General features: G+C 42.9%; 3 protein-coding genes across 8 annotated transcripts; 1 reads left to right on the top strand and 2 right to left on the bottom strand.

The window, feature by feature from the left end:
* The first annotated feature begins 24,163 nt into the window (after positions 1-24,163).
* On the top strand, positions 24,164-92,070 carry LOC130273130 (thioredoxin-like). 6 transcript variants are annotated; one of them, XM_056519448.1, is made up of 6 exons: positions 24,164-24,524; positions 36,469-36,617; positions 79,788-79,892; positions 82,866-82,925; positions 83,025-83,090; positions 91,966-92,070. In XM_056519448.1, the coding sequence occupies exons 2-6, from the start codon at positions 36,513-36,515 to the stop codon at positions 92,035-92,037; spliced, it is 408 nt and encodes a 135-aa protein (XP_056375423.1). In that variant the 5' UTR covers positions 24,164-24,524; positions 36,469-36,512; the 3' UTR covers positions 92,038-92,070. The 6 variants fall into 6 exon arrangements, 4 of the variants coding, with proteins under 4 accessions (XP_056375423.1, XP_056375413.1, XP_056375428.1 ...); XM_056519438.1 differs by lacking the exon at positions 24,164-24,524 and adding an exon at positions 28,263-28,649; XM_056519453.1 differs by lacking the exon at positions 24,164-24,524 and adding an exon at positions 28,263-28,635.
* A 17,554-nt stretch (positions 92,071-109,624) lies between these two features.
* LOC130306818 (prostaglandin reductase 1-like) lies at positions 109,625-164,476 on the bottom strand. Its single transcript, XM_056552132.1, has 10 exons — positions 164,339-164,476; positions 144,961-145,076; positions 142,738-142,783; positions 134,153-134,212; positions 125,749-125,916; positions 125,138-125,255; positions 124,118-124,273; positions 122,288-122,393; positions 117,307-117,425; positions 109,625-109,955 (listed from the first exon to the last, which is right to left on the bottom strand). Exons 1-10 carry the CDS (start codon positions 164,341-164,343, stop codon positions 109,842-109,844), a joined length of 1,008 nt encoding a protein of 335 aa, XP_056408107.1. The 5' UTR covers positions 164,344-164,476; the 3' UTR covers positions 109,625-109,841.
* A 32,703-nt stretch (positions 164,477-197,179) lies between these two features.
* On the bottom strand, positions 197,180-261,187 carry LOC130273151 (prostaglandin reductase 1-like). The gene is made up of 10 exons (XM_056519487.1): positions 261,029-261,187; positions 243,870-243,979; positions 242,209-242,254; positions 234,931-234,990; positions 226,184-226,351; positions 223,940-224,057; positions 212,592-212,747; positions 206,182-206,287; positions 204,955-205,073; positions 197,180-197,594 (listed from the first exon to the last, which is right to left on the bottom strand). The coding sequence occupies exons 2-10, from the start codon at positions 243,973-243,975 to the stop codon at positions 197,484-197,486; spliced, it is 990 nt and encodes a 329-aa protein (XP_056375462.1). The 5' UTR covers positions 243,976-243,979; positions 261,029-261,187; the 3' UTR covers positions 197,180-197,483.
* Positions 261,188-288,358: the final 27,171 nt, after the last annotated feature.

A 288,358-nucleotide genomic window follows, 5' to 3' on the forward strand; every position in this document is an offset into this window, starting at 1 on the left:
CACCACTACCACTCCTCTCATTCACTCCACTATCACCACTCTCATTCACACCACTACCACTCCTCTCATTCACTCCACTATCACCACTCTCATTCACACCACTACCACTCCTCCCATCTGCACCACTACCACTCCTCCCATCTGCACCACTACCACTGCCACATACACCCCTCTCATCCACAGCACTACCACTCCCATCTTTCACACACCTTGTATTAACATTGCTTTTATTGACAGTATTTTTGGGATCAGCAGCTGCTTCACCCACTACCTCTGGGCTGGCCTGGACATGCTTTAGCTTGGCCTTTTTGTACATTCTCAGGTCGCCGGCGGCTGCCATTGTCGGCGACGCTGACTCCTCCTCCATTCGAGATGTCACCGCCGACATCACCTCCCGAAGCTGAGGCTGCCCCTCCAGGCGCACCTCCACCACTCCTCCTGCCACTGATGTGCAGGGACTCCCCTCTCTCACAGGGGAGATCCCTGCAGTGCCTGCGCCACACACTGTGCCCAACCGCACAGGCTCAGCAGCAGGTTCTGACACCTGGACGCTCCCCCCCCTCTCAGGGGAGTGCCCCGCAGCACCGACACTACTAGCAGCGCCCAGGGGACCGCCCCCCAAGCAGAAGATCTCACCACACACCTCAGGCGCCTGGACACTCCCCCCCCTCTCAGGGAAGTGCCCCGCAGGGCTAGTAACATTGCCCACAATACTCGGGGAACCGCTCCCCTTGCAAACTGCCGCATAACTATTGCCCACTATTAGCCTGTCCTGCTCTTCCCTACCAGCAGGACGCGTGACTGTAGCACCCGCGGCCATGTTGGATGCAGCACTGTACCCCCCGTGCTGGTCCCGTTCCACAGCAGAAGCGGGATCTGGCAGGGTGGGGGGCCCAGCAGCCTGAACCAACTTTTCAGGTGGCCCAGACTGCTGGATAGGAGAGAAAACAAACTTTATCTGCTCCTCAGCCTTTTTCTTCTTCTTCTTCTTCTTCCTCTTCCTCTCCTCAGGGCCCAGGTCCTGGCCAAAACTGAAATTTTCCAGACGGGTGGGTGATTCCTGCATTACTATGGCCCGCAGGAGCCCCCCACAGACCAGTCCACTGTCACCGCCATCATTACTGTCACTTTCCTCAGAGGTGGCTGGTAGGGCGACTTGGGCAGGGTTGATGTAATCCGCACTCGGGGTGACAGAGGTCTTAGGGGTACACGGGGTATCACACACATCCCCCTCACTCTCATCACCCTCACTGCCGCCATCTCCCTCACCACCTTCCTCCATCTTCTCCTCCGTGACACACAAGCACTCTTCCTCCCCCTGACTATCCTCTTCCTCCTTCACAGGGGTCCGCACGGTTTTATAGCGGTCTTCATTCTTTAATTTTTCTTTAAACATGCCTGCTCCCTCTACAATCAGCATTCGGGCTCTCACCACCTCCTGCTCCTCTGCCTTCAGCTCACACACCCTGGCAGCAAACTTAGCCCTCATAGCCTTGGCAGAGTTATCTGTTTGGTAGCGAGCAAACTTCAGGTCTTCCCTTATGATTTTCAGCTTTTTCCCCAGCTGCTCATATTCTACAAGATTTGCCTGCATGCGGGAACCGAAAGTAGCTAGCGACTCCCTGGGACCCTTCACCCCCCATTGCTGGGGTTCCATAGTATCAGACACAGTCCCCGAAGACATAACCATAAGCTTCTTACCGGACGCCTTGCGGTTTCCAGCGAAGGACGGGGGAGTGGGCTCCACATTACTGCGGAGCCTGCTGGATCTTCTCACCCTGTCCTTGGAATCGGCCGTAGCTCTCTCACTCCCACCCCCCTCCGGCCTAGTTCGAGGGGTGGAAGTCTGGGGCTCCATAGCAGGAGGCTCTCCCAAGGAAGCTGCCACCCTCCTGGGGAAAAGGCTGTAGGAAACACTGCTTCAATCCTCTCTCTCTGGAAGTCAGACACACCCAACAGCTGCTGTGTTCCACAGGAAGTGCTCTCTGCTGACACCTCTGTCCATGTCAGGAACTTTCCAGAGCAGGAGCAAATCTCTATAGCAAACTCATCCTGCTCTAGACAGTTCCTGACATGGACAGAGGCGTAAGCAGAGAACACTTTGGTCAGACAGAAAAGAACCATACAACTTAGGCTGGGTTCACACTACGTTTTGTCCCATACGGGAGCGCATACGGCAGGGGGGAGCTAAAAGCTCGCGCTCCCGTATGTCACCGTATGCGCTCCCGTATGTCATTCATTTAAATGAGCCGACTGGAGTGAAACGTTCGGTCCGGTCGGCTCATTTTTGCGCCGTATGCGCTTTTACAACCGGACCTAAAACCGTGGTTGACCACGGTTTTAGGTCCGGTTGTAAAAGCGCATACGGCGCAAAAATGAGCCGACCGGACCGAACGTTTCACTCCGGTCGGCTCATTGAAATGAATGGCATACGGGAGCGCATACGGTGACATACGGGAGCGTGAGATTTTAGCTCCCCCCTGCCGTATGCGCTCCCATATGGGACAAAACGTAGTGTGAACCCAGCCTTACTCTGTAGTATACAGCAGCTAATAAGTACTGAAAGGATTAAGATTTTTAAATAGAAGTAATTTACATATCTGTTTAACTTCCTGGCACCAGTTGATTTAAAGAAAATGTTTTCCAGTGGAGTACCCCTTGGACATGCGTTGTAAATATACAGTGCTGCAGCGAGTAACCATGCAAAACATTGTACATTTAGAGTGTGGCTATGTAGCGAGGGCAGGAGCAGCGCTCGCTACATAGTGGGTAAGCTCTGGCTGCTATCAGCAGCCGGGGGCCTCATCGATAATGGCAAACATCAGCGATCCCGCTGTTGTCCGCCATTAAACCTATTGATGCGGTGATCTATGCTGATCACCACATCTAGAGCGAAACCGGACGTCTCTTACCTTCCTCTAGCATGCAGGATCACGAGGTTCAGATAGTGTCAAGGGTGTGTGGCGGCAACAGGTAAGGGGTCCAAAGACAGGTGCTTGCTTGCCTGAGAATCCAGGGCAAGTGTTTTGGATCCCCATTAACTAGCGAGCCTGAGCAAGACCCAGACCCTGGGCTATGGAAACAAGACAGGCTTTAGCCACCTAGCAACGCCACTGTCTTTAAGTATTATATTTGCCACAAAAAAAACTCTTTGGCACATCTTTGGCTGTGCATAGATCCTAGGACTATGTTTAATTACTGTTTGTGTGTAGCTTTACTGGATGCCATGTCTGGAGCTTTATATATCTGGCAACAGCTACAGCATCTGGTAGCGCTATTTAGAGATAGATCACAACGGGGAAAGGGAGGGACAGTGCAGCTATGCTGCACCCTTAGCAGCATAGTGATGGAAGTTTACTATTCAGTGGGGTGGCCTATTTTGTTGCAGTTATTCAATCAATGAGGACAGAATTATTTGACTATGTAAATTACTGTACAAATAATATAAAAATTGCTTTGACTTTTAATAGTTTTTACTATTCCCCTTTAATATCGGTGTTAGCTTGTCCAATATCTTTAGTAAATAATACTCTGATAGTCCAGTTGAGTCTAGAAGAAGTGACCAATGAGTGACCACTTATCAGAGTACATGTGGTTTTTCATTCCACTATGAAGAGCATTGCAACTGGGGCACTTGCTGTCATTATAAGTGTACAGGTGGCATTTCAGAGTCTTAAAGGGGTACTCCGCTGCCCTGCTTGCAGAGCTCCGCTCCCCAGCGTCCGGAAGTTTATTGTTCCAAACGGTTGTGTCTGGGCTTCCGTGTTCAGGGCCGCCCCCCTCGTGACATCACGCCGCCCCCCCGTGACGTCGCGAGGGGGCGGGCGTGATGTCACGAGGGGCGGCCCTGAACACGGAAGCCCGCACACAGCCGTTTGGAACAATAAACTTCTGGACGCTGGAGAGTGGAGCTCCGAAAGCAGGGCAGCGGAGTATCCCTTTAAAAGTTTACAATGATTCAGGAACTGGCTTATGTCATAGTGCTCTTAAAGAATTGATATATTAAGAGCAGAAACTAGATATGAAACTGTCTTGATATGGAAATTAGTAGCAGATCTGGTTGGCTATTACAAACAATTTAGAATTATTATGTTGGGAGGGAACGTAAAGCTGATGAGTTTTACAAGTACTACAGTGTGAGACCTCATTCACACTTTGCACTTGCCATCCTTTGTTGATTTTTTTTATTGTAAACGCAGGATTAAAAGCTATGGACACATTTGCAAACCATTTTTAAGTCTTCCTTTGTACATATGGTGCAAAAAAAAAGCACAAGACATTTTCTCCACAGGTCTTTATTAAAAATAGCTTACTTTTGCTTCCGTAGATTGCTATATGAGCTCTCTTTTCTTTCTTTTACATTTGTACACAGCATATATGATTCTTCCCTGCAGACTACCTTCTCCTCTCTCTAGCTTGAGTGAGTTGTCCTTTAGTAAATCTTTCCCCTCCGCCCACTGATTGGGCTGAAGTGTCTCTAACACCCAGTAAGCAGAAATCCCATCTGACAGATTTATCTTTCCTTTCTCTAACTGGCAGTTAAATTATGAGAAATGTTTAATGAAGATTATTTAGAAAGTTGCTTCATTTTTTATTTAGGAAACAAATGAACATTAAAATGCTGATGAACATTCCGCACATATACTTGATGCGGCGGCACTAGAAACACTTTATATTGTGCCATCTCTATAGAAAGCAATGCATTTCCAAGCAGAATCTGCTGAAAGATTTAAGAGGTTTCTGCGAACAACGGAATAGGGATTTCCATGGCAGAGACATCAATGGGACTCTGCTGCAGCGCAATTGCAAAGCTGAATTTTATGTCAAGACAGGTGGCGAGTATTAAAGGAAAACTGTCAGCTTGCTCCCCCCATCTGGCACTGTGACGTAACCGCCGCTCGGCCCGCAGCACTGCCCGGCTTATTTATATTCATGCCCTCCCTCTCTTCCCCGTTCTGTATGTGACTCCACTGAGTTGAGGCCGCTTCTGGGTGTAGACAGGAAGCCAGCACATGCGCAGTGGAGTCCTGAAATCAGCGGCGAGGAGAGGGAGATGATGACGGAGAACATGAATATTCATAAGCCGGACGGTGCTGCAGGCCGAGCGGTGCTTACGTCACAGTGCCAGATGAAGGCAGTAACCCCGCCTGTGCCAGTTAGCAGCTGATTTGCACATCCAGAAGAAAGAAGATAACGGGCGAACTGTGTGGATCCGGGCATGGTAGGCATCAAACTGATCAGCGTCCCTCGCATTACCAGCCAGTACCACTGGTTAGTGCGGGGGTAGCAAGCTGACAGTTTTCCTTTAAGCAGATCTTTCTTTACTGCAAAAAACTAGCAGCAAAATAATGAATATGTTTTTACAATGAATATGAAGAAGGAACTTTAGGTATATAGGTGCAACCGAGGATGATAAAATAATGTCTTCATAATGTTTTCCTTATACATTTTTTATTGTTATTTTATCACTATTCCTTGCTTTATTTAAAATATATATATATATATATATATATATATATATATATAGATAGATAGATAGATAGATAGATAGATAGATATAATATTATCATCTCAGTTTTTTCTCCCTCCTTGTTTACCCACCCTCTTCTAAGCTGATCTTCTGTCATAACTGTCAACACAGCTCCGTTCTTCTCAGTGGTCACTGACTATTCCTTGTTCTCAGTCTGCCACCTAGTGTTCTTTTCAGAACATTACAAATGATGTCAACTCATCACTTTGCTTTTTCATCATTATTTAATTAATATATTTACACGAATATTATATTAAAGGGGCACTCCGGTGAAAAACTTTTTTTTTTTAAATCAACAAGTACACCCAGATCCTTCTCTACCAGTGACTCTGCCAGTTTAATCCCCCCGTTTTATGTCTTAGGGGGGGATTAAACTGGCAGAGTCACTGGTAGAGAAGGATCTGGGTGTACTTGTAGATCACAGACTACAGAATAGCATGCAATGTCAGGCTGCTGCTTCCAAGGCCGGCAGGATATTGTCATGTATAAAAAGAGGCTTGGACTCGAGGGACAGGGACATAATACTCCCCCTTTATAAAGCATTGGTACGGCCTCACCTGGAATATGCTGTTCAGTTTTGGTCACCTGTCCATAAAAGGGACACTGTGGAGCTGGAAAGGATGCAGAGATGCGCGACTAAACTAATATGGGGCATGGAACATCTAAGCTATGAGGAGCGATTAAAGGAGTTACAATTGTTTGGTCTTGAGAAGAGACGTTTAAGGGGGGATATGATAAACGTATATAAGTATATAAATGGCCCATACAAAAAATATGGAGAAAAACTGTTCCAGGTTAAACCCCCCCCCCCCCCCCCCCCCCCCCCCTAAGGACGAGGGGGCACTCCCTCCATCTGGAGAAGAAAAGGTTTAGTCTAAAGGGGCAACACGCCTTCTTTACCATAAGAACTGTGAATTTATGGAACAGTCTACCTCAGGAACTGGTCACAGTAGGAACAATTAATAGCTTTAAAACAGGGTTAGATACATTCCTGGAACAAAATAACATTAATGCTTATGCAGAATTATAAAACAACATCCTTTCCCCTTATCCCCTTACACCCTTCCCTTCAATTCCCTGGTTGAACTTGATGGACGTATGTCTTTTTTCAACCATACTAACTATGTAACTGGTACCAGGAAGGTAAACAGATTTGTAAATTACTTCTTTAAAAAATCTTAATCCTTCCAGTACTTATTAGCTGTTGAATACTACAGAGGAAATTATTTTCTTTTTGGAACACAGAGCTCTCTGCTGACATCACGAGCACAGTGCTCTCTGCTGACATATCAGTCCATTTTAACCCCTTAAGGACCATGGACGTACGCGTACGTCTAAGCATCCTGGTAGTTAAGGACCAAGGACGTACGTGTCCGTTCGTGGGAATTTCGATCCCTGCCGTGCACCGGGTGGGGACCGGACCGGGGTGACTGCTGATATCGATCAGCAGTCACCCCGCGCAATTGCCCAGGGGGGTTATCAGTCATGTCGGCGATCGGCACAAATCGCAAGTGAATTCACACTTGCGATTTGCGCGATTCCGGGTCATTACGGGTCTATGGTGACCCGGTGACTCGGAATATAAGGGGGATCGCGGTTGTCTAAGACACCCACGATCCCCCTAAAGGCATAGGAGTGAGGTGGCAGGGGTGCCACCCCTCCTATCCCTGCTATTGGTGGTCTAGACGCGACCACCAATAGCAGATCGGGGGCGGGGGGGGTAACTTTCGTTTTCCCCGTCCTGCCCACCCACAATAGGCGGGGCAGAACGGGGAAATGACAGAGGACCGGCGCCAGGAGTCAACTTACCCTGCGGGCGAGGTTCCGGGCAACGATCGGTGTCTGAGATCGGCGGGTAGCGATGTCGTGCAGCAGGCTCCCTGGATCCGACGGAAGACGGTAAGTTGCCTAGCAACATCTGGAGGGCTGCAGTCCGAGACCATTATACAGTGGTCTCTATACTGTAGCACTCCAGATGTTGCAAAACTACAACATCCAGCATGCCCAGACAGCTGTTTGGGCATGCTGGGATTTGTAGTTTTGCAACAGCTGGAGGGCTACAGTTTGAGACCACTATATGGTAGTCTCTGAACTATAGCCCTCCAGATCTTGCAAAACTACAACTCCTAGCATGCCCACACAACTGTTTGCTGTCTGGGCCTGCTGGGGTTTGTAGTTTTGCAGCATCTGGAGGGCCACAGTTTGCAGTGGTTTCTATACTGTAGCTCTCCAGATGTTGCAAAACTGCAAATCCCAGCATGCTGGGAGTTGGAGTTGCAATCCCTCCAGCTGTTGCATAACTACATCTCCCAGCATGCCCTTCGATGATCAGTACATGCTGGGAGTTGTAGTTTTGCAACAGCTGGAGGCACACTGGTTGGAAAATAGTGAGTTAGATAACAGAACCTAACTGAAGGTTTTCCAACCAGTGTGCCTCCAGCTTTTGCAAAAGTACAACTCCCAGCCTGCATGGTCTGTCAGTACATGCTGGGAGTTGTAGTTTTGAAACAGCTGGAGGTTTGCCCCCCCATGTGAACGTACAGGGTACATTTACACGGGCAGGCTTAGAGTAAGTTTTCTGCTTCAAGTATGAGCTGTGGCAAATTTTTCGCCGCAGGGCAAACTCCTAGCAGGGAACTCACTGTAAACCTCCGCCAGTGTGAATGTACCCTAAAAACACTACACTACACTAACACAAAATAAAGGGTAAAACACTACATATACACCCCCTTACACTGTCCCCCCAATAAAAATTAAAAACGTATTGTACGGCAGTGTTTCCAAAACGGAGCCTCCAGCTGTTGCAAAACAACAACTCCCAGCATTTCTGGACAGCCACTGATTGTCCAGGCATGCTGGGAGTTTAGCAACAGGAGGCACCCTGTTTGGGGATCACTGGCGTAGAATACTCCTATGTCCACCCCTATGCAATCACTAATTTAGTCCTCATATGCGCATGGTGTTCTCTCACTTCGAAGCCCTGTCGTATTTCAAGGAAACAGTTTAGGGCCACATATGGGGTATCTCCATACTCGGGAGAAATTACACTACAAATTTTGGGGGGATTTTTCTCCTTTTACCCCTTATGAAAAGGAAAAGTTGGGGTCTACACCAGCCTGTTAGTGTAAAAAAAAAAATTTTTACACTAACGTGCTGGTGTTGCCCTTCTTATTTTCACAAGAGGTAAAAGGAAAAAAAGACCCCCAAAATTTGTAACGCAATTTCTCCTGAGTACGGAAATACCCCATATGTGGGCGTAAAATACTCTGCGGGCGCACAACAAGTCTCAGGAGTGAGAGCGCACTATGTACATTTGAGGCCTAAATTGGTGATTTGCACAGGGGTGGCTAATTTTACAGCAGTTCTGACATAAACGCAAAAAATAAATACTGACATGTGACCCCATTTGGAAACTACACCCCTCACGGAATGTGACAAGGGGCATAGTGAGCCTTAACACCCCACAGGTGTTTGACAAATTTTCGTTAAAGTTGGATGGGAAAATGAAAAAAATAATTTTTTTTCACAAAAATGCTGGTTTTACCCTAAATTTTTCATTTTCACAAGGGAAAATAGAAAAAAAAGCCCCCCAAAATTTGTAACCCCATTTCTTCTGAGTAAGAATATACCCCATATGCAGATGTAAAGTGCTCGGCGGGCGAACTACAATGCTCAGAAGAGAAGGAGCGCCATTGGGATTTTGAAGAGAAAATGTGTCCGAAATTGAAGGCCACGTGTGTTTACAAAGCCCCCATAGTGTCAAAACAATGGACCCCCCAACATGTGACCCCATTTCGGAAACTACACTCCTCACGTAATGTAATAAGGGATACAGTGAGCATTTACACCGCACAGGTGTCTGACAGATTTTTGGAACAGTCGTCCGTGAAAATGAAAAATTAAATTTTTCATTTGCTCAGCCCACTGTTCCAAAGATCTGTCAAACGCCAGTGGAGTGTAAATGCTCACTACACCCCTTATTACATTCTGTGAGGGATATAGTTTCCAAAATGGGGGTCACATGTGGGGGGTCCACTGTTCTGGCACCACGGGGGGGCTTTGTAAACGCACATGGCCCCTGACTTCCATTCCAACCAAATTCACTCTTCAAAAGCTCAATGGTGCTCCTCCTCTTCTGAGCTTTGTAGTTCGACCGCAGGGCACTTGACATCCACACATGTGGTATTTCCATACTCAGAAGAAATGGGGTTACAAATTTTGGGGGTCATTTTCTCCTATTACCCCTTGTAAAAATGTAAACTTTGGGGAAAAAACAGCATTTTAGTGAATTATTTTTTTTTTTTCATTTACACATCCAACTGTAACAAAAAGTTGTGAAATACCTGTGAGGTGTTAAGGCTCACTGTACTCCTTGTTACATTCCTTGAGGGGTGTAGTTTCCAAAATAGTATGCCATGTCGGTATTTTTGCAGTTCTGGCCCGTTAGGGGCTTCCTAAATGCGACATGCCCTGAAAAAAAAAACATTTCAGCAAAATTTGCTTTCCAAAAGCCAAATGTGACTCCTTCTCTTCTGAGCATTCTAGTTCGCCCGCAGAGCATTTTACGTCCTAACATGGGGTATTTCCATACTCAGAAGAAATGGGGTTAAAATTTTGGGGGGCATTTTCTCCCATTACCCTTTATAAAAATGGTAAATTTGGGGGGAAAAACTGCACTTTAGTGAAATTTTTTTTTTCATTTACACATCTGATTTTAACGAAAAGTCGTCAAACACCTGTGGGGTATTAAAGCTCACTGGACCCCTTGTTACGTGCCTTGAGGGGTGTAGTTTCCAAAATGGTATGCCAAGTGGGGGGGGGTTTCTGCTGTTCTGGCACCATAGGGGCTTCTTAAATGTGACATGCCCCCCAAAAACCATTTCAGAAAAACTCACTCTCCAAAATTCCACTGTCGCTCCTTTCCTTCTGAGCCCTCTACTGCGCCCGCCGAACACTTGACATACACATATGAGGTATTTTCTTACTCGAGAGAAATTGGGTTACACATTTTAGGAAGATTTCTCTCCTTTTACCCCTTGTAAAAATTCAATAACTGGGTCTACAAGAACATGCGAGTGTAAAAAATGAAGATTTTGAATTATCTCCTTCACTTTTCTGCTATTCCTGTGAAACACCTAAAGGGTTAACACACTTACTGAATGTCATTTTGAATACTTTAAGGGGTGCAGTTTTTATAAAGGGGTCATTTGTGGGATATTTCTAATAAGAAAGCCCTTCAAATCCACTTCAAACCTGAACTGGTCCATGAAAAATTCTGATTTGGAAAATTTTGTGAAAAATTGGAAAATTGCTGCTGAACTTTGAAGCCCTCTGGTGTCTTCCAAAAGTAAAAACATGTCAACTTTATGATGCAAACATAAAGTAGACATATTGTATTTGTTAATCAATATATAATTTATTTGGAATGTCTATTTTCCTTACAAGCAGAGAGCTTCAAAGTTAGAAAAATGCTAAATTTTCAATTTTTTTCATCAAATTTTGGAATTTTTCACCAAGAAATTATGCAAGTATCGACAAAATTTTACCACTAACATAAAGTGGAATATGTCATGAAAAAACTATCTCAGAATCAGAATGAAAGGTAAAAGCATCACAGAGTTATTAATGATTAAAGTGACAGTGGTCAGATGTGCAAAAAATGCTCTGGTCCTATAGTGAAAAATGGCCTGGTCCTTAAGGGGTTAAGAACTGTCCAGAGTAGGAGAAAATCTCCATAGCAAACATATGCTGCTCTGGACAGTTTCTAAAATGGACAGAGATGTAAGCAAAGAGCACTGTGCTCATGATTCAGCAGAGAGCAGTGTGTTCCAAAAAGAAAAGAATTTCCTCTGTAGTATTCAGCAGCTAATAAGTATTGGAAGGATTAAGATTTTTTAATGGAAGTAATTTACATATCTGTTTATTTTTCTGGCACCAGTTGATTTAATAAAAAAAAAAGAAAAAAGTTTTCCACTCGAGTACTCCTTTAACCCCTTAAGGACCAGGCCATTTTACACCTTAGGACCAGAGCGTTTTTTGAACATCTGACCACTGTCACTTTAAACATTTATAACTCTGGAATGCTTTTAGTTATCATTCTGATTCCGAGATTGTTTTTTCGTGACATATTCTCATTTAACATGGTGGTAAATTTTTGTGGTAACTTGCATCCTTTCTTGGTGAAAAGAAATGATGAAATTCTGATGAAAAAAATTGAAAATTTAGCATTTTTCTAACTTTGAAACTCTCTGCTTGTAAGGAAAATAGACATTCCAAATACATTTTTTGGTTCACATATACAATATGTCTACTTTATGTTTGCATCATAAAATTGACAAGTTTTTACTTTTGGAAGACACCAGAGGGCTTCAAAGTTCTGCAGCAATATTCCAATTTTTTACAAAATTTTCAAACTCACAATTTTTCAGGGACCAGTTCAGGTTTCAAGTGGATTTGAAGGGCTTTCTTATTAGAAATACCCCACAAATGACCCCTTTATAAAAACTGCACTCCTTAAAGTATTCAAAATGACATTCAGTAAGTGTGTTAACCCTTTAGGTGTTTCACAGGAATAGCAGCAAAGTGAAGGAGAAAATTCAAAATCTTCATTTTTTACACTCGCATGTTCTTGTAGACCCAATTTTTGAATTTTTACAAGGGGTAAAAGTAGAAAATTTATACTTGTATTTGTAGCCCAATTTCTCTTGAGTAAGCACATACCTCATGTCTATGTAAAATGTTCGGCGGGCGCAGTAGAGGGCTCAGAAGCGAAGGAGCGACAAGGGGATTTTGGAGAGTACATTTTTCTGAAATGGTTTTTGGGGGGCATGTTGCATTTAGGAAGCCCCTATGGTACCAGAACAGCAAAAAAAACACATGGCATACCATTTTGGAAACTAGACCCCTTGACGAACGTAACAAGGAATTAAGTGAGCCTTAATACCCCATAGGTGTTTCACAACTTTTGCATATGTAAAAAAAAAAAAAAAATTCACTAAAATCTGTTTCCCCCCAAATTTCACATTTTTGCAAGGGTTAATAGCAGAAAACCCCCCCAAAATTTGTAACCCCATCTCTTCTGAGTATGGAGGTACCCCATAAGTTGACCTGAAGTGCACTACGGGCGAACTACAATACTCAGAAGAGAAGGAGTCATATTTGGCTTTTTGAGAGCAAATTTTGGTCGGGGGGCATGTCGCATTTAGGAACCCCTTATGGTGCCAGAACAGCAAAAAAAAAAAACACATGGCATACCATTTTGTAAACTAGACCCCTTGAGGAACGTAACAAGGGGTAAAGTGAGCCTTAATACCCCACAGGGGTTTCACGACTTTTGCATATGTAAAAAAAAAAAAAAATTTCATTAACCCCTTAAGGACCGGAGGTTTTTCCGTTTTTGCATTTTCGTTTTTTGCTCCTTGCCTTTAAAAAATCATAACTCTTTCAAATTTACACCTAAAAATCCATATGATGGCTTATTTTTTGCGCCACCAATTCTACTTTGTAATGACGTCAGTCATTTTGCCCAAAAATCTATGGTGAAGCGGGAAAAAAAATCATTGTGCAACAAAATTGAAAAAAAAACGCTGTTTTGTAACTTTTGGGGGCTTCCGTTTCTACGTAGTACATTTTTCGGTAAAAATGACACCTGATATGTATTCTGTAGGTCCATACGATTAAAATGATACCCTACTTATATAGGTTTGATTTTGTCGGACTTTTGGAAAAAATCATAACTACATGCAGGAAAATTAATACGTTTAAAATTGTCATCTTCTGACCCCTATAACTTTTTTATTTTTCCGTGTATGGGGCGGTATGAGGGCTCATTTTTTGCGCCGTGATCTGAAGTTTTTAACGGTACCATTTTTGCATTGATAGGACTTATTGATCATTATTTTGGACTTTGGAATTTTTTTGCGCGCACGCCATTGACCGAGCGGTTTAATTAATGATATATTTTTATAATTCGGACATTTCCGCACGCGGTGATACCACATATGTTTATTTTTATTTTTATTTACACTGTGTTTTTTTTTTTATTGGAAAAGGGGGGTGATTCAAACTTTTAATAGGGAAGGGGTTAAATGATCTTTATTCACTTTTTTTTTTCACTTTTTTTTTGCAGTGTTATAGGTCCCATAGGGACCTATAACACTGCACATACTGATCTTCTATGTTGATCACTGGTTTCTCATAAGAAACCAGTGATCAACGATTCTGCCGCATGACTGCTCATGCCTGGATCTCAGGCACTGAGCAGTCATTCGGCGATCGGACAGCGAGGAGGCAGGAAGGGGCCCTCCCGCTGTCCTGTCAGCTGTTCGGGATGCCGCGATTAGCCGCGGCTATCCCGAACAGCCCGACTGAGCTAGCCGGGAACTTTCACTTTCACTTTTAGCCGCGCGGCTCAGCTTTGAGCGCGCGGCTAAAGGGTTAATAGCGCGTGGCGCCGCGATCGGCGCTGCGCGCTATTAGAGGCGGGTCCCGGCTTCACTATGACGCCGGGCCCGCCATGATATGACGCGGGGTTACTGTGTAACCCCGCGTTATATCAGAAGAGCAGGACCAATGACGTACCGGTACGTCATTGGTCCTTAAGGGGTTAAAATTTCCACCCCCCAAATTTCACATTTTTGCAAGGGTTAATAGCAGAAAATACCCCCCAAAATTTGTAACCCCATTTCTTCTGAGTATGGAAATACCCCATGTGTGGACGTCAAGTGCCCTGCGGTCGAACTACAATGCTCAGAAGAGGAGGAGCGCCATTGAGCTTTTGAAGAGTGAATTTGTTTGGAATGGTAGTCAGGGGCCATGTGCGTTTACAAAGCCCCCGTGGTGCCAGAACAGTGGACCCCCCCCCCCACATGTGACCCCATTTTGGAAACTACACCCCTTACAGAATTTAATAAGGGGTGCAGTGAGTATTTACACCCCACTGGCATTTGACAGATCTTTGGAACAGTAGGCTGAGCAAATGAAAAACAAATTTTTGCATTTTCACGGACCACTGTTCCAAAAATCTATGAGACACCTGTGGGGCATAAATGCTCACTGTATCCCTTATTACATTACGTGAGGGGGTCATATGTTGGGGGGTCCATTGTTCTGGCACTATGGGGGCTTTGTAAACACACGTGGCCTTCAATTCCGGACACATTTTCTCTTCAAAATCCCAATGGCGCTCCCTCTCTTCTGAGCATTGTAGTTCACCCGCCGAGCACTTTGCATCCACATTTGGGGTATTTTCTTACTCAGAAGAAATGGGGTTACAAATTTTGGGGGGCTTTTTTCCTGTTTTCCCTTGTGAAAATTAAAAAATTTAGGGTAACACCAGCATTTTAGTGAAAAAATAAAAAATTTTTCTCATTTTCCCATCCAACTTTAAGGAAAATTTGTCAAACACCTGTGAGGTGTTAAGGCTCACTATACCCCTTGTTACATATCGTGAGGGGAGTAGTTTCCAAAATGGGGTCACATGTTGGTATTTATTTTTTTGCGTTTATGTCAGAACCGCTGTAAAATTTGCCACCCCTGTGCAAATCACCAATTTAGGCTTCAAATGTACATAGTGCGCTCTCACTCCTGAGCCTTGTTATGCACCCGCAGATCATTTTGCGTCCACATCTGGGGTATTTCCATACTCAGGAGAAATTGCGTTACAAATTTTGGGGGTCTTTTTTTCCTTTTACCTCTTGTGAAAATAAAAAGTAAAGGGCAAATATTTTTTTTTTTCACTAACAGGCTGGTGTAGACCCCAACTTTTCCTTTTCATAAGGGGTAAAAGGAGAAAAAGCCCCCCAAAATTTGTGGCCCTAAACTGTTTCCTTGAAATACGACAGGGCTCCGAAGTGAGAGAACACCATGCGCATATGAGGACTAAATTAGGGATTGCATAGGGATGGACATAGGAGTATTCTACGCTAGTGATTCCCAAACAGGGTGCCTCCAGCTGTTGCTAAACTCCCAGCATGCCTGGACAATCGGTGGCTGTCCAGAAATGCTGGGAGTTGTTGTTTTGCAACAGCTGGAGGCTCCGTTTTGGAAACACTGCCGTACAATACATTTTTAATTTTTATTGGGGGGACAGTGTAAGGGGGTGTATATTTAGTGTTTTACCCTTTATTATGTGTTAGTGTAGTGTAGTGTAGTGTTTTTAGGGTACATTCACACTGGTGGAGGTTTACAGTGAGTGACTGCTAGGAGTTTGCGCTGCGACAAAAAATTTGCCGCAGCTCATACTTGAAGCAGAAAACTTACTCTAAGCCTGCCCGTGTGAATGTACCCTGTACGTTCACATGGGGGGGGCAAACCTCCAGCTGTTTCAAAACTACATCTCGTAGCATGTACTGACAGACCATGCAGGCTGGGAGTTGTACTTTTGCAACAGCTGGAGGCACACTGGTTGGAAAACCTTCAGTTAGGTTCTGTTATCTAACTCAATATTTTCCAACCAGTGTGCCTCCAGCTGTTGCAAAACTACAACTCCCAGCATGTACTGATCACCAAAGGGCATGCTGGGAGATGTAGCTATGCAACAGCTGGAGGGATCGCAACTACAACTCCCAGCATATTGGGATTTGCAGTTTTGTAATATCTGGAGAGCTACAGTAAAGAGACCACTGCAAACTGTGGCCCTCCAGATGCTGCAAAACTACAAATCCCAGCTTGCCCAGACAGCAAACAGTTGTGTGGGCATGCTAGGAGTTGTAGTTTTGCAAGATCTGGAGAGCTATAGTTCAGAGACTACCATATAGTGGTCTCAAACTGTAGCCCTCCAGCTGTTGCAAAACTACAAATCCCAGCATGCCCAAACAGCTGTCTGGGCATGCTGGGAGTTGTAGTTTTGCAACATCTGGAGTGCTACAGTATAGAGACCACTATATAGTGGTCTCGGACTGCAGCCCTCCAGATGTTGCTAGGCAACTTACCGGCTTCCGTCGGATCCAGAGAGCCTGTTGCAAGTCATCGCTGCCCGGCGATCTCCGACACTGATCGTCGCCCGCAGCCTCTGCAGATCGGTAAGTGGACTCCGGAGCCGGTTCTCTGTCGTTTCCCCGTTCTTCCCCGCCTATTGTGGGTGGGCAGTACTGGGAAAAGGAAAGTTAACCCCCCCGCCCCCGATCTGCTATTGGTGGTCGCGTCTAGACCACCAATAGCAGGGATAGGAGGGGTGGCACCCCTGCCACCTCACTCCTATCTCTTCAGGGGGATAGTGGGTGTCTTAGATACCCGCGATCCCCCTTATATTCCGGGTCACCGGGTCACCATAGACCCGTAATGACCCAGAATCGCGCAAATCGCAAGTGTGAATTCACTTGCGATTTGCGCCGATCGCCGACATGGGGGGGTCTGATGACCCCTCTGGGCATTTGCACGGGGTGCCTGCTGATAGATATCAGCAGTCACCCCGGTCCGTTCGCCGCCCGGCGAGCAGCGGGATGCGAAATTCCCACGGACGTATTAGTACGTGCCTGGTCCTTAAGACCCAGGTCGCAGGGACGTACTCATACGTGCCTGGTCCTTAAGAGGTTAAAAACTGCCAAGGAGGCCAAAAACGCCAAAAGGATTAGAAAAACGCCAAACTGAAAAACACCAAGTGGATTTGGCCATACTCAGAAAAAAACGCCATGCAGCAGAATGGGCGTTTTTATTGGCGTTTATGTAAAAAAAAAACAAGTGGAAACCTAGCCTAATACTTCCCTCCTGTCTTTCATAAAATCTATCTTTTCTGTGACCTAAAATTTCTAATTCCCCGTAGAATTCCACTTGGAAATTTCACTGTGTGAACATAGACTTAACGTGGATGGAAGTTCTCTCGCCTGCTACAAGTAAAAGTATGGAACTGTCATGTGGCATCACTCCTAAGTGTTAAGCTTTGTTCACACTACGAAATTTCATCACGGAGAATCTCTTTGCGGACATTCCACAACCCGTGCTGGCACCAGGATACGCATTGAATGAACGTGTTTATTCCTTCTTTGGACATGGAAATCGGAATTTCTGTGCTGGAAACATCTGGCACAGAAATTCTGCCATGTAAACAAGGCCTTATGCCTTGTGTTCTCTTTCAAAGGTTTTTTCTTGGATCTTTGAGGCCTGACACAAAGAGGAGGGCACACCAGAATCAACGGCTTAAGAGCTAGGCCTTTTTTGGTGAATTTACTTACAAATATTAAAGGGGGACTCCGCCCCTAGACATCTTATCCCCTATCCAAAGGATAGGGGATCAGATGTCTGATCGCGAGGATTCCGCCGGTGGGAACCCCCATGATCTCTCCAGCAGCCCCCTGTGTCGCTTCGTTCTGTGCCTAATGACGGGCGATACAGGGACGGTGTATCGTGATGTCACAGTCCCACCCCCTCAATGCACCCCACTCCCATAGACTTGTATGTCACCCCACTCCCATAGACTTGTATTGAGGGGGTGGGGCCGTAGCCCCCTGTATCACCCGTCATCAGGCTTCCCAGTGGCGGGACCCCCACAATCAGACATCTTATCCCCTATCCTTTAAGTCTTTCATGTGGTGTACATGTGCATGATTAAGATCGCCTGTTCTGATCAAAGCCCTCTTGATTTGTGCCTATTGATATATTAAAAATAAATACAGCACAATGAAAATATTTGTACATTTTTTTTCATATACTTCTGACCTTGGCTTAAAATTATAAATTGCTGATACTGATCAATACACAGAAAATGTTTCACACAATTCATTGTGGGTATCACTCATTTTGGCATGTTGTAAACGTCTGGTGATATGCTGACCATAGCAGTGCTTTGTAAATATCAAGTTCTGAATAGGTCACTGATGCTTTAGTTCAACAATAAAGAAGCTTTATTCTACAATAGTTGGATTAAAGCGGTGGAATTCTACTACTGTCCATGAACTGCCTCTTTGTTTTTGTTTAGTTTTTTTACCTTCTGGCAGACACAGCCTTTTTTTTTCATAAGGTTTTATTTTTATATGTATATATTGTATGTGTGTGTATGTATGTGTGTGTGTATGTATGTGTGTATGTACAGTACAGACCAAAAGTTTGGACACACCTTCTCATTCAGAGTTTTCTTTATTTTCATGACTATGAAAATTGTAGATTCACACTGAAGGCATCAAAACTATGAATTAACACATGTGGAATTATAGACGTAACAAAAAAGTGTGAAACAACTGAAAATATGTCATATTCTAGGTTGTAGCCACCTTTTGCTATGATTACTGCTTTGCACACTCTTGGCATTCTCTTGTTGAGCTTCAAGAGGTAGTTACCTGAAATGGTTTTCACTTCACAGGTGTGCTGGTGTGGAGTAGGAGGTGTGATGGTGTGGGGGTGCTTTGCTGGTGACCACTGTTGGGGATTTATTCAAAATTGAAGGCATACTGAACCAGCATGACTACCACAGCATCTTGCAGCGGCATGCTATTCCATCCGGTTTGCGTTTAGTTGGACCATCATTTATTTTTCAACAGGACAATGACCCCAAACACACCTCCAGGCTGTGTAAGGGCTATTTGACCAAGAAGGAGAGTGATGGGGTGCTGCGCCAGATGACCTGGCCTCCACATTCACTGGACCTGAACCCAATCGAGATGGTTTGGGGGGAGCTGGACCGCAGAGTGAAGGCAAAAGGGCCAACAAGTGCTAAGCATCTCTGGGACTCCTTCAAGACTGTTGGAAGACCATTTCAGGTGACTACCTCTTGAAGCTCATCAAGAGAATGAGTGGGCAAAGCAGTAATCAAAGTAAAAGGTGGCTACTTTGAAGAACCTAGAATATGACATATTTTCAGTTGTTTCACACTTTTTTGTTACGTCTATAATTCCACATGTGGTAATTCATAGTTTTGATGCCTTCAGTGTGAATCTACAATTTTCATATTCATGAAAATAAAGAAAACTCTGAATGAGAAGCTGTTTCCAAACTTTTGGTCTGTACTGTATGTGTGTATGTGTGTGTGTGTGTGTGTGTGTGTGTGTGTGTGTGTGTGTGTGTGTGTGTGTGTGTGTGTGTGTGTGTGTGAATGTGTGTGTGTATGTGTATGAGTGCATGTATGTGTGTATGTATGTATGTATGTATGTGTGTGTATGAATGTATGTATGTTCCAGCATCACTTCCAAACAGCTAAAGATATTAACATGAAACTTTGCACACATGTTACTTATATGTCAACAACAAACATAGGATAGGTCAACAAAATGGAGGCTCTTAGCGCACTTTTTGATCAAAACGTGTCCCCCAATCCACCACACGGAGGTGGCCTCATTTCAGATGGGACCCTAACACCAACTCACCTCTGCTGGGCATGCAGCCTCTGACTGGGTGACATGCTGGATCCACTATCAATCCAAACCCTACAGAGGGAGCCACTCCCCCCAAATTACACAGCAAAAACAAAGAAACAAAATGTAGCCAGCACCTAACCCAATACACGGGTGCACGCTGCTGTGGCAAGTACAAAACATGTAAAAAAAGAAAATGGCAGCAGCACACTTGGTCAACAAAATAGAGGCTCAAAACGTGTCCCCCCATCCACCACGCAGAGGTGGCCTCATATCAGATGGGACCCTAACACTCACTCACAGCAGCGTGCACCCGTATATTGGGTATAGGTGCCGGCTACATTTTTGTTTTTGATAGGTAAATTAACCCTTACCCACCCCCATTTGCGAGAGTTGGGATTTTTATTTAAAGTCCCATACAAGTCTATGGGAAATATATGTTACAGCATAACTTCCAACCAGCTGGAGATATTTCAATAATACTTAGTCACATGTTACTTATATGTCAAATAAAACTATATAAAAAAAAGTTAAATTAACCCCTAACCTGCCCCCATATGTGAAGGATGGGGTTTTTGTTTCAAGTCCCATGCCAGTATATAGGAGTTCTGGTGCCTTACTCCACAAGCTTTGCTCTGCTTCTCCTGGTGAATGTGTCAGTCCGGCTGGTAAGCCACACCCTCCCTGCATGCCATGTCCCATCTCACAAAGACATGCTCACCTTTTAAGCCACACCCCTTTTATTTTCAGTTTACAATATCTTTGCCACAACGCAGCCCCAGTTGAGGACAGGATATGAGGATTAGAAATGAGGATTTGCTATGGGGATGGGATATGAGTATGGGAAATGAGGTCAGGATATGAGGACGGGATATAGGGTCAGGATATGAGGACGGGATATGGGGATGGGATATGGGGTTGGTAAATGAGATCAGGATATGAGCTCAGGATAGGAGGACGGGATATGAGGAAGGGATATGGGGACGGGATATGAGGAAGAGATATGGGGACGGGATATGGGGTCGAGATATGATAACAAAATATGAGGACAGGATATGGGGTCAGGATTTAGGAACGGGATATTAGGACAAAAGCTTCCTCCTTTGTTGCTTTTCCTCCCCCACAAGGAAAAGGTAGGAAAAAAACGGGCATCGCCGGGTACTCAGCTAGTACATATCTAAATGTGGAACTCCCAACTCTCCATCTTTAAATTAAGTTGTGAGTGTTTCTAACTTAAAGAAAATGTTCAGCGGTAAGAAATTTATCCCCTATCCGCAGCAATCTCCAAAATAAAGGGGTATTCCAGGATTTTTTTTTACTTGACTATGCTACAGAGGCTGTAAAGTTAGTGTAGTTCATAATATACTGTGTTTACCTGTGTGTGACAGTTTTCTCACAATTGATTAACACTGTGATTTTCAACTCAATATTTATTTTTAACTGAATACAAAATGACTGTTGTCTCAGATTTTTCCCAGGTTGCAATGCGGCCGAGACCTGGCTCACTAGTCAGCTGATGACAGGGTGCCTGTCTACCTCATTGGGTGGAGGGATCGCTTGGTGGGAGAGATCAATCTGCAACTAATGCAACAGCTGTAGGCACCCTGATTGAAAACCACAGGTCTTTTGAATGGATGCAGCTCATTTATGATGTGGCTGATGTGTGGGAGGGAGGAAAATGGAATTGTGGGATATGTAGTCAAAAAAAAGAAAAGTCAAACAGGAAATACCAGTTCACAAAAAGCTAGCCATAGTGTTATGGTAATCTCACAACATAGCCATTTAGCCCCAAGACAAGCGCAAATCCTTCCTAAGCATGTCAATTACTGTCTTCCAGGTATGTACTAAAATCACCTTATGGTGGATAACTCCTTTAAGCTAACCATACACATATGGCATTTTACAGTACATATGTGCACTGGAGGCTCTGATTGGGGCCTCTGTCACAGAGTCCATTCTTAGCAGAAAAACTGTGCTTGGCAGTCTGTTGCACAACACACCAACGGATCCAGACAGATCCCATTGACTTTAACCCCTTAAGGACCAAGTCCATTTTCACCTTAAGAACCAGAGCGTTTTTTGCACATCTGACCACTTTCACTTTAAGCATTAATAACTCTGGAATGCTTTTACTTTTCATCCTGATTCCGAGATAGTTTTTTCGTGACATATTCTACTTTATGTTAGTGGTAAATTTTTGTCGATACTTGCATAATTTATTGGTAAAAAATTCCAAAATTTGAGGAACAAATTGAAATTTTAGCATTTTTTCTAACTTTGAAGCTCTCTGCTTGTAAGGAAAATAGACATTTCAAATAAATTATATATTAATTCACATATACAATAAGTCTACTTAATAGTTGCATCATAAAGTTGACATGTTTTTACTTTTGGAAGACATCAGAGAGCTTCAAAGTTCAGCAGCAATTTTCCAATTTTTCACAAAATTTTCAAAATCGGAATTTTTCAGGGACCAGTTCAGTTTTAAAGTGGAATGAAGGGCCTTCATATTAGAAATACCCCACAAATGACCCCATTATGAAAACTGCACCCCTCAAAGTATTCAAAATGACATTCAGTAAGTGTGTTAACCCTTTAGGTGTTTCACAGGAATATCAGCAGAGTGAAGGAGAAAATTCAAAATCTTCATTTTTTACACTCGCATGTTCTTGTAGACCCAGTTTTAGAATTTTTACAAGGGGTAATAAGAGAAATAGCCCCCCAAAATTTGTAACCCAATTTCTCTTGAGTAAGGGCAGGAGCAACAATGGGATTTTGGAGAGTAAATTTTGCTGAAATGGTTTTTGGGGGGCATGTCGCATTTAGGAAGCCTCTGTTGTGCCAGAACAGCAAAAAACCCCCCACATGGCATACCATTTTGTAAACTACGCCTGTCGAGGCATGTAACAAGGGGTCCAGTGAGCCTTAACACCCTACAGGTGTTTGTAGACTTTTCGTTAAAGTCGGATGAGTAAATGAAAAAAATAATATTTTCACTAAAGTGCAGTTTTTTTTCCCAAATTTACCATTTTTACAAAGGGTAATTGGAGAAAATGCCCCCCAAAATTTGTAACCCCATCTCTTCTGAGTATGGAAATACCCCATGTTAGGACGTAAAGTGCTCTGCAGGCGAACTACAATGCTCAGAAGAGAAGGAGTCACATTTGCCTTTTGGAAAGCAAATTTTGCTGAAATGGTTTTTGGGGGGCATGACCCATTTAGGAAGCCCCTATGGTACCAGAACAGCAAACAAAAACCACATGGCATACTATCTTGGAAACTACACCCCTCAAGGAACGTAACAAGGGGTACAGTGAGCCTTAACACCCCACAGGAAATTGACAAACTTTTTGTTAAAGTTGGATTTGTAAATGAAAAAAAAAAATCACTAAAATGCTGTTTTTTCCCTAAATTTTACATTTTTACAAGTGGTAATAGGAGAAAATGACCCCCATTTCTTCTGAGTATGGAAATACTCCATGTGTGGATGTCAAGTGCTCTGCTGGCACACTACAATGTTCAGAAGAGGAGGAGCGCCATTGAGCTTTTGAAGAGTGAATTTGTTTGGAATGGAAGTCAGGGGCCATGTGCGTTTACAAAGCCCCCCGTGGTGCCAGAAAAGTGGAGTATTTACACCCCACTGGCGTTTGACAGATCTTTGGAACAGTGGGCTGTGCAAATGAAAAATTACATTTTTCATTTTCATGGACCACTGTTCCAAAAATCTGTCAGACACCTGTGGGGCGTAAATGCTCACTGTACCCCTTATTACATGAGAGGTGTAGTTTCCAAAATGCGGTCACATGTGGGGGTGGTCCATTGTTCTGGCACTATGGGGCTTTGTAAACACACATGGCCTTCGATTTTGTTTTCATTTTCCCATCCAACTTTAATGAAAATTCTTCAAACACCTGTGGGGTGTTAAGGCTCACTATATCCCTTGTTACATACCGTGAAGGGTACCAAAATAAAACCCTTTTGAAATCACAGATCATACGCAAAATGTAGTATATATACACAGAGAACCAGCGTATAATGAATCAAGATAGTTTATTGAATACAAATCATTAAAAACAGTCACAGACAGAAAATTAACCGTTTGTTAAAAACAAGGAAAAACTGACAATGAAAACCGAAGAAAATGGAGTCCCTCACTTAAAATAGAATCCCAATATAATACCCAAGTACATACAGCCTTGATAACCAAGGTAAATAACACTGTTATGAGGTCAGGGATACTTGATACCCACCAAGGGGTTAACATAAACTCCTAGTAAGCAATATATCACATAGTGTGAGAAAACAATACCAAACAATGCAGACCGAGTGCAGGATGCCACTGCCAGACTTTTCGCAACTCAGGGAGGCTTCTTCCGGGGTGTGGTCATGGCTAGAGCTGTCCACTGTTAAGTATATGTCCCCATCCAATCACAAGATCCGGCGCTAATCACATGTGCGCTACGTCAGCGCTCAATGTGAGTTGCCAAGAACTCAGTCCCGAGGCCGCCCCGGGCCGCGCATGCTTCCGAAGAGCGGTCCCGGCCCGAGCTCCCCACCCACAGCCAATCAGCAGTCACCATAATATAAACAAACTTGCACGTGCTACGTCAGCGCCGTGCGTGAAGGATGCCGGCACCAGCCCCACCGCCCGGGCGCACAGGCGCACAAGTGACGGACCAGGAGCCAGCCCCGCCACAAACATCGACCAATAGGTAGGTACTAAATATAAAGGACACGCTCCACAACAGCAGGAGGACATCGAAATGGACCACCTTGTAACGAAGGAACTGTGCTGAGCCGACCTCTCCCCGTGGGATGAAGACACACCACACCACCGGGAGCGCCACCGCCAAGCACATAGCGAGGCAGCGCCGACCCCGGTCCCGCAAGCCCAGCTGGGGCCAGGGAAGCAACAGCGCACAGGGAGCGAAACAGCATCAGCACTAATTAGAGAGAAAAATTAAATAGATAAATAAATATAAGATACATAGTACAATATTACCATGTGGGCTCCAAGTCCCTATAACATCATATTAAATTAACCAATATACATGTGTGTACACAAGAGGTTTATATAAATATAGTGAATACTAAAAAGGTACATACCATAACCATAAAAATATATAGTACATATATATACATCCTAATATACATAACATATAGATCCTATGGGCAAACACATAACATAAATATAAAAATAAAAATATTAATAAAAAATAGAAGTGGATAAGTGTATTACCAGCAAATGTTGACCCTGTGCAACGCGCATGACAAATGCGCGTATACACATGTCAACAAACCTGATGTGTGAACGTGTGTAGGCGGCGGCAATGAACTCACATAGGAATATCATTGCCGTCGGTGCATAATAAAAAATGTATGTATCCAAGTACACAGTAAACTGAAAACATTGAAAAAATTATTATTGTTCAGTGATAAGTAAAAGATGAATAGATTAATAAAATTAATAAAATTGATTAATAAAATTGAAGAATATATATGAAAAAATAATATGGTAGAAGATAAAAAAATTATTGGCAGAATGGCCAGTTCCAATCATGACAAAATAAAAAACCGTGCATGTGTGAAAATCAAAACAAGTGAAGGGTGAAACACACGTGAAAGTGCATGAGTGAAAGTGAATATACTATACCAATTAGGTCCAAATAGGATCCATGTGGTAGAACCTAGTACCTTAACCACAATTAGAGAAACCTAGGCTCCAGAAAATAAATTAAATCAAAATACTAAATCAATCCAAAAATCACATACACCACATATAGGGAGAGAACTTTTTGCTCTCAACGCCCACCGAAAGGAGACATGGAGCCCACAAAGAACAATCCCGTCCATAAATATATCATATCATATGTAAATATACACATATAGTCCATGGATCCTTTAATTGGATCCCAGGTCCAAGAGGTGCCCTTCTACACAGGACGTCACAGATGTCTAATAGGTAGCAAGTCATGCCAAAAAGCGCCGCAAGATAGTTAATGTCCATGGTTAAATTTCATAAAAGTAGACAGCTAGAGAAAAAATAGAAAAGTAGAGTAAGTGTTAAAAACATGAAATAATTAAAACAAAAATTAAAACCACAAATACTGAGCCAAGGACAAAGCAACAAGAGGAGGTGCGCTACTATACAAATGGTACAAAACTGTTAGTTTCATTCAACCCATGAGTTGTCATGGTATTTATTTGGAAAATCCACCTAGTTTCACGTTCGGCCAGGTATTTCTGCCAATTGCCCCGCCTTGGTCCAATCTAAGTAGGGTACTATCACAATGGTGCTTCAACTTAAAATGCCTCGGAATTGTCTTGAGGATCATAGTATCACCGTGTACTTTAGCCAGCTCAATATCTCTCACATGCTCTCTCACTCTTCACTTTAATTCACGTGTCGTCATGCCAATGTACATCAAATTACATGGGCAGCTAGCTACATATACTACTCCCTTGGTGTTGCAGTTGATACAGTGGCGAATCCTTAAAAGTAGTTGTTTTGTCCATATTCGGGCACGCAACACATCTGCCGCATGGACCACTGCCATGTTGTGGACCTCTACTCCCGAACAGAAAGGCAGTTTCTGGTGTAACATGTAAACTGTGGACTAACGTGTCTTTCAAGTTTCTAGCATGATGATATGTGATACTGGGATTAGGGGACAAAGACAGTGCCAAAGTGTCATCAGTTAACAGTATCGGCCAATATTGATTCATAATGTCCCTGACCTCCTGATTTTTAGAGTTGAAATCCATAATGCATCTAATGGTTTCATTCTTTGTTCCACTTACCTTCTGTGGCCAAAGAAGAGACTTCCTGTCGCTGTTCTTGGCTCTCCAGTAAGCATGATTTATGCACCGCCTGCTGTAACCGCGTTCACAAAACCTCTGACATAAATTTGCGGCTTGAAGTTCGAACTTCTCATCATCTGAGCACAAACGCAGTGCTCGTAGAAACTGGCCCACTGGAATGTTTCTTGTAAGGTGTATCGGGTGTGCTGAGGTAACATGTAATAAAGTATTCACGGAGGTCGCCTTTCTATAGAGGTAAGTCTGGATGAATCCTTGGTTGTCCTTGATGAGTTTCATATCTAGGAAATCAATCGAGGAGTTACTGGCCTTATATGTCAGGCGTATATTTCGATCATTAACATCCAGTTCACACATGAACGCCTCCAACTCCAACAGAGTACCATGCCAAACCATTAGAATGTCATCAATGTATCGACCCAACCACACCACCTTATGGAGGTGTGGTGAGATATCAATGGTGAAAAGGGTCCTCTCCCACAGTCCCATAAAGAGATTGGCGTACGAGGGTGCACAAGCCGCCCCCATCGCCGTGCCATTCTTTGTGGGCTCCATGTCTCCTTTCGGTGGGGGTTGAGAGCAAAAAGTTCTCTCCCTATATGTGGTGTATGTGATTTTTGGATTGATTTTGTATTTTCATTTAATTTATTTTCTGGAGCCTAGGTTTCTCTAATTGTGGTTAAGGTACAAGGTTCTACCACATGGATCCGATTTGGACCTAATAGGTATAGTATATTCGCTTTCACTCGTGCACTTTCACGCGTGTTTCACCCTTCACTTGTTTTGATTTTCACACATGCACGGTTTTTTATTTTGTCATGATTGGAACTGGCCATTCTGCCAATCATTTTTTTATCTTCTACCATATTATTTTTTCATATATATTCTTCAATTTTATTAATCAATTTTATTAATTTTATTAATCTATTCATCTTTTACTTATCGCTGCACAATAATAATTTTTTCTATTTTTTCACAGTTTACTGTGTACTTGGATACATACATTTTTTATTAGGCAAACTCATTCCTATGTGAGTTTGTTGACATGCACCGACGGCAATGATATTCCTATGTGAGTTCATTGCCGACGCCTACACACGTTCACACATCAGGTTTGTTGACATGTGTATACGCGCATTTGTCATGCGCGTTGCACAGGGTCAACATTTGCTGGTAATACACTTATCCACTTCTATTTTTTATTAATATTTTTATATTTATTTTAGGTGTTTGCACAAAGGATCTATATGTTATGTATATTAGGATGTATTTATATGTATATATTTTTATGGTTATGGTATGTACCTTTTAGTATCCACTATATTTATATAAACCTCTTGTGTACACACATGTATATTGGTTAATTTAATATGATGTTAGAGGGACTTGAAGCCCACACGGTAATATTGTACTATGTATCTTATATTTATTTATCTAGTTAATTTTTCCTCTCTAATTAGTGCTGATGCTGTTTCGCTCCCTGGGCACTGTTGCTTCCCTGGCCCCCGCTGGGCTTGCGGGACCGGGGTCGGCGCTGCCTCGCTATGTGCTTGGCGGTGTCGCTCCCGGTGGTGCTCGCCCTGGATGCGGGGGTTTGGTATGTCTTCATCCCACGGGGAGAGGTCGGCTCAGCACAGTTCCTTTGTTACAAGGTGGTCCATTTCGATGTCCTCCTGCTGTTGTGGGGCTTGTCCTTTATATTGGTGGGGGGCTGGCTCCTGGTCCGTTGCTTGCGCTTGTTTATATTATGGTGACTGCTGATTGGCTGTGGGTGGGGAGCTCGGGCCAGGACCGCTCTCCGGACACATGCGCGGCCCGGGGCAGCCTCGGGACTGAGTTCTTGGCAACTCACATTGAGTGCTGACGAAGCGCAAATGTGATTAGCGCCGGATCTTGTGATTTGATCGGGACATATACTTAACAGCGGACAGCTCTAGCCATGACCATGCCCCAGAAGAAGCCTCCCTGAGTGGTGAAACGTCGGGCAGTGGCGTCCTGCACTCGGTCTGCATTGTCTGGTAATGTTTTCTCACACTATGTGATATATTGCTTACTAGGAGTTTATGTTAACCCCTTGGTGGGTATCAAGTATCCCTGACCTCATAACAGTGTTATTTACCTTGGTTATCAAGGATGTATGTACTTGGGTATTATATTGGGATTCTATTATAAATGCAGGACTCCATTATCTTCGGTTTTCACTGTCAGTTTTTCCTTGTTTTTAACAAACGGTTAATTTTCTGTCTGTGACTGTTTTTAATGATTTGTATTCAATAAACTATCTTGATTCATTATACGCTGGTTCTCTGTGTATATATACCGTGAAGGGTGTAGTTTTCAAAATGGGGTCACATTTTTTTTTTGCATTTATGTCAGAACCGCTGTAAAATCAGCCATCCCTGTGCAAATCACCAATTTAGGCCTCAAATGTACATAGTGCGCTCTCACTCCTGAGTTTAGTTGTGCATCCACAGGGCATTTTACGCCCACATATGGGGTATTTTCGTACTCCGGAAAAACTGCGTTACAAATTTTGGGCGTCTTTTTTTCCTTTTATCGCTTGTGAAAATAAAAAGTATAGGGCAACACCAGCATGTTAGTGTAAATTGTTTTATTGTTTTTTTTACACTAACAGGCTGGTGTAGCCACCAACTTTTTCTTTTCATAAAGGGTAAAAGGAGAAAAAGCCCCCCAAAATTTGTAGTGCAATTTCTCCCGAGTAAGGAAATACCCCATATCTGGCTCTAAACTGTTTCCTTGAAATACGACAGGGCTCCGAAGTGAGAGAGCTCCATGCGCATTTGAGGACTAAGTTAGGGATTGTATAGGGGTGGACATAGGAGTATTCTACACCAGTGATTCCCAAACAAGGTGCCTCCAGCTGTTGCTAAACTCCCAGCATGCCTGGACAGTCAGTGGCTGTCCGGAAATGCTGGGAGTTGATGTTTTGCAACAGCTGGAGGCTCCATTTTGGAAACACTGCCGTACGATACGTTTTTCATTTTTATTGGGGGGGGGGCGGTGTAAGGGGGTGTATATGTAGTGTTTTACCCTTCATTATGTGTTAGTGTAGTGTAATGTAGTGTTTTTAGGGTACATTCGCACTGGCGGGGGTTTACAGTGAGTTTCCCGCTAGGAGTTTGCGCTGCGACATTCACATAGGGGGGGGGGGGGGGGCAAACCTCCATCTGTTTCAAAACTACAACTCCCAGCATGTACTGACAGACCGTGCATGCTGGGAGTTGTACTTTTGCAACAGCTGGAGGTACACTGGTCGGAAAACCTTCAGTTAGGTTCTGTTACCTAAATCAGTATTTTCCAACCATTGTGCCTCCAGCTGTTGCAAAACTACAACTCCCATCATGTACTGATCACCGAAGGGCATGCTGGGACATGTAGTTATGCAACAGCTGGAGGTACGCAAGTACAACTCCAAGCATTCCCAGACAGCTGTTTGCTGTTTGGGCATGCTGGGATTTGCACAGTGATCTCCAAACTGTAGCCCTCCAGCTGTTGCAAAACTACAAATCCCAGCATGCCCAAACAGCAAACAGCTGTCTGGGCATGCTGGGAGTTGTAGTTTTGCAATATCTGGAGGGCTACACTTTATGGTCTCAAGCAGTAGCCCTCCAGATGTTGCTAGGCAACTCATCGGCTTCCGTAGGATCCAAGGTAGCAGCATCGCCGTCCTCTGCTGCCGCCCTCTGCCGATGGTAAGTGGCTCTTCGGCGCCGGTCACTGTCGATTCCCCCGCTCTGTCCGGACTACAGTGGCTGGGCAGAGCGGGGGAACCGAACGTTAACCCCCCGCCTCCGATCTGCTATTGGTCTTCGCTTCTGAATGACCGATAGCAGGGATAGGAGGGGTGGCACCCCTTCATGGGGATCGTGGGTGTTTTGGACAACCCTGATCCCCCTTATTTTCTGGGTCACCAGAGACCCGTACGAACCGGAATCGCATCAAATCGCCGGTGTGAATTCACTGGCGATTTTTGGCGATCGCCGACATGGGGGGGGGCGCTCAGGACCCCCCTGGGCATTTGCGCGTGGTGCCTGCTATCAGCAGTCACCCTGGTCTGGTCCCCGCCCGATACGCGGTGGGGACCGAAATTCCCATGGGCGTACATATACGCCCTTGGTCCTTAAGTATCAGGGCATCAGGGCAGACCTGGACACCCGTGGTCCCTAAGTGGTTAATGGGGTCCATCTGGTGTCCATTCAACTTAGCAGGATTTGAGCAGACAAAAAAAAAATGCTGCTTGCAACAGTTTTTAACTGATTCTGTGTAGGAGCTCCAACGATGTAGTGAACTTAGTCTTAAATAGCTGTGAATGTTTGGTCAACAGCTCTCCTGATGCTCTCATAAACATGCATGTGTGGCATAGCTGAACATGTATGTGTTTATACCTGCTATTGCAATATAGTCAGGAGACTATCATATAGAAAAATATATAATGAATAAATTATATGTCCAGTCCTCATGGATAGTAAAATATAGGAAAAATAGCAAAAGGGAAAAAGCAAAAAGAATAAAGCAAAGAAATAAAGACTAAAGATATGGAAAAATTGAGGGATAGTAGGTTACAGATGAAAGTATGGGATATATAGAGATAAAACTAGTAATAACTTAAAGAATCATATCTTGATTATAATAATAATAATAATAAAAATGCCTGCAGAATAAATAGCTTAAACAATGATGTGCATTTATTGAGTGAAAATGGTATTAAAACGCCTGGGCAGGGCCCTTGCCCAGGTATTATGAAAAATATGCTTATTAAAAAAAATATATATATAAATAAAAAAAAAAATATATATATATATATATATATATATATATATATATATACATATATATATAGATATGTTCATAAAAATATTTTATATCAGATAGCAGCCAATGTCCAAAGTCAGTATAATGATTCTAATCTGATTTAGCAGCCACAGTGGTTAGAATTGTTCATCAAATAGAGCCAATGCACTGTAATAGCAGCAAAGTAGATACAAAGTGTCTGTTAGATGTAGCAGATGAGAGGAGCGATACATTTGTAACTTTCACTTCACTTCAATTGAAGACAGCCGGTTATTATGAGTGTGAATGATTACAATATTTGAACATTCAGATCGGTACCTTATTTGAAGTCTTCGCCGTGTTCCACGGCAGCTGACCGTCTCCAGAGCGGCAGACTCCGGAGACTGTAATATATCAGCGCCCACACGGACTAAAACGAGGGCAACCACCAACCTGGCATGGGTGTAGGGGTTCCACCGAGAAGGCGTTTATGAAGGTACACTGGTCCCAAATAATGTGATGTTGTCCTCTGTAATGCAGAGAGCCGGCATTCAATATGAGACGGTGGGTGAATGAAGTTGTGCTGGACACTGTTCGCCCGTCGGCCTAAGGAGCAGCAATCAGCTGTAAGCCGGCGTCCTCGTGGTGTGAATAGAGCGCTATTCAATGGTGGGCCGCAGGTTTGGGTACTGCAGCGCTGGCAAGGCGGTATCGGCTGATTTAGTGGCTAATATGAGCAAAAGATGGTTGTGGCAATACTTATAAATCGATGCTAAACGTGTTTCACCACTATTGTGGTATTTCTCAGTAGCCTTAATATATTAATTATATTTAATAAATAAATATTATAATATTTAGAATCCGACAGCAGGGTCACCAGCACTAAATATGCGGATAGATAATGCGGGTGACTCTTTTTAACACTGCTTACCGGATGAAAATTGATGCAGCTGTTCAGAGATATATGGGTCTGGTTGCTAAAATGTTAATTCCTTCCTTCTTCCAATGGAGGTGAGCTGCTGCAGTATGAGCAACGCTTTCTCGCCCCCTTCAGCTGATATCACCACCCCCACCCCCCCAATTATTCAGTGAGATTGCCACAGCAGGCAAGAGAAAGCATTGCTCATACTGCAGCAGCTGCCTCCAACAGCTGCAACGATTTTTTGCCCAGTAAGCTGTGCGGGAAACCCTGTTTGTTACGCTATCTATCTGTATATGCAGGTTAGTGTGGGTGACATTGTCTGCTGTCACATTCCTTTTAAACAACGCTTTCAGGTGGCTGTAATATAGCAATATTTTACCATTGTTTTTTAGGTTTTTCCTACTTTTCTTTAACCTATGGCTTTTCATTTTGTTACCATAAGGGCTTATTTTGTTACTAGCATATATCTACAGTATAGCATATGTATGTGATACAGTATAGCACTCAATTCCAAGAGATAAAATGCATTATTTTGCATTATTTATAAACCTCTTTCAATCTTGAGTGAGGATCCTTTTTCATGCTCCTTGTTGGAAGCACGGCCTAATTCTAATGGCTTTTATAAATGTGGGAACACCCCATGTAAATATGTATGGCTTTGTAAAACAGTGCAGAAGTACATTTCAGGTGCAGAAGGCATCAACGAATTTCATATCAATTATTTCATCAACTGTAACACCAAAAATACTATTTATGTAATGTAATGTACACAGTGCACCTGAGGTAAATAGGCTGCCCTAGCAGAATACTTACCTCAGCTTGCAATCCCCTATCTTGCATCCTTGGTAGGGTTGAGGGAGGATCAACTCTCCGCAAAGTGATCTGTAGTAGGCGTCCGTGGTTGCCAATAGTGATCTGCTGTTATAGCTTGTCATAGACAGACTGTACTAGCAGATCACAGGTTAAATGGATCCGTGCAATGCAGTAGTACTGCATTCATCTGTATGAGAATACATGTTCCTTAGGGGGACTAAAAATATTTTTTATTTTTTTAAATGTGAAAACATCCCTCAATAATAAAAATCCTATATAAATACTATACTTGTAATAAAAAAAAAAAGATTTACACACTACGAACTGTGATCTGATTTTTCTTCTCTGTTTAACAATCAATTTTATTGGTTTTAAACAAAAAGGAATATGTCACGTATGGGCAGGGAAGGAGTGCACTCTATTCTCGCCCACTCCCCCTGTCCCTGCCTACTTGCGTACCTGTCCTGAATAACAGGTCCACAACCACAAAGACAGTCCCTTCCTATATATGTGAGGGGCGTATTTGTCAAAATAATAAACTACAATGACACAGTCTAAAGTCTGGGGACTGTAAAAACAGACAAACTAACAAAGAAGACTAAACACGCAATATGTCCAATGTCAACTATCCGCATCAGAAGCCAGGGGATGTCAGTACAAAAACGCTAATAACAGAGAGAATAGTCAAAGAGAGGAGCCAAAGGTTCAAAAAGCCAGATATTACAAATACGAAAGACAGCTAGCTAGAGTACCAACAGAACTCTATAGCAAGCACTGACTGTGAGTAAACTACCAGCTTATATAGAGCAAGACCAGGTGCTGCAAACAAGGTCAGCTGACCAGTTCAGACAGACGGGCGTAACCCTGCAACAAAGAACAACAAGAAGCTGTCAGAACTTTTTAACCCTACAGGTTCTGACAGTCCCCCCCCCCCCTTTTAGGAGGGGACACTGGACCCTTCAAAACCTGAGAGTAAAGAGGTCTTGACTTGGATACAGATGGTATCAATGTCCTCAGGTGTAACCTAATGCTCCAAATCACACCACTCATTGGTGTCCTCACAATCATCTTTACTCTTTTCAGACTTAGGTTCAATATGAACAATTTTAGCTGGCTTCTCAATACCCCCATAAAAAACATTGGGAGAAACAGGCATATCAATACCCCAATAAAAAACATTGGTAGAAACAGGCATATCAATACCCAAGTGGCTGCCATGATGACCATTTGGATGCGGACGTTTGGCTCAGGACCTGATGAAATGTGTGTTCTCCCCTCAGTAGAAACACAAGCCGTAGAGTTGGCAAAATCTTCTGCACTCTTCTGGAGTGTGGATGGACCCTATCTGCATAGGTTCCTCCTCAGGCACAGACTGATGTTTAGGAACAGAAGAGGAGACAGGCAAAAAAGGAGGGACAGAGGAAGAACAACATTCCCATCTGCGTTCACGTAAACGTCTATCTAAACAAACTGCTAAAGTCATAGCTTGGTCTAAGGTGTCAGGAGAGGGGTAGGTCACTTACATATCCTTCAGGACATCAGATAACCCCTGTCTAAATTGGCAAATCAAAGCTGGAGTATTCCATCTGGAAGCCACACACCACTTTCTGAAGTCTACACAATACTCCTCAACAGGTCTGCGCCCTTGCTTAAATGTACGTAACTGAGATTTAGCGTACATAGCACAGTCTGGTTCAGCGTACAAGAGACCCAATCCCGCAAATAAAGCGTCAACTGAGGACAACTCCAGAGCATCAGGATCAAGGGAAAATACCCATTCCTGGGGACCCCCTTGCAGAAGAGACATAATACCTACTCTTTGGGCCTCAGAACCAGACGTGTAAGGTCTTAACCTAAAGTATAATTTGCAGCTCTCACAGAAAGTTTTGAATTCTTTCCGGTTACCAGAAAACCGTTCCGGGAGACTAACTTGTGGCTCTAAAGGAGTTGAAGGTGGAGAAGTAGTGCGTGGGGATTCAAGCTCCAGGATTCTGGCCAGCAACCTTTGAATCAGCTGCTCCTGGTGTTCCAAACTGTCAATCAAGTCCTGGTTGACTCTAGACTGAGATTGAGATTTCTCTTGCTGCTGTACCTTCTCAGCTAAATCCTGGACCAACTGAGTCAAACCCTGAATTTGCTCGACTAATGCAGACATTGCTTCCATAATGCAGGAACAGAGCAATTGCAAGTATATGGGCTTGCTATAATGTCACGTATGGGCAGGGAAGGAGTGCACTCTATTCTCGCCCACTCCCCCTGTCCCTGCCTACTTGCGTACCTGTCCTAAATAACAGGTCCACAACCACAAAGACAGTCCCTTCCTATATATACGTGAGGGGGGTAATTGTCAAAATAATAAACTACAATGACACAGTCTAAAGTCTGGAGACTGTAAAAACAGACAAACTAACATAGAAGACTAAACACTCACACAATAGGTCCAATGTCAAATATCCGCGTCAGAATCCAGGAGATGTCACAGTACAAAGTCGCTAATACCAGAGAGAATAGTCAGGGAGGAGCCAAAGTTTCAAGAAGCCAGTTATAACCAATACAGAAGACAGCTAGCTAGAGTACCAACAGAGCTCTATAGCAAGCACTGACTGGGAGTAGACTGCCAGCTTATATGGAGCCAGACCAGGTGCCGCAAACAAGGTCACTGACCAGTCCAGACAGCCGGGGCGTACCCCAGCAACAAAGAACAACAAGAAGCTGTCAGAACTTTTTAACCCTACAGGTACAGAATAAACATAGCATGGAATACAACACATTACATAAATTTAGTTGATTAATTGTTATATATGAGGTTTATGAAGTAATTTAAGTTAAGTCTCTGATAGGTAAGGCTGGGTTCACGTTACGTTCTGAGCTTACAGGAATCGGATCTGGGCTGGGGGGAGTGAAAAGGGGGCGCTCCAGTATCCCAGCCGCACTGGCCCATATCTCATTCATTTCAATGAGCCGACCGGAGTCAGATAGTGACTCCAGTCGGCAAATTTTTTCCCCATATCCGTTTTTTGACCGGACCGAAAACCGTGGTATGCTGCGGTTTTAGGTCCTGTCACAAAACCGGATACAGAGTACAAATGAGCCGACCGGAGTCACATAGTGACTCCGGTTGGCTCATTGAAATGAATGAGATACGGGCTGGTCCCGTAAGCTCAAAACGTATTGTGAGCCCAGCTTAAAAAGATTAGATTTAGATAAGCAAAGAACTGTTAAAGTTTGTCAATTGTGAAGCAAAGCTGTGTACAAGTTATTAGGAAATTACATTTTTTTTCATTTAAAAATGTAATGCATTTCTATTACAGATGAGCGAATCGAAGTTGACGAACCTGAATTCGTAACGAATTTCATGAAAAATTTGAATATCACCGCGATTCTATTGTGCGAATCGCTTCATTTAACTCCATTTTACAGCGTTCCAGGCTATTGGGGACCTAAGATGGCGGATCCACATGTGAGTATTATGGGGCAGGGGATTATGGGAGGGCGGGAAACAGCGGTGGGAATGAAGGTAGGCGGGCTGACCCTGAATCACATGTGAGATGCAGCCTATCAGTATTCACCGACCCCTGTGATGTCACGGCCCCTATATAATCGGCGGCCATCTTGCCTCTCTTCATTTAATCTATGCACTCAGATGGAGAGGACGGGACTGCATGTGTGTGAATAGCTCATACCACAGCATTACACTGCAACTGCTAGTCACATCAGCATTAGGGAAAGGCAGGAGTGCAGAGTGCTGTGCTGTTACTCTGAGAAGGATCATTGATAGCTAAACCTCCTATTCACGTTATTGAGCATTGCAGCAGAGAGGGGCAGATAGCTGTCAGCTGCCTCATACAGATCTCCAAGCTGCCTGAACTTTCTGAAGCATCTTATCTCCTCATTGTTCAGAGCCCAATTGAGTTTATTTGTTTGCTCCACAAAACTTCTGCTGCTCAGAATTGTGGGACAGAGTGCAATTTAGGGTTTAATCCCTGGATTTTTTTTTTTTGTGGTGCTGCACTGTTGTGTCCTGCTGCTGTTCAGAAATATGTGATTGTTCAGTGGACTATAGTGCATTTGCACCATTTTGTACATGTTAATCTGTCAAGAGGCTGGCTACATACTGTGCAAGTCCAAAAAATACTATTCACCGGCTGTTTTTTTTTTAAACAGTTTTTTCTGCGTATAGTTACGCATATATAACTGCACTCATCAGTGCATACTGCATAGGTACATGCGAGTATTGTACCATTTAGTACCTGTTAAGCTGTCAAGGTGCTCCATACCGTCAAAGTCCAAACATTAGTATCCACCGGCTGGTGTTTTACAAAAATACAGTTTTTTCTGCTAATAGGCATATTACTGCCCTCATCAGTGTATACCGCATACGTACATCCAAGTATTGTACCATTTAGTACCTGTTAAGCTGTCAAGGTGCTCCATACCGTCAAAGTCCAAACAATAGTATCCACCGGCTGGTGTATTATAAAAATACTGAGTTTTTTCTGCTAATAGTTAGGCATATTACTGCCCTCATCATTGCATACCGCATACGTACATTCAAGTATTGTACCATTTAGTACCTGTTAATCTGTCAAGGTGCTCCAAACCGTCAAAGTCCAAAAAATAGTATCCACCGGTTGGTGTTTTACAAAAATACAGAGTTTTTCTTGCTAATAGTTAGGCATATTACTTCCCTCATCAGTGCATACCGCATAGGTACATCCAAGTATTGTACCATTTAGTAGCTGTCAAGGTGCTCCAAACCATCAAAGTCCAAACAATAGTATCCACCGGCTGGTGTTTTACAAAAATACAGAGTTTTTTCTGCTAATAGTTAGGCATATTACTGCCCTCATCAGTGCATACCGCATAGGTACATCCAAGTATTGTACCATTTAGTACCTGTTAATCTATCAAGGGCCTACATACTGTTCAAGGACAGCCGTAAGTAATCACCTTCTGCTGTTCTAGACAAATACTGTTTAAAGAGTAGTGTAGCGTATTGTAATACCCTCATAAACGCACTAAGTATGTCAGGCAGAGAAGTGCCAGGACGTGCACAGAGGAGTGGCAGAGGTCTAAATACTTCAGGCAGAGTTGGCAGCAGACTTGGGGCGAGTGGCAGCAGGAGTCGCAGCGAGAGGCCTGAGCTCCCATTATCAGCCAGCGGTCGTGTCTCCACCAGCAACCCATCTGCGTCATCGATTGGTTAACACGCTCATCCACATCATCACAAGTGACATCTGACACCCCCAGTCAACAGTCGATGGGTTCCTCAGACACAACCCTCAGTTGGCATGGCCGAGAGCAGTCCGTGTCCTCCCATTGCTTTTGTCCTAAAGAGGACAGTCAGCAGCTACTGGACAGCCAAGAAGGGGAGGAGACATGCGCTGCTTGCTCCACTATGCGGCCAAGTAGTGATGGGGAGAGTGACGTGAGAGGCAGTGTTGCAAGTGTTCAGAAGCAGAGACTGTTGGGGAACCTGAGGAAGACATCAGTGACGTGCACACAACTGTTGATGATGATGAAGCCGATCGCAATTGAGAGCCGGGTGCAGAAGGGGCTTCATCATCATCAGGAGAAGAGAGTTGCAGGTTGCCCTTGAGGCAGCAAGGCGGTAGCACGGTTGGCAGTCAGCGTGGTGGCAGTAGTGGAAATTCAGGAGCCAAATGTGCCCGGGGGAGACCACCTGCTTCGCAGCAGCCTACCTTTCCGGGAGGTAGTGGAACAGGGGTTCCTGGAGATGGCGCCAGTAGCAGTCAATTAGTGCGGACTGTGGGTGGGAAAATCAGCTACTCGGCGGTGTGGAAGTTTTTCATAAGGCATCCGGAGGAGGTTCACGTAGCCACATGCAAGATCTGTCGGCAGAAGGTGAAGCGTGGCCAGGGTCCCAATGTCGGTACCACGGCCCTGTGTCAACACATGCTTCGCCACCATAAAGCGGCCTCGGAGAACCGTGGCTCCGATGTAGTGGTCCAGCCTGCTGCATCACCCAGTGGCCATCTGCTCCCTCCTTCATCCAGCCAAGGCTCCACCACCTCAGCCAAAGGGAGCTGTGTGTCAAACCCTTATTCTGTCGCTCCTGCTTCTCCCGCTTTTAGTCAGGGATTCCCAAGCCGTCATTTATTTGCGAAGAAGGCAGTACCAGCCCTGCATAAGTTTGTACTAGAGAAGGTGGGCCAGTCCTTGAGCCTGTCGGTGTGTTCAAAAGTGCACGGCAGCGCCGACGTGTGGAGCTGTAACTAAGGGCAGGGACAATACTTGTCTTTTACGGCTCACTGGGTAAATGTGGTTCCTGCACAGCCACAACAGCAACTTGGACAGGTCACACCGCTTCCTCCTCCACGCTCTCGCTCCAAGGCAGTTGGTCCTGTTACAGTGTGTGATGCCGCCTCCTCATGCTCCACCGTGCCCTGGGCCTCCACTGCACATCCAAATCTCGGTGGCCATTCATCGTACCATGTGTGTAGGGCACGGCGGCGTAAAGCTGTTCTTCACATGGTTTGCCTTGGCGAACGGAGTCACACAGGGGAGGAACTGCTAAAGTTCATTAGTAAAGAAATCTGAGTATGGCTTACTCCACGAAATCTGGAAATGGGAACCATGGTGACAGACAACGGGAAGAACATTGTGTCCGCGCTGACAAGGAAGTGTGAAACATGCGCCCTGCATGTTGAATCTGGTAGTCAAGCACTTCCTCAAGTCTTTACCCCATTTGCAAAACATCCTGAAAATGGCAAGGAAACTGTGCATGCACTTCAGCCACTCGTACACCGCCAAGCACACCTTCCTTGAGCTGCAGCGTCAGAACGGTATCTCACAACATAGTCTTTTTTTTATTTTATTTTTTGAACAATATTTTATTGAAGTTATAAAAGAAAACATACATGAGATGAGAGCATAGTTTGCACAAATACTCAACAATCCAACTACAATAAAACAGAAGGATCACTCTCCGTTGCACAGCACATTTTCCTACGATAGTAGATGCCTGGAAATTTAACATGAATGCGAACAATGGCTATTCCTCACCCTCATAGAGAAGAAATTAGAATGCGTCCTTAGGTACGCATAATAGGTAGGTATACGAACAATGAAAAGCCATCACTGATTTCTTGATGATACAAGCAGATAGGAGTACTCCCCTGTGTAACTTCAATGTGAACCAGTGGCAGCTCATACGTGACACCTGCCGTTTGCTGAGGCCCTTTAACGACGTAATTCCACTCCTGCATTTCCTACAACAAATGATTGAAACCATGGCTGGTCACGGCAATGGAGATGTTGCGCCTACATCTCAAGGCTACATGAGCCCTGTGGGGGCTGAACTGGAGGAGGAGAATGATGAGGGGCAGAGCGGAGCACAGTTTAGGTTGGATGAGATGGCCGGTGTCTCTAGTCTTCGGACAGGAGAGGAGGAGTAGGAGCAGCCAGAGGAGCTGGAGGGTTATGAGGAAGTTGAGACAGAGGACCCAGACACACCGTGGCAGTATGCCGTGGAGATGGAGGCAGGTAGTCCCTCCGAGTCACTGGCGCAAATGGCACGATGTATGCTCAGTTGCTTGCGTAGTGACCCCCAAATTCTCAAAATTTGTCAGCGGGATGACTTCTGGATCTCCACCTTATTAGACCCTCGCTACCGTCCCAAAATGGGGGCCTTTTTTATACCCACTGAGAGGACAAACTGACCTACTGCAGAGACATTCTACGTAGCCACATGGTCCATCCACTCGTAGGTCTGACTCGGGGGGCCCTCTGTGATCACCTTCCACTGCCATGGCTGCTGGGGAGGGGAGGGGTGGGAGGAGCAGTACCAGCTCAATCAGCAGCAGCCTGAGTCTACAGTCGCTGATGAGTAGCTTTCTTCACCCGCATAGTGAAGCAACTCATCAGCAGCAGGTAGACATGGAGCAGGCCCTGCACCAGCAGGTGGTGGCATACCTTGACATGGCCATGCCAACAACCATTGAAGATCCACTGGACTTCTGGGCAGCCAAACTTGATTTATGGCCACAACTAGCAGAGTTTGCCCTGGAAAAGCTGTCCTGCCCGGCCAGTAGTGTGCCATCAGAGCGGGTGTTTAGTGCGGCCGGGGCCATAGTCACCCCAAGGCGAACTCGTCTGTCCACCAAAAATGTGGAGAGACAGACGTTTGTCAAGATTAATCAGGGATGGATCAGCCAGGATTTCCAGCCACCAATGCCAGATGCCTCAGAGTAGATTGACCAAGCTGCTATACCAACATTTCCCAATTATGGTTGGTTATGAAACCCTCTTGGGTTATCAATTAGGGTTATGTTACCCTCTTTGGTACTGCGATTGCCTGCTCCTGGCTCATCCTGTGTCTTTCAGGAACTACTTGCCTCACTGATGCTTCTGGCCTTGGGCCTTTAATTTTTAGATGTTTAGCAGTAGCTAAATATATGCTTAATGCAAATGTCAACATTGATCTTTAAATGTAAGGGGTTATGAAACCCTCTTGGGTACTGCGAATGCCTGCTCCATACTCATTCTGTGTCTTTCAGGAACTACTTGCCTCCCTGCTCTCAGGCCTTGGGCCTTCAATTTTTGGATGTTTAGCAGTAGCTAAATACATGCTTAATGCAAATTTCAACATTGACTTTTAAATGTAAGGGGTTGGTTATGAAACCCTCTTGGGTACTGCGAATGACTGCTCCTGACTGATTCTGTGTCTTTCAGGAAATAATTGTCTCCCTGATGCCTCAGGCCTTGGGCCTTAAATTTTTGGAAGTTTAGCAGTAGCTAATACATCCTTAATGCTAATTTCAACAATGATCTTTAAATTCTTGGCGCTCTGCTAGGGCCTTATCCTACCCCGCCGGGGCCGATCCGAGGACCTCACTAAACCATCCAATCGGTAGTAGAGACATGCGGTGTGTACAAAGGGCAGGGACTTAATGAACCCGAGCTAATGACCGGCGCTTAATTGTGATTCTTCTTTCCTGGTAAATAATTGCAATCCCTGATCCCTATCGCAAAGGGGGTTCAGCGGGTTGCCCGCACCTGTCGGTGAAAGATAGACACATGCTGGTCCGTTCAGTGTAGCGCGCGTGCAGCCCTGGACATCTGAGGGCATAACACACCTGTTATTGCTCGATCTCGCGAGTGATCGTACAATTTAAGGGGTTATTAAAGCCTCTTGGGTACTGCTGATGCCTACTCCTGACTGCTCCTGTGTCTTTCAGGAAGTACTTGACTTCCTGATGCTTCTGGGCTTGGGCCCTTAATGTTAGGATTTTTGAAATACATACATACATGCTTAATTAAAATTTCAACATTTATGGTGCAATGTATGGGGTTATTAAACACTCTTGGGTAGTGTTTTTTTTTCAAATTTTCTGATAATTATCACAGTAATAAACTTGAATTTTCAACAATAATAACCATTACACCATTGAACGATTGTTGCGTGTGATTTTTTAAGTAAAATTTTCAAAAAAAAAATACGCAGAGGGATGAACTCTGCTTCTTTATTTCATAAAAAATTCTTTTATAGAAGAATGTCTTTTGGTGGTCCACCGTCCTGCATTATAGAGTCTTCTGGACTCTTGGCTATGGGCTTGTTCTTAAACAAAGGTACAAAAACCAAAAATGGCCGGTCAGAGCTATGGAAACGTTGCGCCTACATCTTACGGCCACATGAGCCTTGTGGGTGCTTGTGAGATTAGGTCCTTTGTCCTGGACACAAATTTTGATTTAAATTTCAAATAAAAAAATCACACATTTCAATGGTCTCCTCATGCTGCAGCCAACTCCAGGCTGCATCATTCTGATAATATATAGAGAGCACTCGCTGTCCTAAATTTTTGTTAACATTTTTCGTCAAAAATGTTTGTCTTTTTTATTAGGGATTGTGAAGCTTTGGTGCGTACTCATACATCAGCCAACTCCAGCCTGTGTCATTCAGGCAATATGTGGTTTACTGATGGCGCTGCTGGGCCTGGGTCTATGAATTTCACATTTTCTCATAGGTAGCACCCGCTATCCATAAGTCTTCTTCATAAATTTCTACAATTGTTGTTTGTTTTTTTTGAGGGATTGTGAAGCTCTAGTGTGTACTTATGCATCAGCCAACTCCAGGGTGTGTCTTTCATGCAACATATAGGTAGCACCCTTTGTCCTAAATATTCTTAAAATTATTTTAAAAATGGTTGTTTTTTCTTTGGAATTCTGAAGCCCTGGTGTGTACTCAATGCTGCTTCCTGCTACACTCTGTCAGCCCGTTGATCCTGCGACAGTGTGCTACTCCGCCTCCACATCCTCCTCTGTGTCTTAAGCCTCCACTGCCTGGACGAGTCTCAGTGGCCCTTCCATGTGTGCAGGTCACGGCAGTGTCACGCTGTTCTTCACATGGTTTGCCTTGGCAAGAAACAATGGCCGGTCAGGGTAATGGAGATGTTTCACCTAAATCTCACGGCCACATGAGCCCTGTGTGGGCTTGTTGGATTTGGTCCTTCGTACCCACACGCTGGGGTCCGGGACACGAAAAGGTTGTTTTAAATTTCAAATAAAAAAATGATGGCGCTGCTGGGCCTGGGTCTGTTAATTTCAAATTTTCTCATGCGTAGCACCCGCTATCCAAAATCTTTTTCAAAAATTTCTAAAATTGTGGTGTTTTTTGGGGGGATTGTGAAGCCCTGGTGTGTACTCGTGCATCAGCCAACTCCAGGCTGTGTCATTCAGGCAATATATGGGTTACTGATGCCGCTGTGGGGCCTGGGTCTGTTAATTTCAAATTTTCTCATAGGTAGCACCCGCTATCCAAAATCTTTTTCAAAAATTTCTAAAATTGTGTTTTTTTTGGGAGGGATTGTGAAGCCCTCGTGTGTACTCGTGCATCAGCCAACTCCAGGCTGTGTCATTCAGGCAATATATGGGTTACTGATGCCGCTGTGGGGCCTGGGTCTGGTAATTTCAAATTTTCTCATAGGTAGCACCCGCTATCCAAAATCTTCGGTTTAAATTTATTAATTCATCTTTTAATCTTAGGGATTGTGAAGGCCTAGTGCCTACTCATGCTGCCAACACCTCCATGCTGTGTCATTCAGCCACTATATGGTGTCCTCATGCTTCAGCCTCATCCAAGCTGTGTCATTCAGCCACTATATGGTGTCCTCATGCTGACAACATGTCCATGCTATGTCATTCAGCCACTATATGGTGTCCTCATGCGGCCAACATGTCCATGCTGTGTCATTAAGCCACTATATGGTCTCCTCATGCTGACAACACCTCCATGCTGTGTCATTCAGCCACTGTATGGTGTCCCCATGCTTCAGCTTCATCCAAGCTGTGTCATTCAGCCACTATATAGTGTCCTCATGCTGCCAACACCTCCACACGGTGCCATTCAGCCACTATAAGGTGTCCTCATGCTGCCAACACCTCCATGCTGTGGCATTCAGCCACTATATGGAGTCCTCATACTTCAGCCTCATCCAAGCTGTGTCATTCAGCCACTATATGGTATCCTCATGCTGCCAACATGTCCATGCTGTGTCATTAAGCCACTATATGGTCTCCTCATGCTGACAACACCTCCATGCTGTGTCATTCTGCCACTATATGGTGTCCTCATGCTTCAGCTTCATCCAAGCTGTGTCATTCAGCCACTATATGGTGTCCTCATGCTGCCAACACCTCCACACTGTGCCATTCATCCACTATATCGTCTCCTCATGCTGCCAACACATCCACACTGTGTCATTCAGCCACTATATGGTGTCCTCATGCTTCAGCCTCATCCAAGCTATGTCATTCAGCCACTATATGGTGTCCTCATGCTGCCAACACCTCCATTCTGTGTCATTCTGCCACTATATGGTGTCCTCATGCTGCCAACACCTCCACACTGTGCCATTCAGCCACTATATGGTGTCCTCATGCTGCCAACACCTCCATGCTGTGTCATTCAGCCACTATATGGTGTCCTCATGCTTCAGCCTCATCCAAGCTGTGTCATTCAGCCACTATATGGTGTCCTCATGCTGACAACATGTCCATGCTGTGTCATTCAGCCACTATATGGTGTCCTCATGCGGTCAACATGTCCATGCTGTGTCATTCTGCCACTATATGGTCTCCTCATGCTGACAACACCTCCATGCTGTGTCATTCAGCCACTATATGGTGTCCCAATGCTTCAGCTTCATCCAAGCTGTGTCATTCAGCCACTATATAGTGTCCTCATGCTGCCAACACCTCCACACTGTGCCATTCAGCCACTATATGGTGTCATCATGCTGCCAACACCTCCATGCTGTGTCATTCAGCCACTAGATGGAGTCCTCATGCTTCAGCCTCATCCAAGCTGTGTCATTCAGCCACTATATGGTGTCCTCATGCTGCCAACATGTCCATGCTGTGTCATTCAGCCACTATATGGTGTCCTCATGCTTCAGCCTCATCCAAGCTGTGTCATTGAGCCACTATATGGTGTCCTCATGCTGACAACATGTCCATGCTGTGTCATTAAGCCACTATATGGTCTCCTCATGCTGACAACACCTCCATGCTGTGTCATTCAGCCACTATATGGTGTCCCCATGCTTCAGCTTCATCCAAGCTGTGTCATTCAGCCACTATATGGTGTCCTCATGCTGCCAACACCTCCATGCTGTGTCATTCAGCCACTATATGGTGTCCTCATGCTTCAGCCTCATCCAAGCTGTGTCATTCAGCCACGATATGGTGTCATCATGCTGACAACATGTCCATGCTGTGTCATTCAGCCACTATATGGTGTCCTCATGCTGCCAACATGTCCATGCTGTGTCATTAAGCCACTATATGGTCTCCTCATGCTGACAACACCTCCATGCTGTGTCATTCTGCCACTATATGGTGTTCTCATGCTTCAGCTTCATCCAAGCTGTGTCATTCAGCCACTATATGGTGTCCTCATGCTGCCAAAACCTCCACAGTGTGCCATTCAGCCACTATATGGTGTCCTCATGCTGACAACACCTCCATTCTGTGTCATTCAGCCACTATATAGTGTCCTCATGCTGCCAACACCTCCATTCTGTATCATTCAGCCACTATATGGTGTCCTCATGCTGCCAACACCTCCATACTGTGCCATTCAGCCACTATATGGTGTCCTCATGCTGCCAACACCTCCATTCTGTGTCATTGAGCCACTATATGGTGTCCTCATGCTTCAGCCTCATCCAAGCTGTGTCATTCAGCCACTATATGGTGTCCTCTTGCTGCCAACACTTCAACGCTGTGCCATTCAGCCACTAAATGGTCTCCTCATGCTGCCAACACCTCCACGCTGTCATTCAGTCACTATATGGTCTCCTGACACTGATGCCACCACCAGGCTCTGTCATTGTGCTGTTGTGCGGCAGTGATTCTAAAAGCGATGCCGGTAATCTGCATGTTATTCTGAATAACAGTATTATTTCACTAACCCAGCACACTCCATATGCGTTTTAGAACACAGCAAAGTGTTCTATACCCCAATAGAGGCTGTATAGAGGCTGTATGTAGGCTAGAAATAGCCTTTTTTTAATATAAATTTGCCGCAAAAAAATTGGGATCAAAACAAACTTTTCCGGAAGATTCGGCGAATCGGCCGAATCAAATTTTTGAAAAGTTTGCTCATCTCTAATTTCTATGTAACAGATGAACATACAGTCTCATTGGTTTAATGAGACCATTTGAAACATAGAATAGGAGCAATGTCTCAAACACATAATATAACATAATGTATAGAGAGTAGAGGAAAGAGAAGAAAGAGAAAGAAGGAGAAAGACAATATGTGGTATAAAAATCCAGAAGTACTGATTGTGAATCATGATGTATCATTTCATGTTTTTTTTGTGTCAATCATAATGTAAGTGAGCGAGATTATTTTTAGTAGTTACCTGGATACATAAAGCTAATTTGAAAGATGGTAGTAGCGATTCTGGGGTGCCCCTCCTCCGCTTCATCTGTATGTCATCAGGTTGTGCTGTGTTGTTGTATATATCTGCTCTTCTCTGGTTGTATCATCCCATCAAGCTGAAGCTTGGATTGAAAATGTGCTTTAGCTGATGTAGACCTTGGATATACTGTAACTGTGAACAGAGACTGTGAAAATGCTAAACCATGTTTTCCGCCATCTTCAGTTAATGTTATTTGTTATCAGAGACTGATCATAAGAGTGAGTGTCCTCTTTGAGAGACTGTAACAGTTTAAAAAGTACCTGTCACCAAATAAACTGTTCTAAACTAACCCAGGCTATGTTCCCTAACTACTCCTAACACTCCTTCCATCCTTAAAAAATTCAGAGCTTTAAAAAGCTTTGTATCTTGCGTTTATTCTGGCTCACATGTCCCAGCAATATCCCAGCAGGAGAAAGTGGGCATTTCCTAGCAGGCATGCCACTAAAGCCTGCTGGGGGACCACTTCTGCCCTCACATTGTTGCAGTGTTGTGATGAATAGAATACCTCAGGCTCTGTGCAGCTTTCAATGAGGCTCTATGCATGTTTCAGTGAAGCTCTGTGCAGCTTTCAATGAGGCTCTATGCATATTTCAGTGAGGCTCTGTGCATCTTTCAGTGAGGCTCTTTGCTGCTTTCAGTGAGGCTCTATTCAGCTTTCAGTGAGGCTCTGTGAAACTTTCAGTGAGGTTTTGTGCCACTTTCAATGAGGCTCTGTGCAGCTTTCAGTCTGTGCAGCCTCAGTGAGGCTCTGTGCAGCTGTCAATCAAGCTCAGAGTAGAGAAACACTTCCTAAGTTTAGTCTCCTGCCAGGTCAGGAGGAGACCAAACTCACTGTATTAATTGCAGCAGGGAAGAGAACAGAGCCACCTAGTAGTCGTTTTTTCTATTATATTTTAAACATATGTTGATTTTAAAAGCAAGTGAATGGGTAAGGGTCTGTTAATTACACAAGCAATACTATATTAAAAGTTTTATTTGTTGACAGGTACTCTTGTAACTGTTGCCATCCTGGACAGATTGTTTTCATAGTAATCATCGAGTTGTACGACACTCAGAAAAGGCCATGTCTTAGGGCCCTATTACATGGGGCAATGATCAAATAGGCTTGTTCGATGGTTGATTGCGTCATTTTGTCCTGCTAAAAAAATCATTGGCGATCAGCCGCACGTCTCCTTTGTAATTGGGTTGCACAAATAATCCAGTGATTTTTCTTGCAGCACTCCCTGCATGATGGTCGATGCCAAGATCATTGCTCATTTACAGGGACAGCTATGGCTGTCATATGGCCCTTACACCCTCTTGTTTCCTATTACCAAGTTTCTACCTACTGTGTTTATAATCATTAAGCAGTTTGAGATGTCGCAGAAAAATACAATGTGCACTTTTGCATATTATTGTGATGCTGTTTGCATTTTTGAAGCTAATAATGATGTAAGTTTTTCTTTTCCATTTTGTGGTGCAATCTGCTTAATGATTTTTTTGTATGTCTATGCCAGTTGATGAGATTGTTGACGTTGCATCTGTGGATAGCCACTTTTGTGCTGTTGGACTACATACTTTTTATGTTCCAGGGACATGTCAAAAGTTTTGATGGGTCCAGTCTCACCAGCTGCCACCCCCTCCAATTGCTAGATGTAGCCGGGTGATGCATGGGCAATGCGAGCACAGAGGCTGTAGTTGGGTCAAGGGCACATATACTTTTTAACTGATCCTCTAATAGGCACACCAGTCCATATTGTAATGCTCCTTACACAAACATAATTTGCACAGAGCAGTCATTAAAAGAAAATCGTATCTGCCATCTGTTCACACGAGTCAATGTGTCAAGTATGCCAAGCAACATCTTGATAAACCAGAGCTATTTTGGACTTAACATTTGCATCATCAGATCACAGCACTTAACTATTTAGCTACAATGACCAAAGGCATGCTTGTTAAAAGGAGAAAATGTCAAGGAAAGACCTCCTGAGCACAGTTGCCAACCATCACTAAATTCCTGGATAGTCCATAAACGCTGGGAAGTTTTTTCTGTTGTATGTGAAAAAACGGTGTGTCCAGAATTTTTTTTTTTACATTGAAGGAGAATACTACTACTCCCAGCATGGAACAGACTGCTCCATGAATGGAGTAGTAGTACCTGTGCTAATAGACAGATCGCCCGTGTGTCACTCCTGACAACCGCTTCGATCGTTCTGTATAATGTATAGATGCGGGAGGCTTTCTCGCATCTAGATAGGACGATCACATTGGGTGTCAGGAGTGATACCTGCTGTGATCTGTCCTTAACTGCAGGTACTACTACTCCCAACATGGAGCACACTCTGCTCCATGCTGGGAGCTCTAGTACCTGCATTAATAGACAGATCGCAGCAAGTGTCACTTCTGACACCTGATTCATTTGTCCTGTATAATGTATAGATGCGGCCGGCCGGCCGGCCGCTCTTCTCTGGTCCCATTGTAGTATGAATATATGCCATATATATACCAATTATTCATATTTCCCGCAGAGAGATGTGAATGGCTGGAACCTTCTGGCCAATCACAGCTCTCTGTGGGAATTATGAATAAGTGAAGTGAATTCTATTTACATCATTGGCCGGCCAGAGTATAGTGCAGAGATGCAAGCGCAGGAGAAAGCCGCTCCATCTCTGCAATAGAAACGACAATCACATCTGGTGTCAGGAGTGACACCTGCTGAGATCTGTCTATTAGTACAGGTACTACAGTTCCCATCATGAAAAAGTCTGCTCCATGCTGGGAGTAGTAGTATTATCTAAAAAATGAAAAAAATTAAGAAAATAATTGAAACACACATACACACACTTTATTGAACACAATATTAAAATATTAATTATTAAAAATTTATTATTTTTACATTTAAATGGCCCCTTTCCACATTTTTATTATTGTCGGCTGCATTTTTAGTTCCCTGCCCACCCACATAAATTGATCCCTGTTTAAAAATTAACATTTTTTTTTCCCGGGAGCAGGCAGGAACCAGAAAATTCAGTGCTCAATATTAAAAATGGGGCAAAAAAGTAAAGTGAAATAAAAAAAAACTATGATTTAGAAAGAAAACTAGAAACAAAATTATGACATGCACTCCTCATTAATTTTAATATTAAGTGCTGAATTTTCTGGTCCCTGCCTGCTCCTGAAAAAAAAAAATGTTAATGTTCATTTATAAACAGGAATCTATTTATGTGGGTGGTCAGGGACCTAAAAATGTAGCCGACAATAATAAAAATGTAGTGTGTGTGTGTTTTTCACTTTACCATGATGGGAATAGTAGTTCCTGTACTAATAGACAGATCGCCCCGAGTGTCATTCCTGACACCCAAAGCGATCGTCCATAATATAGCAGAGATGCGGAGTGGCTCTATACAGCGCTCACATCTTTCCACTATACTCTGGGCCGGACAGTGATGTGAATAGAAATTCACATCAATGTCCAGCCCGGAGTATAGTGCAGAGAGTGGCCGGCCGGAGTACAGAGCAGAGATGCGAGCGCAGGAGACAGCCGCTCCGCATCTCAGGGATGAAGGATGATCGCCTGACGCAATAACAAAGAAAATATTAATTTAAAAGAATAATAAAATTAGGTAGGGTAGCATTAAAAAAAATATTAAAAAAAGATACAGTAGTGATGGAAAAAATTGTATTTAAAGACATTTATCTTAATTATAACAAAATTTTAATAACTTTTTAAACATGGATCAATTTATGTGGGCAAGCAGGGCACTAAAAATGTAGCTGACAATAATAAAAATGTAGTGTATGTGTGTTTTTCACTTTTTTTTAAAATATACTACTACTTCCAGCATGGAATACACCGTTCCATGATGGGAATAGTAGTACATGTACTAATTGACAGATCACCGTGTCATCTGACACCTGTTACAATCCTCCTGTATACTGTATAGATGTAGATGCAGCCGGCCGCTCTTCTAGCCACTCTTCCATGGTCCCCTGCACTGCCGTGTATATACACTTATTCATATTTCCCGCAGAGAGCTGTGAGTGGCCAGATGGTTCCAGCCACTCACAGCTTTCTGCAGGAAATATGAATAATAGGTATATATACAGCATAATATATATATATATATATATATATATATATATACTACAGTGGGACCAGAGAAGAGCTTCAGGCCGCCCGCATCTATACATTATACAGGATGATCTCTTCGGGTGTCAGAAGTGACACCCGCTGCAATCTGTCTATTAATGCAGGTACTACAGCTCCCAGCATGGAGCAGAGTGTGCTCCATGTTGGGAGTAGTAGTACCTGCAGTTGATGACAGATCACAGCAAGTGTCACTCCTAACACCAGCTGCGATTGTCCTATCTATTGCAGAGATGCGAGCGCAGGAGAAAGACGCTGGCATCTATACATTATACACGACGATCACAGGGGTGTCGCTAATGAAGAAATTCGTTATTTAGAATCGTGTTGAAGTTCGGATTCGGTCCAATTCGAATTTTTCATGAAATTTGGAACAAATTCGACTTCGTCAGATTTGATTAGCTCATCTCTTGCTGTGAACACAGAAAACGTGTACTAAAAAATACTATATATATACAAAATTTTAAAAAAATTCATCAAAATTGCTTTTTCACAGTCAGTGGAGAAAATTATTTGGAAACATGGTTGGGTATAATAACAACCAATTCAAAGCATACTTCGAAGTTAGTATTGTACTACTTAAAAAGAAAGTAACGTTTTGGAATGGCCTACACAGTCTCCAAATTGATTATTTATTATGACCTTGAATTATCATGCAAGGTTTTCATTATTGAAAACAATACTATGTGTAGTACTGACATGTTTTTGTGTGCGTTTTTTATACATAAAAAAAATCACAGAAAAAGGCCACAATTACTGGTTACTGATGCAAGGGCACCTATTCCCACCATGATTCAGGTCAGCCACAATGTTATATGGGTGAGGTTGCACAGGTGCAAAATACTGATGAACAACCACCCCCACGCCTACTTCTCATGGGGGGTGGTTGCCTAGTATTATAGTTGCACACAGATAAGGCATATACAGGGTGCACCATGCTGGCTTACAGCCTATTAGTGATGCCCATAATATTCTATCTGACAGGCTGCCCATTATCTTATATGTGCACCCCACAAAGACTTGCCCCACAGTTGCCCCCCCTTCCTCAAAAGAACAGACCACATAATAAAAAAGATATACTCCATATGATAAACATGAGGTATAAGTTGATATTTCGACCAAAATGCGCAAGCTCACAACCAGTGTCAAAGGTCCTCATTCGCTTGGGAGTCCCTACACTAACATTATAGAAAAAATTACAGAAAAATGGGACAGATCACTCAAAAATCACAGAAAAAAAGCCACACTTACTGGTTACTGGTATAACAGGATAGACACATATTCCTACTATGATGCAGTTTTTATAGCTGTCTAAACTCTTGCACAGTTTTCTGCTCAGTACTGAGCAACTGACTTTTCTTTAGCTCTCTCTGCACAGTTCTCTGTACAGTACTAAGCACCTGAGGTCTCTTTAGGAGCATTTATTTACTTGACCTATTACTAAAAAAATTTTGCCATCTCGCTCGGCATGTAATAGAATCTGTGTTTAAGTTTAAACTGAATTACTCTGGTTTTTTTATTAAGAGATGCATTAAGAGAGTTGGACTAGTTAAAATATCTTTCCAATCCCGCACTAGGGTTTGCCCAAGATCTGTCGCCCATTTTCCCCTGCTGAGAAATTCTATGCCAAAAGACTGTATTATTTAGTATTTTATAAAAACTAGACTGACTTTTTTCCCTTGTTCCCAATATTACTTCATATATATATATGTATGTTGAAATTGAAAGTATTGAAAAAATGTTATTTCTTTAAAGGGGCACTCCATTGCTAGATATGTTATCCCCTATCCAAAGGATAGGGGACAACATGTCTGATTGTGGGGCTCCGCCACTGGGGACCCCCATGATCTCTGCAGCGGCACCCCGTGATGGATAACTGGCAAAAAACATGTCTATGAGAGGAGGCATGATGGGTGTGTACTAGCTGTCACACCTCCTCCAATAGACATGAATGGAGGGGGCGTGGTGTGACATCACGATCACGGAAGACCCAGGCTTCCGTGACCGTAACACTGCAGCATCGGCCAGGAGATTGCAGGGGGTCCCTGCAGCTAGACCACAGCAATCAGACATGTTATCCCCTATCCTTTGGATAGGGAATAACATGTCTAGGGGCGGAGTACCCCTTTATGCCCATACATTTTTTACCCCCTTTTACCCCAAAATTCCCATCTGTTTGTGGCACCCATGTTCAGTGCCAGCTCCATATTGTGCCCCCCTTTTTTTAAATAATTTTCAGTCATAATAAACCTGATTCCATCGCCTCTAAAAAATGTTTAAATTTTCAGCTAAATTCTTTAACCAAATACTGAAACCATCCACTACCCAGACTACCTGTAATGAAGTACAAGCTAAGTAATATTGTCTAAAATTTTGAATAGCTAACCCACCCTTATTTTTTGGAATTGATAAATATTTCAGTTTAATTCTAACTCTCTCCCCCATATCAGATAGTTTTAGATTTTATCAAGTTTTTTAAACCAACATTCTCATATTTTGATTAGGGATAAAATACAGTACCTGAGGCAACACCACCATTTTTATCAACACAATATAATCTGCCATTGATGAGGGAAGTTTCAACTATACAGTGCTTTTTTTCAGCTTTATAATAATTGGCCCTAAATGAAAGGTCTCTCTGCACATTTAAAATGATTTCAGGACAGGGCTGTACTGGCTTTTACATAAAACTAAGCTGTGCTATACAATTTAACAAGAGCTTGATTGGCTAGTTATTTATTTATGTATTTATTTTATTTATTTCCAAACTATTCTTCTTTTCTTAAACCATGTGAAAAGCCCAAGGTTTACTCTTGGACTCTTTGTTTTTTTGGGGAACATTTTCATTTATCTCTAGTTACAATATAGAGCGCAAGGTATTTATATTTAGGCATGTATAGAACAATAGCCTTATGGTCCATCTAGTGGTAAAAGTAGATAATTCTCTGTTTACACTTTCTGTATTTTGAAACCCAAAGATTCATTGTGTTGGCCTTCTTTAATCGTAAAATAGTTTGAGTTGCTGCTCATATGTCAAATTGGTCCTTAAAGAAGAAGAATCATGGACAAAAACGTATTCCCTATTTGCAGAATAGAGGATAAGTTTTAGATCACGGGGGGTCCAAGCGCTGCCCCCCGTGATCTCCTGTATGGAGCCCCGGCTCTCCTCCACAGCGGCACGTAATGACCTCCACCCGAAGGGGGGCAGCCACGTCCCCTCTATATAGCTCTATGGGAGAGCCGAAGATTCCCGAAATGTACTTTTCCTTTAATACAAGGTCCAGTGCCAGATTTAGGGGTGCATGACCTGTGCAGCTACACAGGGTGAATCCCTCTCACCCTTTTGAGAAGAACTGCAAGTGACATAATGATTACGCAACAAGCCAATGCAGAGGAATAATATTTATTTAATGCCAACAGATTCCACAGCACTTTACAATTTTGAAGGTACGAATAAAGATAAATATGAGACATTACAATATTATACAGTACAATAAATATTCAAACAGGAGTCAGAGCCCCATGTATAAGGGATGTGGTTGAGGCTAGAGATGAGCAGATTTTTTAGAAGTTTGGTTTTGCAAGTTCGCACTGTTAGGTCACCCAGGAGTGTATCTATGTACTTCTGAGCTGTTTTTAAGGCAAAAAATCATTTTAAAGTTATTGATTTTAAACGCAATGGGTAAACGGATAATACCCAGTGGTAACTAGCAGGTTTAAAAAAAAAAAAACACATTGCACTAGCAGAATTTTTATGCTTTCTAAAATGAATGTCCAAAAATGACCCCTTTTTTGTTTGCAGATGCCTGCTGGTATTTATATGCACACAGAGGTATCTAAAGAAAGAATCCAAGGAACAATGGCTTTTTCCGAGTGGTCCAAAAAATTATCCTTTTTGGAAGGAACAAGTTTTGTGCCTAGAAAGTGAAGAAGCAAAATGTGAAAAATGATTCCCGTAATGTGGCAAAGCAACAGGACTGGCATCCTAGAAAGTGCACAAAAGTGACACAAAACCCTCTCTACTTTTTCACAGTGTAATACAAAACAAAACTGCCACAATTAACTTCCCATCAAACTGATTTTGTAGAACAAATGCAGGATGCTTTCTGCAGTGCTGCGTTACTACAATTATTATATATGTGTGGTTCTACTCCTTAGTGTTCCTCAGAGAGATCATATCCTAACACATGCTCTCTTAAAAATGGCTCAAGAAGCTATGTGCATAGACTTTTATACTGGTTACGACATCACCCCAATATTGCCTTCTGATTGTCTGGGACAGTTTCTTGAATAGCATTATGGGATCCTTTTAGGTCATGTGATACTGTAGCAGGTTCTGTCGAACCGAGGTTTGAGTTCTAGCCAAATTGAACTATTAGCAAAGTTCTGACTGAACTCTGGTTCTACAGGTTTATTTATTTCATTTCTAGTTGAGACAAAAGGTAGAAAGTGCTTTAATTCAAAAACTTTTTATATGTTGTACATCTTGGCAAAACATTAACCTTTCTAATATACTTCATAAGAAAATGTTATTTCCTTTTTTATTGAAATCAAGGCTTATAAAATCATTACTTTCTCCAAGCTGAAGCACAGACATAGACAAAGTCCAGTATGTGAGGGTGGGCTAGTACTCCTCTGTGCTCTCTCTCCTGTCTGAGAGGACTCCTCTGCACTCTCTCCTGTCTGATAGTACTCCTCTGTGCTCTCTCCTGTCTGAAAGTACTTCTCTGTGCTCTCTCCTGTCTGATAGGACTCCTCTGCACTCTCTCCTGTCTGATAGTACTCCTCTGTGCTCTCTCCTGTCTGATAGTACTCCTCTGTGCTCTCTCATGTCTGATAGTACTCTTCTGTGCTCTATCCTGTCTGATAGGACTCCTCTGCACTCTCTCCTGTCTGATAGTACTCCTCTGTGCTCTCTCCTGTCTGATAGTACTTCTCTGTGCTCTCTCCTTTCTGATAGTACTCCTCTGTGCTCTCTCGTGTCTGATAGTACTCCTCTGTGCTCTCTCCTGTCTGATAGGACTTCTCTGTGCTCTCTCCTGTCTGATAGGACTCCTCTGTACTCTCTCCTGTCTGATAGTACTCCTCTGTGCTCTCTCCTGTCTGATAGTACTCCTCTGTGCTCTCTCCTGTCTGATAGCACTCCTCTGTGCTCTCTCCTGTCTGATAGTATTCCTCTGTGCTCTCTCCTGTCTGATAGTACTCCTCTGTGCTCTCTCCTGTCTGATAGTACTCCTCTGTGCTCTCTCCTGTCTGATAGCACTCCTCTGTGCTCTCTCCTGTCTGATAGTACTCCTCTGTGCTCTCTCCTGTCTGATAGTACTCCTCTGTGCTCTCTCCTGTCTGATAGTACTCCTCTGTGCTCTCTCCGGTCTGATAGCATTCCTCTGTGCTCTCTTCTGTCTGATAGCACTCCTCTGTGCTCTCTCCTGTCTGATAGGAGTCCTCTGTGCTCTCTTCTGTCTGATAGCACTCCTCTGTGCTCTCTCCTGTCTGATAGTACTCCTCTGTGCTCTCTCCTGTCTGATAGGACTCCTCTGTGCTCTATCCTGTCTGACAGGACTCCTCTGTGCCCTCTCGTGCCTGATAGTACTCCTCTGTGCTCTCTCCTATCTGATAGTACTCCTCTGTGCTCTCTCCTATCTGATAGTACTCCTCTGTGCTCTCTCCTGTCTGTTAGGACACCTCTAAGATCTATCCTGTCTGATAGGACTCCTCTGTGCCCTCTCTGTCTGATAGTATTCCTGAAGTCTCAGGGGGCAGTGATTGTGGGGGAGACCAATAGGGGAACATTATAGTCCTGCTTAAAGAGATGTGTCTTTAGGGCATGGTTAAACTGGATGTTGGGTATAAATCTGAGAGTTTCAGGCATTGTATTTCAGAGAAGTCTTAAAGACGGAAGTGAGAGGTTCAGATTTGTACATATTTGTACATAAAGGATGGCAGACAAAGATTAGGGAGGAGATATTGGAAGGTGCAGCATTGCAGAGAGCTTTGTGGGAGAGAGGGAGGATTTTGTACTGTATTCTGGACTGAATGGGTTACCAGTGTAGTGACTGACACAGGGTAGAGGCATCGGTGTAACAGCTTTTAGAGGCAGATGAGTACTGGTCTATGTGAGGTGTGTATGTTAAATAGAGAGGTCTGGGTCCTGAATTTATTTAGAGCTCTTGGTCTGTGGTTTGAGTTAGTTTGAGATCTTATTCATTTAACCCCTTCTTGACCCAGCAAATCTTTTTTTGTTGGCTCGTGTTTTTTTGGCTACTCACATTCTAAGACCCATAACTTTTTTTATTTTTCTACTGACAAAGTTGTATTAGGGCTTCTTTTTGTGGGACAAGTTGTACTTTTTATTGGCACACTTTATTTTATCATATAATGTATTACGGAGCCAGAAAAAAATATAAATAAAAAAAAGGCAAAATTTAAAAAATATGGAATTGCGCAATTTTGTGGGGGCACTAATGTTTTCAGGGTTCACAATACCGTAAATTTGACATGCTATCTTTATTCTATTGGTCAGTATGATTCCAGTAATAACAAACTTGGGTAATTTTTGTTTCATTTTAAGGTAAAAAAAAAAATAGAAAACTTAAAAAACTAAAAATAAAAAATGTGTTCAATATCATGTTCTGACCCTTATAACTTTTTTATTTTTCCACTTACAGAGCTATGTTAGGGTTTATTACATTTTGGTGTTTGGAATTTCTAATGCTTTTACACCTTTTACTGTGCAGTACCAGGAACATCATAATTTATTAGTTCGGACAATTACACACGCGGCGATACCAAATATGTTTGTTATTAATAATTTTTTTACAGTGTTTTTTTTTTAACAATGAGAAAGGTGGGGGGGGGGGTGTAATTTGAACTTTTATTGGAGAGGATTTTTTTTTTACAAATTTTTTGCCCCTTAGGGGCTTATTATCAGTCATCATTATTGCATCACATTAATCTATGTTTTTGCCGCTCAATTGCTTAGGGTTGCCAAAGGCAGCCCTAAGCAATCATTGATCCACCAAGGACCAGGAAGGACGGGTAAGTCTTCGTTCCTCCCTGGCAACCCATCTACAGCCCGTGGTTACATTGCAGATGGTTCCCCTAGACCCCAGGCATAATCGGCACTTAATGTTTACATGTCGTGATTGCTGTTGATCACGACATTTAACCATTTCAATGATGGACATCAGAGCCATCTCCAATGTCCGTCATTACCAGCAGGGTGTCAGCTGCTGATAGCAGCAAGGATCTGCCGGTTATGACGCGGACCCGACGTTATATTCCCCTAAACCGACCTATGACGTACTGGTATGTCATAGGTCGGGAAGGGGTTAAACGCATTGGCCAGAACCTGTAATGTTTTATATTGTTATGTTTTTCTCCAGCACTGACACTTAATCCAAATTATTATTATAATATATTTTTTTTACATGGACTTTTAATTTACAGTTTTGGACCCAAATATTACAGGTTGGAGGAGCCCAATTACATTGTGTGACCACAAAGGGCTATTGACAACGTTCATTGTCTTCTTACTTTATTGACGCTGTACATCCATGATCATCATGAAAGCGGTTTTGCAGCAGATCAAGCGGTGCTAACGCCAAGAGGGTAGTGGTGCGCAGGGGGAGTGGAGACGACAGACTGTTTTACTGACACTTCTTCAGGTCTGACAGACCGGATAACGAAGAGTGAGTGCATTGCGTACATTCTTTTGCAATGTTTTCATACGCAGTAGCACCACTCTACTAATCAAGCGTTACCTATAGCAGAGAGCATTAATCAGCTACTTAACCCTAGAAGTGCCGTGGTGTTGTTTCTACCTATGAACTTTTGTGGACAACATACCGGTAATTGTTCTAATCTAACTGGGGCATTATAAAAATATTATATTTATATAGAAATAAGTAACTTATGTATGAAAATAAAAAACTTTTTAGGCTTCCAGAAACTCCAACCTTTTCTATCTTGAAATACTGTCTACATTTGCCCATGTGATATGAATTTCATTTTTGTACCCAAGGCAGAATCAAGATTGTCCTTAAAGGGGTACTCCACTGAAAACCTTTTTTTTTTTAATCAAGTGATGCCACAAAGTTAAACAGATTTGTAAACTTCTTAACCCTTCCAGTACATATCAGCTGCTGTATACTACAAAGGAAGTTCTTTTCTTTTTGACCTTCCTTTCTGTCTGACCACAAGAGCTCTCTACTGACACCTCTGTTCATGTCAGAAACTGTCCACAGCAGGATAGGCTTGCTATGGGGATTTACTCCTACTCTGGACAGTTCCTAAAATGGACATTTTAGGTGTCAGCAGAGAGAACTTGTGGTCAGACAGAAAGGAAGTTCAAAAGAAAATAACTTCCTTTGTAGTATACAGCAGCTAATAAGTACTGGAAGGGGTAAGATTTTTAAATAGATGTAATTTATAAATCTGTTTAACTTTGTGGCACCAATTGATTAAAATGTTTTTTTCCAGTTGAGTACCCCTTTAAGAAACCACCTTTTTTTTTCCTTTTTAAGGAAATAGAAAGGAAATTATATGTGAAAAACCAGGAAATATGTGACAAATGACAAATACAAAGGTATATTATACATAAAGATTTTAAATAAAAATAACAATGAATAACAGTTCTATGTTAACCACAGATCATTTTTTTCCTTTTGTTATTTTATGGCTTATCTTGAAAGTTATAATATGAGCAGATGGACCAGAAACACTCATAATAAATACTGTAAGGGTAAGCTTTTCTAGTATCTTAGTATCTGAGGTCTTTTTACATGGATGATATTTAAAATAACTGGTTCTTCTGGTTAAGGGCGTAACCATTAATATCAGCCTGGCAGATTTACAATATGCTATTTACTGGCAGTCTGTGCTCTACACCTTGCTTACGAAAAGTAGTTTTATTTTGCAGATTTCATTGAGATATTTTTATTTTCCCTTCTCGCTGTATTAAATGGGCTTTGCAGTTTCAGCCTATAAATCATAGTCATTGTAAAATAAAAACATGAAAATATTTGAGTGATTGATACACAGAATATATTAGAATGTTACATGACTTTTCATTCTACAATGTAGTACATTTGAGGAGCCTTATTAGTCCAGTGATGCAGTTGCAAATCATAAAATGTTGCAGTGTCTTGTAATACCTTTTTTATTGGACTAACAGAATTTTGTAGATATAGAATGGACTTGATAAAGGGAGGAATCCTGAAAGCTTGTCTCTACAAAATTCGGTTAGTCCAATAAAAAAAGGTATTACAAGATACTCCAACATTTTATGATTTGCATCTGCATTCTACAATGTATATACTTTATTTGCTGAAACAAAATATCCAATTGATATTACAGTTTCTTTTTGCAGCTATGAAATATATACCTTTTGTGGCATTGTTGGATGATTATAATTGAAACAAATTATTGTAGCAAAGGGTCCATACTGTGTGAAATGCATTTAAAGCACAATACATCTGAACTACATGGGCCTGCTTAGCTATTTTATTAGTGTATAAAAACCTTAAACATTGCTCTGATGGAAATAGCTATGACCTTCTAATGCTACACTTCTTTTTATGAATCTAATAAAAGCCAGCTCTAGTTATTATAACCCATTTGTGAATATATTGGGATTTTTGAACTTTATTGTTTTTTTTTATAAGCCTGTTGTAACAGTTGATTCCTTGACACATGAAACAGCTGTCCCTTTAAGATTTGCGGCTTTATAAAAAAAAAAAAACATCTGAAGTATATGTATTTACCCTATTTATATTAATAACTAATATACTCTAGATACTAGCTATAATCAGATCACTGCAGCCGAAATACTTTCTAATTTTATTATTTATTTATATTTTTTAATTCTATTAACCACTTAAAGACCAAGCCCCTTATGACCTTAAAAGGGTACTCCGCTGCTCTGCGTTTGGAATAAACTGTTCCAAACACTGGAGCCGGGCCTGGAGCTCGTGACATCATAGCCTTACCACCTCATGACATCACACCTCGCCCCAAGTTAACAATTTAGTTATCTATAGGGGCTGCAATATCGTGATATAATAACATGCTGGTGTAGAGCCCAACTTTACCTTTTCATAAGGGGTAAAAGGAGAAAAAGCCCACCAAAATTTGTAAAGCAATTTCTCCCGAGTACGGAAATACCCCATATGTGGCCCTAAACTGTTGCCTTGAAATACGACAATTCTCCGAAGTGAGAGAGCGCCATGAGCATTTGAGGCCTAAATTAGGGATTTGCATTGGGACAGACCAGGATGCAAGAATTACACTTGCCTCCAATACCAAAAATACCCTATGGTAGTGTTTCCCAAACAGGGTGCCTCCAGCTGTTTTGCAACAGGTGGTGGCTCCATTTTGGAAACAGTGCCGTACCAGAAGTTTTTCATTTTTATTGGGGGGAGGGGGGGTAACTGTGTAGGGGTATGTGTATATGTGGTGTTTTACTTTTTATTTTGTGTAGTGTAGTATTTTTAAGGTACATTCACACGGCGGGGGGTTTACAGCGAGTTTCCCGCTGGGAGTTTGAGCTGCAGCGGAGAATTTGCTGCATCTCAAACTTGCAGCGAGAAACTCAATTTAAACCCCCGCCCGTGTAAATGTACTCTCCAGCTGTTGCAAAACTACAACTTCTAGCATGCTCTTTGGCTGTCCGTGCATGCTGGTTGCAAAACACAAATCTTGTTACTTAACTCAGTGTTTCGCAACCAGTGTGCCTTCAGCTGTTGCAAAAACTACAACTCTCAGCATGCACTGACAGCCAAAGGGCATGCTGGGAATTGTAGCTATGCAACAGCTGGAGGCACACTACTACAACTCCCAGCATGCCCTTTGGCTGTCCATGCATGCTGGGGGTTGCAGTTATGTCTCGGATGGCACCTATCACCCTTTTTTTCTGGGTCACCGAAGACCCGATTTAGCGCAAATCGCCACAAATCGCCTGAGTCTTTGGACCCCCACCCCAGGTGTTTGCACGGGGTGCCTGCTGAATAATTTCAGCAGGCATTCCGTTTACTGGCCGGTTACCAGTGGTGAAAGTAAATGTCCATAGCGTACAGGTACTCCCTGGGTCCTTAAGTACCAGAAAGTCCTTAAGGGGTTAAATCTTATATTTTTTGTTTTTAAATCTTCGAGTGCTCATGGCACAGTTGAATAGAAAAATCTATACTTACCATTCTGGCTCTGTGCCACTAATACTGTCTCGCTCTCTGTGCCCTGCATTTCCTTTTATTTGTGTTGCACAAGGACATTCTCGCTCAGCCGATCAGTGGCTGAGGTAGGACATGCTTTAGTCACTGATTGGCTGACTGGAAAGTTCCTTGTGCTACACAGATACACAGATAATTGCAGCTCGGCAGGGGACCAACACGAGACAGCTTTAGTGGCGAGGGAGAGAGGAGTAGAAGTATAGGGTTTTTTTTTCTATTTAAAGGGGTACTCCGGTGGAAACTTTTATTTTTTTTCAAATCAACTGGTGCCAGAAAGTTAAACAGATTTGTAAATTACAACTATAATCCAGATGGAAAATCCCGCACTCACCAAGTCCATCGCTGTGTCTGTGGAGGTTCAAGGAAGAGGAAGGTGAAAGGAGTAGAAAGGGCTCAGAGGCAAAAAAAAATGGTGGTTTCGTTTTTTTTTCCACCAGAGTACCCCTTTAACTGTACTTTGAGCAAAGTTAGATAGAAAAAGATTTTTCCAAAATACATTTTGAACATCTAGAATACAACATATATCAAAGGTGAGCAATTGCATAAAGTGCATATGTTTAATGTAGGCATTAGATTCTTACAAAATGAGAGGGAACAAATTAACTAAGCTACACAGTGTACTTTCATATAGAATCTTCTTTAGGATTACTAGGAGTTGGAAAGATACAAGATCTGAGTGATGAAAATTAACCTAAAAGCCTTATGTAAAGGGTCCCCATCTTTTTCATGAGGACCAGGGCCTCCACATTTTGTATATACACAGTGTAAGGTTCATTTATATTTTGATTTAGTTCTACACTACCTCCTTTTTTTTTTCTACCTTATTCTAGCTGTGAGGCCTTGGTTCCTCCACAGGCTGAACACTGATTGGCTCCCTTGCGGAGGAGGGAACTGAAGGCTGGTTTAAGCCCAGCTGCTGCATCTCTCCAGCATCTTTGGAAACTCCAGGTCAAGAAGAAAAGACAGCGCCTCTCTTTCCCACCCTATGAATGTTGCTATGTTTGTGTCTGCCCCACTGCTGGGGGAAACTAGGATTTGAGTTGTCCATTTGTTCGAGTAATGGTATGATTTAATACTGATGCTAAATAATGGTTCACTAAATTGATTTAATTATGCCAACCCTAAATAAACACAGCAGCCTATTTTCTCCACATCTGCTTCTTGTCTTCATTCTGATTTGGGGTCCAATGTCTCATGGTCAATGGAAAAAGATAATATTAGTGTTGTTTCATGATACTTGAAGGCCGGCCCTAGGAATATAGGCTGGATGCTTTTTTTTTGCTTGTTGCCATGGAATACGTACTGTAGGCAGTTTCCTGTTCTTGCCAGGCATGCTCAGGTGCTCAGTTCCCCTCACACACAGTGAATATACTGTACATCCAAACAGACTGCAGGATACAGTTGCTACACTGGCCTATCAGGAACATCTAGTAGTACATCATCTAGAGTACATTTAGAGTCTGGCTGAATATTCACTGGCCAGGATGAGGTAAATATGCGTCACCTAATTTTATTTATGGCTATAGCTTCTATATTACACTCTGTAACACTAAATTCACAAGGTAGTAAGGGGGTAGATATTATTCTCTATAATACTACTGTATCCTGTGTTAGGAGAGAAGAGATAACTTTACCATTATGAAGATTACATTCTCTATGGATGGCTTACACTATGCAACACAGGAATGAGCATCTGCTGTCACAACCTTCATCCTAGCTTCATTCAGTATTTGCAATGGGGCTCCCTAATGAAGCTTCACAATGCTGACGTGAACATAGCAATTAGCATAGTTACATAGTTTGCAGTGCTGAAAAAATGCCTACATTTCAGTTCAGCCTATTACCCTATCATGTTTATCTAAAGGGAGTAAAAAAAAAAAAAAAAGACCATGAGGTGAATTTTCTAATTTTAGGGATAAAAATTGCTCCAGGAATAAATTCCTGGATAAACAGACCACCCCCAGAATATATTCACTATTAATTTAATAGCTGTTGGCCAAACGATCATCTGTGACAACTATCTTTCCTGATACACCCATCTAGCAAACAAAGGATGTAGCAATTAAAATGTAATATACTCAATCCTCTTTCTCTTTCACATTTACTGTTGAGGATAGTTGGACATAGACATCAGATGATTGGATGGTTTCATCAAAAAGTTTATCTTACACATGTCTAATGTGTATGTTGACTGTCATTTCCAAAGACTTTTGACAGACATGTCATGTTTTGAGTGTTCAGACCCAACCAATCTCTAGCTACCAAAGGGAGAAATGTGTGGTAGTGCTCTTCACTCACTGGCTGGCAACAATCTCTGTCCAACAAGGCTAGACAAGCCCCATTATTAGTTTCTGAGATCTTTTCCAGCTAGGGAGTGAAGTGCACTTTTGCTGGCAACATCTAGAGAGCAATTGGGGTCTGAATACTCAGACACTGACTTACAAATCAAAACCTTTGAAATGTCTGTCTAATGTGTCAAAAGTTTTAAAAGACAGGAACACTTTAAGGCCATGTTCACACGTCTGGAGTTTCCGGACGGAGTTCCACATTGGAGATTCTGGAGCAGCGATTGGAGATTGGAGATTTCAGAGTCTGGAATTTCTGTGTCATTTTTCGTGTCCACAGAAAGAATGAATGTTTACATTTTTTTCAGCAGACACCACACGGAAGGCATAGCCGTCTATGAGATGGCACATTCCTGTGCAGCCCTAGTGCCGGCATATCATGCCTGCACCCACACTCTCCAGAATGTCTGTGATGAGATTTTCCGTGTGGACATTCTGGACATGTGAACATGGAGAGTTACAAAATAAAAAGATAAATCTATAGAGTTACAGAATTACAATACAGTACTTCTTCCTTTTTAAACACAAAAGTCTTTATGATTTTTAATTCTGACATAGTTTTTGGTAATTAAACTAATATAAGTTAAAACTATCTTGGAACTCACTTCATATAAATTTCAGGTAGTAGACACAGTATGATTGTAGTCATGATTATTGCCTTTTGGGAAATAGCTTAACAGCGAGTCATCAGAGCTTAACAAATCCCAGGTGTCAGGCTGCTATGGCAACTAAGAATTTCATGTTGGCATCCAGGTTTTTGTCAGCTCTTTTCAATGATTGTCCATCTTAAAAAAAAAAAAAAATTATAATTCTTTACCTACCTCCATCTACAGAGGAGCAGCGGACATTAGTCAGCAGCCAGTCAGCAGCCTCGGCAGTGACGCTCCAAACCTAGGAGTACGGAGCATCACAGCGAGGCTGCTGATTGGTTGTAACAGTCATATCATACCAGAGCACCGACTGAAGACATCTGCAGGACGGGATCAGCATGGGAACAATGATAACTGACACACTGGGGGGAGATGAGGGGACATTAATAACTGAAGCACAGGTGGGTAATCAAAAGGGAATCCCTGCCCCAATCAGGTCAATGGATTTCCCAATAGCCCAATCGGACCCTAAGGAAATGCTGTGTAGTCAACCGCCTTGGCTGTCCAGTGGTCATACAATTGCAGCTTCAAGTCCCCTTATGTATATATATATATATATATATATATATATATATATATGTATATCTATATATATATATATATATATATATATATATATATATATGTGTGTGTGTGTGTGTGTGTTCCCTGAGGAACACATGTACATATGAAGGGAGAAACACGTCAGAATAAAATAGAATATGGAACTTGATTGGAGAATATCCGCAATATATATATCAAATCTGATTGGAGTATATCCATGACAAGGGTCTGCTCTTCGTATGTTTATCATGAACTGTGATATTGGGACACTTTGTAGAACAAGAGTGAATACTGGTAACACAACATTACTGTGAAAAGCTTCCTTTTATGATCATCTGTCTGAGACTTGTACCTAAGTCCTTTTTTCAGCCTAGAACTGTAGAGCTTGCTTTATGTTTTTGAAACATTATTGGTATAAGTTTGGATGAATATATTATTTGTTGATTGTGATGGTCCAACTACACAGTGTTTCACGCTTGTTTGCACTTTCTCAAGCCCTTCTTGAAGGGCTTGAGAAAGCGCAAACAGGTGTATAACAGTATCGCCCTGGTGTTCGTCTCCCTTGCGGCCTTTATTCTATCCTGCTGTCCTCGTTTCTGTATTTTTATCTGTCCAGAATGATGAATTATGTCTGAACAGGTCTCAGGCTACTATAATAGTGATGTCGCGAACATAAAATTTTCGGTTTGCGAACGGCGAACGCGTACTACCGCAAAAATTTGCGAACCGGCGAACCGGGCGAACTGCCATTGACTTCAATGGGCAGGCGAATTTTAAAACCAACAGGGACTCTTTCTGGCCACAATAGTGATGGAAAAGTTGTTTCAAGGGGACTAACACCTGGACTGTGGCGTGCTGGAGGGGGGATCCATGGCAAAACTCCCATGGAAAATTACATAGTTGATGCAGAGTCTGGTTTTAAACCATAAAGGAACAGGATACTAGAATACTCTATATTATAGAATACTCTATAATGCAGGACGGAGAAACACACAAAGAAATCCTTTTCAAAATAAAAATTTTCATCAAATAAAGATGAAAGCAGCGGCCAGAAAAATTGCACCACCAGAAAAAGTGCAGCACCAGAGGCCAGAAAAATTAGGCATGTACACATGGCTGGAAAATCTGGTATTGTCGCAGCCGCTGCTATAGGAGTGACCAGAACTGTTTCTGTTTGTTTCCCAGGCAGAAAGTGCCCTAAAACATTGCGGCTTGAACCCTAGTGTGTGGCGGATAAGTCACGCAAGTCATCCTTGGTCGCCATCTTACCCAGACGGAACGTGATTGGTCGGATTCTTCAAAAAAGAGTTGCCGCCAATGCCTCTAGGAATCCCCCAAAGAGGAATTATATGTCTTTACCCTGATTGGTCACCGCCCGGACCTGCCCAGCAGCGATTGGTCGAATTCTTCAAAAAAGATTTGCCACCGATGCCTCTAGGAATCCTCCAAAGAGGAATTATACGTCTTTAACCTGATTGGTTGCTGCCCGGACCTGCCCAGCAGCGATTGGTCGAATTCTTCAAAAAAGATTTTCCACCGATGCCTCTAGGAAACCCCCAAAGAGGAATTATACGTCTTTAACCTGATTGGTCGCCGCCCGGACCTGCCCAGCAGTGATTGGTCGAATTCTTCAAAAAAGATTTGCCACCGATGCCTCTAGGAATCCCCCAAATAGGAATTATACTTCTTTAACCTGATTGGTCACTGCCCGGACCTGCCCAGCAGCAGTTGGCTGAAAGATTTGAAAGACAGCCTGCCACCACCAGCGGCAAAGACTTGCAACCTGAACTCATACGTCCCCTCTCTGATTGGCTCACTCGACATCCCGAACAGCCAATCAGAGTTAAGCCTACCATCCCCATGCCCATGTTTGGATGACATCCCCTCACCGACTTTTTCCTATGACAGCGTAACTGTACACAGCCATGTGCGGCACGTCCCTGATTGGGCGCCCCCATACCATCCAGCAGCAGGCGACCAATCAGCTTCAAGAGGCCCGTCTTCATTCAAAATCCACCAAGGCAACCCTGCACAGCGTCACCAGGTTTACTCAATGCGCAGTGTAGGTGATATACCTGCCCTGACCATGCTTTGCAGACCAGGTATCAGTGGTCAGATGGACCCTTGCCCCAACACTGTGTGCCAGACATGCCATTACTTCCTGTTGCACAATCGAGTACAGGTTGGGGATTGCCTTTTGTGCAAAGAAATTTTGGCCAGGTACCTTCCACTGCGGTGTCCCAAAAGCTAAAAAAAACAATTTGAGCTATTTTTTTTAATTTTTTATTCAAAATTTGTTAAAATTTTTTAAATTTCGGCCAGGTATCTTCCACTGCGGTGTTCCAATAGCTAAAAATTTTTTTTAGCCAAAGGATAAGTTAGCCTGCACTATTGGTTACAAACTATTATATGGACCTGGCTAGCAGGTGCCAGCTGCTGGGCTAAAATATACAGCAACAGGAGAATACAGCAGCACACTGTTAGCACAAAGATATAGATAAAACATGAGTATATAGATACAACATGAAAAGCTATACAGCTATGGTGCAAAAAATGAAAATATAAAATGAGGAAGTTATGAATAGTGAGGTTCTTAGCTTGCAATTTGGCGGCCAAATAGCTTGGACCATCCCACCACGATAAGGTGACCTCATTGGGATGGACCCTACACTATGAATATGCCTCTGTGTGAACAGTTCAGCAGGCATTGCAGGATTTGAAACATCCATGACACCTAATATACACCTGATACAGGTGGGTGTGGTGCAAGAGCTGTAAAAAAATTTTTGCTATTTTTTTGTAAATTTTTTTACATTTTTTTTAAAAGCTGGTGGGCTATGAATTCAGACAAGCCAGCTGTCACACCACATATGATTTGCACCAGTGTGACAATGAGCCCAGCAAGCCCAAAAACTCCCAAGTGTGAAGTGAACTGACTGATTTTATTTCACAGCCAAAAAAGTTTTTTTATTTTTTCTTCAAATTTACAATACGGTCACACCACATATGGTTTGCACTAGTGTAACAATGAGCCCAGCAGGCCCAAAAACTCCCAAGTGTGAAGTGAACTGACTGATTTTATTTCACAGCCAAAAAAGTTTTTATTTTTTTTCAAATACACACTACGGTCACACCACATATGATTTGCACTAGTGTAACAATGAGTCCAGCAGGCCCAAAAACTCCCAAGTGTGAAATGAACTGACTGCTTTTATTTCACAGCCAAAAAAGTTTTTTTTTTTTTTCAAATTTACACTACGGTCACACCGTGACCACATATGATTTGCACTAGTGTGACAATGAGCCCAGCAGGCCCAAAAACGCCCAAGTGTGAAGTGAAGTGACTGATTTTATTTCACAGCCAAAAAAGGTATTTTTTTTTCATTTACACTACGGTTACCCTAAAGATGATTTGCACTAGTGTGACAATAAGCCCTGAAGGCCAAAAGACTCCCAAGTGTGAAGTGAAGTGACTGATTTTATTTTCCAGCCCCAAATTTTTATTTATTTTTTTTAAATTTACACTAAGGTCACCCCAAATATGATTTGCACTAGTTGCTGGAAAGAAAATAAGTTTGCCAGCGGAGTACCCCTTTTAAACAGTGGTTACCCAACCAGGCTGCCTCCAGCTGTTGCAAAACACACAGACTGATGTTTGAGCCCTTTTAATACTGTAGTTGCTGGACTGAAAAAAAGTTTGCCAGCGGAGTACCCCTTTTAAACAGTGGTTACCCAAGCAGGGTGCCTCCAGCTGTTGCAAAACACACGGACTGATGTTTGAGCCCTTTTAATACTGTAGTTGCTGGACTGAAAAAAGTTTGCCAGCGGAGTACCCCTTTTAAATAGTGGTTAGCCAACCAGGGTGCCTCCAGCTGTTGCAAAACACACGGACTGATGTTTGAGCCCTTTTAATACTGTAGTTGCTGGACTGAAAAAAAGTTTGCCAGCGGAGTACCCCTTAACCAAAGGTTACCCAACCAGGGTGCCTCCAGCTGTTGCAAAACACACGGACTGATCTTTGAGCCCTTCTAATACTGTATCTGCTTGAAAGAAATCAAGTTTTCAACCGAAGTACCCCTTTTAACCTGTGGTTCCCTCCCAACCAGGATGCCTCCAGCTGTTGCAAGACACACAGACTGATATTTGAGCCCTAAAAAGGGCTTTTTTGGGTGCTGTCCTTAAAGCAGATGTTATATTAGTGGTTTAGGAGTTTAGTGGACCCTGAATGAACCACCTAGCTATCGCTTTCCCTATTACAGCAAGAGCAGCTTCACTTTCCCTCCTCTCTCTAAGCGTACAGCATGCCGAATGAAAGTAAAATGGCGTCCGTGCAGGAGGTAGGAGGGTCTGGAAGGGAGGGTCTGCTAGTGATTGGCTGTAATGTGTCTGCTGACTGAGACACACAGGGTCAAAGTTTACCGCAATGTTAATGAATAGGGGGCAGATCGAACTTCACATATGTTCGCCCGGCGAGGCGAACGCGAACTAGTGAAGTTCGCCGGGAACCGTTCGTCAGCGAACAATTCACAACATCACTATACTATAATGGTGAGTGCAACATTTTTTCATTTTCTTCTTGGATTGAGTTATTCTACTTGTATACCTGCCAACTTTTCAGTGTATATGTCTGTCATGACTTGCTATTGTTCTATTATGCATTGGTTTTTAATAAAAAGCCTAGAAAGGGGTTAGGGATCTTGCTTCTCCTGTACACAAAATCCCCCAAATTTATAAGAATTAACACCTACACATATCTGTGCCACTCCCAAATATTGAGAAGAACATTACCAATTGTATTGTATTTCATAATAATGGGCTGGGCTGTTTCCCTGAGGGTCATTGGAATACTCACAAATACCAGGAAACAGAAAGAAGCATCCAGAGCGTGCTGCAACATCTTCATAGAAAGAATTAGACGTGGAGACATACAAAGAAAAAAACGAATCATGTCTATGATAGAAATAAGCGACGAGGTAAAGTTTTTTGCGTTTTCTTGTGTCTTTAGTATATTTTATGGTGACATATTCATCATTAAACAATTTATCATGATAACTTGTATTCCTGTAAATGCAAACCTTTTTCCTAAACATTCAAATAATTCAGTAGGTACTGTATTAAGATGTTGGTTGGGAGTGCGGCCATAGTTGGTCACATTCATACCTATCTATCTAGCTGCCTGTCTAACGATATAGCCCTATTAAGTTTTTTTTTCTTCAGATTTGACATAAGAGACATTCTCTAAGCAACAACAAAGATAAGATAATTTAAGCATATGAGTAGTGATTACAAAAGACATATAAGGCTCCTTGTACATCCCGTGTGGGAGATAAACTGACCCAAACATCTTTTTTTTTTAATCAAAAAAGGAAGATTTAATGACAGCAGAAGGAAAAAAAAATATTAATTTCCTAATATGTCTTTAAAAAATGTTATATTCTACTTTGTGCCAAAAGCCCTCCTTTTGATAATAAATTAAAAAAAAATAAAATAAAAAAATAAACATACAGGAGATGGCTATTGTGGTATTTTGTTAGCCAATTGAAAAAGTTTTTATATATTTAGTAAAAGAAACCAAATATTGATCTTGCAGATATGATACCTATTTCCATAACTATTAGAAAACAAAAACTAAGATGTTAATTTGCAAGCTTTCATGATATAAGTATCTAAAATTAAAAAACCACAAGCACAGTAGAGCAGAAATATGGTGTCAATGGTGAAAATTGACATGAAAAAGAAAAAACTATGAACTGGTTAGAGTAAATCCTTAATTTAGTTACCAATAAGCAGTGTTTGGTGTAAAAGGCTTGATGGACAGGCCCGTCCATATACACAAATAGGGACTATATTTACTTGTACATATTTATTTGTACGTTTGCATCCAACTTACTGTGCCTGTTGTGTATTAAAGTGTCTTTAAAGGGGTACTATGGTAGACATTTTTTTAAATCAGTTGGTTCAAGAAAGTGAAACAGATTTATAAATTACTTCTATTTAAAAATCTTAATCCTTTCAGTACTTATCAGCTGCTGTATGCTCCAGAGGAAGTTGAGTTGTCCTTTTCAGACTGTCCAAAGTGCTCTCTGCTGACACCTCTGTCCATTTCAGGAACTGTCCAGAGTAGGAGCAAATCCCCATAGCAAACCTATCATGCTCTGGACAGCTCCTGACATGGACAGAGGTGGCAGCAGAGAGCACTGTGGTCACACAGAAAAGAACGACTCAACTTCCTCTGGAGCATACGGCATCTGATAAGTACTGGAAGGATTAAGATTTTTTTACAGAAATAATTTACAAATCTGTTTAACTTTCTGGCACTAGTTAAATTGAAATAAATTGTCTTTCACTAAATTTACCCCAAAATTAATAGTGCTTAATTAATACTTGTTTCTCACATAGTGATGCTTCCGTTCCCTGCTTTTGGGGATTTCAGTCATGCCTGGGTAGGCATGATAAAGGCAGGCCAGTATGACTAGAATTAGGTTGGCAATTCTCCTCTGTGACTTGGACATATACCAGTGTGACTAAAAAATACTCATTGCATTGTTCAAAGTTGATGTTATGCAGATTGTAGAATCACTTTATACATACAAATACATTTTAAGGTACTAGAGTAAGTTTGGGTGGCAGGTTAGAGGCAACTGCCCTTACACAGTAATAGTGCCACATAAGTCCCTCCTAATGAGTGGTCCCTACAGTGTACTAGTGCTCTCTTAGTATACCCTTAACACAATAAAATCCTGACCATCACCTTCCATTCACTCACATTATAAAACCTAAGTTCACGACCATTTTACAGATTCCCTGAATTGCAAGACAAACTATAAACCCTCAACCAAAGGCATATAAAGAATCTGTAAAAAGGTGTGTGACCAGGGTACCCTAAGCTATTTAATTACAGTAAAATCGATTTTAGGGGGTTGGCCACAGGTCCTCTTTAATGTCTCTAACAAGATCCCCTATGTAATTCCCAACACAAAAAAATGCCCATTTTGTGCCTCCCACATAATGTACCCCAAAAATAAGCCCCCACATAATATAGATGTCCTTTTAGTACCTACACATACTAATAATGACCACAAAGATATTCCCACCATTCCTAAAGTACCTCCTAACCCATCTTGTTGTAGTACTTTTTTGCATAGGGTTTTTTCTACATCATTATTTTATATAATTTTATTATATTTTTATTTTATTATTGAGTCATATAAGAGTTTGTTTTTGTGGAATAAGTTGTACTTTTATTTGCTAACCTTCATTCTACCATAAAATGTATTGCAAAACCAAAAAAAAAAAAAAAATGATTTGTGGATGAAATTATGATATCAAAATTATGTTTCAAAAATTGATTTGCATCACCATATTTTGACCCTCTATAACTTTTATTTTCATTTTTTTTTTTGTTTGTTATTTGGAGTGAGTATTTTATAATGCCACCTGTTTGGGGTACAAGGGACATTTTGATTGCTTTTTACTGCATGTTTTTTTCATGCAAAATACTGCCAGGTATGGAACAGGCTTAGCTCCTGAACATAGGAGTATATTCCATATTATTTATAGTTTAGTTCAATGTATAACAGTATGCACCTAGTTCTTATGCTTCCTGCAATGGTGGCGGCATACAGCCAACGTGTTATGTTTTTAATTTATATCCATGCTGGGAATATGGAGTTCTGGATCAAACAAAGCATTAGTCCTATAATACCTTTGGCTTTATTGACACAAAGGTGTTTTTCTTTTTCCACCCTTTATGTCCTATATGTGCTTAATTTCTACTGCCAGGTTAGGCAGTAGACTAGAAGATGTAGTCAATTAGGCAAGCTTGGTCAGTAATGAATAGATCTGGAATACCACTTTTTTTTCCTTAAAAGACTTTTATGATTACACAAAAATTACAAATATAATCAACCGGATCACTATAGTCCATATTCCATTCCATTACCCACCCCTTATCATATTTTAACATATTTTTGGGGCCCTCAGACCACAGACCACTTCTCAGTTTCAATGCTTCCTAGCTGATATTTTGGTCACTTTTGAATGCTGGCAGTGCTTTCACTCTAGTGGTAGCATGAGACAGAGTCTACAACCCACACAAGTGGCTAAGGTAGTGCAGGTAATCCTGGATGGCACATCAATGCGAGCTGTGGCAAGGTTTGCTGTTTCTGTGAGCGTAGTGTCCAGAGCATGGAGGCGCTACCAAGAGACAGGCCAGTACATCAGTAGACGTGGAGAAGGGCGTAGAAGGGCAACAGCCCAGCAGCAGAGCCGCTACCTCCGCCTTTGTGCAAGGAGGAACAGGAGGAGCACTGCCAGAGCCCTGCAAAATGACCTCCAGCAGGCTACAAATGTGCATGTGTCCCCTCAAACGGTAAGAAACAGACTCCATGAGGATGGTACGAGGGCCTAACGTCCACAGATGGGGGTTGTGCTTACAGCCCAACACCGTGCAGGACGTTTGCCATTTGCCAGAGAACATAAATATTGGCAAATTCGCCATTGGTGCCCTGTGCTCTTCACAGATGAAAGCAGGTTCACACTGAGCACATGTGACAGACATGACAGAGTGGAGAGCGCTTTACTGCCTGCAACATCCACCAGAATGACCGGTTTGGCGGTGGGTCAGTAATGGTGTGGGGTGGAATTTCTTTGGGGGGAAAAACAGCACTCCATGTGCTTGCTAGAGGTAGCCTGACTGCCATTAGGTACCTAGATGAGATCCTCCAACCCCTCATGAGACCATATGCTGGTGCGGTTGGTCCTGGGTTCCTCCTAATGTAAGATAATGCTAGACCTCATGTGGCTGGAGTGTGTCAGCAGTTCCTGCAAGAGGAAGGCGTTGATGCTATGGACTGGCCCGCCCGTTCCCCAGACCTGAATCCGATTGAGCACATCTGGGACATCATGTCTTGCTCCAGCCACCAACGCCACGTTGCACCACAGACTGTCCAGGAGTTGGCGGACACTTTAGTCCAGGTCTGGGAGGACATCCCTCAGGAGACCATCCGCCACCTCACCCGGAGCATGCCCAGGGATTGTAGGGAGGTCATACGGGCATGTGGAGGCCACACACACTACTGAGCCTCATTTTGACTTGTTTTAAGGACATTACATCAAAGTTGGATCAGCCTGTAGTGTGCTTTTCCACTTTGATTTTGAGTGTGATTCCATATCCAGACCTCGGTGGGTTGATACATTTGATTTCCATTGATCATTTTCGTGTGATTTTGTAAAGACGAAAGTATTTCATACGATTAGTTAATTCATTCAGATCTAGTATCTTAGTGTTCCCTTTATTTTTTTGAGCAGTGTAATTTACTGTATATTGAAATTGGAACAGGAAATGGAGATGAGTGTTTATCAGTGCAACATTAGAATGAGGATTACTAAGATGGGTAATGCCTATTTTGTTTTTTGTAACCCACTTTGCTCCAATGTTAAAATGGTACAAAAATAGAGTTAAAAGGGTTTTCTACCAAAACACAAAAATGAACAGTATAATGACTCGTTATGTGTAAGGGCACTGAAATCTCACACTATGAGGGACATTTATCATCATTGCTTTGGTAAGCAAGTTCTGTAGGCATTTTTTTCTTGCTTTTGGCTTTGCTTATGTGTGACACATTTATTATACTATCATGATGGGTTGATAAATAGGGCTTACATAAGCAAAAACCAAAAAATCACTTTTGAATACCATTTTTTTTGCACACATAAGCAAAAACCAATAAATGACTTCAGAACACAAATTTGCAGCTTTGAAAAAAATGTGTGATATATATATGTTTTTTTACATTTTTTACCGCTTTTTTACCTTTTTTACCGCTTTAGCTGTTAGCCCCCTAGACAGCTAGGGTTAACCCCCAATTATTACCCCGGTGCCCACCGCCACGGGAGTGCTGGGAGAAGCCGGTACCAACAGGCCTGGAGCTTCAAATATGGTGCTCCTGGGCACAGGCGGTAACAGGCTGGCGTTATTTAGGCTGGGGAGGGCCAGTAACAATGGTCCTCGCCCACCCTGGTAAAATCAGGCTGTTGCTGCTTGGTTGGTATTTGGCTAAAAATAAAAATAGGGGCAATCTTATCTTTTTTTTTGCATAAATAATTAATTATTTTAAAAAAATTCATAGGGTCCCCCCTATTTTTATTTTCAGCCAAATACCAACCAAGCAGCAACAGCCTGATATTACCAGGGTGGGCGAGGACCATTGTTACTGGCCCTCCCCAGCCTAAATAATGCCAGCCTGTTACCGCCTAGGCCCAGGAGCTCCATATTTGAAGCCCTGGGTCTGTTGGTACCGGCTCTTCCCGTTTTTGTGGCTAACACTAAGCCTCAGCTTACTAATGGACTCCGTCTATAAGACAGCTTCCACTACTAAGCCTGTAAAATAAATTTAAAAAAGCACAACACGTTTCAAAAAAATGTATTCCAAAAAACACTCCCCCACAAGCCCTCGTTAACCATTTTATTAACATTAAACTGATTAAAAAAAACGCTGGTCATCGAAGCAGTCCACCGAATCCGAAGTAGTCCACAGGATACACGGATCTGAAATGAGAAAAAAAATTAAAGAAAAATAGGTTAATACATTTATTGTCACTACAACTCCCAGCATGCCCTTACAGTAAGGATATGCTCGGAGTTGTTGTGTGGGGGGGTAACAATCTCCCGCACCACATGACTACAACTTCCAGCATATCCCCACTGTAAGGGCATGCTGGGAGTTGTAGGGGGGCGGGTGACAAGCCTGTCACCTGCCCCCTGCTGCACAACTACATCTCCCAGCATGCCAGCATGCCCTTACAGTAAGGACGTGCTGGGAGTTGTAGGGGGGGGGGTGACAATCTCCCGCACCACATGACTACAACTCCCAGCATATCCCTACTGTAAAGGCATGCTGGGAGTTGTAGGGGGGGCGGGTGACAACTACAACTCCCAGCATGCCCTTACAGTAAGGACAGGCAGGGAGTTGTGGGGGGGGGGTGACAGTCTCCCTCACCGCATGAATACAACTCCCAGCATATCCTTACTGTAAGGGCCTGCTGGGAGCTGTAGTTGTGCGGCAGGGGGCAGGTGACAAGCACCCTCCCCCACCCCCCCTACAACTCTCCTAGCATGCCCTTACTGTAAGGACATGCTGGGAGTTGTAGTCGTGCCAGCCAGGTAAGTGGTCTGGCACGACTACAACTGGCTGCAGTGATCAGAGAATCCCTGTAATTTCATATTTCCTGCCGGGTCACGTGACACGGGACCCAGCGGGAAATATGAAATTACACCAAACTCCGCGGAGCTGTGGTAAGGAGCCCAGGCTGAAATAATACTGCAGCCACCCGGGACTCCCGCAGCCGGGCACGGAGATGTGCAAAAGCCGTCCCTGCCATCTCTCGGCGTGTACCGCAGTGCTGAGGGATGACAAGGACGGCACCTACACATCTCCCTGCCCAGCTGTGGGAGTCCCGGGCGGCTGCTGAGTTATGTCAGCCTGGGCTCCTTACCAGGCGCTGCAGAGATAATAGTTGACGGAGCCCGGGCAGCTGAAGTGTGGCTAGCCCGGGCTCTTTACCACGGCGCCGCAGGATATATGAGGAGCCCGGGCGACTGAAGTGTTGCTAGCCAGGGCTCCTTTTAACATCGAGCGGAGTGCGGCTCTGAGGTATGTTAAAAGGAGCCCAGGCTGGCATCACTCTGCAGCCGCCCAGGCTCCTCTGATTCTATCCCCGCTACCCTAAGATAATGATGGGGATGGGGACACTGCTGTACATACCCCCACCCCCCCTTGTCTTCCACCCGCCCGTGCGGCACATTGTCCGCCCGCTACAATACTACAACTCCAAGCATGCTCTCACTGTATGGGCATGCTGGGAGTTGTAGTCTTGCAACAGGTAGCAGACAGATGGGAGATGTGCGGCGCAGGAGACAAGTGGGGATGTCATTATGTTAGGGTAGCAGGGTTAGAATCAGACAGAGCCCGGGTGGCTGCAGAGTGATGTACAGTTCTAATATATTTCCCACTGGAGCCGTGATATCGGCTGCCAGCAGGAAATATAAAATTTGCTCTCAAAAGCCATTTTGTACGCCAGCTCTGGGCTGGCTTACATTTACGCAGTTTTTGAGGGCTTGCGACTTTTTTTGCGCAGTTGCGACTGTCGCAGTTAATAAATACCAGACTACTCGTAGTCCATTTTAAAATTATTACTACGTAGTTAAGTTTTGGAAAACGTGCTTTTCTCGCATTCCAGTCAAAATGTCGCACGAAAAATCGCGTAGTCGCAGGTGAGACATTTGTGCGACATTTTTAGTAAAAAAAAGTTAACTAAACCGCTTGATAAATGCCTTTCTATATTCCTTCGACTTCAAAGATTGTACTAGTGAGGAGAAGATGAAACAAGAGTACAAGTTTGCTGTATAGACTTTTGCTATGTTTAGACATCTGCCAAGGCATGCCCAGATTCTTTTCTCATGATGTCAGCAATGTCATTTCATCAAGTTTAGATGCCTCATATACACAATAATCTGCCCTGACGAGGTCTGAATTGGCTAAGTTCTAGTTACTCCACCTAAACCACACCCTATCTTAATGGACATTTTGTTATGTAATAGTGATATGAATTTTCCATCTTTGCTCATGTGAGAAATTGACACTATAGATAATTTGCATTGCTTTAACTACTGTGACAAAAAAAAAATGATATGGTATTCAGGAGTGGAAATTCACATTAATGGTAATATACAGTATATTTATAACACTAGTTTCTATAGGTAAAAAAAAAAAAGTATGGTCAAAAATATAAATCAGCCATAAAATGAAAATCAATACTGATATTGAATTAAAGTCTAATATTGTGTAGGCCCCTCATACCACCAAATAGCTCTGACCTATGGAGGTCATGGTAATAGATCACTGAAGGTGTCCTGTGGTATCTGGCACCAAATTGTTAGCAGCAGATCGTAAGTCCTTTAAGTTGCCATTTGTGGCCTCCATGAATTAGACTTATTTTTCCAGCACATCCCACAGCTGCTCAAGCTATTTAAGATTTGGGGAACTTGGAGCACCTTGAACAGTTTGTTATGTTCTTCAAACCCGTCCTGAACTCTACTTGGGTCCAAGGTTTCTTAGAGGAAAATTGGTTAGAGCATCACACTGCTTCCACCGGCTTGTGAATCCGGGTCCCATCTCTTCCCCAGTAGGTGACACATAAATCTGGCTGTCCACAGGATTAGTTCTATTTAGTTATATAGCACCCATGGTTACAGGGCACTTTACTTTTAATAAGGATTAAAATACATGACACAAACACGGGTAAAGGGAATGTGACACATAGTAAATAGGGATTACAATTTAGAAAGATGTTCAGTAAAAATTGATTCATTAGGCCACTCCCCCATTTTCCATTGCTCCATTTCCATTTTCCATTGCTCCATTTCCATTGCTCCATTTCCATTTTCCATTGCCCGGTTGTGATGCCTATTTATAGGTGCTTTCAGCCATGGAAATGGGTGTGCATGGGTACCAGTCTCCAGCCTCATACACAACAAGCATGTTATGCACTGTGTGTTCTGACAGCTATCTATCACAGTCAGCATTTACTTCTATAGCGATTTGTACATTAGCTGAATATACAGTTTATATGATAATAAAGGTGCTGCATCCTTTAAACTATATAACAGTGACTTGGTATCCTAATGATGTCAAAACCAGTCTTACTCCTAAGGTTATTATATGGTTAAAAGGGGAAGTTAACTCATCCCCAAGTTCACATTTGAATCATTTTTTTATCTTCTTTTATATAGCATGAGCTTGAAGAATTGTTAAGGAGATCGGGATGTAAGCTTGTAGTTGTTGGTTTTACCTCCGGAAATTGTGGACCCTGCAGAATAACAACCCCCCACTTGGAGGTAAATGGAATGCCTTATATTTTTCTGTCTAATTTTATAGGAAGAGCCACAGTGATTTATTTTGTTCTCAACACATAGTAAATTGGTCCTTTTTTGGGAAGACTGCTATGGCATTTTTTATCAAAAGTAAGAGTGGATTCAAAAGGAATCCACTTTTGGCTTTGACTCAAAAACTGGGTTTTTGTTTCATACAGTTTAGACACCCAGTTTTATATCTCATAGATCCCTACTGGTTAAAAAACAGACTAAAAAAAAATGCATTTGTAAATGTGTTTTTCTGACATTTCCCACCAAATTCTTTAACCCCTTAAGGACGCAGCCCTTTTTCACAATTCTGACCACCGTCGCTTTACGAATTAATATTCTGATTGTGAGATAGTTTTTTCGTGACATATTCTACTTTATTTTGGTGGTAAATTTTCAGCGTTACTTGCATCCTTTTTTGGTGAAAAATCCCAAAATGTCATGAAAATTTAGCATTTTTCTAATTTTGAAACTCTCTACTTAATGGATATTCCCAATAAATTTTTATTTTTATTCACAAATTCAATATGTCCACTTTATGTTGGCATCATAAAATGGACATATTTTAGCTTTTTGAAAAAATTAGAGGGCTTCAAAGTAGAGCAGTAATTTTCAAAAATGTCATGAAAATTGCAAAATCTGAAGGGACAGATGTTACAGAACTACAACTCCCAGCATGCTTGGGCAGTCTAGGCATGCTGAGAGTTGTAGTTTGGCAACATCTGGAGGGCTACCATTTGGGCACCACTGTAACAGTGGTCTCCTAACTGACCTTCCAGATGTTACAAAACTACAACTCCCAGCATGCCCAGACAGCCTTTGGCTGTCTGGGCATGCTGGGAGTTGCAGTTTGGCCTTCCTAGTGGTTGCCACAGTAAAGATCACTTTACTTTCACTTTCATTTACCCCCCAACGTCGTTTCCCTACCTGTGCCTGTCTCCAGCGACGATCGGGGGTCCCCACGCATCTTCTCCTCCAGGTACCAGCCTCCATCTTCTCCCCACGTTCCCCACGACATCCAGGGATGGGCAGAACAGGGGTTGCCATGGCAACCCACTGTCCTGCGCTGCCATTGGTCAGAATCAGTTCTGACCAATGGCAGGGGATAGGAGGAGATCGCAGCACTGCGACCTCTCTCCTAGCCCTCAGGATGATCGGGGCTGTCACTGACAGCTCCGATCATCCCTATTTTCCGGGTGATTGGGTCACCAGAGACCCGATCAGCCCGGAATAGCAGAAAATCGCATGTCTGAATTGACATGCGATCGCCGACATGGGGGGGGGGTCTCAAGACCCCCCTCGGCGATGTGCCGGGATGCCTGCTGAATGATTTCAGCAGACATCCCGGCCCGTTCCCCAACCGGCTAGCGGCGGGGATCGGAATTCCCACGGGCGTATGCATATGCCCCACGTCCTTAAGGACTCGGGATGCAGGGCGTATGCATACGCCCGGCGTCCTGAAGAGGTTAATAGAAATCCATGAATCCATAATCAAAGAATCACATGACTTGCAATGAGAAAAACGCAGGTGGAAAATATGCCACATAAAAACGTACACACTATTATTGTGAAAAAAAATCCAATAAGTACTACTGTATCACACAAAAACATAGACAGTTTTGTGTTTTTTTTTCAGGTCAAAAAATCAATACTTAAAAAGGAAACCTTTGGCTGCTATCACACACATAGAGGTTTTTGAGCCCAAACCATAAGTGGATCCAAAAGAAATTGGAAATATAAAAGGAAGGATTTATACTTCTTCCTGCTGGATCCACTTCTGGATTTGGCTAAAAACTGCAGTGGTAGTTTCCCAGGGAAAGAAAACTGCTATGTGTTACAGCTGCCTTAAACAGCTCCTCAGTTTTTTCGTACACAGCTTGAAGATTATTAAAACTTTTGCAGAGGAAAGTTGACCTGTTGCCCATATCAACCAATCAGATTGCTTCTTTTATTTTACAGAGACCTTTTAAAGAATTAAAGAAGCAATTTGATTGGTTTCTATGGGTAACTGGTCAACTTTTCCTCTGCACAAGCTTAAAGCACCTAAAACAATGTCTAGTCCTCAGTTAGGCTACCTTGACACACTGGAAATGGGGAGGTGCGCCATCTTGCTGATAGACTACATTTGGCCAGATCTGTGACATAAGCCATTCTTTTAACATGTCCAAGTAGGAGTAGACAGTGACCTTATCCTCGGCATAAAAAGAAGGAACCATAGACTTTGCACCTGTTCAGTGCACAGAATGCATTTACTTTGGGATCATGGGCACATGTTTTTTCTGAGCCCCAAATTCTAAAAAGTAGCCTCATCGCTGAACACTACCATGTCAACAAATTAATCTTCTTTCAATAGGCCCTGCAACTTAATGCAAATGCCGAGGAGGCAGGGCCAAGCTGCTCACATGCTAGCACACTGCTTTGCTCGTCCTCATCTTCCAGCTCCTCATTGATTGATTACAGTGAGGGCAAGAAAGGAGGTGTGCCAGGCTGTGGCACTTGAGCAGCTCAATCCTGTTTCCTTGACACTTGGCTGAGAAATAAAAAGGGTATTTTATAAAATTGGCAACCATTATCAGCTCCAGGAAAGGTCCAGTTTGCTGTTACACCATAACAGCTATCCAACTGTGTCTGCACCTCTTCAACTATTCAAGACATAGCTGCTTTCTTTTAGAAACAATGTCACTCTTGTTCATGGATGGGTCAGGTATTGCAGGTTTGCAGTTCTGCTTTATTTCCTATGAATGGGAATAGGACAGAATGGCAAACCTGCAGTACTGAGCTACTATGCCACGTTTTGCTCATGGAGAAGGGTGGCACCATGTTCCTTAAATAATACAACTATTTAACTGTTACTTCGTTCTTCTGTCTCACACTACTCACATATGATTTATTCTGATGTAGAGGATATTCTTCAAATGACTTACTGGGAGCTCTTTTTTTTTCTTACAGAAATTGTGTGCTCAAATGCCCGATATTAATTTTGTTAAAATTGATGTCCGTAAAGCAGATGTAAGTAGCAACTAAGCGTAATCATAACTTGGTAAAATACTGTCATTTTACCAAAAATTTACATTTCTGTTATCACTAATTTATTGCATTTTTTTATAGGTGTTTGTCGAGAAATTTGAGATCACTGGAGTACCAGCATTTTGTTTCTTCAGAAACATGCAAATGGTATGTGACAACAAGCTTGTATTAAGAAAATGCCTTTTCAATGACAAGATTGTATTGAAATTAGATCTTCCCATTAAAAGATAGCAATTTTAAGCAATTTTTAAAAAAAAACAATTTTTTTATAATGGTTTGCAGACAAAAACTAAGGCCGGCATTTATCATTGTAGGTGTAAGTGAAGCATTTTTCTACACCTTTTTTTTGTGGGCTGTAATGTGTAAGCACCACATTTATTATTAAATGGTCATTTGATAAATTTTGTGCAGGTCACATTTTATGAAATTTCTCTCTTCACATACACCAAAAAGCTAAGCTAAGTCTGGGCTGGTGTAGTTTTAGAGACTTTTCAGTGGCTTTGCGCCTTTTTTGCGCCTTTTCACAAAAAGGCGCAGTTGATAAAACCTGTCCATATCATGTGTAAAGCCAAAATCAGTGGATTGCAACTCAAAATCAGCAGAAATGTGTAAACCAAAAGGCGCAAAAAACCATGCTTGCTCCTTTTTTGCGCCTTTTCTAGACACAAAAAACTGTCTAAAGACAATGATAAATGTCAGCCTAAGTCTCTACAACAATTCTGTGCTGATGTCTGCTTCAGTATCCCATTCATATGCATGAACATTTCCAAGTGGCTTTGGCCAAGCAAAAAAGTCTACCACAGAAATAAGTTGTTACGCCGAGCGCTCCGGGTCCCCGCTCCTCCCCGGAGCGCTCGCTACACTCCTCTCACTGCAGCGCTCCGGTCGGTTCCACGGACCCGGGGCGCTGCGATACCGCCTCTGGCCGGGATGCGATTCGCGATGCGGGTAGCGCCCGCTCGCGATGCGCACCCCGGCTCCCGTACCTGACTCGCTCTCCGTCAGTTCTGTCCCGGCGCGCGCGGCCCCGCTCCCTAGGGCGCGCGCGCGCCGGGTCTTTGCGATTTAAAGGGCCACTGCGCCGCTGATTGGCGCAGTGGTTCCAATTAGTGTTTACACCTGTGCACTTCCCTATATCACCTCACTTCCCCTTCACTCCCTCGCCGGATCTTGTTGCCATCGTGCCAGTGAAAGCGTTTCCTTGTGTGTTCCTAGCCTGTGTTCCAGACCTCCTGCCGTTGCCCCTGACTACGATCCTTGCTGCCTGCCCCGACCTTCTGCTACGTCCGACCTTGCTTCTGTCTACTCCCTTGTACCGCGCCTATCTTCAGCAGCCAGAGAGGTTGAGCCGTTGCTAGGGGATACGACCTGGTCACTACCGCCGCAGCAAGACCATCCCGCTTTGCGGCGGGCTCTGGTGAAAACCAGTAGTGACTTAGAACCGATCCTCTAGCACGGTCCACGCCAATCCCTCTCTGGCACAGAGGATCCACTACCTGCCAGCCGGCATCGTGACAGTAGATCCGGCCATGGATCCCGCTGAAGTTCCTCTGCCAGTTGTCGCTGACCTCACCACGGTGGTCGCCCAGCAGTCACAACAGATAGCGCAACAAGGCCAACAGCTGTCTCAACTGACTGTTATGCTACAACAGTTACTACCACAGCTCCAGCAATCATCTCCTCCGCCAGCTCCTGCACCTCCTCCGCAGCGAGTGGCCGCTTCTGGACTACGACTATCCTTGCCGGATAAATTTGATGGGGACTCAAAGTTTTGCCGTGGCTTTCTTTCCCAATGTTCATTACACTTGGAGATGATGTCGGACCAGTTCCCCACTGAAAGGTCTAAGGTGGCTTTCGTAGTCAGCCTGCTGTCTGGAAAAGCCCTGTCTTGGGCCACACCGCTCTGGGACCGCAATGATCCCGTCACTGCCTCCGTACACTCCTTCTTCTCGGAAATCCGAAGTGTCTTTGAGGAACCTGCCCGAGCCTCCTCTGCTGAGACTGCCCTGTTGAACCTGGTCCAGGGTAATTCTTCCGTTGGCGAGTATGCCGTACAATTCCGTACTCTTGCTTCTGAATTATCCTGGAACAATGAGGCCCTCTGCGCGACCTTTAAAAAAGGCCTATCCAGCAACATTAAAGATGTTCTGGCCGCACGAGAAATGCCTGCTAATCTTCATGAACTTATTCACCTTGCCACTCGCATTGACATGCGTTTTTCCGAAAGGCGTCAGGAGCTCCGCCAAGATATGGACTCTGTTCGCACAAGGCGTTTCTTCTCCTCGGCTCCTCTCTCCTCTGGTTCCCTGCAATCTGTTCCTGTGCCTCCCGCCGTGGAGGCTATGCAGGTCGACCGGTCTCGCCTGACACCTCAAGAGAGGACACGACGCCGCATGGAGAACCTCTGCCTGTACTGTGCTAGTACCGAACACTTCCTGAGGGATTGTCCTATCCGCCCTCCCCGCCTGGAAAGACGTACGCTGACTCCGCACAAAGTTGAGACAATCCTTGATGTCTACTCTGCTTCTCCACGTCTTACTGTGCCTGTGCGGATGTCTGCCCCTGCCTTCTCCTTCTCTTCTGTGGCCTTCTTGGACTCTGGATCTGCAGGAAATTTTATTTTGGCCTCTCTCGTCAACAGGTTCAACATCCCAGTGACCAGTCTCGCCAGACCCCTTTACATCAATTGTATAAACAATGAAAGATTGGACTGTTCCATACGTTTCCGCACGGAGCCCCTTCTAATGAGCATCGGATCTCATCACGAGAGGATTGAACTTTTGGTCCTCCCCAATTGCACCTCGGAAATTCTCCTTGGACTTCCCTGGCTTCAACTTCACTCCCCAACCCTGGATTGGTCCACTGGGGAGATCAAGAGTTGGGGGCCCTCTTGTTCCAAGGACTGTCTAAAACCGGTTCCCAGTAACCCTTGCCGTGACTCTGTGGTTCCTCCAGTAACCGGTCTCCCTAAGGCCTATATGGACTTCGCGGATGTTTTCTGCAAAAAACAAGCGGAGACTCTACCTCCTCACAGGCCTTATGATTGTCCTATCGACCTCCTCCCGGGCACTACTCCACCCCGGGGCAGAATTTATCCTCTCTCTGCCCCAGAGACTCTTGCCATGTCTGAATACGTCCAGGAGAATCTAAAAAAGGGCTTTATCCGTAAATCCTCCTCTCCTGCCGGAGCCGGATTTTTCTTTGTGTCCAAAAAAGATGGCTCCCTACGTCCTTGCATTGACTACCGCGGTCTTAATAAAATCACGGTTAAGAACCGCTACCCCTTACCCCTCATCTCTGAACTCTTTGATCGCCTCCAAGGTGCCCACATCTTTACTAAATTGGACTTAAGAGGCGCCTATAACCTCATCCGCATCAGAGAGGGGGATGAGTGGAAAACAGCATTTAACACCAGAGATGGACACTTTGAGTATCTGGTCATGCCCTTTGGCCTGTGCAACGCCCCTGCTGTCTTCCAAGACTTTGTTAATGAAATTTTTCGTGATCTGTTATACTCCTGTGTTGTTGTATATCTAGATGATATCCTAATTTTTTCGGCCAATCTAGAAGAACACCGCCAGCATGTCCGTATGGTTCTTCAGAGACTTCGTGACAATCAACTCTATGCTAAAATTGAGAAATGTCTGTTTGAATGCCAATCTCTTCCTTTTTTAGGATACTTGGTCTCTGGCCAGGGACTACAAATGGACCCAGATAAACTCTCAGCCGTCTTAGATTGGCCACGCCCCTCCGGACTCCGTGCCATCCAACGTTTTTTGGGGTTCGCCAATTATTACAGGCAATTTATTCCACATTTTTCTACCATTGTGGCTCCTATTGTGGCTTTAACCAAAAAAAATGCCGATCCCAAGTCTTGGCCTCCTCTAGCGGAAGACGCCTTTAAACGACTCAAGTCTGCCTTTTCTTCGGCTCCCGTGCTCTCCAGACCTGACCCATCTAAACCCTTCCTATTGGAGGTTGATGCCTCCTCAGTGGGAGCTGGAGCTGTCCTTCTACAAAAAAACTCTTCCGGGCATGCTGTTACTTGTGGTTTTTTTTCTAGGACCTTCTCTCCGGCGGAGAGGAACTACTCCATCGGGGATCGAGAGCTTCTAGCCATTAAATTAGCACTTGAGGAATGGAGGCATCTGCTGGAGGGATCAAGATTTCCAGTTATTATTTACACCGATCACAAGAACCTCTCCTACCTCCAGTCTGCCCAACGGCTGAATCCTCGTCAGGCCAGGTGGTCTCTGTTCTTTGCCCGATTTAATTTTGAAATTCACTTTCGGCCTGCTGATAAGAACATTAGGGCCGATGCTCTCTCTCGTTCCTCAGATGTTTCTGAAATTGAACTCTCTCCTCAACACATCATTCCTCCTGACTGCCTGATTTCCACTTCTCCAGCCTCCATCAGGCAAACTCCTCCAGGAAAGACCTTTGTTTCTCCACGCCAACGCCTCGGAATCCTCAAATGGGGTCACTCCTCCCATCTCGCAGGTCATGCGGGCATCAAGAAATCTGTGCAACTCATCTCTCGCTTCTATTGGTGGCCGACTCTAGAGACTGATGTGGTGGACTTTGTGCGAGCCTGTACTATCTGTGCCCGGGATAAGACTCCTCGCCAGAAGCCCGCTGGTTTTCTTCTTCCTCTGCCTGTCCCCGAACAACCTTGGTCTCTAATTGGTATGGATTTTATTACTGACTTACCCCCATCCCATGGCAACACTGTTATTTGGGTGGTCGTTGATCGATTCTCCAAAATGGCACATTTCATCCCTCTTCCTGGTCTTCCTTCAGCGCCTCAGTTGGCTAAACAATTTTTTGTACACATTTTTCGTCTTCACGGGTTGCCTACGCAGATCGTCTCGGATAGAGGCGTCCAATTTGTGTCTAAATTCTGGAGGGCTCTCTGTAAACAACTCAAGATTAAATTAAATTTTTCTTCTGCATACCATCCTCAATCCAATGGACAAGTAGAAAGAATTAACCAGATCTTGGGTGACTATTTACGACATTTTGTTTCCTCCCGCCAGGATGACTGGGCAGATCTTCTACCTTGGGCCGAATTCTCGTATAATTTCAGAATCTCTGAATCTTCCTTTAAATCCCCGTTTTTCGTGGTGTACGGCCGTCACCCTCTTCCCCCCCTCCCTACCCCCTTGCCCTCTGGTCTGCCCGCTGTGGATGAAATTTCTCGTGATCTTTCCTTCATATGGAGAGAGACCCAAAATTCTCTCTTACAGGCTTCTTCACGCATGAAGAGATTCGCGGATAAGAAAAGAAGAGCTCCTCCCATTTTTTCCCCTGGAGACAAGGTATGGCTCTCCGCTAAATATGTCCGCTTCCGTGTCCCTAGCTATAAGTTGGGACCACGCTATCTTGGTCCTTTCAAGATTTTGCGCCAGATTAATCCTGTCTCTTACAAACTTCTTCTTCCTCCTTCTCTTCGTATTCCTAATGCCTTTCATGTTTCTCTTCTTAAACCACTTATCATTAACCGTTTCTCTCCCAAATCTGTTTCCCCCACTCCTGTCTCCGGCTCCTCGGACATCTTCTCCGTCAAAGAAATCTTAGCATCTAAAAAGGTCAGAGGGAAAACCTTCTTTTTAGTGGATTGGGAGGGTTGTGGTCCAGAAGAGAGGTCCTGGGAACCTGAGGACAATATCCTGGACAAAAGTCTGGTCCTCAGGTTCTCAGGCTCCAAGAAGAGGGGGAGACCCAAGGGGGGGGGTACTGTTACGCCGAGCGCTCCGGGTCCCCGCTCCTCCCCGGAGCGCTCGCTACACTCCTCTCACTGCAGCGCTCCGGTCGGTTCCACGGACCCGGGGCGCTGCGATACCGCCTCTGGCCGGGATGCGATTCGCGATGCGGGTAGCGCCCGCTCGCGATGCGCACCCCGGCTCCCGTACCTGACTCGCTCTCCGTCAGTTCTGTCCCGGCGCGCGCGGCCCCGCTCCCTAGGGCGCGCGCGCGCCGGGTCTTTGCGATTTAAAGGGCCACTGCGCCGCTGATTGGCGCAGTGGTTCCAATTAGTGTTTACACCTGTGCACTTCCCTATATCACCTCACTTCCCCTTCACTCCCTCGCCGGATCTTGTTGCCATCGTGCCAGTGAAAGCGTTTCCTTGTGTGTTCCTAGCCTGTGTTCCAGACCTCCTGCCGTTGCCCCTGACTACGATCCTTGCTGCCTGCCCCGACCTTCTGCTACGTCCGACCTTGCTTCTGTCTACTCCCTTGTACCGCGCCTATCTTCAGCAGCCAGAGAGGTTGAGCCGTTGCTAGGGGATACGACCTGGTCACTACCGCCGCAGCAAGACCATCCCGCTTTGCGGCGGGCTCTGGTGAAAACCAGTAGTGACTTAGAACCGATCCTCTAGCACGGTCCACGCCAATCCCTCTCTGGCACAGAGGATCCACTACCTGCCAGCCGGCATCGTGACATAAGTAGTATGATCTGTGTCACATCCATGACAGATACCGTATTTATCGGCGTATAACACGCACCTTTTAGGCTAAAATTTTTAGCCTAAAGTCTATGTGCGTGTTATACGCCGATACACCCCCAGGAAAGGCAGGGGGAGAGAGGCCGTCGCTGCCCGCTTCTCTCCCCCTGCCTTCCCTGGGGTCTAGAGCCCTGCTGCCGGCCCTTCTCTCCCCCTAGCTATCGGCACCGCTGCCCGTTCTGTCCCCCTGACTATCGGTGCCGGCGCCCCACTGCCGGCGCCGATAGCCAGGGGGAGAGAAGCGGCGCCGACAGCCAGGGGGAGGTAAGGGGCAGCGGCACCCATTGCCGGCGCCGCTGCCCCGTTGCCTCCCCCCATCCCCGGTGGCATAATTACCTGGGTCGGGTCCGCGCTGCTGCAGGCCTCCGGCGTGCGTCCCCTGCGTCGTTGCTATGCACGACTGCGCATAGCAATGACGCAGGGGATGTGCGCCGGAGGCCTGCAGCAGCGCGGACCCGACCCAGGTAATTATGCCACCGGGGATGGGGGGAGGCAATGGGGCAGTGGCGCTGGCAATCGGTGCCGCTGCCCCTTCTCTCCCCCTGGCTGTCGGCGCCGCTTCTCTCCCCCTGGCTATCAGCGCCAGCAATGGGGCGCAGGCACCGATAGTCAGGGGGACAGAACGGGCAGCGGCGCCGATAGCCAGGGGGAGAGAAGGGCCGGCAGCAGGGCTCTAGACCCCAGGAAAGGCAGGGGGAGAGAAGCGGGCATCGACGGCCTCTCTCCCCCTGCCTTTCCTGGGGGTATATCAGGGTATACACGCGCACACACGCACCCTCATTTTACCATGGATATTTGGGTAAAAAACTTTTTTTACCCAAATATCCTTGGTAAAATGAGGGTGCGTGTTATAGGCCGGTGCGTGGTATACCCCGATAAATACGGTATCTAAGGGTCAGACGTGGATTTTTGATGCCGCAATACAATTGATCTGAAAACAATGTGTGGGCCTATCATAAGAAGACCTACATCTTGTCCATTCAAATACACTTTTATTTTTGACTGTGAGTTTGCGTGCAACATGTAAACTTGACCTTATGTCTCATGCACACAGCTGTGTGCACCTCCATGAATCCCTATCAAAAATCTAAAGCTTATAGTAGGATTGGCAGTGTGTTGTGTTTGGGATCAGTGTGTTATGGATTCCAAATACAGCCATTAATGGTGCCCATACATAATTACATTATTTTATAACAGTCATCCCGATCTCCCCAAACACATGAATGTTTGACACAACTGAATGTTCTGTAGGGAGTAGAAAGCCAGCCAAACAGCTCTGGCCCCAGCCTTTAACTCCAAAAACAAATGGGTCAGGTGGAGAAAAAAAAAACGCCTGACTCTTCTTTCCACCAACATCGTCTGTCAATGGAGAATTAGGAGTACATCATACATCAGTGTTTTCCAAACAGGGAACACTGTTGCAACACTACAACCTTTGATGGTCTGATCATGCTGGGAGTTTGGGAAACACTGCCATACTTTTAAGAGAGCTGGCCTAACCCGCTGACTTTAATATAAGGTGTAAGCACCTTCACCCTGATGTTATAGGTTTTATTCACATCACATTTTTGGAGCACATTAAGTATGGATTGGGATACCAGCAAAAAGTACCTTAAAGTAAAATTGAAAGGAGGATCACCTGCACTTAACTGAATAAACAGGATTCTAGTGCAGGTGACCCTCTTTCTAACAATCTTTACTTGACCAAAACCTGTCTAGCTGTGCAGAACATAGGACTATAAATGTATACTATTTTGCAAAAAAAATAGCAATGGGGGTGTTATCATTGGCTGTTTGAGCAATGATTTCTCCGCCATCTTTTTCTCATCCAACCCGCCCCTTCATTTATATTCACCTCCTCATGCTGCTGCTTTCTGTATGACGAGCCAAGTCGGGGTGGTCATCACTTGTGTGGCGGGCATTACGCATGCGCTGCTACTCACTACACACACCAAAAAAGCAGTTATACAGGTCCGGCATTGGCGCATCATGCCGATGTTCAGATGAGGATGTGAATGGGAGGGGGTAAAATATTGATGAAAGGGCGAGTTGGATGTGAGGGAAATGGTAGTAATCATTGCTTAGACAGCAATGACAACTCCCACATTGCTATTATTTTTCGCAAATTAGCATAAATATCTCCAGCATACATTTTCAGTCATATCCACTGAATGGCTGAACGTATTTCAGTCAAGTAAAGATTGTTAGAAACAGGGTCACCCACACTAGAATTTGTGTTGGTGCAGAAATTCTTCCATCAGTTTCCCTTTAAGCTCTATACAAGTCTAGGGACCCACTATGGGCACAATCTAGTATTTTTCAAAATACTTTTTGGTAACATCCCAACATATGAGGTACTTGCAATGTACCCATAAAATGTATTGTGAATTGGGGCTTACTAAAAAGCATGTATAGCATTTAGGTAATAATCACGAATGTTGCATACATCAATACTTACTAATAGGGACAGGACATTTCATTCACTTTTACTAACATACTGTATTTCATCTCCTCTAGGTATATAAATTCCAAGGTGGAAATATTGACTTCCTAGACAGCAAAGTTAACGAGCTAAGGTTTCGGATTTAATGTGTTGCAGCTTCAAATAAAGACATTTTGAATATATAAAAAAAAAACTGTCAACTTTTTTTTATGACAACTTGGTTAATTACCGTCATTATATAACACAAATACACACCTCTGTCTGTCAAATAGTGAGATCACTGCAATGTTCAGTTACTGTATATCACCTACACTCTTCCTGGGAATATATTGTACAATATGCCAATAGGTAACAACACTACACCGAATATATATAACCTACAATTGTCACCAAAAATACCACTGATTACTTCAAAACAATGTCTTTATTCATACAAAAATATCACAATACCACAATACATGACAAGACAGACAACCCCTATCCCATAAAAATCATGTACCCCATAAGCATCAGCGCCCCCCGCCACAATGATAAAAGATGGTGGTAATATGCACAATATATCCAATCAAACCTCCATATTAGAGATGAGCAAAGTTAAAGTGATTCGATTCCTCACAAACTACTCGGCTCGGCAGTTGCTGACTTTAGCCTGCATAAAATAGTTCAGCTTTCAGGTGCCCCAGTGGACTGGAAAAGGTGGATACAGTCCTAGGAGACTCTCTGAGCACCTGAAAGCTGAACTCATTTATGCAGGCTACAGTCAGAAACTGCCGAGCTGAGAAGTTTGTGATGAATTTAATTACTATAACTTCGCTCATCTCTACTCCATATACTCAATGATGGTAATGAAGCAAGTCCATATGAATAACAATGCATGCAAGTATCTAACAGCATTCATTACCTGTTTCAGGCATGTTACCCGTGGCCATCTGGGGACCCCATGCACCCTTAACAGACGTTGTTTCGCCGGCAACCCCACTTCATCAGGAGGACCTCCTGACAAAGTGGGGTTGCCCATGAAACGACGTCCGTTGAGGGTGCATGGGGTCCCCAGATAGCCACGGGTAACATGCCTGAAACAGGTAATGAATGCTGTTAGATACTTGCATGCATTGTTATTCATATGGACTTGCTTCATTACTCTCATTGAGTATATGGAGGTTTGATTGGATATATTGTGCATATTACCATCATCTGTTATCATTATGGCTGGGGACACCGGTGCTTATGGGGTACATGTTTTTTATGGGAAAGGGGTTGTCTGTCTTGTCATGTATTGTGGTATTGTGATATTTTTCTATAAATAAAGACATTGTTTTGGATTAATCAGTGGTATTTTTGGTGACAATTGTAGGGTATATATAAATGTTCAGTTATTGGTCTGGTATCAGAGCATCTAAAGCTACACATCTTTTTCCATATCAGACAGTATTAACCCCTTGGGGACGAAGCCCGTTTTAACCTTAAAGGGATACTGCAGTGGAAAACTTTTTTTTTTTAATCAACTAGTGCCAAAAAGTTAAAAAGATTTGTAAATGACTTCTATTAAAAAAAATCTTAATCCTTGCAGTATTTATTAGCTGCTGAATACTACAGCGGAAATGGTTTTCTTTTTGGAACACAGAGCTCTCTGCTGACATCATTACCACTGTGCTCTCTGCTGACACCTCTGTCCCTTTTAAGAACTGTGCAGAGTAGGAGAAAATCCCCATAGCAAACATATGCTGCTCTGGACAGTTCCTAAAATGGACAGAGATGTCAGCAGAGAGCCCTGTGTTCATGATGTCAGCAGAGAGCACTGTGTTCCAAAAAGAAAATAAATTTCCTCTGCAGTATTCAGCAGCTAATAGGTACTGGAAGGATTAAGATTTTTTAATAGAAGTTATTTACAAATATGTTTAACTTTCTGGCACCAGTTGATTTAAAACAAAAAAGTTTGCCACCGGAGTACCCCTTTAAGGACCAGGCCATTTTGCAAATCTGAACACTGTCATTTTAAGCATTAATAACGCTGGGATGCTTTAACTTATGAATTTGATTCCGCGATTGTTTTTTCATGACATATTCTTCTTTATGTTAGTGGTAAATTTTCATTGATACTTGCATCATTCCTTGGTGATAAATAAAAAAATGTCATGAAAAATTTTTAACTTTTTAATTTTTCTAAATTTGAAGCTTTCTGCTTGTAAGGAAAATGGACATTCCTAATAAAATACATATTGATTCAAGTATTTAATATGTCTACTTTATGTTGGCATCATAAAGTTGACATGTTTTTACTTTTTGAAGATATAAGAGGGCTTCAAAGTTTAGCAACAATTTTCCAATTTTTCATGAAAATTTCAAAATCTGAATTTTTTAGGGACCAGTTCAGTTTTGAAGTGAATTTGAGGGTCTTTATGTTCAAACTATCCCATAATGGACCCCATTAGGAAAACTGCACCCCTCAAAGTATTCAAAATTACATTCAGAAAGTTTGTTAACCCTTTAGGTGTTTCACAGGAAGCAGCAAGGGGGAGGAGAAAATTTAAAATCTTCATTTTTTACACTAATATGTTCTTGTAGACCCATTTTTTTTTCATTTTTACAAAGAGTATGGAAATATCTAATATGTGGATGTGAAGTGCTCTGTGGATGCACTAGAGGGCTCAGAAGGGAAAGAGTGACAATGGGCTTTTTGGGGAGCAAATTTTACTGAAATGGGGGGCATGTCATATTTAGGAAGCCCGCTTGGTGCCAGAACAGCAAATAAAAATAAAAAAACACATGGCACACTATTTGGGAAACTACACACCTCAAGGAACGTAACAAGGGGTATAGTGAGCCTTAACAACCCACAGGTGATTGACAAATTTTCGCTAAATTTGGACGTGAAAGTGAAAAATTCGATTTTTTTCACTAAAATACTGGTGCCACCCCTGTTTAAATAATCAATTTCACAAAGGTTAATAGGAGAAAATGCCCCCCAAAATTTGTAACACCATTTCTTCTGAGTATGAAAATATTCCATATGTAGATGCTGAGGGCTCTGTGGGCGCACTACAATGCTCAGAAGAGAAGGAGCGTCATTGGGCTTTTGGAGAGAGAATTTGGTTGGAATAGAAGTCAGGGGCCAAGTTTACAAAGCCCCAATGCTACAAGAACAGTGGACCCCCCCCCCTCATATGACCCTATTTCAGAAACTAAACCCCTAACGGAATGTAACAAGGGGTGCAGTGAGCATTTACACCCCACTGGCATTTGACAGATCTTTGGAACAGTGGGCTGTGCTATTGAAAATTTTTATTTTTCATTTTCATGGACCACTGTTCAAAAAATCTGTCAGACACCAGTGGGGTGTAAATGCTTACTGCACCCTATATTACATTCCATGAGGGGTGTAGTTTCCAAAATGGGGTCATATGTGGGGGGGGGGTCCACTGTTCTTGCACCATGGGGGCTTTGTTAAAGCACATGGTCTTCATTTCCATCCAAATTCTCTCTCCAAAAAAACAAATTTTGCTCCTTCACTTCTGAGCCCTGTAGTAAGCCCGCAGAGCACTAAACATCCACATATGAGGTATTTCCTTACTCAGGAGAAATGGTGTTACAAATCACCCCTTTTGAAAAAGAAAAATTTGGGGTAACACTAGCATTTTAGTGAAAAAAATCAAATTTTTCATTTTCACGTCCAACTTTAATGAAAATTTGTCAAACACCTGTGGGGTGTTAAGGCTTACTATACCCCTTGTTACATTCCGTGAGGGGTGTAGTTCCCAAAATGGGGTCAAATGTGGGTGGTTTTTGTTTGCATTTATGTCAGAACCGCTGTAAAATCAGCCACACCTGTGCAAATCACCAATTTAGGCCTCAAATGTACATAGTGTGCTCTCACTCCTGAGCCCTGTTGTGTGCCCGCAGAGCACTTTACGTCCACATATGGGTTATTTCCTTTCTTTTACCTCTTGTGAAAATAAAAAGTATGGGGCAACACCAGCATGTTAGTGTAAAAATTGTTTTTTTTTTTACACTAATGCTGGTGTAGACCCCAACTTTTCCTTTTCATATGGGGTAAAAGGAGAAAAAGCCCCCCCAAAATTTGTAACGCAATTTCTCCCGAATAGGGAAATACCCCATATGTGGCCCTACACTGTTGCCTTGAAATACGACAGGGCTCCAAAGTGAGAAAGCGCCATGCCTAAATTAGGGATTTGCATCGGGACAGACCCGGATGCAAGCATTACACTTGCCTCCGCCGCCCAATTACGCTACGGCAGTGTTTTCCAAACAGGGTGCCTCCAGTTGTTGCAAAACTCCCAGCATGCCTGGACAGTCAATGACTGTCTGGCAATACTGGGAGTTGATATTTTGCAACAGCTGGAGGCTCCATTTTGGAAACTGTACAATACGTTTTTCAATTTTATTGGGGGGGGGGGGGGGGTGTCAGTGTAAGGGAGTGTAGTGATTTACTTTTTCTTTTGTGTTAGTGTAGTGTAGTGCATTGTAGTGTTTTTAAGGTAGATGCACATGGTTGGGTTCACAGCAAGTTTCCCGCTGGGAGTTTGAGCTGCAGCAGAGTATTTTCTGCAGCTCAAACCTAAAGCTGGAAACTCAATGTAAATCCCCTGTAAGTCCCCGCCCGTGTGGATGTACTTTTTTTCTTGCAAAACTACAACTCCTAGCATGCACTGACAGAATGTGAATGCTGGGAGTTGTAGTTTTGCCACAGCTGGGGGCACAATGGTGGGGAAACACTGAGTTAGGTTTACAGATTAATTCAGTGTTTCCCCACCAGTGTGCCTCCATCTGTTGCAATACTACAACTCACAGCATGCCCAGACTGTCCAGGCATGCTGGGAATTGTAGTTTGGCAACATCTGAAGGGCCATAGTTTGGAGATCACTGGACAGTTGTCTTCAAACTACAACTCCCAGCATGCACTGACAGCTGAAGGGCAAGCTAAGAGTTGTAGTTATGCAACAGCTGGAAGGGGCACAGTTTGGAAGCCAGTGTAGTGGTCACCAAACTGTGTCCCCCCCACCAGATGTTGCAATAATACAACTCCCAGCAATCCCAGACTGTCCAGGCATGCTAAGAGTTGTAGTACGGCAACATCTGAAGAAGCAGATGTTGCAGAACTACAATGCCAAGCATGCCTGACTGTCTGGGCATACTGGGAATTGTAGTTTTGTAACATCTGGAGGGACACAGTTTGGAAACTACTGCATCTCCAGGTGTTGCAAAACTACAACTACCAGCATGCACAGACTGTCCAGGCATGCTGGGAATTGTAGTTCTGCAACATCTGAAGGGCCAGATGTTACCGAACTACAACTCCCAGCATGCCTTTGGCTGTCTGGGCATGTTAAGAGTAGTAGTTTTGCAACATCTGGAGTACCGCAGTTTGGAGACTATTGCACACTACATGCTGGTAGTTGTAGTTTTGCAACACCTGGAGGTGCAGTGGTTTCCAAACTGCGTCCCTCCAGATGTTACAAAAGTACAATTCCCAGTATGCCCAGACAGTCAGGCATGCTTGGCATTGTAGTTCTGCAAAATCTACGACTTCAGATGTTGCCGAACTACAACTCTTAGCATGCCTGGACAGTCTGGGCTTGCTGGGAGTTGTAGTATTGTAACATCTGGGGGGACACAGTTTGGAGACCACTATACTGGGTTCCAAACTGTTCCCCTTCCAGCTGTTGCATAACTACAACTCTCAGCTTGCCCTTCGGCTGTCAGTGCATGTTGGACCCCGGCTCTCAACTTTAACCCTCCCGCCCCCCTCCTGCCACTGGTCGGTCAGTCCTGACCGACCCACCTCACTCCTATCCTTCATAGTGATTGGGCTGTCTGACAGCCACGATCACCTTTATTTTCTGGGCAAATGGGTCACCAGAGACCTGATCAGCCAGGAAAAGCCATGATTCGCTGGTCAGGACCCCCTAGGCGATGTTCTGGGATGGCTGCTGATAGATATCAGAAGTCATCTGTTCCGGTCACCACCCCATGTGCGGGAGTGACCAGAATTCCCACAGGCGTACAGGTACGCCCTTGGTCCTTAAGTACCAGGGAGCAAGGGTGTAGCAAAGGGGTTATTCAGTGATTTTATTTTTTTTTACATTCTGTGGTGTAAGGGTCCATGTCCGTTAAATGATACCGCTCAGTCTAACAGGCCTGGGCCCTCAAATCAAATCACACTGCTGCTCACCCTTTCACTGGCCGAAGCTTTGGTTGTGGCTGGTGATTAGCTGAGCGCAGTGTGATGTATGGGCACCAAAAGCAGGAAGAAGACCGGGTTCCAGAGGACATGAGAACCATCTCAGTGGCCCCAGGGGAGTGGCAGAAGGTAAGTTAAAGGGGTTTACTCCGGTACTGAATCACTTATCCCATATTTGCTCTGTGGATGGGGAAAGCCGGGGCGCCAGGCAGGAGATCGCAAAGAGCCTCCAGGATCAGACACTTATCCCTATTCTGTGGGATAAGTTGTTCAGTATCGGAGTACCTCTTTCTGCCCCTGTGCAGAATGCCAAATTTAAAAAATTGAAAATGGCTGGTAATCGTTATACTCATAAAGATGAAAGCACATTTAAGAAGTCAGGGGATAATTCAATAAACAAGTGGTTTTACTAGTTCCTCAGTTTAGAAAGTTATTCAATACAGTATTGTCTTTCTATCTACAGTATCTATCTAGCTATCTAGACAAAGAATAAGTCAGCCAGCACTTTAGTTGATACCAAACTATTATATGGACCTGGCCTACAGGTGCACGCTACTAGGCTAAATATACAGCAACAGAAGAATGCAGCAGCACACTGCCAGCACAAGGATATAGGTGAAACATGAATATGCAGTTAAAACATGGAGAGCTATACAGCTATGGTGTAATAGATGCAAATGTGAAACTATGAAATAGTGAGGCACTTAGCTCGCAAATTTGTCTCCGCCGGCGGTCAAATAGCTTGGACCGTCCAAGCTATTTGACCGCCGGCGGAAACAAATTTGCGAGCTAAGTGCCTCACTATTTCATAGTTTCACATTTGCATCTATTACACCATAGCTGTAGAGCTCTCCATGTTTTAACTGCATATTCATGGTTCACCTATATCCTTGTGCTGGCAGTGTGCTGCTGCATTCTTCTGTTGCTGTATATCTAGCTATCTAGCTATGTATCTTTCATCTATCTATCTATCTACAGTATCTATCTATCTCATATCTATCTATCTCATATCTATCTATCTCATATCTGTCATCTATCTACAGTATCTATCTATCTCATATCTATCTATCCAATATCTATCTATTTATCTATTTATCTATCTAGGAAAGTGAAGAAGGCAGCACAACCTCTTAATAGAAAACAGCGGGTGCCAGCGATGAAATGGTCCCGGGTCAGGGGTCCTATAGATATCCACACCAGAAAACAGGGACCACAGCACTCCAATAGGTGGAGCCAGCACTCCCAGGCGAGATGCCTGCTGAAATCATTCAGCAGGCACCCCATGTCAAAGCCAGCACTCCCAGGTTTTGACATGGGGTGCCTGCTGAATGATTTCAGCATGCATCTTGTTCCGTTCACCGCCCGGTTACAGGCGGTGAATGAAAATGTTCAGGGTGCACAAGTACACCCTGGGTGCTTAAGTCCCAGGAAGCCAGGGCGTACGTCCTGTGTCTGGGACGGGTTAATGACGGTACCAATTTATGTAAGCGGGCGGGCACCTGAAGCCGACAATTTTAAAAATGTATAAAAGGGCCATCTAATTTTAAAAACTATATAATTTTTATAATTAATTTTGTGAAACTTTTTATTAGTAATGTATTTTAATTATTTGTTTAATAAAGTGTGTTTTTTACTATTTTTAAAAAAAAAATGTATTTATTTTTTACATTATTTACAGATTGTTCCATGCTGGGAGTAATAGTACCTGTACTAATAGACAGATTGCCCGCGTGTCACTACTGACACCCGTTGCGATCCTCCTTTATATTGCTGAGATGCCAAGCGGCTCTCTTCTGCGCTCCACATCTCTGCTATGAACTCTGGGCTGGCCAGTGATGTGAATAGAAATTCACATTACTGATTCATATTTGCTGCTCAGAGCGGTGATTGGCTGGATGGTGACAGCCAATCACTGCTCTGGGCAGTATATATGAATTATTGATGTAAATTTCTATTCACATCCCTGGGTAGCCATATAGTGCAGAGATGCGAGTGCAGGAGAAAGCTGCTTCGCATCTTAGAAGCATGAAGGACTATCGCAGCGGGTATCAGGAGTGACACCCTCTGTGATCTATCCTTAACTGCAGGTACTACTGCTCCCAACATGGAGCACACTATGTTCCATGTTGGGAGCTGTAGTACCTGCATTAATAGACAGATCGCAGTGGGTGTTATTTCTGACACCTGTTGCGATCCTACTGTATAAGCCATAGAAGCGGGCGCACATCTCTGGTCCCCTGCCCGCACTGTATCCTTCTGTGATGTGAAGTTATGTTCACATCACAGATTTGTATATGCTGCTGAGAGTTATGATTGGCCGATAGTGTTGAGCACGACTATTCGAATTGCTAATTCGAATATGGCTTATGCCGCTCATCACTATTGGCCGACACCATCTGCCCAATCACCGCTCTGAGAAGCAAATAGGAATCTGTGAGAGAGATGAGCGAATGGAATCTGATGGACCCAAATTTGTTATGAATTTCATGAAAAATTCGATTAGCAACGAATGTGAATATTGCCACGATTCTATCGCACAAATCACTTAATATAACTCCATTTAGTGCGGTCCAGGGCATCTAAAATGGCGGATCCACATGTGAGGACATGGGGAAAGGAACTCTGGGAAGGCGGCTAGGCAAGGCGGGAAGTCGGGTAGGCGGGATGACCCTAAATCACATGTGATGTCACAGCCCTTTATAATAAGCAAGGAAATAGGATGGACAGCTTGTGTGTGTGTCACACAGAAAAGCTTTTTCCAGCAGCGTTTCACCTCCTAGTCACATCAGCGTTCTGGTGGACAGAGAGCAGTGCTTTTTCAACAGAATTTTCTTTTTACTCCAGCCTTTAACCTCCAAGTCACTTTCTACAGCAGTGTATTACAGAGAGGGGCAGAGAGCTTTGTGTGTTGCCTCAGACATTTGAACAAGCTGGCTTAGCTTGAGAAACCTTAGCAGAGCTTAATGGAATAATTTTTCAGCGCATTTCTGCCCTCTTTGTTCCACAACAAATGGTCTGTTGGTTATACTAGTCTGTAGACGGTATAATACACACCCAGCAGTCCATTCCTAACAGTCTGTGAGAGTGTGAAATGTTGGGTTTAGTACACAGCGACTTTGTGCTGCTGCACTGTTGTGTACTGCTGGTGTTGTGCAAAAATATGCTTTATAAGCATACTGTTGCCCATTTTTCTGCTCTCATGAGTGCATGCCACATACCTACATCTAAGTAGTGTACTATTTTGTAACTGTCAATCTGTCAAGGGCCTAGATAATGTGAAAGGCCAGGCAAAAGTAATCACCGGCTGGTGTTTTACTCCAATATGTTTTTTAAGTGTACTCTAGCTCATTTTTCTGCCCTCATAAGTGCATACCATAAACCTACTTCTAAGTAGTGTACTATTTTGTACCTGTTAATCTGTCAAAGGCCTAGATACTGTGAAAGTTCAGGCAAAAGATATCACCGGCTGGTGTTTTACTCCACTACTTCTTTAAGCGTACTGTAGTGCATTTTTCTGCCCTCATAAGTGCATACCACATACCTACATCTAAGTAGTGTACTATTTTGTACCTGTTAATCTGTCACAGGCCTAGATACTGTGAATGTCCAGGCAAAAGTAATCACCGGCTGTTGTTTTACTCACTACTTCTTTAAGCGTACTGTAGCACATTTTTCTGAACTCATAAGTGCATACCACATACCTACATCTAAGTAGTGTACTATTTTGTACCTGTTAATCTGTCAAGGGCCTAGATACTGTGAACGGCCAGGCAAAAGTACTCACCAGCTGGTGTTGTGCACAAATACATTTTTTAAGCATACTGTAACGCATTTTTAGGCCTCATAAGTGCATACCACATACCTACATCTAAGTAGTGTACAATTTTGTACCTGTTAATCTGTCAAGGGCCTAGATACTGTGAAAGTCCAGGCAAAAGTAATCACCGGCTGCTGTAGTGCACATATAAGTTTTTTAAGCATACTGTAGCGCATTTTTCTGTCCTCAAAAGTGCATACCACATACCTACTTCTCAGTAGTGTACAATTTTGTACCTGTTAATCTATCAAGGGAATAGATACTGTGAAAGGCTAGTCAAAAGTACTCACTGGCTAGTGTTGTAAATAACATGTAATCAGATACTGTGAAAGGACAGCCAATAGTACACACCTGCTGCTGTTCTAGACAAATACTGTTTTAAGCGTAGTGAAGCGTATTGTACTCCCCTCATATACGCACTAAGTATGTCAGGCAGAGAAGTGCCAGGAAACTGTATGTACACCTACGTGGTGTCCTTTATATATTTTACTGTTAAACTAATTTAGACCTAGTAACTGTGAAAGGCCAGCCAAGGCTACACACTGGTTTCTGTAGTCTAATACAGTTTTAAGGGTAGTGGAGCGTATTGTCCTCCTCTCATATATAACAGTATAACATATACACACTCAGCTGATGTATAAGTATGTCAGGCAGAGTAGTGCCAGGATAGGCACAGAGTAATGGAAGAGGTCTCAATGCATCAGGCACAGGCAGAGGTCACAGCAGACTAAGGGCGAGTGGCAGCAGGAGTCGCAGCGAGAGGCCTGAGCTCCAGGTATGAGCCAGCGGTCGTGTCTCGACCAGAAACCAATCTGCCGTCATTGATTGGTTAACACGGTCATCCACTTCATCACAAGTGACATCTGATACCCCCAGTCAACAGTAGGTGGGTTCCTCAGACAAAACCCTAAGTTTGCATGGCCTGGGAGCAGTCCCTGTCCTTCCATTGCCTCTGTCCTATGCTGTTCCCTCCCCTAAAGAAGTATCTTATGCTGTGGGTTCAGCTCCACTATTCGGTGAGGACAATCTAACAGAGGACAGTCAGCAGCTACTGCCCAGCCAAGAAGTGGAGGAGACATCCGCCGCTTCCTTCCGCTAGGCGGGCAAGTAGTGATGAGGAGAGTGACGTGGGAGGTGGGGTTGCCTGCGTTCAGGGTCATGAAGCAAACACTGTTGAGGAACCTGAGGAAGACATTAGTGACATGCAGAAAACTTGTTGATGATGAAGCCGATCGCAATTGGGAGCCGGGTGCAGAAGGGGCTTCATCAGCTGAGCCAGCAAGGTGGTAGCATGGTTGGCAGTCAGCATGGTGGCAGAAGTGGAAATTCTGAAGCTAAACGTTCCCGGGGGAGACCACCTGCTTAATAGCAGCCTACCTTCCCGGGAGGTAGTAGAACAGGGGTTCCTGGAGACCGCGGCAGTAGCAGTCAATTAATGCGGACTGTTGGTGGGAAAATCAGCTACTCGGCGGTGTGGCAGTTTTTCATCAAGCATCCGGAGGAGGTTAACATAGCCACAAGGTGAAGCGTGGCCAGGGTCCCAATGTTGGCACCACAGCCCTGCATCGAAATATGCTGCGCCACCATAAAGCGGCCTTGGAGAACCGTGGCTCCAATGTAGTGGTCCAGCCTGCTGCATCACCCAGTGCCGTGCTGCTCCCTCTTTAAGCCAGCCAAGGTTCCACCACCTCAGCCGAAGGGAGCTGTGTCATCTACCCTGCTTCTGTCACTCCAGATGCTCCTGCTCCTCCTACTTTTAGTCAGTCATTCAGCCAGCAATCCATCGGCAAAGCCATGTCAAAGAGACAACAGTATGCGCTCACTCATCCAACGGCGCAGAAGCTAAATGTGCTCCTGTCCAAGTTGCCGGTGCTGCAGTCCCTCCCTTGTCAAATGGTGGACTCTGCATCTTTCAGAGAACTGATGGCTTGTGCCGAGTCAAGGTGGAGAGTCCCAAGCCGTCATGTCTTTGCGAAGAAAGCAGTACCAGCCCTGCACAGTTTTGTGGAAGAAAAGGTGGGCCAGTCCTTGAGCCTGCTGGTGTGTACCAAAGTACATGGCAGCACCGAAGTCTGGAGCTCTAACTATGGTCAGGGACAATACATGTCCTTTACGGCCCACTGGGTGAATGTGGTTCCTGCACAGCCACAACACCAACATGGAAAGGTCACGCCGCTTCCTCCTCCACGCTCGTAGTGTGCTGCTACGCTTCCTCATCCTCCACCTCCTCTCAGTGCCCCTTCAGCATACCATGTGTGCAGGGCACTGCGGTGTCACGCAATTCTTCACATGGTTTGCCTTGGCGAACGGAGTCACACAGGCGAGGAACTGTAAAAGTCATTCATAAAAAAATCGAATCATGACTTACTCCCCAAAAACTGGAAATGAGAACCATGGTGACCGACAACGGGAAGAAAATCTTGTCTGCGCTGCGATAAGGAAGGCTGAGCCATGTGCCCTGCATGGCACACATGTTCAATATGGTTGTCAAGCGGTTCCTGAAGTGTTCCCCCCATTTGCAAGACATCCTAACAATGGGAAGGAAACTTTGCATGCACTTCAGCGACTCGTACACTGCAAAGCACCCCCTCCTTGAGCTGCAGCGTTAGAACGGTATTCCCAACCTGGTCTGATTTGCAACGTTGCCACATGTTGGAATTCCACCCTCCATATGTTGGACCAACTATATTAACAGAGAAAAGCCATCACCTATTTCTTGATGATCCAAGCAGATAGGGATACTCCCCTTGAATGTCAACCAGTGGAATCTCATACGTGACACCTGCCATTTGCTCAGGCCCTTTGAGGAAGCCACATTATTAGTAAATCACCAGGATTACGGGATGAACAACATCATTCCATTGCTTCATTTCCTACAACATGTGTTGGAAACGATGGCTGGTCAGGGCACTAGAGACGTTGTGCCTACATCTCATGGCCACATGAGCCCTCTGGGGGCTGAACTGGAGGAGGAGGAGGGGGAGGGGCACAGTGGAGCACAGTTTAGGTTCTGCTATATGGGCGGTTTTTCTAGTCATCTGACAGGAGAGGAGGAACAGGAGCAGCTAGAGGAGCTAGAGAGTTATGAGGAAGGCGAGACAGAGGACCCAGACACACCCTCCGAGTCACTTGCACAAATGGAACAATGCATGCTCACATGCTTGCGTAGTGACCACCGAATTGTCACCATTCGGCAGCCCGATGACTCCTGGCTCTCCACCTTATTGGTCCCTCGCTACCTTCACAAAATGGGGGCCTTTTTTAAACCCATTGAGAGGGAGGACAAACTGACCTACTAGTCAGTTGGCCTATGCCTATTGGCGCCATCGTCGATTCTCTTGCAGGTCTGAGTCAGGGGGCCCTCTGTGCTCACCTTCCCCTGCCATGACTGCTGGGGAGGGGTGGGGTGACAGGAGCAGTACCAGCTCCATCAGCAGCAGCCTGAGTCTACAGTCGTTGATGAGTAGCTTTCTTCACCCACATAGTGAAGCAACTCATCAGCAGCATGTAGACCTGGAATAGGACCTGAACCAGCAGGTGCTGGCATACCTTGATATGCCCATACCAACACATCTTGAACATCCGCTGGACCTCTCAGCAGCCAAACTTGATTTGTGGCCGCAACTAGCAGAGTTTGCCCTGGAAAAGCTGTCCTTCCTGGCCAGTAGTGTGCCATCAGAGCGGGTGTTTAGTGCGGCGGGGGCCATAGTAACCCCAAGGAGAACTCGTCTATTCATGAAAAATGTGGAGAGACTGACCTTTGTGAAGATGAATCAGACATGGATCAGCCAGGATTTCCACCCACCAATGCCTGATGCATCAGAGTAGATTGACCATGGTGCCACACCAACACTTCACTTCATATGGAGAGTACCAAACAGATTTAAAGCACAACTGTCACAAATTTGTACCCCCATAAACTAATCACAGGGTAACAAAGTTCTCTAGAATTACTCTCTAGGTATACCTTTTACTGCTTTCTAGCAGCTTTTATCAGGCTAAAAGATGCTTTTAAGACAGCCAGCAACAGTCGGATATGCATGGCTATGGCCCGTGGCCGCCACGCCTATCTCCTGTATGTCATCGCTAGGACCGCTGTGTGATTGGTCCCAGCACATAGGCCCCTTTATTTTCCTTATCTGTGGCGGCGAACGTACAAATGTATAAGTAAAACAAGAGCCCGTTCTCCTATTAGGTTACAGTGCCATCACATGGGGTTAGTTTGCACAGCAAGCAGCAGAGCATTACTCTGCGCACTGGGACCAGGAGCGAGCACTTGCTTTGAAAACTAGCCGCCCACAGCGCCGGTGATGTAAGCATAGCATACTGGGGCCATCAGGAGAGGGTGCTTGTGGCCCGCAGCACCAGGAGACAGTTTTCTTCACATCACTGGCGCTGAGGGCGGCTAGTTTTCATAGCAAGCGCTCGCTCCTGACCCCAGTGCACAGCGTAATGCTCTGCAGCTTGCTATGCAAACTAACCTGCTGTGACGGCACTGTAACCTAATAGGAGGATAGGAGAACGGGCAATGTAAACTGATAGAAGAACGGGCACTTGTTTTACTTATACATTTGTATGTTCGCCGCCACAGATAAGCAAAATAAAGGGGCCTATGTGCTGGGACCAATCACACAGCGGTCCTAGCGATCATATACAGGAGATAGGCGTGTCGGCCACGCGCCATAGCCACGCCTATCCGACTGTTGCTGGCTGTCTTATAAAGCATTTTTTAGCCTGATAAAAGCTGCTAGAAAGCAGTAAAAGGTATACTTGGAGAGTAATTCTAAAGAACTTTGTTACCCTGCGATTAGTTTATGGGGGTACAAATTTGTGACAGTTGCGCTTTAAGGCGCTGCTCCCCAGTTACAAACATTCCTCCGCATCAGCCCTTTTTTCACCCACCTTCATCACCGGGTACTTGTATTGCCACCCACCGCACCACTCTGTCACCGGGTCACTTTCAGGACTCCTGATGCTGCCACCTCCAGGCTGTGCCATTCAGCCACTATATGGCCTCCTCATGCTGCCGTTACCTCCACGATGTGTCATTCAGCTAGTATATGTTCTGCTCATGCTCCCGACAACTCCAGGTTGTGCCATTCAGCCTCTATATGGTCTCCTCATGCTTCCGCCACCTCCAAGCTGTGTCATTCAGCCACTATATGTTCTACTCATGCTGTCACCAACTACAGGCTGTGCCTTTCAGCCACTATGTGGTCTCCTCATGCTGCCACCACCTCCACACTTTGTCATTTAGCCACTATATGTACTACTCATGCTGCCGCCGACTCCAGGCTGTGCCTTTCAGCCACTATATGCTCTATTCATGCTGCTGCCACCTCCACGCTGTGTCATTCAGCCCCTATATGTTCTACTCATGCTGCCACCAACTACAGGCTGTGCAATTCAGCCACTATATGCTCTCCTCATCTGCCACCAACTCCAGGTTGTGCCATTCAGCAACTGTATGTTCTACTCATGCTGCCGCCAACTCCAGGCTGTGCCATTTAGCCACCATATGATCTCCTCATCTCCCACCAACTCCAGGCTGTGCCATTCAGCCACTATATGGTCTCCTCATCTGCCGCCAACTCCAGGCTATGACATTCAGCCACTATATGTTCTACTCGTGCAGCCACCAACTCCAGGCTGTGCCATTCAGCCACTATATGGTTTCCTCATGCTTCCGCCACCTCCACGCTGTGTCATTCAGCCACTATATGTTTTACTCATGCTGCCAGTAACTACAGGCTGTGCCATTCAGCCACTATATGATCTCCTCATCTGCTGCCAACTCCAGGCTGTGCCATTCAGCCACTATATGTTTTACTCATGCTGCCGCCAACTCCAGGCTGTGCCATTCAGCCACTATATGTTCTACTCAGGCTGCCACCAACTCCAGGCTGTGCTATTCAGCCACTATATGGTTTACTGATGCTGCTGGGCCTGAGACATTACCTAAAAAATGTAATGGTACCACTAGCAAACATAAATCTTCAATTTAAATTTGAAAAGTCATCTTTTAATCTTAGGGATGGTGAGGCCCTATGGTCTCCTCATGCTACCGCCAACTCCAGGCTGTGTCGTTCAGCCACTATATGGTTTACTGATGCTGCTGGGTCTGGGAAATTACCTAAAAAATTTTATGGTACCACTAGCTAACATAAATCTTCAATTTAAATTAGAAAATTCATCTTTTAATCTTAGGTATAGTGAAGCCCTATGGTCTCCTCATGCTGCCGTCCAACTCCAGGCTGTGCCATTCAGCCACTATTTGCTGCCACCAAGTCCAGGTGGTCATTCAACCACTATATGGTCTCCTCATGCTGCTGGGACATTACCTAAAAAGAATGATAGTAGCACTAGCTACCATAAATCTTCCATTTGAATTTGAATATTCATCTTTTTATCTTAGGGATTGTGAGGCCCTATGGTATCATCATGCTGCTGCCAACTCTAGGCTGTGGCTTTCAGTCACTATATGCTCCCACCAACTCCAGGCTGTGTCCTTCAGCCACTATATGGTCTCCTCATGCTGCCACCAACTCCAGGCTGTGCCACTCAGCCACTATATGCTGCCAACAAGTCCAGGCTGTGTCATCCAGCTACTATATGGTCTCCCCATGCTCACAACACCTCCACGCTGTGTTATTCAGCCACTATATGGTCTCCTCATGCTGATGCCACCTACAGGCTCTGTCATTGTGCCGCTCTGCTGCAGTGATTCTAATAGTGATGCCTATAATCTGCATGTCATACTGAATAACAGTATTATTTGACTAACACAGCACACTCCCTATGAGTGTTAGGACAAGGCAAAGTGTTCTACTCCCCTATTAAGCCTCTCTGTAGGCCAGAAATAGCCATTTTTAATAGTGATTGGCCGTGAAAAAATGTGCTCATCACTAATCTGTGATGTTAAGAGAACTTCACATCATAGAGAAGTATAGTGCAAGGCAGGGAAGCAGAGAAGTGCAGCCTTGCCGCCGGTTTTATAGATTTACAGGAGGATTGCAACTGGTGTCAGAAGTGACACCTGGGGCAATCTGTCTATTAGTACAGGTACTAATACTCTCAGCATGGAACAGTCTGTTCCATGCTGGGAGTAATAGTAGTACCTAAACATTTTTAAAATAAAGAAAAAAGTTTTTAAAAAAGGAAAAAAAACTTTATTAAATACATAGTTAAAATACATAAGTAATAAACAGTTTTACAAAATTAATTATAAAAAAATATATTATTTTTACAATTAAATTGCCCCTTTCTAAATTTTTTATATTGTGGCTACATTTTTAGGGTCCTGCCCGTTTATATAAATTGGTCCCTGTTTAAAAATGTATAAAAATGTTGTTCTAAAAATATAAATTTCATTAAATACAAATTTTCCATCCCTACTGCATGCTTTTTTTTTTGTACCCAACAAAATTCTTAAAAACACGCCAAAGGGGCCAAAATTTGCAGACAAAGGCAAAATGCCAGAAAAAACGCCAGAACCCTAGCCCCCCCCCCCTCCCCCCCAAAAAAACGCAGTGCAGTGGCATCGGACATTATTTCCAAGAATGTAGTCTGTTGTGCTTTTGCAATTTCTGTGTACAGAAATTTTGCGCCAATGTAAACCCCCCTCCTCAAATTCATTCTCATGTGGTAGAGTCAGAGAAACAGTTGAGTGGGTGACATCTTTTGCACAAAAAAACACAAGGATCACCAGTATCACATTTTCACGTTCTTTATTTGTGTATTAAATCACTATTTTAAAGGTTCTCATTGCAATAATAATGCTGAAAACTGACTGGTTACCAAGAGCCTTGCTTCACTTGTTGCCTGAGCTTTTTTTTTCCAAAGGGTTCCAAAGGCTCACCATGTTAATAAAAAATCAATACATACATTTTATACTTTCCGTTTAGCAACTTTTCATAGAAAAGCATCATAAATGACTATTTAGCTGTTATGATGGCTTTTCCAATGTTGTCCCCTTTAAGCATCCCAATAAACGCAGAAGGCATGTTGTCAAACCCCTTGGTAATGTGCTCGTGGTACTTTAGTTTTCCCTGTGAAAAAATAATAAATTATTGATGACTTCTACAATCTAAATAAGATTAACTGTAGCCAATAAAGATACATTTTTTATTACAAAGTATTATAGGGAATATAGAAAACCAAGATACACATTATATATAGCACATAGGAGGAAATATATCAATGATCACACCAGTAAAGGGGTGTAAATCATAGTATAACATTCTCTATTTTTGCACAAAACATAGGAAAAGTCATGTTTTTTTGGTAAACTTTTCCTCTGTACAAGTTTTAATGAATCTCCGCCAATTATTTTATTTAATGGCATAGGTTTTTTTATAGTAATAATATTGATAATCAATATTCTACATCCAAATTGGTAAAGTTTTTGACAACGTGTAAAAAGCCATTACTAATTCACTTTCCAGTCACAAAACCTGTTACTACTCCAAATAATAATGTTTGAACCACTTGGAAAAAGCCGGAGAGCAATTGCTGCTTCTTCTTATATCTGTATGAGCATACAAACATCAGCAGGCACCTGCTTCCAAAAAGGGATCATTTTTGTAAAAAAAAAAAAAGTATAAAAAAATCTGCTAGGGCAGTGTTTTTATTCAACCTGTCAGTTATCACCGGGTACCATCTCCTTTAACCAATAGTCATATATTTTGCTGTACTTTGTCTTAAAACAGCTCAGAAGTACGTAGATACCCTTCAAGGTGACCTAACAGTATTATAAAGGACTTTTAGGGCTCTAAAACACTGTTAAATGCTATTTGTGGGCTATTGGTGAAGTACAGATTTGGACAAAACTAGTTCAGTCAGAGCCAGAACTTTTTGCCAGAGTTCGGCGAACCAACATAACCAAGCTTTAAAGAAAGTCTGCTCATCTCTACTCATCACCGAACACATCCCATTTCTGCCTATATAATTTGTTTTGTTTTGCATTTACATATTGTTTTCAGCTTTCTATCCTGACACCTTGATGTCTTCCTTGGTTTACCCATATGTTTTCCTTTATAACCTTTGTATATTTTATACTTGCTCCAATTTTTTTCACAGCTTACTGGGAGCAACTAACATCTTTTTTCATACACCATTTTTAATTTTCAACCTTGAAGTTCATTACGATTTAATTTTAGAATTATGAAGAGCCTTAATACGGCGCCCCTAGAAGTCTATAGGGCTCTGCTGTATGCCCTATGGGGGAGATTTATCAAAACCTGTGCAGAGGGGGGGGGCGTGTCCTGCAGCGCATGGCGGCGGTCGCATAATTCTTGTGCTCCGCTCTCCTCTGGGCTTGCTAGCGGCTTCATAGCGTCTGTACCTGCCTAATCTGCTCCTCAAGGACCGCCACTGGTTGGGGAATTACCTGCCAGAGAAACCATGACCCGTACGAGAGGAAACAAGAAGAAAAGCCCCATGAAACTTACGGCGTTCTTCCCCGCCGCCGAGACCTCCCAAGATGGCGCGGCGGTATTCCCGCCTCGGCAGGCCGGAGTGCCCTCTGCAAGCGGATCATCATCACCGCTGGCGGGGAATGCCTCTCCGGCTTCGACCTCCTCCAGGGCAAGCAGCGACCATCACCTGGCTCTGACGTCCACAGCTCTGTCCGCTCCCGGTGGCTCTGCAGCGCGGACCGGCTCACCTCAGGTACGACTCTCCCCTGGGCCTTCAGATAACCAGCCGCCGGGGGGTCTGCCTGTGAGGGATTCTGAGGGGGGTGCCCAAGCCCCGCTCACAGAGCAGGTCATGAGAGGCTTACTATCGGAACTGAAACGCTCCATACAGGCTGACCTCAATACGGCGGTCACAAGCATACAGTCTGAGCTGGCTAATATAGGGCACCGTACCTCTCATATTGAGACTAAAATGGCGGAGCTCACGGCCTCACATAATGCAGTGGTGGATGTGACTAGCTCCTTGGAGGAAGAGGTGCTGGCCCTTAAATTAAAGCTCGCAGATGTAGAGGACCGCTCCCGCCGCAACAATCTTAGGGTTAGAGGGGTGCCGGAGTCTATCAAAACGGAGGATCTTCAGGACTACCTAACTGACTTCTTCACCTTGCTTCTTCCTCATTCCACTGCTCTTGACCTGCTCATAGACAGGGCGCACAGACTGCCTAAGCCGAAGTCTCTCCCCGGCTCTGTGCCGAGGGATGTGATTCTCCGAATGCACTTTTACCACATTAAAGACCACCTTATGCAAGCTGCTCGTACTGCCTCGGGCCTACCTGAACGATTTGCTGCACTGCAATTATATACGGATCTCTCAGCGGCCACCCTTGCCAGGCGACGGGAATTCAGTGCTGGTACTAAAGTTCTGCGGGAGCGAGGGATTCCCTACAAGTGGGGGTTTCCTGTCAAGTTGATTGTTACTCATGAGGGCACTAAGAAAGTGGTGTCCACGCCAGCCGAGCTGGAGCGCTTATGCAGTGAATGGAACTTATCTGCTACCTCACCATCCCAGAAGGCCTCTGGAACTTCTTCCATTCCTGCGGTGGAGGAGGAATGGAGTGTGGTCACTAACCGCAAACGGAAGAACACTAAGTGAGGTGAAGGTGCTGTGTTCTCTGGTTTTTCCCTATGCTGTGTGGACTACTTGCTACGGGTTGCTGCGTCTGGAACTGGTACAATTTTTCTGGTCCTGTTTAACCTCTTTGTGCCTTGTGCTAGGTACCTCCTGGACAGAATAGTTTTTCTTTTTTTGCAGGCCCAGCTGCGGACATTACGATTTCTCCTGTCCCCCATTGAGGCTTACCACATGGCCTTCATTGTTCTTTGTGTTTTTGTGGTTTTCCTGTTTTTGTTCTCCCCTTGTTGGTGTCTTACCCCTGTATGTTGGTCTGTCCTGTCTAGGTCATTAAGGTACATGTCCTCAAGTCCTGACGGTTGTTTTTGCACAGAAATGACGAAGTTACTAGTGCTGATGTTTATTACTGTTAAGAAAATGTTAGCGGTGATTGTGAAATCTTCTATGCCTTGCAATGGTACTTAACTTGGTTTCTATTAATGTTAGAGGATTGAACTCGCCATTCAAGCGTTCCCGAGTGTGGCATGAAGCCAAGCGCTTGCATGCCGATGTTCTCTCCCTGCAAGAAACTCATTTAAATGTAGAAGACGCCGGGCGTCTAAAACATCATAGGTACCCCCACATGTTTAACTCTCACGCTCAACACAAAAAGAGGGGGGTGGTCATTGCTATACGGGACTCGGTGGCTTTTTCTGTACAACATACTCAGATTGACGCTGACGGCAGATACATAATTTTGATATGCACGCTCAATAGTGTGCTATACACGCTGGTGGCTCTGTATGCACCTAATCGTCATCAATGTATGTTCCTTAAGTCACTCCTACGTCAGGTGGAGAAGGTAGCAAAGGGACATGTGGTACTGTTGGGCGACTTTAATATGACTATGTGGCCGCAGGTAGACGCTACAGCTCCATCCTCTAGGCCGGGCCCGACTAGCTTTTTTTCTATGATTTCTGCCTTTGGGTTGTATGATGCATGGAGGGTGACCCATCCTACTGAGAAAGACTTTACATTCTATTCTACTGCACATGGGACTTACTCCCGCATAGATTATACCTTGGTGTCTAGATCTCTGCTCCCTTTACTAGCACAAACTAAGATCATGCCGCTGGAGTGGTCTGATCACTCCCCCATTAGTATTTCCATCAGGGAAACTTACACACATCACCCAGCTTCGGTCTGGCGACTTAATCCCATGATTCTGCATAATCCTGAGTATGCTGAAGCCACAGCTGCAGTCGTCCCTGCCTTTTTCCAGATTAATGATGATAGGTCAGTGACTGACACTACCCTGTGGTGTGCCTTTAAGGCTACCATTAGGGGCCACTTCATTAGTCAGACGTCACATGAGCGAAAGGTGAGAGTGTCCAGGACTTTACAATTGCAACAGAGGATGGCTGAGTTACATAGGCATAACAAAGAATGCTTCTCACCTGCGGCTGCTGCTGAACTCACACGGCTGCATGCTGAACTACACGCCTTGTCTTTACACTCACACGAGTTGGCACTTAGGAGGCTTAAAATGACGTACTATTGGCAGGGTAATAAGACGAGCTCTACATTGGCTAGGCAGTTGAAGAAGAAGATGGCTAGATCTAGAATAGCTTACCTGACTAATCCACAAGGTGTCAAGCTTACTGACCCGAAGGGAATGGCTGATTGCTTTGCGGGTTACTATAGCAAATTATACAACCTAGGCCAGGACCCCTTGACACACCAACCATCTGCTGACACTATCTCTTCATTCCTTTCGTCTGTGTCTATGCCCACTCTGTCACCTGACCAAGCAGAAGAACTTAGTAGGCCTTTCTTGGAGGAGGAGGTGATTTCTTGTATCCGCTCCCTCAAAAAGGGTAAGTCGCCGGGACCTGATGGTCTCCTGAATGATTTTTATAAGAAGTTTGACACGCTAGTTGCCCCCTATCTAACCAGGGTCTTTAACAATATTAGTGATTCCGGTCAGCCCCCAAAAGAGATGTTAGAGGCTTTGATAGTCACCATCCCTAAGGAAGGTAAACCCCCTGATGACCCGAGTAGTTATAGGCCCATTTCGTTGCTTAATAGTGACATCAAGCTGTACGCTATGGTGTTGGCATCCCGACTTAATGTTTTTCTCCCTTCCCTTGTGAATAGAGACCAGGTAGGCTTTGTGCAGAGACGTCAGACCCTAGATGGCACGAGACGCCTTCTGAGCCTGATTACTAAGGCCCACACTGATCGGACGCCTTCTCTGCTCCTTTCCTTGGATGCGGAGAAGGCGTTCGATCGGGTTCATTGGGGATATCTGCGAGCGGTTCTTTGTAAGTTTTGCATTCCTCCCGCATTTGGGCGAGCGATCATGGCCCTCTACACCTTACCTTCGGCTAAGGTGTTCTCGTCCGGTGCCCTCTCCGAGGGATTTTCCCTGACCAACGGGACGAGACAGGGGTGCCCCCTGTCCCCAATAATTTTTACCCTTGTTATGGAGCCGTTTGCACAATGGATTAGAGAATCTTCCGTTGTCACCGGCATTAGAGTAGGCCCCACGGATCACCGAATCGGCCTCTTTGCCGATGACGTTATCCTGTGCCTCTCCCGCCCTCAGATCTCCTTACCAGCTGTGATGGAGATACTGGAGAACTTCAGTCACGCTAGCTATTATAAACTGAATGCGTCTAAGTCCAATATCCTGGCACTTAACGTACCTATAGATTTGGAGAATACACTGAAAACGCAGTTTCCCTTTAGGTGGGCTTCAGAGAAGATACCTTACTTAGGCATATCTTTAACTCCCCACCCCAACAACCTAGTGGCAGTGAACTTTTCCACCCTGAAGGCACAACTTGTGAAAGATATGGAACAGTACGGATCCCTTCCTATCTCATGGGCGGGGCGGATAGCCACGGCTAAAATGATGATGCTACCTAGAATCCTATACTTCCTTAGGAATTTGCCGGTAATAGTACCAGCTTTCTATATAGCACAACTCCAGAGGATGGTACTCCGCTTTATATGGGCGGGGAAGAGATCCAGGGTTAGAGCAGCCTTATTGTATCAGTCTGTAGAGAGGGGGGGTATGGGAGTCCCAAATATTAGGGCTTACTATCAGGCGGTTATACTAGATCAATTGAAGAAGTGGTGGTGGCAGGTGGAATCACCGCATTGGGTGGAAATTGAAGCATCTCTTCTGTCCTCTCCTTCACTTTTCTATTTCCTATGGACTCTCCGCTTCAACCCTACCTCTTCGCCCCCTTCTCCATACACTACGATAGCTGCTGCAGTCAGACAGTGGAGTAGGTCTACTATATGCAATAGATTACTCCCCCCTAGAATAAGCCTGGTTCCTGTGGAGGCAATTGGCCTGCACCTCCCTGACATTGACTTCCGACACTGGGTGACTAGAGGTATCAGATTCCTTTCTGACGTAGTCGATGGGGATGGCTTGCTTCCTTTCTCCACGATAGTTGCTAAATATGGGATTCCTAATAAGGACTTTTTTCTATATCTCAGATTGAGACATTTTATACAATCCCTACAGTGGCCAGTGGTTCCCCTTAAAACGACTTACGAATCCCATTTCCTGGATGGGGGGACGTTTCGGAAAGGCATTACTATCGGATACTCTGAGATAGTGAAATTAGATTGCCCGGAGCGTTACCCCTTCCAGGACAAGTGGGAACGGGACCTGAATATGACATTCTCCTCAGAACAGTGGGCGTTAGCATTTTCTTTACCTAAAAAACACTCTAGGTGTGCTTCTCACTTTGAGGCGTCCCGCAAGCTCCTATATAGATGGTACTACACCCCTGTCAGATTGGCTAGGATGTTCCCATCGGTCCCCCCACTGTGTTGGAGATGCAGGGCGGCAGAGGGGTCGCTGTTACATGTCTGGTGGTCTTGCCCTGAAGTGCGACCGTTCTGGGAGCAAGTGAGGAGCCTGCTTGTCTCCTTACTCATGGTTCCCTTCCCTTGGGGTCCAGAGGTGGCCCTGTTAACTCTGGGTGTAGAATTGTTGCTTCCCACACACACTACGATCCTGTTCCAGGTTCTCACTGTGGCTCGAACGGCGATTGCTAGGTGCTGGAAGTCAACAGACGTTCCTGCCCTCCCAGCCATTAAAGCGGAAATACGCAATAACCTCACCCTTGAGGGACTCATAGCTAAGCGGTTAGGACTTTCTAAACAACGTATTGATGTGTGGTTTACTTGGATCGAACAGTTGTAGTGCCTTACATTACGATTTCTGTATTGCTTTCCTGTATTCCTATGTTTTTTTATTTTTCTGTACCTTATTATGTATATTTACATAACTGTATACTCCTTGAAGATTTGACATTGGATGGACCGTATGACCTTCCCTGTTTTTCTTTTATCTGTGTTCCTTGTTGGAAATAATAAAACTAAAATAAAGTTTTAAAAAAAAAAAAAAAAAAAAAAAAACCTGTGCAGAGGAAAAGTTGCCTAGTTGCTCAGTGGCAACCAATCAGATCGCTTCTTTCAGTTTTCACAGGTCTCTTTAAAAATGAAAGAAGCTATTCTATTGGTTGCCATGGACGACGGCACCACTCTTCCTCTGCACAGTTTTTGATAAATCTCCCCTATGTCTCTTTAATACAGAGCAGCAGGGATTTTATGTGCCTCCGAGCACACAGCATCACAATTGCACAAAAGTTTTAAGAGATAAAAATAAAGAAGCTACTTATTGAGAGGCATTCAGAAATTCTTTTTATCCATAACACAGTATTGTAGAGATTCACCATATGGCGGTAAGTGGACTGCTTATGTCTCAGAGCAGCAAGGATTTGATGTGCCTCTAAGCAGACAGTCATACAATTGCACAAAGGTTCTAAGTGATGAAAATAAAGTTACCTCAACAACCCATTGCATCAGTTTCTCCAATCCCTCATTATATCTGCTGAGCCAACGTTGTACTGTAAAGCCTTCCATTTTCAGCTCATTAAAGATTAAAGGAAGGTGAACGTATTCTCCTGCAGCAAATCAGCTTTATGTTAGTTCATTTATTTTTATTCAAAAAAATAATAATTTAAGAAGTGTATTTAGAAATGATATGAAGATAAATATGGTGAGACGCCCAGCTTAGCAACAATTTCTACAAGTTCTTAACAGGAATCTTAGCATGTGACAATACAACTACATGTACCTACTAGGCTATGTCTTAGTATTTTTAGTTAAAACCAGGAGTGGAACTGACATAAAGAAAAACTAGAAAGGAAAAAATGCACTGTTTTCTCTCCTTTGGACCCATTCTTGAATTGGTAAAAATACTAATTAAAATGAGTTACAAAATAAGGCTTAAATTATGGCCCAATATGCTGTGTATGCAGATAGGGGGAGATTTATCATTGTTTTGCTGTGCAAAGTTCTTTCTGTGTGGTTTTATTTTGCACAGTTTTTTTCTGTTGTGCACCAAATTTATCAAAAAGGCCCACAGACTTTAATAAATATTGTGCAAATTTAAATTCACCTAACAAACGGCTGTGAGCTGCCAAATTGGAAGTTTGCTTTCGTTTTCCCTCAGACTGAGTTGCCTGTGCTCCGGAGACCTGTGTGCTCCGTACAGAAGGTGCTGTCACAGCAGGTCGCCCTAGTTGTAAGTGTTTAATGTTAAAAAAAAGTGTTTCTGCCTGTCTTATTTGTGCGCATAGCTTGTCAAGAAGCCACCTGGGCAGTGGGGTTGCTAGGGTTGGTGTCACCCGATGCGGTACAAAATTGTGTCACCCCATACCTACACCCCCCCCCCCCCCCCACCCAAGTAAATTGGTATAGCACATTGTGAAAAATTCCAGTATATTAATCAAATCTAACAATTGCCACAGAATGGAATAGCGCTAAAGAAGTTTTCACCATTTAAAACTACAGCTCCCAGAATGACTTAAAGGAGTACTCCACTGGAAAACATGTTCTTTTAAATCAATTGGTGCCAGAAAGATTAAACAGATTTGTAATTTACTTCTATTTAAAAATCTTAATTCTTCCAGAACTTATCAGCTGCTGTATGCTCCACAGGAAATTCCTTTCTTTTTGTATTTCCTTTCCAGTCTGACCACAGTGCTCTCTGTTGTCATCTCTCTCAATATCAGTAACTGTCCAGAGCAGGAGAGGTTTGCTATGGGGATTTGCTCCTACTGACAGTCCCTGACATGGACAGAAGGGTTTTAAATAGAAGTAATTTACAAATCTGTTTAACTTTCTAGCATCAATTGATTAAAAAAATAAAAATGTTTTCCAGCAGAGTACCCCTTTGAGCAGTGGTGAGGTTATGCTGGGAGTTTTAATTTCCATCATCATAACTGTAGAACTTACAAGTGACTACAGCTCTGATAGGACATAGTGAGGAGAATACACAATAATATCAGTGACTATAGGTGAAGTCTTCTCTATAGTCTTACGTTATCTAAGTCAGCTGGTACATACCGCCATGACTTGTTAAGGCTAAATCTTCTCTCTGCAGAATGTGATGCCCAGATGGTTCCTCACTATGTCAGCGGATTCTGTTCCCCTATATCAGGGGCCATGAAGCAAATAGCAAACGACCAACTGAAGTGTGGAAGATGTATGACCTGAATACTGCCACACACTGAACCCCTGAATATAATACTTCTGCACACTGTACCCTCAGAATCTAATAATACCACACACTGAGCCCCTGGTATATTACTGCCACACACTGGGCCCCTGGTATATTACTGCCACACACTGTACCCCCTGAATATAATACTGCCACACACTGTGCCCCTGAATATAATTCTGCCACATACTGTACACCCTGAATATAATTCTGCCTCACATTGTACCCCTGAAAATAATACTGCCACATACTGTGCCCCTGAAATAAAACTGCCACACACTGTGCCCCTGGTATATTACTGCCACACACTGTACCTCTGAATATAATACTGCCACCCACTGTGCGCCTGCTAATAATTCTGCCACACACTGTACCCCCTGAATATAATACTGCCACACACTGGGCCCCTGGTATATTACTGCCACATACTATGCCCTTGGTATATTACTGCCACACACCATTCCCCTGCAATATTACTGCAACAAACACTGTGCCCTGTACTGACCAATTGTACCTCTGTGTCTCTAAAACAATTAATGACACCACTGTGCCCCCACAATGAATGTTGCCACGGTGACCCTTACAATGAATGATGCCACTGTGCCCCCCGCAATGAATAATGCCACTGTGCCCCAAAGAATTAATGATGCCACTCTGACCAAAATAATTAATGATGCCACTGTGCCCCCAGAATGAATGATGCCACTATGCCCCGACAATGAATTATGCCACTGTGCCGCCAGAATTATTGATGCCACTGTGCTGCCAGAATTAATGATGCCACTGTGCTGCCAGAATTAATGATGCCACTGTGCCCCACAGAATTAATGATGCCACTGTGCCCCCAGAATTAATGATGCCACTGTGCCCCCAGAAATAAAGATGCCACTGTGCCGCGCATAATTAATGATGCCACTGTGCCCCATAGAATTAATGATGCCACTGTGCCCCACAGAGTTAATGATGCCACTGTGCCCCACAGAGTTAATGATGCCACTGTGCCCCACAGAGTTAATTATGCCACTGTGCCCCCAGAATTAAGGACGCCACTGTGTCCCACAGAATTAATGATGCCCCTGTGCCCCACAGAGTTAATGATGCCACTGTGCCCCCAGAATGAATTATGCCACTGTACCCCCAGAATTACTTATGCCACTGTGCCCACAGAATGAATGTCACTGTGCCCTACATAATTACTGATGCCACTGTGCTCACAGAATTAATGATGCCACTGTGCCCCAAAGTTTCAATGATTCCACTGTGCCCACACAGAGTTAATGATGCCACTGTGCCCCCATAATTAATTATGCCACTGTGCCCACAGAGTTAATGATGCCACTGTGCCCCCAGATCTAATGATGCCTCTGTGCCCCACAGAGTTAATGATGCCACTGTGCCCCCAGATCTAATGATGCCTCTGTGCCCCACAGAGTTAATGATGCCACTGTGCCCCCATATAAACTTGTGACTCTCCAGCTGTTGCAAACTACAACTCCTTTCATGCACAGACAGACGGTCATCATGGGAATTGTAGTTCTACAAAAACTGGAGAGTCACAGGTGAGGGAACACAAATGTTTACCTGACAACAGCTTAGGCTCGCCCAAGGTCCCGTGCTGCTCTGCTGCTCTGGCCTCTTCTACTCAGGCCTTGCCAGAGCAGATGATGTAGGCATCGCTAATTGAGCCTCCTGCAGTACAGGAGAAGCACGGCAGGGCAGGGACACAGTGTTCCCTTGCTCAGGCCTGCGGCTATTCATTTGTATCAGTGTCTTAAAGACACTGCTACAAATTAATAAATAATGGGAGATCCGGTGGGCGGTCTGGATGACTGGTGGGATACAGTGTCTGGCAGGTTTATAATAATAAATGTTTTCATATAGAGCAGGGGCACTCAACTGGTGGACCGCGGTCCAGATCCGGACCGCGGTCCACCAGTTGAGTGCCCCCTGCTCTATATGAAAACATTTATTATTATAAACCTGCCAGACACTGTATCCCCTATATATACTGCTACTATACACTGCACTCTGAAAATAAACCTTCCACACACCATACCCTCTGAATATAAATCTGCCGCATACTGTACCCTCTGAATATAAAACTGCCACACAATGTACCCTCTAAATATAATACTGTCACACACTGTACCCTCTGAATATACTACCTCACTGTACCCTCTGAATATACTACCACACACTGCACCCTCTGAATATACTACCACACACTGTGCCCTCTGAATATAACCTTACCATACAGTGCACCCTTTGAAATAAAACACCACAACAGCAGCAGGACCCCTCATCATCCATTAGCTGATGCTATTACCATGTGATGGGGGGGGAGATTGGTGGTGTTGCTGGTGGATGATGGGGGTGCTACTGCTGGGGGGGTGATGCTGGTGGATGATGAGGGTGCTATTGCTGGGGGGGAGCATTAGCTAGGCAGCAGTTCCCCCACATTAGGTAGCAGTTTCCCCATATTAGGTAGCATAGATTCCCCACATTAGATAGCAGTTTTCCCACATTAGGTAGCAGGTTCCCCACATTAGGTAGCAGGCTCCCCACTTAAGGTAGCAGGCTCCCCACACACACAGACACACACACACACACACTCTGACACAAACATATATACCCACTTTTCCTGGCCTGTGCAGCACTTCTCCTCTCCAGTGGCCATGCCACTGCACCTGGGTTGTCAGGACCTGTCCACCTGGGTGAGGAGCACCGGGCGCTGCGCTCTTCTTCTAGCACCCAGTGCTTGAAAGTCTTGGTCTACATCTGCGGTTTATTTGTACCATTTGCGCAAAAATTTTGCGCATTTTTGACAACGGCACAGTTAATAAATACTGTCCACTCCATGGGCTACCGCACAGCCCTGCAACCTATAGCCAGTTTTACCAAAATCATCTATTTCAAAAAGGCGCAAAGTAATTGCACAAATAAAAAAAAATTGCGCAATGATGCACATTTTTACAGCAAAAAAAAATTATGGGAACAGCTTGATAAATCTCACCCATATTGTTTTGCTATCTTCCCACACAGTATTTTGGGCACTACTTTCAGCATGAGCTTTTGGCCATATGTTTCTTTTAAGCTGTTTTGAGTCCTAAAAGGATGACATTACTGACCAAAATACTGTGTGGGAACATATCCTTTGACTTTTTATTTGTTGCTTGAGTTTCTGCATCACAGACAACCAATTACAAGTTATAAAGCCAGAGAGAACTTTTTGTGTGTTATACTTAAAAATGACAAAATTACCTTTTCTAGGTGTGGTATCATTGTACAGGGCAATAGCTCCACAAACAGCCACTCTTCCATATTTTCTCATCTGAAGTAAGGCAACATCTGCAAAATGTCCTCCAACCTAAATTGCATGTAGGCACAGACACACAGGTTCTTTAATGATATGACAATCAGAATGGCTCATCTAATAACATTAATATCTAGTATAAATTTTGACTTTTAAAATGGCTTTGAAGCCTTAATTTAAAAATTAGGTAGTATGTAAAGTAAAAAAAGTAAGTGTTGTGAAAAATGTACTGCTATTTGCATAAATTATTGTAAATAGCCAAATACAGTATATTTCATTATGGTGCATTAATACACAGAGTGGTGTCGATCACTGCAAAGCATAGTGACAGGTTGCATTTTATATACCAATGCATAAAGGATAATGGGGGAGATTTATCAAAAGCTGTCCAGAGGAAAAGTTGCAAATATCAACCAATCAGATCACTTCTTTCATTTTTAAAAAGGCCTCTGAAAAAAGAAAAGGCCTCTGATTGGTTGCTATGGGCAATTCAGAAAGTTTTCATCTTGACAGGATTTGATAAATCTTCCACAATGTTCTTGTCTGTTCCTTGACCAGCCAGTTAAAAGGCTATACTTTTATAAAATTATTACATATTGCTAGGATATGTCATCACTTTATGATCAGTGGGACAGCTGTGATCCGACCTCTAAGACCTCTTCTGATCTTAAAGGGGAACTTTAATCGTATCCTCTATCCACAGGATAAGGGATAAGTGACTGATCGTGGGGGGTCCAACTGCTGGGTCCTCCGAGATCTCCTGCCCAGCACCCTGGTGGTCTGAAGGTTTTTTTTCTTCCATGCACTGTCTATAGCGGAGCCAGAGATTCTGTAAAAGCACTGTACTCGTGCATCTTTGGCTCTCCTATAGAGATGCATGGAAGGGGCGTGTTGACCACTGCTCTGTGGTCCCTCCTTGCGGACAGACAGACAGGGATACAGGCAGGAGATTGCTGGGCTCCCCCGCCCACTCCCATGATCAGACACTTAGTTAAGTACTGGAGTTGCCCTTTAAGAATTAAAGGGGTACTCCGGTGCTTACACATCTTATCCCCTATCCAAAGGATAGGGGATAAGATGCCTGATCGCGGGAGTCCCGCAGCTGGGGACGCCCTGGATCATGCACGGGGGAACCCCGATGTAATCAGTCCCCGTAGCGTGTTCGCTCTGGGTCTGATTACGGTCGACCGCACGGCCGGCAGCGTGTGACGTCATGCCTTCGCCCCTGTGTGACGTCACGCTCCACCCCTCAATGCAAGCTTATGGGAGGGGGCATGATAGCGAACACGCTCCGGAATCTGATTACAAACGGGGTGCACCGTGCATGATCACGGGCGTCCCCAGGTGCGGGACTCCCGCGATCAGGCGGGGATGAGATGTGTAAGCACCTGAGTACCCCTTTAAGGCAACAAAGTGCTGATGTAGCTGTGAATGGGGCTGGCCAGTGTTGCTGTGTAGGGTAAAATTCTGAAGTGGTTTCAATCAGCAGTTATGAAATGTTGGCATATCCTAAAGATATGCACCTTATAAGATTGGAATTATTTGTGTTTTGCTCTCAAGCTTTTCTTACTGCATTCGGTGATACAAATTATGATTCTTTATAAGCATGAAGTTCAAATACAATATAAAAGAACATACATTTGAGTTATATAGAGATACTTGCATTTTATAGAAGAGTGCAAAAAAAGTTATAAAAGGCTTTAGTTGGGCTGCCCTAAGTTAGAAGAAGCATAGCCATGTTTCTAATTACTTAAATAATAATATAATAATCATCTCACATTCTCAAAAAAACAGTCATAACCATCTGGGGATGCCTTCTTTAATGCTTCTTCCAATGAGCCCACTGTCTTGTAGTTGAAAGCTTCATCAAAGCCGATATCTTTCAGATATTGAACCTTGTCTTCGGAACCAGCAGAGCCAACCACCTTACAACCCTGGGAATAAAATCATTTTAGTTTGCAACAATATTTAATGGGCTGTCCAGGGATTATTATTATATATATATATATATATATATATATATATATATATATATATGGAGGTGGTATAGCAATAAAAATGTCATTTACCCCTACTTGATCCCCCACAGCTGATGTTCCAATACCTTCCAAGCTATGTGTGTTCACTATAATACGAAAGCATGGCAAAATTTTAAAAGTATTCACCACTGAAAGCTGAGCCCTTGACGTGTCTGAGGTCTATGCTTAAACACATTTTGACCCATTGTTTTGTACTTGATACATTTTAAGTGAAGATCTCACAATGAAAAAAAAACAATGTGTGACTATTGCCTAGTAGCATTTTGATTCATGACAAACGAACAAAATAACAGATTTTTTTTCTGCATTATAATTTTGGATAACCTACAGTTTTCTACTGATCTCTCTGATATACCGTATCAAAGTGATTTACTTTCTATTAAATAAATGTGGGTGACTCTAAGGACTTGTTCACATGGGTTAAAAAAAAAGGTTAAAAATTTAGCCTCTGAATCCATGTCAGATATCCAAGACAAACCCTTGGTTTTCTGATGCGGATTTTGACATTGCATGCTGCCAATTTCTCCATTGTTTTAGACAATAGGGCCAGTCCAATTCCCAATGCAATCCAAGTCCTTTGCCCAACTGTATGGCTGACCAATGCCTCAATAAAACAACTAAAAATAATGTATAATGTATAATGCATAAATTAAAGAATGAAAGAAAAATATATGAAATCAATTAAATATGAAAAGCACAAATATATATATATATATATATATATTTAGATGTGTTTGTCTCAACGGTGACCGTACTCACAATGATTTTTGAAATTTGTCCAACTAGTGACCCAACAGCCCCAGCAGCTCCGTTGACCAAAACAATTTCACCCTTTTTAGCAAAGCAGACCTCTTTTAAGCCAAAATAGGCTGTTAAACTGTAAAACAAAGCATTATATTGTGAATTGTAGCATGTATCCAGAAGTATATATGTTTTATCTGTTGTTTATATGTTGTATATATAAATAGCAAAAAGGCATTATGTATGTAACAGACACTGGCGTAGCAAGAAAACGCTGCAATTGTTTTTTTACAGCTCAGTACATGAAGTTCATAAAATGAAATAAAACTCAGATACAAAGTGGAAGATATAGCACCCTCCATAACACAATAAACAGTTTTAAAAAATATACGTCTGTTTGTGCATGCTTATAAAAACTGACAAGACAAAGTTGTTCCATGGATATAACATAAAAGGCATGTAGGTATATTTCTGAAAAGTGTTGTAAAAATAAATTTTTTTAAATTAATTTTATTTAAATAAATTATTTATTTTTATAAAAATAAATGAAAATTATATTTGGTGCTACACTTTCATACTAAATATGGTTTAATATATAACTCCATGGGACTAAGCTGATGCATACTCACCCCGGCATTCCAATTGTTCCAAGAGCCAGAGACTTGGGAATATGATCAGGCCAATTTGGTAGTAAAGGAGTCAGATCTTTGCCTTGAGAGATAGAATGTGTTCTCCAACCAGCATTTGAAACAACATAGCTTCCGACTGGGAAAGCAGTATTGTTACTTTCCAAAACTCTATAGAAGAAAAAATATGATTATAAGAAAAGCTCTTACTAATGGTAGAACTATTAGCATAAAAGAAAGTTATCTCTTATCTTCTAATGAATCTGTCAATAGTCATTCTTATGTACACCCAGTCTTTACATGGGCACTGTCAGATTCAAAAACTTTTTATATGTTGTTACTGATGAAAATGAAAGACATTTTGTAATATAAGTGTTTAAATGTTTTTAAATATTTAATAACGAGTACGGCTCCTGAAAATCCCGCCACTAGGAGTTCTGGGACACTAACCAGTCCTACAGCAGCATCAACTTGTCCATGAGTCATAGACAAGAGATAACTCATTGGCAAGGCTGCATAAACATACACACCAATCACCTCCCACCACCACAAGTGAGGGACACGCCCTGAGAGGATTCGAACACTGTGAGCTAATGAAAAGAGTTATTTTATAATAAATATAGGTGATAGAGGAATAAAAATTAGATGTACATGGTCAGGATTAGGTACTGCGTAGCATATTTTTTGTGGGATCTGACAAGTACCCTTTACAGGTGATTTCTGACTTAACCCCTTAAGGACTAAGGGGTGTTTTTCGGTTTTTGCACTTTCGTTTTTTCCTCCTTACCTTTTAAAAATCATAACCCTTTCAATTGTGCACCTAAAAATCCATATGATGGCTTATTTTTTTGCGCCAACAATTCTACTTTGCAGTGACATCAGTTATTTTACCAAAACATCTACAGCGAAACGGAAAAAAAATCATTGTGCGATGAAATTGAAGAAAAAACGCCATTTTGTAACTTTTGGGAGCTTCCGTTTCTATGCAGCAAATTTTTAGGTAAAAATGACACCTGATCTTTATTCTGTAGGTCCATACTATTAAAATGATACCCTACTTATCTTGGTTTGATTTTGTCGTACTTCTGGAAAAAATCATAACTACATGCACGGATTTATACGTTTAAAATGGTCATTTTCTGACCCCTATAACTTTTTTATTTTTCTGCGTATGGGGCGGTATGAGGGCTCATTTTTTGCACCGTGATCTGACGTTTTTAGCGGTACAATTTTTGTACTGATTGGACTTTTTGATCGCTTTTTATAAATTTTTTCATGATTTAAAAAGTGACTAAAAATACTTTATTTTGGACTTTGGAATTTTTTTGGGCGTACGGCATTCAGGGTATGGTTTAATTAATGATATATTTTTATAGTTCGGACATTTATGCATGCGGCAATACCACATATGTTTATATTTATTTTTATTTACATGGTGTTTTTTTTATGGGAAAAGGCGGGTGATTTGAACTTTTATTAAGGAATGGGTTAAATCACATTTATAAATTTATTTATTTTTTGCAGTGTTATAGCTCCCATAGGGACCTATAACACTGCACACACTGATTGCCAGCACTGTTCACTGCAAAGCCATAGCTTTGCAGTGATCAACATTATCGGCGGTCGATTGCTCAAGCCTGAGATTCAGGCTTGAGCAATCGACCGCCCATAATGCTGATCACTGAGCAGCAGGGCAGCTTTCACTTTCGTTTTAGACGAAAGGGTTGAACGCCGTGTCTAAAGGGTTAATAGCGTGCAGCACTGCGATCGCTGCCGCGCTATTAGCTCCGGGTCCCGGCTTCAGATACCTGCTGGGACCGACCCGCGTGACCCCGCTGGGACCCGTGACCCCGCGTTGTATCGCGGGAGCCGGCCAAGGACGTAAATATACGTCCTTGGTCGTTAAGGGGTTAAAAAAAAAAAAAAATAAAAAAAAAAAAGCTCTACTTGTTCTTCTGAAAGAGAGCCACACTTTTCCATGGACAATTTTTTTGCATTACTGCTTAGTTTCATTATTTTAAATGGGACTGCACTACCACACACAATTATGGCACTTTTTTGCATGTGTTCCTTTCTTTTTCTTTTGCATGTACTGGTTTATTCTTGTATACAGGATAGCGTTTGACACCATGCTACTGGCCGAGGGGAGCTTCTACGCCCTAACACTATGCTGCTGGTTGTAATACAGGGTTTACACCATGAAGCCCTGTGGTGATACTAACAAGTAAGGTGTTGTGTGATCATGTTTCCATGGGTGAGGGGAAAAAACTGGTGGATGATGGATAAAAGGAGAGAGTTTGTGGAACTGCTGAATGCTCACAGGCACTGCGGCTGAACGGTGATTCCTGCTCATGGTCTAAAGTTGCAACCATTGAAGGGCTGCTGCAAGCCCTGGAGACATGTGCCTGGAGCTGTCATGAGTGCTGTTTTTTCCCCACACTACTGCTGTTCCTCTGTCTAGTGCCACTGAACTACTCTGTACATATCTCCCAGGTGTCCCTCTTGCACAAGAATTTACTTGTTACTCTAGTTTAGGCATCTTGCACCAGCATCTCTGAAAATGCATTGAAATCATATTTTGAGAGATATATTTTGGCATTTCAAAATCTTAACTGTCTACATACCAACATATTATTGAGTACGTTTTAAAATTCTTTGTTTACATCGACTTTTAATGATTTCTTTAACTTCTTAAGGACCAAACTCATTTTGCCCTTAAAGCGTACCCGTCAGATCCAACAAAAATTTTTTTTTATGTGTCTAGCACCTTTATTTATTTTTTTATTACACTTTTAATTTAGCTCACTAGTCTGAATTCCTCTCAAAGGGAGGGGGCGTGGCCTGACTGTGCAGGTCTCCGCCCCCTCCCTCAGTATGCGTTCTGCTCACATCTCCCCTAGCATTAGCAAAACTACAACTCCCAGCTTGTCCTCTCTGGCAGCAGCAGGACACAAGCTGATAGTGGGAGGATTTTTCCTCCAGCTATGAGCCTTCACAGCTTTCAATCAAGGAAGTGTGTCCATGACATGGGACTGAAAGCAATTGCAAAACCTATTGGTTATACATGTTTTACAACATTTCAAAAGTTTTTGTATCTGATAGTGCCCATTTAAAGGGGTATTCCGGCCAAATACATCTTATTCCCTATCCAAAGGATAGGCCCAGCGATGGCCCCCCTGCGATCTCCGTACAGCACCCGCATTCTATGTGGGGCTACTTCTCCAGTCTTGGAAACTCCTGTGTTTCCAGGAATAGAGACGTGATGTCACACCATGCCCCCTTGTGACATGGCACCACACCCCCTCCATTTATGTCTATGGGAGGGGGCGTGACAGCTTTGGATAGGGGATAAGATGTATTTGGCCAGAATACACATTTAAGGATCAGGCAATTTTTTGCAAATCTGACCTGTGTAACTTTATGCATTAATAACTCTGGAAAGCTTTTACTTATCAGTCTGATTCTAAGGCTGGGTTCACATCACGTTTTCTCCCATACGGGAGCGCATACGGCAGGGGAGAGCTAAAACCTTGCATTCCCGTATGCCTTTCTATCCGCTCCCGTATGTAATTCATTTCAATGAGTTGGCCGGAGTGAAATGTTCGGTCCGGTCGGCTCATTTTTGTGCCGTATGCGCTTTTACAACCTGACCCAAAACTGTGGTTGACCACAGTTTAAGTTCCGGGGGAAAAGTGCATACTGCCCAAAAATGAGCCAATTTCACTCCGGCCAGCTCATTGAAATGAATTACATACGGGAGCGCATAGAAAGGCATACGGGAGCGCAAGGTTTTAGCTCCCCCCTGCCGTATGCGCTCCCGTATGACTGTTTTTTCATGACATATTCTACTTTGTGTTAGTGGTAAATTTTTTTCATTATTTGCATCATTTCTTGGTGAAAAATTCCCAAATTTCATGAAAATTTTGCATTTCTCTTAACTTTGAAACTCTTTGCTTGTAAGGAAAATGGACATGACAAAAATAAATTATATATTTATTCACATATACAATATGTCTACTTTATGTTAGTATCATAAAGTTGACATGTTTTTACTTTTTGAAGACATTAGAGGGCTTCAAAGTATAGCAGTATTTTCCAAATTTTCCAATTTTGAAGTGGATTTGAGGTGCTTTTCTGTAAGAAATCTCCCATAAATGATGTCATTATAGAAACTGCACCCCTCAATGTATTCAAAATTACATTCAGAAAGTTTGTTAACCCTTTAGGTGTTTCACAGGAATAGCAGCAAAATGGAGGAAAAACTCAAAGGTAGAGATTTATCAAAACCTGTCCAAAGGAAAAGTTGCGCAGTTGCCCATGGCAACCAATCAGCTCGCTTCTTTCATTTTTAACAAGGCCTCTGCAAAATTAAAGAAGCAATCTGATTGGTTGCTATGGGCAACTGGGCAACTTTTCCTTTGCACATGTTTTGATAAATCTCCCCCATAATCTCCACTTTTTTACACTAACGTGTTCTTGTAGCTAAATTTTTTAAATATATTTTTACAAGGGGTAAAAGAAAAAGAAATTTGTTAGGCTGAGTTCATATCACATTTTTACCAATACGGGACAGCAAACGGCTGGGGGGAGCTAAAACCTTGCACTCCCGTATCCCTGCCGTATGCCGCCCGTATGTAATTAATTTCAATGAGCCGACTGGAGTAAAACACTTACTCCGGTTGGCAAATTTTTGCCCCTTATGCGGTTTTCCACCGGACTTCAAACCGTGGTCGATGGTTTTAGGTGCGGTGGGGAAACCGCACACGGGGCAAAAATGAGCCGACCGGAGTCAGCGTTTCACTCCAGTCGGCTCATTGAAATGAATTACATATGGGTGGCATACGGCAGGGATACGGGAGTGCAAGGTTTTAGCTCCCCCCAGCTGTATGCGGTCCGGTATTGGTAAAAACGTGATGTGAACCCAGCCTAACCCAATTTCTCTTGAGTAAGGAAATACCTCATATGTGGATGCAAAGTGCTCTGTGGGTGCCCTAGAGGGCTCAGGAGGGAAGGAGCAACATTGGGATTTTGTATAGAGGATTTTGATGAATTGATCTTTGTTGCTTTTAGGAAGCCCCCATGGTGCCAGAAAAACAAATGAAACCCCACATGGGACACTATTTGGGAAACTACACCCCTTAAGGAACATAACAAGGGGTACAGTGAGCTATAACATCCCACAGGTGTTTGATGAATTTTCGTTTAAGCTGGACGTGAAAATGAATAATCAATTTTTTTTCACTAAAATGCTGGTGTTACCCCAAATTTTTTATTTTCACAAGGGATAATAGGAGAAAATCCCGCCAAAAATTGTAGCCTCATTTCTTTGTAGTATGGAAATACCCCATATGTGTATGTAAACTGCGCGCTACAGGGCTCAGAAGAGAATGAGCAAAATTTGGCTTTTGGAGAGAGAATTTTGCTGAAATGGTTTTTGGTGGGCATGTCACATTTAGGAAACCCCCATGGTACCAGAGCAGCAAAAAAACACATGGCACACTATTTGGGAAACTCAAGGAACGTAACAAGTGGTACAAGGAGTCTTAACACCCCACAGGTGTTTGACGAATTTTCGTTAACGTTGGATGTGAAAATGACAAATGTAATTTTTTTTTTCACTAAAATGCTGGTGTTACCCCAAATTTTTCATTTTTACAAGGGGTAATAGGAGAAATTATTTGTAACACCATTTCTTCTGAGTATGGAAATATCACAAATGTGGACGTAAACTGCTCTGCATGCGCACAACAGGGCTCATAAGAGAAGGTGCGCCATTGGGCTACTGGAGAGAGAATTTGGAGAATCGAGGCCATGTCCGTTTACAAAGCTTCCATGGTGCCAAAACAGTGGACCCCCACATGTGACCCTATTTCGTAAACTACACCCCTCACAGAATTTAATAAGGGGTGCAGTGAGCATTTACACCCCACTGGCGTTTGACAGATCTTTGGAACAGTGGGCTGTGCAAATTAAAAATTTAATTATTTTCACAGACCACTGTTCCAAAAATCTGTCAGACACCTGAGGGGTGTAAATACTCACTGCACCCCTTATTACATTCTGTGAGAGTGTAGTTTCCAAATATGGCCACATGTTTTTTTTTTTGTGTTTATGTCAGAACCGCTGCAACTATCAGCCATCACTGTGCAAATTTCCAATTTAGGCCTCAAATGTACATGGTGCTCTCTCTCTCCTGAGCCAAGTTATGTGCCCACAGATCGCTTTGCATCCACATATGGGGTATTTCCGTACTCAGTAGAAATTATGTAACAAATTTTGGGGCTTATTCTCCTTTTACCATGAAAATGAAAAGCATGAGGAAACACCAGCATGTTAGGGTAAAATTTTTTTTTTTTTTTACACTAACATGCTGGTTTAGACCCCAATGTGGTGGCCCAGTACAGGAGTTGCGCCCCTGTCCCCTTGCTGTCCTGTCTGGCGGACTCTAATGTGTGTCTTTAAATATTGTTGCTAAGCCTATGTAACATGGGAAGGTGTCAGTGACCATGTGATCTACAGGGTGACTTATAGGACCCCTCCAGAGTCTCGCCCATGCAAAACCTGGGAGGAGCTAGCTTAGTGAGTTCTGAGTTCTGTGTTTAGAGCATGCTGAGGAACAGTCAAGATCTGAAAGTGTCTGGTGTCCTGAGGAGACCCAAGGCCTAGTCACGCAGCCACGCTTCCATCACCAAGTGCCCCACAGGTGAACGTCAAAGTCTGGTAAGCTACACAGGGGGTGAAGTCTAGTCAGTTCTAGTCAAGTCAGTCAAATCTGTCTAAATTCAGCGTGGATCTGCAGCATTCTGTCCAAGTCCACTACAAGTCCCAGTCACTGGTCACAAGTGGTCACTGGTCACCTCCTTGGGCCTAACTGAGCTGTAAAGACAATTCCATCTGTCTGCCTCAATAAAGCTGCCATTGTTCTGTAACTTGACGTCAGAGTCATTATTTGCCCCGTGTCTAGCCCAGGATCCAGTGGCCATACCTCGGGTAGTGCAGAGGTTAGCCACACCCTGGCATCACGAATACAAGGGGGTAATGCCATCTGCCCCTAGGGTAATAACATCTGCCCTCATCACACCCTCACCCCACCAACCTTTCCTTTTCATAAGGGGTAAAAGAAGAAAATGCCCCAAAATTTGTAACACAAGTTCTCCTGAGTTCAAAATTCCCCATATGTGGCACTAAACTGTTGCCTTGAAATATGACAGGGCTCTGGAGTGAGAGAACACCATGCGCATTCAAAGCCTTAATTAGGGATTTGCATAGAGGAAGACTCAAATGCAAGCATGGCATTTGCCTCCTCCACCAAAAATACCCTACGGCAGTGTTTCCCAAACAAGGTGCCTCCAGCTGTTGAAAAACTCCCAGCATGCCTGGAAAGTCAATGGCTGTCTGAAAATGCTGGGAGTTGTCGTTTTGCAACAGCTGAAGGCTCAGTTTTAGAAACAGTGCTGTACAAGACGTTTTTAATTTTTATGGTGGGGGGTTAAGGATAACTGTGTAAGGGTGTGTATGTAGTGTTTTACTCTTTATTTAGTGTAGTGTAGTGTTTTTAGGGTACATTCACATGGGCAGTGGTTCACAGCGAGTTTCCCGCTGGGAGTTTGAGCTGCAGCGGAAAATTTCCGCAGCTCAAACTTGCAGCTGGAAACTTACTGTAAACCCCCGCCCGTGTGAATGTACCGTTTTTTTTATATATTTTTTTTGTGGGGGGGGGGGGGGGGAGAAGGGTAGCACACAAACCCCCACCTGTTGCAAAACTACAACTTCCAGCATGCACTGACAGACCTTAACTCAGTGTTTTCCAACCAGTGTGCCTCCAGCTGTTGCAAAACTTCCACTCCCAGCATGCACTGACAGCCAAAGGCAATGCTGGGAGTTGTAGTTATGAAACAGCTGGAGGCACACAATTATAATTTACCTATCCTTTCTCTTGGAATTGTTTGGGTTTAGCTGTCTTGATCATTTACCTTATCATGAGTAAATATTTAAAGGAATTGCTTGTCTGTTTTTGTGGATTAATAAATCATTTTCATAAATAATTTGTTTTTAAATTGTGATGTGCAGTCTGTTGCACATTTTCTTTTTATTGATTGTAAGTCACGAAGGAAACCTTAGGTGATCATATAGTAATACGATTAAGAAAGTTTTTCCATTTTCTGTCTTTTTATTTTTTTTTTATTGTACAATAGAATCCAATAATATAGTGAGTAATTTGCTGCATTGGAAATCATGAGTTAAAAATGGTTATTGGAGTGTAATTGTACCAGAGTTATTTGGCAGGAGAGTTATTTGGCAAGATTTTTCTTGCGAAATATAAACATTCCCTAATAGAGCTCAATAGTTCTTTCACATTGAAAAGAAATCTTCATACTCAAGAAATAAACAAATCTTTAACATTTACCTTGCAACCTGAGTCCCGATCATGACGTCTCCCTCCTTCATCATTCTCTTACTGTAAGGCCTTTTTTAAACCCAAAAAAAGTATATTTCAATGTACAGTAGGTCAAAATCAAACTTAAACAACAGCAAGAGTGATCACGAGTAGTGGTCAATAAAATATGAAGAGCTAATACTGACATGATCTTTAATAGTCAGCCACTTGACCCTTTAGTATAAGTATACAAAAAATATACCATGTTATTTACATATATTTAGTGCTATAGCAGGAATTTGCTAAGCTTTTTGTGCAAATAGAGGGTAATAGAGCTAAAATCTGTGAGTAATACGTTGTTACTACAGCATTTATTAACACAGTCGATATAAAAGTGGGTACAGAGCCATAACCCAGTCATTTGATTGACTCCATAATGAGTACCTGCTAGCATGTCCTTTGCTATATTTTCTTTTCTTTGCATATAGTGCATGGGGGCCATTTTTTCTGCAGAGATTGGTATGGACTGACTGTCATGGCTAAAGCAAGTGTAAGTATAATGACTGGTTGACATTTAGGAAGTTTTCACAGTGTACAGCCAAATCCATTAAACATAAGCTTTTTGATAGGTTCTGGCACATGCGTTAAATTGATCTATAGGCCCCTGTATAGCTAACACGGGCAAAAAGTGTGTCATTTATGGCCTGTGTTTGGAACAAATGTGGCAGGGTCTTATATCATGCAGAATACTTTGTTTTTACCAATGGACCCTTTACATTACTAAGTGGTATACATTGGTATTTATATGTTGGGCACTTTCCATGGCATATACCATTACTTTTCTTATTACATTTTGGTCATTGCATTAGGTTATCTCAGTGATGTTACATTGTATTAGATTGGATTTTTAAAATATTTTTTTCCCAATATAAAATTAAAAAAACACACAGGAGCTAAATATCAATTTGTAGATTTTACACATTTGCAAAATGTAGCATTTAGTCTGCAAAAAAAAAGTGGGCAGGGCTTCCAAGCTGAATGAAATATGTCTAGTTTCTGACAGTCTCTAGCATTTTCTGTATTTTTTCTTTGTATGTGCCATTTTCCTAGAGCAGTAGTCATAAATCTCCCTCAATGGTGGATGCTTTTTATATACTTTAGTTTTACAATAGCTTCCCATAGAACCAGCAGTTCTAGGAACTTTTTCAGAATTAATTCTGTAAAGCATTATAAACAAATTTTTCATCTCATCATGATGATAGTGATGTGCTTCCTTCCATTTCTATAACTGCTATATGTGAATAGGGTTATTGGTGCTTTACCATGTAACCCAACAGCAGCCAGTGGGTATGTCCTGGGTGGGATTTGGCAAATACTTTCTTGGATGCTTCTATAAATAAAGCAAATCAAATAGACTTAGGGACATGAAATGTACGGTAAGTATATTCTACACATATACATTCTATATTGGTTCACATAAATAAATGTTACAGATAGTTAAACTAGTTTTGCAAAACATTTGACATGTCATGGCTTATGCTGAGTGCTAAGTCCCTATAGCCCTTAGTTGATCCTGGAAGTTAAAGAGGTAGAAACAAAACACTTTCTTTGAGCCCCTATACTGATTTGTTCAGCCCTCCTAGATTAAAGGTGTACTCCGCCCCTGGCACCCCCCACGATCTCTGCTTCGGCACCCAAGTCATCCGGTGCAAGGAGCAGACTTCGCAACTGGACTAACGATACGGCGCCGGAGGCTTGTGACATCATGGCCACGCCCCCTCATGACATCACACCCTCCCTTTCAATGCAAGTCCATGGGAGGGAGCGTGGCGGCTGCCACGCCCCCTTTCATTGACTGGCATTAAGGGGGCGTGGCATGATGTCACAAGCCTCCGGCGCTGCAGCTGGTGTTCTAAACAAACGCTGGGTGCTGCAGGGGAATCGCGGGGGGTCCCAGCGATCAGACATCTCATCCCCTATATGTCTAGGGGTCGGAGTACCCCTTTAACTGAACAGATCAAAACTGAGAAATCGTATGTATGTATCTATATAGGTTGAACGTAAAAAAAGGGAGGTCAGTCAGTCACATGACATTTAGCAACAGTCGTATTTTAGTACATAAATACTTGTCAGTATATTGGGGCTATGTTATGATCTGTTGACAGGAACAATATCAACTAGCATTAAAAACAGCGGACAGGCTCTGTTTATGGGGACAATTTATTTTTTGAAAAGTAGTAATAATTCCATAATATGATATGGTTTGTGTTTCCATTGCTCGATGACACGAGAACATTTACCGTGTTAAATGTGGAAAGTAGATCTGGGAAAGGCAACTATTTTTATGCAGCATTGTAGTGTATACACATGAATTCACATATATGCCAAAGTAGATTAATCCTAATTTTAAGGGACTGTTCACATCATATTTGGATTTATTGCCGGTATAAAATGGGAGATCATTAAAAAGGTATTCCGGCATACAGGGTGTTACGCCGAGCGCTCCGGGTCCCCGCTCCTCCCCGGAGCGCTCGCTACACTCTCTCCGCTGCAGCGCTCCGGTCAGATCCACTGACCCGGGGCGCTGCGATTCTGCTGCCAGCCGGGATGCGATTCACGATGCGGGTAGCGCCCGCTCGCGATGCGCACCCCGGCTCCCGTACCTGACTCGCTCTCCCTCGGTCCTGTCCCGGCGCGCGCGGCCCCGCTCCCTAGGGCGCGCGCGCGCCGGGTCTTTGCGATTTAAAGGGCCACTGCGCCGCTGATTGGCGCAGTGATTCCAATTAGTGTCTTCACCTGTGCACTTCCCTATATCACCTCACTTCCCCTGCACTTCCCTGCCGGATCTTGTTGCCATTGTGCCAGTGAAAGCGTTCCTTGTATGTTCCTAGCCGGTGTTCCAGACCTCCTGCCGTTGCCCCTGACTACGATCCTTGCTGCCTGCCCCGACCTTCTGCTACGTCCGACCTTGCTTCTGTCTACTCCCTTGTACCGCGCCTATCTTCAGCAGCCAGAGAGGTTGAGCCGTTGCTAGTGGATACGACCTGGTCACTACCGCCGCAGCAAGACCATCCCGCTTTGCGGCGGGCTCTGGTGAAAACCAGTAGTGACTTAGAACCGATCCACTAGCACGGTCCACGCCAATCCCTCTCTGGCACAGAGGATCCACTACCTGCCAGCCGGCATCGTGACAGTAGATCCGGCCATGGATCCCGCTGAAGTTCCTCTGCCAGTTGTCGCTGACCTCACCACGGTGGTCGCCCAGCAGTCACAACAGATAGCGCAACAAGGCCAACAGCTGTCTCAACTGACCGTTATGCTACAACAGTTACTACCACAGCTTCAGCAGTCATCTCCTCCGCCAGCTCCTGCACCTCCTCCGCAGCGAGTGGCCGCTCCTGGGCTACGCCTATCCTTGCCGGATAAATTTGATGGGGACTCTAAGTTTTGCCGTGGCTTTCTTTCCCAATGTTCCCTGCATCTGGAGATGATGTCGGACCTGTTTCCCACTGAAAGGTCTAAGGTGGCTTTCGTAGTCAGCCTTCTGTCCGGAAAAGCCCTGTCATGGGCCACACCGCTCTGGGACCGCAATGATCCTGTCACTGCCTCTGTACACTCCTTCTTCTCGGAAGTCCGAAGTGTCTTTGAGGAACCTGCCCGAGCCTCTTCTGCTGAGACTGCCCTGTTGAACCTGGTCCAGGGTAATTCTTCCGTTGGCGAGTATGCCGTACAATTCCGTACTCTTGCTTCAGAATTGTCCTGGAATAATGAGGCCCTCTGCGCGACCTTTAAAAAAGGCCTATCCAGCAACATTAAAGATGTTCTGGCCGCACGAGAAATTCCTGCTAATCTACATGAACTTATTCACCTAGCCACTCGCATTGACATGCGTTTTTCCGAAAGGCGTCAGGAGCTCCGCCAAGATATGGACTCTGTTCGCACGAGGCGTTTCTTCTCCTCGGCTCCTCTCTCCTCTGGTCCCCTGCAATCTGTTCCTGTGCCTCCCGCCGTGGAGGCTATGCAGGTCGACCGGTCTCGCCTGACACCTCAAGAGAGGACACGACGCCGCATGGAGAACCTCTGCCTGTACTGTGCTAGTACCAAACACTTCCTGAGGGATTGTCCTATCCGTCCTCCCCGCCTGGAAAGACGTCCGCTGACTCCGCACAAAGGAGAGACAGTCCTTGATGTCTACTCTGCTTCTCCACGTCTTACTGTGCCTGTGCGGATGTCTGCCTCTGCCTTCTCCTTCTCTACCGTGGCCTTCTTGGACTCTGGATCTGCGGGAAATTTTATTTTGGCCTCTCTCGTCAACAGGTTCAACATCCCAGTGACCAGTCTCGCCAGACCCCTTTACATCAATTGTGTAAACAATTAAAGATTGGACTGTACCATACGCTTCCGCACGGAGCCCCTTCTAATGAGCATCGGATCTCATCACGAGAGGATTGAACTTTTGGTCCTCCCCAATTGCACCTCGGAAATTCTCCTTGGACTTCCCTGGCTTCAACTTCATTCCCCAACCCTGGATTGGTCCACTGGGGAGATCAAGAGTTGGGGGCCCTCTTGTTCCAAGGACTGTCTAAGACCGGTTCCCAGTAACCCTTGCCGTGACTCTGTGGTTCCCTCAGTAACCGGTCTCCCTAAGGCCTATATGGACTTCGCGGATGTTTTCTGCAAAAAACAAGCTGAGACTCTACCTCCTCACAGGCCTTATGATTGCCCTATCGACCTCCTCCCGGGTACTACTCCACCCCGGGGCAGAATTTATCCTCTCTCTGCCCCAGAGACTCTTGCCATGTCTGAGTATGTCCAGGAAAATTTAAAAAAGGGCTTTATCCGTAAATCCTCCTCTCCTGCCGGAGCTGGATTTTTCTTTGTGTCCAAAAAAGATGGCTCCCTACGTCCTTGCATTGACTACCGCGGTCTTAATAAAATCACGGTTAAGAACCGCTACCCCCTACCCCTCATCTCTGAACTCTTTGATCGCCTCCAAGGTGCCCACATCTTTACTAAATTGGACTTAAGAGGCGCCTATAACCTCATCCGCATCAGAGAGGGGGATGAGTGGAAAACGGCGTTTAACACCAGAGATGGACACTTTGAGTATCTGGTCATGCCCTTTGGCCTGTGCAACGCCCCTGCTGTCTTCCAAGACTTTGTCAATGAAATTTTTCGTGATCTGTTATACTCCTGTGTTGTTGTATATCTGGACGATATCCTAATTTTTTCTGCCAATCTAGAAGAACACCGCCAGCATGTCCGTATGGTTCTTCAGAGACTTCGTGACAATCAACTCTATGCCAAAATTGAGAAATGTCTGTTTGAATGCCAATCTCTTCCTTTTCTAGGATATTTGGTCTCTGGCCAGGGACTACAAATGGATCCAGACAAACTCTCTGCCGTCTTAGATTGGCCACGCCCCTCCGGACTCCGTGCTATCCAACGCTTTTTGGGGTTCGCCAATTATTACAGGCAATTTATTCCACATTTTTCTACCGTTGTGGCTCCTATCGTGGCTTTAACCAAAAAAAATGCCGATCCCAAGTCATGGCCTCCTCAAGCGGAAGACGCCTTTAAACGACTCAAGTCTGCCTTCTCTTCGGCTCCCGTGCTCTCCAGACCTGACCCTTCCAAACCCTTCCTATTGGAGGTTGATGCCTCCTCAGTGGGAGCTGGAGCTGTTCTTTTACAAAAAAATTCTTCCGGGCATGCTGTCACTTGTGGGTTTTTTTCTAGGACCTTCTCTCCGGCGGAGAGGAACTACTCCATCGGGGATCGAGAGCTTCTAGCCATTAAATTAGCACTTGAGGAATGGAGGCATCTGCTGGAGGGATCAAGATTTCCAGTTATTATTTACACCGACCACAAGAACCTCTCCTACCTCCAGTCTGCCCAACGGCTGAATCCTCGCCAGGCCCGGTGGTCTCTGTTCTTTGCCCGATTTAATTTTGAGATTCACTTTCGTCCTGCCGATAAGAACATTAGGGCCGATGCTCTCTCTCGTTCCTCGGATGCCTCAGAAGTTGAACTCTCTCCGCAACACATCATTCCACCTGACTGCCTGATCTCCACTTCTCCAGCCTCCATCAGGCAAACTCCTCCAGGAAAGACCTTTGTTTCTCCACGCCAACGCCTCGGAATCCTCAAATGGGGTCACTCCTCCCATCTCGCTGGTCATGGGGGCATCAAGAAATCTGTGCAACTCATCTCCCGCTTCTATTGGTGGCCGACTCTGGAGACGGATGTTGTGGACTTTGTGCGAGCCTGCACTATCTGTGCCCGGGATAAGACTCCTCGCCAGAAGCCCGCTGGTTTTCTTCATCCCCTGCCTGTCCCCGAACAGCCTTGGTCTCTGATTGGTATGGATTTTATTACTGATTTACCCCCTTCCCGTGGCAACACTGTTATTTGGGTGGTCGTTGATCGATTCTCCAAAATGGCACATTTCATCCCTCTTCCTGGTCTTCCTTCAGCGCCTCAGTTGGCTAAACAATTTTTTGTACACATTTTTCGTCTTCACGGGTTGCCTACGCAGATCGTCTCGGATAGAGGCGTCCAATTTGTGTCTAAATTCTGGAGGGCTCTCTGTAAACAACTCAAGATTAAATTAAATTTTTCTTCTGCATATCATCCCCAGTCCAATGGACAAGTAGAAAGAATTAACCAAGTCTTGGGTGATTATTTGCGACATTTTGTTTCCTCCCGCCAGGATGACTGGGCAGATCTCCTTCCATGGGCCGAATTCTCGTATAACTTCAGAGTCTCTGAATCTTCTTCCAAATCCCCATTTTTCGTGGTGTACGGCCGTCACCCTCTTCCCCCCCTCCCTACCCCCTTGCCCTCTGGTCTGCCCGCTGTGGATGAAATTTCTCGTGACCTTTCCATTATATGGAGAGAGACCCAAAATTCTCTCTTACAGGCTTCTTCACGCATGAAGAGGTTCGCGGATAAGAAAAGAAGAGCTCCTCCCGTTTTTTCCCCTGGAGACAAGGTATGGCTCTCCGCTAAATATGTCCGCTTCCGTGTCCCTAGCTACAAGTTGGGACCACGCTATCTTGGTCCTTTCAAAATTTTGTGTCAAATTAATCCTGTCTCTTACAAACTTCTTCTTCCTCCTTCTCTTCGTATCCCTAATGCCTTTCACGTCTCTCTTCTTAAACCACTCATCCTCAACCGTTTTTCTCCCAAATCTGTTCCTCCCACTCCTGTTTCCGGCTCCTCGGACATCTTCTCTGTCAAAGAGATCTTAGCCTCTAAAAAGGTCAGAGGGAAAACTTTTTTTTTAGTGGACTGGGAGGGTTGTGGTCCTGAAGAGAGATCCTGGGAACCTGAGGACAACATCCTAGATAAAAGTCTGCTCCTCAGGTTCTCAGGCCCTAAAAAGAGGGGGAGACCCAAGGGGGGGGGTACTGTTACGCCGAGCGCTCCGGGTCCCCGCTCCTCCCCGGAGCGCTCGCTACACTCTCTCCGCTGCAGCGCTCCGGTCAGATCCACTGACCCGGGGCGCTGCGATTCTGCTGCCAGCCGGGATGCGATTCACGATGCGGGTAGCGCCCGCTCGCGATGCGCACCCCGGCTCCCGTACCTGACTCGCTCTCCCTCGGTCCTGTCCCGGCGCGCGCGGCCCCGCTCCCTAGGGCGCGCGCGCGCCGGGTCTTTGCGATTTAAAGGGCCACTGCGCCGCTGATTGGCGCAGTGATTCCAATTAGTGTCTTCACCTGTGCACTTCCCTATATCACCTCACTTCCCCTGCACTTCCCTGCCGGATCTTGTTGCCATTGTGCCAGTGAAAGCGTTCCTTGTATGTTCCTAGCCGGTGTTCCAGACCTCCTGCCGTTGCCCCTGACTACGATCCTTGCTGCCTGCCCCGACCTTCTGCTACGTCCGACCTTGCTTCTGTCTACTCCCTTGTACCGCGCCTATCTTCAGCAGCCAGAGAGGTTGAGCCGTTGCTAGTGGATACGACCTGGTCACTACCGCCGCAGCAAGACCATCCCGCTTTGCGGCGGGCTCTGGTGAAAACCAGTAGTGACTTAGAACCGATCCACTAGCACGGTCCACGCCAATCCCTCTCTGGCACAGAGGATCCACTACCTGCCAGCCGGCATCGTGACACAGGGTAGTATTCCCTCACTATTACCATATGGTTCAATAGACTAAATATGGTATACTAGTCCCTCTGGTACAGTATATGTCTCATTTGATGTACACAAAAGCGTGGTATTGTACGCTTTTGTATCCCGCAATAAAATGTATACCAGTATAAAAGTAACCAAACGTTGTCTCAAGTAGGCTGCATTTGGCCAATTGCACCTTATGGCTATACTGCAGCATACATTAGAATATCTTTTTCATGTACTGCAGCCAAAATGTAATGTGAACAGCCCCTTAAAAGTATAATTTGCTTGTGCTGTGTCATTTTATAGCCAGTATTTATCAAGAATTAATAATCCAAGTGTTCTCGATAAATAACTTTACAGATTATTAGATTATTATTGATCGATCAGGCTAGTTCTGCATTGCTCAAGTATTCTGTTATGGCAAAATTGAATACATCTTAGTCAATATTGTGAAATAATGATTGATATATATATATATATATACATATGTACCTCATGTATGGGTCCACACTGAAATACTCAGCTTCCACCAAAACCTCTGCAGAGAAAATATCAATAATATATATAAGCACACATGTTTATTCTCTAGATCAGTGTTTTCCAAACAGTGTGCCTCCAGCTGTTGCAAAACTACAACTCCCAGCATGCCCAGACAGCCAAAGGCTGTCTGGGCATGCTTGTAGTTGTAGTTTTGCAACAGCTGGAGACACACTGTTTTAAAACGCTGCTCTGGTTTGTATGTTAAAGTGATGCACAGTGGGGGAAATAATAGGGTGTACTACAAAATCTGGTGATGTTTTTTTGCCAAAAAGTGGCTTACCTGAAATTAAGCACTTTTTTAAATGTGTTTTACACACTTTAAAAAAAAAAAAAACATGCCGAAAGAAAAAAAGGACAGATGGCGCTGCCTTGTGCCGTTACCTTTGATGGCACAGGTAATAGGTTCAAAAAGTTACCTACGTACCTGATGGTGTTGGGCTAAGAGCTCAACACCTCTATAAACATGAGATTGATTGCGTGGCTACCCTGGCCTGAATCCATCCTCACGGGAGGGATGCAGAAGGATATCTTGAAACCGCTTGAGGGAATCCAATGGAGGAAAATGTCAGGTTTGTTGCTGGGCTCATCCCACTGCAGCGATGTGCGCCCAGCAACAGACCTGACGTTTTCCTCCGTTGGATTCTCTCAAGCGGTTTCAAGATATCCTTACACACTTTTTAAGACACTTTTGTACCTTACTCTACAGGGCATGGTAAAAGAGAAAAGTGTATGACTGGCTCAAATGCTATTTTCTCTACTTCCCCAGCACTAGGCACCGTTAGGACAGATGCAGCGGGGATCAGGGCAGGTAAGAGTAAGTAATTTTTTTACCCAGCTTGAACCTAGGCACAAATTTTTTTTGAACAATCCCTTTATAGATCCAGTCCATCATATCCACCAATGCTCCTGTAACAACCACAACCATGATAAATATAGTGGCACTAATAATGATTCCATTTAAAACAGATCCTAATCTGTATCCTGACAGATACTTACAATGGATTTGTCAGATGCCTGTTTTATTATTGGACAAAATAATGCAGAAGATGCTATGTGGAACTACCCAATAAAAAGTAACAAATTGTAATATGTATTTACAGTATAAGGGTAGGGTCACACGTATTGCATCTGCAACATATTTCATGCTGCAGGAAACCCGCCGCAGATTCTGCTATGGGCAGACACACAGGGCTACCCTGCCGCAGCACTATGTGGCAGACCCGCACGTCACAGTCCTATCGGGGCACTGGGACCAGCCTCCAAACCTTACTGCACACACAGGGCAGTGGGTAGCCCTACGTGTCTGCTCATAGCAGAATCAACACAGTTTTTCCCGCTAGCAGGCAGATTTCCCACAGCGTGAAATACACTGCGGATGTGTTACATGTGACCCAATCCTAACAGGAAATGTTACTACTGTAAAAATCTTTTCATACACTGTTCCTATATTGGTGTTTTATCATCCCTTTTATGGCCTATTCACATGTACAGTATTCTGCGCAGAGATTTCTGCAGGAAAGATAGCACTATGTTGTGCTATATTGTACTAAACAATAATATAGGGTTGCAATGTATAGTGCCACTGTCATGGACTATCCTCAGATAGAAGTGAATATAAAATGCCTAAATGTAGTTAGACTAGCGGGCACAGGGTTGGAGTATGCCAGCTTTAAAAAATAAAAAAAAACTCAGAACAGAATGTGCAGATGTGACTCCTGAATAAGTGGCTTGCCAGTCAGAAACTGCCCTGTGTTTCCTGTGTGCCATATATAATACTGGTGCATTCAGGACTATGTGTAACCCCTACCTCTGCATTCCCTATAGAAACACACCTCCTCGAATAGCTCAGCATCGCTGTTGAAATGAGAGTCACTGCCTGAGTTTTTTTTCCCCAAAAATGGTGCATATATGTTCTGCTGCATGCTCTAGCACGTTTTCCCGTGTTTTCCTAATGAGCATCTCTATAGGACTTGAAAAATGCCATAAAAATGTGTATTACAAATGGTCTGAATAGAACGGGTCTAGATTTTCATGGCAATCTTCATCCGAATTCCTAATATTAGATGAGATGATATTGAGTATAGTATTGTGTATATGTTAAAAAGTGTATTAGAAATCTACAAACTTTCTAGACTCCTGAAAAATTGTAGAAAATGTGTTTATGTTCATACCTACCTCCATGTTTTATCTTTGGTAGCTGTACCTCCTTTAACTTGAAATCTGACAGTTTTGGGGCTCCCTCAAAGTGTTTGATGAGGGTCCAGGCACGAGACAGCACCATTCTGTGAAGACTGAGAGACAGAAGAATCAATAAGACTAGTAACAGTGTTTCCTAAGTCTTTTCATACTGAAGGTACAAGGAGGTGGAGTCATCACAATAAAATGTGTAGTTTACTTGGCACGGCGCACAATACCACATTCATCTCGCTAAATAACCTTGCCAACTAACTGATCCTTCTTTACATTTCTACAAAGCTGGTTGGACATTTTTTTTATTTGGTTATGAGTTAATATTTGTACTACATGTATGTGCTTGAGGTGTAATTTATTGATATGCACAGCAATCTATGAAGGAGCAATGACTTGGCAAATATCATTAATACATATGAATGGTCACGGTGAGCTGGCTCTTCTGAACAGGGAGAAAGTTCAGGGATTCATTCAGCTAGATATTCATCTGTTCAGTAAAGTTATGAACATCAAAAGTATCAAAGTCTAAATGCTTCTTGACCTTCTGTCTGTTTCAATGACCAGTAAAATACTAGTATATATGATTTGAATTCCCAGCTGTTACTGTCCATATTATGTAATTCCATTGTCTATACATTATAACTGCTCCCTGACTTGTAAAATTAGTGGGGCAAAAAAAAAAAAAAAAGTCAGCCACCAATTGTGCAAGTTCTCCCACTTAAAAAGATGAGAGGCCTGTAATTTTCATCATAGGTATACCTCAACTATGAGAGACATAATGAGAAAAAAATCCATAAAATGACATTGTCTAATTTTTAAAGAATTTATTTGCAAATTATGGTGAAAAATAAGTATTTGGTCACTTACAAACAAGCAAGATTTTCTGGCTCTCACAGACCTGTAACTTCTTCTTTAAGAGTCTCTTCTGTCTTCCACTTGTTACCTGTATTAATGGCTCCTGTTTGAACTTGTTATCAGTATAAAAGACACCTGTCCACAACAGTCACACTCCAAACTCCACTATTACCAAGACCAAAGAGCTGTCCAAGGACACCAGAAACAAAATTGTAGACCTGCACCAGGTTGGGAAGACTGAATCTGCAATAGGCAAGCAGCTTGGTGTTAGAAAATGGAAGACATATCAGACCACTAATAATCTCCCTCGATCTGGGGCTCCATGCAAGATCTCACCCTGTGATGTCAAAATGATCACAGGAACGGTGAGTAAAAATCCCAGAACCACAGGTGGACCTAGTGAATGACCTGCAGAAGCTGGGACCAAAGTAACAAAGGCTACCATCAGTAACACATTACATCGCCAGGGACTCAAATCATGCAGTGCCAGACATGTCCCCTGCTTAAGCCAGTATATGTACTGGCCCCTCTGAAGTTTGCTCGAGAGCATTTGGATGATCTAGAATAGTATTGGGAGAATGTCATATGGTCAGATGAAACCAAAGTAGAACTTTTTGGTAAAAACTCAACTCGTCGTGTTTGGAGGAGAAAGAATGCTGAGTTGCATCCAAAGAACACCATACCTACTGTGAAGCATGGGGGTGAAAACATCATGCTTTGGGGCTGTTTATCTGAAAAGGGACCAGGATGACTGATCCGTGTAAAGGAAAGAATGAATGGGGCCATGTATTGTGAGAATTTGAGTGAAAACCTCCTTCTATCAGCAAGGGCATTGAAGATGAAACGGGGCTGGGTTTTTCAGCATGACAATCATCCCAAACACACTGCCGAAGCAATGAAGGAGTGGCTTTGTAAGAAGCATTTTTAAGGTCCAGGAGTGACCTAGCCTGACTCCAGATCTCAACTCCATAGAAAACCTTTGGAGGGAGTTGAAAGTCTGTATTGCCCAGCGACAGCCCCAAAACATCACTGCTCTAGAGGAGATCTGCATGAAGGAATGGGCCAAAATACCAGCAACAGTGTGTGAAAACCTTGTGAAGACTTACAGAAAACATTTGACCTAATTGCCAACAAAGGGTATAGAACAAAGTATTAAGATTAACTTTTGTTACTGACCAAATACTTATTTTCCACCATAATTTGCTAATAAATTCTTTAAAATTCAGACAATGTGATTTTATGTTTTTTTTTTTCTCATGAGGTCTCTCATAGTTGAGGTATACTTATGATGAAAATTACAGGCCTCTCTCATCTTTTTAAGTGGGAGAACTTGCACAATTGGTGGCTGACTAAATACTTTTTTGCCCCACTGTACTTGTAACATTACTCACCACCATGCTATACCCTGTTCAGTTGAGCACCACAATAAAAGTCCATTATAATTATATATATTATCAAAAAGCCTTTAAAGGGTATCTGTTGTTGAGGGCAGCTTTTCAAGATAAGCTGTCATATGTGCACATGAGGCATAACATTTCTGGCCATTTTTTAATTAAACATGCTCTGTTTCACCATTTTTTTGCAATGCAGGATCCATTACTAAGTTTCAGTTGTCCCTGAGCTAGTAGACTCTAATCTCTATGATGGCTCGCATAATCGGCACACACACGGGAAAGAGTGTCCTATTCTTCTACATTTCTGTAGCACACCTTCAGGAGCAGCAGCATTGGGGACATTATAGAGCAGTATTGAGCAGGGAATTAGTGAATCAATTAATATCAGCGGCCTAAGTCTTTCTGCGCCTGTTTGTTTTACAAATTTGGGTCTGGTTGCCCTAGAACCCAAGCTTATGATATGGTATTGTTGTTGCCTGTCATTCTGAGCAGCAGGGGTTGGTGGGTCTAATCAGAGTCCTGCCTGGGGGGTCAGCAATCATGAGGTGCCCTGACTTTCTTTCTGTCTGCTTATAATGAATCTGGGTCCAGAGTATGGGTCCTTATGTCTCTGGGCTCTGTAACATGTATAATAACCCCCTAGACACTTGAAGCAGACAGAAAACAGGTATGCTGAGGTCCAAAAGAATGTCCATATGCGTTTTACTTTACTATAAGAAAGCAGTAATTTTTAACATGAGAAGTATCTATTCGCTGTTATAGTTATGTATTTTTAAGCCATATGGTTACAGAACATACAGAAAACTGATAAATACTTCTGAATTATTAACCCTTCCGACGAACGGATGTATATTTACATCCACTATGAGCTCCGGCTGTATGATGCACACTCAGCAGGTGAGCACGCATCATACCCGCTGGGTCCCGGTTGCTATCAGCAACCAGGACCCATGGCTAATACCGGACTTCAACGATCAGGCTGATTTCCAGTATTAACCCTTTAGACGTCACAATCAAAGTTGATTGTGGCATCTAAGACGTGAGAAAACAGTTATCGGTTAGCTCAGTGGGCTGTTTGGGACCGCCGCGGTGAAAGTACGGCGTCCCGATCAGCTGAGAGGACCGCGGGAGGATGCTTACCTGCATTCCTGACGTCCAATTGTCGCTCCATTGCTCCAAGCCTGAGATCCAGGCTTGAGAAATCGAGCACAGATAACACTGATCAATGCTATGCTGTAACTTTCCTTGTTTTCTTTTCTCAAGAGCCCAATATCTTGTATTTCGGAATTTGTGAAATGAAATATTGTTTTATACATTACATGTAGTGGTATACAGTAAATAATCTAATAGAAACTGCCCTCTTACAACTGTGAAACATTGGTAGAAGCGTCATGATTTGAGGCCGTTTTTGACTGACACAGAACATGGCAGCTCACCATCAATAATGTAACTGTGAATTCTGGATTAATAGGGTAGAGGGTAGGCACACAAACCTACTATAAATTTCACAGTAAATGCAAAACAAAATCTATGTTACATATGGAATATGCTTCAGATTCACCACAGATATCACCCTCACACATTAAAAGAGTTGCTAGCAATGACAAAATTCTATAACCCATATAGTACTTAAATGTTGCAGATTTCAAAATATGCACCAGAAATAAATTTGAAAGCATGTGAATCTTATTTGTAAAATCACATCCGCATGTATTTCACTCTAAGGGTACATTCACACGAGCAGACCCACAGCATATTTTACGCTGCAGATTTGTCGCTGAAGGACCCCTGCATGGTGGTTTTACATGTGCCTGCTTGGAGCAGCAATACGCCGCTACAAGCAGACACACTGCATGCGCTCATGCGTGGCAACTCGCACATAGCAGTATGTTTACTCATAGCGGCGTATTGCCGCTCTAAGCAGGCACATGTAAAACCACCATGCAGGGGTCCTTCAGCGGCAAATCTGCAGTATAAAATACGCTGTGGGTCCGCTTGTGTGAACGTACTGTAAGGCTAAGTGCACACCACTGTTCACCTCCATCCAGGACCAAACAGATTTTCTGTCTTGTGCCCATTGGTTTAGAAGAGTTAAAGGGGTACTCCGCCCTAGACATCTTATCCCCTATCTAAAGGATAGGGGATAAGATGTTTGATTGCTGGGCCGCCCCTCCCAAAGACTTGCATTAAGGGGGCTGGGCATGATGATGTCCCGAGGAGGCGGAGCCATGACATCACAATACTTCGGCCCCTGTATTGTAAGTCATCACTCATGGAGCAAACTTAGCTCCATGCAGTGATCACTCGGGGGGGGGCTGCAGGAGAGATTGTGGGGGTCCCCAGCAGCGGGACCCCTGTGATCAGACATCTTATTCCCTATCCTTTGGATAGGGGATAAGATTTCTAGGGCGGAGTACATCTTTAGGCTGAGAAATAAAAATGGACTTGTAGTGGACTTGCTCCTCTCAAGTCCTGTACTTTTAACAGATTGAGCCAAAGAGCTCCCCTGGATGGAGCTGAACATTGATGTGAACCTATTCACAAATTCACAGTTGAAATCTCCAATGAATCTGTAACATTTTAATTCACACTTAGGACATAATAAAGTCTGAACTTACAAGTTAGGATGCATTCACACCGTGTTATTACTATCTGTCTAATGTATACATTTAATAGGGAAAAACAGATACGGTAATGGATGCTAAAAACGGATGCTGCAGTATGCTATTTATGAAGGCAATGCATTCCTGAGCGGTCCTAGCACTGGCATGTTTAGCTGGTGCCTGCTGTCTGCGGAATGTCCACTTGGAAATTTTTGAGGCAGATGTTCCGCTGTGTGAACATAGCCTAAGAATGGAATTTCCACAAGGAAATTCTGCATGGATTCTGCATTTAGCATTCCCCGTTGATCTCAATAGGATTCTTCTGCTTAGTTTACAAGTCAGAAGTTCCGTAAAGAAACGGAAATTTGCTGGAAGATTGAACATGTTCAATCTTTTGGCCGAATCCGCCAGAGAAGTTTAGACAGTTTTGATTAATCTACCCCATTGTATCTTTAACCAACCCACCTTTCAATCCAACAACGCCATCTATTCTTGTTCTAAAATATATTTGTAGAAGCTTTATCCAACTGTATAAAAGAAAACATATTTTGTTGCCCATATGAATCAATTGCACTACAGCTTTCTTTTTTTAAAGTGTGCTTTAATAATTAATAGCTATATTATCATTGGTTGCTATGGGAAACTAGGAGTCAGTCTTTTAGACAGTTTATTAAAGGGGTACTCCGGTGGAAAACTATATATATATTTTTTTTTTTTCAAATCAACTGGTGCCAGACAGTTAAACAGATTTGTAAATTACTTATATTAAAAAATCTTAATTCTTCCAGTACTTATTAGCTGCTGTATACAACAGAGAAAATTAAGTAGTTCTTTTCTGTCTGGCCACAGTTCTCTCTACTGACACCTCTTTCTATGTCAGGATCTGTCCAGAGCAGGATGGGTTTGCTCTGGGGATTTGCTCCTTCTCTGGACAGTTCCTGACATGGACAGAGGTGTCAGCATAGAGCACTGCGGTCAGACAGAAAAGAACAACTCAACTTCCTCTGCTGATAAGCAGCTGATAAGTACTGGAAGGATTAAGATTTTTTAATAGAAGTAATTTATAAATCTGTGAAAAAGAAATATATTGCCCGGACCTTCCAAGGTAGTATATTTTAATTATATGAATGATAGAAAACTGGGTCGTACTCCAATAATAATTCAATGGTTATTTATTAAAAATGTATAGTGCATTATTCCTCACAGGGCCCTTGTGAGAAGAAACACATATAATAGATATACAAAATTACATATATAAAATTAAAATGTAGAAATATTATAAAAATGTATCACTGGCATATAGAATAGCTCTATGCTGATGGATTCATATATCGTCTTTAGAGTATTGTAAAGGTATAAATGTCCTTTTATATGGTAATTAAAGTGGATACTCTGTTACCGGTCCTGGGTGATGTGGCTGTGTCAGCTCCCGTGTCCGGATGGCGGTCAACGGTCCTAGATAGTGCTGTGGCTTTGTCTTTCAAGATCCAGGTGTTTATGCGGTGTTGGTCGTCCCAGGCTAGTGGCACTAGCAGGTGCCGATGGTGATTCGCCGGGAGGCCGTGCGCTGGCAGGCGCTGTTGGAAATTTGTCAGGAGACCAAGCGCTGGCAGGCGCTGATGGTATCAATCTCCTCACCGCTGGACTTGGAAGCCGGAGACTACACGCTGGGTAGATGGAGCTTGCCTCGTGTAGATGGCGTGTGACGTCAGCTTGAGCCGGAGCTGACCAGGTAAAATCAGGACCGGACACTAGTCTAGGTCGACTAATGCGTGAGGAATCCACAATGTGATGGATTTGCTCCGTAAACTAGAGCTTGGATTCATAAAGAGCATAAATGCCAGTGTACAAAATCAGTGCATAAGACTAGACGCGTTTCAGGGTTCTCAGATACGACCCTTTCCTCAGTAGTCATAATGGTTAAAAGCAATATTTGTCTATTTATAGGAGTACGAATCCCATAATTCAACAGTGTTCTAAGTGATAACAGAAACATGAAATGGATGATCAAAATAAGGAATTACCTAGAGAGCAAAAGTGAATGTGAATACCGTCAAAGGACGGAAAATAGATAATATGTATGGGTGAAACTAACTGAACTTTGTATCTGATTACAATTTAGTATCTTTCCCACAATAACGATGAAGATAATAATGATGGAATTAAAATGTATATAAAAATAAAAATAAGAATAAGAATAAAACAAAGATGAGGGTGTAGTTCCAGATGGAAATAAAAACAAAAATAATTAAAATCTAATGAAAAAAGTAAATATGAAAAATAGAAAATAAATAAAATAAAGGATAATAGATAATAAGTAAATAAAAAGGGGGTTGGATGAATTACATAAGTAAATGGATAATGGTAGAATGGATACAAAATATAAAGGAAAAAGAGATATACGAAAATAAAAATAAAAATAAAAATAAAAATAAAAATGAAATAAGAATAGAAAGAAATATAAGTGTGGATGAAAAGAAATGAATAAAATATAATTAAAAATTAAAAATTAAAATAGAATAAAAATAAAGATAATGATAGTGATAATAATAATAATCATGAAAAGGAAAAGAGTAAAAATGGAAATAATATATAATGAATAAAGTGGTGGAAAATAAAATAAATAAAAATAAAAATAAAAATGAATAAAGATAAAGGAAGAAAAATAAAAATAAAAATGTAAATAAAAATAAAAATAAAAATAGAAATAAGGTGTCAGAGTAGAGGATGGAGTCAGTCCATGGGGCACCCCCCAAAATACTACAGGGGTGAACCCATGGGCCAAGTGCATCCCCTACAGAAATCCAAATAGTTCAAAACTGGAGTTGAGTCCCCCTGGTTCTAAAGTTGCAAATTCAAAGATCTTCTTACTTTCAGCCTTAGACATCTTAAGCAGATGACTGCCACCACGCCAGTCCTGTTTGACTAATTGGAAACCAGTGAAGGAGAGAGAAGACATATCGCTATTATGAATGGTAGAAAAGTGAGCTGATAACGGATGTTTTAAGTTCTTATTTTTGATGTTATTGAGGTGTTCAGCTATCCTCATCTTAAGGGCCCTTTTAGTACGACCCACATATTGCTTTTTACAGCCGCATTCTATTATGTATAGTACCCCTTTTGAATTACAAGTGATTAATTCTTCTATTCTCCATTTGAACGTATTAGTTTTAGAACAAATTTCCAAAACTTTCTTGGGGCCCTTAGTTTTTATACAATTGGCACATATTCCACACCTCACAAATCCCTTTGTATTTAACCAAGTGGTGTTCTGTTTCCTTGGGGGAGCTTTTATAGATGGAGCAACTATGAGGCTCAAATTTGGGGCCCGAGTGTATACTATCGGAGGACGTGATGGTAAAAGTGCCCCCACCTCACGATCTTGTTGTAACAAATGCCAATGTTTCCGTATTATTTTCTCTACTTTTTTGTAAGAATTGTTAAAGGGAATTACCAGTTTTCCTCCAAAATCGGCTTCTTTTTTTTCTTTAGTGTTTTCAAAAAAAGTGGTTCTGTCTAGTGATTTAATCTTTTCTAGAGATTCTTCCAGGAGCTGATCGGGATAGTGTTTCTCCTTAAATTGACTTGTAAGGAGGTTGGCCTCGACCAAAAATTGGTCATCTGAGGTACAATTCCTTTTTAACCTGCGATATTGTCCCTTTGGGACGTTCATTAGCCACCTAGGTAGGTGGCAACTCGAAAACCCTATGTAGCTATTTTTAGCCGTTGGTTTATAGTATGTTTTGCAAGTGAGACCATCCCGATCAGCGCTGATAACAATATCCAAAAAATTAATGGATTCCCTACTGATGGTAGATGTGAAGTGTAAATTATATTCTTGTGTGTTCAAACCTAAAATGAAGTGCTCTAAACTAATCTTGTCACCCTCCCAAATTAAAATAATATCATCAATGTACCGCTTCCAGAGCACCAGGCCTGCGCCAAGATGGGGTATGATGTTACTTTCCTCCCAGGCTGCCATAAAGAGATTGGCATAACTTGGCGCAAACCTGGTGCCCATAGCGGTACCAATTAATTGTAAATAATAATCCCCTTCAAAGTAAAAGTAATTGTGTGTCAAAATGAATCGGATGGCTGAAGTGATGAAATTAATCTGTGGTGATTTAATGTGCCCATGTTTCAAAAAGTGTTCGACTGCTGCTATCCCTAAGTCGTGTCGGATAATCGTATAAAGTGAAGAGACATCCAAAGTGGCTAATATATATTTGTTAGACCACTCAAATTTTTCAATAATATCAACAACTTGTGTGGTGTCTTTAAGGTATGTGTGGGTTTTTTGCACAAATGGTTGGAGGAATCTGTCTACATATTGAGACAGGTTCGAAGTGATTGAGCCTATCCCTGACACAATGGGGCGTCCAGGGGGATTAATCAAGCACTTGTGGGTCTTTGGGAGACAGTAAAAAATCGGCAAGCGGTCTGGGGTCCCTAATATGAATTGATGTTCCTTCTCATTGAGGATACCATCTTCCACTGCCTCCTTACATAATAAATGTAATTGTTGACTGAATTCCTGAGTGGGATCATGTTTTAGTTTTTGGTATGTATTAGAATCATTTAACTGTTTATTGCATTCTTGTATGTAATCTGTAGTGTTAAGGATGACAACTGCACCCCCTTTATCAGCGGGGCGGATTGTGACTGTGTCTAATAGTTGTAATTCTTTCAAAGCTATTCTCTCTTTCTGAGAAATGTTATCCTTCGGGTATTTAGTCTTTTGGATTTTTCTCAAATCATTTTCTACTAATTTTTTAAAAGTGGTAACGTCAGGGCCCATAAGATGTTTAGGATAGAACCATGATTTAGGTCTACACTCAGTATGTATATACTCGGTCTCAGTTGTTGATCGTTGTAACGGAGTTTTTAAAAAATGTTTTTTTAAACAGATATTGCGAATGTATTTTTCCAAACCAATATAGGTCTGGAACTTGTCCAGTGTGTGGGATGGGGCATATTTTAATCCCTTGTTCAAAAGGGTTTCTTGTGCCAAAGTTAATGTGTGATTGCTCAAATTTATGATGGGTGTATTCCCTGGTGGGGTTTGACTATTTTTTGTGGGGGTAGAATGACATGGTCTAGTTCTATATCATCTACGTAACCTCTTTTTTTGTTTGGGGTCCCTAATGTTTGTTGTGTGGGAGGGGCTTGATGTACTTCTGCTGATATTGTATGGGTTTTTAATGGGACTTTGATTGGTTGGGTTATTTGTTGTTTTGGTTGATATCTGTTTTGATAAGGTTGATGTTTGTAATAATTTGGACGGAAATTGTGGGGACTGTTTGTGCGATTTGTATATGGTCTGTAATTGTTTCCCTGAGGGGGATTCCTGTAGTGTAATTCCTCCCTTGAATGGTATGGTTTCTTGTAATGTGGGTTTGCCTCTAAAAAATCACCACTCTCCAATAAAGGGGCATAGTGGTTCCTCACAGGCACATTGTATTGATCATTATGTGTGGTAATATTTTGTTTTTGGGTCTGCCAATGTAATTTCTTATTTTTTCTATTCATTATTTCCATCTCTAATTTATCTAATTTTTTACAAATATATTCCTGTTGTTTGAAATACTCTGCGTTCTGTTCGAACTTGTCTAATTCAATTTTTAACTGGCTTATTTGTAAGTCACAGTTGTTTAGAAGTTCATGTCTACGTTCTATGACAAGTTGGACCAGACCCCTAGAGTATTCCTTTAAGGTTTTATTCCATTTATTGTTAAAAGTCTCTCCTTCAAGGTCACCTGCGGGAGTTTTTGATAAAGTAAGTCCTTTAGGAACAATGTCTAATTCTAACAAATGAGACAAACTTTTGATCTCCCATTGATTCCTTAGACGTTTGGACATAGTCAACTCCAATTTTTTGAACATCTGGATTAATGCTAAATTATTTTGTTCACTAGATGATTCAAATTGTGAATTATTAAATTTATATTTATCAATAGATTCTTTTTTGCTCTCTAGGTGTGTCCATATATTCATACTGGAAATTATAATTGGAGCACGTTCACTATTAAGGTATATAAAGTCAGAAGAAAGAGAAAACGGGGGGTGCAAGTGCAGCTCACAATTGGTGTATAAATACTACCTGAGGTCAACAGGGCATGCAACTATACCACAGTTGCAAAAATAATAAAATATGTGAAAAAGAAATATATTGCCCGGACCTTCCAAGGTAGTATATTTTCATTATATGAATGATAGAAAACTGGGTCGTACTCCAATAATAATTCAATGGTTATTTATTAAAAATGTATAGTGCATTATTCCTCACAGGGCCCTTGTGAGAAGAAACACATATAATAGATATACAAAATTACATATATAAAATTAAAATGTAGAAATATTATAAAAATGTATCACTGGCATATAGAATAGCTCTATGCTGATGGAGTATTGTAAAGGTATAAATGTCCTTTTATATGGTAATTAAAGTGGATACTCTGTTACCGGTCCTGGGTGATGTGGCTGTGTCAGCTCCCGTGTCCGGATGGCGGTCAACGGTCCTAGATAGTGCTGTGGCTTTGTCTTTCAAGATCCAGGTGTTTATGCGGTGTTGGTCGTCCCAGGCTAGTGGCACTAGCAGGTGCCGATGGTGATTCGCCGGGAGGCCGTGCGCTGGCAGGCGCTGTTGGAAATTTGTCAGGAGACCAAGCGCTGGCAGGCGCTGATGGTATCAATCTCCTCACCGCTGGACTTGGAAGCCGGAGACTACACGCTGGGTAGATGGAGCTTGCCTCGTGTAGATGGCGTGTGACGTCAGCTTGAGCCGGAGCTGACCAGGTAAAATCAGGACCGGACACTAGTCTAGGTCGACTAATGCGTGAGGAATCCACAATGTGATGGATTTGCTCCGTAAACTAGAGCTTGGATTCATAAAGAGCATTTATGCTCTTTATGAATCCAAGCTCTAGTTTACGGAGCAAATCCATCACATTGTGGATTCCTCACGCATTAGTCGACCTAGACTAGTGTCCGGTCCTGATTTTACCTGGTCAGCTCCGGCTCAAGCTGACGTCACACGCCATCTACACGAGGCAAGCTCCATCTACCCAGCGTGTAGTCTCCGGCTTCCAAGTCCAGCGGTGAGGAGATTGATACCATCAGCGCCTGCCAGCGCTTGGTCTCCTGACAAATTTCCAACAGCGCCTGCCAGCGCACGGCCTCCCGGCGAATCACCATCGGCACCTGCTAGTGCCACTAGCCTGGGACGACCAACACCGCATAAACACCTGGATCTTGAAAGACAAAGCCACAGCACTATCTAGGACCGTTGACCGCCATCCGGACACGGGAGCTGACACAGCCACATCACCCAGGACCGGTAACAGAGTATCCACTTTAATTACCATATAAAAGGACATTTATACCTTTACAATACTCTAAAGACGATATATGAATCCATCAGCATAGAGCTATTCTATATGCCAGTGATACATTTTTATAATATTTCTACATTTTAATTTTATATATGTAATTTTGTATATCTATTATATGTGTTTCTTCTCACAAGGGCCCTGTGAGGAATAATGCACTATACATTTTTAATAAATAACCATTGAATTATTATTGGAGTACGACCCAGTTTTCTATCATTCATATAATTAAAATATACTACCTTGGAAGGTCCGGGCAATATATTTCTTTTTCACATATTTTATTATTTTTGCAACTGTGGTATAGTTGCATGCCCTGTTGACCTCAGGTAGTATTTATACACCAATTGTGAGCTGCACTTGCACCCCCCGTTTTCTCTTTCTTCTGACTTTATATACCTTAATAGTGAACGTGCTCCAATTATAATTTCCAGTATGAATATATGGACACACCTAGAGAGCAAAAAAGAATCTATTGATAAATATAAATTTAATAATTCACAATTTGAATCATCTAGTGAACAAAATAATTTAGCATTAATCCAGATGTTCAAAAAATTGGAGTTGACTATGTCCAAACGTCTAAGGAATCAATGGGAGATCAAAAGTTTGTCTCATTTGTTAGAATTAGACATTGTTCCTAAAGGACTTACTTTATCAAAAACTCCCGCAGGTGACCTTGAAGGAGAGACTTTTAACAATAAATGGAATAAAACCTTAAAGGAATACTCTAGGGGTCTGGTCCAACTTGTCATAGAACGTAGACATGAACTTCTAAACAACTGTGACTTACAAATAAGCCAGTTAAAAATTGAATTAGACAAGTTCGAACAGAACGCAGAGTATTTCAAACAACAGGAATATATTTGTAAAAAATTAGATAAATTAGAGATGGAAATAATGAATAGAAAAAATAAGAAATTACATTGGCAGACCCAAAAACAAAATATTACCACACATAATGATCAATACAATGTGCCTGTGAGGAACCACTACGCCCCTTTATTGGAGAGTGGTGATTTTTTAGAGGCAAACCCACATTACAAGAAACCATACCATTCAAGGGAGGAATTACACTACAGGAATCCCCCTCAGGGAAACAATTACAGACCATATACAAATCGCACAAACAGTCCCCACAATTTCCGTCCAAATTATTACAAACATCAACCTTATCAAAACAGATATCAACCAAAACAACAAATAACCCAACCAATCAAAGTCCCATTAAAAACCCATACAATATCAGCAGAAGTACATCAAGCCCCTCCCACACAACAAACATTAGGGACCCCAAACAAAAAAAGAGGTTACGTAGAAGATATAGAACTAGACCATGTCATTCTACCCCCACAAAAAATAGTCAAACCCCACCAGGGAATACACCCATCATAAATTTGAGCAATCACACATTAACTTTGGCACAAGAAACCCTTTTGAACAAGGGATTAAAATATGCCCCATCCCACACACTGGACAAGTTCCAGACCTATATTGGTTTGGAAAAATACATTCGCAATATCTGTTTAAAAAAACATTTTTTAAAAACTCCGTTACAACGATCAACAACTGAGACCGAGTATATACATACTGAGTGTAGACCTAAATCATGGTTCTATCCTAAACATCTTATGGGCCCTGACGTTACCACTTTTAAAAAATTAGTAGAAAATGATTTGAGAAAAATCCAAAAGACTAAATACCCGAAGGATAACATTTCTCAGAAAGAGAGAATAGCTTTGAAAGAATTACAACTATTAGACACAGTCACAATCCGCCCCGCTGATAAAGGGGGTGCAGTTGTCATCCTTAACACTACAGATTACATACAAGAATGCAATAAACAGTTAAATGATTCTAATACATACCAAAAACTAAAACATGATCCCACTCAGGAATTCAGTCAACAATTACATTTATTATGTAAGGAGGCAGTGGAAGATGGTATCCTCAATGAGAAGGAACATCAATTCATATTAGGGACCCCAGACCGCTTGCCGATTTTTTACTGTCTCCCAAAGACCCACAAGTGCTTGATTAATCCCCCTGGACGCCCCATTGTGTCAGGGATAGGCTCAATCACTTCGAACCTGTCTCAATATGTAGACAGATTCCTCCAACCATTTGTGCAAAAAACCCACACATACCTTAAAGACACCACACAAGTTGTTGATATTATTGAAAAATTTGAGTGGTCTAACAAATATATATTAGCCACTTTGGATGTCTCTTCACTTTATACGATTATCCGACACGACTTAGGGATAGCAGCAGTCGAACACTTTTTGAAACATGGGCACATTAAATCACCACAGATTAATTTCATCACTTCAGCCATCCGATTCATTTTGACACACAATTACTTTTACTTTGAAGGGGATTATTATTTACAATTAATTGGTACCGCTATGGGCACCAGGTTTGCGCCAAGTTATGCCAATCTCTTTATGGCAGCCTGGGAGGAAAGTAACATCATACCCCATCTTGGCGCAGGCCTGGTGCTCTGGAAGCGGTACATTGATGATATTATTTTAATTTGGGAGGGTGACAAGATTAGTTTAGAGCACTTCATTTTAGGTTTGAACACACAAGAATATAATTTACACTTCACATCTACCATCAGTAGGGAATCCATTAATTTTTTGGATATTGTTATCAGCGCTGATCGGGATGGTCTCACTTGCAAAACATACTATAAACCAACGGCTAAAAATAGCTACATAGGGTTTTCGAGTTGCCACCTACCTAGGTGGCTAATGAACGTCCCAAAGGGACAATATCGCAGGTTAAAAAGGAATTGTACCTCAGATGACCAATTTTTGGTCGAGGCCAACCTCCTTACAAGTCAATTTAAGGAGAAACACTATCCCGATCAGCTCCTGGAAGAATCTCTAGAAAAGATTAAATCACTAGACAGAACCACTTTTTTTGAAAACACTAAAGAAAAAAAAGAAGCCGATTTTGGAGGAAAACTGGTAATTCCCTTTAACAATTCTTACAAAAAAGTAGAGAAAATAATACGGAAACATTGGCATTTGTTACAACAAGATCGTGAGGTGGGGGCACTTTTACCATCACGTCCTCCGATAGTATACACTCGGGCCCCAAATTTGAGCCTCATAGTTGCTCCATCTATAAAAGCTCCCCCAAGGAAACAGAACACCACTTGGTTAAATACAAAGGGATTTGTGAGGTGTGGAATATGTGCCAATTGTATAAAAACTAAGGGCCCCAAGAAAGTTTTGGAAATTTGTTCTAAAACTAATACGTTCAAATGGAGAATAGAAGAATTAATCACTTGTAATTCAAAAGGGGTACTATACATAATAGAATGCGGCTGTAAAAAGCAATATGTGGGTCGTACTAAAAGGGCCCTTAAGATGAGGATAGCTGAACACCTCAATAACATCAAAAATAAGAACTTAAAACATCCGTTATCAGCTCACTTTTCTACCATTCATAATAGCGATATGTCTTCTCTCTCCTTCACTGGTTTCCAATTAGTCAAACAGGACTGGCGTGGTGGCAGTCATCTGCTTAAGATGTCTAAGGCTGAAAGTAAGAAGATCTTTGAATTTGCAACTTTAGAACCAGGGGGACTCAACTCCAGTTTTGAACTATTTGGATTTCTGTAGGGGATGCACTTGGCCCATGGGTTCACCCCTGTAGTATTTTGGGGGGTGCCCCATGGACTGACTCCATCCTCTACTCTGACACCTTATTTCTATTTTTATTTTTATTTTTATTTACATTTTTATTTTTATTTTTCTTCCTTTATCTTTATTCATTTTTATTTTTATTTTTATTTATTTTATTTTCCACCACTTTATTCATTATATATTATTTCCATTTTTACTCTTTTCCTTTTCATGATTATTATTATTATCACTATCATTATCTTTATTTTTATTCTATTTTAATTTTTAATTTTTAATTATATTTTATTCATTTCTTTTCATCCACACTTATATTTCTTTCTATTCTTATTTCATTTTTATTTTTATTTTTATTTTTATTTTCGTATATCTCTTTTTCCTTTATATTTTGTATCCATTCTACCATTATCCATTTACTTATGTAATTCATCCAACCCCCTTTTTATTTACTTATTATCTATTATCCTTTATTTTATTTATTTTCTATTTTTCATATTTACTTTTTTCATTAGATTTTAATTATTTTTGTTTTTATTTCCATCTGGAACTACACCCTCATCTTTGTTTTATTCTTATTCTTATTTTTATTTTTATATACATTTTAATTCCATCATTATTATCTTCATCGTTATTGTGGGAAAGATACTAAATTGTAATCAGATACAAAGTTCAGTTAGTTTCACCCATACATATTATCTATTTTCCGTCCTTTGACGGTATTCACATTCACTTTTGCTCTCTAGGTAATTCCTTATTTTGATCATCCATTTCATGTTTCTGTTATCACTTAGAACACTGTTGAATTATGGGATTCGTACTCCTATAAATAGACAAATATTGCTTTTAACCATTATGACTACTGAGGAAAGGGTCGTATCTGAGAACCCTGAAACGCGTCTAGTCTTATGCACTGATTTTGTACACTGGCATTTATGCTCTTTATGAATCCAAGCTCTAGTTTACGGAGCAAATCCATCACATTGTGGATTCCTCACGCATTAGTCGACCTAGACTAGTGTCCGGTCCTGATTTTACCTGGTCAGCTCCGGCTCAAGCTGACGTCACACGCCATCTACACGAGGCAAGCTCCATCTACCCAGCGTGTAGTCTCCGGCTTCCAAGTCCAGCGGTGAGGAGATTGATACCATCAGCGCCTGCCAGCGCTTGGTCTCCTGACAAATTTCCAACAGCGCCTGCCAGCGCACGGCCTCCCGGCGAATCACCATCGGCACCTGCTAGTGCCACTAGCCTGGGACGACCAACACCGCATAAACACCTGGATCTTGAAAGACAAAGCCACAGCACTATCTAGGACCGTTGACCGCCATCCGGACACGGGAGCTGACACAGCCACATCACCCAGGACCGGTAACAGAGTATCCACTTTAATTACCATATAAAAGGACATTTATACCTTTACAATACTCTAAAGACGATATATGAATCCATCAGCATAGAGCTATTCTATATGCCAGTGATACATTTTTATAATATTTCTACATTTTAATTTTATATATGTAATTTTGTATATCTATTATATGTGTTTCTTCTCACAAGGGCCCTGTGAGGAATAATGCACTATACATTTTTAATAAATAACCATTGAATTATTATTGGAGTACGACCCAGTTTTCTATCATTCATATAATTAAAATATACTACCTTGGAAGGTCCGGGCAATATATTTCTTTTTCACATATTTTATTATTTTTGCAACTGTGGTATAGTTGCATGCCCTGTTGACCTCAGGTAGTATTTATACACCAATTGTGAGCTGCACTTGCACCCCCCGTTTTCTCTTTCTTCTAATTTATAAATCTGTTTAACTTTCTGGAGCCAGTTGATATGATTTTTTTTTCCACTGGAGGACCCCTTTAAGTCTTACCCATTATTAAAATCATGCCCTATAACACCGTGTTCTGCCAAGCCATACAGCTACATGATAGGATTTCAAAAACTATGGGGGCATTTACTAATATGTGTTGTTAATTTTTTTTTACGTGTTTTTTGGCGTGTTTCTGCCAAATTCATTAAATGGTTGCAGGGAATTTGATACATTTTGTGGAGGATACACATTTTCTGAAATTTCACTCTTCACATACACAAAAAGTTACGCTAGGTCTGGGCTGGTGTAGAATTGCACCTTAATGGTGGGTTTTGCAACTTTTTTGCAACAGTCGCACTTGATAAAATCCTCACCACTGCACAAGACTAACCCATAACATCTGGCCTGTGCGCTCTTTTAAAAAAAAAGGTGTAAATCGAAAAGGCGCAAGAAATAGCCTGAGGCTCAGCGCTGCGCCTAAATTGCAACAAATCAATGCTAAAAAAATGCTCGAAACACAATGATAAATGACCCCATATATCCCATATAGTAGTATATCCCAACCAAGTCCTTTGCTGACCTCCGCAAGAGTAGCCAGTAATAATAATACCAGTTATGGCAGATGTGCAGATGTCTTTTCTCCATCCTTAATTGTGGATTGGGGTGATGTGTCATTTTATTTTACACAACAGGCAACAAAAAGATCCGCAGTGGTAAATAAATATAATAACAATTTCTGTTCTGTATGGTCAATGATTTTCACTAATGCTGTAATACAGTCAGAGTTATGGGAGCGGGTATGTGCCACTGAAGCTGAGTATCTGGGCTGTTGCCAAAAAGCAACTTTGCCGTGGCCAGGGTATTTAGATGCTAGAGCATCAAACGATAAATTTGGCCCGGGTAAGGAAGGCCTGGCTATGCTGTGATCAATACACAATGTTACTGTAATTGCTTTATTTATACAGTGCTAAATCAGTCCACAGCTCTTTACAAAGCTTGTTGTTATTACTCACTGTCCCCAATGGGACTATGCTCTACATTAACCTTTCGGTAGGTTTTGTAATGTGAGAGTAAACTGGAGTGCCTTGAGGAGAGGACAAACATGGGGAGAACATACAAACTTCATGTACTGTAGATGTTGCCCTTGGTTGGATTTGAGCGCAAGACCATAGGGCAACAGTGCCAACCCCTGGGCCACCGTGAGATTTTATCTGACACTGCTTCTTTCTTAGCATATGTTATAAACCATTAGAATACATATAAACTCTAATCTTTGTATTTTTTTCCAGAAGAATTTTGAAAAGATCGCCACAGTAGTTGTCATTTGGACAAATATCTTAAAAATACATTTAAAAACATTTAAAAAAGCATAAAACAGCTGGTATGAAAAAAAAAAGACATTGACAAACAGTGTGTAAAACCACCACTATTCAGGATACAGTGGGTTAATGTTGGGATAAACAAGTGTAATCACAGAATGCAGAAGTCCTCAGACGACCTACGAGCACAAAGCCTTGTAATAGAACACATACGCAACAATGCAAAGACAAAACTCCCAAATCTTACTGCTATCAACAGCCCATGTACAGTAATCTGCAGCGAAATGTTCTGTAAAAGTAGAGGAATTTATTCTCTATGTTACCTCATTGTGCAATGACAGAAAATATCCACTCGGAGAACTTCTGAAGCTTGAGAGTTTCCCTGGTCTCCTAAACTCCTCCTTTATAAAGTCATATGGATAATTAAAGGGGAAGGCTCAATACTGATAACAGAGCCAAAGAACCGTATACAATATATTATGTCCTGGCAGATAGAAATGGGCGATTGTTGTAAAAAGATTTAGAATACATAAACACTTACAATATCAATTACTATCACTATTTAAAGCTCTGTTCACACAATGTTTCCTGTTGAAAGGCTTTTTTTAAAATCTCTCCCTTTAAGAAAGTGGTCTCTTTAATGCATAACAATGCTCTTCCACCCATTCTGCAAAGTTCAGCATGGAGAGGCACTGTTAACGTTAGGCAGTTGAGTTGCAGAGGCAATTGAACAATGCTCAGCGAGTTCCGTCCACGAGCCCTTGTCTAAATAATAGAATTTGTGCACACAGTGTGTGGATTGTCGTACAGCTTCCTTGGCAAAGCGACCACCCAGCGTGTGCTGTATCTCTTAAAGGGGTACTCCTGTGGAATCTATTTAACTTTCTGGTGCCAGAAAGTTAAATAGATTTGTAAATTACTTCTATTAAAAAATCTTAATCCTTCCAGTACTTATTAGCTGCTGAATACTACAGAGGAAATTGTTTTCTTTTTGGAACACAGAGCTCTCTGCTGAATCACGAGCACAGTGACTGACATATCTGTCTATTTTAAGAACTATCCAGAGAAGGAGAAAATCCCCATGGCAAACATATGCTGCTCTGGACAGTTCCTAAAATGGACAGAGATGTCAACAGGGAGCACTGTGTTTGTGATGTCAGCAGAGAACTCTGTGTTCCAAAAAGAAAATAATTTCCTTTGTAGTATTCAGCAGCTGATAAGTGCTGGAAGGATTAAGATTTGTTAACAGAAGTAATTTACAAATCTGTTTATCTTTCTGGCACGAGTTGATTTAAAAAAAAAAAGTTTTCCACTGGAGTACCCCTTTAATGCCAATCTGTGCAAAACGGACAGCAGAGCAATGCTGGAGTAACTCTTTTAAGGTTGTACTCTGATGGAAAACAATATTTTTTAAATCAACTGGTGTCAGAAAGTAAAACAGATTTGTAAATTACTTCTATTTAAAAAAATGTATCCTTTCAGTACTTATCAGATGCTGCATGCTGCAGAGGAAGTTCTTTTCTTTTTTCATTTCTTTTCTGTTTGACCACAGTGCTCTCTGCTGACACCTCTGTCCATGTTAGGAACTGTCCAGAGCAGGAAAGGTTTGCTATGGGGATTTGCTCCTGCTCTGGACAGTTCCTGACACGGACAGAGGTGTCAGCACAGAGCACTGTTGTCAGACTGAAAAGAAATTCAAAAAAGAACTTCCTGTGGAGTAATTGATAAGTACTGGAAGGATTAAGCTTTTTAAATAGAAGTCATTTACAATTCTGTTTAACTTTCTGGCCCCAGTTGATAAAAAAAAAAAATACCAGCAGAGTACCCCTTAAAATAAGATGCAGCAGGATACGTCTACTGTTCCATTCTGTTACCATTGTTTTTGAATTTACAAAAACAGTGTACAAAGAATCCTACTATACAACAGAACAGAAAAAAGAACCTGGAACATTTTTTTGTCCCCTTAAATTCTGCTTTAGTAAATTTGTCCAACCCAAAAAATGCCTTTCAGCAGGATCAAAAAATATTGATGAGAACTAAGCCTTAAATGCATCTAATGTGCCAGACATGTTACAGTACATTCTGGAAAATGCATGAATCACGCAGTTGGCTCTCACAAGTTTTGAAAGGGTTTGAAGAGTTCTGTTGTAACTTGTACTGTACAATATAGGAAATGTGATTCATTTATTGAACTCAATTTCTGCCACTGGAATGCACAATGGGGGAGATTTATCAAAAACTGTGCAGAGGAAGAGTGGTGCAGTTGCCCATGGCAACCAATCAGATTGCTTCTTTCACTTTTAAAGAGACCTGTGAAGCAATCTGATTGGTTGCCATGGGCAACTGCACCACTCTTCCTTTACCACAGGTTTTAATAAATCTGCCTAGATAGGGCTTGTCATCAAGACTGTGGGCATACCTATATCGTCTCCATAGTTCTTTCCAGCATTGAGATGTCTTTTTATTATAATGCAAATGAGGTTTAAAAGCCATGGTGACGTTCCCCAGCACAGCAAGAGCCCAGTTTAGTCCAGCCCAAGTCCTCTTTGTCTAGTGGCTGTCAGTTAAACAGAGTAGGGTTAAAAGGGTATTCCAGGAAAAAACTTTTTTATATATATATATATCAACTGGCTCCAGAAAGTTAAACAGATTTGTAAATTACTTCTATTGAAAAATCTTAATCCTTTCAGTACTTATGAGCTTCTGAAGTTAAGGTTGTTATTTTCTGTCTAAGTGCTCTCTGATGACACTTGTCTCGGGAAATGCCCAGTTTAGAAGAGGTTTGCTATGGGGATTTGCTTCTAAACTGGGCGTTTCCCGAGACAGGTGTCATTAGAGAGGACTTAGACAGAAAAGAACAACCTTAACTTTAGAAGCTCATAAGTACTGAAAGGATTAAGATTTTTTAATAGAAGTAATTTACAAATCTGCTTAACTTTCTGAAGCCAGTTGATATATAAAAAAAAAGGTTTTTCCCTGGATAACCACTTTAACCCCTTAAGGACTCAGCCCATTTTGGCCTTAAGGACTCAGACAATTTAATTTTTACGTTTTCATTTTTTCCTCCTCGCCTTCTAAAAATCATAACTCTTTTATATTTTCATCCACAGACTAGTATGAGGGCTTGTTTTTTGCGCGACCAGTTGTCCTTTGTAATGACATCACTCATTATATCATAAAATGTATGGCGCAACCAAAAAACACTATTTTTGTGGGGAAATTAAAACGAAAAACGCAATTTTGCTAATTTTGGAAGGTTTTGTTTTCACGCCGTACAATTTATGGTAAAAATTACATGTGTTCTTTATTCTGAGAGTCAATACGATTAAAATGATACCCATTATTATATACTTTTATATTATTGTTGCGCTTAAAAAAAATCACAAACTTTTTAACCAAATTAGTACGTTTATAATCCCTTTATTTTGATGACCTCTAACTTTTTTATTTTTCCGTATAAGTGGCGGTATGGGGGCTCATTTTTTGCGCCATGATCTGTACTTTTTTTTTATACCACATTTGCATATAAAAAACTTTTAATACATTTTTTATAATTTTTTTTTAATAAAATGTATTAAAAAAGTAGGAATTTGGGACTTTTTAAATTTTTTTTCGTTCACGCCGTTCACCGTATGGGATCATTAACATTTTATTTTAATAGTTCGGACATTTACACACGTGGCGATAACAAATATGTCTATAAAAAATGTTTTTTACGCTTTTTGGGGGTAAAATAGGAAAAAACGGACGTTTTACTTTTTTATTGGGGGAGGGGATTTTTCACTTTTTTTTTACTTTTACATTTTTTTACATTTTTTTTTACACTTGAATAGTCCCCATAGGGGACTATTCATAGCAATACCATGATTGCTAATACTGATCTGTTCTATGTATAGGACATAGAACAGATCAGTGTTATCGGCTATCTTCTGCTCTAGTCTGCTCGATCACAGACCAGAGCAGGAAACGCCGGGAGCCGCACGGAGGAAGGAGAGGGGACCTCCGTGCGGCGTTATGAATGATCGGATCCCCGCAGCAGCGCTGCGGGCGATCCGATCGTTCATTTAAATCGCGGACTGCCGCAGATGCCGGGATCTGTATTGATCCCGGCACCTGAGGGGTTAATGGCGGACGCCCGCGAGATCGTGGGCGTCGGCCATTGCCGGCGGGTCCCTGGCTGCGATCAGCAGCCGGGATCAGCCGCGCATGACACGGGCATCGCTCCGATGCCCGCGGTTATACTTAGGACGTAAATGTACGTCCTGGTGCGTTAAGTACCACCTCACCAGGACGTACATTTACGTCCTGCGTCCTTAAGGGGTTAAGCAAGTGGGCCAGAAGGCAGTAATAAAGAAGACATGGGCTGGACTGACCTGGGCTCTTGCTGTTTGGAAACGCTCCCTTGCATACCTGTCAGATCCCACAAAAACAAAACAAAAACTGTTATATGTTAGTCAGTACCTAATCCTATTCATGCACATGTAATGTTTAAGTCTCTATCACTCATATTTAACTAAGAAATAGCACAATACAGCTGCTCAATGTCTTTTCCTCTTGTTCTCTTCCCCCACAAAGCCAGAACAGCAAAGTGAAAACACACATGGCATGCTATTTGGGAAACTACACCCCTCTAGGAAGGTAACAAGGGGTATAGTGAGCCTTAACACCTCACAGGTGATTGACAAACTTTTGTTAAATTGGGATAAGAAAAATGAAAAAATTTATTTTTTTCACAAAAATGCTGGTGTTACCCCAAATTTTACATTTTCACAAGGGGTAATAGGAGAAAATGTCCTCGAAAATTTTTAACTCCATTTCTCTCGAGTAAGGGAATACCTCATATGTGGCTGTAAAGTGCTCTGTGGGCGCACTAGAGGGCTTAGAAGGGAAGGAGCGACAATGGGATTTTGGAGAGCGAATTTTGCTAAAAAAAGTTTTTGTGGGGCATTTCACATTTAGGAAGCCCCCATGGTGCCAGAACAGCAAAAAAAAAAAAAAAAAAAAAGGCACAATATTTGAGAAACAACACCCCTCAAGGAACGTAACAAGGAGTGCAGGTGATTGACAAGCTTTCATTAACCTCTTAAGGAACCTTGACGTACACGTATGTCATGATACCCTGGTACTTAAGGAACCATTACGTACGCGTACATCATGGAGAATTCCGGTCCCCGGCGCGTGCCGAGCGGGGATCGGACCGGGATGCCTGCTGAAATCTTTCAGCAGACATCCCGTGCAAACGCCCAGGGGGGTCATCAGTGAATTCACACTTGCGATTTGTGTGATTCCGGGTCATTACGGGTCTATGGTGACCCAGTGACTGGAATATAAGGGGGATCGTGGTTGTCCAAGACATCGACAATCCCCCTGAAGGGATAGGAGTGAGGTGGCAAGGGTGCCACCCCTCCTATCCCTTCTATTGGTTGTTTAGATGCGACGACCAATAGCAGAAGGGGGGCGGGGGGGGGGGGGGGGTTACTTTCGGTTTCCCCGTTCTGCCCACCCACAATAGGCAGGGCAGGATGGGGAATCCGACAGGGACCGGCGGTGATCGGCGTGCGGCGATGTCCTGCGGCTGGCTCCCTGGATCCTACGGAAGCTGGTGAGTTGCCTAGCAACATCTGGAGGGCTACAGTTTGAGACCACTATACAGTGGTGTCTAAACAGTAGCCCTCCAGATGTTGCAAAACTACAACTACCAGCATGCCAAGACAGTTGTTTGCGCATGCTGGGAATTGTAGTTTTGTAACAGCTGGAGGTCTACAATTTAGAGACCACTGCACAGTGATCTCCAAACTGTAGCCCTCTAGATCTTGCAAAACTACAACTCCTAGCATGCCCACACAGCAGTTTGCTGTCTGGGCATGCTGGGCTTTGTAGTTTTGCAAGATCTGGAGGGCCACAGTTTGGAGATCACTGTGCACTGGTCTCTAAACTGTAGACCTCCAGATGTTGCAAAACTGCTAATCCCAGCATGCCCAAACATAAAACAGTTGTCTCAGCATGCTGGGAGTTGTAGTTGCGCACCTCCAGCTGTTCATAACTACATGTCCCAGCATGCACTTTGGCGATCAGTACATGCTGGGAGTTGTAGTTTTGCAACAGCTGGAGACACACTGGTTGGAAAATACTGAGTTAGGTAACAGAACCTAACTGAAGGTTTTCCAACCAGTGTGCCTCCAGCTGTTGCAAAAGTACAATTCCCAGCATGCAGGGTCTGTCAGTACATGGTGGGAGTTGTAATTTTGAAACAGCTGGAGGTCCCCCCCCCCTTCCATGTGAATGTACAGGGTACAGGGTACATTCACACAGGCATGTTTACAGTAAGTTTCCTGCTTGAAGTTTGAGCTGCGGAAAATTTTTCGCCGTAGCACAAACTCCTAGTGGGAAACTCACCGTAACCAGCCAGTGCGAATGTACCCTAAAAACACTACACTACACTAACACATAATAAAGGGTAAAACACTACATATACACCCCCTTACACTGTCCCCCCCCCCCCCCAATAAAAATGAAAAACGTATTGTATGGCAGTGTTTCCAAAACGGAACCTCCAGCTGTTGCAAAACAACTCCCAACATTTCCAGACAGCCACTGACTGTCCAGGCATGCTGTGAGTTTAGCAACAGCTGGAGGCACCCTGTTTGGGAATCACTGGCGTAGAATACCCTTATGTCCACCCTTATGCAATCCCTAATTTAGTCCTTAAATGCGCATGGAGCTCTCTCACTTCAGAGCACTGTCGTATTTCAAGGAAACAGTTTAGGTCCACATATGGGGTATGCTGGTGTTGCCCCATACTTTTTATTTTCACAAGCATTAAAAGGAAAAAAAGACCTCCAAAATTTGTAATGCAATTTCTCCTGAGTGCGGAAATACCCCATATGTGGGTGTAAAATGCTCTGCGGGCACACATCAAGGCTCAGGAGTGAGAGTGCACTATGTACATTTGAGACCTAAATTGGTGATTTGCACAGGGGTGGCTGATTTTACAGCGGTTCTGACATAAACGCAAAAAAGAAATACCCACATGTGACCCCATTTTGGAAACTACACCCCTCACGGAACGTAACAAGGGGTATAGTGCGCCTTAACACCAAACAGGTGTTTAATGAAAATTCTTCAAAGTTGGATGGAAAAATGAAAAAAAAAAAATTTCCCTAAAATGCTGGTGTTACCCTAAATTTTTCATTTTCACAAGTGAAAATAGGAAAAAAGACCCCCAAAATGTTTAACTCAATTTATTCTGAGTAAGAATATGTGTGGATGTAAAGTTCTCTGCGGGCGAACTACAATGCTCAGAAGTGCAGGAGCGCAATTGAAGGCCATGTGTGTTTAAAAAGCCCCCATAGTGCCAGAACAATGGACCCCCCCCCCCACATGTGACCAAATTTTGGAAACTACATCCCTCACGTAGTGTAATAAGGGGTACAGTGAACATTTACACCCCACAGGTGTCTGACAGATTTTTGGAACAGTGGTCCGTGAAAATGAAAATGAAAATTTTTCATTTGCACAGCCCACTGTTCTGGCACCATGGGGGGGGGGGGGGGGGGGGTTGGGGGGGGGTTGTAAACACACATGGCCCCTGACTTCCATTCCAATATAATAAAAATCATTTTAATAATGCTGAATTTTGCACAGCTTTTATATCCCGATATTCGGGACATGCAAAAAAAAGTGGAAAATATAGTTAGAAAAAATTGAGATATATTAAAGCAAGATCCCTATCTAAATGATGCACTAGGCACTAGTAACTTTAAACGTAAATTAATCTATCGACGAGCGAAAAATATTGGACAAGATATAGCACCTTCATATCCGAAATTAACCAAAAAGAATAAAGAGATGATTAAACAAAAAGGATCATATAAGTGCAATCAAAAAAGATGTGGTACATGTTCACACATAGAAGATGGAAAACAGAATATTTTGTGTGCGGCAACAGGAGAGATGATACCTATTAAAACACATTAGAATTATTCTAGTATTTGCATAGTCTATGTGTTGGAGTGTCCGTGTGGGACCCAATATGTCCCAAACCCTTCGTTAACGTATTAATTCGCATAGGTTTAATATAAAGCATAAATATTCAAAACATAGTGTATCTGTTACGCCTAGCGCTCCGGGTCCCCGCTCCTCCCCGGAGCGCTCACGGCGCCTTTCTCCCTGCAGCGCCCCGGTCAGACCCGCTGACCGGGAGCGCTGCACTGTCATGGCCGTCGGGGATGCGATTCGCACAGCGGGACGCGCCCGCTCGCGAATCGCATCCCAGGTCACTTACCCGTCCCGGTCCCCTGCTGTCTTGTGCTGGCGCGCGCGGCTCCGCTCTCTAGGGCGCGCGCGCGCCAGCTCTCTGAGACTTAAAGGGCCAGTGCACCAATGATTGGTGCCTGGCCCAATTAGCTTAATTGGCTTCCATCTGCTCCCTGGCTATATCTGATCTCCTCCCTTGCACTCCCTTGCCGGATCTTGTTGCCTTGTGCCAGTGAAAGCGTTTAGTGTGTCCAAAGCCTGTGTACCTGAACTTCTGCTATCCATCCTGACTACGAACCTTGCCGCCTGCCCCCGACCTTCTGCTACGTCTGACCTTGCCTCTGCCTAGTCCTTCTGTCCCACGCCTTCTCAGCAGTCAGCGAGGTTGAGCCGTTGCTAGTGGATACGACCTGGTTGCTACTGCCGCAGCAAGACCATCCCGCTTTGCGGCGGGCTCTGGTGAAAACCAGTAGCCTCTTAGAACCGGTCCACTAGCACGGTCCACGCCTATCCCTCGCTGACACAGCGGATCCACAACCCGTAGCCGAATCGTGACAGTATCTCTGCATTTTGCCTTATTTCATAATGCAGATCCTGAGTTGCTACGGGTTACTCCTGTAGAGGAAATAACAGAAGGGCTCCGGCGATTTGCTACTTATTACTATATTTTTAAATTGAACACGTTATCCCCGAATGGTTTTAACCCCTTAAGGACCAAGGGCGTACAGGTAAGCCTTTGCTCCCTGGTACTTAAGGACCAAGGGCGTACCTGTACGCCCGTGGGAATTTCGGTCCCCGCTGCGCACCGCGCAGGGACCGGGCCGGGGTGACTGCTTATCTCTATCAGCAGTTACCCACGCAAATGCCCAGGGGGGTCACCCATGTCGGCGATCGGCGCAAATCGCAAGTGAATTCACACTTGCGATTTGCGGCTATTCGGGGTCATAGGGGTCTATAGTGACCCGGTGACCCGGAAAATAAAGGGGATCGCGGATGTCCTAGACACCCACGATCCCCTTGAAGCAATAGGAGTGAGGTGGCAGAGGTGCCACCCCTCCTATCTCTGCTATTGGTGGTCTAGACGCGACCACCAATAGCAGATCGGGGGCGGAGGGGTTTACTTTCGGTTTCCCCGTTCTGCCCACCCACAATAGGCGGGGCAGGACGGGGAAACCGACAGGGATCGACGCCGAAGATCCACTTACCCATCGGCGATGGCAGCGGGCGACGATCGGCAGAAGAAGAGGACGGCGACGCAGTTCCCTGGATCCGACGGAAGCCGGTGAGTTACTTAGCAACATCTGGAGGGCTACAGTCTGAGACCACTATAGTGGTCTCTAAACTGTACCCCTCCAGATGTTGCAAAACTACAACTCCCAGCATGCCCATAGAGCTGTTTAGGCATGCTGGGAGTTGCAGTTTTGCAACAGCTGGAGGTCTACAGTTTGAGACCACTGCCCAGTGATCTCTATACTGTGCACCTCCAGATATTGCAAAACTACAACTGATAGCATGCCCACACAGCAGTATGCTGTCTGGGCATGCTGGGAGTTGTAGTTTTGCAACATCTGGAGGTTCACAGTTTGGAGACCACTGTGCAGTGGTCTCTAAACTATAGCTCTCCAGATGTTGCAAAACTGCAACTCCCAGCATGCTCAGACAGCAAACTGCTATGTGAGCATGCTGGGAGATGTAGTTGTGCACCTCCAGCTGTTGCATAACTACATCTCCCAGCATGCCTTTCGGCGATCAGTACATGCTGGGAGTTGAAGTTTTGCAACAGCTGGAGGCACACTGGTTGGAAAATACTGAGTTAGGTAACAGAACCTAACTGAAGGTTTTATAACCAGTGTGCTTCCAGCTGTTGCAAAAGTACAACTCCCAGCATGCACGGTCTGTCAGTACATGCTGGGAGTTGTAGTTTTGAAACAGCTGGAGGTTTGCCCCCCCATGTGAACGTACAGGGTACATTCACACTGGCGGGTTTACAGCGCAAACTCCTAGTGGTAAATTCACTGTAAACCTCTGTCGGTGTGAACATACCCTAAAAACACTACACTACACTACACTAACACATAATAAAGGGTAAAACACTACATTTACACCCCCTTACACTGTCCCCCCAATAAAAATAAAAAACGTATTGTACGGCAGTGTTTCCAAAACGGAGCCTCCAGCTGTTGCAAAACAGCAACTTCCAGCATTTCCGGACAGCCACTGACTGTCCTGGCATTCTGGGAGTTTAGCAACAGCTGGAGGCACCCTGTTTGGGAATCACTGGCGTAGAATAACCCTATGTCCACCCCTGTGCAATCCCTAATTTAGTCCTCAAATGCGCATGGAGCTCTCTCACTTCAGAGCCCTGTCGTATTTCAAGGAAACAGTTTAGGGCCACATATGGGGTATCTCCGTACTCGGGAGAAATTGCACTACTAATTTTGGGGGCTTTTTTCCTTTTATCCCTTATGAAAAAGAAAAGTTGGGGTCCACACCAGCCTGTTAGTGTAAAAAAAAAAAAATATTTACACTAACATGCTGGTGTTGTCCTTTACTTTTTATTTTCACAAGAGGTAAAAGGAAAAAAAGACCCCCAAAATGTGTAACGCAATTTCTCGTGAGTACGGAAATACCCCATATGTGGGCGTAAAATGTTCTGCGGACGTACAACAAGGCTCAGGAGTGAGAGCGCACCATGTACATTTGAGGCCTAAATTGGTGATTTTCACAGGGGTGGCGGATTTTACAGCGGTTCTGACATAAACCCAAAAAATAAATACCCACATGTGACCCCATTTTGGAAACGACACCCCTCCCGGAACGTAATAAGGGGTATAGTGGGCCTGAACACCCCACAGGTGTTTGACAAATTTTCATTAAAGTTGGATGGGAAAATGAAAAAAATAATAATTTTCACTAAAATGCTGGTGTCACCCTAAATTTTTCATTTTAACAAGGGAAAATAAAAAAATAAAGCCCCCCAAAATTTGTAACCCCATTTCTTCTGAGTAAGAACATACCCCATTTGTGGATGTAAAGTGCTCTATGAGTGCACTACAATGCTCAGAAGAGAAGGAGCGCCATGGGATTTTGAAGAGAAAATTTGTCTGGAATTGAAGGCCACTTGTGTTTACAAAGCCCCCATGGTACCAGAACAATGGACCCCGCCCACATGTGACCCCATTTTGGAAACTACACCCCTCATGTAATGTAATAAGGGGTACAGTGAGCATTTACACCTCACAGGTTTCTGACAGATTTTTAGAACAGTGATCCGTGAAAATGAAAAATGTAATTTTCCATTTGCACAGCCCACTGTTCCAAAGATCTGTCAAACGCCAGTGGGGTGTAAATGCTCACTGCACCACTTATTAAATTCAGTGAGGGGTGTAGTTTCCAAAATAGGGTCACATGTGGGGGGTCCACTGTTCTGGCACCACGGGGGGCTTTCTAAATGCACATGGCCCCTGACTACCATTCCAAACAAATTCTCTTTCCAAAAGCTCAATGGTGCTCCTCCTCTTCTGAGCATTGTAGAAATTTTGTGGGGTATTTTCTGCTATTAACCCTTGCAAAAATGTGAAATTTGGGGGGAAGCACACATTTTAGTGAAAAAAAATATTTTTTTTTTACATATGCAAAAGTCGTGAAACCCCTGTGGGGTATTAAGGCTCACTTTATTCCTTGTTACGTTCCTCAAGGGGTCTAGTTTCCAAAATGGTATGCCATGTGTTTTTTTTTTGCTGTTCTGGCACCATAGGGGCTTCCTAAATGCGACATGCCCCCCGAGCAAAATTTGCTCTCAAAAAGCCAAATATCACTCTTTCTCTTCTGAGCATTGTAGTTCGCCGTAGTGCACTTCAGGCCAACTTATGGGGTACCTCCATACTCAGAAGAGATGGGGTTACATATTTTGGGGGGTATTTTATGCTATTAACCCTTGCAAAAATGTGAAATTTGGGGGGAAACACACATTTTAGTGAAAAAAATTATTTATTTTTACATATGCAAAAGTCGTGAAACACCTGTGGGGTATTAAGGCTCACTTTATTCCTTGTTACATTCCCCAAGGGGTCTAGTTTCCAAAATGGTATGCCATGTGTTTTTTTTTTGCTGTTCTGGCACCATAGGGGTTTCCTAAATGCAACATGCCCCCCAAAAACGTACTCTCCAAAATCCCCTTGTTGCTCCTTCGCTTCTGAGCCCTCTACGGCGCCCGCCGAACAATTTACATAGACATATGAGGTATGTCCTTACTCGAGAGAAATTGGGCTACAAATATAAGTATACATTTTCTCTTTTTACCCCTTATAAAAATTCAAAAATTGGGTTTACAAGAACATGCGAGTGTCAAAAATGAAGATTGTGAATTTTCTCCTTCACTTTGCTGCTATTTCTGTGAAACACCTAAAGGGTTAAAACACTTACTAAATGTCCTTTTGAATACTTTGGGGTGTGAAGTTTTTATATAATGGGGTCATTTGTGGGGTATTTCTAATATGAAGACCCTTCAAATCCACTTCAAACCTGAACTAGTCCCTGAAAAATAGTGAGTTTGAAAATTTTGTGAAAAATTGGAAAATTGCTGCTGAAGCCCTCTGATGTCTTCCAAAAGTAAAAACACGTCAATTTTATGATTGAAACATAAAGTAGACATATTGGAAATGTGAATTAAAAAAAAATATTTTAAATATCCATTTTCCTTACAAGCAGAGAACTTTAGAAAGTTAGAAAAATGCTAAATTTTCACATTTTTCATCAAATTTGGGGATTTTTCACCAAGAAAGGATGCAAGTTACCACAAAATTTACCACTATGTTAAAGTAGAATATGTCACGAAAAAACATTCTCGGAATCAGAATGATAACTAAAAGCATTCCAGAGTTATTAATGTTTAAAGTTACAGTGGTCAGATGTGCAAAAAACGCTCTGGTCATAAGGTGTAAAATGGCCTGGTCCTTAAGGGGTTAATGAAAATATTGTACGTCCTTAAAATAAGAAAGAAAGGTGAATGTTAACATTCATTTTCCACTTTTTAAATTTTTTGAAATATATTGTTTAAAAAAATCAGGTGTTGGTGTGGCCCAATAGGAATTTGTATCCGAGTTAACCTGGAAGTAAATGAGTATGCAAGGAACTCACCTGGTTATTTAAGTATATCCCTGAGGAAGGGGAATGATCCCCGCAGCACGTCAGATGTTTGTACTAGTACTCCAAAGATCTTTGGAGTGGAAAGAAAAGAGACGAGGGGAACGCCCAGCTCCATAAGCGCTGTTCAGACCAAGTGTTTGAAGGCATGTAGGATTGAGGACTGTTTTAGGACGAAAGAACCCTCCTCAGTGAAGTAAGTGCATTTGGAATACTGTATTTTATGAATGCACTATTTTATGAATGGAACATGTCCGCTCTCATATTTTGAGATTTTTTTTATTTTTCAATTGCTGTATTCGGAGGGACTTCTGTACCGACCGAAGTGGATTGCAGCGGACAAGGAACCACAGGGGATAGTGCAAAAGGTGTTCTAAGGTTGTGAGTGGTTTGACAAGAACCACTCACCAAGTGTAAGTTCTGGTTCACACTCTACTTTCCTAAGTCTGTGTTTTATGTGAAAAGTTCTTGGACCGCTCCCGAAAGGTTTTTATCTGTGCTTTTTCGAAATAAAAAATATCCACAACACCATAAATAAAATAAAAATGTCAGCTTTTCCTCTTCTGATACAGAAGGCATGGACTATTGCACAGGTGGCTCTGAGTCTGAACCGGAAGCCCATATGGAGTCAGTTCACCAACATTTGGCTGCAAATAACCCAAATCAGACAAAAACACAGGAACGCTTCATGTGAACAAAGCCCTAGAACATTATCGAGGCAGAAACGCAGAAAACATAGGGCAGGCAGGAAACACCAGAAATCCATATCCAAGAGCAATGAAATATCAACGCAATTACAAGTAAATATCTATCCAGTTTATAATTTTTCTGCAACTATTCTATCTTTGCCACAATTACAGGTGTTGAAAAAAAAGGTCTTAAATTTGTATTCAACCAATCTTTTTTTGTTTTCCACCATCAATAAGTTTGTCAGACTTCAAACAGTAAAAGGTCATTTATTTCAGTTTGATCAGGATAATCATGAACAGGGAGACTCTCATGCTAACGAAGATAATAACAATCTTAGTCTGAGGCATGAATTTTATGCCCCTTTTAAATACATTTCAGGAACAAGCATCTACTTTAATCCTGACCGACCTACAAGACCCACTTTCTGATATCTCCCCGATCTGTTCTACTAATGCAGTGTTTCCTACCCCTAACCCTACGTTTTATACAGTTAATTCTAAATGTGAGGCAATGGATTTGTTCCAACAACGCATCGAACAAGATTTGAAACAATTGGAAATAAAGAGTGATAAAAAAACAGCTTCGAATTTACCATAGAAACAAAGAAAAGCACTAACAGAACTAAGGAACAATGCAAATATCATCATCACCATCTGATAAAGGTGGCTCAGGGGGGGTGATGGCCCATCCGTTGTATGAATAATTGGTTAATGAAATGCCCCAGGATAAACACACATACTGATTGATTAAGTCTGATCCAACCAATATCACTTGTGCAAAATTGGAGAACTTGTTACAGGAGGGAATAAGCTTGAATATTATAACTATGAAACATAATGAATATATGCTACCTGCCACATCGGTTTGTCCGGTTTTTCATGCATTTCCAAAACCACATAAGAATAAACTCCCTCCTCCACTGAGGCCTATTGTGGATGGGATTAACTCCCTTCTTGAGCAACTTGGCACATGGTTGGATTAACTCTTACAACCACTTGTTACCTGCACCCCAGGATATATTCAAGATACCAAGTCACTTCTACAAGCCATACAACATATCAATTGGCCAAAGGATGCTACATGGTTATCTTCTGACATAGTAGCACTATATACCTGTATCCCACATTCCCATGCAGTCCAAGCCGTAGCATACCATCTTGATAAGTACAGCAATTACAGAACAAAACTTAAACAATATATTTTGGATGTTTTATTTTTTCTATTAACACACAACTTTTTTTGTTTCAATAAACAATATTATTTGCAGATAACTGGATGTCCTATGGGAATCAAATTCTCCACATCCCTGGCCAATCTGTATATGGCCCGCTGGGAGGAGGTTGTCCTGTATGCCACTGCTAACCCATTTTCCCATCTAATTGGGTGGTATGGCAGATACCTGGACGACCTCCCCCTAGTGTGGCTGGGTACCCCAGAACAAGCTACGGAATTGAGTGAAATTCTAAACCTTAACCAGTATAATTTACAGTTTACAACAGTGGGATAATTTGAGCACAAAGTTTTTGGATTTCAATTTGACTGGTATACCGCAACAAAATTGTAAATAAACTATATTGCAAAGAAACTGTGGGTAATAGTTTATTACATGCCAATAGCTGCCACCCACGACATGTCATTAATAATCTCCCAATAGGAGAATTTGTGAGAGCTAAGAGGACCTGTTCTGAAATACAGGACTATCAAAAAACATTTTCTGAAATAACAACTCGCCGAACAGACAGAGTATATTCATATAAGGACATCCAACGAGCCATAAATATTGTCAACTCCAAACCAGAAGGATACTGTTTGGAAAATAGATAGCAGAATAACCCTTTCTTTCACCGACCCCCTCACAGTTATAGTACACAATTTGAACAAGTGAAACAAATTGTCTTGCAACATTTACCTATTCTACATCACGATGAAAAATTATCCAAAATACTGAATACAGGGGTCAGAGTGGTTCCTTGCAGGGGTAAGTCCCTTCACAACCAACTTTTCTCTAGTGACTTCAGAACCAACACAAATGATAAACAAAATTGGCTTAGCTGTTCGAGGTGCTATAAATGTGGCCACACACGATGCAATCTTTGCAAATATATTCATACATCAAGTCATTTCCAATTTACCTCTATTGGTATTACATATGATATAAAAACCTTTATAAACTGCCATACTACACATGTGGAGTACATGTGTAGAAAGGGAACAGAAAAAAAAAAAAAAAAAAGGCACTCTCTTAGTGCAGTGATTTCCCAAGTAATCGTAAGCAAGTGCACATACATTGGTAAATAGTATACTCAGATCAAAGGTGAGAATGCTCACTCACCTTTCAGTGTTGCCCAGCAGGCACAACACTATAAACCACATGTATGAGTGTATATACTCAAAATCCGTCCTTGCAGCAGCCTTGCGTCCTGGTCCCGGTCATCATAGATGGCGGTCAGGTGAATCAATGGAGTGGAGAGGTATAAGCTTTTCCCTTATGTGGATCGCAAACTTGCGCTTGCAGGGCGGCTGCCTGTCACAAATGCATAGAAGGCAGCGGGAGTAAAACCAGGCAGGTTTTATTGGTTAAAATGCAAACAGAGACAACGCGTTTCGCAAGGATCCCCTTGCTTCGTCAGGTCAGCTATCTTGCTACGTGCCATCTATGCAGTTTACAGTACATTGGATGTACAACCAGAAAATTAACAACAAGAATTGCTGAACATCTTGTGATGCCATCCAAAACTGCAGCTTTTCAAAGGCATATGTCTATCCCTATCGTCATAATCATACCTATACATAGTTTAACATATTTCTTTTTTGTTTTACTGCATATACATTTGTACAGACCCATCTGACTGACGATGACAGGCCACCAAAGCTTTAGCAGTATCAAGTGGGAAGACTTATAGGCTGTTACACGCAAAATAGGGTTTAGGAAAAACTTCTTGACCTTGGTTTGTCTTCTTTATACTCTCCTGGGAGCTAGGGTTTGTAGCAATGGGGGTTATCGCCATTTGAGCTAGGTAGGGGGACACGGCATGGTTGACCTCTGTCCTCACTACTATTTGCTATTGCCACAGAACCTCTGGGTTCCTTAATTAGGTTTCTCACTACCCAGACCTAGCTTAATCAATCGTAGCAATGTAGCAATAATGTTGATCATAGATATGGTTTGGGACATTGTCTTATCATAAACTGGGGAAGTCAGTGATATTGCCTTTGGACACAGACTCTATAGAGGTGCCCTTACCCTCTACATTTTATATACCTGGGTGTTATTCTCATCTTGTCTCCAAGACTTTTTAAAAGATCATTTACTCCCTCTACTCCTTAAATGTACTAAGAAAGTAGAGATGTAGACCCATATTCCACTCTCAGTTGTGGTAAGAAGAATGTGAAAAATTATTTTGATGCCAGAGCTTCTTTATGTATTACATAATACTCCGGTTTGAATACAGGCTAGAAATTTTAAGCAGGTTCATAATATCTTTCAAAATTTAATTTAGAAAATAGATTACTCTCTGCACGCTTGGAGGCCAATGTGAAAAAAGACTCTGGAGGTCCTACTATTCCGAAACAATTTCTTTATTTCTTGGCATCTCGTTTACAACATTTGAAAGGTTGGGATCAATCTGAGGGATTGGACATTTCAGGTCAGTTTGTGGCGATTGCTACCAGATTCAGTCCACCAGTTGCAGAATTGGAGGTAAATATTTTGCTTGCACAGTGACACTCTTTCTGTACATAACTCCTTATGAATAAAGTGTGAAACACAATAGGCTCTCCTCTGTTTAGGGATTTACACCGTACACTACAGGGATTCAGAGAGTGTTCTATCAGGCTAAATTAAAATAGTTCTGGTCATAATCCCAAAAATGCCTTACTTGTTTAACTGGATACAGTCTGATATGTCCAGTATTTTTGTGCTGTGTTGTGTGGGTGGGAAGAATAAATGCTGTAAAATAGGTGTGCCATTGACTTTTTAATCAAATGGAGAAGGTAACAAGTTCAATAGGCAGTTTCTGTTATCTTTCACAGCAAAGTTAGCATTGGCAAACCAGGTAAGGTGTGCCACAAGGAATGGCAGACAAACAATAAAATGTTTGCACTTCATTCATTATTTTTAACTTCTGACTATTCAGTACTTTATTTAAAATTTCAATATTTTTAAGTTGATAATTATTAGAACCATATATTGTATTACATAGTCACTCTACCATGATCATTTGTTCTAACAGAAATTAGTTGAAATTAGGTCCTTGATATCTAAGTAAGCAAATGTATTCTTTGTAAAAATAATGGTGGAATAAAAGCAAAATGCTATATTTTACAGAAGAACAGATCAATGTCCATAAAAATATATACAGTAAAAACACAGTAAAAAAAAAATACCGGAAGTCAGCTTTAGTGAGGCTTCGGCATCTGGGCTTTGCTCAGACATAGAACTATTTGAATAATTAAGTTGGGGGGGGGGGGGGACATAGGCGGAATATAGACAAGGCAGGGGAGCCTGGCCAGCTGGCTCCCCACCTCCACTGCGCGCTGGGGCACATTAGGAATAAAGGTATTTACCAACATAACTCACCACCTCCTGGACAGATTTAAGGGAGTTACCCATCATTTTAAGGCAGTCCACCTGCACTATAACCGAGTATACTGGGTTTAGTGCAGGTGAACTATCTGTCTATTTTCTTTTAATAAATCAGACAGCAAAGCTTCCTGTTCAAAAAAACTTTATATACATATATATATATATATATATATATATATATATGTATATACTGTATATATTGTTACGTTACGCGTTCTGGCCGCACATGCTGCCGTGAGCGCATGGTCCCGTTACCTGCTGCTGCTGGTGGGGCTGGGATTCGAATTGTGGGACACGCCCGCATGCGAATCCCAGTCCATCACTCACCGGGTGCTTCTCCTGCCCCCGCCTCTGCCTCTCTGCTCCGGCGCGCGTGTCCCCAGCCAGTGCGCACATTAGTGTAGTACACCTGTGGCTCATTAATAAATTCCTCCTCCTCCTCCCACACTTCCCTGCCGGATCTTTGTTGCCTTGTGACTAAGAGAAAGCATTTCTGAGAATTGCCTTGCCGTGTATCTTATCCTGATCAGATGACAGTAGGATCCGGCCATGGATCCCACTGAGGTACCCCTGCCTGAAGTCGCGGATCTTCCCTCCGTTGTGGTATGTCAGTCTCTGCAATTGGCGCGACAGGCGCAGCAACTTACCCAACTGTCTGCTTTGTTACAGCAGCTATTGGCCTTGCAGCAACAACAGCAGCTGGTACCGCAACCTTGCCCACTCCCACCACCAGTTCCTGCAGTGTCTTCTGGCTCCCAGCTACATCTGCCTTTACCTTCTGAGTATGATGAGGATTCCAAGTTATGCAGAGGCTTCATTACACAGTGCTCCATGCACTTGGAGCTCATGTCTGAACAGTTTCCGACGGAATGTGCGAAGGTGGCCTTTGTCATTAGTCAGGAAAAGCCCTGGCCTGGGCTACACCCCTTTCGTTATCATCCAATTTGTCTGCTTTCTTGGCAGAATTTCGCAGTGTCTTTGAGGAACCCGCATGTGCCTCTTCTGCTGAGAGGGCTTTGCTGAACCTCTGACAAGGGAATTCTTCCATTGGTGACTATGCGGTTCAATTCTGCACTCTAACCTCTCAACTTGTATGGAATGATGAGGCCTTGTGTGCCACATTCAAAAAAGACTTTCAAGCAGGATTAAAGACTCCCTTGCAGCACGTCATCCTCCATCTTCTCTAACTGAACTTATCCACTTGGCCACATGCATTGATGTGCATTTTGCTGAGAGACAGGAGGAACTGAGCTTAAAGAGGGAACCTGCCCAAACACGGAGATATCCTCACCTGGCACCTCAGTTTCAACGTCCACCTCTTCAGTTTCCTGTGCCTCTTCCCAAAGAGGCTATGCAAGTGGATCGTTCTCGACGTCACAACGAAGAAGTGAGAATTTCTGCTTGTATTGTGCTCGCCCAGAGCACTTCCTCAAGGACTGTACAGCTCGCCCACATCGTCCAGGAAAACATTCACACCTAGGGTTCTTTGGAGAGGCGTCCCTGGCTGTGAATACTACCTCTCCACGCTTAACTATTTCTGTACAAGTCTTTGCCTCAGCCAAGTCTTCCTTCAGCACTACAGCATTTTGGGATTCTGGATCAGCAGGTGACTTTATTGATGCTTCTTTGGTCCACAAGTATCATCTTCCTCTTACTCGGCATGCCAAGCCCTTTTTCATCTCCTCTGTTAATGGACAAAATCTGGACTGTATGGTTCACTTCCGTAGAGAATCTCTCGTCATGCAAGTGGGAGTATTGCATAAAGAAAAGATTGAATTCTATGTTCTTGCAGACTGTACTTCAGAGATTCTTCCTGGCCTTCCTCCAACTGGATTGGAGAACTGGAGAAATTATTCGCTGGGGACAATCCTGTCAAAATCTTTGCCTCCAACCAGTTCAGTCTAAAGTTGTTTCTCGTCCTCCTTCTTTACCTGGCTTGGGGCCACCTTACAGAGATTTCTCTGATGTATTATGCAAGAAACAGGCTGAGTCTCTAACTCCACATCGTCCTTACGACTGTCCTATAGATCTTCTGCCTGGTACCACTCCTCCTCATGGAAGGATATAACCTCTATCGGTTCCTGAGACCAAAGGCATGGCTGAGTATATCCAGGATAATCTCCAAAAGGAATTTATCCATAAGTCCTCTTCTCCTGCTGGAGCTGGTCTCATCTTTGTAGGGAAGAAGGATGGATCACTCCGTCCATGCATTGACTACAGGGGTCTTAACAAAATCACGGTTACCCTCTGCCTCTTATCTCAGAACTTTTGACCATCTACGTGGTACCAAGGTCTACTCCAAATTGGATTTACGTGGAGCGTATAACCTCATTCATGTCCGCAAGGGAGATGAATGAAAAACAGCCTTCAATACTTGTGACGGACATTTTGAGTATCTCGTAATGCCTTTTGGTCTCTGCAATGCTCCAGACATTTTTCAAGAGTTTGTCCATGATATCTTCTGTGATCTTCTCTACACCTGTGTTGTCGTATACCTATATAACATCCTGATCTTCTCTTCCAACTTAGAGGAGCATCTTACTCATGTTTGTTTGGTTCTTCAGCGACTATGGAAGAATCATCTGAACGCCAAACTGGAGAAATGTCTGTTTGAGAATTCTAGTCTTCGGTTTCTTGGCTACATTGTCTCTCATCGGGGCCTGCAGATGGATCCAGAAACATTTTCTGCAGTGTTGGATTGGCCTCATCCTTTGGGCCTATGTGCTATTCAATGCTTTCTGGGATTCCCAAACTATTATCGTCAATTTATCCCACATTTTTCGTCCTTGGTTGCTCCTATTGTGGCTCTCACTAAGAAGGCTTCTAATCCTAAGTCTTGGCCTCAAGGCTGAAGAGGCCTTCTCCAGGTGGTCACTGTTCTTTTCTAGGTTTAACTTCTTCATCAGCAGACAAGAACATCAGAGCAGATGCTCTCTCCAGGTCCTCTGACGTCATTGGTTTGGACTCCACACCTAGGCATATTATTCCTCTAGACCATTTGATTTCTGCCGCTCCTGCCATAATTCAGCAAGTTCCTCCGGGAAAATCCTTTGTGCCTGCCAGATTGAGACGCAAGGTACTGAAGGGGGGTCATTCTTCTTTGACAGCAGGACATCCAGAAATACGCAAGACTCTACTTCTAATCTCCCGGCACTACTGGTGTCCCCATCTTGAACGTGATGTTTCTGATTTTGTTTGTTCCTGTGAAACCTGTGACCGTGACAAAACTCATTGACAGAGACCTGCAGGACTCTTACAGCCTTTACCCATTCCGGAGACTCCCTGGTCCCATATAGCCATGGATTCCATCACCGATTTGCCACCATCTCATAATAATTGGGTCGTTGTAGATCGGTTTTCCAAGATGGCTCATTTCATTCCACAATCAGGTCTTCCTTCTGCTCCACAGCTGGCGAAGTACTTCTTGCTGCGTGTCTTTCATTTACATGGTCTTCCTCAGCATATCGTTTTGGATTGGGGTGTGCAGTTTGTCTCTAAGTTCTGGCAAGCCCTTTGTAACTGTCTGTACATCAATCTGGACTTCTCCTTGACCTACCACCCTCAGTCCAATGGTCAGGTGGAGAGGGTTAATCAAATTCTTGAGACTTATCTTTGGCATTTTGTTTCAGCTCGCCAAGACGATTGAGTTGACCTTCTCCCCTGGGCTGAATTCTCATATAATCATAAGGATTCTGAGTCCGCGAGTTTGTCTCCCTTTTTTGTTGTCTACTGACTCCATCTCCATTCTCCTCTCCCAGTTTCCTCCGGTGTGCCAGCTGTTGATGAGCTGGTCCGTGACTTCTCCACCATTTGGTAACAGACCCGACAGTCGTTATCCCTGGCTTTTTCACGCATGAAGGCGCAAGCTGATAAAAGTAGAAGACCTCCTCCGTCCTTCTCTCCTGGTGACATGGTGTGGCTTTCATCCAAGTACATCCGCTTCAAGATCCCCTGTTACAAACTCGGTCCGCGCTACCTTGGTCCGTTCCAGATTCTACAAAAAATCAATCCTGTCTCCTACAAACTCTGTTTACCTGCTACGTTATGAATTTCCGATTCCTTCCACATCTCTCTTCTCAAGGCTCTTGTCATAAACTGGTTTTCTCAAAAGAACCCTGTCCCCACACCTTTCTCCGGCTCTTCTGACGTCTACAAAGTTAAACAGATTCTTGCCACTAAAACCATGAATGGTAAACTATTTCTTCTGGTAGACTGGGAGGATTACGGTCCTGAGGAGAGATCTTGGGAGCCAAAGGATAATATCCTGGACAGTGACCTTTTCAGGAGTTTTTGGGGCAGACCAAAGGAGGGGTACTATTACGTTATGTGCTGCGGCCACACACGCTGGCCATGAGCGCATGGTCTTGTTCCCTGCTGCTGCTGGTGGGGCTCGGATTCGCATCGTGGGACACGCCCACATGCGAATCCCAGTCTGTCACTCACCAGGTGCTTCTCCTGCCACACCAGGTGTTTCTCCTGCAGCACACAAGAAAAATGTGAAAGAACGTGGATTTTATTGCTTTATTCCAGTGCAAAAATCAGAGAGCAACGTTTCCGCTGCCTCTCGCCGCCATTATCAGGCTCAACTAAGGGAACTTAGTGCTCAGTTTATATACAAGCAGTGATTACAACAATTAATAATTACATCAATTGGATAAGTGACATACAGTGTACAGTTATCAAAACAAAAAAATATATTACAATGTGCATCAGAGCAAAAAAATGCATTATAAGTAGTGTTCAATGATCTTAATGATCATAATGTGACGGTGCTCACTCAGTAAAAGTGTAGCGATACGCTTGATTATGACAGTGATGTACCGGTATATCCATCAGTGTATTCATATACAAGTTATGATATTCGGGCACTTACCCGGCAGAGCCACATGTACTGTATCGGAGTGTGGGTGATAACTCACTGCGCAGCCGCACCGGTTTGACCAATGGGGGACGCGTCTGGCCGGAAGCTGGCAGCCTATGAAAATGTAGAACGTCATGAATGAAAGTATCATCAGTGCGCATGTGTATCAGGTAAGCTCGGGTTGTCAGCGCCATCTTAACTGAGGGCTAATTTGCCCATAGTGTAAAACATAGTATCAGATTAGAAATAACCAGCGAAAGTCCTGTGTCTCTTAGCATGGGTGTTCTGCAGTGAGCTGGCGTGGCTCCCCTATTGTGCACACCTATGAGTGGGTCATGGATGAACACACAGGAAACAATCCACGCATAACGTAGAGAGACTCCTGTGGGGCTTCTGACTGACAGATGCCTGCACAGAGCAGGAATCTGTGTCATCTTCCTCTCACCTACCACTCTGGGTCCACAGGGAATACTGCACCCCGAGAGACAAACTAGACAACTTGCTAGGGTAATGGTAAAAGCATTCAGATCCATATTAAACTATTTAGTCCAACGCTTCGCAAGAATATCAATTGATACAGTGGCTCTGCTGGTGGCCGTACAGAACATAGTGAATTCCATCTGTAATACAAGAGAAAGGTATAATAAGTATAAGCATATAGTTCCCATATTATATACAGAACATAGTAGACGTATTACAGATATTCGGGCTACTATCAGGAAGGCTTACTTGATCATTTTAGATGTAGTCTTGAATTCTACATTAAGGCCCCGGGGTCTCATGGTGTTCAAAGTAAAAATCCATTTTAATTCAAATTTTTTAAGGGCTGTTATCCTATCCCCACCCCTTTTGAGTGGTGCAATGTGATCTAGGAGCATGAATCTCAAATCTTTCTCCTTATGTTTTGCTTCAAAGAAGTGTTTGGAAACTGGTAAATCAAGTTTTTGTTTTCGTATTGAGTATCTATGTTGGTTGAGACGAGTTTTGACGTCCAAACTTGTCTCACCAACATACAGCATGTTGCACGGACACTAAAGTACATAGATAACAAAATCTGAATTGCAATTTAAGTAATGTCTAATATCGTATTCCTGTCTAGTATGTGGATGTACGAATTTTGGTCCCTTGTGCATGTAACTGCAGTTAACACAGTTTCTGCAAGGGAAATTGCCTGTACTCTTAATGCTTAAGTACTTCTGTCCTCTTACAGTGGTGGATACATCTGTCTTGATAATTTTGTCTCTTAGATTAGGGGCACGTCGAAATGACATCAGTGGGGGTGACTTAAATTTGGTTACATGTGTATGTCCGTCACGTACTAAGTGCCAATGTTTACAAATAATGGATGATATAGAGTGGGAATTTTCACTGCATGTGCTGATAAACGGAATTCGATTGATGTTAGTCCCATCACACTTGCCTAAACTAGAGACATTCACATGTTCCTGTTTGTCTTGTCTTAACTGTCTGATGTGCACCCTGTGTGTTTCTATCAGTTTCCTGGGGTATCGCCTACTTAGAAACTCAGTGCTCATCTTTGACAGTGCCGCCTCCAATTTGGTGTCGGTATCAGTAATGCGTTACATAGTTACATAGTTAGTACGGTCGAAAAAAGACATGTGTCCATCAAGTTCAACCAGGGAATTAAGGGGTAGGGGTGTGGCGCGATATTGGGGAAGGGATGAGAATCCGCACAGAGAATCTGGCTTTATGGCAATGCTCTCACCATGGCTCTTGGATGCGCACTGTCAAACCTGAGAAGTGTATTTGTATCAGTAGGTTTGTGGTATAGGTCTGTAGTGATTTTGTCCTCATCTTTGCCCACGGTCCCATCTAGGAAGTTCACACATTTAGTGGAGTGAGTCAATGTAAATTTTATGTCTGTCTCGATGTTGTTCAAAAATTCATGAAAAAGAAAAAGCTCATGCTCAGTGCCTGTCCACAGTACAAAAATATTGTCAATGTATTGCACCCATTTGCATACATGTTGAAAATGGGGCGACACATAGACAAAGTCCTCCTCGATCTGGGCAATAAAAAGGTTGGCATAGGTGGGCGCCACGTTACTGCCCATCGTGGTACCCCTCATTTGCATAAAAAAAATGCATAGTTGAATACAAAGTAATTACATTCGAGTACTAATTTGAGTAGAGATACAAACAAAACAAACAAACAAACATTTCCTGTAGTTCTTGACCAGGTTTGCACACACTGCAGCAGGAATTTTGGCCCACTCCTCCATACAGTAATAAAAGACAAAAGAAAGAGGTGCGCTCCTAGTGGAATACTGTAAAAGTAGGGTGCTGCGTGGAGAACATTGCACCTTACTGTCTGATGTTGTGCTGAGAGCACAACGCCTTCACAGGCATGTAAATTCGCTCATAGTCTGTTGCTCTGGTGGGGTTGCTGCCTTGGCGTCTCTCCCCGTAGCCTACAGGTTATGGCATAATATGGAAAGAAAAATTGGAAAAAAGCTGGACGTCTTTGGTGGCATCTTCCCCAATGAAACTAGTATTGTCAAAATGTAAATGAATGGCGTTTAATGGGTTAAAATACAACTTAGTTGCTTCAAACCCGGCCCGGGTTTGAAACAACTAAGTTGCATTTTAACCCAATAAACGCCATTCATTTACATTTTGGCAATACTAGTTTCATTGGGAACGTGCCACCAAAGACGTCCAGCTTTTTTCCAATTTTTCTTTCCACTCCTTCATACAGACATTCTTCAGATCCTTTAGGTTTCGGGGCTGTCACTAGGCAATACGGACTTTCAGCTCCCTCCAAAGATTTTCTATTGTGTTCAGGTCTGGAGACTGGCTAGAGCACTCCAGGACCTTGAGATGTTTCTTATGGAGCCACTCCTTAGTTGCCCTGGCTGTGTTCTTTGGGTCGTTGTCATGCTGGAGGACCCAGCAACGACCCATCTTCAAAGCTCTTACTGAGGGAAGGAGGTTAGTGGCCAAGGTCAAGCGATACCTGGCCCCATCCATCCTCCCCTCAATACACTGCAATCGTTCTGTCCCTTTTGCAGAAAAGCAGAAATAATGTTTCTACCTCCATATTCATGGTTAGGATGGTGTTCTTGGGGTTGTACTCATCCTTCTTCTTCCTCTAAACACGACGAGTGGAGTTTAGACAAAAAAGCTCTATTTTTGTCTCATCCAAATAATCCAGATGGTCATTGGCAAACTTCAGAGGGGCTTGGACATGCGCTGGCTTGAGTAGGGGGACCTTGTGTGCGCTGCAGTATTTTAATCCATGACAGCGTAGTGTGTTACTAATGGTTTTATTGGAAAGTGTGGTTCCAGCTCTCTTCAGGTCATTAACCAGGTCCTGCGTTTAGTTTTGAGTTGATCGATTATGCTCCACGAGGTGAGATCTTGCATGGAGCCCCAGACCGAGGGAAATTGACTGTCATCTTGAACTTCTTCTATTTTCTAATAATTGCACCAACAGTTGTTGCCTTTTCATCAAGCTCCTTGCCTATTATCCTGTAGCCCATGCTAATGTTGTGCAGGTCTACAATTTTATCCCTGATGTCCTTACACAGCTCTCTGGTCTTGGCCATTGTGGAGAGGTTGGAGGCTGTTTGTTTGCTTGAGTGTGTGGACAGGTGTCTTTTATACAGGTAACAAGTTCAAACAGGTGCAGTTAATACAGGTAATGAATGGAGAACAGGAGGGCTTCATAAAGAAAAGATAACAGGTCTGTGAGAGCCGAGATTCTTACTGGTTGGTAGGTGATCATGTGGTGACCCATGGGTGTATGTTGGTGTGAGTGGTGGGATCAGATGGTATTAACCCCGGGGGCAAGATGTTGTTAATCCTTAGTGCTCATGATGCCAGTGTGGTTTTAGGGTTCCGCAACACCACATGCCCGGTTTCTCTGCTATCCCAGTTGCTAGTAGTAAAATGAGAGTCCACAACCAGTTATGGTCAAACGGAGGCTTTACTGAGTATAAGACAGATGGAATTATCTTCACAGCTAAAGCCAGATTTCTGAGAGAGGTGGCCAGGACCCAGAAGGACCTTGCAGCTTGCTGGACCAATATACTTGTAATTAACTTGACTTGAGACTGAACTTGACTATATGCAGGACTTGACTACTTGTAGTGACAGCAGATATAGACTTGAGACTTACTGGAATGACTATAGCTTTTAGGGTCTTCCAGATGCTGATCACTTGCACTGAGATCTCTGGTGGTTGCTGTGCTCAGCAAAGACTAGATGCTTGCAGCAGCAGAGCTGGTAGCAAAGAGAGAGAATTATAAAGTGGGTGGTTGGACCAAAGCCCATTGGTCAAGCTGCGGGTCATAGGTTAAGCTGGTGCTCTCTGTGAGAACATGTGACAGCAAATCATGTGACTGCATAACATAACATTTGACAGACTTACACAGGTCCTTGAGACCTCCCACAGGTCCTTTGTACTAGCTATACATAAGGATACTGTCTAGGCATTAAAGGGGTATTCCAGGAATTTTTTTTATTTGACTATGCTACAGGGGCTGTAAAGTTAGTGTAGTTCATAATATAGTGTCTTTACCTGTGTGTGATGGTTTTCTCACAATTCTTATGTGATTTTAAACCCAATATTTATTTTTAACAGCGTACAAAATGACTGCTGTCTCTGATTTTTCCCAGCTTGCAATGCAGTTGAGACCTGACTCACTAGTCAGCTGATGACAGGGAGCCTGTCTGCTTCAATGGGTGGAGAGAGCAATCTGCAAGTAATGCAACAGCAGGAGGCACCCTGATTGAAAACCACATGTGTGCAGCTCATTTATGTTTCAATGGGTGGGGTGGCTGATGTGTGGGAGGGAGGAAAATGGAATCATGGGATTTGTAGGCAAACAAGAAAACTGAAAACAGGAAATACAAGTTCACAAAAAACTAGCCACAGTGTTATAGTAATCTCACAGCATAGCCATTTAGCCCAAGAAAAGCTCAGATCCTTCCTAAGCATGTCCATTACTGTCTGCCAGGAATGTACTAAAATCACCTTATATTGGGTAACCCCTTTAAAGTGATATACACAACATTATGGAACAACAGGGGAGACCTTGCAGGGGAGCCCCCAGGTCACTGAGGGTCTCAACCTGACAGGGCCTAAGGGTAGTACAGGACCATGTCCTGTACTGGGACATCACAATCAAATACTTATGTCATGCAATAAAACGAAAATGAATTGATATTTTTTAAATCATACAATGTGATTTTCTGGATTTTTGTTTTTGATTCCGTCTCTCACAGTTAAAAAAAAAAGTACCTATGATAAAATTTACAGACCTCTACATTGTAAGTAGGAAAACCTGCAAAATCGTCAGTGTATCAAATACTTGTTCTCCCCACTGTACATATATTTTCAAAGAGTGAAATTCTATTTTAGATAAATAATTTAACACCAGGTCATTGCTACTGTGCTACTGAAATCACAAAATGGTTGTTTTGCTTTTTTGGAAAAACAAATTCAATTATTGAAATATAAATATTGATAACGATAGAAAAAAAATCTTTTTACCCTCTGACTTCTTTTTTCTTCATTGGGTTGCAACAACACATATGTCATCATGCTTGTTTGAATTAACATTGCAGGCCAGTTTGTACTACCTCCCTACACCTGCACTAACATTTAAAGAGTTACTCCCATGCCCCAGCTTTCAGAACATTTGGAGCGGCCGGCCACACTCACGGTCACGCCCCTTGGGACATAACACCACACCCCCTCCATTCATGTCCATGGGAGGGGGCATATTGGCCATCACTCCCCTTCCCATAGACATGCATGGAGGGGGTGTGGCGTGATGTCATGAGGGGTGTGGCTGTGACATCATGACCACTGCCACAGGAACTGGGCATTTGTTTAGAATGCCAGGTGCTGGGGGAGATCACAGGGGGCCCCAGCAATGGGACCCCCGCAATCAGACATCTTATCCTCTACACTTTACACTTACCAAGTACACTTACCATATTGTCTTTGGTGGTCGAGTACAGGCAATCTCCAATAATCATTGTGTGTGTACACAGCATTAAACCAGAGAGAAAAACGGTTACAGAGCAGGGCTGCCAGGCTCACTACCAGCAGTGAGTCAGCAGAGTGAGGAAGGGAGAGGAGTCATTACAGTGCAGGCAAGAGAGGGACACGCCCCCTCCCTTTGAGACAATTGAAAAGACATTAAGCAGCCGGAATATGCAATGTTTTTCATGAAATATCAGTGATAGGTATGCTTTAAGCCCTAGAGGACATGCAACATACATGAAAGTCACTGCGCCCTGGTAATTGGCACACAGTGACACACATGTACATTGCAGGGGGTTTACAATCTATGATATGAGCACTGGAGCTGTGCTTGATTCATAGACTGTATGCCCCGGCTGCTATCAGTATCCACTAATCGTGGATATCAGCCAACACAATGCTGACCGTTGTTAACCTTTTAGATACTGTGACCAATACTGATATCTATATTTATTTCCCTCGTGTCTTTGCCTTCAGACATGTTTCATCCACGCAGTTATCACTTGTCTGGACACTAATAGTATAATTATGGAAACACAAACGCTGAAAAGAAACGTCAAACGTTATGCAAACTGATTTATTTACTAAATGTGCTAGTGTGTTCAGCTTAACAGATGTCACAGTGCTAAAGAAATGTATACTGCAAATGGATATATGTAACCCCTTCCTGACCAAAGACATACCTGTACGTCATGGGTGGCAAGGTGTTCCCGACCCATGACATACAGGTACGTCATGAACATTTTTGCCGCTACTCGCGTCACCCCGCAGCGCCCGGAAAGATGGTGGCTATCACTGATAGCCAGCCATCTTACCATGCGACCACGGGGGGTTTCATCCCCCACCCCTCCCAGCGATCGCTGCTATTAGCTGGTCAAATCTGACTAGCTGATAGCAGCGTTTCGCTATGAAAATACTTAGCAGCGCGGTGTGTGAGTCCCGATCACGGGGATCAGGACACACACCGCTCTGCTAAGTGTCCCTGACCCGTCCCCCGGCGTCACTTACCCGTCCAAGCGGTGTCCCGAGCAGTCCCGGCGCGAGCGACGTCCTCCATGCGGTCCCGGCGGCGCTGCGTCCCGGAGGTGAGTTTCCGGCAGCAGTGCGGCATCTTCATTGGCAGCAGTGAGATCGCCGTAAAGCGATCTCACTGCTGCCTCTGGGAGTTTCAAAACTGCAACTCCCAGCATGCCCAGACAGCCTTTGGCTTTCTGGGCATGCTGGGAGTTGTAGTTTTGCAACATCTGGAGGTCCTCAGTTTGGAGACCACTGTATAATGGTCTCCAATCTGTGCTCTTCCAGATGTTGCAAATCTACAAATCTCAGCATGCTCAGTCTGTCCAGGCATGCTGGGAGTTGTAGTTCTCTAACATCTGGAAGAGCACAGATTGGAGACCATTATACAGTGGTCTCCAAACTGTGGACCTCCAGATGTTGCAAAACTACAACTCCCAGCATGCCCAGACTGCCCAAGCATGCTGGAAGTTGTAGTTCGGCAACATCTGATCCTTCAGATATTGCCGAACTACAACTTCCAGCATGCCTGGGCAGTCTGGGCATGCTGGGAGTTGTAGTTTTGCAACAACTGGAGGCACACTAGTTGGGAAACATTGTCCGTTTCCTACCTCAGTGCCTCCAGCTGTTGCAATTGTTGCAAAACTATAACTCCCAGCATGCACTGACAGACCATGCATGCTGGGAGTTGTAGTTTTGCAACAGCTGGAGGCACACTGGTTTGGAAACACTAAGTTTGGTTGCAAAACACTTGAAAGTTTATTACTTAACTTAGTGTTTCCAAACCAGTGTGCCTCCAGCTGTTGCAAAACTACAACTCCCAGCATGCACGGACAGCCAAAGGGCATGCTCGGAGTTTGCAACAGCTGGATGTTTGCCCCCTCCCCCCAATGTGAATGTACAGGGTACACTCACATGGGCAGAGGTTTACAGTGAGTGCTGCAAGTTTGAGATGGCCCAAATTTTGCGCTGCAGCTCAAACTTCCAGCGGCAAACTTGCTGTGAACCTCTGCCCATGTGACTGTACCCTAAAAACACTACACTACACTAACACTAACCTAAAATAAAAAGTAAAAAACACTACATATACACATATCCCCACACAGCCCCCCCCCCAAAAAAAAAAAAAAATATGAAAAACGTCTGGTACGCTACTGTTTCCAAAACGGAGCCTCCAGCTGTTGCAAAATAATAACTCCCAGTATTGCCGGACAGCCATTGACTGTCCAGGCATGCTGGGAGTTTTGCAACAGCTGGAGGCACCCTTTTTGGGAATCATTGGCATAGAATACCCCTATGTCCACCCCTATGCAAATCCCTAATTCAGGCCTCAAATGCGCATGGCGCTCTCTCACTTTGGAGCCCTGTCGTATTTCAGGGCAACAGTTTTGGGACACATATGGGGTATCGCCGTACTCGGGAGAAATTGCCTTACAAATTTTGGGGGGCTTTTTCTTCTTTAACCCCTTATGAAAAGGTGAAGTTGGGGTCTACACCAGCATGTTAGTGTAAAAAAATAAATTTTTTACACTGACATGCTGGTGTTGCCCTATACTTTTCATTTTCACAAGAGGTAAAAGGGAAAAACGACCCTCTAAATTTGTAATGCAATTTCTCCCGACTACGGAGATACCCCATATGTGGGCGCAAAGTGCTCTGGGGGCGCACAAAAAGGGCCAGAAGGGAGAGTGCGCCATGTACATTTGAGGCGATTTGCACAGGGGTGGCTGATTGTTACAGCAGTTCTGACAAACGCAAAACAATAAATATCCATATGTGACCCCATTTTGGAAACTACACCCCTCACGGAATGTAATAAGGGGTGCAGTGAGCATTTACACCCCACAGGCGTATGACAGATTTTTGGAACAGTGGTCTGTGAAAATGAAAAATAAAGTTTTTGATTTGCACAGTCCACTGTTTCAAATATCTGTCAAACGCCAGTGGGGTGTAAATGCTCACTGCACCCCTTATTAAATTCCATGAGGGGTATAGTTTCCAAAATGGGGTCACATGTGGGGGGGTCCACTGTTCTGGCACCATAGGGGCTTCCTAAATGGGACATGCCCCCCAAAAACCCTTTCAGAAAAACTCACTCTCCAAAATCCCATTGTCGCTCCTTCCCTTCTGAGCCCTCTACTGCGCCCGCCGAACACTTTACATACGCATATGAGGTATTTCCTTACTCGAGAGAAATTGGGTTACAAATTTTAGGGTGATTTCTCTCCTTTTACCCCTTGTAAAAATTCAAAAATTGGGTCTACAAGAAAATGCGAGTGTAAAAAATGAAGATTTTGAATTTTCTCCTTCACTTTGCTGCTATTCCTGTGAAACACCTAAAGGGTTAAAACACTTACTGAATGTCATTTTGAATACTTTGGGGGGTGCAGTTTTTATAATGGGGTCATTTATGGGGTATTTCTAATATCAAGACCCTTAAAATCCACTTCCAACCTGAACTGGGCCCTGAAAAATTACGATTTTGAAAATCTTGAGAAAAATTGGAAAATTGCTGCGGAACTTTGAAGCCATCTGGTGTCTTCCAAAAGTAAAAACTTGTCAATTTTTTTATGCAAACACAAAGTAGACATATTGTATATGTGAATCAATATGTAATTTATTTGGAATATCCATTTTCCTTTCAAGCAGAGACTTTCAAAGTTAAAAAATGCTAAATTTTCAAAATTTTCATGAAATTTTTAGATTTTTTACCAAGAAAGGATGCAAATATCAGTGAAATTTTACCAAAAACATAAAGTAGAATATGTCACGATAAAACATTCTCGGAATCAGAATGATAAGTAAAAGCATTCCAGAATTATTAATGTTTAAAGTGACAGTGGTCAGATTTTCAAAAAATGCCCAGGTCATGAAGGTGAAAATGGGCTGGGTCATGAAGGGGTTAAACTTGTATAATTGCTTTTCCAGTGTTCTCGCCATTGAGCATCCCCATGAATCCAGTCGGCATGTTCTCAAAACCTTTTGTGATGTGTTCATGATATTTTACCTTACCCTGAAATAAAAAAAATATATGTATATATTATACATGTATATATTAAAAAATTAAGTTATGTGTAATAATGTAAAATGAAACCGCAAAAAAACTATTGAACACACAAAGAAAGGAAGATGCAAAAGGGCATGATAAGCCAAGACAACAGCTGACATGTATTGGTAATTAAAAAGAAATCCAGCTCCTTGTCAGGGCAAATTAATATCAGCTGGTTCAGTCCTAACTGATGGCCTACAAAAAGATCTCATTGCCAAGCTGCCAAAGAAGATATATCTCATGATGGGTAAAAGCAAAGAGCTGTCTCAGGACCTTCACAACCTAATTGTTTAAAAACATAACAATGGCATTGGTTAAAGGTGCATTTCTAAGCTTCTAAATGTTTCAGTGATCTCTGTTGGGTCAAAATACGGAAGACGAAAGTCTAAGTTATAGACTAAGTGTAGCCCCGGGCAAAAATAAAAATGGGGTGCCCAGATTGCTTGACCAAAGAGCCCCATGTAGCACTCCCTGAATTGTACTGTATCTCAGCTAATATGAGTAAATGTGATTGCGCTACAAACCACAAATGGCTGTGACTACAACATGAGAAACGTAATCATTTTATCCAGGATGAATTTGTGGCTGCGATAAGTTGGTGGTCGTAACGTGACCCCATTTAGTGCAAATCAGCTCAGCTCCCCCCCCCCCCCCATCTGCAAGAATGAAGTGAACGGACAGCTGTGGAGCAACAGCATGATAGACTAGGACTGCACAGGAACGCACCGCCTCATAGAAGGCTATACATTCCATGCGGACTCCGCACAAAGAATGAACGTGTTCATTCTTTGTGCAGACACTGAAAAAATAGAATTTTCGAGCCGAAAACATCTGTGCACAGCGCAGCAGAATCCTGTTAAATTCAACAGGACTCAATTGCAGCGGAATCTCCGTGCTGAATCCCAATGCAGAATCCGGGCGTGTGAACATGGCCTAACAGTAATCTTCTATCTATAATAGTGCCCCTTTTGTGCCCCATACTATGTAATAATGCCCACTTTTGTGCTCCTTGCTGAACTACAGATCACGGAGAAAAAAAAAAAAAAAATATTAGCCCTCATGCAGCCCTGTATACGGAAAAATTTGAAAATGACAGGGGTCAGAATAGGGCAATTTTAAACAAACTTATTTTGTTGAAAACTGAGTTTTTTAAAAGCAGTACAATAATAGAAAAGCATATAATATGGGGATAATTTATATCATATTGACCAACAGAATAAAGAGAACCTGTCAGTTTAACCGTAAAGTGCACTGCGTAAAAACTAAAATCCTCCAAAATATGCAATATTGCGTTTTTCTTTTCAGTCTCCCCTCAAAATAATATTTTTTTGGTTGCGCTATAATGGTTGCGCTGTACATTTTATGGTAAAATGAATGGTGTTATTACAAAATTCAATTGGTGGTGCAAAAAAAACAATCCCCCTGTCGGTCTTTGGAGAAAAATAAGAGTTATGGCAAAAATCAGCTGTGTCCTCAAGGGGTTAAAATCTTAAATTACCCCCCCATTATATCTGTTACTGATTCCACACTGGGTAGGCAGCGTTATATATATGCTGTACTTGAATGTTTATCCCCCACCCCCTCCATATTTTCTCCTATTACCTTCTTCTTTCTTTATCCAATGCACAGATCCCATACACAGCTCAGACTTACAATGTATCTGCTAAGACCTGGGATGACATAACCAGGAGTTCTAGCCTATAGGATTCATTGCAGGTCCTAGCAGGTACATAGTTAGTCAGTGTGTGATGTCTATAGGCTCTCTGCAGCCCGGTCAACTTTAGGGCTTTAATCACACCACTGTATTTTGCCACGTTTTGCTCAAAATCGTGGCAAAAATATTGCAATTTAACCACGATTTGCGCAAAATGCAGTAGTGTTAGTATAGCCCTAAAACTTTTCAAGGGGCCCATTTTTGGATGGGGGCCCTGGGCAAATGCCCGGGTGCCCCCCCCCCCCCCCCAATGCCAACCTTGACCAGGTGCTTCTCACTGGATTTCTGACAGAGAAGTGAAAAGAATAATCAGAAGAGTTGTCCAAGAGCCAAGGAACATTTGTGATGAGCTTCAGAAAGACCTGGTATTAGCAGGTACTGTTGTGTCAAAGAAAACAGTAAGTAATACACTCCGCCCCATGACCTGTATGCATGCTCACCACACAAGACTCTGTTGCTGAATTAAAAGCATGTTGAAGCTCATTTAACCCCTTAACCCCTTAAGGGCCAGGGGTTTTTCCATTTTTAAACTTTCATTTTTTCCTTCTTACCTTTAAAAAGTCATAACTCTTTCAATTTTGCACCTAAAAATCCATATAATGGATTATTTTTCGCAATTCTACTTTGTAATGACATCAGTCACTTTACCCAAAAATCTACATCGAAACGAAAAAAAAATCATTGTGAGACAAAATTGAAAAAAAAAAAAAAGCGCCATTTTGTAATGTTTTGCTTCTGTTTCTACGCAGTACATTTTTCGGTAAAAATGACACATTCTCTTTATTCTATAGGTCCATACGATTAAAATGATACCCTAATTTTATAGGTTTGATTTTGTCGTACTTCTGAAAAAAATCATAACTACATGCAGGAAAATGTATATGTTTAAAATTGACATATACATATGCATTGATATATATAGGGGCCATGTGAGGGGGCATTAATATATATATATATATATATATATATATATATGTATATGGGCCATGTGAGGGGCATTAATATATATATATATATATATATATATATATATATGGGGGCTATGTGAGGGGGTATTACTATGTGTGGGGGCCATGTGAGGGGGCATTATTATATGTAGGGCCATGTGAGGGGGCATTATTATGTGTGGGGCCATGTGAGGGGACAATTTTCATCTATGGGGGTAATGTAAGAAGGCATAATAATATATGGGGTCAATGTGAGGGGGCATTATTATGTATGGGGATGTGTATGGGGAAATTACTATATATGGAGGCAATGTGAGGGGGCATTAAAATGTATGAGAACAATGTTGGGGCTTATACTATACATGGCACAAAAGAGACTACTATATGGGGCAGTGTAATACATATAGGGGGATTGTGTAGAGGTGAGGACTTTGCTGTAGCGAGAATCCTAAAATGTTTGTCTGGCAGATTCGGTGGAGACGAGTTGTGATCGGGAAACGTTTTCATGATGACCCAGGACAGATGGAAAGAAAGAGAAAAGTGAACGACTCAGATCAGAGAAGACACCCTGTGAGTATGTAACTATAATGACTAATATGGTCTGCAGCCCCTGTGTACAGCTCAAATCTACTCCTATATAGAGGTTATTGGGGGGAGATTTATCAAAACAAGTGTAGGGAAAGAGTGGTGCAGTTGCCCATAGCAACCAATCAGATTGCTTTTTCCAGTTTTAAATAGACCTGTGAAAATTGAAAGAAGCACTCTGATTGGTTTCTATGGGCAACTGCACCACTCTTCCTCTACACAGGTTTTGATAAATCTCACCCATTGATCTTTTGTATAGTGGTTTTTATTCAATAACAATATAGCAGTGTTAGTCAGGGAAATGTATGCGACTAGTTTCTCCATACAAGAGTCATCTTGAAGCTTTCATTACCAACAAAGGCTTTTGTACAAGTACAAAGTATTAACCTCTTAAGGACCAAGGGTTTTTCCGTTTTTGCACTTTCGTTTTTTCCTCCTCACCTTTTAAAAATCATAACCCTTTCAATTTTGCACCTAAAAATCCATATGATGGCTTATTTTTTGCGCCACCAATTCTACTTTGCAGTGACATCAGTCATTTTACCCAAAAATCTACGGCGAAACGGAAAAAAAAAATCATTGTGTGGCAAAATTTAAGAAAAAACGCCATTTGTAACTTTTGGGGGCTTCCATTTCTACGCAGTACATATTTCGGTAAAAATTACACCTTATCTTTATTCTGTAGGTCCATACGATTTTGATCGCTTTTAATTAATTTTTTCATGATAGAAAAAGCAACCAAAAATACATTATTTTGGACTTTGGAATTTTTTTGCGCGTACGCCATTGACCGTGCAGTTTAATTAATGATATATTTTTATAGTTCGGACATTTACACACGCGGCGATACCACATATTTTTATTTACATGGTGTTTTTTTTTATGGGAAAAGGGGGTGATTTGAACTTTTATTAAGGAAAGGGTTAAATCACATTTATTAACTTTTAATTAATTTTTTATTTTTAATAAAAAATGTTTTCACTTTTTTTTTTGCAGTGTTATAGCTCCCATAGGGACCTATAACACTGCACACACTGATTGCCAGCACTCTTCACTGCAAAGCCATAGCTTTGCAATGATCAGCGTTATCGGCGGTCGATTGCTCAAGCCTGAATCTCAGGCTTTGAGCAATCGCCGAGGGGACACGCCGGACGCAGGTAAGAGGACCTCCGCTCGTGTCCCAGCTGATCGGGACACCGCATTTTCACTGCGGTGGTCCCGATCAGCCTAGCTGAGCAGCCAAGCAGCTTTCACTTTCGGTTTAGACGTGGCATTCAACTTTGAACGCCGCGTCTAAAGGGTTAATAGCGTGCGGCACCGCGATCGCTGCCGCACGCTATTAGCCCCGGGTCCCGGCATCAGATACATGCCGGGACCGACCCGGCGTGACCCCGCGTTATATCGCGGGAACCGGCCAAGGACGTAAATATATGTCCTTGGTCGTTAAGGGGTTAAAGGGGTATTCCAGGATTTTTTTTATTTGACTATGCTACAGGGGCTGTAAAGTTAGTGTAATTCATAATATAGTGTATGTACCTGTTTGTGATGGTGGTCTCGCAATTTTTCTGTGATTTTCACCCCAATATTTATTTTTAACAGCATACAAAATTACTCATGTCTCGGGTTTTCCCAGTTTGCAGGTGATGACAGTGAGCCTATCTGCTTTAATGGGTGGAGCCACCGCTGAGTGAGAGAGAGATCATTTTGCAACAGCTGTGGTCACCCTGGTTAGAAAGTACTGGTCTTTTTAATGGAATGCAATTAATTTGTGTTTCAATGGGTGGGGTGGCAGATGTGTGGGAGAGAGGAAAGTGACCTCAAACTTACAAGCATGGAATTATGGGATGTGTAGTTTGAGAACGAAATCCAACAGGAAATCCAGTGGGTAAGTACTAAAATCACCTTATGGTGAAAAGCCCCTTTAAATAAATATAAGTAAACATGTTCAATACTTTTTTTCTGTGTCATTTCACATTGTTACACACAACATAATTTCCGAGCTTATTTGATTCAGTTTCTTATGATTCTATGTATGGATCTATGATATATGTATGGATATGTAATATATATATATATATATATATATATATATATATATTTACATATATATATAGATAGATAGATAGATTTGGACCCAGCAAATGCAGGAGCTAGCTTAAGCACATGTGACTCTGGCCAGGCCAGGAGATCGGCTGGGACAACAGCGGCTGGGACAGGCTGACTGATTAAGGTTGAGATATATGTAGCAAACTTCAAGGGTACAGTAATAAAGGCGCTGACCAAGAAGGGAACCAGTGAAGCCAGGTAAGTAACGAACAGCTTTAATCCAATGCAGCGCAAGCACGGTTTCATCGGTTTCATGATGAAACCGCGCAAACGCGGTAAAGCGCGTTGCATTGGATTAAAGCTGTTTGTTACTAACCTGGCTTCACTGGTTCCCTTCTTGGTCAACGCCTGTATTCCTGTACCCTTGAAGTTTGCTACATATATCTCTATTGTCTTCAGGAAGGCTGCAGACCGATATCACTACGTTGAACGCGTATCCTTGTTGTGTGGGAATTTGCACAACTTGGCAGGGAGAGCCTTTACTTTACCCTTCCTCCCCACACACCTGTGATCCCGTTGATTCTCCACAAGGGAGCGCCTGTTCTTCTTTTGTTTTACTGGTTAAGGTTGAGGGAAAGCTGAATGGAGCTAAGTTAGTAATATTCTTAATAAAAACCTGATCCAGAGTGCTCTGGACCTCAGGTTGAGCCAAAGGTCAACCTTCCAACAAGACAATTAGCCTAATCACACAGCAAGGAAAACACAGGAGTGGCCTAGGGACAGGAATGAAATAGACTCTGTGAATGTCTTTGAATGGCCTAGTCAAAGCCCTAACATTGAACATCTCTGGAGAGACCGGAAAATGGCTTCCACTGATGGTCCCATCCAACCTGGCAGAGCTTGAGAGGATCTACCGAGAAGAATGGGAGAAAATCCCTAAATCCAGGTGTGTAAACCATGTGACATGATACCCAAGAAGACTGGAGGCTGTAATTGTTGCCAAAGGTCCTTTAACTCAGTGCAAGTAAAAGGTCTAAATACTTATGTTAAAGAAATATTTGAACTTTACATTTAACTTAGCAAAGCTTTGCCATATTCTGTTTTCACATTATGGGACTGCAGAATGATGGGGGGAAAACTTGATTTGCTATTTTGATTTTAGCACAAGGCGGCGCCATATTGTACGTTTTTTTGCAGTGTATTACATCAGTAATCAGCGGATTGCATGCCTATGGGAAGGGGGGTGTAATTTATAAAACCATTTCTGAAATAGGTGGGTTGTTAAAGGGGTACTCCGCCCTTAGACATCTTATCCCCTATCCTTTGGACATAACATGTCTGAACGAGGGGAGTCCCCAGGACAGAACTGGGGCTTTCCAAACAAGGAAGCCTGGGGCTTCCATTTTCGTGACATCACACCATTCCCCCTCCATTCATGTCTGTGGAAGGGGGTGTGGCAGCTAGTACACAGCCCTCACGCCCCCTCCCATAGACATGAATGGAGGAAGGGTGGTGTGACTCCACGAACATGGAAGCCCCAGGCTTCCATGTTCAGAAAGCCGCAGCGCCGGCCGAACTCGCCGCAATCAGACATGTCTAGGGGTGGGGTACCCCCTTTAAAGGGTTAAATAAAAATCCAGCTATTATTTTTAAATCAGTGTTCAACAAGCTCTTTCTCAATTGAAGCCAGTCCAGTGATTAGCTGATCATTGCTGTTTCCGCTTCAGTAAGTGCACAGCGATCAGCCTTGTTATAAAATGTTACTGCTGATTTGGCATTTCCACTGCTGCAGTACTATAGACCATAGTAATAATGGCCAATCATGTAATCCATGGACAGGTAGAGTCTCTCATGCTCCCTCTTTATTAGCAGCTTTCCATTCTAAGATCATGGGGTGAGCAGAAGGCAAGGACTTCTTTATATGAGATCAGTATGTTATCAGTTTGAGAATTTTATCAACACTACAGAATGGCCAAATTTCCATTTCCATGTAAGCTTCTTCCCCCATTACTACAGGTTATATTGTGATTACCTCTAAAACCCATTGCAGGAGTTGTTTTTGTCCCTCCATAAATCTGTCTGCCCAGCGAGTCACAATGAAGCCTTCCATACGGAGTTGTTTAAAAAGAATGATGGGTTGTATGTAAGGTCCTATAAAGGAAATGCAGAATGAAACAAAACTTAAGACTTGAGAATAATAGTCATCTGAATAGAAATTACACATTGATATACACAATATATAACATGGAAGCCAAAAGACCACAAAGGAGATGTCACATTGAGCATACAGTCCAATCTGCAGTAATCTTTTATAGAGCAGGAAAAATTAAGCAGACTGGTATATTGTTTTTGGGTTAAGATTGTGTTTTATTCATGCTGGCTCTTGCAGAGAGGAGCATGCGTTGTCTACTGGTAGACGGGACACCCTCCATTCATTTCTATGAGAGCATGGATGATTTCCGAGTGCTGTACTATGTCTTTTCAATGCTCTGATAAAAATGAATGGAGCACATGACGACTGCACCACGCGCTCTACACTGAGTGCCGGGTCTGTCCTGGTGATCGCAGGGGGGTCCCAGTGCTCGGACACCCCCCTTATCCTAGGGATAAGGGATTAGTTCATTTTAGTTGGATATCTCCTTTAAGTAAAGATAATCACACCGTTGATGCTGTAATCATACAGTTTCTGCTATAAGTTTCCATACACATTAGCCAAATTAATTTAAACTCAGTTTTTTACAATTCCTGGCTTTTACTCCTAGTATGTACCACATCTCTTAGGTCAGTGAGGATCACTACTATATTTCTAGAATGAAATGTCAGAATAATATTAGAGACAATGATTTATTTAATATGCAATATCACAGCATTGATCAGTATAAGCAATCCAAGATTGCTTATTATATTCCCTTATGGGGATTTTAAAAGTGCTAAAAAAATGTTTTAATAATATAAAAGGCTTTATCCCATTTTTTCATGAAAAAAAAAACAATAATTAAAAATCATATTTGGTATTAAAACAATGTTTATTATCCTACATGGTGAACAAAATATAATAAAAAATAAAAATACCTACGGCCATAATTAAGGAAACAGTATAAAAAGGTGTCGTAGTCCTAGGTGTTTTAGGCAATTTTATTACTTCCTATGGATTTGTTCCTTACATAATTGGAGTGAAACTTCAAGCTCAGTAGTGAAGCCTAGTCCTTAATCATTCTCATATACTGTATACAGTATATTATTTGCTCTAGAATCATACCTGAGGGAGGCACTGCATCATTATACATGGATATAGCACCACACACAGAAATTCTTCCAAAATCCTTCATTTGAGGCAGGGCAGCATCAGCAAACTTCCCTCCAACCTACAGAGCAGCCAAAAAGATTGTTTATTTTATTGACACATACATTGCTACTTCATATTGGACATTTTTCAAAATAGGACATTATTCTAATTCATCCACATGGTGTCACTGTTTGCTGGTAGTCAAATATGATCGCTCCTCTTTTTCAGCCGAACCAAATACATGTTGCTTTCAACCTAAAGGGGTTGTCTGCTTTCTGTAACGTGCAGGTGGGTAAAGGCTATTAAGAAAGCGATGAACCAGCAGTCAAAGTCATTTACATTGACATTTTTCTTGTCCTGCTTACTCACTCCAGACTAACAAACAATAAGCCAGCTACACGGAAATGATACAGTTATGGTTTTCTATGCAGAACACAGAGTAGTAGCTAGGCTTTCTTTGGAAATACTTAGTTAAAGGGGTACTCCACTGAAAACATTTTTTAACTGAAATGGTGCCAGAAAGTTAAACAGATTTGTAAATTACTTCTATTAAAAAATATGAATCCTTCCAGTACTTATCAGCTGCTGTATACTACAGAGGAAGTTCTTTTCTTTTTGAATTTCCTTTCTGTCTGACCACAAGTGCTCTCTTGCTGACACTTCTGTCCATGTCAGGAACTGTCCAGAGCAGGATAGGTTTGCTATGGGGATTTGCTTCTACTCTGGACAGTTTCTAAAATGGACAGAGGTGTCAGCAGAGAGCACTGTGGTCAGGCAGAAAGGAAATTCAAAAAGAAAATAACTTCCTCTGTAGTATACAGCAGCTGATAAGTACTGCAAGGATTAAGATTTTTTAATAGAAGTAATTTACAGATCTGTTTAACTTTCTGGCACCACTTGAGTTAAAAAAAAAATTCCCCATAGGAGTACCCCTTTAATTGTCTTAGCTATGAAAGTACAGTGAAGACCCTGGCAAGACAGAGTAATTAGTTGGTGTCTCCCCTGATACTCAACACCTGGTGCACATATCTTTTGTATTACGGTGGTGAAGCTGAGAGAAAAATCTGCTGAGGATTTAAAGGGGTATTCCAAGGTTTACTAACTTTAAAAGGGTATTCCAAAGGATAGGGGATAAGCTGTCTATCGCAGGGGTCCCCCTTGCTGATGGGACCCCCTTGATCTCTGTGCAACACCGGGCATTCTGTGCCGGGTGGTGCTCCAGTCTCAGAAACGCTGGGTTTCCGAGACAGAAATGTGATGTCACCACGCCCCCTCGTGACATCACGCCACATCCCCCTAGTGACGTCACGCTACGCCCCTCCATTCATGTCTATGGGAGGGAGCGTGACAGAGGGGGCAATGAGACATCTTCTCCCCTATCCTGTGGATAGGGGATAAAATGTCTAAGGGTGAAATACCCCTTTAAACTATCCTGCCCATTATGTAAAGTTATGTTAGTTCTACATGTAGTTGATCTACGGATCTGCCCCGATTTTGTCCACTGTTTCTTGTTTACACCATATTTTATAACCGTATTTTCTGTTGTGGTATTGATAAATTTGTCTTAAGCCTATTCCACAATCCTTTGCGGCTCGAGACCGCAGCTGATGTCAGGGGGATTGATATCATCTGCTGTCTCAAGCTGCTAAGAATCATGGAACAACGGAATGCTGAAACTGGAGGGACCATTTAAAAAAAAATAATTGGACAATCCGCGGCAGAGCCGTAGACCAAGTAAATTTTGAACTAGCATAACTTCACATAATGGACAGGATAGTTTAACCCCTTAACGACCAAGGACGTAAATTTACGTCCTGGTGCTGCGGTACATAGCTCACCAGTACGTATATTTACATTTTGTACATGACCGCGAGCATCGGAGCGATGTTCGGATCAGGCGTTGCCGTTCCCGGCTGCTGATCGCAGCCAGGGACCTGCCAGTAATGGCCGACATCCGCGATCGCGCAGATGTCTGCCATTAACCCCTCAGATGCCATGATCAATACAGATCACGGCATCTGCGGCAGTACGATTAGAAATATGGAGGATGGGATCACCCGCAGCGCTGCCGCAGCAATCCGATCGTGCAGAGCGGCGCACAGAGGTCCCCTCACCTGTCTCCGCCGCCTTCCACGGGTCGTCTACTCTGGTCTGGTATCGAGCAGACCAAAGCAGAAGATGACCGATAACACTGATCATTGCTATGCCCTATGCATAGCACTGAACAGTATTAGCAATCAAAGTATTGCCATAAAAAGTCCCCTATGGGGACTATTAAAGTGTAAAAATAAAAGTAAAAAAAGCTTTAAAAAAAGTTGAAAAAAATAGAAAAATCCCCTCCCCCAATAAAAATGTAAAATGTCCTTTTTTCCCATTTTACCCCCATAAAGTATAAAAAAAAAAAAAAAAATACACATATTTGGTATTGCCGCATGTGTAAATGTCCGAACTATTAAAATATAATGTTATTGATCCTGTCGGGTGAACGGCGTGAACGTAAAAAAAAGAAAGCGCTAAATTGCTGCTTTTTTTGTCACATTTTATTTTTAAAAAAATAATTAAAAAAAATAATAAAAGTTTTATATACACAAATGTGGTATCAATAAAAAGTGCAGATCATGGCGCAAAAAATGAGTTCTCATACCGCCACTTATATGGAAAAATGAAAAAGAGATAGGTCGTCAAAATAGAAGGATTTTAAACATACTAATTTGGTTGAAAAGTTAGCTTTTTTTTTAAGCGCAACAATAATAGAAAAGTATATAATCATGGGTATCATTTTAATCATATTGACCCACAAAATAAAGCACACATTTAATTTTTACCCTAAATTGTACGACGTGAAAATGAAACCTTCCAAAATTAGCAATATTGGCGTTTTCTTTTTAATTTCCCCACACAAATAGTATTTTTTTGATTGCGGCATACATTTTATGGTAAAATAAGTGATGTAATTATGCAGGACAACTGGTGGCGCAAAAAACAAGCCCCCATACTGGTCTGTGGATAAAAATATACAAGAGTTACAAACAAGGAGGAAAAAAACGGAAATGCAAAAATAAAATTGGCCTGGTCCTTAACCTCTTAAGGACCATGGACGTGTATACACGTCCAGGCAGGATGCACTTTCCGCCATTAGGACGTGTATACTCGTCCATGGTTCCTGTGGGTGCTGCAGAGTGCACCCAAGAGATCGCGGAAGGGACTCGGCTGTAACACACAGCCGGGACCCTGCCGCAATGCCGCAATGCCGGGACTGAAGCTCCCTCTGTCCCCCCTGGAGCACCCCGCAGCGCGATCGCAGGGTGCTGTGTGTGATCCCCGGCAGACGGGAGCCTGCCAAACTGCCGGCACCAAAGAAAACTTCTGTCCCGGCAGTTTAACCCTTACAGCCGCGGTCGGAAGCGACTGCGAGTTGTAAGGAGTTTTGACAGAGGGAGGGGGCTCCCTCTGTCTCTCTCCTGTAGCACCCCGCAACGATCGCAGGGTGCTGCTGCTTACCTGGGCAGCTGGGGGTCTTTACTAGGACCCCCAGGTCTGCCCTGGTTATTGCCTGACAGGACGTGCCAGAGGCACGTCCTGATATGCTGCCTGCTAGTGTAAAACTAGCATGCAGCATATAACTGCAATGCTTTGGAATACTACGTATTCCAAAGCATAAAAAAAGTGAAAAAAATATAAAATAAATTAAAAAAAGTGTATAAAAACAATAAGTATAAAAAAAGTGTAAAAAAAAGTAAAAAAAATAGTATAAAAAGTGTAAAAAAATTATAAAAACACATTTATTAAATAAATATAATGAAAAATAAAAATGTATAATGTGTAGGATCACACGGCGCACATCCGCAGCATAATACGTCACAATAATGAGCTCCCTGCTGCGGCTGGGTAGCTTTGTGTGTCCACTAATAGCGGCAGATTTCCTGCCGGCAGTCTTAAGCGGACACACTGAGCTACCCAGCCACAGCAGTGATCTCGCCCTTGTGACTGCTGGAGGGCATCCGCGGTGTGAAATATGCTGCGGATGCGCTCTATGTTACCCTACACTGCGTCCCATTCATACTGCGTTTCCGCAGTGTTAGAGGTATCCGTCAGCATCATGTCAAAAAGAGTGATGCTGACGAGAACTGTACAATCTCCATTTATTTCTGAATGAGACTTCTACAGTATACTTTGGATCCCTTTTTTGACATGACAACGAACACCGATACTGCAGAAACGCAGTATGAATGGGGACTATTCATATAATGATGCCCTGAAAGCCAAAGGGGGCTCCTCTCCTTCTTGGTCCTACCAGGCGGTCAGGCAACCTGTTATGGCCTAAGTAGGGGTACTGCCCAGCCCGGGAAGAACAGGGTGATAAAATATGGGGCGTATTTCCTCCATTTTAAAAGCGACTTACCAAAATGATGTCCCACAAATAAAAAATTTGTGGAAAAAAAAGCTAATTTCTATTTTTTCCACTGACTTTGAAATAATTCTAGCCACACAATAAGGGCTCAATGTACTCCCTTTTGCTCTAGGTGAATACTTTAGAGGGTGTAGTTTCGAAAATGGGGTCACATCTGGGGGTGCGGTATTGTTCTGACAGCTGGAATGCTTTGCTAGATTAAGTGCGGCCTATAATTTGTATAATGATATCCTGAAAGCCAAATGGTGCTCCTCTCCTTTTGGGTCCCACCATGTGGCCATGCAACCAAATATGGCCTAAGCGGGGGGAGTACCAAACACGGGACGAACAGCGTAATAAAATATGGGGCGCATTTTCTACTTTTCAGATGCAATGTACAAAAAATATTTCCCACAAATAATGACTTTGTATCCATTCCAGCCACACAAAAAGGACTCAAAGTACTCCCTTTTGGTCTAGATGAATACTTTAGGGGGTGTAGTTTCCAAAATGGGGTCACTTGTGGGGGTTCTGTATGGTTCTGGCAGCTAAAACCCTTTGCAGGCATGAAGTGTGGCCTATAATCCATTCGGCCTAAAATGATGCCCTGAAAGCCAAATGGTGCTCCTCTCCTTCTGAGTCCTACCACGCGGCCAAGGAACCAAATATGGCCTAAGCGGGGGTATTTCCAAACACGGGCCGAGCAGCTTAATGAAATATAGGGTGCATTTCTTGCAATATCAGAAGTGATTTACAAAAAATATGCCCCACAAATGATGCATTTGTGGAAAAAATGCAAATTTCTATTTTTTTTACACTGACTTTGTAATAATTCCTGCCAAAAAACGATAGTGTTAATATACTCACTGTACCCCCTAGAGAATACCTTGAGGGGTCTAGTTTTTAAAATGGGGTAATTTGGGGGGTGTTCCTATGTTCTACTACCTTCAAATTTCTGCAAACCTTGCATAGCACATAAAAAAAAGATGTACTTTTCAAATTTTCAAAATTTTCAACATTTCAAGTTAAATTGTTAGGCTTCTAATTAATTTCAAATGTTAATTAAAAATGAAAAAAATTCTGTCAAAATAAAGTAGACATCTGAAGGTATAAGTTTCATAAACTATTTGGTCAGTAAGTATAAATATATGCAACCTATTAGTGTTAAAATAGCAAAAAATCCAAATTAAAAAAAAAATTTCATGATTTTTTTGCATTGTAAAAGAAAACTACAAATGATATCGGCTTACATTTACTATGTACATGAAGGACAACTTGTGACAAAAAAACAATGTCAGAATTATCGTGATTGGCAAAACTTTACCAGAGTTATTCTCCAATAAAGACAGACATCCCCGATATGAAAAAACAGGCCTGGTCTTTCAGGGGCGTACAGCTTTACTTGTGTTGGTCCTTAAGGGGTTAAAGGGGTACCCCGCCCCTAGACATCTTATCCCCTATCCAAAGGATAGGGGATCAGATGTCTGATCGCGGGGTCCCACTGCTGGAGACCCTGGGGATCTCGGCTGTAGCACCCCTCTGTCATTGTTGCACAGAGCAAACTCGCTCTGTGCGTAATGACAGGCGATACAGGGGCCAGAGCATCGTGACGTCATGGCTCCGCCCCTCATGACCTCACAGCCCGCCCCCTTAATGCAAGTCTATGGGAGGGGGTGTGACGGCCACCACGCCCCCTCCCATAGACTTGTATTGAGGGGGCGGACATGATGTCACAAGGGGGGGGAGCCGTGATGTCACGATGCACCGGCCCCTGTATTGCCGCTCATTACGCACAAAGCGAGTTTGCTCTGTGCAGTAATGACAGAGGGGTGCTACAGCCGAGATCCCGGGGGTCCTCATCAGCGGGACCCCCGCTATCACACATCTTATCCCCTATCCAAAGGAATACCTGAATACAACTCAATTGTGAATGTCGGTATATGAAAACGTTACTATACAAATATTACTAATATTTTAGTAGTTTGTGGCTTACATTCTCAAAATAGCAGTCATAGCCTTCCGGAGATGCTTTCTTCAGAGCTTCTTCCAAAGAGCTCACTGTCTTGTAGTTAAAAGCTTCATCAAAACCAATTTCCTTCAAATATTGGATTTTGTCATCTGAACCAGCAGATCCAACTACTTTACAACCCTAAGGAGAAATGTGACAGATCCATCTTACAACGCACAAAATAATAGATTTTGCATTTTTTTTAAATCATAACGTCTAACAAACAAACTGAAGGTACCTGGTCCCATTCTGTTACAATGGACCCTCAAATTACAATATTGACTGGTTCCAGGACGACCATTGTATGTCAAAACCAATGTATGTTGAGACCAGAACTCTATGGAAACCTCTATGGTTCTGAAGTCCCAAAATGTCATCCAAAAATAGGAAAAAGTGAGGATTAAAGAAAAATAAGTAGATAATTAATACAGATAAAGCAAATCCTTACATATAAAAGTCATAAAGATCTGCTGGTGCTGTAATCATTGTCTATGTAGAGGACAGGAGCTTCTTCAGGGTCCCTTTACAGTACACACAATCTTCCAAAAAAGTAAAATAGTGCAGCATAAACTTCAGTAATACAGGTGTTTTATTAGTAAATGCCCATTCTGTTTGGTCAGTTCTTCCAGCCATTGTCACATTTCGCAGATCTGGACTGTCCGTAGCCTCCTAACTGTCTGATCGCCGAATGACTGCTCTGTGCCTGAGATCCAGGCAGGAGCAGCAGAGCAGCGATAACACTGACCAATGCCATGCTATTGCATGGCAGTGATCAGTATAGGAAATCAGTGTGTGCAATGTTATAGTCCCCTATGGGGGCTATAACATTGCAAAAAAAATAAAGTGTTAATAAATGTGATTTAACCCCTTTCTTAATAAAAGTTTGAATCACCCCCCTATTCCCATTTAAAAAAAAAAATGTGTAAATGAAATTAGAAATGAACATATGTGGTATCGCCGCATGCGTAAATGTCCGAACTATAAAAATATATCGTTAATTAAACCGCACAGTCAATGGTGTACACGTAAAAAAATTCCAAAGTCCAAAATTGCGTTTTTTGGTCACTTTTTATGCCATAAAAAAATAATAAAAAGTTATCAAAAAGTCCGATCAAAAGAAAAATGGTACTGATAAAAACTGTGCAAAAAATGAGCCCTCATACCGCCCCTTATACAGAAAAATTTTAAAGTTATAGGGGTCAGAAGAGGACATTTTTCAAATAAAAAAATAAAACCAATATAAATTGTGTATCCTTGTGACTGTATGGACCTACAGAATAAATATAAGATGCAATTTTTACAGAAAACTGCACTGTGTAGAAACATTAGCCGCTAAAAATTACAAAATTGCTTATTTTTTTTTCAATTTTGCCCCACATATAATTTTTTTCTGGTTTCACCGTAGATTTTGTAGTGAAATTATTAATGGTATTACAAAGTAAAATTGTTGGGGCAAAGAACAAGGCCTCATATGGATTTTTAGATGGAAAATTAAAAGTGGAAGATTTTTAGAAGGTGAGGAGGAAAAAACAAATGTGCAAAAATGAAAAATCGCCAAAGAGGGAAGGGGTTAATAAAAACTTTTGACATGTCATGCAGACATGTCTAAAACTTTGACCCTATAAGGAACTTATCTCCTACAATGAATTGGATCAAACTATGAGTCAAGGAGCAAAACATACAGCCATGCGCTTCTTCCTGATATCTCTAGAAATAGGTAAGGGTCACTTTTGACATGCCTTTGATACATTTTAGTTTTTTTTTTTTAAATGACAGTAAGACTATGTTTACACGCAAGAATTTCTACATGGATTTCCGCATGAAAATTATGCATGAATTTATAGCCAATACACTTGAAAGGAATTCCGCCATCCCATTCACACAGCAGAATTTCTGCTGCAAGATTTCTGCTGCTGGATTTCCATTGAAGTGAATGGGCAGTTAAAGGGTTATTCCAGGAAATAACTTTATTATTATTATTTTTTTTTATATCAACTGGCTCCAGAAAGTTAAACAGATTTGTATATTACTTATATTAAAAAATCTTAACCCTTCCAATAATTATCAGCTGCTGAAGTTGAGTTGTTTCTGCCTGGCAACAGTAGAAGAGGTTTGCTATGGGGATTTGCTTCTACTCTGGACAGTTCCCGAGACAGGTGTCATCAGAGAGCACTTAGAGTAATTTACAAATCTGTTTAGCTCTCTGGAGCCAGTTGATATATATAAAAAAAAGTTTTTCCCTTATATTTCTGCAGAATTTTCATGCAGAATTCTGCCGTGCGAACAGACCCTAACACTTCGAAATGACAACGGCGTTTTCAGAACATTAATATAGCATTGAACTGGAAATTCCCATAAAGCTGCCCCATGAAGAACAATAATTTATAAGTTTATAAAATATTTGTAAGGCACCACAGCAACTTGTTGTTGCCAGGCATGGTGGCAGGGGCGGACATATCACTTGTTCAGCCGGTTCGGCTGCACAGGGGCCCAGCGTGTTAGGGGGCCCACCTAGTGGCCCAGGTCACAGCCTGGGCCTCACAGTCTGGGCCCCTGCAGGGCCCCCTGCCAGTACTTCATACTAAATGCTGCAGCAACAGGTCCCGGACCTGCCGCTGACAGCAGTAATTTAGCTTTAAACCGGCCGGGCGAGACGGACAGGCAGGGCCGTCATCAGGGGGGTACAACCGGTACCCCAGTAAGGGGCCCGGACCCTCAGGGAGGCCCGACTGGCCCCAACACTCTTTCTTGCGCGTCAGTGAGTGATTGTCACTCACTGACGGCTGGGGGGGGGGGGGGGGGGGGAGCGCCTTACTGTACACTGACTGACTACATCACATTCTTTTTTCTTATGTTCCAGCCCTGCCCTGTCTGTTGCCCAGACTGGCCAGCGGGGGCTGGAGCGAGAGGGAGCGCCGTCCGGAGGGCAGCACTCTGTCACTTGAAAATGTCAGGGGCTGCAGTTGGTATGAGACATGCCTGTGCGCGGCTCTCAGTTACCAGCAGGGCCTGCTAGTAGCAGCTGGCCAGTGACGTCAGCTCACGTGTCCCTCCTCTTCCTGCCCAGTTCCTGTAATAGAGGAGCGGAGCAGCAGGCTACACTGCACACAGGTACTTACTTGTATGGGGGCAGTGTATGATGGCTGTGTGTGTGTATGTGTGTGTGTGTGTATGGGGGCAGTGCATGTGTGTATGGGGGCAGAGTGTGTGTGTATGATGGCTGTGTGTGTATAAAGGGGCAGTGTGTGTATATAGCAGCTGTGTATGTGTATATAGAAGCTGTGTATGTGTAGGATTGCCTTGTGTGTATACAGGGGCAGTGTGTGTATATAGAGGCAGTGTATTTATTTATGGCCATGTGTGTATGATGGCAGTGTGTGTCTATATAGTGTCAGTGTATGTGTATATAGTGGCTGTATATGTGTGTATGATGGCAGTGTGTGTCTATATAGTGGCAGTGTATGTGTATATAGTGGCTGTATATGTGTGTATGATGGCAGTGTGTGTCTATATAGTGCCAGTGTGTGTGTATATAGTGGCTGCATATGTGTGTATGATGGCAGTGTATGTGTATATAGTAGCTGTATATGTGTGTATGATGGCAGTGTATGTGTATATAGTGGCTGTATATGTGTGTATGATGGCAGTGTATGTGTATATAGTGGCTGTATATGTGTGAATGATGGCAGTGTGTGTCTATATAGTGGCAGTGTATGTGTATATAGTAGCTGTATATGTGTGTATGATGGCAGTGTGTGTATATAGTGGCTGTATATGTCTGTATGATGGCAGTGTATGTGTATATAGTGGCTGTATATGTGTGTATGATGGCAGTGTGTGTCTATATAGTGGCAGTGTATGTGTAAAAATAGCTGTATATGTGTGTATGATGGCAGTGTGTGTATATAGTGGCTGTATATGTCTTTATGATGGCAGTGCATGTGTATATAGTGGCTGTATATGTGTGTATGATGGCAGTGTGTGTCTATATAGTTGCAGTGTATGTGTATATAGTAGCTGTATATGTGTGTATGATGGCATTGTGTGTGTATATAGTGGCTGTATATGTGTGCATGATGGCAGTGTATGTGTATATAGTGTCTATATATGTGTGTATGATGGCAGTGTGTGTGTATATAGTGTCAGTGTTTGTGTATAGTGGCTATATATGTGTGTATGATGGCAGTGTGTGTCTATATAGTGGCAGTGTATGTGTATATAGTGGCTGTATATGTGTGTATGATGGCAGTGTGTGTCTATATAGTGGCAGTGTATGTGTATATAGTGGCTGTATATGTGTGTATGATGGCAGTGTGTGTCTATATAGTGGCAGTGTATGTGTATATAGTGGCTGTATATGTGTGTATGATGGCAGTGTGTGTCTATATAGTGGCAGTGTATATGCATTTAGAAGCTGTGTATGTGTATGATGGCAATGTGTGTATAAAGGGGTAGTGTGTGCATATAGCAGCTGTGTATGTGTGTGTATGAAGGCAGTGTGTGTATATAGAGGCAGTGTATATATTTATGATGCATGTGTGTATATAGAGGCAGTGTATGTGCATATAGAAGCTGTGTATGTGTATGATGGCAATGTGTGTATAAAGGGGCAGTGTGTGCATATAGCAGCTGTGTATGTGTGTGTATGAAGGCAGTGTGTGTATATAGAGGCAGTGTATATATTTATGATGGATGTGTGTGTGTATACAGTGGCAGTGTATGTGCATATAGAAGCTGTATGTGTGTGTATGAAGGCAGTGTGTGTATATAGAAGCAGTGTATATATTTATGATGCATGTGTGTATATAGAGGCAGTGTATGTGCATATAGAAGCTGTGTATGTGTATGATGGCAATGTGTGTATAAAGGGGCAGTGTGTGCATATAGCAGCTGTGTATGTGTGTGTATGAAGGCAGTGTGTGTATAGAGGCAGTGTATATATTTATGATGCATGTGTGTATATAGAGGCAGTGTATGTGCATATAGAAGCTGTGTATGATGGCCATGTGTGTGTGTATATAGGGGTAGTGTGTGTGTGTATGTGTTATGGCCGCCATAATCGTCCTGTCATATACACGCTAAGCCACATATTTATGACTGTAAATACTGTCACATCAATTCCTGATGACAGGACAGCCGGAAACGTATAGAGTCTAAAAGAAAAAGGAAAAGCCAATTAGGAAGCAAAATCAGGATAACAGCTTTTGTTTCACACTAATGTGGAGGATTGTTTGTTTACTTCATGTGACTAATCTTAGAATGTGGGAATTGTGTAACTAATAGTACCTGCAGATATGAAGATGTCCTAAGAACAGTTATGTTGTATGCACTGAATGGATTAAATGCCATTCATTTGATAGTATGCAGTAAGAGACTGAGAATGTGGTCTGCCAGAGAGAGGATTTATACATTGATGTTTTGGAGTGTGCTAAAACTCTCAATAATATACTAATAATGAGTGTGACTACAAAACTAACACTACTAATTCTGAATACATGCAAATACATAAAATAACTGACAAGGATTCCTGCGATGGACATGGAACACATGATTGTATATAAGACTAACACATTGATGTTGAAAATTGAATGTCCACTCAGGCAAGTGTGCATATATGGTCGGTGTGAACAGGCGGCTAGTATTAATATGGCTACTAAGATGGTGGCCGGAAATAGATGCAGATATGTATAAATACAGTTCTATTCACTTTCTTTTTTGATATATGGTTTTTAGAAGAAGTATTAAAAGTGAGATTTTAAAGTCTCAGATTATGTATTCAGTGCCATATACAGTCATAATGGTAAATGTTGCACCCCTGAAATTTTTCAAGAAAAAGAAGTATTTCTCACAGAAAAGGATTGCAGTAACATGTTTTGCTATACACATGTTTATTCCCTTTGTGTGTATTAGAACTAAGCCAAAAAAGGGAGGAAAAAAAGCAAATTGGACATAATGTCACACCAAACTCCAAAAATGGTCTGGACAAAATTATTGGCCCCTTTAACTTAATATTTGGTTGCACATCCTTTGGAAAAAATAACTGAAATCAGTGTCTTCCTATAAGCATCAATAAGCTTCTTACACCTCTCAGCCAGGATGTTGGACCACTCTTTCTATAACCATCAATAAGCTTCTTACACCTCTCAGCCAGAATGTTGGACCACTCTTCCTATAACCATCAATAAGCTTCTTACACCTCTCAGCCGGGATGTTGGACCACTCTTCCTATAACCATCAATAAGCTTCTTACACCTCTCAGCCGGAGTTTTGCACCCCTCTTCCTTTGCAAACTGCTCCAGGTCTCTTATTGGAAGGCGCCTTTTCCCAACAGTAATTTAAGAATCTCTCCACAGGTGTTCAATGGGATTTAGATCTGGACTCATTGCTGGCACTTCAGAACTCTCCAGCGCTTTGTTGCCATCCATTTCTGGGGGCTTTTTGACTATGTTGGCTATGTTTGGGGTCATTGTCCTGCTGGAAGACCCAAGATCTCGGACGAAAACCCAGCTTTCTGATACTGGGCTGTACAGTGCGACCCAAAATCCGTTGGTAATCCTCAGATTTCATGATGTCTTGTACACATTCAAGGCCCCCAGTGCCAGAGGCAGCAAAACAACTCAAAACATCATTGACCTCCACCATATGTCACTGGTGGACAAAATGCTCTATCTTGGTCTCATCTGTCCACAAGACGTTTTCCCAGAAGGATTTTGGTTAATCAAGTTCATATTGGCAAAATGTAGTCTTGCTTTTTTATGTCTCAGTGTCAGCAGTGGGGTCCTCCTGGGTCCCCTCCATAGCGTTTCATTTCATTTAAATGTTGACTGATAGTTCGCGCTGACTCTGATGCTCCCTGAGCCTGCAGGACAGCTTAAATATCTTTGGAACTTGTTTGGGGCTGCTTATCCACCATCCGGACTATCCTGCGTTTACATCTTTAATTAATTTTTCTCTTCCATCCATGCCCAGGGAGATTATCTACAGTGCCATGGGTTGTAAACTTCTTGATAATGTTGCGCACTGTGGACAAAGGAAAATCTAGATCACTGGAGATAGACTTGTGACCTTGAGATTGTTGATATTTTTCCACAATTTTGGTTCTCAAGTCCTCAGACAGTTCTCTTCTCCTCTTTCTGTTGTCCATGCTTAGTGTGGCACACACAGACACACAATGCCAAGACTAAGTGAACTTCTCTCCTTTTTATCTGCTTTCAGGTGTGATTTTGATATTGCCCACACCTGTTACTTGCCCCAGGTGAGTTTAAAGGAACATCACATGCTTGAAACAATCTTATTTATTCACAATTTTGAAAGGGTGCCAATAATTTTGTCCAGACCATATTTGGAGTTTGGTGTGACATTATGTCCAATTTGCTTTTTCCTCCCTTTTTTGGGGTTAGTTCCAATACACACAAAGGGAATAAACATGTGTATAGCAAAACATGTGTTACTGCAATCCTTTTCTGTGAGAATTTTATAGAAAAATTTCAGGGGTGCCAACATTTACGGCCATGACTATATGTGTGTATTGGCGCTGTGTATGAGTATATAGAGGCTGTGTACGCATATGGGGCTGTATATGTGTATTTTCTTAAGGTTGCAGGGTAAATGTACGTCCTGCCCCCCTCCAGTTCTATGCTTCTTAACCGGCTGGTTAGAGCTGGGACATGTGGCTAATGCCAGAGTTCTCCAATCAGGGTGATGTCCAGCATTAACCACATTAGATGCCACAATCAAAGTTCATTGCAGCATCTAAAAGTATGAAAATAGGTTGCCAGATAGCCCAAAGGAGCTGATCAGGACCACAGCAAAATTGTGGTGTCCCGATCAACTCAGCGGAGGGTACCTATCTGCCTCCGGCTCGTCTGATCTGTGCTCCATTAGTGCAGAAAGCTTCAACAGCCTGTAGTAAGGTAGCGCCAATAACACTGATCAATTCTGTGCTATGGCACAGCATTGGTAAGTATATGCAATCTAAAAATTACCTGGGGGCGGGGAGGGGTTGAAGGGGGCCTTGACCTGTGTAAGGGGCCCCAAAATTTCTGATGGCAGCCCTGATGAGAAGGACCGGGGGGGGGGGTATCAGCTGTGTAATAATGATGAGGTGCTTAAGGTATATGGGGTGATGAGGAGACTGAGGATGGAGTGCGTGGGGTGTATAGGGGTGATGAGGAGACTGAGGATGGAGTGCATGGGGTGTATGGGGGTGATGAGGAGACTGAGAATGGAGTGCATGGGGTGATGAGGAGACTGATGATGGAGTGCATGGGGTGTATGGGGTGATGAGGAGACTGAGGATGGAGTGCATGGGGTGTATGGGGGTGATGAGGAGACTGAGGATGGAGTGCATGGGGTGATGAGGAGACTGAGGATGGAGTGCATGGGGTGTATGGGGTGATGAGGAGACTGAGGATGGAGTGCGTGGGGTGTATGGGGGTGATGAGGAGACTGAGGATGGGGTGCGTGGTGTGTATGGGGTGATGAGGAGACTGAGGATGGAGTGCATGGGGTAATGAGACTGAGGATGGAGTGCATGGGGTGTATGGGGTGATGAGGAGACTGAGGATGGAGTGCATGGGGTGATGAGGAGACTGAGGATGGGGTGCGTGGGGTGTATGGGGTGATGAGGAGACTGAGGATGGAGTGCATGGGGTGTATGGGGTGATGAGGAGACTAAGGATGGAGTGCATGGGGTGATGAGGAGACTGAGGATGGGGTGCGTGAGGTGTATGCGGGTGATGAGAAGACTGAGGATGGAGTGCATGGGGTGATGAGGAGACTGAGGAGGGGGTGCGTGGGGTGTATGGGGGTGATGAGGAGACTGAGGATGGAGTGCATGGGGTGATGAGGAGACTGAGGATGGGGTGCGTGAGGTGTATGGGGTGATGAGGAGACTGAGGATGGAGTGCATGGGGTGATGAGGAGACTGAGGATGGGGTGCGTGGGATGATGAGGAGACTGAGGATGGGGTGCGTGGGGTGTATGGGGTGATGAAGAGACTGAGGATGGAGTGCGTGGGGTGTATGGGATGATTCAGTGGTTGGTACAGTATTTGGCAGTATTATATTCATGGAGTACAGTGGTTGGCAGTATTATATTAATGGAGTACAGTGGTTGGCAGTATTATATTCAGGGGTACAGTATTTGGCAGTATTATATTCAGGGGTACAGTGGTTGGCAGTATTATATTCAGGGGTACAGTGGTTGGCAGTATTCAGGGGGTACAGTGGTTGGCAGTATTATATTCAGGGGGTACAGTATTTGGCAAGGTTATAACGATTATTGTCATCATACAGATAATGAGGATCTACTGACAAATTAAGGAACCAATGATGTCCAGGTGTCAGACTCTGCAGAGAAGATGGAAGAAATCCTGGTGTCTGGACCAGATGAAGAAGAAAAGTAAAGACAACAGAGAAGACGTCACTCAGGTCAGTGATATCATTGTGTATTTTCCTAACTGTCCCATCAGAGCTGTAGTCACTGATATCATTGTGTAGTCTCCTGACTGTCCTATCAGCTGTAGTCACTTCAGACATGATGGGAGTTGCAGCTTTCCAACATCTGAGGAGCCACTTGAACCAAGGTGATTGGTGGGGGTCCCATGAGTCAGACCCCCACCATAAAAATGGGCTGTTTATTTTAAAATGCCTGAGCCTATTTTTGGTCCCAGTCTGGCCCTGCCTGTAAGTCACTTCTATTACTTAGGAGCCAAGGAACCAGGGGGTGCCAAGGGGTGTTGTGCTAAGTCCAGGGGTGCGATTGTAAAGGGGAGCACTGCCCTCTGCCTCCCTTGATACGGGTCAGGCTGACCCGGGGGAATACTCACGGGGCCTGGTCCGCACACTGAGAGGGACAGGGGCCACCCGGAGCCAGACAGGGGCCACCTGGAGCCCACCTCAGGAGCTGTTCCATCCACCTGTGGTGGACAAGGCAAGTGGCGACACAACACGCGCGGGGTAAGTGGAGGCACTCCGGTGCTGGGGGGGGGGGGGCAGGCACATTCTTTGCACAGGGCCCTCTGCTGTCTGTGTCCGCCCCTGCATGGTGGCTTTCATCTTAAGGCTATGTTCAGATGGCGGAATATTTGCAATTCTGCACAATTTCCGTTCAGCAAAGCTGGCTGAACAGAATTATGGAATTCCGGCTGAATTGCGGGGGAATTTCTACAGAATTCTGAGTTCTCAAAACACAGCACGCTGCCGAAATTCAAAGCCCCATTGACTTCACTGGGATTCCGCTGCAGAATTCTGCAAAGTTAAGGACAGAAATTGCTGCCGTGGAAATTCTGCTGAGTGAATGGGACACCGGAATTCCGTTAAAAGTCAATGGACAGTTAATTTGGGTGGAGGTCTGAACATAGCTTTAGAGAAGTCATGTCTTGTGGCAGCATTTGGCCACTACAGGTCATGCAATGTGACATCCAGTTGTTACAAAAATGCAGTTTTGTAGAGAATTACAACCTTTGTTACAACAATATAATGATAGTAAGTTATCTTTCATTCTTGTATTGTGAAAGAAGTGTATCTAGTATAGACAATACAGTCATACAGTGAAAATAAGGCAGTTACGAATAAACTTTTTTCCTCCACAGAGGCATCTGGAACTTTTCACTGTATCTGGAAATATTCACTAAAAGTGTAAAGAAAGCCCACGGACCGGACAGAATGGGAGGGGAGGAGGTGCATGACAGGGGTTGTATGAGGAGCAGGGTTAGGAAAGGGTCAATGGTGTGAGAGCGGGAAGCTGGAAAGGGTAGGAGCTAGGAATGGATAAAAAAGGACAGGCCGGAAAAGGAGGAGCCAGTGGAGCGCGTGGAAGAGGAGTTGTCCCGCCCGACCCTTTTTTGTTTGGGGTTCATGTGGTGGTTGGGTTTTGGGAACAGTTGTTGTAGCGGCAGGAATGGGAGGGGGGACTTTTGGAGAACATTTTTGGAGAACAGTGGCAGGGCTGGTGGAGCTGGGATGGGACCAGTATACTCTTCAAAGGTGGGGCCCTTGGTTCAGTGGGTGAGGCGACTAAGGGCACAGTAGGAGACGGATAGGAATGGGTTGCTTTTAGGTCCTCCTCCTGGTCAATTTAGCATCTCAGGGGTTAAGCATATTTGCACTGTTACAATTATTATGAAGGTGTTAGTGTTGTTACCCCTTGAGTTTGACAAGTTTGATGTGAATATTTACATATTTATGTGGTAAAACTTGAATAAACTTTGGTCCACTGTGGCCTTTCCTACCACAACGTATGTGTCCGTGTCGTGATGTAATGGGTGGGGAGGTAGTAGGTGAGTGGATCTAGATGATCACCTACTTAAGCTGACATTCTTCTTTACTTACTTTGATCTTGGCAATCTGTCCCACAACTGACCCGACTGCTCCAGCAGCACAATTGACAAGAACGACCTCTCCTTCCTTTGGATTGCAGATTTCCAAAAGTCCAAAATATGCAGTTACACTGATGAAAAGAAAAAAAAAAAAAAAACAGAATCATGTTGATAGAAATCACTCCATGCTATGTACCACATCTGGTTGAGACATTGAAAACACATCATTTAGTGGGATTGAGGCATTTTTTACCTAATTTTGTTAAAAACCAGGCTGGAAAATATTATTTGGTTGAACACTGTGGGATGTTATCCATTAGACCAGTGGTCTCCAAACTGTGGCCCTCCAGATGTTGCAAAGCTACAACTTCAAGCATGCCCAGACATGTGGTTGTCCAGCTGTTTTGAAACTCTGAGCATGTCCTTACAATCACGTTGTGGAAGTAGTTTTACAACAGCTGGAAAGCCAAAATTTGGATACCACTCATTAGAGAGCTGCATCACTACTGCATCTATAGAAGAGAAGAGCCTTCTGTGTACAGTCTTAGAAAGTCTCAAAAACATTCTATGAATTCAAACCCTGCAACACTCAGAAAAGCCACTAGGAAAGCCAAGGAGATCTCAACATCTGGATCCCCACCAATTAAAATGCCTGACCTATAACTTATGGCAGAAGTTCTACAAATTTATAGATATCCTAGAATAAAATTCTCTGAAGACTATTCTCCATTCCTTGCTGGCTCAATGTCTGTAAAAAGCTTGTTGTGCTCATTTGCATTTTAGAAGTGATCTCAATGTATGTATATATGTATGTATGGATGGATGCATATGTTCAAGCACCACTTCCAAATGGCTTGAGATATTCTAATTAGATTTGGTACACATCTTATTTATAAATAAACTTATAAACTTACTTATAAATTACTTATAAATTAACCCTAACCCATTCCCCATTTGCCAGGGTCAGGGTTTTTTGTCTAAAGTCCAATGCAAGTCTATGGGACTTCCATTATCATACTCCACAAGCTTCGCTCTGCATCTCGTGTGAGTGTGTTGGTCCAGCTTGCAGGCCACGCCCCTTTTAGTAACTTTTTGACCGGAATGAGCAAAGGTACGTTTGGAGAAGAAGGGGAACAGAATGTAATTTAAAAAAACATCTGTCCAATGGGGGTGGATCAATCATGCTTTAGGGTTGTATTGCAGCCAGTGGTACAGGGAACATCTCACGAGTAGAAGGAAAAATGGATTCAAAAAAATTTCAGCAAATTTTGGATGCTAACTTGATGCTATCTGTGAAAAAGCTGAAGTTAAAGAGAGGATGGCTTCTACAAATGGAAAATTATCCTAAACCACGGGGGATTACATCAAGAGGCGTAAACTGAAGGTTTTGCCATGGCCTTCACAATCTCCACAATAATTGAAAATCTATGGATAGACCTTAAAAGAGCAGTGCGTGACAGACAGCCCAGAAATCTCAAAGAACTGGAAGACTTTTGTAAGGAAGAATTAGCAAAGATACCTCAAACAAGAATTGAAAGACTCTTGGCTGGCTACAAAAAGCGTTTACAAGCTGTGATGCTTGCCAAAGGGGGCAGTACAAAATATTAACTCTGCAGGGTGCCCAAACTTTTGCAGAAACCTGTTTTCTGTTATTTTGAAAGTGTAAATAATGGAAATAAAATCTAACTTTTGTTGACATATTATAAGAATGTCTAATCTGTAATTTGATGCCTTTTGGAGATTTTTCCATCTTTCCTTGGCTTCTTTATGCACATTAATACATTTTTTTACCTGGGGTGCCCAAACTTTTGATCCCCACTGTATAATTATTTGCGATAGAGCACCACAATGGCAGTGAAGAAAAAGATAGAAGTATGAAGAGTCCAGGTATTACTAAGATGGCATTTTGCTGATTGGAGGGCAGTGCCAGCAGTACTTTTCTCTATCTAAGGTTGGAATATAAGGTTGGGATAGGAGGTGAAATATAAGAATGGCATATGAGATCAAGATACAAGGTCAGTATATGAGTACAGTATATAAGGGCAAGAGTGTCTTTATATGTTGCTCCTCTCCCACAAGGTTTAGGTAGGATGACTGGGCAATGGGAGATACTCTGCTAATTCGATTAAGAAACTTTAAATAGTTTTCTATTCCTCAGATATGATGCAGACTTTGCCCGGCCTGAAAAAAAACCACATAAAAATTCCACCCAAACTGCACAGTGTAAACAAGGCCTAATTTAGATAAAAAGGCTTACCCAGGCATGCCCACTACTCCAAGTGCCAGAGATCTGGGCAGAGATTCAGGCCATTCAGAAGGCAGGGCTTTTAATCCTGTGCCATTAGATATAAAGTGTGTTGTCCAGCCTGAGTTCGAAACATAATAATCACCTACTAGGAATGCTGAATTTTTGCTTTCTAATATCCTAGATGAGAAAAAAAGACCCATATGAAATATCTGATGCACATCCCTCCACACATGCATAACACCCTAACAATGGTCAGTAAAAGTTTTCAAAACAAATGTTATATAACACAATTTACTGTAGGATAATAGGACTCATTTTAACATTTTAGTCTCAGTATTTTGGGCCATTTTTTGAACCATCAAATGACTGTCATGTGGCTCAAAAAACAGACCAAAAGGAAAAACTACTGAAAAAAATCGACCTAATGGCTTTTTGGTCTTTTTTTAAAGCCATTTTTTCAAACATTGATTTTTTTTTTTTTACCGTAAAATAGATGGAAAATTGTGTGACAACAAGTGATGATGACTGTCCAGGTTTTTGCACTATAAGTTTTTATTACCTAGATTTTTATTTTACTAGACACAGATACTGAAATGTGTTCTTTTTTCTAATCTGACTGTAATTTATAATAATTTCATTTTTTACACATTGGTATGGGGGCAGCCATTTTGCATGCACTGTTTTAACAACATTTAGAGATGTGCATTACGGAAAGCACTATGGACGTAGGCACAATGGACAGGAGCTGACCCATTGACGTGAATGGAATAGGTGTCTGGACATGCACAACGACCTGCTTAGAGGTCTATCCACAGGAAGAGGGAGGCTGAACTTTGAGCTGAAGCTATTGTGAAGATTCTGTCTTATCTATGTACTGATTACACTGTACTCCTGTCACCTTTCATTTCCCGATGACACATTCATTTTAACCCCTTAGTGGCCGCCCATACATGTTTTTACATCACATGGGGGGGGGGGGGGAGAGGGGGTCCCAACATATAGAGTCGGTTAACCAGCAGAGCTCGCTCTCTATGTGGTAGATGTCAGCTGGTATGGAAAATTTCTTGGTCACTGAGGGATTAAGATGGAGTGGCCCCTAAGTAAGAAGGGCAGTAACAGTCAGATAGACAGGTTCAGCTGCATGAGTACCTTCCTTTCTTACTTTGACATCTAACAGTACATCCTCTTCCAACAAGATGCTTATTAAAGCTAGTTGGTGGATGATAATAAAATCATAGGCGTGCGCAGCCTATTGCATTAGCGTGTGCACCCTAAAGCACAAACTCACGCAGCGCACGCATGTGTGTGATATATATACACACACACTCTTGCTTGCATGCACACATACATAAACATACCTACACTCATAAATATCAATACAAACAAAATGAAAAACTTTATTAAAACTTTTTTTTGGATTGGAGGCTTTTTTGGATTGGAGGCTCCATTATACATACACTGTACAGCAATCATACCTCCATTATACATACACTGTGACTGTACAGCAATCATACATCCAATCCATTAATAATGGATTGGATGTATGATTGCTGTACAGTCACAGACAGTGTATATATAATGGTGGTATGCTTGCTGTACAGTGTATGTATAATGGAGGTATGATTGCTGTACAGTGTATGTATACTGAATGTATGATTGCTGTACAGTGTATATATAATGAATGTATGATTGCTGTACAGTGTATGTATAATGGAGGTATGATTGCTGTACAGTGTATGTATAATGAATGTATGCTTGCTGTACAGTGTATGTATAATGGAGGTATGATTGCTGTACAGTGTATGTATAATGGAGGTATGATTGCTGTACAGTGTATGTATAATGGAGGTATGATTGCTGTACAGTGTATGTATAATGGAGGTATGATTGCTGTACAGTGTATGTATAATGGTGGTATGCTTGCTGTACAGTGTATGTATAATGGATGTATGCTTGCTGTACAGTGTATGTATAATGGTGGTATGATTGCTGTACAGTGTATGTATAATGGATGTATGATTGCTGTACAGTGTATGTATAATGGATGTATGCTTGCTGTACAGTGTATGTATAATGGAGGTATGATTGCTGTACAGTGTATGTATAATGGAGGTATGATTGCTGTACAGTGTATGTATAATGGATGTATGATTGCTGTACAGTGTATGTATAATGGAGGTATGATTGCTGTACAGTGTATGTATAATGGTGGTATGCTTGCTGTACAGTGTATGTATAATGGTGGTATGCTTGCTGTACAGTGTATGTATAATGGATGTATGATTGCTGTACAGTGTATGTATAATGGTGGTATGCTTGCTGTACAGTGTATGTATAATGGAGGTATGATTGCTGTACAGTGTATGTATAATGGATGTATGATTGCTGTACAGTGTATGTATAATGGCGATATGATTGCTGTACAGTGTATGTATACTGAATGTATGCTTGCTGTACAGTGTATGTATAATGAATATATGATTGCTGTACAGTGTATGTATAATGGATGTATGATTGCTGTACAGTGTATGTATAATGGATGTATGATTGCTGTACAGTGTATGTATAATGGATGTATGATTGCTGTACAGTGTATGTATAATGGATGTATGATTGCTGTACAGTGTATGTATAATGGATGTATGATTGCTGTTCAGTGTATGTATAATGGACAGGGCCGTCTTTAATTTTGATTGGACCCTGGGCAAGCAATTTTTTTTGGTCCCCCCGGTCCCCCACCCCCATCCCACACACACTCGGGATCAGTACAGGATAAGTAATGTAATGTATGTACACAGTAACCTCACCAGCAGAATAGTGAGTACAGCTCTGGAGTATAATACAGGATATAACTCAGGATCAGTACAGGATACGTACTGGGGAGGGGATTATCAGATTATGCATGTGAGGGGAGGATAATAATGATTATTATAATCCTCCCCTCACATAACATTATCCCCTCACATATATATATATATAATATCATACTCAGATTATATGTGAAGGGATAATCAATGTGAGGAGGGATTATCAGATTATACATGTGAGGGGTAGATGTTACATATATGTGAGGGGAGGATTATAATAATCATTATTATCCTCCCCTTACATGCATAATTTCCTCCCTTCTCACATTATATAATAAATCCCCCCTCACATTATATAATAAATCCCCCCTCACATTATATAATAAATCCCCCCTCACATTATATAATAAATCCCCCCCAACATTATATAATAAATCCCCCCCACACTATATAATAAATCCCCCCTCACATTATATAATAAATCCCCCCTCACATTATATAATAAATCCCCCCCACACTATATAATAAATCCCCCCTCACATTATATAATAAATCCCCCCACCCCCACACTATATAATAAATCCCCCCTCACATTATATAATAAATCCCCCCCACACTATATAATAAATCCCCCCTCACATTATATAATAAATCCCCCCACCCCCACACTATATAATAAATCCCCCCTCACATTATATAATAAATCCCCCCCCCACACTATATAATAAGTCCCCCTCACATTATATAATAAATCCCCCCCCACACTATATAATAAATCCCCCCCCCACCCCCACACTATATAATAAATCCCCCCTCACATTATATAATAAATCCCCCCCACACTATATAATAAATCCCCCCTCACATTATATAATAAATCCCCCCCCACACTATATAATAAATCCCCCCTCACATTATATAATAAATCCCCCCCACACTATATAATAAATCCCCCCCACACTATATAATGAATCCCCCCCCACCCCCACACTATATAATAAATCCCCCCTCACATTATATAATAAATCCCCCCCCACACTATATAATAAATCCCCCCTCACATTATATAATAAATCCCCCCCCACACTATATAATAAATCCCCCCTCACATTATATAATAAATCCCCCCCACACTATATAATAAATCCCCCCTCACATTATATAATAAATCCCCCCCACACTATATAATAAATCCCCCCTCACATTATATAATAAATCCCCCCCCACACTATATAATAAATCCCCCCTCACATTATATAATAAATTTCCCCTCACATTATATAATAAATCCCCCCCACACTATATAATAAATCCCCCCTCACATTATATAATAAATCCCCCCTCACATTATATAATCCCCCCTCACATTATATAATAAATCCCCCCACCCCCACACTATATAATAAATCCCCCCTCACATTATATAATAAATCCCCCCCACACTATATAATAAATCCCCCCTCACATTATATAATAAATCCCCCCCAACCCCCACACTATATAATAAATCCCCCCCACACTATATAATAAATCCCCCCTCACATTATATAATAAATCCCCCCCACACTATATAATAAATCCTCCCTCACATTATATAATAAATCCCCCCTCACATTATATAATAAATCCCCCCCCACACTTTATAATAAATCCCCCCTCACATTATATAATAAATCCCCCCCCCCACACTATATAATAAACCCCCCCTCACATTATATAATAAATCCCCCCACCCCGACACTATATAATAAATCCCCCCTGACATTATATAATAAATCCCCCCCACACTATATAATCCCCCCTCACATTATATAATAAATCCCCCCCACCTCCACACTATATAATAAATCCCCCCTCACATTATATAATAAATCCCCCCCCACACTATATAATAAATCCCCCCTCACATTATATAATAAATCCCCCCACCCCCACACTATATAATAAATCCCCCCTCACATTATATAATAAATCCCCCCCAAACTATATAATAAATCCCCCCTCACATTATATAATGAATCCCCCCCACCCCCACACTATATAATAAATCCCCCCTCACATTATATAATAAATCCCCCCCCACACTATATAATAAATCCCCCCTAACATTATATAATAAATCCCCCCCACACTATATAATAAATCCCCCCTCACATTATATAATAAATCCCCCCCACCCCCACACTATATAATAAATCCCCCCTCACATTATATAATAAATCTCCCCCACACTATATAATCCCCCCTCACATTATATAATAAATCCCCCCACCCCCACACTATATAATAAATCCCCCCTCACATTATATAATAAATCCCCCCCACACTATATATTAAATCCCCCCTCACATTATATAATAAATCCCCCCCACACTATATAATAAATCCCCCCTCACATTATATAATAAATCCCCCCCACACTATATAATAAATCCCCCCTTACATTATATAATAAATCCCCCCCACACTATATAATAAATCCCCCCTCACATTATATAATAAATCCCCCCTCACATTATATAATAAATCCCCCCACACTATATAATAAATCCCCCCTCACATTATATAATAAATCCCCCCCACACTATATAATAAATCCTCCCTCACATTATATAATAAATCCCCCCTCACATTATATAATAAATCCCCCCCCCACACTTTATAATAAATCCCCCCTCACATTATATAATAAATCCCCCCCCACACTATATAATAAATCCCCCCTCACATTATATAATAAATCCCCCCACCCCCACACTATATAATAAATCCCCCCTCACATTATATAATAAATCCCCCCCACACTATATAATCCCCCCTCACATTATATAATAAATCCCCCCCACCCCCACACTATATAATAAATCCCCCCTCACATTATATAATAAATCCCCCCCACACTATATAATAAATCCCCCCTCACATTATATAATAAATCCCCCCCCACCCCCACACTATATAATAAATCCCCCCTCACATTATATAATAAATCCCCCCCACACTATATAATAAATCCCCCTTCACATTATATAATAAATCCCCCCCATCCCCACACTATATAATAAATCCCCCCTCACATTATATAATAAATCCCCCCCCACACTATATAATAAATCCCCCCTAACATTATATAATAAATCCCCCCCACACTATATAATAAATCCCCCCTCACATTATATAATAAATCCCCCCACCCCCACACTATATAATAAATCCCCCCTCACATTATATAATAAATCCCCCCCACACTATATAATCCCCCCTCACATTATATAATAAATCCCCCCACCCCCACACTATATAATAAATCCCCCCCACACTATATAATAAATCCCCCCTCACATTATATAATAAATCCCCCCCACCCCCACACTATATAATAAATCCCCCCTCACATTATATAATAAATGCTTCCCACACTATATAATAAATCCCCCCTCACATTATATAATAAATCCCCCCCACCCCCACACTATATAATAAATCCCCCCTCACATTATATAATAAATCCCCCCTCACATTATATAATAAATCCCCCCCACCCCCACACTATATAATAAATCCCCCCTCACATTATATAATAAATCCCCCCCACCCCCACACTATATAATAAATCCCCCCTCACATTATATAATAAATCCCCCCTCACATTATATAATAAATCCCCCCCATCCCCACACTATATAATAAATCCCCCCTCACATTATATAATAACCCCCCCCTCACATTATATAATAAATCCCCCCCACACCCACACTATATAATAAATCCCCCCTCACATTATATAATAAATCCCCCCCACCCCCACACTATATAATAAATCCCCCCTCACATTATATAATAAATCCCCCCTCACATTATATAATAAATCCCCCCCACCCCCACACTATATAATAAATCCCCCCTCACATTATATAATAAATCCCCCCTCACATTATATAATAAATCCCCCCCCCACACTATATAATAAATCCCCCCTCACATTATATAATAAATCCCCCCCACCCCCACACTATATAATAAATCCCCCCTCACATTATATAATAAATCCCCCCCACACTATATAATAAATCCCCCCACCCCCACACTATATAATAAATCCCCCCTCACATTATATAATAAATCCCCCCCACACTATATAATAAATCCCCCCTCACATTATATAATAAATCCCCCCCACCCCCACACTATATAATAAATCCCCCCTCACATTATATAATAAATCCCCCCCACCCCCACACTATATAATAAATCCCCCCTCACATTATATAATAAATCCCCCCCACACTATATAATAAATCCCCCTCACATTATATAATAAATCCCCCCACCCCCACACTATATAATAAATCCCCCCTCACATTATATAATAAATCCCCCCACACTATATAATAAATCCCCCCTCACATTATATAATAAATCCCCCCCACACTATATAATAAATCCCCCCTCACATTATATAATAAATCCCCCCCACACTATATAATAAATCCCCCCCCACACTATATAATAAATCCCCCCCCCACACTATATAATAAATCCCCCCTCACATTATATAATAAATCCCCCCCACACTATATAATAAATCCCCCCTCACATTATATAATAAATCCCCCCCACAGCATATAATAAATCCCCCCTCACATTATATAATAAATCCCCCCCACACTATATAATAAATCCCCCCCACACTATATAATAAATCCCCCCCACACTATATAATGTATCCCCCACCCCCACACTATATAATAAATCCCCCCTCACATTATATAATAAATCCCCCCACACTATATAATAAATCCCCCCTCACATTATATAATAAATCCCCCCTCACATTATATAATAAATCCCCCCTCACACTATATAATAAATCCCCCCTCACATTATATAATAAATCCCCCCCACCCCCACACTATATAATAAATCCCCCCTCACATTATATAATAAATCCCCCCTCACATTATATAATAAATCCCCCCCACCCCCACACTATATAATAAATCCCCCCTCACATTATATAATAAATCCCCCCTCACATTATATAATAAATCCCCCCTCACATTATATAATAAATCCCCCCTCACATTATATAATAAATCCCCCCCACCCCCACACTATATAATAAATCCCCCCCCCCACACACACACACACTATATAATACCCCCCCCCCCCCACACACACACACACACGCACACACACATTAAACATACTCACATATCCGGTGGTGAGTCCCCTAATGCGGCCTGGATCCTGGAAGCGGCCGTGTGGGGACTGAGAGGAGCGGGAGACTCTCTCTGCTCCGCTCCTCTCTATGATGCCGCCCGTGACGTCGCACATCACGTCACGTGACCATCTCCCAGACAGCCATTGCGGTACTGGCTGCCTGGGGATGAGTGACGACGGCGGCGAACATAAAAAGGTAGCGTGCGACGCAAACCCGCCCCCCCCCGGGCCCTCTCCTTCCCCCTGGGCCCCCTCCCACTAACATTTTGGCCGGGCCCCTGACGCCCCCCCCGGGCCCTCTCCTTCCCCCTGGGCCCCCTCCCACTAACATTTTGGCCGGGCCCGCCAGCCTTTATCAGCTTTATCAGGGCCCATGGGGCAAAAGGGGCGAGCTGCTTTTGGGCCCCCAGGAATTACAGGGCCCGAGGCAGCTGCCCCTTTTGCTCCACGGCCGCGGTGAATAGGGTGTGCCTGGGCACACCCGGCACACCCTGTGCGCACGCCTATGAATAAAATGGACTGTAAAAAGTCATATTCAGTTTTGTTGTTTTTAAAAACAGAAATAGTGTACGTTTGTAAAGATGAAAATGAATGATTTTCAATCAATTTCAGTGTTTATCAGTTTTACTGACAAAATAAATTAACCATTATAGCTGGGTCCCAAGTGTTCCTGCAAAACAATGACTTATGTTGTTAAGAATGTAATGTGAAAAATATAAAATTTACCTGGCAACTTGGGATCCAATCATTACATCACCTTCTTTTAACATCCGTCTACTATATGGTCTGTCAGATATAAATCAATTGGGTTAGTCTTATTTTGTTTGATTTAATTAACTTATATCGTGCAAACATATTCCATAGGGCTGTAAAAAGATTATCCTTCATATTGATTACCATTGGGGATCAAATTCTAAATTTCAAAATAACCTATGAGTATGTTTTCAGAGTGTAAGAGAGTATGTAGGGAAACCTGTGCAAATATAGGGAAAACATACAAACGCCATACATATGTTTCCTTTGGTCAGTTTTAAACTCAGGACCCAGAACCCTATGTACTGTATCATGAGAATTCACAAAATATTTTTCTACCTGGGGTATAAAGATAAATCCTGCCAAAAATATTCATTACTGATTTTCTTTCATTCTCATGCACCACAAAATACATTTATTGTTGAAATCTCTCTCTGTTACTTCCATACTTATTAGTGAAAATGTGCTGAATGTCCGCACGGAAAACACATGCGGACATTCCACACATTTGACTAATCTGGTGGGCGATAGGACAGTGCGGAAATGCGCCATTGAATAGACAGCAATGCATTTTCTTGCAGAATCCCCAGAAACAACAGACATGTCTATTCTTTCTTCAGAGGCTGGAATCTGAAGTTCTGTGGAAGAAATATCTGGCGCGGAAATTATGATGTATGAAAAGCGAAATGTCCGTGCGGTATATTCCATGCAGACATTCTTCAAAAATTCCTCAATGTGAACATGCCCTAAGAATCCCAGTTATTGTGGTGGTCTCTTTACCAGACTGTTTTCTTTGATGTTTTCCCATCCATCTTAGTCTGGGGTTTCTTTTAAAGACTTGAATTAGCCACGACATTTACAGCATAATATTCCGAACTTGTGGCAGCTTCTTGAATGGGTTTTCCCCTAAATAATGTTTTGGTTATAGTCAAATAATTCTGAGCACTCAGAAGAGAAAATGCTACAGAAGAGAAAATGCTACAGAAGAGAAGATACTACAGAAGAGAAAATACTACAGAAGAGAAGATACGACAGAAGAGAAGATACTACAGAAGAGAAGATATGGCAGAAGAGAAAATACGACAGAAGAGAAGATACTACAGAAGAGAAGATACGATAGAAGAGAAGATACGACAGAAGAGAAGATACGACAGAAGAGATGATACAACCGAAGAGAAGATACCACCAAAGAGAAAATACGACAGAAGAGAAGATACAACAGAAGAGAAGATACGACAGAAGAGAAGATACTACAGAAGAGAAGATGCGACAGAAGAGAAGATACTACAGCAGAGAAGATACGACAGAAGAGAAGATACGACAGAAGAGAATATATGACAGAAGAGAAGCTACGACAGAAGAGAAGATACGACAGAAGAGAAGATAATGTTTTGGTTATAGTCAAATTATTCTGAGCACTCAGAAGAGAAAATGCTAGCTACAGAAGAGAAGATATGACAGAAGAGAAGATACTACAGAAGAGAAGATACGACAGAAGAAAAGATAATGTTTTGGTTATAGTCAAATAATTCTGAACACTCAGAAGAGAAAATGCTACAGTACAGAAGATACTACAGAAGAGAAAATATGACAGAAGAGAAGATACAAAAGAAGAGAAGATATGACAGAAGAGAAGATATGACAGAAGAGAAGATAAAACAGAAGAGAAGATACGAAAGAAGAGAAGATATGACCGAAGAGAACATACCACCAAAGAGAAGATATGACAGAAGAGAAGATACGACACAAGAGAAGATACTGCAGAAGAGAAGATACGACAGAAAAGAAGATACAACAGAAGAGAAGATACTACAGAAGAGAAGATACGACAGAAGAGAAGATACTACAGAAGAGAAGATACAACAGAAGAGAAGATACGACCGAAGAGAAGATACGACAGAAGAGAAGATACTACAGTAGAGAAGATACAACAGAAGAGAAGATACGACAGAAGAGAAGATACGACAGAAGAGAAGATACGATAGAAGATACGACAGAAGAGAAGATACGACCGAAGAGAAGATACGACAGAAGAGAAGATACTACAGTAGAGAAGATACAACAGAAGAGAAGATACGACAGAAGAGAAGATACGACAGAAGAGAAGATACGATAGAAGAGAAGGTACAACAGAAGAGAAGATACTACAGAAGAGAAGATACAACAGGAGAGAAGATACGACAGAAGAGAAGATACTACAGTAGAGAAGATACGACAGAAGAGAAGATACAACAGAAGAGAAGATACTACAGAAGAGAAGATTCGACAGAAGAGAAGATACGACAGAAGAGAAGATACTACAGAAGAGAAGATATGACAGAAGAGAAGATACAACAGAAGAGAAGATACCACAGAAGGGAAGATATGACCGAAGAGAAGATACCACCAAAGAGAAGATACGACAGAAGAGAAGATACAACAGAAGAGAAGATACTACAGAAGAGAAGATACGACCGAAGAGAAGATATCACCAAAGAGAAGATACGACAGAAGAGAAGATATGGCAGAAGAGAAAATACGACAGAAGAGAAGATACTACAGAAGAGAAGATACTACGGAAGAGAAGATACTACAGAAGAGAAGATACTACAGAAGAGAAGATATGACAGAAGAGAAGATACGACTGAAGAGAAGATACGACAGAAGAGAAGATACGACAGAAGAGAAGGTATGACAGAAGAGAAGATACGACAGAAGAGAAGATACGACAGAAGAGAAGATACGACAGAAGAGAAGATATGACCGAAGAGGAGATACCACCAAAGAGAAGATACGACAGAAGAGAAGATACGACAGAAGAGAAGATACGACAGAAGAGAAGATACTACAGAAGAGAAGATACGACAGAAGAGAAGATACTACAGAAGAGAAGATATGGCAGAAGAGAAAATACGACAGAAGATAAGATACTACAGAAGAGAAGATATGACAGAAGAGAAGATACGACAGAAGAGAAGATACGACAGAAGAGAAGATACAACCGAAGAGAAGATACCACCAAAGAGAAGATACGACAGAAGAGAAGATACGACAGAAGAGAAGATACAACAGAAGAGAAGATACAACTGAAGAGAAGATACGACAGAAGAGAAGATACGACAGAAGAGAAGATACTACAGAAGAGAAGATATGACAGAAGAGAAGATATGACAGAAGAGAAGATTCGACAGAAGAGAAGATACGACAGAAGAGAAGATATGACCGAAGAGGAGATACCACCAAAGAGAAGATACGACAGAAGAGAAGATGACCGAAGAGGAGATACCACCAAAGAGAAGATACGACAGAAGAGAAGATACGACAGAAGAGAAGATACGACAGAAGAGAAGATACTACAGAAGAGAAAATACTACAGAAGAGAAGATACGACAGAAGAGAAGATACTACAGAAGAGAAAATACTACAGAAGAGAAGATACGACAGAAGAGAAGATACTACAGAAGAGAAGATACCACAGAAGAGAAGATACGACAGAACAGAATATATGACAGAAGAGAAGATACTACAGAAGAGCAGATACTACAGAAGAGAAGATATGACAGAAGAGAAGATATGACAGAAGAGATGATACGACAGAAGAGAAGATATGACCGAAGAGGAGATACCACCAAAGAGAAGATACGACAGAAGAGAAGATATGACCGAAGAGGAGATACCACCAAAGAGAAGATACGACAGAAGAGAAGATACGACAGAAGAGAAGATACGACAGAAGAGAAGATACTACAGAAGAGAAATTATGACAGAAGAGAAGATACTACAGAAGAGAAGATACCACAGAAGAGAAGATACGACAGAACAGAATATATGACAGAAGAGAAGATACTACAGAAGAGAAGATACTACAGAAGAGAAGATATGACAGAAGAGAAGATATGACAGAAGAGAAGATTCGACAGAAGAGAGGATACGACAGAAGAGAAGATACAACAGAAGAGAAGATACGACAGAAGAGAAGATACTACAGAAGAGAAGATATGACAGAAGAGAAGATATGACAGAAGAGAAGATTCGACAGAAGAGAAGATACGACAGAAGAGAAGATATGACCGAAGAGGAGATACCACCAAAGAGAAGATACGACAGAAGAGAAGATGACCGAAGAGGAGATACCACCAAAGAGAAGATACGACAGAAGAGAAGATACGACAGAAGAGAAGATACGACAGAAGAGAAGATACTACAGAAGAGAAAATACTACAGAAGAGAAGATACGACAGAAGAGAAGATACTACAGAAGAGAAAATACTACAGAAGAGAAGATACGACAGAAGAGAAGATACTACAGAAGAGAAGATACCACAGAAGAGAAGATACGACAGAACAGAATATATGACAGAAGAGAAGATACTACAGAAGAGCAGATACTACAGAAGAGAAGATATGACAGAAGAGAAGATATGACAGAAGAGAAGATTCGACAGAAGAGAAGATACGACAGAAGAGAAGATATGACCGAAGAGGAGATACCACCAAAGAGAAGATACGACAGAAGAGAAGATATGACCGAAGAGGAGATACCACCAAAGAGAAGATACGACAGAAGAGAAGATACGACAGAAGAGAAGATACGACAGAAGAGAAGATACTACAGAAGAGAAATTATGACAGAAGAGAAGATACTACAGAAGAGAAGATACCACAGAAGAGAAGATACGACAGAACAGAATATATGACAGAAGAGAAGATACTACAGAAGAGAAGATACTACAGAAGAGAAGATATGACAGAAGAGAAGATATGACAGAAGAGAAGATTCGACAGAAGAGAGGATACGACAGAAGAGAAGATACAACAGAAGAGAATATACGACAGAAGAGAAGATACTACAGAAGAGAAGATATGACAGAAGAGAAGATACTACAGAAGAGAAGATACCACAGAAGAGAAGATACGACAGAACAGAATATATGACAGAAGAGAAGATACTACAGAAGAGAAGATACTACAGAAGAGAAGATATGACAGAAGAGAAGATATGACAGAAGAGAAGATTCGACAGAAGAGAAGATACAACAGAAGAGAAGATACGACAGAAGAGAAGATACTACAGAAGAGAAGATACGACAGAAGAGAAGATACTACCAACACAAAGTGAAACCTCTCCAAAAACAACGGGGGAAATTTATTAAAACCTGTGCAGAGTTGCCCAGATGCCCATCGCAACGAATCAGATCGCTTCTTTCATTTTTCCTCTTTTGTGGTTTCTATAAGCAACTGGTCAACTTTTCCTCTGCACAGGTTTTAATAAACCTCCTCCAACCTCTTTGAGAAAACCATTCCCTTATCCAGACCAGGATTTGTACAAAGGATTTAAAGACCATTATGCATTTTGCATAGTGGTTGTTTTCTTTTAAAGACAACCCCCATAGTAGATAATTTTTCAATGTCATTTTAGTGTGGTCTTCTCAATGAGATTTCACTGTATTGTTCTTTTATATCCCCTCTATAGTGTGTCCTTTCTATGTTCTCATAGGTGGGCATGTATGCACCGTTTCTGAGCTGTCTTATTTTCAATACTACAGTGTACAGGCTGTCCTAAAATCTTCAGTATTTTCTCTTGTCAGGAGAGATATTGAGCATATGCAGAGAAGACACTGAGAAAGAAAGAATAAGCCGACCACAGAAAGGTAGATGCACTTACTGTGGCACTGTAATACATTTATATTTGTAATGTATAAAGTCTGCACAAAAAAATAAGTGTACAGTGGTCCCTCAACATACGATGGTAATTCGTTCCAAACGACCCATCGTTTGTCGAATCCATCGTATGTTGAGGGATCCGTGCAATGTAAAGTATAGGAAGCTGTACTCACCTGTTCCCGTCGCTCCGGACCAGGTCCTCACCGCTCCCGTTGCTGTCCCAGGGGCTCCCGATGCTGTCCCGCTGCTCCGGTGTCTTCTTCGCGATCCTCCGGTGTCTTGCGCATCTTCTGCAGGGTCCGGGCCTCGCTTTCTGGTGACGTTATTACGCTGCTGTGCTGGCGGCGGCGTGCGTAGTGACGTAATAGCAACGCCGGAAAGCAAGGCCCGGACCCTGGAGAAGATCCGCAAGACACCAGAGGATCGCGAAGTGGACCCGGAGCTGCGGGAATAGGTAAGCGAACCTGCCAGGGATGCTTAAACTGCTATCCGACAGCAGCTTAAGCATTTTGCGCTGCCGGATAGCACTTAATGTGATGGCCCCGACATATAAAAGCATCGTATGTCGATGCTGACATCGACATACGATGGCCTCTGAGAGGCCATCGTATGTCGATTTTATCATATGTCGGGGCCATCGTAGGTGGGGGGGTTACTGTATATACAAAAGATGTTTTATGTAACTAAACTTAAAATTAATCAAATGCCAAAATATTTACTATTAATTGGTTTGTCTTTAATGGGAAGACTACATTATTTAAAGGGGTACTCCGCCCCTAGACATCTTATCCCCTATCCAAACGATAGGGGATAAGATGTCAGATCGCCGGGGTCCCGCTACTGGGGACCCTGAGGATCGCTGCTGCAGCACCCCGCTATCATTACTGTGCAGAGCGAGATCGCTCTGCACGTAATGACGGGCAATACAGGGGGTGGAGCATCGTTACGTCACGGCTCCGCCCCTCGTGACGTCACGGTCCGCCCCCGTCAATACAAGTCTATGGGAGGGGGCGTGGCGGTTATCACGCCCCCTGCCATAGACTTACATTAAGGGGACGGGCCGTGATGTCATGAGGGGCGGAGCCATGATGTCACGCTGCTCCGGCCCCTGTATCGCCCGTCATTACGCACAGAGCGAACTCGCCCTGTGCAGTAATGATGGCGGGGTGCCACAGCAGCGATCCCCGGGGTCCCCAGCAGCGGGACCGCGGCGATTTAACATCTTATCCCCTATCCAAAGGATAAGATGCCAGGGGCGGAGTACCCCTTTAAGAACTGCATGGTAACCATTTTTACACGAGTTACTGCAACATTGTTCTCTTTTGGTGCAGTTTTAGGAATATGTAGGGAGATTTATCAAAACTTGTACGGAGAAAAAGTTGTCCAGTGGACCATAGCAACTGATCACATTGCTTCTTTCATTTTCCAGAAGAAAAAAAAAAAAAAAAGTAATCTGGTTGCTATGGGCAATTAGGCAATGTTTAATTAATTCTCCTGTAGAAGTGCTTGGTCAGCCTAAAACTGACCAAACTGAAATACAATGCAAAAATAGTGCCTTTTACTGAAAAATCATAAAATGTTATAACAATTATTATTAATACTATTTACCTCATATATGGGTCTACACTCAAAAAAACGGATTCCAGGAGAAATTCTGAAAAGACATAAAAATGTTAACATAAATTCAGATATTGAAGGGGTACTCCAATGGGAAAAAAAATTATCAACTGGTGCCAGAAAGTTAAACAGACTTGTAAATGACTTCTATTTAAAAATCTTAATCCTTCCAGTACTAATCAGCTGCTGTATGATCCACAGGAAGTTCTTTTTTTTTATTTCCTTTCTGCCTGACCACTTCTCTCTGCTGACACCTCTGTCCATGTTTGGAACTGTCCAGAGTAGGGGCAAATCTCCATAGAAAAGAATTTCCTGTGGATTATACAGCAGCTGAAAAGTACTGGAAGGATTAAGATTTTTTAATAGAAGAAATTTACAAATCTGTTTAACTTCCTGGCTCCAGTTGATTATGAAAATAAAATGTTTTCCAGTGGAGTACCCCTTTAATTCAGAATTAAAAGGAAACTGACAGCTGTTTCAACCGCTTTAAACCATATACACAGGGTCATAGTGCGTGTGAACCAGATTAAAATGATGTATTACTCATCCGGATCCCTGGTCCCTTTCTGGAGATACGCACTTTATTGGCTCCCGTTGCTACAATGTTAATTAAACCCCTTTTCACAATGAAGGCAGGAGCCCGTGTTCTGAGGTTCTCTGCCTCTGTTCTCTCTGCTCCCATATGGCGGGCATTTGGGAGGAAAGGGGACAGAGGCAGAGGGGACTTTTGAGTGTTTTGGTGGCATTAGGATCACTCGGAAATGCGCCGTCTTCATACTCATACATGTATTTGTGTTTGTTTTACTGTGTTGTGTTTGTGTTACTATGTATGTTCTTTTTACTAATTTTAATATCATACATTTAATATTTTCTATGATCTTTGCAGCAGTTGCCTTTTGGTGGTGATGTTTATGAGTTTGTATACATAGCGCAGTGGTGGACAGAAAACCACGCAACACGCTATTGCAGTCAAACACACAGCTAAACGAAGTGCCAAGACTAACTTTCCTCCACCATGAATGTATACATAATGATGGATATTTATCAACGGTATCAACGGGTTTAGTCAGGTTTTCTTTACTATAATTGTCGCAAAATTGTCGCAACTGCGACTACGTGTGTTTTCGTGCGACAATTTGCATGAAGAACAAGAAAAGTAAGAAAATTCAAACTTGCTTATGTAGTAAATTTTTCAAAATGGATTTGCTTTAGTTGGGTATTTATCAACTGCGACAGTCGCAACTGCGCAAAACAAGTCGCAACAAGGTTAAAAATTTACTAAATTTACTCCAGCTCAAACATGGAGCAGAAAAAGCTACTACCAAAGTAAAAAAGGAAAAATTGCTTATGTGAAAGAAAATTATCAACAGGCTGAAACCAGTTGATAAATAAGTCACACATAAGCAAAAAAATTACTAAAAAAAAAGGATACATAAGCAAACACTGATAAATGTCCCTCAATATGTAATAAAACATTTTTAAGAACAATTTTTGACCCAAACACTGTCCCTACTTCCTATGAGTCCATATTATAGATAATTCAGGAGAGGAATGGTTTAGCCTGTAAATATGATTTATTCATGGAATACAGCAATGTTTGTAGGTTATGAAAAGTGAAAAGATACTAAGTATATAAAAGAAAGTTCTTTTACCTCCATCTTGCAGTGGCGGCAGCTCTTTTTCTATAAGCTTGAAGTCCTCAGGTTTCGGTGCACCCTCAAAGTGCTTTACCATTGTCCATGACTTAGATACAACCATTTTTCTGTATAGAAAATTATGAAAAATAAAGCTATGACACATTGTAAAATATTGTTGTTGTTTTTTTATAATAAAAATACTAGTAAAAAATTGAATGTCCCCTAGCTGACTATTGGAATGGAGTCATAGACACCATATTTCACATCACCTCAGTCAGACTACCGCTCTCCCCAGAAGTTGCACTCCTCTCAATATTACCCCCAAATGTACCAAAATCCTCGTCTAGATTAATCTCCTTTCTGCTTCTGACAGCTAGGACGATCATTCCCAGACTTTGGAAGTCCACATCTCCCCCTACCCTTTCGTCCTGGTTCCAAGAATTGACACACATACACAGGCTGGAGGAGCTAAGAGCAGACTCACCTGCTCGCTTGGCCATATACTCTCAGATCTGGCTCCCATGGAGTTCATTTGTTAACTCTAGGGAGTTCGCATCTATACACCCTGCGTCATGTTACGCGCCCTGACTACCCTGGCCCCCTCTAGCACTTGATATCCCCATTTGCCACATGGTTAAGACATTACCTTGCACAGTCTCACGGATAGCCTCGGGCGACGCGGTGGTTTGGACCCTCATCGATGGACTTGGTAAGTCCTCAGACATAACTAGTACCTCTTTGCTTCCTTATCTTTTTCCCTACCCTTCTCCCTCTTCACTTATTCCTCCCTATTCTACTATCACTTCTCTCCCTATACCTCCCACTCATTTCTCATCTCATAGCCTCGTACCATCCCTTTTGCCACCAACCTTGACAGGTCTAGCATAACCTAGAGTTCTTCTCCGCATGCATGTAGTAATTGATAGGCTTTGTTACCACGTTTCTTTACTCCCACAGATATGTACCGCTCCCTATGTTGGATTATTGCAATTGGCCGTTAATGGGACGCGTACACATATCCGGTTAATACACAAGACGAAGTAAAGAGATGTGATAGTTTTTATGTACTTCTTAAGTTCTAGTTTATTGTACTCCAGACCCTGTCTCACTTTGATTAGTCATGCCATATACCTACCAATATGCATGCTATTCTGACACACCATTAGGGCCATATTTTCATGTGTTGTTTAAATAGCAGTTCCATTTTTCTGGCCTGTGTTCAGACTATACGATACCATTTACCACTGTTATGGAAATGTCGGTGATGACCTGTTTGACACCTGCTGTTGCCTATTGTTGGAAACTTAATAAAACTTTACTTTGAAAAAAAAAAAAAAAAAATTGAATGTCCATTGTATCCAGAATGAAAATGTGCAAAAAACCTATTAGATAGAAATGTATTTATTCTTATAGAACAACATATTTTTAGCGCTTAACAGTTTTGAGGGTATATATATACAGACAGAAATTAGCTGTATACTGTATATAATTTTATTTTTTTTTTACAATTGAGCCTAAATCATTTTATTATTTTTTTTACAATTTTCTGGTGGCCCAGTACGGGAATTGTGCCCTCGTACCCCTGTTGCCCTGTCAGGCAGCCTCCTTGCAGTGTCCCCTGGGCCCCCTTACACCTGTCCCCTCGTCTATATATTGTTTGCCATGTGTTATACTGTATAATACATATATGGACACATTTTTTACTTTCACTTTCATACAGTAACAATAAGCATGATTATAACTGAATATCACTGTTTCTATACAATGTTGCCTATACACATACCCCTGTAGAAGTACGGGACCTTCAGATTCTGCTGCCGTGCATCTGCGCTGAATACATCTATGTTCTATGAAGCACAGCCGACCAGCTGATGCGTTATACACCCATTCATTCTTTCACTCCTCTGAATCAAACTATTGCCGAGGAGGACGGCTTTTTACGTTCACTTTTATTTGCATCTCTCTGGCAATTTAACTGCAGCTTTATTTGCAATGGATTACCATGTATAAACATTTCTATGTTTCTGACAAGTTATTGTTCATATACATGTATATACACACATATGCTGATTGTTCCGCCCCTTTTCATTATGTCACCCCCACAAACGTTATCCTATGCACGTCACCATTGTGCGCTGTTCACATGGGGCGTTCCCTTGTTTGACCCGTTCGCAGGTTTTTTACTGTTTTAAATAGTACTAAAGTGTTCATGCAAGATACAAGCCACTGTTCATTGAGAAAGAGGCGGATGCCTCGAAACGCGTCTGATTGGCAAAATAAAGAAGTTTTATCCTGAATGGATGCTTGAGGTTAACATGTGATCATCAGTTGTCATGTGAGTTTTCATGTGAGTATAACCCAGGAGGTATCAGTGGCCATGTGACTTAATGGTGACCTATTGGACCCCACCGGAGTCTCCTCTATAAAAGCCCCGGGAGGAGTCTCTTTGCTCTCTTTCTGCTGAGTTGCAGTGCAGTCAGGTCCTATAGTGAGTCTGGAGTCCATAGGAGGCCTCAAGTCAGTTTAGCAGCCACAATTCCACAAGTAAGCTACAACCACAGCATTCTCAGTCTCAAGTCAATTCAGTCACAGTCATCTATTGTCAAGTCAGAGTGGCCTGCACTAAATTGTCCAAATCTACTGCAAGTCCCAGCAAGCCCTTAAGATCTCTGAAGTCACTGGTCACCTCCGTGGGCCTGGCTGAATTGTATAGACTGTACCAGCTGTCACTCAGTAAAGCTAGCGTTGTCGTTAACTTGGCATCTGAGTCAGTATTGCCACGTAACTAGCCCGGGATCCAGCGGTATACCTTTGGTTGGTATTGAGCATAAACCACGCCCTGGCTTCACAAATACAAGGGGTTAATGCTATCTGCCCCTAGGGTAATTCCATCTGTCCTGCATCTCACACCCTCTACCACAATTTTATCTAGATTTAGGCTAGGTTTTCATCAAAGGTTACTTGAAAAGCTTTTTCGGTTTTCTGCAGATTTGCCGGCTACACATCCATGGTGTGAATTTATGCCTTTCTGTTATCCCAAACCAGTCTGCCCATACTTCTTTGACCTCTGGCATTAACATCCACACAACTGCCACTCACTGGATATGTTTTTCTTTTTCAGACCATTCTCTGTAAACCCTAGAGATGGTTGTGTGTGAAAATCCTAATAGACCAGCAGTTTCTGAAAAACTCAGACCAGCCCTTTTGGCACCAACAACCATGTTATGGGCCTAAATGCTGCCATCTGGGTTGACTGATTAGTTAAGTGGTCAGTGAGTGTATAGTGTTCATAATGTGCATTTAGTTCCAGTACAAGCTTATCCAGCTCCAGCAAGCCTTGTCAGCTCTTGCATAATAAAGAGCAATGAAAGCTCCAGATTACTCTATAAGCAGAGGAACGTCCAGCTAAACATGCTTTATACACAGAACCTAGTCCTGACCTGCTTCAGGGGCTGCCAGACTTCCTACTACAACACATAATCTTTATGATTCCATGCATTCAGATGGACAGTGGTCTTTATAATAGCAATTATACTTGATAATGGGCCGACAGGTATTGAAACACAATTCATTGGCTTATTATGCTCCAGAATATCTCCAAAATGTTTCATATTTTAAATAGAAACATTGGATCCTAGCAAGGAAAATTTAAATAATCTCTCTATTGAGGTTTACTCTTCTACCTCTGATGTGATCTAACCATATAATAATATTAAATAAGATAATAATAATAATAAATGTTGGTAAATAAACAACTATTCATTTAGACATTTTTTGTGCTGTGTTTACAGCAACCATCTGGTCAAATATCTGATTTAGGAGCTCTGTCGAAGTACAAGTGGCTCCTGACTGGTAGCACACAGAGTCCGTCCTTTACTCTTATGAAAGTTAAAGCTCAAGAACATGGTATGGTACAGCGCAAGAAAGCTTTCTGGCAGCCATTTATACCAACTCTGACCATAGCTATGACCTGCCTGTTATGATGATGTACATGATTTTTATGAGGGAGTCGGGGGTAAAATGTCTATGGCCAAGTTTAGATTCAATTGACGTTTTGTTTTGCTGCAGTTTTTTATGCCAATATATATATATATATATATATATATATATATATATATATATATATACAAACAGACATAAAGATCCTGACAAGATTCAGGTCTAGAGGAAAGCAACTGCCTAAGATATGATTTGATTTAAGGGTTAAAATAAACAGCAGAGGTGAAGGATGGAGCCAGAAGAGGAGTTGCAGGAGCCAATGCACCTTACTGTATGCCATATGGTTGAGTAGCAAGCTTGTATGAAGTGCAAATTATGTTCACACAAAGTATTTTAGATGTATTTTGAGGTGTAAAATGGCTGGCATTGTACAATTTTTTTTTTGACAGACATAATAATTATCATAGTTGTAAAAATAGCGGCATGTACTTCTTTTGAACAGAATAAACATTTGAAAACTGTGAGCAAAACCTGAATTGACAAAGATGCCCATAAAACAAAAACGTGCATAAAAATGCTTCAAAAGCAATAAGAAAAAAACCATCTGCATAAAAAAATATATATTTTAAAATATATTGAAAACCCCTTTTTTCAATGCATAAAAATGGTTTTAATACAGATCCAAAATATGGAAGTGTCACTGAGCACTCACATAGTGTTAACTTATGGAGTTGGGTTAGATTGTGCCTCAAGATGGCTGGCAACACTCGTGTGCTGCTAGGGGTCTCAGGGATGGCAGGAAAAAAAAAAAACACCGGGTCCATCTAATCTGGCCTTATATTATTTCCTTTTTATTTTTATCTTGGGATGTTTAACTCAGGTTTACATTCACATACTGTGGATTTGCTGACCGCATCTGCTTGTAGTATGTCCCAAACATCTACTACTCTTTTAGTAAAATACAATTTTCTCAAGTTACTTGTGATCCCCCAACTAACCTCAGATCATGTCCCCTTGTTCATGTGTATAACTTTTTATTAAAGCACTTCCTTTCTTAAACTTATTTTTTTAAATGTCTTTTTATTTATTTTAACAAAAGAACAAAGTTGAAAAAAGAAACAAGAAACAGTCACTATATGCAATTTCTCATGAGATGAAATCATGAGATATATAGGGCAATGGCAAAGCATTCATCTTTCAACTGGGTTATGTGCGAATAAGGACAAGAACCTAGCATATTAACTGCCAGCTTTATTCCCATACCCAAACCAAAAGGCCTCGAGATACTGTACGTAAAGTGTAGATTATTTTTTCTGTCTAACCAGGATTCATATTCCAATTTGGCTTGCTGACAAGATTAGTATGTTCAGAAGGAGATGATAGAAAACAGGTGTAAAAGCGAATGTGCCATCAAAAAATTACCTATTATGCAAGTTTTTATGTTATACATATTTGAAAGCATTTTTAATGCAAATTTCCATTTTGCTATTCATATTCTAAAATAACCCTAAAATGTTACAGTTTTCATCCTGGCCATTCTGGCCTAATATAAGGCTGACATTTCCTGTTCTGTAAAGATAACTTTTTAGAAGTCTCCTCTGTATCATCACAGACAAGATTAAAATGAAGGGTGACAGCGGTACAGTATATACATACAATTGGGCCATTCACAATAGGTGATTTTTAGAGTTTAGCCTCCCCCTGCCTGCACAATCACCTTTGCATAGGCTACAGAGTATGCCTAGAAAATTCTTCCATACAAGTGAATGATGTTAAGAACATCTCAAGCAAGATGTGTGCCCCCATATTAATGTACTGAAATATATATATATATATATATATATATATATATATACATATTACAAAAATAAATACCCCTTCTCCTTCTGCAGTATGACTGACATCTAGCAACACCTTTCTAAGTATCATCAAAGCCTAAAAGGTACCAGGTTAGTTTTTTTGGTATTTAATCCATTTAAGGGCAACTATCACTAATTTCATGCTTCCTGAACCATGGGCAGCATCAGGGGCAGACTGACAACACTCGGGGCCCCCAGACCAAAAAAAGGCAAGGGCCCCTGCTAGGCTCTGCAGCTCTGCAATCTTCTGCCACACACCTATTCCACCCAACTCCCACGGACAATAAACTAAAATTTATATATGTAAGAAACACTTTAACGTAGGTAAATTTCCATGACTAATTATACTGGTATACAAGGAGTAAATATATACCACCACACAATAACTGGATAATACCGCCATACTGTACTGAATAAAACCACTATATACAGACCAGTATACTATAAAGAATCTGTATACAATATAAGTGATTATATACAGTACCATATTGCGGTAGATATCAGCTGCACACAGGATGTGTATACCATATAAGTGATTGCAGTTACATTTTGGGACTCACAATTACATCTTTCCTTTTCTTCTCCGTCTGGATCAGACCGCCATGTGGATCTCTTAACATCTGCAGGACAAACATGTCAGACTCTGCATTTTTCCAGTGCCCTCCCCTCCTCTACACAATCTTTCCATCTATAGGCCCACAAACTGTAATAATGCCATCCTTAGTGTCCTGCACAGTAAAAGGGCAGGTAGGTAGGTAGCCAGGTAAACAGGTAACAAGGAAGGTAGATCAGGAAGCCAGATATGTAGGTAGGTGACAAGCAAGGTAGGCAGGGGGCTAGCTAGGCAGTCATGTATGAAGGCCAGGTATGTACATAGTTATGTAGCTGGGTATGTAGGTAGTTAGATTGCCTGGTATGTAGGTAAGTAGTTAGGCATTCAGGTATAAAGATAGGTAGCCCCCCCTTCCCCGTAGGTATAGGCCGCAGAGTAAACCCCCCCTTCCCTGTAGGTATAGGCAACAGAGTTAACGCCTCCTTCCCTGTAGGTATAGACCGGAAAATAGAAAAAAGAGAGACCGACGGGGGCGCCTTGTGGGTTACCACTAACACAGATAGCAATGTTTAGACACGAGCCGTCAATGGGCAAGGAGTGGCCACTCACCTTGAGCAAATAGAATATTCGCATAACAACCCACACAGTGGGTAACCAGAGGCAGAAACAGCTGCTAGGCCTGATTCCCAGGGAAAGGAATAATCCGATCCTGGTAGAGGTCGATGGAGAGAGAAAAGATGACCCTTGCGATGGCGCTGCTAGTTCCGAAATAAAGTGGATGCCAGACCAGAGGTATTATTTAAACACCGGAGGCGTTTTTTAAACATGAGAAAGTCATAAAAGTACAGGGATGATGCGTTTCGGGGGAAGCCATCCCCTTGCTCAGATCAGTATGAGTTATACAAGTATATGCTGGATTTAAGTACATTCAAAATTGGCGCCAGTACAAAAAGTGGGCTGGGCTAAGAGATAACATCACCACATCAAGCATCAGGTATATACAATGAATAACACACATCTGTTAAATACAAGTGTAAAATTTTTTTTGAATTGTGGAACCACAATGAATGCAGCATAAATATGGATAGACCAAAAACAGATGTGATTTTGAAGGAGCTGCTGTGTCACATCTGACATCCGGTCTCCAGATGTTAACATCCTGCTGTATACAGGATGGGGGACCGGAGGGTCCTGGTAGTGTGTGGAAACTTCCTAAGGTGCCATGATAAGATAAATAGCGATGAATCCTGCGCTAGACGCGCTACTGCTGATCCACCAATGTGCAGGGATACATAGATTAGTATAAGGATGAATGGGCAGCAATAAATAGTGTAGGCGGTGATAATAGTAATGATAATTACAGGGCATGTTCAAGGCACAAAAGAGAATAAAAATATAAATAAATATTGCAAACAATAAATAATAAAAACAGAATATGATACTATAGGAGACATGATAATATAATATGGGAGGTGTTGTAAAAGATGCTAATACAAAAACATCGCATAAAATCACATGGATTAATTAATTCATAAAATAATTAAAGTAATAGGACGATAGTCCTAAGACAACACATGATCAGATGTGTGCAAATATGATGGTGTAAAAAAATAAAATAAAATATATATATATATATATATATATATATACAAATTCTGAGGCCTCCCACAACAACAAGACATACAACATCAAGGGACAATACTCCTGCACCACAGATAATGTGGTCTACATGATACAATGCACCAAGTGTGACCTGGGATGTTACATTGGTGAGACCAGTCAGCCACTCAATAAAAGGATGAACCTCCACAGATCGTCCATCAACAACCATAGAGAAAAGGACTATTGCACCCCAGTTGGACACCATTTCCCCCAAACAGGTCACTCCCTACAGGACCTCAAAATCAAGATCCAGAAAGGAAACTTCAAGAACACCCAGGAAAGAAAGACATTTGAAGCCAAAATGATAGTTCTTTATGACTCCAAGAACAGAGGACTTAATGTGGATTTAAGCTTCTTATCCCATTATCAAAATTTCCTATAACCTTTGCTAAACTCTCTCCCCTCTCCCTGCTCTAACACCATTACACCCCTGCTCCCCCTCCCCTGTCCAAGTCTTATCTTCAGTCTATGGCTCTGTAGTAAAATTGTCCGTCCAGCGTAACCACCATTCTCACCTCTGCTCTCCAGCCCCCCCCCCCCTCTTCAGCCTTATCCTATCATTCTATAGCTATACAATTTATGGCCCAACTTTATGTCCATTCTCCACATATGTCGTTTCAACCCCTGCATATTTTGTGAGATAGAACCTGTGTTTTCTCCTTGTGAGCTCAGAAATGCTTATGACTTGATAAAGGGAGGAATCCTGAAAGCTTGTCTCTACAAAATCTTGTTAGTCCAATAAAAAAGGTATTACAAGATACTGCAACTACCGATGATTTTGCTTTTTATATATATATATATATATATATATATATATATATATATATATATATAGACACACAAAATTATATATGTATATATAAAAAACATACATATAAGTATATATATATATATATATATATATATATATATATATATATATATAGATGCAAATCATAAAATGTTGCAGTATCTTTTTACCTTTTTTATTGGACTTTCAGAATTTTGTAGATAAGCTTTCGGGATTCCTCCCTTTATCAAGTCTAAAGCAAATCTAAGCTCACAAGCAGAAGACACAGGTTACATCTCACAAATATGCAGGGGTTAAGACAATAGATGTGGAGAATTCACACTAAGATGGGCCATAAATTGTCCAGCTATAGGAACATAGACTACATAGATAAGGATGAGAAAAAGGGGAGGGAGGGGGGAGCAGGGGAGAGACTGGTAATTAAACAGGACATAGTGAGATACAAAAGAGAATCCAGTACAGGTTATTAGAAATTTTGATAATGAGATAAGAAGCTGAAATCCACATTTAGTCCCCTGTTTTTCGAGTCAAAAAACAGTATCATTTTGGCTTCAAATGTCTTTCTCTCTTGTATGTTTTTGAAGTTCCCTCTCAGTATCCTGATTGCTTTAGACTTGACAAAGGGAGAAATCCCGAAAGCTTGTCTCTACAAAATTCTGTTAGTCCAATAAAAAAGGTATTACAAGATACTGCAACATGTTTTGATTTGCATCTGCATCACTGGACTAATACGGCTACTCAAATTTACTATATATATATATATATATATATATATATATATATATATATATACATATACATAAATGACATAGGGGAAGCACGTAGCCATAAAACCATAAAGGGCACTCCGATAATAAAACAGTATATTAAAAATTATATGTTAAAAATTACATTCAATGATCTCGTTCAAACCATGCGGAACCAGAGAACGTAGGGTGTGTATCCAAAAATTCTCTTGTCTCCTCAGTGTGTCAAAACGTTGTGAAACATTCTTAGTGATGTGTTCGATGATAGTGGCTTGTACCAGTACAAAGTTGCCAGAGTGGCGTTCATATATGTGGCGTGACACACTGTGTAGGGTAAAACCGTGTACTGTATTGTTTCGGTGTTTGTTCAGACGTTTACAGAAACACCGGATCGTCCTCCCCACGTACTGCAATCCGCAAGGACATTGAAGTAAACAGATAACATACTGGGATCCGCAGTTAAGGCGTGTTTTGATGGAATATGCTGTTTTGGTAACATGTGAGCTAAAGTCCTTGCGTTTGTGTGTGATGTGAGGGCAGCACTTACCTCTAGGAAGACCAAATTTGTAGTTACCCGTGGTAGCCAGAAAATTTGATGATATATCCTTGGCAGTTTTGGACCTGAGTTTACTAGGGGCAACCAAATTGCGAAGGTGCGACCTCTACGGAAAGTGAGAGGAGGTTTGGAAGGGAGGATAGTGCTCAGGTAGGGGTCTCTCAGTAGAATCGCCCAATTCTTGGTGAGCGCTTTCCTAATGTTACCATGTTCCCTGGTGTAAATGGTGACAAAGTTGGTGGATCGATCCTGAATGGATGGATCTGTGTTGGTTTTTGGAGCCAATCAATCTTTTTGTGTGAGATCTAGTGCTTTCTTCAATGAGGAATGTACCAGGGGGACAGGATAGCCCTTTCCCTTGAAACAGGCCTTTAAAATCTTGCTCTGGGCCTTAAAATTCTCCTCCTTGGTACAGTTCCTACGAATCCTTTTAAATTGTCCGTAGGGGATATTGCAGAGCCATGTTTTGCAGTGTGCACTACTGAAATTCAAATAGTTGTTGCTGTCCACCTGTTTAAAGAACGTTTTGGTATACAGTTTATTGCCTTCATCATGAGAGATGATGACATCAAGGAACTCTGCATGGTTGTTATAGATGGACTGGGTAAACTGCAGTGACCAGTAGTTGGTATTAAGGTCAGGAAGGGAGGTGTTCAGATTCTCTGTGCTACCCTTCCAAATAAAGGAAATGTCATCGTTGAATCGATGATAATATATACAGTTGGAAAATAGCGGATGCGGGTAGACAAATTTAATCTCAAACAGAACGACAAATACATTTGCAAAACTCGGGGCCACCTTGGACCCCATAGCAGTCCCAGTGTGCTGCAAGTAAATTTAACCCAGAAATTCTAAATAATTATGTTGTAATATAAAGCAGATGGCATGTTAGAATCACTGTGTAGGAAGTGTGCGACAGCTTCAATCCCCAGGTCATGTTCTATCACTATGTAGAAGGAGGATATGTCCATGGTGACCAATAAATACTCGGGGGACCACTCGACCTCCAAGATGGTGTTGATAAAATCTGTAGTATCAGGGGTGGGATGTGAAACTGGTGACGTGTTTCTTCAACAGAAGGTTGATATAATGGGAGAGATTTGAGGATATAGAGTTGATACCAGATATAATTGAGGGACCACTGTTTTTTTAATATAATGATCTAACCATTTTTATACATTTAATCCCATGCCTACTTTCATTTAATTTAATTTTTCACCATCATATTTGCACACATCTGTTCATGTGTTGTCTCATGACTATCGTCCTATTACTTTTACTGATTTATGAATTAATTAATCCATGTGATTTTATGCAATATTTTTGTATTATCATCTTTTACAATACCTCCCATATTATATTATAATGTCTCCTATAGTATCATATTCTGTTTTTATCATTTATTGTTTGCAATATTTATTTATATATATTTGTATTCTCTTTTGTGCCTTGAACATGCCCTGTAATTATCATTACTATTATCACCGCCTACACTATTTATTGCTGCCCATTCGTCCTTATACTAATCTATGTATCCCTGCACATTGGTGGATCAGCAGTAGCGCGTCTAGCGCAGGATTCATTGCTATTTATCTTATCATGGCACCTTAGGTAGTTTCCACACACTGCCAGGACCCTCCGGTCCCCCATCCTGCGTACAGCAGGATGTTAACATCTGGAGGGCTGATGTCAGTTGTGACACAGCAGCTCCTTCAAAATTATATCTGTTTTTGGTCTATCCATATTTATGCTGCATTCATTGTGGTTCTACAATTCTAAAAAAAAGTTTACACTTGTATGTAACAGATGTGTGTTATTTATTGTATATACCTGATGCTTGATGTGATGTCATCTCTTAGCCCTGCCCACTTTTTGTACTGGTGCCAATTTTGAATGTATTTAAACCCAGCATGTACTTGTATCACTCAAACTGATCTGAGGAAGGGGGTGGCTCCCCGAAACGCATCATCCCTGTACTTTAATCCTTTCTTATGTTTAATAAACCACTCCGGTGTTTTCATAATACCTGTGGTCTGGCATTCACTTTATTTCGGAACTAGCAGCGCCATCTTTTCTCTCTCCATTGTAAGTATAGAAGGCAGAGTTTACCCCCCTTCCCCAAAGATATAGGCAGCAGAGTTAGCCCCCCTTCCCCATAGGTATAGGAACAGAGTTAACCCCACTTTCTCCTTAGGTATAGGCAGCAGAGTCCCTCCCTTTCCCCATAGATATAGACAGAATTAAACCCCCCATTCCCCATAGGTATATGTAGAGTTAAACCCCCTTTTCCCCATAGGTATAGGCAGAGTTACCCCCCCATCCCCTCCCTTTCCTCATAGGTATAAGAAGAGTCCCCCCCTTTCCCCATAAGTAGAGGCAGAGTCCGCCCCCCTTTCTCCATAGGTATAGGCAGAGTCCCCCCATTTCCCCATAAGTATAGGCAGATTCCCCCCCTTTCCCCATAAGTATAGGCAGAGTTCCCCCCCTTTCCCCATAAGTATTGGCAGAGTCCCCCCCTTTCCCCTTAAGTATAGGCAGTGTCCCCACCCCTTCCCCCATAAGTATAGGCAGTGTCCCCCCCCCCTTCCCTATAGGTGTAGGCAGAGTCCCCCCTTTCCCATAGGTATAGTAAGAGTTACCCCCCTTTCCCTATAAGCATAGGCAAAGTTCCCACCCCTTTCCCCATAGGTGTAGGCAGAGTCCCCCCCCCCTTCTTCAAAAGTATAGGCAGAGTTCCCTCCTTTCCCTATAAGTATAGGCAGAGTCCCCCCATTTCCCCATAAGTATAGGCAGAGTACCACACCCCTTCTTTCCCCATAAGTATAGGCAGAGTCCCCCCTTTCCCCATAAATATAGGCAGTATTCCCCCCCCTCTTCCCCATAGGTATAGGTAGGGTTAAAATATAAAAAAAAGTGATGCTCACCTGATGTCTCATGTAGCGATCTCCTCAGCAGCAGGGGCCCGGGTCTTCTCCCTTCCATATTAAAGGCGCCGATGAGTGACGTCATTGGCGCCTGTACTGCGTGCTGCATGGGGGTGGAGGTCACGTCTCCTCTGTGTAAGCTGCAGATGCGGCTCAGACAGAGGGGACACCTTCTCCTGTATGTGCGTGTTTCGCGCATACAGGAGAAGGCAGCACTGTCTGCTGGGGATCTGGAACAAGTGTCCCAGACCCTCACTAGTGGTGGCGGCCAGCCCTTAACCTGGCCGGGCCCTTGGACGATTTCCGATCGGACCGGCCGGTCAGCCCCCCCTGGGCAGCATGTTTTCTCTCTGAAAACTGTGTCATTTCAGACAAATCATAGTTATTACTTTGGCTCCAAGTCATTGGGTCATTGGGTCAAGGCACTGAAGGGACATAAATATGGAAATAAATAGCATATGGGCTTATTTGCCAATCATTGCCAGGCATTGTTTTACTTCCGGTTAAAACAATGGACACTCTAGCAGAATCTGATTATAATGTCCTGAAATTCCCAATGGATAATGCAGTGGGGCACCAAAGGGCAATTTTCCACAAGGCCCCCTGCCCTAGTTGGTACTGGGATTGGATACTTTTACTGTTTGTGTGTGCACCATTACAGTGGGAGAAATCAAGGGGCACCTGTACTGTAGGGTGGGACACCCAAGAAGTACAATCACTGTGTGGGATACAAAGAAAGGGCTCCACAACTATGCAGAGCAGTAGGGAGCCACTATTACCACAAGGTACACTAAGGTGACAGAAGTAAGTGGCAACCGGGAGAAGTCATCATGGGGGTCTAGGACAGATTAAGAAGTAAAGGAATAGTAAATTACTTAAAATGAAAGACATCGTCTGTGAGTCACTGGGTGGAACTTCATTGTAATTTTATGAGGTCTACAGTGAAATTATACCCTGCAGAGCCCAGGGTGGAGTACAGCAAGTCATACATTAAAGGCAATGCTAAAAAGCTAAACAATTCTTGCAGGAGTTGCTAGGCAAAAGGCTTCAACTTGCTTGAGAGTGAGAATGTGTTCTATTTGTTGAAGGTATGTCTGACATTAGCTGTACCTTGGCTCACATGGCTTAATCTCCATAGGAATATGTAGCGGGACAGGAACTGAAGAAGCTTCCTGACAGAAACCAGGGCTAGACTGAACTAAACAGGAAACAATTTCCACCTCTTCTATCAGGTTAGGGGGTAAAGTATGGAGAACTCCTGCATTTGTTGGCTAGGAGTTTTAGCTTTGACTAGATTTCGCTTTCTGCTGTACAGATATGCAATACAATGTGAATCAAGTTTTGCAAAAATGAACCCTTTGCCCAATGGAGAACTTGGTGTATGCATGTTATGACAGAAAAATCTAAAAAGTCACATTTTCAATGTAGAAAATATAGTTACGTAGGCCTTCAGCACCTGAAACTAAAACGTTACTGTCCAGTTTATCTTTTATTATCTCAGCCACCCAACTTAGTTTGGTGTAGCAGCTGGTACATCTCGTACTGTGCCACCACACCAGTCAAGTGCTGGGTACTCTATAAAGACATTATTGGCTATATTGGAATTAATAACAAATAAAGGTTCTTAGCTTACCATTTGGCCAAATAGTGTGTACATCCCACCATGATAAGGTGACATAATTTGGGACAGACCCTACACTATAGATATGCCTCTCTTGGGCTAGCAATAAGTCTACAGTTTTTGGGCATGTATGATCCAGCTATTCCCTACTTAAAATCATCTAGTGGAATGGGTGGGGTGCACAAACCATAATGGAGACAGCCACTCCCTCCACATATGTAACGTAAAAAAGCGAAAATTGGTCAACACATCCTGCATAACTTTTATATATATAAATGTATATATATATATATATATATATATATATATATATATATATATATATATATATATATATCTCAAGTATACAGGTGCAAGCTGCTGAGGCTGAACTACAAATGCATACAAGAGAATTACAGCAGCACATTGCTAGCAGTAAGATATATGTGTAATATAACATTGCAATACTGCTATAGAGGAAAATAAAGGTTCTTAACTTACCATTTGGCCAAATAGTGTGTACCATCACACCACGATAAGGTGACCTCATGTGGGACAGACCCTGCACTATGGATATGCTTCTCTTGGGCTAGCAATTTTATGTTAAATATGTGGAGATAGTGGCTGCCTCCATCTTTGTATTTTTGCTATACAGTTTCTGTATATGTTTTCAATTTGAAAACCCCATGGAATTGTATTGAAAACTGTATGCATTGACTTTTTTATTGAAAACCGTATGCCAAACGATGCATCAGGTTGTGTCCGTTTTATATCTTGTACAGTTTTGTCTTGTTTTTTCCCTGTACCCAAAACTGTAGCCTACCACGGATTTTGTCTATGTTAAAAACCGTATTTAAACCGTATACTTTTTTTTTTAACATGGGAGTCAATGGGAACCGTACAGAATCGTATGTGCATACGGTTCCATACGGTTTTTGACTTTGCACATGCGCAGTGCACACCAAAAGTTTTTTTCTTGGAATTTTAATCAAACAAGTGAAACTTTATTCATAAAAGACTGAAAAGTTAAAAACGTATACATTTTTTTTTCTTAAAAACGTATGCAACCGGACATCATTTTTCAAACCGTATACAGTTTTGAACCGTATGCAGGTTAAAATTTGTACACACGTTTTGACACAGTGTTGTCTGGTTTTGAGGAATCCATTTTTCATCAATAACCTGATAGGGGAACTGTTTAGCAAAAATGTGGTGTGAACCCAGCCTAAAATGTGTTATATTTCACATATATCTCAGCACTAGCAGTATCTGTGCCTGTGGACAGCGTGAAGGAAAAAAAAAAAAGTTGCACAGTTTTTGCGTAAACAGTGGGAATTTCTTAAAAGTAGCAGAGGAGAAATCATACAAAGTAGTGTACCGAAGAGTAATTTAAAAAAATGTGTACTAGAACCATATCACCATTCAACCACTTAATAAATTTGGTACACATTACCACCACACAAACAGTGGTGTAGACAAATTGGTCACATACACCACCCTTGATAAATCTCGCCCCCATTGTCCTGATAAGGAGGTACGTCCAAGGATTTTGTGTTATAGCTAAGCTGTTTCCATATATTCTTTTGTTGGAGGGGAGGTGAACAAGACTTATGTCTTCTTGAGGCTGGTATCTCGATCTTTTATATAACAAAAGATAAAAAGATAACAGCAACACCCCTACACCCTGTGCATATTCAAGAGAACACATAGGGAGTCATATTCAAAACTCTTTACATCAATTTTGCGTTTTGGCGTGAAAAAGTTCACATCAGATATTCAGATATAAGTTTTTTTTACAAGAGAATTATCCAAGGTTTACACTATTCATGCCAGTTCTGCAAAAGTGGGCGTGGCTATATGCATTTCATGTGTTACATGATATTTTCAAAGGGGTGAGAGTTCATTTCAAATAAAAAAAATTCACACCACCTTTTTGGTAGTGTAGAAATCACAGAAATGGTTGTAATTTTTTATTTTATTTTTTGTTTCGTTTTTTTGGGAAAAGGTGTAATGTAATCAATTATTGAAAAATAAATAATTACTATTGCAAATTATTATTATTTTTTTTAATGGTCACTGCACCTGAACTCACATTTAAGCCCTAGAAATGTTCTATTTATACAGTTATCGCTTGTCTGGACACTAGTGATCATGGAATATTACATGAGATGCTTCTGCCAGAATTTTCTGGGATGTAAAATTTGGCGCCAAAATTGTCGATTTTGGTGCCAAACTCGGCAAATTTTGGCGCAAAAAAAAACAAACAAAAGTGGCACGAAAATGAACTCTCACATATTTTCATAGCAGCACAAGAAACCTTTGAAAATGTGAGGAGAAAAAAAAAAGTATAATTAATATCACTTTAACAGAAATTACAGTAGTTTTTTAATATCTCCCCCATAGTGGCTGCACGTTGCAGCATCCCTATTATATGTGAGTACAGTATATAGGTCACTACTCATAGAGCTGGGTGTAGAATGTGCAGATCTTTGGCATTGTAGGACCCACAAGTATGCTTAATGCTTTCTAATAATCTGAGATTTACCTGCTTAAAGCCAAGCCCAGGTGTTGTTTGGATCTTGTACGAAAAACGTGCTGCTGAACAAGTCTCGTCTAGACCATAGGTTGCTCAGCACAGGAACAGAAGTCCTTACACAACTTCCCCCTGTGTTGGTGTCCGGCCACTCCTCCAGTATCTAACCAGTGCTGCTGCAGCCTTTCATAAGCTAATGCTGAGCTCCAAGACCTCCCTTTCTACCCCCTCTCTAGAGAGAATGCAGCTGGCTGCAGACCAGAATACTGAGTAAAGTTCACGCCAGAGAAGGAACAATCCTTGTGTTTCATGAAGAAATACATAAAGTCAACACTGTAATTACAACTTGTACATGAAGGTTATATAACATTTTGGGCAGAGGCCTTTTGCAATGAATCACATAAAATTGTAAGGTAAACGTGTGTGTAATTTTACTTACTATTCAGAGCTGACAAAGAGCACAAATAAATAATAAAGAAAGCATACATAAAAGAAATTGCATCTAATAATTTAAAAAAAATATGCAGACCCAATATTTCTTCTCATAGGTTAGAAAGATATTTTCCATACCCCCCTCACTCAGGATGATAAGCGTCTTCCTACCGTCAATCTCACTATCCACTCCCCACTTCACGCTGAACATTATGTTTACTGTTACCTACCTTTCAGTTGTACCTTTTCACTTGTAGCTTCTGGGTCCCGATGCAAAAATCTGCAACAGGGCTCCCCGTACCAATTATAATACTGGTCTCTTATGGGGCAACATTGCTTTGGGGCCCCCTTTGGCACCAAGGTCCCAGTGCGGCTGCTATCTCTGCACCACCTATAGCTGCGCCCACGCTGCCTTTGATTACAATACACTTATCTGGCACAAAAATGCTCCCTATGTAATGCTCACTGCCAGGTTTTTATAGTAAGATCTTATAGCCTGACAGTCTTGCATGGTGAGCATGTTTGTGCATTCTTTGTTCATGTTGTTCAAATTTCGGTGAAAAATATAGAAAAATCTATATATATATAAAACTCAATGGGGGGAATGCACAAACAGCATTTTCTTGCGCAAATATACACCACCTCGGAGGACACGTACCAAAGTGTCTATTTTGACACAATAAGGACTGCTAATCCCATCATGGACATACTCTGCCCATGATGGGAGTTGTAGTCCAGGGGCTGAGGTGCAGATTGCAGCAGGTCATTATCCAGAGACCTGCTGCGGTCCACATTTATTAACTATACAAGCCAGCGGTACATGCGTCTACACTGCGCTGCACTCCGCTCCTGTATATACTGTCATAATTCATAATCCCCGCCTCCGGAATACGGGAGCTCTGATTGGTCAATAGCTATCCACCAATAAGAGCTCCCCTCTCCCGGCGGCGGGGATTATGAATTATAAGAGCTGTATATAGAAACTGGTGGCAGCGCAGTGTAGCCGCATGTACCACCAGCTTGTATAGTTAATAAATGTGGATCGCAGGAGAGTGATCTGCCCCTCTGCCCTTGGACTACTACTCCTATCATGGGACAGAGTCTGTCCCATGATGGGAGTAGTTGTAGTACCACAGCGCTGCTGAGGGATGACACTTGCACATCCCCCGGCTGCGGGACTTTTAGGACCACTACTCCCATCATAGACAGACTCTGCCCATGATGGGAGTAATAGTCCAGGGGCTGAGGTGCAGATCACAGCAGGTAGGTCATTCTGCAGAGACCCGCTGCGATCTGCATTTATTAAGATAACAAGCTGAAGGTACATGCGTCTCCACTGCGCTGCCACCGGCTTCTATATACACTGCCCTAATTCATAATCCCCGCCGCCGGGAGAGGGGAGCTCTGATTGGTCAATAGCTATCCACCAATCAGAGCTCCCCTGTTCTGGCAGGGATTATGAATTATTACAGTGTATATAGAAGCCGGCGGCAGCGCAGTGTAGACACAGGTACCGCCGGTTTGTATAGTTAATAATCTCCAGAGAATGATCTGCTCCTGTGCTTCTATATACACTGTAATAATTAATAATCGCCGCCGGGAGAGGGGAACTCTTTGATTGGTTAATAGCTATCCACCAATCAGAGCTTCCGTGTTCCAGTGTCGGGGATTATGATTTATGACAGTGTATATAGGAGCGCAGTGTAGCTGCATGTACCGCCGGCTTTTTAATTTAAATGCGGATCGCAGCAGATTTTCTATGGAGATCTGCTGCGAACCTCATTTAATAACTATATAAGCCGGCCTTACATGCGTCTACATCGCGCTGCCCGCCAGCTTGTATATACACTGTCATAATTCATAATCCCTGCCACCGGAACACAGGAGCTCTGATTGGTGCATAGCTATTGACCAATCAGAGCTCCCCTCTCCCGGCGGGGATTATGAATGATTACAGTGTATATAGAAGCTGGCAGCAGCGCAGTGTAGACGCATGTACCACCAACTTTTTAACTTAAATGTGGATCACAGCAGATCATTCTCTGGAGATCTGTTGCGATCCGCATTTATTAACTATACAAACCGACGGTACATGCGTCTACACTGCACTGCCGCTGGCTTCTATAAACAGTGTAATAATTCATAATCCCTGCCGTAACATGGGCGCTCTGATTGGTGGATAGCTATTGACCAATCAGAGCTCCCCTTTCCCGGCGGCAGGGTTATGAATTATGACAGTGTATATAGAAGCCGGTGGCAGCGCAGTGTAGACGCATGAACCGCCGGCTTGCTATCTTAAATGCGGGTTACAGCGGGTCTCTGCGGAATGACCCGGTGCCAGCTGCAACTCTGCCGCTGGACTATAACTCCCATCATGGGCAGAGTCTGTCCATGATGGGAGTAGTAGTCCTAAAAGTCCCGCAGCCAGGGGATGTGCAAGTGCCATCCCTCAGCAGCGCTGTGGTACTACAACTACTCCCATTATGGGACAGGCTCTGTCCCTTTTTAGGAGTAGCAGTCCAAGGGCAGAGGGACAGATCTCTGTTCACATTATGCGTTTTGCATAATGGGAACAGAGTCTTTCTGGCAGTGTGTTCCCAAACAGGGAGACTCCAGCTGTTGCTTATCTACAGCCCCCCATGATTGGAGTTGTAGTTTAGAAACAATAGGAGGCTCCCTGTTTAGGAACACACTGCATTATGGGCGCTCTTCCCAGGGGAGAGCAAAAAAAATGTACTCACCCATATTTCTTGTTTTTCTTTTCTTCTCATTTCAGATACGTGAATGTGGAGGACGACGTCAGATTCGGTGGACTGCATTTTTTTTTTATTTCAATAAAATGGTTAACAAGGGCTGTGGGGGAGTATTTTAAAAAAAAAATTTTTTTCAATGTGTCTTGTTTTTTATGATTGAATTTTCAGGGTTAGTAGTGGAAGCTGTCTTATAGACGGAATCCATTACTAAGCCGGGGCTTAGCGTTAGCCCCAAAATCAGCTAGTGCTAACCTCCGATTATTACCCCGGTACCCACCCCCAGAGGGGTGCCGGGAAGAGTCAGTACCAACAGGCCCCGAGCATCAAAAATGGCGCTCCTGGGCCTAGGCGATAAAAGGCTGGCGTTATTTAGGCTGAGGAGGGCCAGTAACAATGGTCCTTGCCACCCTGGTAACGTCAGGCTGTTGCTGCAGGGTGGGCGAGGACCATTGTTACTGGCCCTCCCCAGCCTAAATAACTCTAGCCTGTTACCGCCTAGGCCCAGGAGCGCCAATTTTGACGCTCTGGGCCTGTTGGTACCAGCTCTTCCAGGTACCCCTGTGGCGGTGGGTACCGGGGTAATAATTGGAGGTTAGCGCTAGCTGTTTTGGGGGCTAATGCTAAGCCCAGGCATAGTAATAGATTCTGTCTACAAGACACCTTCCACTACTAAGCCTAAAAATTCTATTCTAAAAAAACACAACACATTGAAAAACATTTTTTATAAAAAAAAAAACACTCCCCCACAGCCCTTGTTAACCCTTTTATTGATATTTAAAAAAAATACGCTGTTCATCGTTACAATTCACAAAATCTGACATAGTCCTCCGCATTCATGTATCTAAATTTTGAAGTAAAAAACAACAAAAAGTTTAGTACATTTTTTTGTTTCCACACACCAGCAAAAACACAAGAAAAAAATGCAAGAAAAACTGACAAAGCGCAGGAAAAAGCTGGGACAGTTTTTCTGGCATTTTTTATGATGGACAAAAAACCTCAATGGAATCTGACCTCAAAGCAATAGAACAAAATCCTCACATCCATTTTTCCTGTGAGGTAGAGAAGGAGTGTACGGTAGAGTGCGGGGGGGGGGGGGGGGGCGTTTCTATATTTGCACAAGATTTATCAAAGTAATGTACAGCCTTAGTAAATTCTGAGCAGGAGTGTAAATAAGACAAGCAGTGTAAAGGGGTAGAACTGTGTCTACAATAGACAAATAATGATAAATTCCCCCAATGTGTGTATGTATGTGTGTATGTACCAGCATCACGTCCAAACGGCTGAAGATATTAACATGAAAATTGGCACACATGTTACTTATATTTAAACAACAAACATAGGATAGGTAATTTAACCCTTACTTAAATTTAACCCCCATTTGCCAGGGTTGGGTTTTTTGTTTAAAGTCCAGTACAAGTCTATGGGAAATATATGTTACTGCATAACTTCCAAACGCCTGGAGATATTTCGATAATAATTGGTCACATGTTACTTATATGTCCACTTAAAATATAGGATGGTTAATTTAACCCTTAACTACACACATTTGTGAGGGTCTGGGTTTTTGTTAAAGTCCCATGCAAATCAATGGGAACTGTACAGTGGGGATCAAAAGTTTGGGCACCCCAAGTAAAAATTTGTATTAATGTGCATAAAGAAGCCAAGGAAAGATGGAAAAATCTCCAAAAGGCATCAAATTACAGATAAGACATTCTTATAATATGTCAACAAAAGTTAGATTTTATTTCCATCATTTACACTTTCAAAATAACAGAAAACAAAAAAATGGTGTCTGCAAAAGTTTGGGCACCCTGCAGAATTTATAGCATGCACTGCCCCCTTTGCAAAGCTGAGACCTGCCAGTGTCATGGATTGTTCTCAGTCATCATCTGGGAAGACCAGGTGATGTCAATCTCAAAGGTTTTAAATGCCTAAACTCATCTGACCTTGCCCCAACAATCAGCACCATGAGTTCATCTAAGCAGTTGTCTAGAAATCTGAAACTGAAAATAGTTGATGCTCACAAAGCTGGAGAAGGCTATAAGAAGATAGCAAAATGTTTTCAGATGTCAATATCCTCTCTTCGGAATGTAGTTAAGAAATGGCAGTCATCAGGAACAGTGGAAGTCAAAGCAAGATCTGGATGACCAAGAAAAATATCAGACAGAACAGCTCGCAGGATTGTGAGAAAAACAATTCAAAACCCACATGTTACACCGAGCGCTCAGGGTCCCTGCTCCTCCCCGGAGCGCTTGCGGCGTTCACCTCCGTGCAGCTCCCCGGTCAGACCCGCTGACCGGGAGCGCTGCACTAGTGACACCGGCGGGGATGCGATCCGTGTAGCGGGACGTGCCCGCCCGCGGCTCGCATCCCAATCTCCTCACCTGCCCCGTCCTCCGTCTACTCAGTCCCGGCGCGCGCGGCCCCGCTCCCTAGGGCATGCGCACGCCGGCACTCTGAGATTTAAAGGGCCAGTGCGCCATTGATTGGCGCCTGGCCCAATCAGTACTTGTGCCTTCCCTATTTAAACCCACTTCCCCTTCCTGTCATCGCCGGATCTTGTTGCCTAGTGCCTGTGAAAGCATTTTGTGTATTCCTAAGCCAGTGTTCCAGACCCCCTGCTGTTGCCCCTGACTACGACCCTTGCTGCCTGCCCTGACCTTCTGCTACGTCTGACCTTGCTCTTGCCTCGTCCCTTGTACCGTGCCTGTCTCAGCTGTCAGCTGGGGTTGAGTCGCTATCGGTTGGAACGACCTGGGGGTTACCTGCCGCTGCAAGTCCATCCCGCTTTGCGGCGGGCTCTGGTGAAAACCAGTAACCCCTTAGACTCCGTTCCCCTGGTACGGCCCACGTCATCACCCCACTGACACAGAGGATCCACCACCAGTGTCTTCGCTGCATACCTATCCGGATCCTGACAGTAGATCCGGCCATGGATCCCGCTGAGATTCTGCTGCCTTGTGTCGCTGACCTAACCACGGTGGTCGCCCAGCAATCCCAACAGATCGCGCAACAAGGACAGCAGCTGACTCAACTGACCGTCATGCTGCAACAACTTTTGCCACAGCTTCAGCAATCATCTCCTCCGCCAGCTCCAGCGAGTGGCCGCTCCCAGCCTCCGCCTGTCTCTACCGGACAAGTTTGATGGGGACTCTAAACAGTGCCGTGGCTTCCTGTCCCAATGTTCCCTACACTTGGAGATGATGTCGGACCAATTCCCCACTGAACGGTCTAAGGTGGCTTTTGTGGTCAGTCTCCTGTCTGGAAAGGCCTTGTTATGGGCCACGCCACTCTGGGACCGCAACAATCCTGCCACTGCTACTATCTAGTCCTTCTTCGCTGAAGTTCGTAGTGTCTTTGAGGAGCCAGCCCGGGCCTTCTCAGCCGAGACTGCTTTGCTGAACCTCGTCCAAGGGAGTTCTTCCGTCGGCGAATATGCCATCCAGTTTCATACCCTCACCTCAGAGCTATCCTGGAACAATGAGGCCCTCTGCGTGACCTTCAAGAAAGGCTTATCCAGCAACATCAAAGATGTACTGGCCGCACGAGAAATTCCTGCTAACCTGTCTGAACTTATCCATTTGGCCCCCCGCATTGACATGCGTTTCTCTGAAAGACGCCAGGAGCTTCGACAGGAAAAGGATCTTGTTCGCACCAGGCGATTTCTCTCCCCGGCTCCTCTCCTCCCAGGTCCTTTGCAATCAGTTCCTGTGCCTTCCGCCGAGGAGGCTATGCAAGTGGATCGGTACCGCCTGACCCTACAAGAGAGGAATCGCCGCCGTAAAGAGAATCTGTGCCTGTACTGTGCTAGTACCGAACACTTCCTAAAAGACTGTCCTATCCACCTTCCGCGTCAGTAGAGATGCACTCCGTTACCTCACAAAGGTGAAACGACTCTTGGTGTGAATTCTGCTTCTCCACGTCTCACTGTGCCTATGCGGATTTCTCCTTCTGCCAACTCCTCCTTCTCTGCTGTAGCCTTCTTGTACTCCAGTTCTGCAGGAAATTTTATTTTGGCCTCTTTTGTTAATATGTTCAGCATCCCAGTGACCAGTCTCGTCAAGCCGCTCTACATTTCTTCTGTCAACGGCGAAAAATCGGACTGCACTGTGCGTTACCGCACAGAACCCCTGCTTATGAGCATTGGACTGCATCATGAAAAAATTGAATTTCTTGTTCTGCCCAACTGCACCTCTGAAGACCTCTTCGGTCTGCCATGGCTCCAACGTCATTCTCCTAATCTTGACTGGACCACCGGGGAGATCAAAAGTTGGGGTCCATCTTGTCTCAAACGATGCCTCACGTCTGCTTCCACTTGTCAAACCCCTGTGGTTCCACCTATACCGAGTCTTCCCAAGGCCTGCCAGGACTTTGCTGACGTTTTCTGCAAAAAACAATCAGAGATCTTGCCGCCTCATAGGCCTTATGACTGCCCCATTGACCTCCTTCCTGGTACCACTCCACCCCGGGGCAGGATCTACCCTCTGTCTGCCCCAGAGACTCAAGCCATGTCTGACTATATCCAGGAGAACTTAAAAAGAGGTTTTATTCGGAAGTCCTCATCCCCTGCTGGAGCGGGGTTCTTCTTTGTCTCTAAGAAAGATGGATCCTTACGACCATGCATTGACTACCGCGGTTTAAATAAAATCACCATTAAAAACCGCTATCCCCTGCCTTTGATCTCTGAACTCTTTGACCGTCTTCGTGGTGCCAATATTTTCACTAAATTGGACTTAAGAGGCGCATATAATCTTATTCGCATCAGGAAAGGGGATGAGTGGAAGACCGCATTCAATACTAGAGACGGACATTTCGAATATCTAGTTATGCCCTTTGGGCTCTGCAACGCCTCTGCAGTCTTCCAGGACTTTGTTAATGAGATATTTCGGGACTTATTATATACCTGTGTTGTGGTTTACCTGGACAACATCTTGATTTTCTCCTCTAACCTGGAGGAACACCGTCGTCATGTCCGCCTAGTGCTCCAGAGACTTTGTGAAAACCACCTGTATGCCAAGATGGAAAAATGTCTCTTTGAATGCAACTCTCTTCCTTTCCTAGGTTATCTAGTCTCTGGCCAAGGGCTTCAAATGGACCCAGATAAACTGTCAGCGGTCTTAGATTGGCCACACCCTTCTGGACTCCGTGCTATCCAACGTTTCCTGGGATTTGCCAACTACTACCGACAGTTTATTCCCCATTTTCCCACCATTGTGGCCCCTATTGTGGCCCTGACCAGGAAGAATGCCAACCCTAAGTCATGGCCTCCTCAAGCTGATGAGGCCTTCAATCGTCTCAAAACTGCCTTCGCTGCTGCACCAGTGCTGTCCAGACCTGATCCATTGGAACCTTTCTTTCTGGAAGTTGATGCCTCCTCAGTCGGAGCCGGAGCCATACTCCTCCAAAAAAACTCTACCGGACGTAACATTACTTGTGGTTTCTTCTCTAAAACTTTCTCTCCGGCTGAAAAGAATTACTCCATTGGAGATCGTGAACTTCTAGCCATCAAGTTAACACTCGAAGAATAGAGGCATCTATTGGAGGGTTCCAAACACCCCATTGTCATCTACACTGACCACAAGAATCTCTCGTACCTCCAGTCTGCTCAGCGTCTGAATCCTCGCCAGGCTAGATGGTCGTTGTTTTTTGCCTGCTTTAACTTCGAGATACACTTCCGTCCTGCAGACAAAAATGTCAGGGCTGACGCCCTTTCTCGTTCCTCTGATGCCACCGAATCTGAAGTCCCTCTGCAGCATATCGTACCTCCCGAGTGCCTGGTCTCCTCTGCTCCAGCTTCACTGGGACAAACTCCCCCTGGAAAGACTTTTGTTCCTCCACACCTTCGCCTCAAGATCCTCAAATGGGGACATTCCTCTCACCTTGCAGGCCATGCTGGCATTAAAAAGTCCATCCAGCTTATTTCTCTTTTGTATTGGTGGCCTACGCTAGAGGGTGACGTTACTGATTTCGATCGAGCCTGTACTGTTTGTGCCCGGGATAAAACCCCTCACCAGAAGCCTGCTGGACTCCTCCTTCCTTTACCCGTCCCCGAGCAACCATGGTCCCAAATTGCCATGGATTTTAGTACGGATCTGCTTGTATCCCATGACAACACCGTCATCTGGGTGGTCGTTGATCGTTTCTCCAAAATGGCACACTTCATTCCACTTCCTGGTCTTCCTTCTGCGCCACAATTGGCGAAGCAATTTTTTCTGCTTATTTTTCACCTTCACAGGCTACCCACGCATATCGTCTCGGATAGAGGCGCTCAATTTGTGTCGAAATTTTGGAGAGCTCTCTGTAACCAATTAAAAATCAAATAAAATTTCTCGTCCTCCTATCACCCTCAATCCAATGGACAAGTAGAGAGAGTAAACCAGATTCTTGGTGACTATTTGCGACATTTTGTCTCCTCCCGCCAAGACGATTGGGTCGACCTTCTACCCTGGGCTGAATTCTCATATCATTTCAAAAATTCGGAATCCTCTGCCAAATCCCCGTTTTTTGTGGTGTACGGCCGTCACCCTCTGCCCCCCCCCCTCCCCATTCCCACTTCTTCTGGACTGCCGGCTGTAGATGAAGTTACCCGGGACTTCTCTGTTATCTGGAAGGAGACTTAAAAGTCGCTCCTACTGGCCTTGTCTCGTATGAAGAGACATGCTGATAAGAAGAGAAGAACTCCTCCTGTGTTCGCCCCTGGGGACAAAGTTTGGCTCTCTGCCAAATATATCCGCTTTCGTGTTCCCAGCTACAAGCTGGGCCCACATTACATTGGACCTTTTAAAATCAAGAGTCAAATCAATCCTGTCTCCTACAAACTTCTTCTCCCTCCTTCTCTTCGTATTCCTAACTCCTTTCACGTTTCCCTTCTCAAACCTCTCGTTCTTAACCGCTTTTCCCCCAAGGTCACCGCTCCTGCTCCTGTCTCTGGCTCCTCTGATGTCTTCACAGTAAAGGAAATCCTCGCCTCCAAGGTAGTCAGAGGTAAAAAAAAATTCTCGTAGACTGGGAGAATTGTGGCCCCGAAGAGAGGTCTTGGGAACCCGAGGATAATATCCTCGACAAGGAGCTCATCCATAGGTTCCTAGGCTCCAAAAAGAGGGGGAGACCAAAGGGGGGGGGTACTGTTACGCCGAGCGCTCCGGGTCCCTGCTCCTCCGGGTCCCTGTTCACCTCCATGCAGCGCCCCGGTCAGACCCGCTGACCGGGAGCGCTGCATTAGTGTCACCGGCGGCAATGCGATCCGCGTAGCGGGACGCGCCTGCGGCTCGCATCCCAATCTCCTCTCCTCACCGTCCTCCGTCTGCTCAGTCCCGGTGCGCGCGGCCCCACTCTCTAGGGCACGCACGTGCCGGCTCTCTGAGATTTAAAGGGCCAGTGCGCCATTGATTGGCGCCTGGCCCAATCAGTACCTGTGCCTTCCCTATGTTACGCCGAGCGCTCCGGGTCCCCGCTCCTCCCCGGAGCGCTCGCTACACTCTCCCCGCTGCAGCGCTCCGGTCAGATCCACTGACCCGGGGCGCTGCGATTCCGCTTCCAGCCGGGATGCGATTCGCGATGCGGGTAGCGCCCGCTCGCGATGCGCACCCCGGCTCCCGTACCTGACTCGCTCTCCCTCGGTCCTGTCCCGGCGCGCGCGGCCCCGCTCCCTAGGGTGCGCGCGCACCGGGTCTTTGCGATTTAAAGGGCCACTGCGCCGCTGATTGGCGCAGTGATTCCAATTAGTGTGTTCACCTGTGCACTTCCCTATATCACCTCACTTCCCCTGCACTCCCTTGCCGGATCTTGTTGCCATCGTGCCAGTGAAAGCGTTTCCTTGTATGTTCCTAGCCTGTGTTCCAGACCTCCTGCCGTTGCCCCTGACTACGATCCTCGCTGCCTGCCCCGACCTTCTGCTACGTCCGACCTTGCTTCTGTCTACTCCCTTGTACCGCGCCTATCTTCAGCAGCCAGAGAGGTGAGCCGTTGCTAGTGGATACGACCTGGTCACTACCGCCGCAGCAAGACCATCCCGCTTTGCGGCGGGCTCTGGTGAAAACCAGTAGTGACTTAGAACCGATCCACTAGCACGGTCCACGCCAATCCCTCTCTGGCACAGAGGATCCACTACCTGCCAGCCGGCATCGTGACAGTAGATCCGGCCATGGATCCCGCTGAAGTTCCTCTGCCAGTTGTCGCTGACCTTACCACGGTGGTCGCCCAGCAGTCACAACAGATAGCGCAACAAGGCCAACAGCTGTCTCAACTGACCGTTATGCTACAGCAGTTACTACCACAGCTTCAGCAGTCATCTCCTCCGCCAGCTCCTGCACCTCCTCCGCAGCGAGTGGCCGCTCCTGGTCTACGCCTATCCTTGCCGGATAAATTTGATGGGGACTCTAAGTTTTGCCGTGGCTTTCTTTCCCAATGTTCCCTGCATCTGGAGATGATGTCGGACCAGTTTCCCACTGAAAGGTCTAAGGTGGCTTTCGTAGTCAGCCTTCTGTCTGGAAAAGCCCTGTCTTGGGCCACACCGCTCTGGGACCGCAATGACCCCGTCACTGCCTCTGTACACTCCTTCTTCTCGGAAATCCGAAGTGTCTTTGAGGAACCTGCCCGAGCCTCTTCTGCTGAGACTGCCCTGTTGAACCTGATCCAGGGTAATTCTTCCGTTGGCGAGTATGCCGTACAATTCCGTACTCTTGCTTCAGAATTGTCCTGGAATAATGAGGCCCTCTGCGCGACCTTTAAAAAAGGCCTATCCAGCAACATTAAAGATGTTCTGGCCGCACGAGAAATTCCTGCTAATCTACATGAACTCATTCACCTAGCCACTCGCATTGACATGCGTTTTTCCGAAAGGCGTCAGGAGCTCCGCCAAGATATGGACTCTGTTCGCACGAGGCGTTTCTTCTCCTCGGCTCCTCTCTCCTCTGGTCCCCTGCAATCCGTTCCTGTGCCTCCCGCCGTGGAGGCTATGCAGGTCGACCGGTCTCGCCTGACACCTCAAGAGAGGACACGACGCCGCATGGAGAACCTCTGCCTGTACTGTGCTAGTACCGAACACTTCCTGAGGGATTGTCCTATCCGTCCTCCCCGCCTGGAAAGACGTACGCTGACTCCGCACAAAGGTGAGACAGTCCTTGATGTCTACTCTGCTTCTCCACGTCTTACTGTGCCTGTGCGGATGTCTGCCTCGGCCTTCTCCTTCTCTACTGTGGCCTTCTTGGACTCTGGATCTGCAGGAAATTTTATTTTGGCCTCTCTCGTCAACAGGTTCAACATCCCAGTGACCAGTCTCGCCAGACCCCTTTACATCAATTGTGTAAACAATGAAAGATTGGACTGTACCATACGTTTCCGCACGGAGCCCCTTCTAATGAGCATCGGATCTCATCACGAGAGGATTGAACTTTTGGTCCTCCCCAATTGCACCTCGGAAATTCTCCTTGGACTTCCCTGGCTTCAACTTCATTCCCCAACCCTGGATTGGTCCACTGGGGAGATCAAGAGTTGGGGGTCCTCTTGTTCCAAGGACTGTCTAAAACCGGTTCCCAGTAACCCTTGCCGTGACTCTGTGGTTCCTCCAGTAACCGGTCTCCCTAAGGCCTATATGGACTTCGCGGATGTTTTCTGCAAAAAACAAGCTGAGACTCTACCTCCTCACAGGCCTTATGATTGTCCTATCGACCTCCTCCCGGGCACTACTCCACCCCGGGGCAGAATTTATCCTCTCTCTGCCCCAGAGACTCTTGCCATGTCTGAATACGTCCAGGAAAATTTAAAAAAGGGCTTTATCCGTAAATCCTCCTCTCCTGCCGGAGCCGGATTTTTCTTTGTGTCCAAAAAAGATGGCTCCCTACGTCCTTGCATTGACTACCGCGGTCTTAATAAAATCACGGTTAAGAACCGCTACCCCCTACCCCTCATCTCTGAACTCTTTGATCGCCTCCAAGGTGCCCACATCTTTACTAAACTGGACTTAAGAGGTGCCTATAACCTCATCCGCATCAGAGAGGGGGATGAGTGGAAAACGGCATTTAACACCAGAGATGGACACTTTGAGTATCTGGTCATGCCCTTTGGCCTGTGCAACGCCCCTGCTGTCTTCCAAGACTTTGTTAATGAAATTTTTCGTGATCTGTTATACTCCTGTGTTGTTGTATATCTGGACGATATCCTAATTTTTTCTGCCAATTTAGAAGAACACCGCCAGCATGTCCGTATGGTTCTTCAGAGACTTCGTGACAATCAACTCTATGCCAAAATTGAGAAATGTCTGTTTGAATGCCAATCTCTTCCTTTTCTAGGATATTTGGTCTCTGGCCAGGGACTACAAATGGATCCAGACAAACTCTCTGCCGTCTTAGATTGGCCACGCCCCTCCGGACTCCGTGCTATCCAACGCTTTTTGGGGTTCGCCAATTATTACTGGCAATTTATTCCACATTTTTCTACCGTTGTGGCTCCTATCGTGGCTTTAACCAAAAAAAATGCCGATCCCAAGTCTTGGCCTCCTCAAGCGGAAGACGCCTTTAAACGACTCAAGTCTGCCTTTTCTTCGGCTCCCGTGCTCTCCAGACCTGACCCTTCCAAACCCTTCCTATTGGAGGTTGATGCCTCCTCAGTGGGAGCTGGAGCTGTTCTTCTACAAAAAAATTCTTCCGGGCATGCTGTCACTTGTGGTTTTTTTTCTAGGACCTTCTCTCCAGCGGAGAGGAACTACTCCATCGGGGATCGAGAGCTTCTAGCCATCAAATTAGCACTTGAGGAATGGAGGCATCTGCTGGAGGGATCAAGATTTCCAGTTATTATTTACACCGACCACAAGAACCTCTCCTACCTCCAGTCTGCCCAACGGCTGAATCCTCGCCAGGCCCGGTGGTCTCTGTTCTTTGCCCGATTTAATTTTGAGATTCACTTTCGGCCTGCCGATAAGAACATTAGGGCCGATGCTCTCTCTCGTTCCTCGGATGCCTCAGAAGTTGAACTCTCTCCGCAACACATCATTCCACCTGACTGCCTGATCTCCACTTCTCCAGCCTCCATCAGGCAAACTCCTCCAGGAAAGACCTTTGTTTCTCCACGCCAACGCCTCGGAATCCTCAAATGGGGTCACTCCTCCCATCTCGCAGGTCATGTGGGCATCAAGAAATCTGTGCAACTCATCTCCCGCTTCTATTGGTGGCCGACTCTGGAGACGGATGTTGTGGACTTTGTGCGAGCCTGCACTATCTGTGCCCGGGATAAGACTCCTCGCCAGAAGCCCGCTGGTCTTCTTCATCCCCTGCCTGTCCCCGAACAGCCTTGGTCTCTGATTGGTATGGATTTTATTACTGATTTACCCCCTTCCCGTGGCAACACTGTTATTTGGGTGGTCGTTGATCGATTCTCCAAAATGGCACATTTCATCCCTCTTCCTGGTCTTCCTTCAGCGCCTCAGTTGGCTAAACAATTTTTTGTACACATTTTTCGTCTTCACGGGTTGCCTACGCAGATCGTCTCGGATAGAGGCGTCCAATTCGTGTCTAAATTCTGGAGGGCTCTCTGTAAACAACTCAAGATTAAATTAAATTTTTCTTCTGCATATCATCCCCAGTCCAATGGACAAGTAGAAAGAATTAACCAGGTCTTGGGTGATTATTTGCGACATTTTGTTTCCTCCCGCCAGGATGACTGGGCAGATCTCCTTCCATGGGCCGAATTCTCGTATAACTTCAGAGTCTCTGAATCTTCCTCCAAATCCCCATTTTTCGTGGTGTACGGCCGTCACCCTCTTCCCCCCCTCCCTACCCCCTTGCCCTCTGGTCTGCCCGCTGTGGATGAAATTTCTCGTGACCTTTCCATCATATGGAGAGAGACCCAAAATTCTCTCTTACAGGCTTCATCACGCATGAAGAAGTTCGCGGATAAGAAAAGAAGAGCCCCTCCCATTTTTTCCCCTGGAGACAAGGTATGGCTCTCCGCTAAATATGTCCGCTTCCGTGTCCCTAGCTACAAGTTGGGACCACGCTATCTTGGTCCTTTCAAAATTTTGTGTCAGATTAATCCTGTCTCTTACAAACTTCTTCTTCCTCCTTCTCTTCGTATCCCTAATGCCTTTCACGTTTCTCTTCTTAAACCACTCATCCTCAACCGTTTTTCTCCCAAATCTGTTCCTCCCACTCCTGTTTCCGGCTCCTCGGACATCTTCTCTGTCAAAGAGATCTTAGCTTCTAAAAAGGTCAGAGGGAAAACTTTTTTTTTAGTGGATTGGGAGGGTTGTGGTCCTGAAGAGAGATCCTGGGAACCTGAGGACAACATCCTAGACAAAAGTCTGCTCCTCAGGTTCTCAGGCTCTAAGAAGAGGGGGAGACCCAAGGGGGGGGGTACTGTTACGCCGAGCGCTCCGGGTCCCCGCTCCTCCCCGGAGCGCTCGCTACACTCTCCCCGCTGCAGCGCTCCGGTCAGATCCACTGACCCGGGGCGCTGCGATTCCGCTTCCAGCCGGGATGCGATTCGCGATGCGGGTAGCGCCCGCTCGCGATGCGCACCCCGGCTCCCGTACCTGACTCGCTCTCCCTCGGTCCTGTCCCGGCGCGCGCGGCCCCGCTCCCTAGGGCGCGCGCGCGCCGGGTCTTTGCGATTTAAAGGGCCACTGCGCCGCTGATTGGCGCAGTGATTCCAATTAGTGTGTTCACCTGTGCACTTCCCTATATCACCTCACTTCCCCTGCACTCCCTTGCCGGATCTTGTTGCCATCGTGCCAGTGAAAGCGTTTCCTTGTATGTTCCTAGCCTGTGTTCCAGACCTCCTGCCGTTGCCCCTGACTACGATCCTCGCTGCCTGCCCCGACCTTCTGCTACGTCCGACCTTGCTTCTGTCTACTCCCTTGTACCGCGCCTATCTTCAGCAGCCAGAGAGGTGAGCCGTTGCTAGTGGATACGACCTGGTCACTACCGCCGCAGCAAGACCATCCCGCTTTGCGGCGGGCTCTGGTGAAAACCAGTAGTGACTTAGAACCGATCCACTAGCACGGTCCACGCCAATCCCTCTCTGGCACAGAGGATCCACTACCTGCCAGCCGGCATCGTGACACCCTATTTATACCCACTTCCCCTTCCTGTCATCGCCGGATCAAAATCAGCGTTTGAACTTTGCATATTAACATATAGACAAGCCTGATGCATTTTGGAAACAAGTTCTGTGGACCGATGAGGTTAAAATTTAACGTTTTGGCCGGAATGAGCAAAGGTACGTTTGGAGAAGAAAAGGAACAGAATTTAATGAAAAGTACCTCTGTCCAACTGTTAAGCATGGGAGTGGATCAATCAAGCTTTGGGGTTGTATTGCAGCCAGTGGCACAGGGAACATCTCACGAGTAGAAGGAAAAATGGATTCAATAAAATTGCAACAAATTTTGGATGCTAACTGAAAAAGCTGAAGTTAAAGAGAGGATGGCTTCTACAAATGGATAATGATCCTAAACACACCTTGAAATGCAAGGGGGATTACATCAAGAGGCGTAAACTGAAGGTTTTGCCATAGCCTTCACAATCTCCTGACCTCAACATAATTGAAAATCTATGGATAGACCTTAAAAGAGCAGTGCATGACAGACAGCCCAGAAATCTCAAAGAACTGGAAGACTTTTGTAAGGAAGAATGGGCAGAGATAGGGGGCAGTACAAGATATTAACTCTGCATATTTGTTTTCTGTTATTTTGAAAGTGTAAATGATGGAAATAAAATCTAACTTTTGTTGACATATTATAAGAATGTCTAATCTGTAATTTGATGCCCTTTGGAGATTTTTCCATCTTTCCTTGGCTTCTTTATGCACATTAATTAAGGAGGTTGGGATCGGACGTCGGGATAGGAGGACGGGATAGGAGGTCGAGAGAGGAGGACAGGATAGGAGGACTGGATAGGAGATTGAGATAGGAGGTCGAGATAGGAGGACAGGATAGGAGGACGGGATAGGATGTCGAGATAGGAGGACTGGATAGAAGGACTGGATAGGAGGTCGGGATAGGAGGTTGGGATAGAAGGACAGGATAGGAGGTTGAGATAGGAGGTCTGGATAGGAGGACGGGATATGAGGATGGGATATGGGGTTGGGATATGACAACAATATATGAGGACGGGATATGAAGTCAAAAGCTTCCTCCTTTGTTTATTTTCCTCCCCAACAAGGATTAGGAAGGAAAAACCGGGCAACGCACGGTACTCAGCTAGTAAATAAAAAATAAAAACATTTATGTTGTTATTTAGTGTTTACATTACCATCAAGCTTAACATTTTTACAGTAAAGCTTCTCTGTTATAAGAGCAGAAAAATAAAAAGGATGAATTTCCAGATGTCAACACCAACAACACCCAACTGACTTATTATGGTGTCCAAGGTTGTGATAGGAAGAACAATGCTGTACAATGCGCTATTCTTCCCATTACCTAACCAAAAATCTCCAATGGGAAGGGGAAATAAGCTGTATAATAATGTATCAGTGTAAGATATCACTTCTACAAGACTGTTTCCTTTGCCTAGCCCCTTAAGGATGAAGCCCATTTTGACCTTAACCCCTTGTGGACCTAGCCCCTTTTGACCTTAAAGGGGTACTCCTCCCCTAGACATCTTTGGACAGTGGATAAGATGTCTGATTGTTGGGGTCCTGTTGCTGGGGACCTCCGTGATCTCTTCCTCAGCACTACCGTACATATGCAGCAAGGAGCTATGTTTGCGCTGTGGCTGATGACGGGCTGATGAAAGGTATAGTGATGTCATGGCCCCACCCTCTCATGATGTCATGCCCGCCCACTAAATGCAAGTCTATGGGAGGGGGAGTTGCGGCCGTCATAACGCTTTCAATTTTGCACCTACAGACCCATATAAGGGCTTTTTTTGTGCATCACCAGTTGTACTTTGTAATGACATTAATCTTTGAATAAAATCTACTGCAAAACAAAAATATATATATTTGTGGGGTGAAACTTAAAAAAATGCTATTTTGTAACTTTTGGGGGTTTCTGTCTCACACTCGCACTTTTTGGTAAAAATAACCTATGGTAACAAGGATACCCAATTTCTGTAGGTTTTATTTTATTTTACTACTTCAAAAAAATTATTACTACATGCACCGAAATTAGTATGTTTAAAATAGTAATCTTCTGACCACTATAACTTTTTTATTTTTCCACATACTGGGCTATATGTGGGCTCATTTTTTGTCCATGATCTGCAATTTTTACCGGTTCCATTTTTGTTTTCATGGGACTTTTTGATCGCTTTTATTTGTGCATTTTTGATTCATATACCATAAAAAAAATAAAAAATAAACTGTTTTGGACTTTGGTATTTTTTTTATGTGTATGTCATCAACTGTGCAGTTTAACCCATTAAGGACCAAGCCCATTTTGACCTTAAGGACCACGCCAATTTTATTTTTGCATTTTAGTTTTTTCCTCCTCGCCTTCTAAAATCCATAACTCTTTTATATTTCCATCCACAGAACTATATAAGGGCTTATTTTATTTTATTATTTTGCGTGACCAATTTTGCTTTGTAATGAAACCTCTTACTTTACCATAAAATGTACGGCGAACCCAAAAAAATATTTTTTTAGAGAGGAAATTTAAATGAAAACCACAATTTAGCACGTTTTGGAGGGTTTTGTTTTCACACTGTAAAATTTATGTTAAAAATTACATGTGTTCTTTATTCTGTGGGTCAATGAAATTAAAGTGATACCCATGGCTAGATACTTTTATATTTTTGTACCGCTTAAAAAAAATCTAAAACTTTTTGTACAAAATCAGTAATGTGAAATTGCCTTATTTTGACCACCTATAACTTTTTCATTTTTCCATATAAAGGGTGGTATGATGGCTCATTTTTGCGCCGCCATCTGTACTTCTTATCGATACCACATTTGCATATATAAAACTTTTAGATAATTTTTTATTCATTTTTTTGGGAATAAAATGTGACAAAAAAAGCAGCATTTTTGGACTTTTTTTTTTTTTACATTCACGCCGTTAACCTTACGGGATCATTAACATTATATTTTGATAGTTCTGACATTTATGCATGCGGCAGTACCAAATATATTTATTTAAAAAAATTACGCTTTTTGGGGGTAAAATGGGAAAAACGGACAATTTTCATTTTTATTGGGGGAGTGGATTTTTTTTTACTTTTTATTTCTATATTTTCCACTTTTTTTTCCACTTTAATAGTCCCCATAGGGTACTATCTATAGCAATCATTTGATTGCTAATACTGTTCAGTGCTATGCATAGGACACAGCACTGATCAGTATTATCTGCTATCTTTTGCTCTGGTCTGCTCGATCTCAGACCAGAGCAGGAGACAAGGGGAGACGGACGGAGGCAGTTGAGGGGACCTCCGTCCGCCATTACAGATGATCGGATCGCCGTGGCTATTTTAACATGCGCATTGCCGCAGATGCCGTGATCTGTACTGATCACAGCATCTGAGGGGTTAATGATAGCAGCCGGAACCAGCCGTGTATGACGCGAGCACTGCTCTGATGTTTGCGGTCATACACAGGACGTAAATGTACATCCTGGTGCGCGAAGTAGCGCCAAACCAGGATGTACATTTACGTCCGTGGTCGTTAAGGGGTTAACTAACATTATATTTTAATAATTCAGACATTTACGCATGCAGCGATGCCACATATGATTGTGTTTATTTTTGATTACATTATCTTATATAAAAAATGGGAAAAGGGGGATGATTCAAACTTTTATTAGGAAAGGGGTTAATTCACTTTTATTAACTTTTTATTTCTTTTTTACTACACTGAACAATGGTATGTGATCTATAAGAAAAACTTGGCAGAGCTCCTCATGGGACAAGTACCGTTTGGTAAAGATGGTGACGGTAAGAGAATGGTAACACATGTAACTGTATTCTGCTCACCTTGCTTGATTGTGTAATACACACAACCACATATGCGCATGTATCAATACAAGTGGCGCAGCCTCCCGATGTCGTAACCTGGAGTGATCCTGGCCGAACAGCAAGAACTCAGGAATAAGAAAAATATTACCGGGTTTCTGGCACAGTCCACCAAACAGATGAAGCGATTAGAGAGGAGCAAACTTTTCAAAAATTCGATTCGGCCGATTCGCCGAATTTTCCCGAAAAGTTTGCTTCGATCCGAATTTATTCGCGGTGAATCGATATTAAAAAAGGCTATTTCTAGCCTACATACAGCCTCTATAGGGGTATAGAACACTTTGCTGTGTCCTAAAACGCATATGGAGTGTGCTGGAGTAGTGAAATAATACTGTTATTCAGAATTACATGCAGATTACCGGCATCGCTCTTAGAATCACTGCCGCACAGCAGCACAATGACAGAGCCTGGTGGTGGCATCAATGTCAGGAGACCACATAGTGACTGAATGACATAGCATGGGCATGTTGGCAGCAAGAGGAGACCATTTAGTGGCTAAATGGCACAGCGTGGAGGGTGTTGGCAGCATGAGGACACCATATATTGCCTGCATGACACAGCCTGGAGTTGGCTGATGCACTAGTACACTACACACCATGGCTTCACAATCCCCCCCAAAAAAACAACACAATATATGAAATTTTTGACAAAGATTTCTCATTGGTAGCACCCGCTATCCAAAAATTTGAAATTAACAGACCCAGGCCCCACCTCTGCGGCATCAGTAACCCATATATTGCCTGAAGGACACAGCCTGGAGTTGGCTGATGCACCAGTACACACCCGGGCTTCACAATCCCCTCCAAAAAACAACAACATTTTAAAGAATTTTTTTAAAGAAATACCTTTGTGTAAGAACAAGCGCATATCCAACAGTTCACAAGACTCTATAATGCAGGACGGTGGACCACCCAAAGACATTCTTCTCAAAAATAATAAACCACACAATGTTTGAATTTTTTTTACAAAAACTAATTCAATATGTGTGTAAGCGCATATGTCTCCAAAAGATCAGATCACAAAAAGGACTTTTTTCGCCCAAAATGATGAAGCAGAGTTAATTGCTGCCCGTATTTTTTTTTTAATTTTCATAAAAAAATCACACGTAACAAGCGTTCTGTTGTGTAACGATTAGCATTCTGCAAAATTCTATTTTATTACTGATAAAATTATCAGTAAATAAAAAAAAAAAAAACACTACCCAAGATTACCCCATACATTGCACCAGGAGCAGTCAAGAGTAGGCCTCAGGAGTACCCAAGAGGCTTTAATAACCCCCTACCTTTGCACGATCAATTGCGAGATCGAGCAATACCAGGTGTGTTATGTCCTCTGATTTCAGGGGCCGCACTGAACGGATTAGCGTGTCTCTATCTTTCATTGACCGGTGCTGGTAACCCGCTAACTCCCGGAAAGGTAAGCTGTCGCAAAGCAGTAGGTCTCCCCCAGGCACGTTTGGCTCCAGAATTTCCACAACTGCCACACCACGCTGACTGCCAACCTTGCTACCGCCTTGCTGACTCAAGGGCAACCTACAACTCACTTCTCCCAATGATGAACCCCCCTTCTCCTGAGATCGAGCAATAACAGGTGTGTTATGCCCTCAGATGTCCAGGGCCACAGGCGCGCTCCACTGAACGGATTAGGGTGTGTCCATCTTTTTTTGTAGCACCCGCAATCCAAAAATTTTAAATTCCCAGACCCAGGCCCCACCTCTGCGGCATCAGGAACCCATTTATTGCCTGAAGGACACAGCTTGGAGTTGGCTGATGCACCAGTACACACAGGGCTTCACAATCTGCCCCAAAATCAACAAAGTTGTATAATTTTTTTTTTTTAAATGTACAACTTTGTGTAAGCACAAGCGCATATCCAACATTTCAGAAGACTCTATAAGGCAGGACGGTGGACCACCCAAAGACTTTCTTCTCAAAAATAATGAACCACACAATTGTTGAATTTAAAAAAAAAATTTGAAATTCCTAGACCCAGGCCCCACCTCAGCTGCATCAGTAACCCATAGATTACCTGAAAGACACAGCCTGGAGTTGGCTGATGCACGAGTACACACTCGGGCTTCACAATCCACCCCAAAAAAACAATTTTTTTTTAAAATTGTCTGACAAAATACCTTTTTGTTAAAACAAGCGCATATACAGCAGTTCAGAAGACTCTATAATGCAGGACAGTGGACCACCCAAAGACATTCTTCTATAATATAATAAACCACACAATATGTTCAATTTTTTTAAATAATTGAAATTCCAAGACCAAGGCCCCACCTCTACTGCATCAGTAACCCATATATTGCCTAACGGACACAGACTGGGGTTGACTGATGCACGAGTACACACTACACACCTGTCACCCGGGCTTCACAATCCACCCCAAAAAAACGCTAAATTTTATTGAAATTGTCTGACAAAATACCTTTTTTTTTTTTTTTTTTTTTTTAAACAAGCGCATATACAGCAGTTCAGAAGACTCTATAATGAAGGACGGTGGACCACCCAAAGACATTCTTCTATAACATAATAAACCACACAATATGTTAAATTTTTTTAAATAATTGAAATTCCAAGACCAAGGCATCAGTAACCCATATATTGCCTAACAGACACAGACTGGAGTTGACTGATGCATGAGTACACACTACACACCCGTCACCCGGGCTTCACAATCCACCCCAAAAAAACGCAACATTTTATCGAAATTGTCTGACAAAATACCTTTTTTTTTTTTTTTAAAACAAGCGCATATACAGCCGTTCAGAAGACTCTATAATGCATGATGGTGGACCACCAAAAGACATTCTTCTCAAAAATAATAAACCACACAATGTTTGAAATTTGGTTCAAAAAATTATTACATGTGTGTAAGCGCATCTGTCTCCAAAAAATGACAAAAGGATTCCAATCGCCAAAAATGATTAAGCAGAGTTTGAAGTGGATAAGAAGGGTCTTCATATTAGAAATACCCCATAAATGACCCCATTATAAAAACTGCACCCCCGAAAGTATTCAAAATGACATTCAGTAAGCGTTTTAACCCTTTACAGGTTTCACAGGAATAGCAGCAAAGTGAAGGAGAAAATTCACAATCTTCATTTTTTACACTCGCATGTTCTTGTAGACCCAATTTTTGAATTTTTGCAAGGGGTAAAAAGGAGAAAATTTTTACTTGTATTTGAAACCCAATTTCTCTTGAGTAAGCACATACCTCATATGTCTATGTAAAGTGTTTGGGGGACGCAGTAGAGGGCTCAGAAGGGAAGGAGCGTCAAATTGAAGGCCAATTTCTCCCGATTCAGAAAACACCCCATATGGAGGTGAAAAGTGCTCTGCTGGCGCACTACAGGTCTCAGAAGAGAAGGAGTCACATTTGGCTTTTTTGAAGGAAATTTTGCTCTGGGGGCATGCCGCATTTAGGAAGCCCCTATGGTGCCAGGACAGCAAAAAAAAAAAAAAAAACACATGGCATATCATTTTGGAAACTAGAGCCCTCGGGGAATGTAACAAGTGGTTAAGTGAACCTTAATACCCCACAGGCGTTTCACGACTATTGCATATGTAAAAAAAAATTAAAAATTTTTACCTAAAAGCCTTCTGTTCCCAAAAATTTTACATTTTTAAAAAGGGTAAAAGCAGAAAATACCCCCCAAAATTTGAAGCCCAATTTCTTCCGAGTACGGCGATACCCCATATGTGACCATCAACTGTTGCCTTGAAATACGACAGGGCTCCAAAGTGAGAGCGCCATGCGCATTTGAGGCCTAAATTAGGGATTGCATAGGGGTGGACATAGGGGTATTCTACGCCAGTGATTCCCAAACAGGGTGCCTCCAGCTGTTGCAAAACTCCCAGCATGCGTGGACAGTCAACAGCTGTCCGACAATACTGGGAGTTGTTGTTTTGCAACAGCTGGAGGCTCCATTTTGGAAACCGTGGCGCACCAGACGTTTTTCATTTTTATTGGGGAGGGGAGGGGGGCTGTGTAGGGGTATGTGTATATGTAGTGTTTTTTACTTTTTATTTTATTTTTTGTGTTAGTGTAGTGTAGTGTTTTTAGGGTACAGTCGCACGGGCGGGGGTTCACAGTAGTTTCTCGCTGGCAGTTTGAGCTGTTGCAGAAAATTTGCTGCAGCTCAAACTTGCAGCCAGATACTTACTGTAATCCTCCGCCCATGTGAGTGTACCCTGTACATTTACATTGGGGGGGGGGGACATCCAGCTGTTGCAAAACTACAACTCCCAGCATGCGCTGACAGACTGTACATGCAGAGAGTTTTAGTTTTGCAACAGCTGTAGGCACACTGGTTATGTATCACAGAGTTTGTGACCTTACTCAGTGTTTCAAAACCAGTGTGCCTCCAGCTGTTGCAAAACTACAACTCCCAGCATGTACGGTGCATGGTGTAAGGTGACTGCTGGGAGTTGTAGTTTGCAACAGCTGGAGGCACACCGGTCGTGAAACACTGAGTTAGGTAAAAAAAAAAACTGAGTTTCACAACCAGTGTGCCTTCAGCTGTTGCAAAACTACAACTCTCAGCAGTCACCGGCAGCCAACGGGCATGCTGGGAGTTGTAGTTATGCAACCAGAATATGCACCACTACAACTCCCAGCATGCACTTTAGCTGTTTGTGCAAGCTGGGAGTTGTAGTTATACAACAGCTGAAGGTACACTTTTACATAGAAAAAATGTGCCTCCAGCTGTTGCAAAACCATAAGTCCCAGCATGCCCATAAGGGAATGCTGGGAGTTGTGGTGGTCTGCCTCCTGCTGTTGCATAACTACAGCTCCCAGCATGCCCTTTTTGCATGCTGGGAGCTGTTGCTAAGCAACAGCAGGAGGCTGTAACTCACCTCCTGCTGCTTCTCCATCGCAGGCTGTCCCTCGCCGCCACCGTCGCTTCTGGGGCCCCGATCCCAACATGGACTCCGGGGATCGGGGTCCCCAGCACCCGGTGTCGTCTTCCCGCACCCGCTCACGCCCTGCGGAAGAGGGGCGGAGCGGGTGCGGGAGTGACGCCCGCAGCAGGCGCCCTGATTGGTCGGACGTAATCCGGCCGACGAATCAGGGAGATCGTGAGGTGGCACCAGTGCCACCTCACCCCTGCAGGCTCTGGCTGTTCGGGGCCGTCAGAGATGGCCCCGAACAGCCAGTAATTCCGGGTCACCGGGTCACTGGAGACCCGATTGACCCGGAATCGCCGCAGATCGCTGGACTGAATTGTCCAGCGATCTGCGGCGATCGCCGACATGGGGGGGCATAATGACCCCCCTGGGCGATATGCCGGGATGCCTGCTGAACGATTTCAGCAGGCATCCGGCTCCGGTCCCCAACCGGCTAGCGGTGGGGACCGGAATTCCCACGGGCGTATGGATACGCCCTGCGTCCTTAAGGACTCGGGATGCAGGGCGTATCCATACGCCCTGCGTCCTTAAGAGGGTAAGCATGTATTTAGCTACTGCTAAACTTAAAAAAATTATAGGCCCAAGGCCAGAAGCATCAGTTTTTCCGATATTAGGAGCATAGTTGTCCCCCAGATTAGGCAGCATAGATGTCCCCCAGATTAGGAGCATAGTTGTCCCCCAGATTAGGCAGCATAGATGTCACACAGATTAGGCAGCATAGATGTCCCCCAGATTAGGAGCATACTTGTCCCCCAGAGTAGGCAGCATAGATGTCACCCAGATTAGGAGCATAGTTGTCCCCCAGATTAGGCAGCATAGATGTCCCCCAGATTAGGAGCATAGTTGTCCCCCAGATTAGGCAGCATAGATGTCACCCAGATTAGGCAGCATAGATGTCCCCCAGATTAGGAGCATAGTTGTCCCCCAGATTAGGCAGCATAGTTGTCCCCCAATCAGCGCGGGCCGGTCAGAGCCAATCATAGGGCCGTATGTGGCTTTTCCAGGACAAACTCCGCTAGTTGCGGCCATAAATCGAGTTTGGCTGCCCAGAAGTCCAGCGTATCTTCAACGGTTGTTGGCAGGGTCATGTCGAGGTAAGCCACCACCTGCTGGTTCAGGTCCTGCTCCATGTCCACCTGCTGCTGATGAGTAGCTTCACTATGCGGCTGAAGGAAGCTACTCATCAGCGACTGTAGACTCAGGCTGCTGCTGATTGAGCCGGTACTGCTCCTGCCACCCCTGCCCTCCCCAGCAGCTGTGGCAGTGGAAGGTGAGCGCAGAGGGCCCCCGGAGTCAGACCTGTGAGTGGATGGACCATGTGGCCAACCGACTACGTAGAAGCTCCCTGAAGTAGGTCAGTTTGTCCTCCCTCTCAGTGAGTGTAAAAAAGGCCCCCATTCTGGGCCGGTAGCGAGGGTCTAATAAGGTGGAGATCCAGAAGTCATCGCACTGACGAATTTTGACAATTCGGGGGTCACTACGCCAGCAACTCAGCATGCATCGTGCCATTTGTAACAGTGACTCGCTGGAACTACCTGCCTCCATCTCCACTGCATACTGCCACGGTGTGTCTGGGTCCTCTGTCTCGCCTCCCTCGTAATAACCCTCCAGCTCCTCTGGCTGCTCCTGCTCCTCCTCTCCTGTCCAATGACCAGAAACACCGGACATCTCATCCACCGTAAACTGTGCTCCGCTCTGCCCCTCATCATCCTCCTCCAGTTCATCCCCCACAGGACTCACGTAGCCTTCTGATGTAGGCGCAACGTCTCCATTGCCGTGACCAGCCATGTTTTCAATCATTTTTTGGAGTAAATGTAGGAGTGTAATTACGTTGTTCATGCGTTCGTGGCGTAATTTGAGCGACTAACAAAAAATGTGGCTTCCTCAAAGGGCCTCAGCAAACGGCAGGTGTCATGTATGAGCTGCCACTCGTTCACATTGAAGTTACACAGGGGAGTACTCCTATCTGCTTGTATCATCAAAAAATCTGTGATGGCTTTTCTTTGTTCGTATAGTCTGTCCAACATATGGAGGGTAGAATTCCAACGTGTGGCAACGTCACAAATGAGACTATGTTGTGGGATACCGTTCAGACGCTGCAGCTCAAGCAGAGTGTGCTTGGTGGTGTACGAGTGGCTGAAGTACATGCACAGTTTCCTTGCCATTGTCAGGACGTCTTGCAAATGGGGTGAAGACTTGATGAACTTCTTGACAACCAGATTCAACATGTGTGCCATGCAGGGCGAATGGTTCACACTTCCTTGTCACAGCGCGGCCCCAATGTTCTTCCCATTGTCGGTCACC

Source organism: Hyla sarda, chromosome 1 (genome assembly GCF_029499605.1).
Source record: "Hyla sarda isolate aHylSar1 chromosome 1, aHylSar1.hap1, whole genome shotgun sequence".
Taxonomy (NCBI): Eukaryota; Metazoa; Chordata; class Amphibia; order Anura; family Hylidae; genus Hyla; species Hyla sarda.

What these genes read in the sequence shown, in the direction of transcription:
- LOC130273130 (XM_056519448.1), top strand. Translation starts at nt 36,513, where the DNA reads ATGAAAAATTTGAATATCACCGCGATTCTATTGTGCGAATCGCTTCAT. An exon ending in CTAAGATGGCGGATCCACAT is followed by an intron (nt 36,618 to 79,787) that starts GTGAGTATTATG and finishes TCTTTTATATAG; the next exon opens with CATGAGCTTGAAGAATTGTT. An exon ending in TCTTCAGAAACATGCAAATG is followed by an intron (nt 83,091 to 91,965) that starts GTATGTGACAAC and finishes CATCTCCTCTAG; the next exon opens with GTATATAAATTCCAAGGTGG.
- LOC130273151 (XM_056519487.1), bottom strand. Translation starts at nt 243,975, where the DNA reads ATGGTTGTATCTAAGTCATGGACAATGGTAAAGCACTTTGAGGGTGCA. An exon ending in GCCGCCACTGCAAGATGGAG is followed by an intron (nt 242,255 to 243,869) that starts GTAAAAGAACTT and finishes ATGTCTTTTCAG; the next exon opens with AATTTCTCCTGGAATCCGTT. An exon ending in ATTGGATCCCAAGTTGCCAG is followed by an intron (nt 226,352 to 234,930) that starts GTAAATTTTATA and finishes TTTCTCATCTAG; the next exon opens with GATATTAGAAAGCAAAAATT.
- LOC130306818 (XM_056552132.1), bottom strand. An exon ending in GGAACAATTGGAATGCCGGG is followed by an intron (nt 125,256 to 125,748) that starts GTGAGTATGCAT and finishes TTTGTTTTACAG; the next exon opens with TTTAACAGCCTATTTTGGCT. An exon ending in GACAAATTTCAAAAATCATT is followed by an intron (nt 124,274 to 125,137) that starts GTGAGTACGGTC and finishes TTTTATTCCCAG; the next exon opens with GGTTGTAAGGTGGTTGGCTC.